This window comes from Macaca mulatta, chromosome 1 (assembly GCF_049350105.2).
Source record: "Macaca mulatta isolate MMU2019108-1 chromosome 1, T2T-MMU8v2.0, whole genome shotgun sequence".
Classification (NCBI taxonomy): Eukaryota; Metazoa; Chordata; class Mammalia; order Primates; family Cercopithecidae; genus Macaca; species Macaca mulatta.
Genome location: NC_133406.1, coordinates 129,857,258 through 130,109,760, shown reverse-complemented (window position 1 = coordinate 130,109,760; position 252,503 = coordinate 129,857,258). Strand labels below are relative to the sequence as shown.

At 48.9% G+C, this 252,503-nt stretch overlaps 3 protein-coding genes, 2 long non-coding RNA genes and 1 pseudogene across 14 annotated transcripts; 5 read left to right on the top strand and 1 right to left on the bottom strand.

Annotated features, from left to right (window-relative positions):
- The first annotated feature begins 23,448 nt into the window (after window positions 1–23,448).
- Window positions 23,449–24,950, top strand: UBL4B (ubiquitin like 4B). The gene has a single exon (XM_015147919.3). It carries the CDS (start codon window positions 23,543–23,545, stop codon window positions 24,065–24,067), a length of 525 nt encoding a protein of 174 aa, XP_015003405.1. The 5' UTR covers window positions 23,449–23,542; the 3' UTR covers window positions 24,068–24,950.
- A 38,699-nt stretch (window positions 24,951–63,649) lies between these two features.
- SLC6A17 (solute carrier family 6 member 17) lies at window positions 63,650–115,109 on the top strand. Its single transcript, XM_001099500.5, has 12 exons — window positions 63,650–64,017; window positions 79,869–80,241; window positions 85,395–85,552; window positions 87,295–87,421; window positions 88,101–88,282; window positions 89,980–90,090; window positions 104,929–105,170; window positions 105,455–105,647; window positions 107,543–107,735; window positions 108,542–108,701; window positions 110,387–110,549; window positions 111,036–115,109. Exons 2-12 carry the CDS (start codon window positions 79,956–79,958, stop codon window positions 111,402–111,404), a joined length of 2,184 nt encoding a protein of 727 aa, XP_001099500.2. The 5' UTR covers window positions 63,650–64,017; window positions 79,869–79,955; the 3' UTR covers window positions 111,405–115,109.
- Window positions 112,827–113,509, top strand: LOC144337499 (uncharacterized; annotated as a pseudogene).
- Window positions 115,110–116,683: 1,574 nt separating the features above from the next.
- LOC144332184 (uncharacterized) lies at window positions 116,684–126,713 on the bottom strand. Of its 3 annotated transcripts, XR_013399999.1 has the most exons (4): window positions 126,585–126,713; window positions 123,300–123,360; window positions 122,874–122,992; window positions 117,732–117,797 (listed from the first exon to the last, which is right to left on the bottom strand). It is a non-coding gene; the product is annotated as an uncharacterized LOC144332184 (long non-coding RNA). The 3 variants fall into 3 exon arrangements; XR_013400000.1 differs by lacking the exon at window positions 122,874–122,992 and having other exon boundaries at window positions 116,684–117,797; window positions 126,464–126,591; XR_013399994.1 differs by lacking the exon at window positions 126,585–126,713 and having other exon boundaries at window positions 123,300–123,431.
- On the top strand, window positions 124,318–193,887 carry KCNC4 (potassium voltage-gated channel subfamily C member 4). 8 transcript variants are annotated; one of them, XM_077951821.1, is made up of 5 exons: window positions 124,318–126,363; window positions 133,199–133,388; window positions 137,139–138,075; window positions 140,143–140,346; window positions 146,980–148,115. In XM_077951821.1, the coding sequence occupies exons 1-5, from the start codon at window positions 126,224–126,226 to the stop codon at window positions 147,039–147,041; spliced, it is 1,533 nt and encodes a 510-aa protein (XP_077807947.1). In that variant the 5' UTR covers window positions 124,318–126,223; the 3' UTR covers window positions 147,042–148,115. The 8 variants fall into 8 exon arrangements, with proteins under 8 accessions (XP_077807947.1, XP_077807954.1, XP_077807939.1 ...); XM_077951828.1 differs by having other exon boundaries at window positions 146,918–148,115; XM_077951813.1 differs by having other exon boundaries at window positions 146,290–148,115.
- Window positions 193,888–196,957: 3,070 nt separating this feature from the next.
- Window positions 196,958–211,686, top strand: LOC114671277 (uncharacterized). The gene is made up of 2 exons (XR_003721168.2): window positions 196,958–197,094; window positions 211,258–211,686. It is a non-coding gene; the product is annotated as an uncharacterized LOC114671277 (long non-coding RNA).
- Window positions 211,687–252,503: the final 40,817 nt, after the last annotated feature.

Here is a 252,503-nt window from a genome sequence, read left to right as displayed (position 1 = left end):
GTAAACAAGTGGCTACAGCGTTCAAGGGCAATGAGATGAGTCTGGCTGGAGACATCTGAGAAAGCTGTGTAGAGGAAGTAGTGTTTGCTCTGGGTCCTGAAGGACATGCAGGGTTAGGCTGCATGGTGATGGGGAATGTTAGACACTGCAGTAGGCTGATGGGGAGGATATCCTGAGGCAGAGACACTTTTTAGTGCCCCTCCCCAAATCTGACCTGAGTGGTGTTTGGAACAAGTTCATCTCATTCAGTACATTTCACCCAGCATTTGTTGAAATGAGGAACCAAACTGGGCATGTGTTGGTCACTGGGGCATAGGAATGGAGGAAATAGTTTCCTGCCCTCCTGGCCCCTGATGGTGTCAGTCATATTCCACAGATCTGCCAGGGGCTAGTCAGGGCTGCTGGGGCAGTGGACTAGGAGGCCAGGTAGGCGGCGGGCAGGCCCCACCTCCACTTCAGCCAGACCAGTTTCACTTTTTCATTTTTCATGTACTGGGTTTCCATGAGGAGCTTCCTTTGGAAGAAAAGCATGGTTTTGTGGCAGAGAGAGCAAAAGAAGGAAAAGCCCTGGTCCACGGGCACCTGTGCATTATGAAAACTAAGTGAATAATCCCTGGTTCACGGGCACCTGTGCACTATGAAAACTACCTAAGTGAATAATTAGCTAAACGAAAGCACAAGAGCCTGTCAGTAACCAAAGACTATGACTAGGCCACAATCCAGTTCTGGACACAAGTTTCCATTTAACCCCCATCCCCACCCCACATTCCCCCTACCCTGTCCCAGGGTGTGTTCTGTGCCTTCCCTGTGTGTCTGTGGCCTGTGGATAGAGAGTGTACCAGATCGCATGCTGCCCTTTTCTCTGGCATGGTCTTCCTGAGTCCTGCTCTTTTCTCCCATGCCCCAGCTGGTTCGGAGTGGCTGGGTTCCAGCTATTCCCAGAACACTCAGGAGTCCCATCCTAATGATATCTCAAAACCAGACTCCAAAGACGGTCAGACGTCCACTGGGCTGAGCTCACACTCCCTCTTCTGTAATATCCCATGAGTTGCAATATGATAAAATGCCACCAGGGTGCAGGACAGAAGCATGGGGCTCCGCTGTCTGAGGGCCAGGCTTGTTTTCCACATAAAGTGTGGAGAGCTTACTATAAGCACTGCCCTGTGGCCCCCACCTGCAAAAAGCTGATGGTCCCTCAGTGGCTTCAATGATACAATCCCCTACTCCTTAACTGGGGAGAGGAGTCTTGGAGTTGTAGCTGGAACCCCCAGTCTCTTCCAGCACTGCTCCACTTCCTTGCCCCCACAGCAAGTCTCTGTGTGTTTCACCTACTTAGCATCTACCCAGGGTCCCCACTGGCTTCTCCACTGGCAAGGACAGAAGCCAAAGGAGCCTGGGCTTGGCTCTGCCTCCGCAAGGAGCCCCCAGGCACACATGGGGCACATTGACTCTTGTGGCTTCTCTTCATGTGCGACCTCTGAGGGAACAGGATGCTGGAGCCCAAGGCCAAGGCCTCTCAGCTCAGGGAAGACAAGCCAGCTCCTGTCTCACTCCTCCATCCTAGAGACCCCCACCTCCACGCTAGACTTGGGTCTGCCCACGGGCCTGTCTACTTTCCCCAGCTGAGGAGAGGACAGGTCAGCCCCACCGTGCTGGGGCAGGGAGAATGCTGCTTGACAATGAGGCGTGCCCTGTGCATATGTGTGGGTGCTGGCAGTGGTGGTGGGGGGCTGCGAGCATTGACAGGTGACCGAGGGACCCCCATCTCCAGCTTGCCCTCAACACCTTAGCTCTTAAACCAAAAGACATGTATTAAGGACCTCCCTGCACAGGGCCCTATGCGAGGCACCATGGCAGGCGGGACAGTGATTTAGATACCGTCCCCACATGTGTCTGTGGACCCCACACGGGTGCTCCCATCTGACTCTGGCAGACAGTTGTGTGTGTGAACCACCTAAGACTGTTGAGGGAGGGCTCCCTAGAAACACGCCCCGGAGGATGGGCTGGCGAGGCAGGCAGCAGGGGAGTAAGGGTCCCATGTGGCTTTGAAGGATGGATAATCTCCAAGCTGTGGATCACAGAGGGCATGCCTGTCCTTTCACTGCTGAATTCCCAGAGGCTGGCAGCAGGCCGGACACACAGTAGGCATTTTGTTAATGTTTGTGGAATGAATAACCAAGGGGGAGAAGGAGGCATTGAGACAAGGTGGTGGGTGAGCCTGGGACTCTGGAGGGGGTGCAGGTGGCTGGGTTCTGACAGTCCCCGAGCCAGGGCTGCTCCCTGGGTGACCAACCATCCCAGTGTTTAATGGGAAGTTCCAAGTCCTGGGAAGCCCCTCAGTCTGGGGCAAGCCTGGGTGGCTGGTCACCCTGCTGCTCCTCCCCTTGGGAATGAGCATACAGGTAGTGCTCCCAGCCCTTTCCCTCCCTGGCCCTTCCTCCACACCCCTTTCTCTCTCTTCCCTGCCCAGCGGGTCTCATCTCAGGAGACCTAGCCTAGCCTTGCCCCAGCCACAACCTCCCCGGCCTGACCTCCGGGGCTGCCACTTCCCTTTCACTCGGCTACTCCTGATAAGGAGACTGGAAACAGGTTTGCCCTTTCACCTCTGCATATCTCTCCTCCAGCCTGCGGGTCCTCACATCCTGGGTCATATCCTGCGGGGGCCTGTGCACCACTGCATCAACCCCTGCTCACTTGCAGGCCACCAGCCCGAGGCTTTAGGTGGCAGAGGAGTGTGGCATGAGGGGCAGCAAGGCCATAGCCCTTGAGAGATGGGCCTCTCCTGTCCTGGCTGAGGACGGTCCAAGGGCCTGCTCCCAGGGCACAAGAACTGGCTGGATAGGAGGGCTGAACTGACTGATCCCTCCCTGGGATTTTGACTGACATTCTTGATGGAATTGGCCGGATGTTTCTCCTTCACAAGAGACACAGCCTCAGGCAGGACAGCTGTGCCTTCCTCGGCCCAGCTGCAGCTGGAGGTGCTGAGAACCCAGAACCCACACTTCCTACTTTTGGGATAACATTGCTGGGCCAAAAGGTCTCCTGAGAAGGGCTGTGGGGGCTTCTACAGGGTCCTGGAGAGGCCGCAGGAGTCACATCTGATTATCTCCTGACCTCATTCCTCCGGAGCTTTGGTCTCTGCTTGTGTCTGTGGACCCCACACGGGTGCACTCATCTGACTCTGGCAGGCAGTTCTGTGTGTGTGGACCACCTAAGACTCAGAGACCCCTCAGGGTCGGCCCTAGGCCAGGCACTGAAACGTGCCAAAACCCGCTCATTTTTGCAGAATGCACCATCTGGGAACGCTGCTGTCCAGAACTTCTGCTCCCATCAGAAGTGCGATTAGTTGCAGTTATTCTTTAAAAGAATAATCAGTAATCTTTGCTGATTCAGAAGTCATTTCATGCATTTGCAGCATTTAGGGGGATACCATTGGTAACAACATCAATTTTGTGGCCTTGAGATGGTAAGAACTGTTTATCAGAGAACTTCTCCCTTTGGTAAAATCCCTGCACAGCAAATCCCAAAGCGGCCTGGAAGAGGGGAAGTTATCCACCTGTGGCCTGCAGGGGGCCGTGAAGGGAAGGGGGATGTTCCCATCCTTGGTCTTAGGGTGGCTTGGGTGATTATGAGATTTGTATATGAATATGAGGCTCAGAGCATATATATGTGTGTGTGTGTGTGTGTGTGTGTGTGTATACAATGAGTTAAAGAAAAATGTTAATGATACAAGTGGCACTCAGATGTGGCAAAAATCGTGAAGGTTCTACTCAAGTCACTAAAGTCTGAAAAACATAGCTCTAAAAGATGCTAAAACAAAAATATGAGCTCTGTCTGTAATCCCAGCACTGGGAGGCCAACACAGGCAGACAGCTTGAGCCCAGGAGTTCGAGACCAGCCTGGGAAACAAAGTGAGACCCCCGTCTCTACAAAAAATACAAAACCATAGCCAGGCATGGTGGTGTGTTCCTGTAGTCCCAGCCACTCAGGAGGCTGAGGTGGGAGGATTGTTTGAGCCTCCTCCCTACCCATGTGCCGTATTTTTGGTGACCAGATGTAGCTATCATTTAAAGGGCGCATTATAATCAGACAGGAAAGAGGACGGGAGAAGAATGACTTTCTCACTCTGTGTTGAGGGTGCCAGCTAAGATTATCTCAAGTTCTGCCCAGGGTTACTGAAGGGTTCCATGGGCCTCTCCAGGAGGAATATTTCCCTGGCCACTGACCTAAAGCGTCCCTCTCAGCTCGTTCCTGACTGTCCTTTCCCCAGAGCACCCTGCCATCAGACATCTGCTCCACTGCAGCCACATTTGCCAGCCCACAGGGGGAAAACGAATGGAGTTGCTGGAGATGGGGGGTACTGATATTGCTCAGAATATTCCATATTTAATGAGGCAACCCCAGAAGGATTGTTTCCACATTCCTCAGTGGAGCTACAGAGAACTTCCCAAATGACTGTGCGACAATCCCAAGCATGAGAACATGCAGAGAATTCAAGCAACGCTTCCTCTGTGGACAGTTGTTAAATGATTTTCTTAGTTCCACATACTCCCCTGCCTTCTAGACTTGAGTGTCCCGCTGTCCATTGGTCCTCCCCATTGGCAGGCCTAGTGGGCATCTCAAACTTAACCTGTTCAAACAAAGCAGCAACTTTGATTTTTGCTCCCTCAGGTCCCTTCTCAGTTAAAGGCACTGCCAGTTTCCAGATGCTCAGGCCCAAAAGGCTTACATGTCCTTTTATTTTGTCCCCACACTCCAGATCTAATTCAATCATCTGTCCTGTTGGCTCCACCTTCCCAGAATATCCAGAATCCAGAGACCTCTGCTGCCCTCCTGATCCAGTCCGTGCCCCCACCATCTCTTGCCTGGACTACCCCAAATTCCTCCCAGCTGGTTTCCCTGCTCCTCCCCATTTGCCACACACCAAAGCCAGAGTGATCTTTTGAAGACTTAAATGTGATTCTATCACCACTTGGCTCAAAATCCTCCAGTGGCTTCTTGTGACACTCGAGCAAAATCCAGTCTCCTTCCATGCTTTGACTCTTGCCTGCCTTTCCTTCCTGACCTCACAACCTCTGTCCTGGCTCAGCACATGCCAGTCAGGATGAGCCAGCCAGGCTGGCTTCCTTCTGCAGCTCTGACACTCCATCCCACCTCAGGGACTTTGCCCTGCTGTTCTCTCTGCCTGGACCACTCTCCCCTGATCCTCACATGGTTCCTGCCCATCAGCTACACTTGGTTGGAATATGAATAATAATGGTGAACCATTTACTGAGTAACTACTTCATGCCAAATGTTATTTGATGGTTTTCACATGTGTTAACTCATTTACTCCTCACAAGAGCTCTTTGAAGTAAGTATGATTATTATCCTCATTTTGGAGATGAAACTGAGGCATAGAGAGGTTAAGTAACTTATTCAAAGTTGCACAGATACTAAGAGGTAGAGCTAGAATTTGCATCCATGACATATGGCTCCCGAGTCCGTGAGCTTAATGTCTGACTTCTGCTTCTGTTTACTTTTTCATTGAGATGCATCTTATGCAAGCAAGGTGCAGTGATCCCAGATGCGCAGTTCAGCAAATATCTGCGTGTGTTACATCTGTGTATCTGCCTCCCAGACCTGGAGCCAGAACTTGGCCAGTGTGCCCCAGGCCGCCTGCTATCGCTTCAGTCAGTTGCCTTGAGAGTAACTCCTAGTCTAACCCCTGTCACTGTTGATTGATATTGGGAAAGACTGTCTTTTATCTAATCCTGTTTGTTTTCTTAAAAAGTGCTGAAATACTTTGCTTTTGTTTGTTCTTTAATGCTCTTGCTTGATTCAATGAAAAGAAAATTAAAGTATTTCATGGACTGGACTGGGCGCAGTGGCTCATGCCTGTAATCCCAGCACTTTGTGAGGCTGAGGCAGGCAGGTCACTTGAGCTTAGGAGTTCAAACCCAGCCTGGTCAACATAGTATTGCAACTGTCTCAACAATTTCTTTTTTTTTTTTTTTTTTTTGAGACGGAGTCTCGCTTTATCGCCCAGGCTGGAGTGCAGTGGCACGATCTCAGCTCACTGCAAGCTCTGCCTCCCGGGTTCATGCCATTCTCCTGCCTCAGCCTCCGAGTAGCTGGGACTAAAGGTGCCCGCCACCTCGCCCAGCTAATCTTTTGTATTTTTAGTAGAGACGGGGTTTCACCGTGTTAGTCAGGACGGTCTCGATCTCCTGACCTCGTGATCTGCCCGCCTCGGCCTCCCAAACTGCTGGGATTACAGGCTTGAGCCACCGCGCCCGGCTTTTTTTTTTTTTTTTTAATGAGTGTAGTGACACCTGCCTATAGTCCCAGCTACTTAGGAGGCTGAGATGGAAAGATTGCTTGAGCCCAGAAGTTTAAGGCTGCAGTGAGCTCTGATCACCACTGCACTCTAGCCTGGGTGACAGAATGAAATCCTGTCTCAACAACAACAACAAAAATCTGTTAATACCAAATTTGGGAAGCAGCAGTTTAGAGCCCTCACCCCCACCCTGCCTACCTCAGCAGCACCGTCCTTAGTCTCCTAGATTGAGGGAGAGGTGGGCTGTTTGGGGACAATCCTGCATGTTTGTCACAGCGCTGGGCCCCTGGCAGGTGTTTAGAACACCCGCTGATGGGTTGACCACCTGTGGTAGATGGTGCATCGCTGCCCTTGGAGTTCCTGGAGATTGAGCTTTTTTTGTCTAAGGAGGAGGCACCAAATTGCGGGATGGTGAGGTTAGATGCTCCAGCCTGCCAGCCTTGTACCAGGAACTGTCCTTTCTTTCTGGGGGTCCCTGGGTGGACTCCCACTGTCACCAGCCCATTCTCACTCAGATGCGCATCACTCTTCCTCACTCCATCTCCATCCGGTGGCCCCTCCCCACATTCCACTAGACCTACCTCTACCTCTGACCTTGTCTTCCTGCTTGGGACAGTCCAGATTCAAAGCTATGGGGATGTCACAGCCTAGGAATGAGGGCTTTCAACTGGGGGGATGGGTGTAGTTCAGAAGGAAGAGAAATCCACAGATGTTTCTTTGCAAGCGGGTTGGGCTCAGCCACTTACAAGTATTGTACTTGAAAGCCCCAGAGTGCTCTGTGTCCCCGGTCATTCTGTCCATGTGTGTGCACACACGCACACACTAGCATGCATACACACATATGCATGCACGTGCACGCGCGTGTGCGCACACACACACTTCCTAGTGTAGAACAGGGAGCGGGTGGTAACAGTTGGGTGACCTGAATTCCCAGTCTGAGGATCCCTCCCCACCATCTGCCATTTACCCCCAGCCCCCTCTATAGTTTCTTTCCAAATCTTTGAAATGCTCAGAGGTGCCTGGGAGCCAAGGCATGTTTTTATTGTGACAAATACAGCACAGAAGAGAGACAAGCGGGGAAGTGAGAGAGAAAAGGCTGGAGTACAGACCCAGGCTGAGGACATGGAGCAGGCTGCCAGGACATAGAGACAGGCCAGGGAAAGACACCATCCTCCGTAGGTTAAAGCTGCTGGGGGACCTTTGAGTGTGCACATGGCCCAGCAAGTGTGGGGCAGCCCTGGCTTTGCCCTAAAGGAGGCTGAGAAGCAAGTTTGTACAACTTTGGGGTTGGGGATGTGGAGGAGTCCTGGGTCCTCAGATGATGCTACCCCTTCCCCTCCATGCCCATCTCACCCCACGTGGCCAAGCTGGTCACAAGCTCCAAGGTTCCCCAGCCTCCTGGGGCGATCCCAGGAGGGACAGGACAAGGATGGAGAGACTCAGGGACCCAGCCTGCATGGTGAGAATCCCTCTCAGACCTATAGCTATCTCCCCTGCTCCAGCCCAACCTAGCACTTGCTTAGAACTTCACAGGCTCAGACTTCCCAATCCCTGGCCTCCCTACTCCTGGGGCCTTTCCCCAGGTGTCAGCAACAATTTCCTGCCAGGCCTGGTGACAGGAGCCTGAGCCAGCCCAGGGGAAACCCAATGCCATGGTGTCAGCAGCGAGCGTCCTTCAGTGTCTGGGGAATGGGGCTGAGAATGTGCAGATCTGAGCAGCTCGAGGGGGCAGGGAGGACGGCCACCGCCCCCACCCCATGAACCCCTGCCCCTTCCACACTTAGTGGAGAGCACTGTGCCCACTCCTCTTGCACCCAAGGACCCTGGCAGAGACACCTCTTTCCTGCCTCATAACGACCATGGCTGGAAAGAATCACCCACACCTGGGAGACAGTGCCTGGGTGGGCAGTGTCCTGCTCTGGGCAAGCTCATCCTTCCCTTTCCATAGTGATATAAGGATGCTGCTTTGGGGTGGAGTCAGAAGGGCCTTACCCCATCCCCTCCCCTCCCCATTCTAATCTAGCATCAGCATCTGAGGGAAATGTCATCATCTCAGACTCCTTTGATGACCCGCAGTTCACATCTTCTGCCTTTGGTTTTGCCTAGTTGCTAGATGTGTGCAGGGCACCCACCTTCTCCTGGGGGAGGCCTGGGTCTCCTCTCTCCTCTCCATCCCCCTTAAGGTCAGCAGGGCTACTTTCTAAGAACTGGTCCTCAAGCATAGAAGCTGATCACACTCATGTGTGATCTGTACCCTGCTTCCTTTCCCTTTGCATCTGTGTGCTCTCTGTACCTGGAGCTGTGCTAAATACGGACAGAATCTCTGTTCTTGGAGGACCCATAATGTAGTGGGGGAATCAGACTGGAAAACTTATATAATAGAGTGAGAGAAAGGCTGTAATGAAGAAAATGCTGGCTTTAGGGCCAAACATTCACCCTGTAATAATGTGAGCTTGGGAGATTTGTCAATGGTACACATAACAGCATAACCCAAATGAGATATTTTATTTAGTCTAATTGCCTCTTAACAGGTTTGGATGCAATAGATACATTGAATACATAGATTCAAAATGTACATTTTGTATCCCTAATATATTCAGTCTTTTCCTAGATATTGAATGTGTCCCCCACCCTTCGCACAGAGTAGGGGCTAAGTCAAGGTTTGCTGCATTGGATTGGATTGACTTACCTACAGTGGAAGCAGAAAGGGGAGATGACTCATGATTGTAGGAGACACTCTGAGAAATGAGACTGGTCTCGGCCAGGAGGGGCTGGGAGATGCATCCGGAGGCTTGGGACAGTGGGCAGGGGGTCTGGTCCCAAGTCCTGGCTGATGTCAGATTAGCTCTTTTCTCTTGGTTGGCAGGCCTTTTGTTGTTGTTACTATTAGAACTTCTCTTGCATAGGCTGCCTGAGTGAGTGTATCCCCTGCCTCCCTTCATCAGAAGCCTTCTGCCTGGGGCACAGCTCTGTGCTCAGTGCATGAGACTGGTCCGGTACCTGTTTTCCATGAGCTCAGCTGTGGAATGCTGCTGCTGGGATTCATCTCAGAGGTTACCTTATAGTCCTGTCTCCTCCTTTTGCAGAAGAGGAAACTGAGGCTAAACATAAAGTAATTTGCTCAGGCCTGCCCACTTGAGGTTCCAGATTCTAGAGCTCCCAATCCAAGGCCTTGCTGACCCCAGGTATGATGTTGCCCGAGAAAGTCATTCTTCTCCCAGCCTCTTGCCCCGCCAGGCCTTTATTCCATCAGCCTGGTCCTGACATTTATTAAGTACTTATATCACGCAGCACTCTGGACTGTGCCTCATGCTAGGTGAGAATGTCTTCAAATAAAACAATGTAGTTGTGGAAGAATCACCTGGGCCCAGACAGTCAAGGCTGCAGTGAGCTGTGATTGTGCCACTACACTCCAGTTTAGGCGATGGGATCCTGTCTTGAGGCCACCCTGGCCAACACAGTGAAACCCCCTTCTCTACTAAACATACAAAAATTAGCTGGTTGTGGTGGCAGGCACCTGTAATCCCAGCAACTCGGGAGGCTGAGGCAGGAGAATCACTTGAACCCGGGAGGCAGAGGTTGCAGTGAGCTGAGATCGCACCACTGCACTCCAGCCTGGACGACAGAGCGAGACTCCATCTCAGAAAAACAAAAAACCAAAAACAACAACAACCAAAAAGAGAAGGAATGATATCATTTCAAAATTTTAAACTAAAACATATAAAATGTAGCTGTACAGAGGATTCACTACTTATTTTTCTGCTTCACCTCAGACTGGTACAAGCATTATCATGGGCCAAAACACTTCTGTGGGCCTGAATTAGACCCAGATCTGTCCCAAGGAGCCCATGCTCTGGTCTAAGGTGGGTCCCCCAGCCATCGCCACACAGTTCCCTCTGGGAAAGGGCTTCGCAGAGCATAAGAGTCAGGTTGGGGCATGGGTAGAGCCAATACAGGCCCTCCTCCTCCTATCTGGTAAGGGAATGGAGGGCTCCGGGAAGGGCCTCTAGGAGCTCTGCCCTCAATTGTATGACATCATTGTTTCTATCCAGATCCTTTGACCTGCACACTAACCCAAGGCCGTTCCACCCTGGGGTTGGGGCACTGGCTGGATATGGGCATTTGTACCAGCTGCTTTTCACACCGGCTGTGTGACCTTGGACCAGTCCCTGAACCTCTCTGGGTCCCTTTCCTTGCCTCACTGAGCTAATGTTAGGTTAACCACGAATGTAGCAAATGTACAGTTGTATGGCCATGGGGACTTTTTAAGAAGTGACTAAATGTCCCAGTATCCCACAGCACTTAGCTTGCACCCCACTGCTCTGTCTTACGGGTAAAGAGACCAAGGCCTAGAGGGGAACAGTGACAGAGACCCGCTGCTAGAGGCAGATACAGAGTTGATGCTGGGGCCCAGGTTCTTGGCTCCCACTTCAGAGCCCTTCTCCACACCCCACAGCCTCCAGGTCTTCATCCAGCTTGAGATCTGCCCAGGAATGTAGTTTTTCTGCAAGCCTCTTGCCCTACCAGGCCTTTGTTCCCTCATCCTGGCCTTGACACCTTCCGCTTTCCACTGGATTCTGCATGTTCAGCTTACTCAGCTGTGTCCTCTCGGTGCCAGAACATCTAGGCACAGAGCTTGAGTCCAGATGCCATTGCTCGGCTGCCACTGGGTGGTGGAGACCATTGTTGACCCCCTCCTCACCTCCTTCCCATCATCCCTTATTCCAAAGGCCAGGAGGTAGCTCCTCCTCTGGAAAATTACTCTCCATTGGCTCCTCTAGGTCCCTGGGGTATCCCATGGCTTTCCATTGTCACCTCCCCTCCTGCCTCACTCCAGGACAGGGATTGTGGGCAGCCCTGGTCCCTCTGACTCTCAGGAAAACCCGTGTCTTCCCTCCCTCCTCCCCATTCTTTTTATCCTCCCTCTGCCCTTGGCCCCAGGTCCTCTCCCCCAGCCTTATCTGCCCAGGATTTGACCTGCAGATGCACTTACTGCTCTGCGTGCTCCTGACCCCAGGATGGCATCACCGCCCAGCCTGCCTGCCCTGGGGCCAGCTCCGGCCTGTTCTCCTTTCCTCTAAAAGCCCCCATGTCTTGAAGCTGATTAAAACAAACACAGCTCGTATTTTTGTTCTTAATCCAATTCTGTGCTGGGCTAGGGTCGGAGAGGGAGGATAGGATGACAGAAGCACATTCCTCACTATGCCAGAGGGGAGAGGCAGGGCCAGGTATCTGCCAGGAAGTACGCAGTGCTGGGGAGACCATGGTCCAAGTGGGGTGCTGGTGGGCAGAGGTAGATGGGCCCTTCCCTGGGCGGGACTCAGCTGCTGCTCCCCGGTGAGGGGAGCAGAAGGGTCAGAAGTTCTCCAGGGCTTTCCCAGCGGCGGGGGCAACAGGCCTTTCCAGGAACAGCCAGCAGGGGTAGGGGCTCCCAATAGAGGCCTTTATTCTCTCTTGTCTGGGAAAAAGACAGGATCCTCTTGTCTCAGCCGACCCCTTCCCATGACATCCCTCCTCAACACTTTGCCTTAGGGTTCCTCAGGACACACAGACCTGGATATGTGCCATGGACACCTTCATATCCTGTAGGCAGGGCTCACAGGCCTCTGAGTTGGAGGAGAGGGTATGCGATGGTGCATACAGGCTGGAGGCTCAGCATGTGACTGGGTTTGAATCTTGTTCTAAGACACTAGCTGTGTGACTGTGGGCAAATTCTTTAATCTCTTTGCACCTCAGTTTCACCATCTGTAAAATGGATGTGGTATTAGTACCTACCTCATAGGATCATTGTGGAGAAGTATGGACCTACAGCATGGACACTAAGAATAGTGTCTGGCATCGTACTGCAGACTATACTAAAAGTGCCCTCTGAAAATATAATAACAAACATGAGAGTGCCTGACACTGTGCATGGCACGTGTTGATTGGATCTTAAAGTTGTGTGATTACATTGCTAACTGGAACCTTAAGAGACATTTTTGTCCAAGAGAGAAGGGAAGAGATAGTTAACGCAGGTAAAAGGGAAAAGGAGAAAAGGAAAAATTTAAAGAAGTAGAGTGATTTGGAGGATAAGAGGAATGAGACTACAGAATATGAAAAGGGAAGAGTGAGGAGGGACAGGAAAAACTGCCAGGAAGGGAGGGAGGGAGGGGCCAGCAAGGAGGGAGGGAAGGAGAAGAAAGCAAACTAGATACGAGGATAAAGAGGGGAGGGGGTAGTGGGAGAAAGATGGGAAGGGGCCCAAAGAGAGGAGACTGCTGGTAAGGGGCCTCAGTGACTGCCTTGGGAATGTGCAGGGCTGGGATTTCTTCCCGTCCACCAGAACATAAGATTTCTTCTTCCCCATCCCCTGGAACAGCCTCATGCCCACCTCCAATCCTCCACCTCCACCCCTGCCTTGCACTTCGAGCCAGGATCCCTGCAAGAGGTTTCTGGACTAGCTAGAATCAGAGGACCAGCTGGGGAAAATCTCTCTTGGGCAGTAGGTTTATAGTAGGTTCATAGAACTGTAAATTCATAATCTTTCAGGGCTAAAAAAAAAATGCTGGCATTGATAGCTCACCTGCCTGGCCTCCTCCAGAATGGCCTGTATACCTCTCAGGACAGGGCCCTCACCACCCATTCGGAGGTGTTTCCTGGGCCCCTTCCAAGGCTGAGCTACAGCTGCTGTGGCTGCAAATCAGTCCAACGATAAAAGTTTGTGAGTACTTATTTTTTGCCCCACGAGAAGGACAGAGGGCAAATCAGAGGGACCCTAGCATATGCTGGGCCCACAGAGGGGGGCTGCATCGTCAGCCTAACTGGTCATCCTTGCCTCCCAAGTTCCAGGGGTCTTTCATCTTCCTTCCACACCCCATGGCTACTTGGCTTGGGCTGTGACAGTTCCCCACACCACAGCTGGAAACCAAGATGTGTCAGCAGGTCAGAGGAAGGGGGACTAGAGATGGCCCATAAAAATCTTGGGCTCCCTGTAAACAGAGAGAGTCTTTGAAAGCCCAAAGCACTTTTATGTGCTAGTTAAAGGGCCTTCCTGTTGTGTCGCCAGGATTTATAGGGACGTGGGTTGGGGAATGGGGGAAGGTGAGGCCACGTGCAGCCTCTACCTACTGATACACCTCACTCCCTGGGCTTTTTGGAGCTGCTACTCTCTGGGTTCCAGGGGAGAAGGGAGGAAGGGGATATCTTAGTAACTTCTTGGTTATCACACCCCACTTACCAAGCAGGGACTGTGAGGCTCCTCCTTGACGCTTTAAGATCCTGAACCAGCCCCCTGAGGCCACATTGATGACCAAGGCAGCAAGCACATATTCCAGGCCAGCAGTGTCTACAGCTAGGGGGAAGGAGGTGCCAAGACAGAGCCAGAGCTCTCGAGGCGGAGGCCAGGCTACCGTATGCATTGTAAGGGTGCAGGACTAGGAGAATCCAACTGTTTCATGGCAACTCTTTCCCATGCCCTGTGCCTGGTGCTAGCACCAAGGGATCACAGGGAGTGACCAAGTGTCAGTCCCATCTTGATTCTGTCAGTTAGGGACACCCATCCATCGACCTGCCTCCTCGTGACACTTCGTAGGAATGTGATATCCATGAATTTAAACTTAAAAAGACTGGGCACAGTAGCTCACACTTGTAATCCCAGCACTTTAGGAGGCTGAGGCTGGTGGATCCCTTGAGCCCAGGAATTGGAGATAAGCTTGGACAACATAGTAAGACCCTGTCTCTGTTACAAAAAAAAAAGAGGAAAAAGCTCCACACAATCAATGTGTTATTCCAGCCCACTCTCCCTCTTGGAGTTATGAGCAGCATATTTACTTTCTTTCTGGGAGAGGAGGACCCTCCCTGTCCAGTGTCACGGGAGGAAGCTGCCCCTCCCTGCTGTTCCACAGCAGCCTGCGCTTATACCCTACTGGGCCTGTCACAGTGTCACTTACAGACCATGGGTTCTCCTAGACTGAGCTCAGTGCCAGTGTTCACTGCTGTCCCCAGAGCCAGGCGTGATGCTGGGGGATTTCTGCACACGGCCCCCTTTCACCCTCCCTCTGCCCTGCCGGGGAGATGCTAGTATCCTCCCCATTTTAGAGTTCAGGATGGGGAGAGCTGGCACCTGCCAACCTCTTCTCCTTTATCAGCCCTCTTCAAGAAGCAGCACATGCATTCTCTCCTTTAATCCTCTTGGCCTTCCCGCTGGGTCATATCCACCCCAATTTGTACATGAGGAAACTGAGGCTCAAGGAAGTTAGGTAACTGGGGAAAGTTCCAGCCAGGTGCGGTCCAGCCCAGAGCTGTTTCCCTGTCCTTTTATTTCATCTGAGCTGTAGGTTTCCTGATCTCCTCCTCCCAGGATGCCGGAACATGGAGAAAATCCCTGCTCCCGGCTGATATCAGAGGCGCCCCCGTGTTTGCCGCTCAGGCCTGCGTGTGTCTGTCTGTCCTGCAGCCCATGCCCTTGGTGGCCCACTCTGGCTGCTCTTCCTGACTTTCTTCGTCCTCATGGGGATCTCCCCTCCCTCCTGGGGAGCAGCAAGCAGAGCCACACTTGGCCTCCTAAGTCTGGGGCCCCGGGCTCTGTACCCAGGCTGGAGGACTTCTGTGCTGGCCTCACCGTGACCTCCGTCTCCAGCCTGCCAGCCAGGGGTGCCCATCGTGTCCTCAGGCCTCTGGCATTCTTCCTTGATGCTGCAGTTCCCCTCTGCTCCTCTGTGACCCTATTGAGTTTCCCCAGGTCCGGCCAACCAAACACTGCCATATGGGGGAGAGTTACATTTCCTGTATATGTGTCAAAATATCTGAGCGGATGTGAAATAGATCAGACATGTATAAAAATAAACTTTTACAGGGTGACTGACTACTCCCCTCCAGGGAGAACCAGCGATTCGCTCTTCATCTGGGGCCCAGAAACTTGGCTGGGGCCTTGGGGACCACTCCCCATGCCTGGTTCCCCACGGCCATCCTGCTTTACTTCCTTGGGCTGGGGGCCAGCTCCTCTCCTGGAAAGCATTCTCCCCAGTGCTCTGCTGGCATGGAAACCCCTCCCCAGCAGGCATGGAGTTAGCAAGTCACCTCTCTGGGCCCCAGTTTCTTGATGGGGGTGGTAGGGGTTGCTTTTTCAGCTCGCCGTTGTCTCTGACAATCCACGACTCTACAACCTGTGAATCCCCAGTCTAGGCTATGGCAGGACCATCCAGTCACCTATTCTGGTTTGCAGGAAGCAACATCCCCAGCCTTATATCAGAAATTTCTCCCTAAATGTAATTCTCGATCATTCCGGACTCAGATGCCACCCCTTGTAGAGAAGTAGGGGAGCGGTCGGTTGTAAGTGGGAGCTTGAGGGGGTACACTGTGGTTTTGGATAGCTCCGGAGATTCCTGCCTTGACCTCTCTGAGACCCTGAAGCAGCTTGGACAGAAGACCCTATCTGTTAACCTGTGTGATTCCTACCAAATCCCATTCTAGGGCTGTTTCTTCCTGTCTGGTAAAGAATCCAGTCTGGCCGTGACATCTGCCTTTGCCCAGCCAAGGGGCTGGAGGGTCCCAGTGCTGAGGACCCAATGCCTGGCACATAAACTTAGTCAGGACCCAGAGGCTGGGTGCTCATTTCTGTTTTCCTGCAACCCCATCCTGGTTGGAGGTCTCTTCTTCCTTCCCAACTGGGCTACCAGGAGGCAGGGAGGGAGGCCAGGGCTACCCCCATGACTCTTCTACCCTGCTTCCTGGCCTCTGGGACATCACTGCAGGTGTACCACTCCCAACAGAGACTGGCATTGATGGGCACCTGCCAGGAACGTGGTGCCCCCAGAGCTTGGGCTGTAGGACTGGCCCTCAGCCTCACTTCAGCCAGGCCTTCCCATCATCTGACCCCTGTCCACTGCCTCTCAGGCCTCCTTTGAGTACCTAGTGTCCAGGCCAATTGCAAATGCCAGAGATAACTTCAGGCCAGCAGTTACTGATTCTGGGGTCCAGGCTTCTGCTGGGTGGGAGACAAAGGGAGGCAGTATTTTGGAGAGGCCAAAGGAGAGGCAGGGCTGATAGCTGGCTCTCTTCTCTCTCTGTAGTTCTCTGCAGGGCAAAGACCCTGTGTAACATTCTTGCCAGCCCCTGCCACCTCCAATTCTGGTGCCAGATGCTCTATACACCCCACCTTACCGTGAGTCCTGTCCCTTCCAAGACACTTACCTCTAAATCAGGTCCCTGTTAATGAAAGTAATGGGGTGACTTGTCTGTGGGTCCTAGGAGCATTTATTAGGTAATATACTTAATGTACAAAAGGTAGTGCATTGTGATATTCTTGCAGTGAAGGAGGCACTTCAGGGCAGAAGCTTATATTGGTGACCCCTGGGATGGCCATCAGCTAGGATTTGAGGCTGCTGGTCCAACAGGTAGTCACTTGGGTTTTGATACCAGGAATGACTCCACTGAAGTAGTTCTGATGGCCTACTATGGAGCTTGAGGCAGCCCCTGATCAGGCCAGTTTTTCCATACAGTCCATGCACAGCAGGGATGCAGAAGTCTCGGCTCCAGGAAAGACTTTTGTGAAGGTGACGGCCCTGCCTGTTTCCTGGCTGCCTCGCCTCTCGCTCCTTTGCTGCACTCCCGCTCACCGAGTCCCACACTTCCACATGGACTTGCGTGTGCTGGGTCCTCAGTCAGGGCATCCTTCTTCATCAGGGCAACTCCTGTTCCCCCTTCACACCCACCCAAGCTCCCTCCCAGGTGAAGCCTGTGATCAGGCCCCACCTCCTGCTAGAGTTAGAACTTCTTTGCCTCCATAGTAAAGTTTATGCATGGTGCTAAAATGACAAGTTTATGTGTCCTCCTACAGGGACGTGTCTTACTATCCTGTTCCTGCCTCAGTGCTAGGCGATGTCTGTGCTCAGACCATGGCCCCTAAAAGGAGGGCAGGTGGATGGCTGGTGATCTGCAGGAGGAGGGGGCTGGTCCCCACGTGAGACCTTGTGCCCAGGCCCCAGGCTCCCTTGGTTGGTGTCAGCCGCTGAAACTGGCTGGTGAAGTCACCAGTGACATCTAGTGGTCACAGCAGGCTACAGCCCGGCGAGGTTTTCCAGCAGTTGTGAATTCCATGTGGGCTCTGGAGCCAGGTTTCTGAGCTGCTCCCAGCCAGTGTCTGACTTCTCCAGGGCTCCAGGACACCAGCAGAGGGCAGGACTTAGGTTGTCTGGTGTGAGGACCGAGGACTTTCAGATGTTGGACTGCCCACTGTCAGCCAGCGAGGGCTAGGACTGTAAGTGATGTCCCCTGGGCTTCTGTGGTCCCATGGAGATCTGCTGCCTTCCTCCTGCTCCAGCTCCTTGGCCTTGCAGGCCCCAGGCTCAGGTTCACCTGGCCCTTGGCTCCCTGAGACCCGGGGAGGGAGGAGGCTTTAGGGCCCTCATGGGAGAAGCCAGAGACCCATTTTGGTGCAACTGCTGAGACAGCCAGTGCCAGTCAGTGGATGAGGGGCAGAGAGTGGGCCACACCTACTGAGCACCTACTGTGTGCCAGGCACTGTGGAGGGCAGCCTGGGTCAGGGGCCACCTAAAGAGCTCCCAGTCCTGTCCTGTGCTAGGCCTGACAGGGCACAAAGCAGCCCTTTTCCTCATCAGCAGCCCTGATGACAGCGACAGGAGGTGGCACAGGCTGAGTGGGGTCTCCAGCAGCAGAGTGGTGGGCCTGGGGCAGCCCTTGCCACAGGGCTGTGTCTGGGGACCTGCCAGTCTTCACCTCACCATTGCAGGTGCAGGCACATCATAGGCGTTCAGGACACACTGTTGAGTGATGTGGGTACATGGGCTGGAGGCAGCAGGCTGTGCTGGGGACCACAGCTTTGTGCTCTCAGCTTCCCAGATTCCACTTTCTCTGCTCAAGTTTCCCCATGAACCATTTGCAGACTGTAAGGAGAGCGGGGAGAAGGACCGTGTTCTTAGAAGGGAGGCCTGCAGCGCTACTGACTGCACTTGGTTTGCATGAACTGTCCCTTCCTGCTCCTGCTTCTCCCGCTCCCCCAACCCCAGTTCTTTCCTTTTCTACCTTCTTCCCTGGTGCTGCTCCCCTGCCTGAACTTTTTTATTTCATCCGCTTTTCCTCGTGTCCCTTCTGCTGTTCTCTCCTTTCCAAGCACTTCCTGTACTCAGCTTTCTTATTTTCCATTCCCTCTCTGTTTCTCTGTCTTGCTTTTGCCCTCCCCTGTCTCCCCAGGTTCTGCTCCATCCCAGGCACCTTCCTTGGAAGGCCAGCCTGACATCATAAAGTACAATAACTTGATCATTTGCCAGGGAGTGAGGTGGGCAGAGGCCATAGTTTATCTTCTATATGAGCCTTTCCTGTGGCCCCTGGGAATGGTGGTAAACTTCCCACCTCCTGGAGCCCCCTTAGCAGTCAGCAAAGGCCTCTCTCCCTGCCAACCTGTGCAAGCAGTGGGGCCACCCCGGCCTGTGGGGATTCACACTTTGGGCACAGTTCCAGGCACAGTGGAATCTTCCTTCACTATTGAGGGGTGACAGTAAGAGCTGCCATTTACATTTATAAATTAAATCTATACGCCTGGATGTCTTCATGGGTCAGATGCTATGTTAGGTTCTGGGGGCATGCCCTGCCTATTTTGACCCTCACAGCAACCCTGCAAGGGAGGCTGGGCAGTGACCACACTCCCGTTAGACAGAGGAGGAAAATGGGGCTCGAGGAACAGGATTGCTCAAGGCAGGCCCCAGGCCGGCAGCTGGACACTTGGCTTTTATCCTGAGGAGTTCATACCCTCAGCATTCAATGTCCAGTTTGTCTGCTCAGGAGATTGCAAAGGGCTTCTGAGGAACCCAGATGTTCACAGACCTATTCCAAAGCACCCTCCGACGCCCATCCATTTCCCTGCCAGACACTGTGCTTGTTTCCCAGTGACACAAATTGCATTTGCAGTTGTTTTCAAGAGGGGTCCAAGCCTAATACTATCCAGCACTGTCTGCACACATTGATTCCTTTCCCCAAGTCACCAGACCCACTCATTCCCAATAATCTTCCCCCACTAATTATGGCAATCATTGTCTGATTGCATGTTCCGATTACACAATTACATTTTCTAATGCTAATTGCATAATTATCACAAGCAATTACATGGGAAAACATAAAATTTCCAGGCTCCAAATGTGATTTGAGGGTCCAGCAAGGTGCCTCCACTGTCACCCTAGGAAAGGCAGTGGGGTCTCCTGGGCATAGACACAGGGGCTGGGTAGTGACCATCTCTCTTAGCTTCTCTAGGCACAACTAATTCTGAAGCTTCTGTCTTCATGGCCCAACTAGGACTCTCTAGAACAGGTAGCCTGGTTTAGAAAGTGTGACCCAGCAGATATAATTCTCTAAGCCCCGGTCACAAGGGCATCTGCCTGCACACAGCCGCTGGTCTTGGAGAAACAAAGCCTGAGCTGTGCTGCTCATGTGCTTCTAGAAGCCCAGGCCCAGTGTGTCTTCTGCAGCGGCTTCCAGTGTCCTAGGCAACATCTGGCTGGGTGGATGGGTCAGAGGAGGGGATGCTGGAGGCAGGCAGTTGATTTTCATCTTTCTGCTCTGCTCAGGGCATCACCCATGGTGTCACCCCAATCCTGTCCATCTGATGGTTTGTCCACCACAAAGTCCTCCCCTCTCGAGGCTGGGAGTGCCCACATGCCAAGGAGAAACCTCATCCATCCCCTTGCTCCCTCTGCAGGGAGGCCCTGCAATCAGAGAGTCCACAGGTCTCCCCCACACTGTATGTACAGGTACATTTACAAATTCTATCTTATTTCAAATGCACCAGAGGAGCTGGCTATTTAAAGAAATGCTATACAAGATCCTTTGGTAAAGACTGGCCTCACTTTCTGATTGATTTTTTATGTAATTTTGTATTTTCATCTCTCTAGGGCAGGAGGTGGGGGTGAGAGAGAGGCTGCAGGTGGGTTTATATCTTTCCACAGCCTGCTGCACTGGACCTGCCCTGCATGCCCCTGGATGGCTCAGCATGTCTCAATTTTATCTTCTTCATTTGACAAGCAGGTATTCAAGGCATTCTGTGTACCAGGCTCATGGTGGAAATGTGGGATCCAAAGGCAGAGAAGACCTAGTCCCAGTCTCTGAGAGCTAATGAGCGAGACACAGATGTGTGCTAGGTGCATTCACATAAGTATGTTCAAGGGGAGCAATGGTTGCATGCAGGGAGGTGGGATTATCTCTTCCCAGGGCTGGGGAAAGCAGCGAAGCCTTCATGGAGGAGGTGATTTTAAACCTGAAGTTTCTTTTTTCTTTTTTTTGTCCTTTTTTTTTTTTTTTTTAAAGAGGCAAGATCTTCTTATGTTGTCTAGGCTGGCCTTGGACTCCTGAGCTCAAGCCATCTTTCTTTCTGCCTTGGTTTCCCAAGTAGCTGGGACTATAGGCGTGCATTAACCTGAGTTTTGAAGGATGAGTTGGAAGAGTTCAAATGGGACAAGCAAGTAGAGGAAATGCAGATTGGTGTGGCTACAGTGGAGGATGCTAAGTGAGGAGACATGAGGCTGGGTGACAAGCAGGGCTCAGCCAAGGAGGTTGGTTTTGATCCCAAAAGCAGAGGAAACTAAACTGGATGGTGTTACTCAGAGGAGTACACAACCTTGCTTTTATTTTGGGAAGATCCCCTTGGCTGTGGTATGAATGAACCCAAGGTGGTAGGACTGGTGGAGGAGATGAACTATGTGCTGGAGGGAGTTGACAGCCTGAACCGGTGGGTGGTGGGGATGCAGAGGAGGAGGAGTGGATTTTGGAGGCATTTTCAGGGAAGAAGGGAAATAACAAGGGGGCTCATTTAGTAGGGGAAAGGAGAGGAGGAAGGAAGTGACGAAGGGACAGAAGGTCAGGGAATTCCTGACTTGTGAGCTCTAGTTTCCCTATGGACTAGAATATAAGTCACCCGGCAAGAGTGAACATGGGGCTGGGGTGAGGGGTGAGGGCCAGCTGAGTTTGTGGCATCCATGGATATTTTCTCTTTTTCTTTTTTTTTTTTTTTTTTGAGACGGAGTATCTTTCTGTCGCCCAGGCTGGAGTGCAGTGGCGTGATCTTGGTTCATTGCAACCTCTGCCTTCCAGTTTCAAGCCATTCTCCTATCTCAGCCTCCTGAGTAGCTGGGATTACAGGTACATGCCACCACGCCCAGCTAATTTTTGTATTTTTAGTAGAGACGGGGTTTCACCAGGTTGGTCAGGCTGGTCTCGAACTCCTGACCTCGCTATCTGGCTGCCTCAGCCTCCCAAAGTGCTGAGATTACAGGCATGAGTCACGGCGCCCGGCCCCATGGCTATTTTTACCAGCTACCCTTGGCTGCTAGGTTCAGAAGACAGGGACAGAGCTTGCAGCCACCTTTGGGCAGAGGTCAGGGCTGGGTACTGCGGAAGGGCAGTTCAGGAAAGTCCAAGGATGTTGACAACAGCATCATGCCACTGTAGCTTCCAGGCAGGTGGAAAAGGAAAGGAGGTTAGATGGGAGGGAGGGAGAGGGTGAGTGAGAAGAAGGGCACAGTCAAGCACAGAGCTGGTAAGAGTTGAGGGGATCCCTGACAAAATCAGCCCACTGGCTGTGAGATGTTATTCAGGTCTTCTCCAAGGTTGCTCAATTCTAAAATGAGACAATACTTTCCTCCCAGGCTTAAACGTGACAACATATGTAAAGGGCTTGACCCAGAAGGCCTTCAGCAATGCGTTGCACTGAAAACTGCCAAATGCAACAGAAGTTGCAGACACAGAGGAGGCCCAATCAGTATCCTCTTTCATATTCACCTTTGAGCTGAGGGTGCCTGCTCAGGGCCTGGGCCACAAAAGGCACTGAGCAGAGATTTGTTTAGGAGGCAACATGAGGCACCAGTGAAGACATGAGCAATGCTGCCTGCTTGCTATAGGATCAGCCAAGCCTCCACTTTCTCCTCTGGCAGATGGAGATCATGGCAGTGCCTGCCTCGTAGGTTGAGGGGATTCAATTAGGCAGGCCTGTGATGCAGATGCTGTTGGTGGTCCTGCCTCATCACCTCAGCACTCACGTTCCTGAAGGCCCAATGGCTTCCTACTTTTCTCTGATCACAGGAGCATGCTGCTCACACCTATGGACCAGAAGTGCCAAGGAGGTAGCACTGCCATTGGCCAAAGACAGGAGTCAGGGCATAAAGACACAGCTTCAGCCAGGTGCGATGGCTCACACCTGCAACCTCAGCACTTTGGGAGGCCAAAGCAGGCAGATTGCTTGAGTCCAGGAGTTCGAGATCAGCCTGGGCAGCATGGAGAAACCCGTCCCTACTAAAAATACAAAAATTAGCCAGGCATAGTGGCGTGCAGCTGTAGCCCCAGCTACTTGGGAGGCTGACACAGGAGAATTACTTGAACCCAGGAAACGGAGGTTGCAGTGAGCCAAGATTAAGCCACTGCATTCCAGCCTGGGCAACAGAGTGAGACCCTGTCTCAAAAAACAAAAAACAAAAAAACACAAAAATCCACACCTGGTGCAACTCAGGTGTGTTCCATGCAACTTCCCAGAGCTCCCCAGCAGGATAACATACTAGTTGCCCACAATGGCAGCCTGCTCATGAATGCACGTTCTGATTTCCCTCCTTTCCTCATCTCACTTCCTCACTCCCCTCCTGGTGCCTCCAGGGATCACCTCCTAATTGAGTATTTGTGCCCAAATCCCTGTCTCAGGGTCTGCTGCCGGGAAGCCCAATCCAAGAGAGCTTGTAAAGTGCTTGACAGAAAGAGGACACTTGATAAATGTTAGCCGGCTCACTAGTGTGAAAGTGAAGGCAGAAGGCATCCATTTGAATATGACTGTCTCCCCAGGTCCAGGTGCTGGCACAGAGATGGCACCTAATACACATGTGTTGAAGAAATCGATAGACATGCTCCTCCCGCCACCCTTCCCTTTCCCGCCCTCCCTTTTCCTAGTCTCACTCTCCTTTCTCTCAGTCCCACATTTTCTCTCCTGGTGCTCTTTGTCTCCTCTCATGGAGGAAGGATGGTCTGGGCCCAAAACCCCTCTGCTGTCCCTAAAGTTCCACTCCGGAAATGAGCCCTCCTGCAGCATTGTGACATCACTGTGCACTAGCCAATGGCTGCCTGCCTAAGCTGGGTTCCTGGTCTCCTGGGACCACTAGCCCTCTGTTGATAGGGAGAAGCCAACATCTCCTGCAGGACCCCCTAATCTTCAGGGCAGCTCCCAGAGCATGGGTCCCTCCTGATTCCACTGTTAGCCTGATGTTCCTCACAGTCAAGCTGCTCCTGGGCCAGAGATGCAATCTGAAGGTGTCAGGGCAAGAGAGTGTATCCACGCTGAAGAAACTGGTGTCCAAGCGGCTGAAGGTGCCTGAGGAGCAGCAGCACCTGCTTTTCCGCGGCCAGCTCCTGGAGGATGACAAGCGCCTCTCCGACTACTGCATTGGGCCCAATGCTTCCATCAATGTCATCATGCGGCCCTTGGAGAAGACGGCGCTAAAAGAGGCCCACCAGCCCAAGACCCAGCCCCTGTGGCACCGGCTGGGACCTGTCCTAGCTAAACACTTTGAACCACAGGATGCCAAGGCTGTGCTGCAGCTGCTAAGGCAGGAGCACGAGGAGCGCCTGCAGAAGATAAGCCTGGAGGACCTGGAGCAGCTGGCCCAGTACCTCCTGGCAGAGGAGCAGCATGTGGAGCCAGCTGGAGAGAGGGAGCTCAAGGCGAAGGCACAGCCTCAGAGCTCCTGCGACATGGAGGAGAAGGAGGAGGCAGCAGCTGATCAGTAAACGGGCCATCCTACCCATTTGCACTCTAGAATTCTCCCGGCCTCATCCTTATGTGTTCCCTGGTGACTTTTCCTACTACTTCCTGCTGGTGTGGATGCGTCCACACCCCTTTTTGAACCTTCCAAGCAGCTGGAGGGTTTTTGGATCCCTGTCCCCTCTTGGGCCTGAGGTCCTTCCTCTGAAATCCAGAGTGACCCGACCCTCATCACCATCCTTCCCCCAGAAGGGTTCTGATCACCGGAGGGCAGCCCCAAAGGCCACAGTCCCCTCCTGTGCCGGCAGCTTTGCCCACACACACCCAGCAGCTCCCCAGGCTGAAAGCAGCCCTGGCCCAGGGTCTCCATGGTTCTAGGCAGACCCTCTTTCTCCTTTGCAACAGAAAGACAATGTGAGTTCGTTTTCCTCCATCCTCAGACCATGACGTGTCCCCTAGGCTCCCCAGCAGCCAAGAGGAGAGGAATGTCAGGTAGCTGCCCCTTGCCTTCTGGGTGAGGCTGTCCCTGATGTTCTCCTGCTTGTGCTTCCAGCTTAAGGGACAGGCACAGCAGAGGTGGGATTGGGAGGAGGGCATCTACCGGGTGCCAGTCCTGGAGCCCTCAGGGAGACAGGCACAGACCAAGAATAGCAGGAAACTGAGCCTTGGGCAGAAAAAGAGTTCAGCAAAGTCACACACTCCCTGTGGCCAGCGTGAACAGAGCCATGCCCCACCCTCCCAGACTGATCAGTCAGTAGGTATCACAGCTCACAATACCTGCCAGCGCTGCCAAAGGCTCCCTGGAAGGAAAAATGGTATCGTCAGTGAGGATCCTTGCCCTCACAGAGCACGCAGCCTAGATGCAGAGAACTGGTATACACAAGAAAAAAGTGGTGACATGAAACTAGAGTCTAGCCTCTGTGACTGAATGCCCGGCGCCTCACAGGGCCCTGGGTTCAGCATAGAGTGGCCAGTCCCCTGCAGACTACAAGGAAAGCCAGGCCCTTTACTCTGTTCTTGGAGTGAGAGAGTGGCCCTTGCAGAGGCTGAGGAGTCCCACACTCTGTGTGTGGGTGGGAGGAAGCGGGGAGCTGTGGTCCCCTGTTCACTGCTGAAGCCCCTGAAATGCTGTTATTGCAAAAGTTTCAGCCCTGAGTGATGGGGATGGAGGGGAGGGGTGGAGGAAAATGTCTTGAACAAGCAGGGCCCCCTTCCCTAGAAAGCATTCTGTCCTTGGCCCGCAGGCCCCTCGTCCTCTCTTCCAGTCCTAGTCCAGCTGTGTGGCCATGGGTAACCTGCTTTTCCTGTCTGATGCTCAGGTTTCCCACCTGTTACATGGGCATCCTTATAATAGCATCTACTTACCCCATGAGGGTTTGTGAGGGGGGCAAAGACTGTCCAACTGGGAGGGACGTCTTCTAGCAGTGAGCTTAGCGGCAGTGACAAGGATGGATGCGGAAAGCATTCTGTTTGTGGGAGCCTGCTTAGCAGCCAGCATTGCCTCACTTCCCAGAATAAGACAACCTCGTTCAGCTTATGGCCCAGCTCCTTTCCCGGTGTCCCACCCTCTGTCCCAGCCAAGAGAGGAAACCAGGGGCACTGAGGAGACTAATGACCTCTCCCTGGGGCACCAAGGACCCAGCACGCACTGGCTGCAACCAGCACTCCCAGGCTGGGGTTTAGGGAGCCCCAGCCTGCTCCTTGGTTCCTGTCCTGGTCCTGCTCCTGCGCCCTGCGTCCTCAGCAGGGGAGCCCTCTTGACAGTTCTGTGAGTGTTTTTATGCTGGGTCTGTGCCATTTGCCAAGGGAGATGAGCCTGTTATCTTTACATTAGGGGAACTAATAGCCCATTTCCCAGGAAATCCGTGAGCGATAAAAATAAGTGGGCCGTTTTATTCCTTTTGCTGAGAAGCTGGCATGAAGGACAGGGGAAGCCTTTGTTTTCTCTCTAGTTAGTGGGAGTGTCAGGGCTGGCTGAGAGCAGGCCAGGAGAGGCAGTCACCTCCACTGTCTGTCCCCAGCACTGCAGGGGAGGATGTCTCCAGTCCCAAACGGGGAAGAAGGAAAGTTGGTCTGCTCTTCCATGCACCTCCCACTACTGACTTCCCCCTTCCCAAGGGCCCTGCTGCCTCTGTTCCTCCCTTCAAAAGCAGGAGACGATGCACTGTCACTTGGAACTTAGCAGGAACTTGCATCTGTGTGTCACTGCTCCTAGGAATAGTCTTACTCAGTGCTGTGTTTCTCAATGAGAGGTGACAGGTGTTGTCCCTTAAAGGATGTTGTTATAGTCATCAGAGAACAGAAGTTAGGGGTGTATTGAGGGGCTAGGGGCAGGATCAACCCCTAATACTCCAGCGATGGGTTTGGATCCCATCTGTGTTGAGAACCCTAGCTCTTGGGCTGCCTGCCATGGGACCCCTCACCGTGCCTAGTTTTGCCCTATTTCAAACTGAAGCCTGTACTAGTGCATGCGTTGAAGGCTCCCTATTTCCTTTCTGCTTCACTAGGGGGAAGGCACTTTTTCTAAACTTCAGCCTTGGGCAGAAACTCTTCCCCCTAACTCCCCACAGCACTTCTCCCCTACCTACCCTACAGATAACAATTTTGCTCATATTGGGGGCATTTCAGGACACCCACCACATCCAGTAGCCAGCTTTGTGTTTCTATCCACAAATCTAGCTTCTCATCCAAGCTCCTTCCTGGGTCACCTGCAGGCCAACACCCCTCAGTCCACTGGTCCATGGCAAAATAGTCTTTCTGATGGAAATAGGCAGAGCATCCTGGCCCATGTGCTATTTAGTCAGTCCTTTGCTTTTCGATCAATAAACGTATATGGGCCTCTGTCTCAGTCTGTTTGCGCTACTGTAATAAAATACCTTAGACTGGGTAATTTACAAACAACAGAAATTTGTCGTTCACAGTTCTGAAGGCTGGGGTTCCTGAGAGGAGGGTGCCAGCAGATGTGGTGTCTGGAGAGGACCTGTTCCTCAGTGACAACGCCTGCTGTGTTTCCTCACATTGCAGAAGGACAAACATACTCCTTCCAGTCTTTTTTTTTTATGATAGGGTCTCCCTCTCTCACCCAGGCTGGGGTGCAGAGGCGTGATCTCAGCTCACTGCAGCCTTGACTTCCCAGGCTCAGGTGATCCCTCCACCTCAGCCTCCCAAGTAGCTGGGACTACAGGTGCACACCACCACACTCAGCTAATTTTTGTATTTTTTGTAGAGACAGGGTTTCATCACATTGCCCAGGCTGGTCTCAAACTGCTGGGCTCAAGTGATCTGCCCATCTTGGCCTCCTGAAGTGCTGGGATTACAGGTACTAATCCCATTCATGAGGATGAGCCGTTGTGATTAATCACTTCCCCAAAGTCCCTACCTCTTAATACTACCACACTGGGGATTACGTTTCAACATGTGAATTTTGGGGGACACCAACATTCAGACCACAGCATCCTACCATGTGATAGGTTTTGTGCTGAGATTTAGGCTGGTAGACAAGAGTCCTGTCTCCTGGACAGACAGTAGTGCACCCCCTGCTGTCCCTTGCAGCATGGTGCAGCAGAGGGGCTTCGGAAACCCCTGACCTCCAGTCCTGGCCTCTAAATAGGATACGGTGATGTGTTCGTAGGTAGCTGTGTTGCTTTTACCACTAGTCCTGAAAGATGGGGCAGGCAGTGGTGTGTCAGGATGAAGTCTTGCAGATACGGAAGAAGCTTTCAATGTTCCAGGGCTCCAGAAACCCCGGATGCCTGATTTTAGAAGCAAATCCAGTCCTCTCCTCTCTTTCCACTCTGACTTGCTCCCCTCCATCAGTCTTTGTTCAGCGTGAAATGAGATTTTAGTTATCATATAAAGCTTCCAGCCATTTTAAACTGGGGAAGAGAGGCCTGGGTAGAAGGAAGTGGAGGGCAGGGCTGCACCTCCTCAGAAAAACAGCAGACTCCGGTTGAGGTGTCTGAGGGAAGACATGGTGACATTGTATTGAGATGTACACAGACAGGATGGGTGGGCCCTGGGCATCTTCCTTCTGTGCTGGATGGGCAGGCTCTGGGCATCTTCCTTCTGTGCTGGGAGAGGTGCTGTTATAATGGGCAAGGACTAGGGTAGAATGTTAGTGGTTTGTTGTTGTTGTTGTTGTTTTTGAGACAGTGTCTTGATCTGTTGCCCAGGCTGGAGAACAGTGGTGTAATCATGGCTCACTGCAGGAGCCTTGAACTCCCAGGCTCAAGCAGTCCTCCCACCTCAGCTTCCTGAGTAGCTGGGACTACAGGTGTGCACTACATGCCCAGATAATTTTTTAAAATTTTTCTTTCATAGAGATGGTCTTGCTCTGTTGACCAGGCCAGTTTCAAATCCCTGGCCTCAAGCAATCCTCCTGTCTAGACCTTCCAAAGTGCAAGATTACAGCTGTGAGCCACTGCACCCAGTTCAGTTTCTATTTCTCTATCTGGGACTTAGCTTGAACACAACTTTGCTTTTGCTAAATGAAAAATATTGACGCCATAATAAATGCAGTAAGCTCTCTTGGACGCAGTTCTAAAACTGTTGAATTCTTCATACTGTGGGGTGGCCCCATTAATAAGAGAATCACTGCAAATGGAAGTCCAGAAGTACTGAGTCTAGGTCTTCACATCGGGACTAGTTTGACAAAAGCACTGGCTGTGAAATGGAATGATCAGGCCGTCCCCTGAGTAGGTGCACTCTGACAGCCAGAGATCCCAGTGTGGGAAGCCCTGCACTGGACATGGACCTGGGACCCAGTCTTGGCTCTACCATTTGCCTTGAGCCTCGGACAAGTCACTTCATATCTCTGGACCAGTGACTCCCTCATTTGCAAAATAGAAGAACGGATTGGACTTGACCCCTAAAGTACCTTCTGACACTAAGGTTCTGTGATGGTGTGAAGTCATGAACAGGAGCTGCCGATGCCCCAGGCTGGGGCAAAGAAACAGGAGCTGGCCCTCACGGGGGCACTGTGAGGCCTTGAACACACATCAGGGATGGCCGTTTATTATGAGGATAGACAATGGCGGGATGGTCAGGATGACTTGCTACCAAATAGCATGGACAATATAAATGCATTTTTGTAATGAAATATGAAGCTCAAAATCATACAAAACAACATTATAGATATTATTTAGGGACATATGCCTAAGAAAACTTAATAAATGTTTGGTAGGAAGGGAAATGCAACTAAGGAAACTTTCACGAGGGCTTCAGTTATAAAGTTTATTGTGTCAAGTGGTGGGTACATGGGTGTTAGTTTTCTATTACTGTACAACGAACTATAGTCATCCCTTAGTATACACAGGGGATTGGTTCCAGAACCACATCCCCTCCCCGCTTTATACCCAAATCCACACATACTTAAGTGGGCCCCGAGGAACTCGAGTGTACAAAAAATCAGCCCTCTATATACACGGGTTTTGCATTTTGTGAATATTGTATTTTAAATTTGCAGTTGGTTGGAAAAAATTCATGTATAAGCAGATCTACTCAGTTCAAACCCATGTTGTTCAAGGGTCAACTGTACTGCAAATTTAGCAGTTTAAAACAACACGCGTTATCTCACAGTTCAGTGCCTTGTCTTACCTGGGTCCTCTGCTTAGGGTCTTAGGCTGCTGCTGTGAAGATATTGACTGGGCTGTGTTCTCCTCTGCAGGCCTGGCAGGGGAGGAATTGGCGTCCAAATTCCTGTGGTTGGCAGAATTGATTTTCTTGCAGTTGTGGGACTGAGGGTCTGGGCTTCTTGCTGGATGTTGGTGGGAGGTCACCCACAGTTCCTAGAGGCTGCCTGCAGTTCCTTGCCACGTGAGCTTTTCTAGCATGGCTGCTTGCTTTAGCAAGGAGAATTTCTAGAGTTAGCTGGCAAGGCCAAGTCTTCCACAACATAATGTAATCATGGGAGTGACGCCCCACCACGTTTGCCAGTTCTATTAGTTAGAAGCGAGTCATAGGCCCTGCCCACATTCAGAGGGAAGGGATTATACAAAGACTTGGATACCAGGAGGTGGAGATCACGGGGGCCCTCCTTATATTCTTTCCAGTGCCGTAGGTGTTGATTATGTCATTACATAATTTTGTATGTACAGAACCATGATTCATAAACCAATTAAAGTGGTCTGCGGCCCGGGAGCTGTGGGAACATAGCGTAGATGAGGAGGGACTGCTCTCAGATGTGGTCAGGCAGACTTCAAGGTAGCATCTGAGCTGGTGACTACCAAGTGACTTTTCCTGACACCCAGGGGCCCACATTTACACCTGGAGAATTGTTACTTGGCTCAACATGCCCAGCATATGACCTTGCTGGATGCCTCATGACACCCAGAGACATATGGACACACCCGAGGCACATATCCACAAACACACAGACAACCCCTCCCAACACCTCAAACCCGAAGCATGGGGGTCTACAGTGGCAGAGCCGGGTTTGCCGTAGTGAACTTTAGGTTCAGCGGCACTTATGGTGTCAGTGGTCCAGACCTTGCCTTTTGGATTTTAGGCTGTTAGAGCCCCACTGACTCAGCCCAGCCCAGGCAGTCCAGCCAGAAGATCTCACAGAGCAAATTCAAGGACAGAAGAGGAAGACTTTACGGATTCAAGTTCAGGAACTGCTAGGGCTGCAGGAAGAAGTCACTTGGACCACCTTTGCTATCTTTAAGTGATGCATCATGTAGTCAGGACAGGAGTGTTCATAAGAGTTTGCAGAGAGGTCTCCAAGCATATGGAGATGGATCCATGTGTGCACACATTCACGCATTGGTTTCTAGTAGACTTTCAAGGGTATCTGCACATGCACATCAGTCCATGTATGTCTGAGGGCAGAGACCGCCTTCTCTGTGTGAACTCTCCAAGGTGGCATGTTTGCTTTCCTGATTCCTGCTGCAGTCTGGCTCACTCTCCCTGTGCTCTGGGCTGGACTTGGGTGCTGCTAGCCTGTGGCAGAGGAGTGGCCAGAGGGCAGGCTGCCCTGGCTCCTGCTGCCGAGTCAGCTATAACTCATGGAGGCAGCTGAGGCATGAACAGCTGCAAAGCCCACTTCCTGGTGCCTCTGGAGCAGATGGTGCTCCCTACTGGCTGCTTCGCTCTACTTCTCTCTTAGGTCACCTTTCTCCTTTCTCTGTATTTTTTGCTTTTCTTCTTGTACCTCTTCACTACCATTTCTCTCCTGTCCTCTCTAGTCACATTTGGGGCTACTTTGGCTGCATTGTATGGCTATCTGGGTGCTTCCTTTCAGTTCTTTCTCTTTCTGTTCCTTATATCACTTTCTATCCACGCCCTGCCCACCTTTCTTTCTCCCATTTCTTTCAGCCATCAGTAGCTGCCCTTCTGTTAAACAGCATCATCACCACCATCACCATCACCATCACCACCATCACCACCACAACTATCATGATCATCACCATCACTACCACCATCACCATCACCACCATCATCACCACCACCACCACCACCACCACCACCATCACTACCATCACCACCATCGACACCACCACCACAATCTCCACCACCACCACCATTACCACATCACCACCACCATCACCACCACCACCATCACTACCATCGACACCACTATCGACACCACCATCACCACCACCACCATCATAACCACCACTATCACCACTACCACCATCTCCACCACCACCATCACCACTACCACCACCACAATCACTACCACCATCACCACCATCACCACCACCACCACCATCACCATCACCACCATCACCATCACCATCACCACCCACTACCACCACCACCACCATCACCACCACCACCATCATGATCACCACCACCACCATCACCACCATCACCATCACCACCCACTACCACCAACACCACCACCATCATCACTACCATCACCACCACCACCACCATCACCACCACCACCATCACCACCACTATCACCATCACCACCACCACTACCACCATCACCATCACCACCATCAACACCACCACCACCACCACCACAATCATCACCACCATCACCACCACCACCATCATCACCACCACCATCACATCACCACCCACTACCACCACCACCACCACCACCATCACTACCATCACGACGACCACCACCACCATCACCACCATCACCATCACCACCACCACCACCATGATCACCACCACCATCACCACCATCACCACCACCACCCACTACCACCAACACCACCACCATCACTACCATCACCACCACCACCACCACCACCATCACCATCACCACCCACTACCACCAACACCACCACCACCATCACTACCATCACGACCACCACCACCATCACCATCACCACCCACTACCACCACCACCACCATCACTACCATCACCACCACCACCACCATCACCATCACCACCATCACCACCAGCACCACCACCATCACCACCACTGCCACTGCCACCACCATCACCATCACCATCACTACCACCACCCACTACCACCAAAACCACCCCCACCATCACTACCATCACCACCATCACCCCCACCACCACCACCACCGTCACCACCACCATCACTGCCACCACCATCGCCACCACCGCCACCACCACCACCATCACCACCACCACTATCACCACCACCACCACTACCACATCACCATCACCACCACCACCATCACCATCAGCACCACCACCATTACCACCACCACCACCACCACCAGCACCACCGCCACCACCAGCACCACTACCATTGCCACCACCATCATCACCATCACTACCACCATCGCCACCACCATTGCCACCACCAACACCACAATCACCACCACCACCACCACACCGCCGCCATCACCACCACCGCCACTACCACTGCCACCAACACCACCATCGTCACCACCACCGCCACCACCACATCACCGCCATCACCATCACCACCACCACCATCACCACCGCCACCGCCACCACCATCACCACTACCACCATCACCATCACCACCATCACCATCGCCACCACCATCATCACCACCACCATCACCAGCACCACCATCACCACCACCACCGCCACCACCACCACCATCACCACCATCACTGCCACTACCATCACCATCACCACCACTACCATCACCACATCACCACCACCACCACCGCCACCACCACCATCACCGCCACCACCAGCGCCACCACCACCATTGCCACCACCACTGCCGCCGCCACCATCACTGCCGCCACCAGCGCCACCACCACCACCATTGCCACCATCACCACCACCACCACCGCCGCCGCCGCCACCACCATCACCACCACCACCACCGCCGCCACCACCATCACCACCACCACCATCGCCACCACCGCCACCATCACCACCGCCACCATCACCACCGCCACCATCACCGCCACCACCACCATCACCACCACCACCGCCACCACCACCATCACCACCACCATCACCACCGCCACCATCACCACCAGCACTACCAACACTACCATCACCATCACCACCAACACCATCACCACCACCACCACCATCACCGCTACCACCAACACCATCACCATCACCACCACTACCATTACCAGCAGCAGCAGCAGCAGCAGCAGCAGTAGCAGCAGCAGCAGCTCTTCTCGTTGTCCTCTTGTGTGTCCTCTTTGTTTTATTTTCCCAGACTCACAGTGAGCAGGCATGTGCAGGGATTCAGAACCCACTAGCTTTGAGTATGTGCCTGACCCCTCAATCCCCACTCACTTACAGTACTTGTTCGTAAGTACCCATAGCCAGCCCAGTGCTCCAGTACAATAAAAAATGGTCTTATTGTATGCATGCACCTATTTGCTGATGTATACCCCTGAACAGACGTGACACATACCCAGAGAAGGGGCACAGACACCTGCACATTCTGGGCCACACATACACTGGGGGCATCTGACCAGGCAATCTCCCACAGCGACAGCAGACAGCAGGGTGGGTGCTGGGTTCCTGCGCTTCCTCCCATGGCTCTGCCCCTGCCAGCCCAGCCCTCGTTCTCCTGCAGTTCCTCCTGGTTCTTCCCCAGGGATGCTGTATGGCCCTGCTGGGTTCCAGGGCTGTAAATCCCCTCTGGAAGGGACTGTAACCTGAGGAGCCAGCAGGAAGCCTGAGCCCCCCGGATGGCTCCTACCTAACCCTCTGCTCCCTCCGACAGCATTTCCCATCACTGTGATTTAAGGGCTCCCTGGCAGCCTTTAGCAGTTCCCAGTGCCCTTGTAGAAGGGTGATAAATCTGAGGTAACTACTGTCGGTGGCTGGTCATAAACCCGTCACGGCCTGCTGCAGTGGGGCCAGGCCTGCCTGCTACAGCCCGGTGGAGTCTGTCTTGTCAGCCAGTCGCCCTTGGATGAGTCCCAGGGCACCCGTGCCTGGGACATTATTTATGAGCCTCAGACCCCAGGATCAAAGTTGCTGTCCATCAGAGAGGGTAGGGCGGCCCTGCTGGTCCCTCCTCTCACCCAGACAACCTCAGGCTGCTGCTGCTACTTAACCTTGAACGGTAACACGTTAGACAAAGCCTCAGTACTCCTGGCTTCCCCTGAACCCGCTTCCCCACCATCTCCAAGTGCACCCCACCTTCTGCACCCATCAGGACAAGGAGTCTGGGGGAACTTTGGTGACAGAGTTGGGGCCAGGGCTTCAGCTGGAGAGGGGCCTTTCCTGACCCACTGCTGCCTCTCCCTGCAGCCCAGCCTGGCTAGAATTAGGGAAGCATCGGGCCCCCAAGGCCCAGGATTTTGTCTAAGCAGCCCTAAACTTCCCTCACTGGGCAGGCAAGTTTGAGGAGGAGGCACTCATCCTAAACAAAGAGAGGGGTGTGTCTCCAGACTCTAACTCTCTGGGCTGCCTGATTTCCTGAGGCCGATTTAGCTCCAGACCCTCCCTCATTTATGCTCGGAAGATGGCAGTCCACAAGGAGAAGGGGGCACAAGGCGGTGACAGAGAACAGCGTTAGACCTGGAATCTGAAGACTTGGGAGTCAGTCTTTAGATACTTCCTAACTGTGCAAATTTGGGTGGGTCACTTGGTCTCTGTAACCCTCAGGGGCCTCATCTGTACAGTGGGGATAAGAGGGCCCTCCTTGTGGAGTAGTTAAGAGCACCCAGTGATGAGGTATGGGAAAGTGTTTTGTAAATCCTACAGAGCTATGCAGAATTTAGCCTTATTTGTATCCTCCTCTTTCTCTACAGAAATCTCTACTGCAATCAACAGAATGCACTTAGGCCCGTTTATACATAGAATAATTTATTGCAGAGGTGGGTGGTTTATTGGGAGGGCCAAAGAACCAGACTTGGACACTTAGCCAGAGCACTGCAACCAAGAGGAGTGCCTGACACACCATGACCACCTCGCCTGCTGCTCGGCCCTGCGGTTCCAGGGGTGAGAGCCCAAAGCCCCCAGCACAGGTTCTTAGTGGACCCCAGTGGCCCAAGCAGCACCCGGAAGAGCCGTCTCTCACCTGACTTTCTTCCACCCAGAGGTCACATACAGCAGCGTCTGACTGGGAGCAGCCAGATTGCAATGAACCCTAGCTAAAAGGGAGTCCTGGAAATGTAACTTCTTTTTTTTTTTTTTTTTTTTTTTTTTTTTTTTGAGACGGAGTCTGGCTCTGTCGCCCAGGCTGGAGTGCAGTGGCCGGATCTCAGCTCACTGCAAGCTCCGCCTCCCGGGTTTACGCCATTCTCCTGCCTCAGCCTCCCGAGTAGCTGGGACTACAGGTGCCCGCCACGTCGCCCGGCTACTTTTTTTGTATTTTTTTTAGTAGAGATGGGGTTTCACTGTTAGCCAAGATGGTCTCCATCTCCTGACCTCGTGATCCGCCCATCTCGGCCTCCCAAAGTGCTGGGATTACAGGCTTGAGCCACCGCGCCCGGCCTGGAAATGTAACTTCTAACTTTCCAACAAACTGGAAAGGGCGTTGGGCTGTGGGAAAGCCTGTGCAACAAATGACCCAGTTTCTTCGTCAAATCAACTGCTATAGGAAGAAAGAGAGAGAGAGAGAGAAATCTGTAGATTAAAAGTAATTGAACAGACATAACAAATAATTGCAATGTGTGGAGTTATCTTCATTCTGATTTGAACGAACTGTTCCAGAAAAAAAAGCAAGACAATCAGGGAAATCTGAACATCGATTCACTATTTGATGCTAGTAAATATTAGTATGCATTTTTAAAATGTGTGATGATAGTATTATAGTGATGATTTTAAAAAATCATCTTTTAGAAATGCACAGTGAAATATTTTTGGATGAAATGATACATAAGATTTGCTTCAGAATAATCTGGTGAAGTGGGACAGAGGCAGTTTCTGGAGCCATGGAGTGTCAGTGTGATCACCTTAGAAGCTGGGTACAAGGTGCATAGGGTTGTTCATACTACTTTATTTTTGTGTTTGTTTGAAATGTTTGATAATACAAGATTTTGACAAGCTTTACCTCAGTGCTGCTCAGTCGCTGAAATCTTGCCTCTGACAGGTGCCATGCTACACAGCCTCAGTCCCGTCAGTAATGGTTTCATTACAGTGAGCCACCCACCACCAGCAGCCTGTCCTCTGACGCTGACCAGCTCTCTGTTGCCTCCAAATGCAACGTGTTCAGAAAACCAGTCCTAGATTCTCACTTCCTTGAGAGTTTCTTGCTTAGAATCTCTTCTGGTATGAGTTACTGTTCTAAACTGGGGACAACAGATTTCACTCTGGCTGATTTAAGCAGAAAGGAATTTATTAGAGGATATTACATAGAATCTTGGAGAGGGCCAAGACACTGCTACATGGCCCGGAAGAGCACAGTCAGGAGAAATACCCGAGCGTCTCACAGGACAGATCTGGTGGAAATACCGCTCTGCTGCCCACTCCTCAGGGGAGACATGCTAGAAACCCCCACAGCTGGCCTGGGGGACTTAATCCCCTTGACCTACCACTGCTTTCCTTTTTTTTTTTTTTAAACTCTATAGTTCCTCTCTTCATCCCCTCCCCAGGTTCACATGGGAATTCTCTTGGTGGAACTTGGTCTCACATGAACCCTACCTGCAAAGGAGTCTGGCAAATGTGGTTACACTCTTTCCAGTCTCTTTGGTGCAGGAAAACAAACTCTGCCTTTGGCTCTAAGACAGCTTTTTCCTTGGTCCTCCAGCTCCCAGCAGAGGGACCTGCCCTCGCCACTGGGTGTTCTTTTGTTGTTGCCTGCCAAAGAGGGGGTTATTAAACCCAGGCATTGTCGGGGCAGATGTTCTGCTCAATGTCCTTAACATGTAACATCTTCACAGTTGTAGAGCGTATGAAGAGCTCTCATATACTTTTTCTCTGTTAGTCCTCTCAGTAAGCTTGAAAAGTTGTCATTATCATCCCCATTTTATATTTGAGGAGATTGAAACTCAGGTTAAGTGAGTTCCCAAGATCATAGAGCTGGTACATAGCAGATCCAGTATCCAAATTCTTTACTTCCATTCCCTACTCCCCACTCACATAGGCGGAACAATTTATTGCAGCTTTAGTTTGTGGCTTGATCTCACTTTTATAACTAATCATCCTTCCCCACCTCAGGGCTGCAGCCAGTCCTTTGTGCAGCCTTGCCTTATACCAGATTTTGGTGAGAGATGGCACAGAGTAGCAGTTAGGGCATAGGTCCTTGAGTTAGAATGCTGGGAGCTGCTTGTGAGCTGGCTGACCTTGGGCATGTTACCTTAACCAAAGTGACTAATAATAGTGGTGTTATGGTCTGAATATTTGGCCCCAACAAACCTCACATTGAAATTTGATCCCCAGTGTTGGAGGTGGGGCCTAATGGGAGGTGTTTGGGTCATTGGGATGGATCCCTCATGAATGGCTTGATGCTATCCTCATGGTAATGAGTGAGTTCTCGCTCTGTTAGTTCCATGAAAGCTGGTTGTTAAAAAGAGCCTTCCTCATTTCTTTTGTGATTTTGCTCTCTTGCTGTGTGATCCCTGCATGCACCAGGCAGGGATCCCACCATGAGTGGAAATAGCGTGAAGCCCACACCAGATGTAAATACCAGCACCATGCTTCTTGTACAGCCTGCAGAACCATGAGCCAAATAAACCCTATTTTCTTTATAAATTACCCAGTCTCAGGCATTCTTTCTATAGCAACACAGACTGAGAAAACTCATGATACCCTATCTTGTTATCATCCAGACTGAGACAAGTAGCATCTATTACCTTAGTGACTTATAGATAGGATTAAATGAATGATCACAAATGAAGAGCTTAGAACATAGTAAAAGTACAGTAAATTTTACTATTGCTACTGTTTGGGGTGGTAGAGCCAAAAGCAGCAATTGTTAATCGCTCAGAAGACTATTCTCACACATTCCTGGCTTTTGTTTTGCCAAATTCTAGGTTCATTGATGAGATTGTGCTGGATTATCTTGGAGAAGGGGGCAGTGGGAGGAAAGTTTGAAGGAAAGCAGACTAAAGGGACATGTTGGAGGGGGGTCCACGGTAGCTGGGACTGGAGCCATCCTTCCTTATGGGACCCCAGGGAGGTGACAGGGCCTTAGGGCAATGGCTGCAGGGTATCCCAAGAAGATTGACACTCAGCAGAGACCCTTCCCCAAATTGGCCCCGAAACAGGGACCCATCACCCTTCATGAATCATGAGAATTGGTCAATGAGCATACCTGTGTAGACAGAATGTGCAGAGACCAGCAGACTCTCCTCTAAATGTTCTGCAATGTGGGTGACCCCAGAGTCTTTGCTTGCCTCTGATGGTGCATGGACAAGGAAGCTTTAATATGGCAAATTGAATTTCCCTCTGGACTGGCAGGATGGAGGCTTGGAGCGGATTACATTTAATCTGGAGAAAGAAACGAGACCTTTTAAACATCATATGTTGGAGAGCAAAATCTCTTACTCATGATACCCTATCTGGTTATCATCCAGCATGAAGTCCCAGCAAAACCAAAATTTAGGCAAAGATTGCCTTGGAAACCTAGGTCTCTATTCCTCTGGCCTTTTCTGGGGTACAGCCAGAAACCAAAGCTCTTTTCTCTTCCCTCTCATTATCAGACTCGCACCCCAGTGAGGACCTGAATGAGTCAGGTAAACACAGATTCAGATCCCAGCTCTGCCACTTAGCAGCTGTGTGTGAGGTTAAGTCACCAGTAAAATGAAATAATTAAATTCCCTTCAAAGATCTGTCATGAGGATGGTGCAAGATGACGGAACTCAAATGCTGTTTGTAAGCTATGCCTGTAGGTCGATGTGCAGTGTGGCTACTGTGCTCTTGTGCAGATTTAAGCCAATGAGGTATGTGAGGGCTTTGCAGTGTGTTAGCTTGGCCGGGCAAAATTACATTATCCAGAATTCATTCTCCAGTGTGCTTCTGGATAGGGTGGGCCACAAGTGATAGTCTCTCATGGAAGTTGGGGGACAGAAGGAGGCAGGGCCATTTTGTTACATATACTCCCCTTCTTTCTCTTATTCAGTCAAACACTAATCTAGGTGCTGCTGTAAAGGGATTTTGCACATGTAATTATAGTCCCTAATCAGTTGACTTTAAATTAGGGAGATTATCCTGGGTGGGACTGACTCAATCAGTTTGAAGCCCTTTAAAAGAAGGCTTAGCCCTTCCCTGAGAGAGACTCATGCCTGTGGGATTAAGCCTGCCATGACTTTCCCTTCCTGACCACCAACTCCTCACTTGCATAAGCCAATTTCCTGCAACAAATCCATACACATGTCCTACTGGCTCTGCTTCTCTGTGGGTCTCTGACAGGTACAGGGTGCCTCTCCTGGGACACAGAGTTGTAGGAGGCATTGGGGAACAAGGAATCAGGTGTGCCTGGTGGAGGAACCCCTGTGGAAGCCCCTGCAGTGGTACCAGAGGGATGCATAGGCTGTGGTAGGGCAAGCCCTGCCTCTGCCCACATGTCTATAGCATTTGTGGCACCCTTGCTGTCCATCTGCTGGCCTGGCACAAACACAGGGCCACATTATGGCATTTAAACACTGAGTGAGACAGGCATCATTATCTCTGCTTTTCAGATAAAGAATCAGACTCAGAACTGAGTGACTGGCCTGAAATCACTTGGCTAATAGGTGGTGGAAGTGAGTCCTGGCTTACCCGAGGGGCCCTCACAGCCACCCAGCAGCACTGCTTGTCTTCTTAGCTGCTTTATAACTGCTCTGCCCCCGAGTGTCAAGTGTCTCTCATCCATGGGCCAGGCCGGAGCTGGGGACGGAGACTTAATAATGTCGGCCAGACCCTTTCCCTGCCCTCCTGGGGCATCTAGTCCAGGGATGCCTCTCTGGGGAAAGTGTGGCTGCATCAGAGCTAACACTGGACCTGCAGGAAGCTGCAGAGCTGGCTGTCCTAGCTGGTCCTGGTTGCCCTGAGCAATACTCAGGCTTACTGCCTTCAGGTGAAGCCTCTGAGGAGGTAGATACTCTGGGCCTGCAGGAAGAATGGAGCCTCCTGGCACCAGCAGGAAGTGGGTGGCAGTCTCCCAGGGTCCCCTGGGCCTTGTTAGAAGCACTGATAATGACTCTGGAAAGTGCCCTCGCGAGGGAGGCCTTGAGGAAGAGGAGTGCAGGATGCAAGGGATTACCTTCCACCTTTCCCTGCACGCTGCCTCCAGGTAAGCCCTCCTGCCCATCCAGCCCTGAGGGGGCCCTTCACAGATGTGGGGAAACTGAGGCAGGTAGATCTTCAGCATCGGTCAGAGTGATGTGTCTCAACACACATCACAGCAAAACTGACAAGAGAGTATTTCCTGATCCGGGTGGTAAATTGCTTAGTTTTAAAACATTAAAAGTTTATCTGTTCTGGCTATCTGTATAAATAAAAGACTAGCCCCTGGCTTCTCCTACTTAGTATGATATGTGTAGACCAGCTTCTTCCTCACTGACTCAGTAAATATTGTTTGAGGGTCCATCATGTGCATGCAGCCCCACCCAGGCAAGGCCCCACAACCGGCTGAGGTGCTTGCTGAGGGCAAAGGAAGCATGGACTGGCCAGTGGAAGCAGTGGTCATAAGCGCCTGCTAGGGCCACATGGCCAGTTGTAGAAACAAGGACTGTATTTCCTTATGAGTATGTTTTTACATGTGTTTCCAGTAAGCACTTTTGTTTTCTTTCCCTCCCTCATTTCCTATCATTTAACATAAGATGCCTTGATAGTAGTTAAGTTTTTATCTGAGAACTTAAGTTACAGGATATTAAAGGGGGGGAGTGTGAATCAATCAGGAGAAGAATGAGTGTCAAACAGTTAAAAGTTCCTACTCTGATTCAGCTTACATTCTAGTCAGGAAGAGAAATAAAGAAACAAATACATAAAATATATAGGTATCAGTTAGTGATAAATAATACAAATTAAAGCAGGGAAGAGGGACAAGGAGCATGCGTGTGCACATGTGCATGCATGTGTGTGTGTGTGCAAGTGCAGGTGTGTGCATGTACGTGTCTGTGTGTGTGTAATTTCAAACAGGGTGGGTGGGGAGAGAAGACCTTTCTAGAGGTGACATTTGAGCAATGGGAGAGAGCAGGTGCCAAGGTCCTGGGGGAGTGGTGTTAGAGGAGGCCTGCTGTGGCTAGAACAGGAAGAAGGAGGCAGAGCACAGCCTGGCAACAGCTGAGGGGTCATGGGGGCTGGATCACACAGGGCTCATGCTGAGGACTTTGGTTTTTTTACCCCAGGTGAGACGAGGAGCAGGACAAAACTTTGAGCTGAGGAGTGACATGCTCTGACTGACTTAGGTTTTCATTCTAATGTCGTAGCTGCCCTGAAGCCTGACCCTGCACATGGCCATCTAGATAAGGAGGACTGTCCCCCTGGACAGTCACATGGTACTAGCTGCCTCCTGCTTCCCACCCAGACCTATTGCAAGTGTGTCAGAGGCCTGAGGTCCATGGCTTTGTGGACAGGTGGCTAGAGAAGGGGAGTGTGGTAGTGCCTCTGCCTCCTAGCCCAGGGCTCCAGCCCTTTGTTGGCTTTGTAAGGTTTTTGAAAGGCTGATGTGCAAATGAACCTTGTTTGATTCCATTCCATGAACATGAGCCAGGGCCTTCTTCTGGGCAGGGCTGAGCTGAACACTGAGGTTGCAGAGATGCCCAAGGTGCCTCTCTACAAATCGGAGCCTTGTAGAAGGAGACAGACCTGTCTGTGATACACTCACATGCAGTGTGGCGGGGCTCTTCACATCAGAGGAGGGAGCAGCCATGGTGCTGGGGGTGGGGAGTGAGTGGGGGATTTAGAGAGTGGATCACGCTGGAGCGGGAGTGTTACAGGCTGACCAGGAGGGAACACCGTGAACAAGACCCAGACATGAACATGTGTAGAAGAGTCTCAACCTCAAAATAGATGGGAAGTCAATCAAAGTTCTTTATTTTCTAAAACAGCTTAAATTCTTTCTATCTCTCCCTCTTTTTCTCTCTCTCTCTCTTTCTCTCTCTCTCTTTCTCTTTTTTTAAGACAGAGTCTCACTCTGTCACCCAGGCTGGAGTGCAGTGGTGCAAACTCAGTTCACCACAACCTCCACCTCCCGGGTTCAAGCAATTCTCTTCCCTCAGCCTCCGGAGTAGCTGAGATTACAGACACGTGCCACCACGCCCGACTAATTTTTGTATTTTAGTAGAGATGGGGTTTCCATGTTGGCCAGGCTGGTCTGTAGCTCCTGGCCTCAAGTGATCCTCCCACTTCAGCCTCCCAAAGTGCTGGGATTACAGGTGTGAGCCACCACGCCCAGCCTAAATTCTCTTTTGACTTTGTTGGTTCAGGGGAGTGAAAACTTAACCTTGGTAATTTTGGGTGGGGACATTTGCCTTTGCCATCATCTGGTCCTGAAGGCCTGATCTGGTTGCCTTGTAAAGCCCTAATCCCTGACTAGCCCTTGCAGCCTGTGGCTCCTCTGCTCCTTTGACCCCAGTCCGAGGGGGATGCTGGGGTCTCTGAGAGCAAGAGGGAGGGAAGTCTGGTCTCTGAGAACCACATGCTGCAGAGGATTCAGGGTCCCTCCCTGACATCCACCACTCGTGACTCTTTGGGCCTTCGGGGTATGGTTTGGGAAATCCTGTCCCCAGCACACTGTGTCCTAGCCAGATGCCCTGGGCAGGGGTGGGGGTGGGGAAGGGAGCACTAGACCAGCTCTGAGAAATTCCCTCAGGTCCCCTCTTGGTGCCCCTTCCTTCTCTGGGCACTGGCCGCTCTCAGGAGTGTGTGTATGGTGGGAGCATATGGGGAAGGTGGTGGGGGGAGCGTTTGCAGATGTTCTGGCCAAGGGAGCCTCTGAATGGGGCATTGGGGACCCCGAGACCTCTCAGCAGGCATTCTAGAGGCTTGTCGGCTGCCCCTGCTGTTTGGAGACTCTAAAGAGCCGGGATTTATGTCCCTTCCCCGCTCCCACGCCTCTGGCTGGGGAGGGTGGCTCATTTTTCACGAGTGCCGCGTGACTTTCCAGACTGTATTTTCAGCCTCGGTTTGACGTCAGGCTCTCACGGTCCCAAAGGATGGGCTTTGTACATTTCCAGGCCGCAGGCCGGAGCCTCCCATCCCTTTGGGCCTCTTGGGCGGTCCCTACGGCCACCTCCCGCAGCTCCCTGGGGGCGGGAGGACGCTGGATGAGGGAGGAGGGGAGGTAATGCCGGGAAGGGGCGGTTGGTGGGAAGGAAGTCCAGGTGAGCCAGGCCCAAGTTGGGAGGAGCGTGCGCGGTGTGTCGGCCGGCAGGTGGGGGTGGTCCGGGCGCAGGAGGCAGGCGGAAAGCAGGAGCAGCAGGGGGAGCCAGGCTGGCCGAGCTGGGAGGTGGGCACGTTTGTCTCAGGCAGCTCATTGCCTGACACCCCCGGGAACGGGCTCTGCCCCGAGGCCTAAAATGAGGGGAGGGAAGATGAGGAAATGGGGGTGGGGACGATGGAGAGGATGGAAGGGGCGGGGGCTGCGGTGGTCTGCTCGGTGCAGCTGCGTCCCTGTGGGTTCCCCTCATTTAGTCCTCAAAACAACCTTGCCGCGGGTTGTGGTTGTCTGTTTTTCACAGACGGATAAAAATTGTTGCGGGGAGACTGCTCTTGGCCTCACCCCAGCTTTTGTTCAGCATTGAAGGGGCAACATGTGCTCTCTAGTTGGGCACCCAGGTGTGCCTGAATTTCATCACAGCGGCCCCAAAGTGCTGGCCATGCTGTATCTGGGTGTCTCCATCCTCATCCGTCTGTGAACTAGGGCTCCATCTGTGCCAGGTACCCCAAATACTGTCAGGAGACGTCAGTTCCAGTTTTTGCCCTAACACTTTCTGTGGGACTCCAGGATAGGCATTTACCTGTCTGGGCCTCGACCGCCCCATTGCTTTGTGCCTGATTAGGTGAGCATGTCCTGGGCTGAGGAAATTTTCTCTGCAGCCTAGGCCCCATGCTGCTCCTCATCCCACACCTGCTCTCTGGTTAATGTCATCCTTGGCCCTTGGCAGTCCCCAAGCAGGACCTGGAGTGGTCCTTCAGCCCTCCCCTGCCTTACCCAATCCAGGCAACTGCCAGGTGCTGCTGAGTGTGCCCCTTAAATACCCTGCATTCAGGGTCCTGAATGCTGCCCTCAGCCCGGGCACTCACGGCAGCCATCTGACTGGCCTCTCGCTTCACAGTCGCGACCCTCTCCAACCACCACCCGCAGCTCATCCTCTGGCTTAAAAAAAATCTCCTGTTCACCTATGGAGTAAATTCATTACCTACCTCAGCAGGCAGTGGAGGGGATTAGGTGGGATGATGGACAGAAAGTACTGCACACCAGGCCCGGTGTTTGGTAGATGCCTTTCTTCAAGGCTAGTTTTTGTTTTTCTTACCAGTCCCTCTTTCTGCTATGAAAAGTATCAAGTGATCTGAAAATGTGAGTGTCAGCCAGGCGCGGTGGCTCCATGCCTTTAATCCCAGCACTTTGGGAGGCCAAGGCAGGTGGATCACCTTAGGTCAGGAGTTTGAGACCAGCCTGACCAATACGGTGAAATCCCGTCTCTACTAAAAATTTTAAAAAAATTAGCCAGGCATAGTGGTGTGCACCTGTAATCCCAGCTACTTGGGAGTCTGAGACAGGAGAATCACTTGAATCAGGGAGGCAGAGGTTGCAGTGAGCAGAGATGGCGCCACCATATTCCAGCCTGGGCGACAGAGTGAGACTGTCTTAAAAATAAATAAATAAATAAATAGGTAAATAAATAAATAAATAAATAAAAGAAAATGTGAGTGTCACTGTGACACAGCCGGATTCCTGAGCCTCCCTTCTCACCTCTCTACCTGTCATGGTACCCCAATCCCCACCCCAGCAGCTGAGGCTTTAAAACAGTCTGTCACCCAGTTCCCATCACATGGCCTGGGGCCAGGCTCTAGTGGCCCCCTGGGTGGTAGTACGCCAAAGTGGTTAAGCACAGAGGCTTTGGACTCCAACCCCAGTTCTGCCACTAACTAACTGTGTGATCTGGGCCAAGTTGCTTAATCTCTGTGTGCTTCAGCCTCTTTACCTGTAAAATGGGAGTGATACTAGATACTATACTTCATAGGCTTGTTACACGAATTACATTAATTTATATATGTAAAGTAGTTAGAACAGTGCCTGCCCCCCCCCAAAAAAAAGCAACCCACAAAAAAGCATTCAACAAATATTAGCTTTTGTAATTATTGCCTAGAGTACAATAATAACCTCCCAAATGGTGTCTTCCTGCTTCCAGTTTTGTCCCCCCCAATACATTCTCCACTCAGTGCCCAGAGAACTTTCTCTGTTGGTCCCATGCAGGACTGCCAGATAAAACACAGGATGGTCAGTTCACATTCAAATTTAACTGGATGTCTGGTATTCTTATTTGCTAATTTTGGTAATTCTACACCCATGCTTAAAATTTTCCCCTGGTTCTCCATTAGCTTTAAAATAAATCTAAGATTTGTAGCATAAAATTCAAGCTCTCCATGCTTCAAGCCCCTGCCTTCACCATTTAATCTCGTCTCTTTATTTCTTATCACCCACAGCCCCCTCATCTTCTGCTCCAGCCACTTCCAGCTGCCTTCCTGGAGTCCCAGAGAATGAATCAGAGCATTTTGGAGCTAGGCAGACCACTCACCACATTTTCAGCTGAGGCAGTTGGGGTCCAGAGAGGTGAAGGGCCTGCCTAGTGCCACACAGCCAGTGGGTAAGGTCTATAGTGCTCTTACCAGGACCTCAAACCTTCATTCTGAAACACCAAAAGCCACTGTCAGGCCAGAGACGGACCCTCTTGAAACAAACATATTAGCTTTGAAATCCCTGGCCTCAGGAGGACCAGCCATGTGCTTCTCATCTGGGGAGTAGAGGGGAGGCTGGATCTGCTGGCCTGGAGCAGTTCCTAGGGACTGGCCTGGCAGGCTGGAATGCCCAAGAGGTTTTGAGGGGGCAGGAGAGATGACCTGGAAGTATTTGGGACTCAGGTAAGGACACACCTAGGGTATAGGAGAGTGCTTCCGGGACTTGAGGCTGGAAAAGCAAGGCCCTATTTGCAGACCTGTACTTGGGGGTTCAGCCTTAAATGGAAACTTATTTCCTTGACTCCAGGCAGCTGAGAGTGAGGACACGTTAGGCTGGGGATTCTGAAATGGGCAGAATAATCCTCAAGGGCAAACACTGAGTGGAAGTCATCCTGATGGGACTGGACGCCTTTCCCACTGGGCACCTGGGCAGGTCTCACCATTCTGCAGTCACCCCCAGCATAAAATATGAAGTGGAGCAGCTTCCCTGCCAGATCCCTGGGAGGCTCTGGCTCCGTTACAGCGACTCGATGAAAATATCTCTGCTCAGTGCTGAGAACTTGGTCTTAGTAATTGACTTGTATAATGTCCAAAGACTGTGCATATAACTGGCCCAAAGTGATGCATCATCTTTCGCAAAAAGATTTATCATGGAATCTGCAGCAGCCTCCCGTTTGTCTGGAGCAGAAATAGGAACAACTCCCCTTGCCAGGAGTCATCCTTTGTCTTCAAAGCAAATTCTTCCATGGTTGGAAGCTTCCTGGGCCCAGGCTGAGGCCTATGGCCAACTTCCTGGCCAAGGTCCCAGAGTCCCAGCATCTCTATCTAAGGAACCTCAGCCACAGGCAGCAGCTCCACAGAAAATGGAGCACTGGGTTTAGGAGTCCTGAGTTCTAGGACTGACTCTGCCATCAACTGGCTTGTGACCTTGGACAAGTCACTGAATACCCCCCGGGCTTTTCCTTCTCCATCCATAAGATGGAATTTGTGATTTCTGCTTGAACTATCTCACAGGAGAAATGGATGAGGAATTACCCACCACCCAGTGTGTAGAGGGCCCTCATAGAATCATGGTTTAGAGCATGGGCTTTGGGATCCGAAGGATCTAGGGTCAAATCCTAACTCTGTTGTTTGGTTATGTCACATTGGACAAGTTTCTTAACCTGTTGAGAAAGTGGGAACACTGACACTATCTACTTTGTAGCGTTGTAAGGAATAAAATGAACAGATGCACAAGGAGCTCTTAGATTATGCTGCTATGCACTCAGGTATTAGCTGGAGCTTTCATTGTGTACCCAGCTGCCTGGGAGCAAACAGGAAGCGTGAGTGCAAATGTTTGTTGTTATAAGACAGCTCCATCACTACATGTCATATCATTTAAACAAACCCTTCAGTAACTCTAGATGAGGAAACTGTGATTTGGAGAAGGTAACGACTCACACAAGGTCACCCACCCAGTCAGTGGCAAAGGCAAGCTTTCAATCCATTCTGAACTGACTCCAGGGACTGTGTTTTTCCTGACACACACTGGCTTATAATGTAGCTGGAGAGAGTCAAGGTGTTCAAGTGAGCAACAGTAAGGATGTGGAGCAGTGATGTGCAGCGTGTGTAAGCATGGGACTATGGGGGCTTGGGCTTATTTTCCACTTTTGCCACCTTTTAGCTGTGTGATCATGGACAAGTCACTTACCCTCTCCAAGTCTCATATATGTCAGGTTCTTGGCACAGTAAATGGTGTTCCATGCGATACTTCTTACTGTTGCTGTTAAAGGCAGGGTGTGCTATGTGCTGAAGGATGGTGCTGCGGCCACTCATAAGTGCTGGCAGAGTTGGCCTGTGGAACATCACTCTGGTTTGGAGGTGATCAAGCCAGACAGGTAGGAGTGACATTTAAATGGGACTTTGAAGGACAGAGAAGCTTTGGATGAGTGGAGCCAAGTGGAAGGACCTTCTGGGCAGAAGGGATGATGCACAGAAAGGTGCTAGGTATGAAGTCTCAGCAGAATTCGAGGTGAGGTGGAAGCTGGAAACCCACAAGGAAATGCTGCCATTCATCTGCCTACTGTAATAGAAGCAACTGCCTTCAAAATCACTTTCTACGTGCCACTTTGTAATCATCACGTCTACTGTTCACAGCCATTCATCAGGGAGGTGACATTATCCCCTTTTGCAAGATAAGCAGTTGAGGCTCAGATAGACTGAAGAAGGTCCCCAAGGCCATGAAAGTAAGTGACAGCCAGGACTGAGATTCAGGTCTGTCTCCAAGGTGTGCCCTGTCTGCACTGGCATGCTAAATACCAACCCCTCCCAGGCCCACCCAGATGACTTTGTACTTCCATTCAGTGCCCCCTGTTACAAGCCAGAGGAGGGGTTTATAGAATTAGGTTGGGCATTGTCTCAGGACTCCAGCAGCTTGCAGTTCTGGTAAACACACACAGTGTGGGTGCTCAACTGGTTGAGAAGCACAGAGGAAGTGTGGCATTCACACGGGCTGGCACAGCCTCCCTTATCAGACTACATGCTCTCACCCTTCCATGTGGGAGGAGGCTGTGATGGTCAGTCTGCTGGCAAACAGATGGTGGGGTGGGGGCAGGTGAGGTGCTCTGCCCTCTGCTTCACCCCTGTCTTCTGACCTTACCCCTAAGATCCACCAGGACGATCTAAGTGAAGAAGGAGGGAGGCAGAACCTCAGGCTGGGACACTCTGGCTGCTACCAGGCTCCAGCATGGGGAATTTTAACCTCTGTGAAGCCTGCTGGACTGCTGTCTCAAGACCAGGTGGTGACAGAGCTCACAACTGCTGCTGACGGTCTTCCGGCTTAGTGATGATGTCTGCTTTGTTCTTGGTCTCTTTCAGGAATATTTCAAAGCAAGTGTTTTTTTTGTCTTCTGTGAATCCATCTCCTCCTGGACCCTCACTGCCAGCTGCTTGCGCCCACGTGATTGAACCATATGAATCAGCTATGCGGTTGGCAGCCGACCTATCTGAAGGCTTGGTCACCTCATTCAAATATACTCTCCCCTACTCCGCCCACTCAATTCCTGCCCCACTATCTGGTACCCCTGAGAATGCTCCTTCTCATCCACCTGCCGGGCTACCTCCTTCTCCTCACCTCCTCCTGGAAGCCTTCCCCAACTCCGGTGGCCTGTCCTATTTCTAGACCTGAGAACTGCCTGGAGCATAGCTTGTTGGGTAACAACATTCTCTTCTACTTACTTATCCATATGTACATAAGCATGGGAGGTCTGTGAAGGCAGGAAGTGTTCTTTTCTTGCCTCTTCATCTTATCCCCAACACCCATCAAGGAAGGGTACAGGACTTGGTGATGTTTGAGGGATTCAGCAGTGGAGGCAGATCTGAGACATTCTGATCAAAAAGATTTCCATGGATTACCAAGGATGACAGCTAGCTTTGCTCAATAATGCAAGACCTCTCATGATGTGTTAGCCACCGTCTCCCACATTTATTAGCCAAGGGGCCAGGACTGAGCCTTGGCACAGATGAAATGATCTGTTTTCACCTTCTTTGGAGAACCTATGACTCCAACTGTGTTGAACCACCTGGTGATTCAAAGTCCCACTCATCAGAGTCACATTTAAATCTGTGGCCCACCACAGACCCCAGCCAGAGGCCCCAGTTAGATGGAGAGGAATCTGACAATGACACATAGCCTGGTTCTTGCCCCAGTTTTGCAACTGACTTGCTGTGTGACCTTAGAAGAGTTAGTCTACCTTTCTGGGTCTTCTTGTTTTCATCTGTATAAACAAGGGTAGTGGCCTAGAGGATTGTTACGGTGCTTTCCAGCTCTAAACCTTTGATTCCCTGACTCAAAGGCAAGGCTTCTTGAAGAAATATATTCCTCTCCTGCCAGCCAGCCTGGGGAAATCGATAATTCTGTCAGAGCATCCTTGCAGTAAACCTAGAGCTCTGCAGTCTCCCCCAAGACTGGAAACTTTATGTTTATTCATTGTTCATCCTCGTTCTCCCCCTCCTTGGCCCTCCCTCCAGCCCTGCTTCACTACCCCACCCCCAATCCAGGACACTGCAACCTGCCATGAATGAAGAGTGGCTGGTCACATGGCCCGGTCACCATGGTGACGGATCCCCGCAGACGAGGTAGGCATCAAAGTCACATGAGAACCCCGGAAAACTGGCTGAGGTATTTATAGAAGCAGCGGCTGGTGCCTTTATGGAAATGGGTCTATATTTGACTCTGATACTGAAACCTCCATGCTGTCCCTGGGACAAGGCAGGTTTTGCATCTGATTCTCTCTCCTCGTGCCTGGTGGGGCAAACATTCCCCTCCCCTTCCTGTTGTCTCCTGGCACAACCCCCCACCCCCACTCCCAGCTGATACCGGTCCTGCCAGAGCTGACTCCCCTAGTCTGTTTACATTGAATGATGCTTCCTTCCAGGCTGGAGTTTGGGGCCCCAGGATGCTGGGTGTGTTGGGAATTTGGGACACCCTTTTCCTCATGTACAAACTGGAGGAATGTCCTTGCTGCTCTCTAAATATTAGAGGGATACTGTTTTCCTCAAAGCCTTTGCCACTTGTTTCTTCCTTAAGAGTTTGGAGGTTGCTGGTAAAGGGAGGGAGGATATTTCCAAGTCCAAGCCACAGAAAGGTTCAGCCACCTCTGCCCTTCATGGGTATGACAGTCGTGTTCCAGAAAAGCGAGCCAGCAGGAACTGTTGTTTTTGAGCACTCACTTTATAAGTTATCTCATGTAATTCTTACCACACCCTATAACAGACTGCTTTTATCCCCATTTTACAGATGAGGACAAGGACACTCAGAGTCAGTGTGAGAACCTGGATCATCCAATTCTAAAGTCTATGCTCTTCCCACGGTCCCCTGCCGTGGAGTGTGGCAGATAGTGTGCCCAAAAGGAGCAGGCAGGAGGGAAGGCTGGCGCTGAGGACAGAGTCACAGAAAGGGCAGTCTAGAGGAGCAGGGAGAAATGCATTTTGTTATTTTAATGAACAGGTAACACATGCACATAATCAAGAAAAAGAAATCGAACAAAATTAAAATAAATCCAATACTAAGTTTCCCTTCTCATGGTCCTCTAGTGTCCGGTCCCCCTCTGCAGAGGAAGTCACTGTGGCTGGTTTCAGATATTCTCCTAGAGATCTCATGTGCATATAGGAGCAGATATGGATGGACTGAATATATATGGTAAAGACATGTGGCATGAAATTCAAAAGGTGGATGATGAAAAGTAAATCTTTCTCCCATGCCTGCCCCCACTCATGCAGTTCTTCACCCTAGAGGCAAGCACTATTATGTTTCTTATGTCCCATTCCAGAAGTATTCAATGCCTCTGTAAGTATATGTATCATATACAAATGGCCATACCCTCTCTGCACTATTCTGCTTTTTTTTTCACTTAACAATACGTCTTGGAGATGTTTCCAGATCAGAACCTATAGGGCAGACCTGTTCACTTTAATGGCTGCAAAGAATTTCATTCCTGGAGGTACCATAAGTTGTTTAAATGGTTTCTCGTTGATAGACATCGAATTGTTTCCTTTTTTTTATTATTACCAACACTGCTGAAGGGGTATCTTTAAATGAACATCTTTAAACAAACACATGTGCAAAATGAGCATTGACTTCATAATTTTGATAGATATGGCCAAATGATCAATGGATATGTGCCTGTATAATTCTAATAAATATGGCCTAATTATCTTCCACAGAGATTGTATAATTTAACTCTTCTCTCATTAGAAACATGTGTGTTATTAACTTTTTGTCATTTGTTTTAATTATTTGCCAACATAATAGGTAAAATGGAATCTCATTATTTTTCAATTTGCATTTCTCTGATTATGAATGAAATTGAACATCTTTTTACATGTGTAAGGGCCTTTATATTTCATTTTCTATGAGATTTCTATTCATATCCTTTTCTATCTCTTTCTTACTTGATTTTCAGGAGCTTTTTGCTCATTAAAGAAATCTGTCCCCCTTCTTTAACAATCACTCAGTGAATATTTCTGAACACCTACTATGTGTCAGAACTGTTTTAGGCGCTGGTGATACGGCTTTCATCTAGTTTGCTTTCATCTTCAAACAAATGAACAGGAAAGTGAGTGGAATGCCAGATGGTAATATGTGATTTCAAGAGCAATAAAGCAGGATAAGGCAAAGGGGAAACCAGTGATGATGTCATATTTAGAGAGATCTCACCACCCATTTCACCCAACATGATAACAATTTTTTGTTTTTTTCTTTTTCCGTAGTATTTTTATGATTTTTTTAAAGAAATTGGACTTTGCAAAAAACAAACTTTTTTGACACAATTGTACATATTTATGAGGTACATGGTGATGTTGTAATGCGTATAATGTATAGTGATCAGATCAGAGTAATTAGCATATCCATGATCTCAAACACTTATTTCTTTGTGTTGGGAACATTCAATATCTTTCTTCTAGCTATTTGAAATCATATAATATATTATTGTTAACTGTAGCTATAGTTAACTATAATGCTATAGACACTAGAGCTTATTTCTCCTATCTAGCTCTTGTTCCTCCCTTCCTCTACCCTTCCCAGCCTCTGGTATCCCCTTTTGCAAAGAACAAACTTCTGACTTCGGTAATCCTTTCTATTGTATGTTTGCTTTCCTATTTGATTAATTTCTACATTCCCTCCTTCTATTTCCTTTGGGTCTATTTTGTAGTTCTTTCCCTGCATTTTTGAGATGGTTGCTTGGTTCATTGATTTCAACCTTTCTTCTTTTCTATTTAAAGCTATAAATATCCCTCTACGTACCGCTTTTGATGCATTCCTGTGGCTTAATTTTTTCATTTATCAATATTGATATATCTACAATTTATTTTGGTGTGAAGAGTAAGGTAAGGAGTCAAACTTATTTTCAAATGACCACATCAATATCATTGATTAAAAATCCATCTTTTCTCTGCTCGTTTAAAATATAACCTTTATCATGTTCTAAATGACTATATCTGAGTTTATTTCTGGACTGTGTGTTCTGCTTCTTGTATTTCTCATAACTAAGTCCATACTAATTTATTTATTTGTTTATTTTTGAGACGGGGTCTCACTCTGTCAGCCAGGTTGGAGTGCAGTGGTGCCATCTCTGAGTCCACACTAATTTAAACTTGTAGCTTTGTAATGTGCCTCACCCTCTGGTAGGCTAATTCCTCACTTGACACCCACTAATTCTCCCTTTCCTAATCCCCCTGCTTTTTCTTTGTTTCTTTTTCTATATGAGTGTTAGTTTAACTAGCTTGTTTAGTTAAAAAGAAGAAAAGCTTTTGTTATTTTCACTGGGGTCATTTTAGAATTATGGATTAATTCTGAGAGAATTAACATGTTTCTTCTGTTTTGTCTCCCACTCTGAGGACATATAATTTCTTTTCCTATGTTCACACCTTCTTCTGGATCTCTGAGTAGCATTTGGAAGCTTTCTTCACATAGATTTTCTACAAATCTTTTAAAGTTTATTCCTAAGTATTTTTCTTTTTTGTTGTTCTTGCTATTGTAACTGAAGCATTTTTTATATCTTCTCACTGGCTGTTGTGTATCTGAAGGTGTAGATATTTAATAAGTTAATTTTGTATCCAACCATGTTACTGAATTATCTTGTATAAGTTTTTTTGTTGTAAATTATTTTTTATTTTTATTTTTATTTTTTGAGACGGCGTCTTACTCTGTAGCCCGGGCTGGAGTACAGTGGCGCGATCTTGGCTCACTGCAGCTCCACCTCTCAGGTTCAAGCGATTCTCATGCCTCAGCCTCCCAAGTAGCTGGGATTACAGGCCGCACCACCACACCTGGCTAATTTTTGTATTTTTAGTAGAAACAGGGTTTCACCATGTTGGCCAGATTGATCTTGAACTCCTGACCTCAGGTGATCCACCCGCCTCGCCTCAGCCTCCCAAAGTGCTGGGATTATAGGCATTAGCCATTGAGCCCAGCCAGTTGTAAATTATTTTTTAAATGAAGCTTTCAGCCTTTAAGGGAACAATGCACATTATATTTAAAATCCCCAGGGTAAGTGGCTATTTAAGAATTCAATGAGCTGATGAATGTAAGTTGCTTAGAGTAGGGCCTGGCACATCTTATGAGCTATCGCTAATAGCAACAGTGATAATACTGCCTTGAGTTTACAGAGTTTCATCTCATTTAATCTTTACAATGACCCCCATGAGGTTAGAGGACAGATTTTACTTCCATTTTCCAAATAAAGATTCTGAAGTTCACACATAGTGATATGTCAAAAGTCACCTGTTAGGCCAGACATGGTGTGGCTTATGCCTGTAATCCCAGCACTTTAGGAGGCCGAGGTGGGCGGATTGCTTGAGTCTAAGTGTTTGAGACCAGCCTGGGCAACCTAGCAAAACCCCATCTCTACAAAAAATAAAAAAAATCAGCTGCGTGTGGTGGTGTGCACCCGTGGTTCCAGCTCCTTGGGAGGCTGAGGTGGAAGGATTGTTTGAATGTGGGAAGTGGAGGTTGCAGTGAGCCGAGATTGTGCCCCTGCACTCCAGCCTGGACACAGAGTGAGACTCTGTCTCAAAAAAAAAAAAAAAAAAAAAAGGGTCATCTGTCAAGGTAGTGCTTGGGTGAGAACCTAAGTTTTTCTGACTATATACATCACATTGTCTTGAGGAAAAGCAAGAAAGGGGTGAATCTTTTTGTAAAGTCGAGGGTCCCTTAGAATCACTTGTTCCAAAGGTCTGCTTTGATTTTCACTCCGGATGTTCACACGTAGGTATGTTTAGCTGGGGGCATGCCTGCTCTGCTCGATAAGGAGTCTGCGGAGTCAGATTCTCCAGGGGCAATGTGCTGTGCCTCTGAGCTCCAGCAAGCCAAAGAGGCACGGCTGCCTTGGGAGTTTGGGCAAGGGGGCCTGATCTTTATATGCGTGTGCCTCTTGCTCCTGTGAAGAGTTGTCATCTCCTTCACCATTGGGCATGGTGGTTCAGAGGCTCCTCTGAGTCACGCCGGAGGAAGGTGAGGTGGCGGGCACGGGAAAGGATTTGGAGGCACTTCCTCTTGTCCTCCAGGGCCTCTGACCCCTCTCTGCCCCTCTCTCTCCTCACATTCCACCCCATTTCTCCTCCACCTCCCCCAACCCTGCTCGCCACTGGGGTTTATTAGGGTCAGGAATCCTCCTCGGGCCCTGCAGGGAGGCTTCCATTTTGCAGTCTGAATGAAGAACTTTCTAGAAGTTGCTGTGAGGTGGAACCTGGGAGTAGAAATTGATGTCTCCTCTGAAGGAGCAGGGATGCTTCTGAAGGGTTCTGAAGTTTCCACCTCCCATTTAAGCCTAGATAGAAAGTCGTCCCCACAATGTCACTATCATGATCTAAAACTTTCAATGGCTCCCTATTATCCTCTGACATAAGTAGAGGCTTTCCATGTCAGGCTTTCCATGTCAGGCCTCCACATTAGAGAATCAAGATCACCTTCCAGCTTTAGTTTCCACTAGTTCCCTAAGCCCACAGCTTCTCAATGGCTCACCTGGATCCAGACCCAGTTCTGTGAGATCGGGGACATGCTGATCTTCCTGAGCTAATCCCTGCTTGTTCTCTGTTTCTTTGCAGTGGTTTCCTAGCTCCAGATAGGAAGCTAGATGTACTTGTTTAATCCTTTTTTTGTCTGAAAAAATGTAATTCTATTAATGCATCTCAAATTTAAGTTTGCTGTTTCAGTGGCTGTTTCACATTGTTGCCTCACTTTTCTTTAGCTTGAAATAAACTAAAACTCTAGGTAGTTTTCATATAAACTCTGATGGAATTGAGAGATGTATATGGAGAGAGAGAAAGAGAGAATATCAATTTTATATCCTTCTTCAAAGCAACATAATAAAGTCCCCTTGTCACTGCTTTAGGAAACATCAGGAAACATCTCGTATATCTGAATGAAGTTTATCACTGTCTCCATTCCTCTAGGGCTGCTTTGGGGCTCTTACTAGGCCCTGGTCCCTACAGAGGCAAGTTGTTTAGCTCCTTGACATCTTCCAAGTTGTCCTTGGATGACTATATAAACCTTTCCTCTGGATTCTGCCAGGGGCTGGCTGAACTTGGCACAGTACATGACGGACAGTAGATTTCCCCCAAATATGACTTGCTGGACTTGAAACCCAGACCACTGCCTGCAGACAGGAGCAGGTGGGCACGGACCTGTGGGAAGGGCTGCCACACCCAAGCTTGGCACCAGGTGGGCCAGGGGAGGAGGGGCAGCTGCCCACTCTCTCCTGACTCTGCCCAAGGAAGTCCCTGTCCCTTTTCAGATTTTCACTGCTCCCTGCTCAACACACGGCTCATGTTGGGACAGATGACCTTCTGGATGGCCTGGCTTGCAAGGCAGAGCTCCCTCTGTGAGATCAAAGTTCTGTTCCATCCACACAGGATCCCGGGATGAAGAGCTCTGACCTGAAGCACCCCTCCCCACCAACCCCCCGCCTTCTAAGCTCCTGATCCTGCCCCTCACAATGTTGTCATCTTCATCTTCATCATCATCATCATAGCAGCAGCAGCAGTTTACATATATTGCATCCTCGTGGTGTGCCAGGCTGCTGTTATAAATGTGTTGCTTGGAAAAATCTCATTTATTAACAGCCGGTGAGGGAGGGAACTGTTATTATCTCCATTCCACAGGTGAGGATATGCAGGCCCTGCGACGTCCCAAGCTGCTAATAATAGGGTGAGACGATGAACCCTGGTGCCTCCACTCCTGGGTCGAGTTTTTAACCACACCCTCAGTGTGCTCTCACACTATGCTGCCCCCTCGTTCCTGCCTCTGAGAGTTGAAGCTTCATGTCTCCTCATTTTCCAACCCAGGATGGCAAACGTGCTTCATGTCTTCTGCTGACTCCAACTGATTGGTGACATAATGAGGCCAAGTAGGGTCTCAATGGGAAATCAAACCAAAATGTATTAGGGATGATGGCCATGGGCAAGGAAAGGGAATGAAGGAAACAGAAGTGTCATGGATGTGGGTTAGCCCTGCAGAAGCATGGAGCTCATGTTCCAGGTTCCAGTTTCTACTTCCCCCAGGCAATGACACTGGCATTTGCATCTTCCTTCAGGTAGAATGCCACCTACCCACACAGATCAGCTTTTTCGTCGGAGGCCACAACAGGATAACCATATCTCAAGGCACCACATAGCCTAGCATTCATTCTACAGATACATTTATACAGTAACGATGGTGGCTGGGGACTTTCTTATCAGCTGTGTTTGAGATTTCGAATGCTAATTTGGTGAGGTTTACTCATCCTCTTTGCTGATCTAACACAATCTAGGAGGATGGGGTTCCTATGATGGCTATGGGAAGAGGCCCCACTTACTGCTTCTAAGCCAGGGGTGAGGGAAATCTCAAAGGTGTGGAGGAGCGGGTGGATAAGTGGTCCCTGATGATCTTGCTACTTCCACACTTATTCAATGATTACATGGCTGTTCTGGTTAGTTACTGCTGCCTAACAAATCCTCGTACAGTGTAGTGGCTTAAAACAACAGTCATTTTTTCTCCCTCATAGTTTCTATGGGTCAGGTGTTTGGGAAGGACTGAAGGGCAGTGGTTTCTGCTTCATGCAGTGTCAGCTGTGAGGCTTGGCTGGAGGCTGGAGGAGCTGCTTCCAAGATAACTCACTCACATGGCTGGCAGATTGGGGATGGCTGGAGGTCAGGAGCTCATCCAGGGCTGTGGGCTGAGGGCTCAGTTTCTCTCCCATGGGCCTCTCCATAGGCTGCTTGGGCTTCCTCACAGAATGGTGGGTAGATTCCAAGAGCAAGCATACCAAGACAGGGATAATGGAAGCTACTGTGTTCTTATGATCTGTGTCCAGAAATAAACATGATATTAATTATCTTGTTTACATGGTCTCAGAGGGTAGATTCAAAGGGAGGGAATATAGACTTCACTTCTTGAAGACGGCATTGTCAAAGAATTTTGAGGCCATGTTTTAAAACATACACAGTGAGGAAACTCTAATAACGGTGCCACCAAAAACAAAGGAGAGGGCGTATCTTAGCATCTGTATGTTTAAGACACTCAGAAACACAAACACGACTTAGGTGAATTGCAACTTGGGTTGATTCCATGTCCTGGGAAAAGGCCAATATGTCCTCCTACATCTTCCTACTTAACATGTTTGGGAATAGTATCTTTGAGGCTTATGTAGAAGGAGAGAAACATTAGGAACATCACTTCAATGTCTTTCTTTTCAGGAAAGCAAGCTTGAGTGTATGGGGGATAGCTGGGAAGGAAAGGTTAGCCATACACGTGTCTCCTCTTTCAAGGAGGACCAGTGCTGGGATGAATGGATTAGGTCATCGTGTTGGACCCACCGTGTTTGACAGGGCTGCCCAGCGTGTAAGCTTTGAGTACCTACTGTATGTAAGTCACTGTGCTGGGGCTGTATGGCATGGAGCTATGAAAAAGAAAAGGTCCCTCCCCTGTAAGGAATCACACTCTGATTTGAGAGGAAGCCATAGACACATGAAAGCAGACCTATGTTATAAGGCCCTGAAGGCCAGGATTGAGAACAAGGGCTTTAGACCCAGGATACATCTCACTGTATGACTTGGACAGATTATTTAACCACACTAAGCCTTGATTTCCCCTTTAGTGAAATGGGAATTTGAGTAATATTGACCTTATAATATTACACTGTATAAGTTTATGTATTTCCATATGCCATAGAAAAGGAAGAATTTGTATTCTAGATGCTCAGAGGAGAGCTGGCCACCGAGAGCTGGAGTGTTCAGGAAGATTTCATAGTGGAGGCCTTACTTCCCGTTTCCATCTCAGCCCCTTCCTGTGGCTTCAGGCTCACCTCCCCATGAGTGCTGTCACCGAGGACACCTCTCAGGCTTCATCTTTTTAACTTTGCTGCAGATTTCAACACTGTGAACTACCTTTCCTTCTTACAATTCTCTTTCTTCTGTGATACATGTCATCTTCTCAGCTCTTGACTCTTCTTCTCTGTCTTCTTTCCTGCCCCTTCCTGCCCCTCCTCCCCCTCAGAAATAAGCACTTCCTGCCAAGCCTCTATCCTCATGACTGTCTTCTGCGTACTTCCTCCAGAGGGTCTCACCTTCCCCCAACCCCTTTATGGTGATGACTTTCAAGTGTGTGTCTCCTGCCCTCTTTCCTGGACTTTCCACCCATATTTCTAACACACCTTATGTATTCTTTCATCAACTATTTATGGACAGTCCACTGTGTGTTAAAGTTGGGCATGGCCTCTGCCCTGTGAAGCTTCCACATCAACCAAGGAGACTGTCCCTAAGCAACCAGTCATGCCATCAATACTTAATTACAATTGTGGCAAGGACTAAAAAGGAGGAGAAAAGTCCAACTGGGAGGTTGACCCAGTTCTTCTGCATGGTCAGAAGAGGATCCAGTTCAAGGTGAACTCTGTTGGATGAGTGGGCAGGCAGTGAGGGAAGAGGACAAGGGGGACTGAGCAGATCCCTGTCAGAGAGGGCTTATGGGCTAAAGTCTGAGTCAGGAAGGAGTGGGAGGGTGGGAAAAGCTGAGAGAAGGGCGGTGTATTAGGGGGCTACAGGAAGGCCATGGGGGGAAGGGTGCGAGATGAGGCTGGAGACAGGGAAGGTCCCTGAAGGACATGCTAAAGATGTGGGTGCAACTTCTGCAAGCTTGAAAAGGGTGCGATTATATTTGTACTTCTAAAAGATCACTCTTGCTGCTATGTGGAGAGAAGGGAGTAAGACTGGAGTTAGTGTCAAGAAGGGACTGTGAGAGTTCAGGTGAGTGATTATTATGGTTTGGAATAGGCGGTTGGGGGCAGGAGCTGGTGGCAGCAGTATTAAAGAGAAACGACCAGATCCCAGAGGTATGTAGCGAGTAAGATCTCCAGGATTTACTGATAGATTTTATGAAGTGGGGAGTCTCAAGGGTGATTATTGGGTTTTGTCTGGCTCAACTATTCACAGAACCATGGAGCACAGGAGGAGGAGTAAGAAGCCAAATGCTGACTGTTCTGCAGGGTAGATCTTTGAATGGTGAGTTCATTTCTTGAACATGTGTAGCTCTGTGGAGCAACTGGAAAGGTGGAGTTGGAGGGTGAGTATGTGGAGCTCAGAAGACTGTCTGGAATGGAGGCAGACATGCAGAAGTCATCAGTGTAGGAGATGGTCTAGGAAGGGTACAGAGTGAGAAGAGGGTTGGGCTGGGAGATATACAATACTTAAAGATCAGCAACGGAGACTGAGGGGTGAGCAGAAGGCTAGGAGGAAAACCTGGGAGTGCAGAGTTCCAGAAAGGGAAGGAAGAGAGTGTCAGAAGGAAGGAGCGGGCATCCATGATAAGCATTACAGAGAGGCCACTAAGATGAGGACTGGAAGATGTCCTGTGGATTTAGTGACACTGGTGACCTTAGTGAGACACTTCTTGGCAGCATGATGGGGCAGAAGTGTGTTAAGGAGTGTGTTGGGGTGAGGAAATGGAGGCAGAGAATGTGGAAGAAATGAGGGATGAGAGCCTAGTGACTTTTTTTTTTTTTGAGACGGACTCGAGTGACATTTTAAAGGAAGACATTTGCATATGCTCATGAGCTGCTAAAAAGGATCCAGGAGAAAGGGAAAGTTGATGAGACAGACAGGAGACACTGGATTAACTAATGGGTGGCTGAGGTTCTCAAGAAGGTGTGGGGCCATAGGACCCAGGGGACAGCTGGGGGCTGGTCTAGAGAGGAGAGACTCTCCCTACTGTATCTGGGGAAGAGGGAGAAGAGGGTATGTGCAGATGGAAACGGTTTAATTCTCATTGGAAAACCGAGGGGTTTCCAAATGAAGTAAGGCAGTTCCTGAGACAGCAGGGAAGTATGCGGCATCGGCCAGGGGGCGGCGGGGGGGAAGTAGGATGAGTATTTGGGGAGAGTTCTGGTTGGAGCGGTCTTGATCAGAGTGGGGAAGTAAGTTGACCAGAGAATCATAGGGAAGTCCTTAGGAAGCATGAGGAGCCCACTTGAAGTTGGTGGCCATGAAGGCAGACGGAGACTGGGCTGTGGTGTGTTTCTGTCTAGAGAACTTGGCACATAGAAACCAGGTATTAAGTTCATTCAAGGTTGGGGTTTCACTGGGTGGATGTGATAAAAGGCAGTGAGACAAGGCATCTTCTGGTTGTCACCTTGATATCCCAAGGACATGCCATTTTCAGTATGTCCCAAATCCGTTATCTCTTTACCTTATTCTCCAAATCTGCTCCTCTTTCTAAATTCCCCATCTTGGTTAATAACAATACAATCATCTAGTAATACCCCTAATAACAGTTATGTATTAAGAACATGGTATCAGATATGATAACAGATATTTTACTATTTTTTTTTTTTTAGAGATGAGCACTTGCTATGTTGCCCACGCTGGTCTCGAATTCCTGGGCTTAAGCAATCCTCCCAACTTGGCCTCCTAAAGTTCTGGGATTGCAGGTGCAAGCCACCATACCTGGCCAATACCAGATATTTTAGAACAATCATCTCATGATCATCATAACAACCTTATGGGGTATGTATCATTCATTTTACAGACACGGAAACAGAAGTTCAGAGAAGTTATGTCACTAACTCAAGGTCTCTAGTAAGTGGCAGTCAGGATGAAAACTCAGATCTATGAGCCTCCAAAGTCTTTCCCCTTTCCCATGGCCACACCACCTGTAAGTTCTCTTGACTTAACACTGCCTGTCTCTGATAGGTTCCTTCCTCCCACCTCCCACACCATGTCAGTTGTCACATTCTATTTGTTCATCTCTGTCCTGTCTCTTGCTACCTCCTGCTATGCCATTCCACCCCATCTGCTTCCCTGGTTGGTTCCACCAGAATATAAACCCTATAAGGGCAGAGATTATTATCTGTCTCATATTTTGCTATCTCCTCAGGGCCCGGAACAGTGTAAAGTAACCATTAGGCTCACTAAATAGTTGTTGAAATAATCTTTCTATCGGGAGATAATTCTCTATGGGTGTCTTGTGTTCCCACAAGTTTTGTGGGCAGGCGCACTGATGGCTTTTTGTTCCCATTATCTTTTGGAGGATGTTTGCATAGCAAACAGCCTCCAACGAGAGCATCTCCCTCTAGCGGAGGGCAGTTCTGTTTGCTGTCTAGTATAATAAAGATATGTCTAGGGCAAATGTCGGCCAAGTTTGCTTGTAGCACATTATAAAAGATTGGGGTTTCCTAAACTTGGAGTTCCTCAGTGTGTGTGGTCCAGTCTCATGTCCCTCCCATGGGACTTCAGAGTTAAGGGAAGGTGATCTGAATGTGAAGTTCTTGCAGCCTGCTGTGCCATGAGTAATTAAAGTCCTTTGTGTCTGGCCCAGAGTTTCCTGTCTTCTGCTGGCATCCATGAAACTGGCAGGCTAACTTAGATTGTAAGTGTAAAATCCCAGACCATTCAGAGTTCTTGACAATGGCCCTTACCACCTTTCACTAAGACAGCTGAGACAACCTCCATCTCCCATTCCTCCCAAACACCTGCCTTGGATGCCAAAGGTCCCCTTAGTGTTCCCTAGAGGAGAGAGAATTCATCCAGACTTCCATAACAGCCACCCAAGGCCCTGGCAGGATGGCTCCTGTTTCCCTCTCTAACCTCACCTCTCATCATCCCCACCCCTGCTCCAGTTTAGGCAACCACTACCCCACCCCACGCATATGTTTCTACTCTCTTGCATCTATGCCCTTGTCATACTGTCCACTCCACAGGGGTCATCCTTCTCCCCTTCTGACTGTCCATCCGTTAGGCCAGGATCTTCCAAGAGGCCTACTCAGAAACCAGTCAGAATTTCCCTGTCACTGTCTCCCCACTTTACTCATCTTGTACGATTCTCCAATCCTTTTGCTTTGTATTGTGAAGACCTGGGTCAACCCACACTGCCTCTCTAGGAGGTTCTATTCCCTCACCTCTGTGATCCTTTCAGCCTCTGCAGCCCCTGGCACACAGTAGGTGCTCAACAGATGAGTGATGTCCTGAAGAGTTGACCTGCACAGGGAACAGCCTTTCGGAATGGTAGGATGGATGGACAGAGGAGTGGAAGGACATCTCAAGGAAAGGGAACAGAAGCAGGGAGGTGGAAATGTCCAGGGCAGGGGAAATGACCACATGAATTGAGATTGAGTTCATGAAGGAAGGCCGAAAGAGGTGAGTCTGAAAAGAACAAAGTGAGGCCCAGGGTCCAGGAGGGCTTTAACCATTGGGACCCCATTCCCATCCCAGGGCAGAAGCCCTGGCGAGGGCTCCAGGGTCTGCATCTCCTGATGAGTGGCCTCAAGAAGCTAAGCCCCCTGGCAACTCCCTCTCCCGCCCCCCGCCCACCCTCTCCGCCTACGTCGGCCATCAGAGCCTCGGTAGCTGCCCGAGAGCCTCGCATTGACGCGGGCCCGCGCGTGAGTCAAGCCTGCGTCACGGCGCCCCGCCGCCAGGGTGGCCTTTCGGAAAGCGAGGGAACAGTGCGCGCAGCGCTCCGCCCAGCTCCGTTCCGCTCCGCAGAGCCGGCGCGGGCAGGGCGCAGAGAGGGCGGCACTCGGCCCCAGTTTTCGCAGCCCCGCGTGCTCTCTGCCGTGGGACCTGGGTCCCCGCGCCGCTCCCCTGAGCCCTGAGCGCGCGGCAGGCGGGTGCCGGGTTGGGACTGGCGGTGAGGCAGGGAGTGAGGAGCGAGCGGAGTCGCGTGCGCCGCCGCGCAGCTCCGTGTCGCCCCAGCCCCAGCCGGGGGCCTGTGGCCCGCGGGAGGAGCTGTGCGTCCGCGACCTGTCGGGGACCGCAGCTGCTCTGTCGGAGTGCACGGGCCGAGTCTGCGCGACTACCCACGCGTGACAGGTGAGTCGCTGGCCGCGCCCCGCCTGGCTTTACCGGGCCGGCCACTGCAACTTTCCCTGTTCTGGCCCCGCCCCAGTCAGGGAGGGCTGAGAACCAAGGTGCGAGGCGGCGCTGCCCGGGTATCCGCCCGACCCTGCGCTGGTCCCGGGCTCCTCTCGCCGCTCCAGCCGCGGTTGCCTGGCGACGGAGCCCCGGGGCCCGCTCTCCTTCGCGCATCGGGGTGCCCGGCGGCGCACGCAGGGGTTGGACACCAGGCTTCAGCTTCTGGTGCTCAGAAGGGCCCAAGAACTCTGGAGGAAATTGGGCTGACCTGCGGAGGCAACCGCCCGCGGAGAACCGGGAGGGGGCCTGCCCAGCCCATCCACGGCTTGAAACTGCGCGCCCTGGGCGCAATTCCATTGGGAGCCTCCTTCGCAGCTGGAGACCATCAGCCCCAGTCGCTCGGCCTCAGGCCTGTGACCTTGACAGTAACATTGGCAAGCGAAGCAGAACTCTCACGTCCGAGACGAATATTTAATTCTCAGTCCTGGGGCTGGTCCTCGCTGGATTCGGAGCTAGCAGAGAGCCCTTCCTCCCTCGTGGGAAGCGCATCTGGGGAACAGAATGGCTGAGACAGGGGACGTGCGTGGGGTGCCCATCTGGAGGGGGCGCCGTCCTGGCCGGGCGAGAGGCCTCTGCTGCATTTGTGCCTGTGTGTGCCGTGTTCTGAAGCGATGCTGAATGCTCGCAGTACTACAGGGAGGGCCGCTCCCCCAGGGGCGCGGCCGCCTTGGAAAGAAGCGTAATGTTTCCTTTTAAAGCCCAGACAGCCCTGTCAGAAATCAAGTTCAGAAATCCCAAGGCCATTCACCTTACAGGACCTAGGCCCTGTCAAGTTGGCTTTAGAAAATATTTTTTGATCCCATTCCTCTCTCCTTTTTTTTTTTTTTTCTTTTCAGAAATACTTTAACAGGCGTTTTGGATTAGGAGATTTCTAACCAGAGCTACCTTTGGGGCAATTCAGCTGTAAACTTGAGGCAGGTGGGGGTGGGTTGGGGAGACAGGGAAGTGGTAATGAGAAAGAAGATTCTTTTCCGGGCATTGTCCTTGTTAGCAGGAACTTCAGGAACAAAGACAATCCTGTAATGGCTCCAAAAAAATTCAACCAAAAGTTTAGTTAGCGCCTGTTAAGGCCTTGCTGGACACGCTCACTTATGTCTGGAGAACAAGGTCAGAGTGTGTTGAGGTTTACAGTGGGGAGTTCTTGTGTCTCGTTCTCTGCTTACGTTATCCCATGGCTCTGTGAGGCAGACCCATCACCTGGGCAGGAAGAGCTTTGAGGTCACACCTGATTGTCCTTAGCCATGGCCCATCCACGGGGACCATCAGAGGCTTTAGCTCCACTGCCGGATTTTTCTCTAATGGAACATCTGTGGCTAAGTAGGTGGTTGAGTTTCAGCGAATCCCTGCAGCTCAGCCTGGAGGGTGACTCAGTGCAGGAGGCAAATCATGCCCACCAGCTCTGATTGGAGTGAGTTTGTTTGGCCTGAGTCACACACAGAGTCGTGTGTCAGCTGTTTGTTAGTTGAATGGAGTTCTTTAGCAGGACTCGTGAGCAGGAATGACCTGAGCCCAAGTGTTTTGGGCAGAGGTGGGCAAGTCCTCTGAGAGAGCTAAGCACAGCTCTGGCTGCTGAGCAAGGGTCCTGGAGCTCTGACTCCATGGGAAGGTGAGCAGGGCCAGGCTGGTCTGGGCAGGGAGATGGCGAGAGGTGAAGGGAAAGGTGAGGAAAGGCTCTGTGATTGTGGTCAAAACTGGGCCCAGTGTTCTGCCATGTGCCAGTGGGGTGACCTTGGGCAAGTCACTTCACCTCGGGAGTCTCAGTTTCCTCAGTTGTAAAACAGGGATGCCTGTGATATTATTTCTGCCGGCTTATTTTGAGCCAGGTGCTAGACACAGCAGGTGCTCATTAGATGTTACTTCCCCATCCCTTCCCTTACGGGCGTTAACCAGAGGCAGTTCTTTCTCTCATTGCCCCTGCTCCATCATGAAAGGGGATGTGGGGAGACATGAAGGTTCCGTGCTTCCCATGTGATTAAGAAGGACCCATAACTCAGCTTCACATAGACCTGTTTCCAACCCTCAAGTCTCCCCATGAGACCCTAAATTGGGAAGCCTGATTAAGAGCAGGATTAGTGTTGGGGTAGGGGTGGGGTTCAGCTGTGCTGGGTCTGCTGGCTGCTCTTGGCCACCTGCAACAGCTCTCGGGTGACTCCAGCACAGACCTTGACTCCTTGGGGTTGTTTCTGACTGTGGCCTGGTCCCAAGCTGCTGCACCTGCTGGGTGGACTTCAGGGGTCATTTCTCTTTGTTCAGGTCTTGCCATCCTCCTCCCCACCCATTATATCCATAAAGAATTGAAAGTTACAAGAGAACTGTTCAGGAGAACTGAGGCTGGCCTCTCCTGGAGAGGAAAGTGAGGTATGTGACTCCTGTTTTCCTGAAGGACCCTGAGTCCCTAGTTTTCTCTGTCTGTAAAATGTCCAGATTTGGTGCTGAGCTAAGATGTGTGTGCCTTAAGAGTGAAGGAAAAAAGGGGATCCCCACTGCAGCAAGAAAGAAGCCATGCTGGGTCAGGGGACTCCAATCTGCTACTGGCAGTGTGTGTGTGTGTGCGCGCGCGTGTGCACGCGCGCACTCGCGTGCACGTGCATTGCATTCACCATTCATTCTGGAGCCAATGCCCTCCCCATTGGATCCAGGAGCAAATTCCAAGGATGACGGAAACAGAGATGAGAAGATTCCAGAGAAGCAGGTTCCTTCTGCCTGTATACCCTCCCTTCCTTTATACTCCTTTTCTGTCCAGGTTTGCTGCAGCAGGACAATTCATCATTAATCCCTTTAAAGCTGCTAAGATAAGCAGCAGAATAGTTTGAAGGGAAGATGGATTTAAGCTTTTTTGCTAGAACTAGCTCTGAGTTATCACTCGCTCCCAGGCTGAGCTACAAGAAGTCCTCACAGCCAAACATCTGGAGCACCAGGATGGGGGAAAAAACCTGTCACCTCAGCCCCCGTGTTTCCCTTCCCTGGCTGATGTTGCTGGCTGCCAGAGGTCAGAAGCACAGTGCCATAGGTAGAACTGATTGCTAGAGCACTATCCCAAACTCAAGTGGGGCAGTGATCTGTGAGGAAATGCCTACTTTGCATGCTTTTAGGAGGGGCGAGTGCAATTCTGGATTCCAGTAGCTCACACTGTGCTTGGCACAAATTGATAATATCCAGTTGCTTATTGAGGCTTCTGTGCTGCGCTAAGTACTTTATTCCCAGACCATCTCATTTAATCTTCACTACAATCCCAGGAGACAGATATTGCTATCTCCAGTAAAATTTAAATTTAAGATTGTAAAATTTAAGGTTCAGAGAGGTTAAATGATTTGTTCAAGGTCACACAGGTAATGAGTGGCGACCAGAGAATTGGAACTCTATCAGTCCAAACTTCATGTTCCTAATCTCTATGTGATACTTTTCCACAATACATTCTTAATAAACGCTGACAACCTAGGCATTTACCCAAACAAGATTGTCTAGAGCTGTGGGTCCAGTTTTTTTTTTAAGTTAATGCCCCGGGAAAAGGGGAAATGGGCCTGTACTAATTGGAAATTGGTGGAAAACTAACATAACCAAATGTCCAAGGTTTGGGGAATATGGTACTTGGCTCCAGGTGGGTTGAAATCCAGAAAAAGATCCCAGGCTCCATCTTGGTGCTTTCTTGTCCTTTCCCTGTCCTTCTCTTCCTGACCTCTGCTGCCCTTGACTTCATTCCCTTAACATTTGTCCAAGCTAGGGGTTCGTGTGTAGACCAGTGAGAGGAGTCAGAGCCGCGTGGATGTTGCCCTGAGAATTTCTGCATATGCAGAATCAAGGACGGCCACTTGCTGATGGGAGCTTGGCGGGTCAGGTGTCTGCTGGAGAGTATGTGCCAGGGATTTGTAGCCGTTTCTGGTGAGGCCCCAGACCCCAGAGAAAAACTGCGAACACTTCAAGGTTATTTACAGCAGCTGCTGGCAGGGCTGCTTGGGGAGATGCCACTTGCTTCTTCCTGGTCTTGTCCCATGGAGAGCCCACTTTCTCCTCACTCCAAAACTCTGCCACGCGTGTCCGTGGCCGTTCTGGGAAACATGGCACCTGATTCCTCCAGCTTCTCTGTCTCTTCTCTTTCTCTTAAAAATCGCCATCCCCAGAACAGGTCCATGCTGTCCTAGCCTGCCCATCATCTCCAAACCACCTGAGATCTCAGTGGGGAAGTTCCTGAAGGTGGATAACTGAATGTAAGTATTAATGTTCCTCACTGGCAGTGGACGAAGAGGACTTCCCAGAAACCCTTGCTTCATAGGCAGCCATTTTGTGGAGATAAGTCCGTTGATAATTCTCATTCTCTTCCTCCTCCTCCCATGAGTGATTCTTAAAACATTGCTCATTTATGGGCAAATCCAGTTTTTTTTTTTTAATATGTAGTTAAACATTCAATATGTACAGAAAATTAACATGTGAGAACATAAGTTCAGATGCAATATGAATTACTGTATGCACTTAGTCTCATGTTCAGAACCAGGTGTGTTTTGTTAGAGAATAATTCTGGGTCAGGTGAGTCCTAGGCTTCCTGAGTCCCCAACTAGGGAGTTGAGGCACAAAGCCCTGTCCATTCTGTGTCCTCTTGTGGAGTGGGAGTGAGGCACATATAGAGTCAGGGGAGTGAGTACACCAGCTCACAGCTCATTAGCTGCAGTTGTCCCACTGAGCTGCCACTCTGCCTTCCCGAGCCTACCTAGCAGTTTATTTGAAGATAACAAGTTGCTTGTCACTGTATGCCATTGTTTCTAATTACTGGTTTAATTAGAATTTCTGCTGAATTCTGTGTACCACTAATTTACCACCTTCTATTTTGCTTACAAATGGAATTCACTGGTCCACACCCCAAAATTCTGCCAGTTACATTTTTCTTTAATTACAAGATTCCTGGGTTCCTGAGGCTTTGAATCCCACACCAGCTCTAAATGGGGCAGAAGCAATGTTTGCTAAAACTACCTTGCAAGAGGAATGAATAGTCACTCCATAGGGTGGTTAAAGAATGTACTGCCAAGTGAGTATTCATTGAGGACATGGGTCTCCCTTACTTTGCCCAGATCTAAAGGAAGAAGAGCAGATGTTCTGTACTGCGTGTGCAACCTGGGGCTGGCGCTCAGAATGACCGGGTGGGCGCTGTCCATGGTCCTGCCACACTACGGGGGCCATCTGCCTGCTAGTAATTTGGGACTCCAAAGAACAGCTGGAAGGAATCTCCTTGACCAGTTCCCCAAATTGCTTTATATTGTGAGTTTTGGAAGAGAACTCAGTCAAGTGAGGAAGATCCTGATCTCTAGGAGAAATGGTAGTAGATGGGTTCAGTCCACGGTTGACTTCCTGAACGTATCATTTTGCAAGGCTGCGTGGAGCACTGCAGAACTTCCCAACCAGTGCTACAGATGGGTAACATGTGGCTCAGAAATAATGATGCCCTCATTCCTTGGAGTAGCCTGGGATGGCTTACCATGGTGGCGTCCCCTCTATGTACCCCAGTGTGCCATGCTAATGTTATTTTCTGTGTCATGACATGCAAAAGATCGGAACGTACCAGTATGTCAGAAAGAAAATAGCTACAGTTTGGTAGATGACGGTCTGAATCCCTGCTCTTCCATTGTATGGCTGGGTAATCTTGTACATGATAGAGGCTTCTTTGTCTTGAAGATAAGAATTGTATTTTATCTCAAGTTGTTGTGAGGATAAATAACATATGTAAGCACAGTGGGTCACCTGTGGCTTGTCCCAGTAGGATGCTTTTCTGCCCAACACTCTACAGAGCTTCACTGAAGGCTGGTGAGGAAAGAGACATAAACCCTTCTCATTTTCAGGAAAGAGATATCATGTTGGGACTGTAATTAAGGGTTTCTGATCACTATTCCTTCAAGAGCTCTTCAGCAGTCCGTTTGGTAACTCAGGTAATTGGACACCCTTGGTTCACTCTGTCTCTTTTTGAGACAACAGAAAATAGTGGTTTTAAGACAATCCAGGTCAGATGATTTTTGGCAGATGCCGTGAGGAGTCATCTGTCCCCATGGTGGTCCCCCCATGAATGAGGAAAGAAGGGAATGAGGCTTTCATTAGTTGTTCCTGGACTTTTATATGCATATCTGGTCTTTAAAATTTTTCTTTTTCCAAACTGGTATACTCTCATGGGTCCTTTATCTGTCTGAGACCTGGTGTGCCCCTCAGCACCTCAGGTCCTCAGTTTCCCTTTCTCTTCAAAACTCAAGTCTCATCTACAGCCTGATCCACATCACCAATATTGCTTACCTACCCTCCCTGTTTCTTCACTTGTCCTACCAGCAGCCATTGATCCCTATAAAAATAGTCAGGTCAGGCGAGGCGTGTTGGTTCATACCTGTAATCACAGCACTTTGGGAGGCTGAGGCGGGTAAATCATGAGGTCAGGAGATCCAGACCATCATTGCCAACATGATGAAACCCCATCTCTATTAAAAATACAAAAATTAGCCAGGTGTGGTGGCCTGCGTCTGTAATCCCAGCTATTCAGGAGGCTGAGGCAGGAGAATTGCTTGAACCTGGGAGGCGGAGGTTGCAGTGAGCCGAGATTGTGCCACTGCACTTTAGCCTGGGCAACAGAGCAAGGCTCCATCTCAAAAAAAATAAATAAATAAAAATAAAAATAGTCAAGTCACGTTACTCCCCTGCTTGAAAACCTCCAATAGCTTCCTATTAACCTTGAAAGAAAACCCTAACTCCTTTCCATGCTCCATGAGTCCTGCCTGCTCTGAACACTCACTGTCTTCCTAGCCCAGCACCTCCCACTCTTCTGTTTTTCAGGGTACTCTAGGCACATGGCCGTCTGTCTGTTCCTTGTACTCACCAGGCATTCAGGTCCTGCCTCAGGGCATTTGCACTTTCTGTTCCCTCTGCTCTGAATGCTTTCCCAGGACATCCACATGGCCCACTCTCTCACTCTGTTCAAGTCTTTATGTCACCTTATCGGAGCATGCTTCCTTCACCCCATCTCTGTTGCAGCATCCCTGCTGTGCTCCACCCCCTCATACTCTATACTGTATATGCTTATTTGATATACTTATATATACTATCAGATATAGTGTATGTTTGTATGTATAAATTATATATTTGTCTGATTTCTATTTGTCCTTCTGCACTAGAATATAAATCCCATGGGGCAGGGACATTATTTGCTCTGTTCTCTGTTGCACTAGAACAGGGCCTAGCACGTAATGTTCAGCAAATATTTGTTGAAAGAAGTAAAGGAAAAGAAGGAAGGAAAGAGATTTAAAAAACAGCAAGAAGAATATTTTAAAATCTCATATTTTAGCAGTACCTCTAGTTTATAGGAGTCGCTGGGCTCTATTCTCCTTCCAGGCCAAAAGGGGAGTAGAAGTCAGAGAACTGAGCCTCAGCATCCCCTGTCAGCCCACTGTGTCCTTGGGCTCACACGTGCATGTCCCACCCAGCTCCAGGGCATTGTGGAATGTGGGTGAGTATGCCTTGATTCCTGGCTAAGCCCATTTCCCACATGTTCTCACATGAAGGTGGTAGTTGGCACTGGTTGATGGCATGCCCAGAGGGCCTGGCCTGAGTTGAGCACAACTCTTGTGTTACCTCATTTTATACTCATGACAAGCCCACAAGGTGTAGCATCCTTCATTCCTATCTCTTCGGGTCCAGAAGGTAAAGCCAAGAGGGGTTATGTGTTTTCCCAAAGACTAACATCTCATAAATGGCAGAGCAGGACTTTAGGTTTTCCTGGCTCTGAAACCCATGATAGCATTGAGGTTGAGAGTCAGGCTCCAGGGTCAGTCTGTCAGTGCAGATCCAGGGGCTTTGGATGACTTGCCTTATTTCATCAATTCCAAAATGTGTATTTTTGCACATTACCACATCTTAAAATCAGGACATGACATGCAATCAATAGCTGTTTCAACATGGCTGTGGGTCTATGACAGCTCACCCTAGTTGGGTAGAAACCTTCGATGGATCCTTTCTGGTAAGTTCAAGAAAGTGCTAGCATCACAGGATCCTAGATTCAATGAAATATAGGTAATTATCCCTCTGAGCTTCCATGTCTTCATTCGTAAAATGGGAATAACAGTGGTATCTACCTGTTATAATTACTGGCAGGATTAAAGGAGCTAATATCTGTTTGGTGCTCAGCATGGTGGTTGCCACAGAGATGGGACTCAAGAATTATGGCCTATGTGCTGTGTTATCATTGTTATCCCACGCTGCCTTCAGAAGTTCCCCCAGTGGATCCCTCAGCACCTGAATTCCAGTAAAGAGAGAATGCATGGATTGCCGGGGGGTGGGTCCTGGGGCTGCCCTTGTTTACATGCACACAGAGCATGCGTTCTCCCACGTGAGATGGTAAAATGGAACCACAAGATCTGTTTGCACTGGCCACACCCACATTTTTCAGTGCCAGTTCCTCCCCCTCTGGACCATCTGCCCCCTTTCCTGCTTCCCTTCCTTCTTGACTAAGAAAACAAGATATCGACTGAAGAGAACAGACTCGGCAAATGCAACAGGAAGGTAAGAAAGGGCTGCATAAGGTGCCACTGGCTCCTTGGCTAGATTTCTTGTTTGGAATGGTACCACAAGTCCCAAGCCATGCTGTGCCCACCCAAAGATGATTTCCCTGAGGTGAGGATGGATTCTGTCTACAAAGTAGGGAAGGTACAGCACAAATACTGGCTCTTTTGAAAGTGGCAAAAAGTCACAAAGGGATGGCCAGGTTTCTTAGTGTATCCTGGCTTTCAAACTGTCACTTGGGGCATCCTTGGGGCATGATATGGTCTTGGCATCAGAATATCGCATCAGGAAATGGAAAAAACTGGGAGCTGGAAAAACACGTCAGACTCCAGAAACTTTGGGGAGTTCAAAAATGGATCAATTCATTTATGCACTCATTCAATTCAATAATGTCATATTTATCATGCTCATATTATAATAAGATACCAGAATTTGGCCTTGCAGAAGCAAAGATGGTGTCAATTGAGGTATGAGATGGAAAACACAAACCCAACAAATCTGTGAAATGGAGTAAAAAAAATCACCACTCTGTTCATTTGACTATTCAATGAGCTTTTGTTTCTCTTTCTCCTTCCATCCATGTGGTAACCAGATGCAGCTGGTAGGTAAGCAGGCAAGCACAGCTCCTTATTTTACAGATGGCTTCCAAGTCTTGGGGCTCTCCCCATGTGTGCTACAGGGATGCACTGGATTAGAGTCCCCCTGACTGGGACATGCAGACTTCCGGTAGGTTCAAATGTCTCTCTAGTCACTGCTGTTAGTGTTTTACCCTACCTCTTTGTTTCAAAGGTGAGGCAGTAGTAAGATTTCTACATGAGAAGCAGGTTGTTCTCAGAGGATTGGAAGGCAGGGACGCTGGAACACCTGTAAATACCATGTTGTGCCCACAGATAATCTGTGTGTGTGAGGCACTGGGTGGGTAGGAGCAGTGAAGGGTGGGCACCAAGCTGAATGCACCTTCGATTCTGCCTCGAGGAGCTTGCTGTTTAGAAAAGGGATCAGGCATAACGACAACTGGTTGTACCAGACAGCCAAATAGTAAAATAGTGTAAAAGAGTGTTACGAGGAGTGTGCTGAGAAGGGCAGAGCGTTAATGCTCACTCACAGACTCGCAGGAGCTGTCATAGAGGCGAGGGGACCTAGAAGGCTTCAGCTGTCAGGGGATGGGAAGTGGTTAGTCTAGAGTGAGTGGTGAGTGGGCTGGGAGGAAGTGGAAGCTGAGGCCCAGGAGATAGAGCGGGCCCAAATGCCTTGGAAAGGGCCTTGGGCTCCCTTCAGTAGGCAGTGGGAGTGGGGCAGCGTGGCATTTCCAGAAGATGCCACCAAAGGCAATGTGTAGGATGCTGGTGGGGAAAGTGAGCTGGGAGCCTGCTGCAGGCATCTAGCCAGGGAGCAGGCTTGAACTAGAGCAGGGGGTGGGAAGAGGACAGAGCTGAGCACACTGACAGGACTTGTGACCTGGGTGGGGGTGGAGGAAAGAGAAGTCAAGAAGGGTGTGGGGTCCCTGCCTGTGTCCTGGGCCAGAACATCCAGGGGCAGAAGCCTCCAAGTCAAGGCCAGGCTCTGTCAGGAGCAGTTTGCCCCAGGTGACTGTCAGAAGTTTTAATAAAACAATTAAAAATAATTTGTGTCTCTGATAACAGTCCAGCCTGTTTTGGGCTCAGTAAAAGCTCAGAGGCTCTGAGGTAATTAGGAGAACAGTTTGGGCCACAACTGCCTGTCATGAAGAAACCAGGAAGCTGCCAAGCATTCTCTGACATGGCTCCTACTCACTGCCGATTCTACCTGAGTTAGATGTTGGCTTTGAGGTCCTGAGCAGGGACCACTTCCACTGCTCTCCTCTTCTTGGGGGCTCTTCAGGGTGCCTGTTGGATCACCCTGAAGAGGTGCTTTTTAAGGATGTGCTTGGCCACAGCCACTCTTTCCAGAGCCACAAGACCCAAGGGTAGCAAGGTCAGGAGCATGGGCAGGGGCTGGGCAGGGTGGGCCTGTGGTGTCTGTGGTCGTTGTAGTTAGGTGACTGCCTGCTTCCCCAAAATGGTGGCTCCCCCACTCACCTCCCCTGGGGTGTCTAACTCAGAAAGTAAATGATTCTCTTTGTCCTTTGAGTTACCTGAACCTCCCTAGCAAGAAACACCCCAGGCCCAGGAGGCGGGTGCTCAGGGAGCTGCCTCCATCATTACAGAAGGGCCCCGCTTCCCTTCTCCTCCGTGGCTGCTGTCGGCTCCAGGCTTTGTCCTGGTGCCAGCGTGAGAGCAGCCATCCCCCACCACCTTGAGCTAATTGCCGGATGCTGTGCTTGAAAAATTTTCATGGAGACCTCACCCCTCTGGCAGGAGATATTTTTACCTGTCTGCCTCCCAGTCACACTATTTTTTCTCCTTTCAAGAAGATTCGCAGTTCACTTGCTCCGACCTGTTTCTCTCGCAGGAGCTATTCTGAGCTGCAAGCCACCTCTGTTGCTAAGTGACAAGCTGGCACCGAGGGCTTGCTCGGCACTCGCGCCCCTCTGCGCTGTGCTTTCAGGGATGGAGGCACTCCTTTCAGAGAGTACCTTGCAGCTTCATCATCCAACGTGTTGCTCATGAAAGTCACTTCACAACCCACCCCAGCTACTACGGGGGGATAATTAGAATACAGCTGGGCTGTCTGTCACCACATCTCTACCGTGCTCCAGTGGGCTCTCAGCTGATGGAGGGCGGCAGGGCAGATAGAACTTACCTTTCGCATCCACTGTTACAGGTGCCTGGGGCAGGTGGCTCCTTGCTCACACCCACAAGCAGGAGGGACTCTCAGTGGATATATGCTAGAGCTGAAAGGGGTCTTGGAGGCCATCCGTGCCAACCCATTTTACACACAGGAAAACTGAGGTCTGGGGAAGTTAGGGCAATGGTAACAGTTTGCACAGTAGGTTGGTCAAGCCCAGTACCTAGCTGGCCTGCTGATGTCTGGATCGTGGCTGGTTCCATGAGATGCATGGATATGGAAAGAGAGGAATCACCCCTCTCAGGGTCCTTCTCTGATCCTGATGCTCCTCACAGACAAGGCTTTGGGGTCATTGGCTGGGTACACTTAGGATTTCCAGGCCCTGCCTGCTGTAAAAGCTGACCTTTCACCGGCACATGGCTTCAGGGAACTGGGGGTGGGGCAGGGAGGGTTGTTCTAAGTCACAGCCTCCACTGGGGTATGAATTGAATGAGAGCTGAAGAAACGGTACCATTTGTGAGCGCCTCTTGGGTGCTGCAGGGTTCTAAGACCAGTACAACGTATCCTCCTCACAGTACGGTGAGGTAGGCACCACTGGCACCCTCCCTTGACATGAGGAAACTGCAGCTCAGGGAGGCTAGAAAAGTTGCCCAGGCCAGGTGGCTGGCACGCAGTGAGCCAGGGTTGGAACCCAGGTCATCTTACTCCCGAGCAGGATCACCAACCCAGGTTGTAAAAAATAAAAAATGGTTTTAAGTGGTCTCAAGCTATTCCAAACATGAGGTACATTTTAATAACAATAATGCTTAACTTTTATTACAGGCCTTGTTTTTATTAATAATAATATTGCTGGTCTTTCGGATCCAAGCTGGGAGCCGTGGGACCTTTGTCTGGCTTTCTTTGACACTGGGGTATGGTGTGTGGTAGGACTTTCTAGGGGCTGCCCTAGGTGGACACCAGTTCTGGAGAAGAAAGTGGGCATCACTGAGGTGGTGCAGGATGCTTCTCTCCACCCGCCTCCGCCCCCACGGTCAGCTCTCTTTGGCCTTTCTTGAGAAGAAATGGGATTGACGGGATCAAATATCAATATGGGGACTTACATATTTTTTAAATTTATAAAGGTAAACAATGCAAGACTTCCAGGCAGTGGCTGCTACCATTTGGGTCCTTTCTGTGTGCCAAGCTCTGTGCCAGGCACTCTGTGTGTGGCCGCTCCTTGGACCCTCACAGCAGCCCTCCCTGGGAGATGAGAGGCGTCATTAAATGCAACCTTTTCACCCATGAGGAGACGGATGCTCACATAATTAAAGTGCCGTGTCCAAGAGCACACAGCTAGTGTGTGGCCAAGGCCTCAGGGCTGCCCACCTCCTTCAGAGAGCCAGCCCTAGTCCTCACACACAGCACGGCCATGCTCCTCCCTCCCCAGCGCATTTCTCCCCGTCTCTGCCTCTCATTCTGCCCCGCGGCTCTGGCCACCTTGCTGTTCCTGGAATTCCCAGGCCTGCTTCCTTTTTGGGAGCTTTGTGTCTGCTGTTCGCTCTGCCAATGCTCTTTCCTGTTATTCATGCCTCTGCTCAAATGTCACCTCCTCGGAGATGCCCTTCCTGACTGCCCCCCCAATCCCCGCATGCAGCATAAAAGAGCTGCCTGCCAGCTTGCTGCACCCCTCCGGTGTGATTTTCTTTACAGCGTATATCACCCCTGGCCATTATGTTACACATCGATTTCTTTAATATTTGGCCCTTCCACATGAAATGCAAACTCCACAAGAGGAGACACTTTGCCTGTTTTGTTTGCTGCTGTATCCCTCACCTAGAACAGAGGCTGGCATATAGGAGGCACTCAGGAAATGTATGTCAGGTGAGTGAGTGAGTGAATGAACTCTCAACTCCAGGCCTGTCCGGCTTCACAGCCCATGCCTCACACTCCCACACCCAGTGGTCTTCTTCCTGTGTCCCCCACCCCTACTGAGTCTGACTGTGTCCCAGACAAGGCTCTGATCAGGGTGTTAGGAGAACCTGAGTAGCTTCGGGCAATTCAGTTCCTCTCTCTGGGCCTCAGTTTCCTCAGAGATAAAATGGGAACATTGAGCTGGACAATTGCTAGGTCCCTTAAGCTTTAATTTCTGAGTCTGACCCTGCTGTCACCTGGGCATATTCACTGGACACAGAGGGTTCCAGTCATGACTGCAGCCCAGCCCAGTGCCTCAGCCTGGAGGTTTGTACAAGCCCTTTGCATCCTGCAGACCTAATGGCACAGGAGTCCTTGGGCCCCCATCCCTCAGTGTGGGATGCGCATGGCATCAGTGACATCTTGGGAAAAAGGAGGAAGTGCTCTGTGGTTGCCGGATGCTGCTGTAGGTATCCTTCTCTGGTTTACCAGAATGTCCTTGAGTCCTCCTTGTTTAAAATGATGCTTTTTTTTCCTCCCAGCCCTTTCTCATCTTGGTGACCGAAGCTGCCATTCACTAGGCTATTTATGGAGAAACATGTGCTCCGATTGGTCAGCAGCAAGATAAATTCTGCAGACTTGCAGGAAACCCCCTTGGTTTTCTCTAGTTGTGGCTTGATGATCAGTAAATCATACCTAATGCACTGCAGATTGCTCTGCTCAAACTCTGCTGCAGGCAGAGCGGCCGAAGACAGGCTCTGAGCCAAGGAACCCTAGTGATTTGTAGGCTCCAGAGGGACCCCCACCCTCTTCCCAGATGTCATCTTTAGTAACAGCTCTGGATGTAAGCTGTAGGGGAGGGGGGGAGATGCCTTGACAAGCAGCCATTTCTCTGTACGCCCTGCAGACGGGGGACCTGCTGAGTGAGGAGAGGAGCCCATGCTGGCAGCCCAGGCAAGGACACAGGCCTCTCCATTGCGTAACTCCTAGGGCCGCACTTCACTTGTGTAGCACAAGCAACACGGCAGCCCTGGGGGGCGGGGCTGAGGGCTGAAAGTTCTACAGATGCACAAGTGCCACCCATGGGGCACCCTTCAGGACACAATGGAGTGTTCAACTTACCCGCTGTGAAGTGAGTCCCAGAAGAGAGCTTCTTATAGGGAATTCTGTGGTCCTCTAACCAGGCTGGCCCTGTCATCGATACTCCAAAGCCGAACCCTGTCTATTCTTGAGGTGTGAGGGGGCAGTCACTAAAGACTCACTGTCCCCTTGGAAGAGGAGGGTAGCAGGTGTCACCTGCTAATGTGGTCCAAGACCTGGCCGAGGGAGGGCTAGCCAACCCCATAAACCTCCCAGCTTCATTACATGTGTAACAGGGCCTGGCTGGCAGGTCTCCTTGACAGTCAGGCCTTGGCTGTGGTCAGCCAGGAGGTCTGGGTTGAGGCTGGCAGGAAGGACAGGCCTGGCCCTTGTACTGCACAGCAACCTTGCCTGTGCCATTCAGGTGGCACGCACCTACGAGGAGAACAAACAGGGAGCCCAGCTTCCAGAGACAGCTCTTTCCCTTAATAAAGTAATTACAGAGCTGGGTAAGTTACATCCCTAGAAAGATGCAGGGCAACCGCAGGCTGGGGTGTGTATGTTTAATTTTAAATCCTCCAACCTTCCCTTAATGAGGGGGTGCTTTGAAATGTAACAGAATGGTGGAATTCTTCAAAGGCTTCATTTTCGTGGTGCTTTATTTCTTTAAGGGAAAGCATGAAAGACAAATGAGGACTGGCAGGAGCAGGGGAGGGTTTTGCCTCCCCCGCCCGTGTTGTGCAGACATTATCTGCTGTAAAACTGTCGCCGAAGGATGGAGAACCAGCTCTTGGCTGCAGAAGTCCTCAGATAATGTCAGTGCTGAGCAATGACCCAAGATGCGTTGGCACTGAGCAAACAGCTTTTGGCTTCTGGTGCCAGAATCTTTAGCTGAGCCTGGTCAGCCACTCCGGCCAGGGGAATGGAGATGCCATAGGCACTGGTGTCCAGGGACCCCACGGTGATGGCTCAAGAGCCCTTTTTTTTTTTCAAATGTTAATATCCCTTTTAATCACCTGGGGATCCTGTGAAAAGGCAGAGATTGATTCAGGAGGTCTGGTGCAAGCCTGAGATGCCGCATTTCTAACCAGTTCCTGATATAATCCCTGCATTTTGAATGAAAAGGCCCTAAGGAAGGCAGGCACTGGCTTCCATGGCTCCCACCAGGTGGTTTTGGCTGAGCAGAACACCTGGAAAGGGAAGCTGTATGGGCCTCCAGAGGGGCTTGAGCACTCTAAGCTCTGCAGTATGGAAGAGAGAAATGTCTTCAAGAAACGATCTACTTGGGTTTGGCGTATGGCTTTGCCTCTTTTGCCCCTTTAGGTTTACTTTTCAAATAATGCTCGGGTAAAGCCTGTGGAGAAACTGAGTCTGTAGGCCTTGAGCTCCTCACCGGGCAGCCCCTGATAGGGAGGGAGGGCAAGCTCAGTATTTGAGGCCCTTGACCTGCCTCAGAGTGTGATGGGGAGTTGATTTGGGTTGTGTCCACGTCGGGCTCCTGAGCTTCCTAGTGTGGTCAGGGATAATCCTCTCCTGCTCTCCTGGTTTCCTAGGTCCCTGGATGAGAAGGAGCTGACAGCAGCTGTATTGCATCTTCTCTGTGTGCTGGGGAGCAGGGCTACACGCCCCAGGTGGCATCAATGCCGAAGAACAGCAAAGTGACCCAGCGTGAGCACAGCAGTGAGCATGTCACTGAGTCGGTGGCTGACCTGCTGGCCCTCGAGGAGCCTGTGGACTATAAGCAGAGTGTACTGAATGTGGCTGGCGAGGCAGGTGGCAAGCAGAAGGCAGTGGAGGAGGAGCTGGACGCAGAGGACCGGCCGGCCTGGAACAGTAAGCTGCAGTACATCCTGGCCCAGATTGGCTTCTCTGTGGGCCTTGGCAACATCTGGAGGTTCCCCTACCTGTGCCAGAAAAATGGAGGAGGTAAGAGACAGCTCTGCCTGCATCAGGGGTCCCCTGCAAATAGGCCGGGCTGAGGGTGAAAAAGAACACCCCTTTGCTGAGGCAGAACTGGAGCCCTTGTAGGTTGGAGCTCAGGATTCCAGAGTAAGATGCCCCAGGAATGGCTATAATGATGGTTAGTAGCTACCGAGAGACTACAGGACATGATAAGAAAGTGGGCTCTGGCTCCAGACTGCCTGGGTTCAGATTCCAGCCCTGCCAATCAAATTTTGGACCTCCTACAAATTGCTTAACCTCTCTGTGCCTCATCTGCAAAATGAGAATAATAGCAGTTCCTGCCTCACAGGATAGTTGGGAGGATTAAATGAGCTTTACGTGCAGAATGGGCAACACACGACCGGACACGGTAAGGGGCACCTGTTGGCCATTATTACTAAATGCTTACAAGGTGCTAGGCACTGTTCTAAGGGCTTAATAGATATTAGGGCTAAGTGCCTGAAGCTGCTGATATTTAAGCATCTTAGAACAACCAAAGCACCAATTTTATGTGATTCAACCATCGAATCTTCCCAACAGCCTTATATGAAGGAGTTGTTAGCATCTTTGTTTTAGAGACTACAATACTGAGGCACAAATTGGTTAGATAACTTGTTCAAGGTTGTGTGTGACCAAGGTTACAGCTAGTGATAAAGTCAGGATTCAAACCTGGACAGGCTTGCCCAGAGCCTGGGCGCTTAGCCTCCACACCTACTGCCTCTGGGTAAGAGGGGCCTTCACACTGTCCCCTAGGCTTGAATCCCTCTTGAGGGTGTTGCCCCTGGTATCAAACCACTACCACCACTTCCAGCCCCCAGGAATTGTCCAAAGGCAGCTTTTCCTGAAACCAGGGATCAACTAACTAAAAATAAAGAAAACCCAATAGGCTGGAAACAAAGAGATTTGCAAGCCCAGACCTCTGGTCCTGAGGAAGTCAACTAGCGAGAGCTCTTGTGTTCCTGAGTCCCTGTGCCTGGCGTGGCATGCTCCAGCCTGTTTGGTGGCCCCAGCTTGGCAGGCATTTTACTCCAGCTCCTTCCTTCCTTCCTTGGTTGTGGAACTCTTGCCATGTAGCCTCTTCCAAAGACGCAGTCCCCTCCTCTCCAGGATGCGCCTTTCCCTAGTTCAGAAGGCCACGTTTGACTGGGAGGCTTCTCCTCCTTTCCAGTTTCTTTTGAAGGGCAGGGAGTGAGAATGCCCACCTGAACTCTTGTGATTGAATTAGGCCAAAGGCTTCCATCTTTCCCCCATAGCAAGCTATATTAGCTGCATAGTCTCCTTGCTTGAAAGATCTTTTTTACTTTTTAATAAGTAGCTGTCGATCAGAGCTTGTGGCCTGTGTGGCATGATAACTGAGTTGACTAGCCCAAAGCAAAGATATAAAAGTGTATGGTTTCCTTATGCACTGTGAGATGTCGAGAAGAGCTCCAAGGCGCCTAAAATGACTTCAAAGGACATGTGGCATTGGAGGACTTAGCTGGGAATCTCTAACCTTGTTCTTTCTAGCTTAGATGATCAGTTCTGCCTGGGCACTTGGTGATGAATTAGAGTCCCTTTCTATGCCACACACAAGCACTCACACCCAGGGCGGTGTTCTTGCCACAGTCTGACTGTTCACAATGACACCAGTCACCATGGCACCAGACATAAAGAACTACCCTAGAGGAAAAGCATTGTCAGTTCTCAGAATTCTGAGCTTTCCATTCCACATTCCTGCCTTCCTTTTTCTATCTTCTCTGATTCCTGCAATCCCTTTTTATCTCTACCTTTAACTGTCCCATATTTTTACAGGTTTTTTTTTTTTTTTTTTTTTTTGAGACAGAGTCTTGCACTTTCCGCCCAGGCTGGAGTGCAGTGGCCGGATCTCAGCTCACTGCAAGCTCCGCCTCCTGGGTTTACGCCATTCTCCTGCCTCAGCCTCCTGAGTAGCTGGGACTACAGGTGCCCGCCACCTTGCCTGGCTAGTTTTTTGTATTTTTTAGTAGAGACAGGGTTTCACCGTGTTCACCAGGGTGGTCTCGATCTCCTGACCTCATGATCCGCCCGTCTCGGCCTCCCAAAGTGCTGGGATTACAGGCGTGAGCTACCGCGCCCGGCCTTTTTTTTTTTTTTTTTTTTTTTTTTTTTTTTGAGGCAGAGTCTCGCTCTGTCGCCCAGTCTGGAGTGCAGTGGCGGGATCTCAGCTCACTGCAAGCTCTGCCTCCCGGGTTTACGCCATTCTCCTGCCTCAGCCTCTCGAGTAGCTGGGACTACAGGCACCCACTACCTCGCCCGGCTAGTTTTTTGTATTTTTTAGTAGAGTCGGGGTTTCACCGGGTTAGCCAGGATGGTCTCGATCTCCTGACCTCGTGATTCGCCCGTCTCGGCCTCCCAAAGTGCTGGGATTACAGGCTTGAGCCACCGCTCCCGGCCCTTTTACAGGTTTTTGTTTGTTTGTTTGTTTGTTGAGACGGAGTCTATAGCAAGTCGTCTTAAATATTTTTTAGGAGGAGGCAAATTATCACAGGAAGAAGACAGCTGTTTGGTCTGAGAGTTGAGTCTGTGCTTTTGAGCCATAGTCGATCTAATCAAACTTTGCATAGTTCTGGACAGAAACTCTGGAACACTCTCCTTAGCTCCACGAAATGTTGACATCTCCCTAGTTTGCTTTTCCTTCTGTTTATTTTTATGAGAAAAAGGCAAGTGTTCAACCATTGCTTACTATGGGTAAGCCACTCATTCAATCTTTGCAACAGCCTTGTGTGATAGGTGTTGGGTCAAAGCTTATGAAGTGGCCATTTTTGTAAGTTAAAAATGGTCAAATATCAGCAATTTTATACGTAACATTTTCATCCTCTTCAACCAGATGAGAAAACAGCAGCACAGAGAGATCAAATATTTTCCCAAAGTTGCACAGCTAGTAAGTCATTAAAACCAGGAGGTCTGACTTCAGGACCTGGCTCTTACCACCAAGATGGTCTTTTAAACCCCAGGAATAACCTCAGGGTTTGCCAGAAGTGAGGCTTAGAATACTGACCGAGGCATAGATGATAAGAGATCCAGAAGGCCTCAGAGATCCTGGATCCTGGCCCTGTCCTGATAAATCTCCTAACATCCTGAACAGTGCTCCCTGCTATTTGGATGAACAACTTGAGGCTCCCAAAAGCTGTTGAAACATAAAAGGAAATCCAGTTGTGTCCCCAGGTTGTATTTTCTAAGGCAGAAGAGGGTGCTGTTGCATTTTCTAGTGATTGCAACAAAGGTTGATATGAAAAAGTACCTCTGATTAACCACAGATTCTGCCTATCTTGACCGTGGGCCCCTGAGCGCTCTGGTTAGTTTAGGCTTTGGAGTGGTAGAGAGACCTGTAGTCAACTCAGGGCTGGCAGCCTGCCTGAGGTGGACAGAGCCTGGATGGTGAGGGGCCAGTACCTTGTCTTTGCACTCCCACCCCTGTCACTCTTTGGCAGCAGTTACCTGGAGGCTTGCCCTGATTCTTTGGGGAGAAAAAAGAGGCATCCATAGTAGGTGCCAACCCACTTTGCAGACACCCTGAAACTCACCTCCCTGCACATCTTGCCCCACCCAGAACACTGGGGCGAAATACAAAACCAGTGCGGCTGTCTCCCTTTGCCCTCCTGCAGCAGATCACTTAGCTCCTCTTCCATTTCCCCACACCCAAGACCAAGAGACTGAGTTAAAGACAGACCCAGGGGTCTAAGCATGTGGCCCTTTGGGCCCTCTCTCCTTTGAGCACCATGATGGGACTGCTTGTTAGTGACGAGTTGAATGTATGTGTGCATGTGTGCATCTAGTGAGTGAGATGCTGTCCTATAAAGCTCGGTGGGTTGCCTCCCCAGAAGGTTTTCCTGATTAGCTCCATGGGACCCTGGCCCTTTCCTCAGCATGTATGTGCTTGGTTGGCCTGTGTGACTAGTCTTTGGGGGGTGTGTGTGTGTGTATACACATGCGTGCTCATATTACTCATGTGACTCTGCCTGCCTCCCCGGCAGATCGTGAACCGTTCTAGGATGGTGTCTGTGCCTTCTGTTACTCCACTGTCCCCTGCTGCATGTGCATGGCACAGAGTGGACCTGCAGTAAATAGTTAATTGTTGCCAAGTGGCAGAATTTGTGCCTAGGAGATGCCCGATTGCCAGTGTTCATTGGCAGATTGGGCACATGTTGGTGAATATGTGGGATGTTATGTTATGGGGTCAGAGCAGTGTATCTGGGGGCTTCTGGAGGCTCTCTACTGGCAAGGCTTAGTCAGAGAGTGCTGGGTGACCATCAGGGCCCTGGTGACTGGGGCTGGCCTGACAGTGTTTGACAGATAGGCAGGGCCTTGCTAACAGGACTAGGTTGTTGGCACAGCTCTCAGCGGGGTGCACTCATCTGTGTCCAGACATGGTTTTAATTCTCCTGCTAAATGCCCTGTCACTTGGAATTGAGATTGTTTCTGCAGTGAGGCCCAGGACAGGACAGCAAGATTAATTTATCATCTGGAATCTTTAGCGAGACCCATTCTATCCTTTATGATCCTCCTGGCCACGCTTTTCTGAACTGCTAATTTCTCTCCCGTTCCTCTCAATTAGCTGGAGATTAATGGCAAAACTGGTCAGGCCCCCCTCTCCCTGGAGAGCTTCCAAGCTCTGCTTCCCTGGAGCTGCCCAGTCTGCTGCATCAGTGTCTGGTTCAGACTCTGGGAAGGCTGCACCCAGTGTCTGTGCGTCTGGGGGCGAGTAAGCCCCCATGCCATCTGCGGCTGCTTCTCTGTGGGCAGCAGGGGGTGTGAACAGGTGTCCACGGAGCACCTCATGAGGTGAGTGTGTCTGCCGCTTGTGACTTGACATGTGGATTCTGGAGAAGCAGTGCAATGTCTGTCTGTTTCTGAACCTAGCCTTGTGAGTTGACATACATACACTTCCTGCCTTAGTGTTTCAGGTCAGGGGAGCCAAGGGGGAGAAGGTGGGTCCTGGTGGGCTGCTGTGTGGTAGGCCACGCTTAGGGCCAGATCATTCACGGAGGAGCACCGGGACTGGTGACAACTTGCGGATGACCAGAGATGTGGCTGAGACTGGAGGACATGGCTGCAGCGCCTTCCCTCACTCTGCTGCTGTGCTCCAAAGCCCCTCTGCCATCCCTCTGCTCTCCCTGCAGGTGCTTACCTGGTGCCCTACCTGGTGCTGCTGATCATCATCGGCATCCCCCTCTTCTTCCTAGAGCTGGCCGTGGGCCAGAGGATCCGCCGCGGCAGCATTGGTGTGTGGCACTATGTGTGTCCCCGCCTGGGGGGCATCGGCTTCTCCAGCTGCATAGTGAGTCAAGGGCTGGGGCAGGCACTGAGCGGGAGGCAGGGGGCTGCTCCTGGGCATTGGAGAGGAGGTCACCGAGTTTCCAGGCCAGAGTCCTACATCAGGACAAGGGCAGGGAGGGGGATCCTCAACATGGGAATTACAGCTGGGGTTCCAAGACCCCAGTCACCATGTTTCCTAAACTGAAAGTCGACCACATTGCCTGAAACAGTGTGGAAGATTTGCCACTGGTGCTAAGGAGGAAAAGCTGGGACATATTCACGTAGGGCCGCCTGGGACAGCTCAGCCAGAGTTCTCTGGGGACATATGGACTAGCCCAGATGCCCTTCTCTGCTTACCAGTCCCTCAGCTCCCCATGAGGGAGGTCCCTCCTCTTTCCTTGGTCAAAGAGTATTTTAATCAGGCAAGTAGGGAGCTCAGGAAAAGGCAGACCTGGGGCTCTGGGTCTCCTTGCCATTTTGCTGTGCCAGAGAGCAGAGTTGGAGAACTCACACAGGAAACTTAAGGTCAACCCAAGGCGGATGACGCTTTGGAAAGTGAGAGACAGGGAGACTCCCGTGGCCCTGGATGGAGAACTTTGTGAGGTCTCCAGGCTCGTCCACAAGGCTGCAGACGAGACCCTGCTCAGAGCTCTAGGTGAGGAAACAGCATCCCTTAAGGACAAAGCCTATAGGGGCCCATGCTTACTGCTCACACCTGGGATAAAGACTGGAATGAACTTCTGGAAGGGACTAAGGATTCTGCCAGGCCTGGCAGTAGGGCCAGCCCAAACTTGCCTCAGGCAGAGACTGGGAGAAGGCCTATTGCAGCCCTCTGCTCTCATGTCAGCCATCAGCTTTGCACTGGCCAATGCCATGTACTCTGCTGGGGCTGGCTGTGTGCTGATACATAGGAGTGTGTGTATGGTCTCCCACTTGTACTGAAATCACACAAGTAAAGGAAGTGGGCGTCTCACTCTGTCTATGCTCCCAGAAAGTTCTGCTGTATGAGCAGCTGCTCCTGCACACACATGCTCAGGTGAGACTGATGAAGCAAGTGGCCCTCAGCTCTCACACTGACGCCCGTCTCACTGCCGCAGGAGACAGTCATGGCTCTGGAAGGGACCACTCCGTGTCCAGAGTGGATGCAGCAAATCCCTGCCCATAGAAACATTGCTTTCAGAGAAGCCCCTTGGACCCTCAGGCAGAGTCCATGCACTCCTATTTTAAATAAAATTCGACTAACGTTAGTTATTGTGTTTCCAAGAAATGACAAGAGCCATCTTTCTAGAGGCGGGCTGCTAACACGCCCAAGAGAGAGTAGAATCCACAAGAAACACCCAGAGAGTCTCTAAAAGCACAGCAATCTGGATCTGTTTACCGTAGAGGTCAAAGCTGTGCGTGCCTTCACAATCCTGGAGGGCATCTCTGCCATTACCATCCCGAGTCATCAGGAAATGAGGAGGAGAAAGGACTTCAAGTATCTTAGAAGAATTTCAAACTGGAAAGGATTAACATTTTAAGAGTTTGTTGCTTAAAAGAGAGAACTTTAACATCTGAAAAATTCCTTTGTGGATTCCCTGAATACCAGATCAATGGAGCACGAGGGGAGCTCCTCCACGGCCCACACCCCATCCCTCCTTGCCTCCCTTGAGGTTGTGCTGCTGTGTTCTGTGTTGCTGCCCATGCGCTGGGCCTCGGGTTGGGCGCGGGGGCAGGGTGGAGTTGCCTGCAGCCTCAGTGACCCCGCAGCGGGCTTGTCCCCAGGTCTGTCTCTTTGTGGGGCTGTATTATAACGTGATCATCGGGTGGAGCATCTTCTATTTCTTCAAGTCCTTCCAGTACCCGCTGCCCTGGAGTGAATGTCCTGTCGTCAGGAATGGGAGTGTGGCAGGCAAGTATGGGGCCCAGCTGGGGATGCCAGCCAGCCCTGTCCCAGGAAGGGGTCTCACAGGCTTAGCGCACACATTTGGAATTTCAGACTTGTTGTGTCACCTTGGATAAGTCACTTAACATCTCTGATCCTCATTTCCCCTTCCCCAGTGGGAATGGTCTCTTTTCCAGCCTATTTCTGACAGGATTGAATACAATAATGAGTGTAGGTGAAACTCTGGAAAGTGTGACTTCAATTGTTATTACTCACCCTGTTATTCCACTGCACAGATGAGGAAACCGAGGCCCAGAAGCGACTTTCCCATGTTCACACCACTCATCTAACCAATGATCTGGGATGAGAATCCAGGTCTCTAGCTCCCAGCTCAGGACCTTCCCCAAGGAACTTTAGGCCAATTCAGCCTCACGTTTCCTCCCTTCCATGGAGAAACGTGGGCAGCGGGAGGCATGGGTGGGAATCAGCCAGGCCGGTGTGTCCTGAAGCCTCCCAGACCCCACTGGGAGCCTAGGATTCCTCAGGGTCTGCCAGATCCTGGCTAACCCAGAATGAGCACAGCCCCTCCCAGCTGCGCACCCTCAGCTGCTCCCTCACCCACTACTGCCCTGAGTGGGGGTCCAGCAGAGGAAGTGACCCCATAGTCCCCGCCACTGAGGCCCTGTGACCTTTGCTGCTATTTCAGTGGTGGAAGCAGAGTGTGAAAAGAGCTCAGCCACTACCTACTTCTGGTACCGAGAGGCCTTGGACATCTCTGACTCCATCTCGGAGAGTGGGGGCCTCAACTGGAAGATGACCCTGTGCCTTCTTGTGGCCTGGAGCATCGTGGGGATGGCTGTTGTTAAGGGCATCCAGTCCTCGGGGAAGGTGAGTGCTGGGGGGCACCCAGGACCCAAATGGGGAACAGCAGAAAGGCACAGAGGGCACAGGGCAAAGAATTCCAGGCTGCCCCTTACAGGGTCTTCCAGGGGGGTTTGGGCCGTGGATGGCTCTGGATGATGATGCGGGCCCCCAGAGGAGGGCGTGGAAGTATCATTTCTATAGTATTGCTCACCATGGACAGCCCACCCGGAATGGAATAGCTAGAAAGTCATTGCCCTGGACCCCAGCCGCTTCCATGCTCAGATAACTCAGGCCTGCTCTAATGCAAACATTAGAGAAGAGGAAAACTAGAAGTATTGACCCAGGGACATCTGTCTAGATTCTAGACCCTCAGGTTCCCAAGAGCAAAAGCCCTGGAAGAACCAGCTTTGAGCAGTTTTTGGTGAAAACCAGCAGCTTGCCATGACTACAGCTAAAGGGCCCTTTGAGCAGGTAGATGCTATAAGTGAAAGGGGCCTTGGAGGTCTCAGGGGGCAGCTCCATAGCAGTCTCTGAGGGGTAGACCAGCCAAGCCCCACACCTCTTCCCAGCATTTCAGATCCCCTTTAAATAAGGGCCCTTTCTTACTTGTCATCTATCAGTATTCATGTGCTGCCAGGGATGGAAAGGACTGGATTAGAGGTCCTGTATCCCAGGCTACTCATTTTACAGATGAGGAAAGTGAGGCCCAGAGAGGGGAAAGCACCTCAGCTAACATCACGCAGCCAGTCAGTCTCAGAGCTGCAGCTAGAACCCTGGCTGTTTGAGGCTTCAGGTTCTTTACTGGATTTGATGAGCAAGGAAGCTAAGCTCTTGAAAGGTAGAGTGACCCCAGCCACTGACCTCTTCTCTTTCCAGAGGCTGAGATAGTAGCTGATGCTTCATGGCACTTCTCAGGTGCTGCCACCCATGAACGCATTTGGTCCACAGCAACGTTATGAGTTAGGGATGATTCCACCTATTTTAGAGATGAGGAGATGGAGGCTCACGGAGGTTAAATGAAATGCCTGAGGTCACATGTTGGTAAATGGTAGAGCCAGGGTTACAAGTCAGGCAGCCTAACACCAGACATGCATTCTCTTAGCCTTTACACCACCCTGCCCAAACAGCCCTCTTCCTTTGTTTCAGTGCAGCAGGCATTTTGTGAGCATCTGTTTTGTGTGAGGCTGTGTACCACGCACACAGGGATATAGACATGTGCGAGAAATGCGGTGCTAGAGAAGAGCACACGATTCATCCTCACAAGGGGCTAGGGACTTCTTCAGATGTCTTCTGCTTGGGAGCCGTGTCTATAACCTCCTGCAGGTCTTCCGTGAAAGGAGCTCTAAGGACAGGGGAGATCCTTAGGAGGCCCACTGCGGGAGTGAGACATGGGAGAATCAGGAGGGGACAGCAAAAGACTCCCTCACCCTCTTGGCAGCCCTCTGGGGTGAGGAGGCTGTTAGCTCAGCCCTGCCAGCTCTGGAAAGGAGAAAAGCAACCCCAGGCACAGCAGCCATGTAGACTCCAGCTTGTCCTGTTCCTGCTTCTGCCTTGGCTCCCTGCCAGATGTGTGGCAGGCTTGGCCCTATGCCCAGGGGTTCCAGGGCTCTGCTTTCTGCTGCCATCAGGGGCAGCTCATGTGCCCCAGATGTGAGCAGGGATGGGGGGTGCCAGCTGCAGGAAGGGCTTTGCCTGATGGGGGGTGCCTGTCCTCTCTGCAGGTGATGTATTTCAGCTCCCTCTTCCCCTACGTGGTGCTGGCCTGCTTCCTGGTCCGGGGGTTGTTGCTGCGAGGGGCAGTTGATGGCATCCTACACATGTTCACTCCCAAGGTAAGGGTTTGGGGCTCCCATATGCTAGGGAACAGCAACAGGTCTGCTGGGCCTGGTCAGCTTCATGCAATTTCATGGAATTTAATGCACTCCAAATACCTGCTATATGTTGGGTATTGTGCCAGGCCCTGGAGAGATGCACAGGGAAGGGGGCATGGGCCCTGCCCTCAAGGTTCCAAAGAGAGGCATGTCTTCGATTTGGGTGAAATTAGAAAAGCTTCAGAAAGGTGGTAACAACTGAAAGAGCCTTAGGGAACAGGTAGGATTGCAGTGAACTGCCAAAGGACATTATAATCAAAGGGAACTGCATGAGCAGGGGTGTGGAAAAACACTGGACATGCTTGAGGCAACAGTGGGAAGTCAGGTTTGGCTAGGGCATGAGAGTAGGGAGCTTCATTCATTCATTCATTCATTCATTCATTCATTCATGGGGGCTTTCATTGTGTGGCAGCAGGAACCAAGAAGATGCCTAAGAGAAGAAAGCTCCTGGGAATCTCCCCTTGTATCCAAATCAAAGGAAAGAAGTTGCTATTTTATTAAAGATAATAGACTATATGAGTGGTGATTTTAACCTTAGCAAAGCCGTTCACACTTCCTCTTAATTCTCTCAATAGCCCAGGGAGCAAGATGAGCAGGATTACTGTTCACATTTCATGAAGGGTGCAGCAGAGGCACGGGCATCCTGAAGATGTATATGCAGGTTCCCTAAAGATGGTCTGTCTCCACCCATGGCCTTGCCTGTCTATGACCCTTCAGACCACTGGGCACAACTGGCATGCCTCAGTCCATGGACGAATAAAAGATTTTCAAATGCAGATTGGCATTCCCTTCAAGTTGCCCCAAGCCATGTACACTGGCAACCCCAGCTGGTCAGGCTGAGAGTCCATCTCTAAATGCCAGCTGATCAGTAGCAACCAGCAGGGACCTGGTGAGATTATAGCCCATGGGCACAGGGTCAGAGCTCAGCCAGGCCAGCTTGAATTCTTCAGTGTTCATTGGTGCCACCTTGCACATGTGTGTACACACACACACCCCTTTACACAAACAGTTTGTGCAGGATGACACGGGAAGAAGAACCCAGATCTGATAGGGTTGAAAATCCCCATAGGCTCCTGATGTTTCAGGTGTAGCACTGGTTAGGGCACATGCCACTCCATAGTCACCAGACAGTGCCTAAATGGTCCCTCAGCGTTCTTGGATATATTATCTGAGGTTTACACATGACCAACTTCAAAGATCCACTTTATGAAGCACTTAATGAATCTCCTGAGGCATGAATGTGAATCCTGAGCCATGTGGCTGGCCGTAGGGTTGTTGTAAACACATGATATCTGACAAAGAAAAAAAAAATAACCTGGTTTCTTTGGGAGAAAATAGCCATGAAAAGAAAGCCAACTGTTTGTAACAAATTACAACTGTATCTCTAGAACCATGATCAGTCTAAAATGTTCACTTCAGTTTTCCAGTTCTACTTTACTAAACTTTAGGAGGAAATTATATGCTCTGGTGTTGTTCCTAAGTGTGGAACATCACAAAGGTCTCCAGATGGGCTCCTCAATGGTGTTAAGAGCCACCTGTATGTAACTCTAGGAGCAAGAGGAACAGAGTCATAGGAGCAGCTGCTGATCTCAACACACACAATACTGCTCCCCACTGGATTCAGACACACTTTAAATTATCTCTTTAATTATGAAATATCTCAGGCGTATAAACACATATCTAATAATATAATAAAAATTCTTAGGAAATAAAATATTACAGATGCCATTAAATTGCCAGTGTAGCTCTCCCTGATCCCATTCCCTTCCCTGCCCAAAGATAGCAACTGTCTTATTCCATTCCTGCTGCTACAACAAAAATTCTTTAGACTGGATAATTTATAAACAATTGAAATTTATTGCTCACAGTCCTGGAGGTTGGGAAGTCCAAGATCAAGGCACCTAGCTTCAGTATCTAGTGAGGACTCTGCTTCAAAGATGGCACTTTCTCACTGCATCCTCACATGGCAGAGGTTCAGGGGAACTCACTTGAGCCTCTTTTTATAGGGGCACTAATCCTGTCAGGGCTCCACTGTCATGACCTAATCACCTCCCAAAGACCCCCACCTCTTACTTAATACTATCACACTGAGTATTAGGTTCTGTCATGGGAATTTTGAAGGGATACTAACATTCAGATTATAGCAGCCACTATCCTAAATTTGGGATTTGTCTTGATCATACATTCTTTGAAATTTGTCATACATATATGTGTATCCATAAACAATGTTTAGCATTTCTGCATACTTTTAACCTTTACATGAATGGCATCATATTATATGTATTCTGCAACTTGCTTTTATTTTTGCTTCACATGAGTTTTTAAGATTTACCAATTTTGGTGTATAGCTCTAGTGCATCAGTTTTCATGGATGCATAGTATTTTGCTGTAGGACTAAACTGAAATTTGTTTATTCATTCTCTAGTTAATGATCATTTAAATTGTTTCCAGTTTTCACCATTGCTAATAATGTTACAATAAACACTACGCAGGTCTTCATGCGTACATGTTTCTCTACGGTATCTATGTTTAGGAGTGGAATTGCTGTCTCAAAGGGTATGCACATCTTCAGTCTTATTCGATGTTGACTAAATTGCACTCCCAAATGGTTGTATCTGCTATCACTCCCACAAGTTGTACATGAAAATCCCAGTTGTTCCACATTTGTCAGTCTTCAATTTTTGCCAATTAGATGGGTGCAAAATGGTTTATGTACACTTTCCCTTCCCTCTCCTCTCCTCTCCTCTCCTCTCCTCTCCTCTCCTCTCCTCTCCTCTCCTCTCCTCTCCTCTCCTCTCTTTCCTCCCTTCCCCTCCCCTCCCCTCCTCTTCCACTTCCTTTCCTTTCTTTTTTGAGGTGGAGTTTTGGTCTTGTAGCCTAGTCTCGAGTGCAATGGCGCGATCTTGGCTCGCCGCAACGTCCGCCTCCCGGGTTCAAGCTATTCTCCTGCCTCAGCCTCCCGAGTAACTGGGATTACAGTCATGTGCCACCACATCTGAGTAATTTTGTATTTTTAGTAGAGACAGGGTTTCTCCATGTTGGTCAGGCTGGTCTTGAACTCCTGACGTCAGGTGATCTGCCCGCCTTGGCCTCCCTAAGTGCTGGGATTACAGGCGTGAGCCACTGCGCCTGACCTTGGGGTGCATCTTTCTAAAACGGTTTCCAGGATGTTCAGGAAACCATGTGAATCCACTTTGGCATTTGCAGAGGCCAGGGTCTTCATGAGACTTTAAAAAATCAAATCCAGGAGCCAGGCGCAGTGGTGTGTGCCTGTAATTTCAGCTACTTGGGAGGCTGAGGTGGAAGGATCCCTTGAATCTAAGAGTTAGATACCAGCCTGAGTAACAGTAGTGAAACTGCATCTCCAAAAAGTAATTAATCCATTAAAAATCAACATAAAAATAAAGTGACTCTCCTGAAGCTACACAGCTGGCAAGAAGCAGGGGAAAACCTGAACTCATGTCCACAGACTCCACATCCCATGCTCTCCAGCTGATAAACTGGCTTCATGAAAATTGGTGGCTGAGAGCCAGGTGGCAAGAGTGGAGGGTTAAATAAAAATGTCCCCTACCTTACAATTTCATCTAAAACCGATCCTTCTTCTATTCCTGGGAATGGCTAAAAACAAACCCACATTTTGGGAGATGGGCAGGAGAGGTTTTGCAGGAACAAAAACCCCAGCACACTGCTGCTAATCTGCCTTTCCCCATCTCATACCCCATGATTGAGCTGAGCTGGCTGAGAAGGAAGCTCTGGGGGGCTCCATCCAAGCCCCCTCAGGGAGTCAAGCAAGTGAGGCCAATGGTGATGGCTGGGGTGAGGTTCCTATTTACAAATCCCTCCAAGTCATCTGCAGAAGGATGGGCCAACTCTCAGAAACAAATGCCTGACAGTCTATATGTGGCAAACTACTGTTGCAGAGCTGTGACTGTTTCAGCACAGAACTGGGGAGATATGAAGGGTCTTAGGAGCCATTTCGAGTTCTTGCCCTAGAATGGTGCTATAAAGTACCAGGTCAATGCCCTAGCTGCCCATGCTGTGCACTGCTCCATTCATATAGACTATAATGTAAATGACATCCCCAAGGGTCATGCTGTCTGGTACCTCTGGCAGAGTCCAAGAGTTTTTGGCCAGGGCATCTCAGAATCCCTGTGGGAGAAGCATTGGCTCTCCATAGATTATGCTCAATGACCTGGAAGGTCTTCCCTTCCATAGAGCCTTCCAACATCGGAAATTATTCAGGCTATCAGATTTGGACTTTGCAGTCCATGTCTTCAAGCAGTTACTGGGTATGATGAATCCAATGTGGCCAGGCTGCCATGATGACCCACTAGACTCGTGGTGACGGCTAATGAACTTCTTGAATTCCTTGGGCAGCTTTTCTCCTGATTACTTTCTTTCCGTGTAGGTAAAAACCCAGGTCAGCATGGGGTACCATGCAATTAAATTAATCATGTGATTTGTTCAATATAAAGTGGTAGACTATGGTAGGATTTTTAACCACAAAATGTTCAGAGAATGTTTATCAAAATTACAACTGTTCGTGTCTTTCAGCCCAATTTAACTTCTACATATTTGTCCTACAGATGTACTTATACATAAGCAAAATGATTAGTGTACAATGTAATGTAATGACCAACATTGCTCATTACAGCATTTGTTTTAGTGGAAAAATATTGAAAACAACCCAAATAACCACCATTCACCTACTCATTCAACAAAGGTTTATTGAATGCCTGTAACATGCACTGTTCCGAGTCCTAGGATCCAGCAGTGAACAAAGCAGACAGACTTCCTGGTCCTCATGGAGCTTACGTTCCAGTGGAGGGAGACAGATGTTGTCAGATAATATAAGATAAAGAATTGTCATTAACTGTTGATGCCAAGGGGAAAAATAAAGCAGAGAAAGAAGATTTAGGGCATTCGGGGAGAAGAGTTGCACTTATGGACAGTACGGTCAAGGAACGCCTCACTGAGCAGTGACGTGTGAATGAAGACCTGAAGGAGGTCAGGGAGCAGGCTATGTGGATATTTGGAAGTAATGCATTCCATCCCGAACAGAGAGAACAATGAGTGAAAAGGGCTTGAGACTGGCTGTGGCTGGCATATTCAAGGAGGCCAGTGTGGCTTGAACAGGAGGGGAAAGAGGTAGGACATATGGTCAGTGGTAATGTACAGCCAGATCATGAGGGTGCTGTGGTTAAGGTAAGAAGTTTGACATTTACTCTGGTGAAAAGGGAGCCATTGAGAGTTCTGAGCAGAGGAGCAGCATGATCTGGCTTCTGTCTTAGGATGATCATTCTAAGCCTCTTAAATGGCTTCTATAGAAAATCTGAGGGAATAAGGACAGGACAGGGAGACCTGCTAGGAGGTCCTCCGGGTGAGAGATGACTGGGGTGTGAGCCCAGGTGATGGCAATGGGAGTGATGAGAGTTAGTTTAATGGAAGATACGTTTCAGAAGCAGAGTCAACAGGATTTGCTGTTGGATTGGTTGTGAGGTGTAAGAGGAAGAGAGGAGTCAAGGATGACTGTGGCCCTTTATGTGAGCAGTTGGAAGGATGGAATTGACATTTATGGAGATAGGGAAGACAGTGGAGGGAATGGATTCAGTGGGGAACATCAAGAGTACTCTTTCGGACAGGGCAGGCTTAAAATATCTAACAGATCTCCACATGGAGATGCTGAGGAGGCAGTTGGATGTATGGATCTAGAGGTCAGGTGTGAAGGTCTACATTTGGGAGTCTGGGATAACAGAGAGAATTTAAAGCCATAGATTGGTTTCCAAACACCTAGAGAATGAACAAAGACAGAGAAGAGAGCTGAGCACTGGGGCCCTGGTGTTTAGAGGTTGAGGGAGGGATAGCTCTGGGGGGGTTGGTGGGGGGGTCGAAAAATAGGAGCAGAGAGAGAGATAGGCAGGCTGACAGACAAACATTCTAGACGCAGAGTGAAGAAAATGTTTTAAGAAAGAGGGAACCATCAGCCGTGTCCAAAGCTGCTGAGAGGTCAGGCGATGAGGTCTGAGAATTGACCAAGGCACTTGGCAACAGAGGGGTCACTGGTGACCTCAACAAGAGCTACTTTGGTGGAGTGCTGAAGACAAATCTAATAACAATGGGTTGAAGGGAAAATGGGAGGTGGGGAATTGAAGGGAAAATGGGAGGTGGGGAATTGGAGACAAGTAATAGATACCAGTTATTCTCAGGAGTTTTGCTTTAGAGGAGCAGAGAAATGAGAAATGGGATGGTAACTGGAGAGGGCCATGGGGTCAAGGGTGTTATTTCACAATTTATATGATAAAAATAATCCGTCATACACCACTGGTGGGAATGTGAAATGGTATAATGGCTTTGGAAAACAAAGCCTAGCAGTTCTTCAAAAGGTTAAACAGGGTTAGCATATGACCCAGCAATTCCACTCCTAGGCACGTATCCAAGGGAACTGAAAGCATGTTCACACAAAAACTTGTACACAAATGTTCATAGCAGCATTGTGCATTATAGCCAAAACGTAGAAACAACCCAATGTCCGTCAACTGATGAATAAATTTTTAAAATGTGGTATATGCATACAATGGGATATTATCCAGCCATAAAAAGGAGTGAGGCAGTGATACACATTGCAACATGCAACTCCTGAAAACTTTAAGCTAAATGAAAGAAGCCAAACACAAAAGACCACACACAGGATGATTCCAATGATATGAAATGTCCAGAATAGGTGAATCCATAGAGAAAGAAGGTGGATTAGTGGTTAGTATTGGGCTTGTGGGGGGGTTGGGGGAGACATGCGGAATGATTCTACGTGTTTAAGTTTTCTTTTGGGGGTGATGAGGAGGTTTTAGAAATTGGGTGTGGTAAAAGTTACACAACAGTGTGATTATGCTAAAAACGATTCAATTGTGCACTTAAAATATTCAAAAAAGAGGAGGAAGTTTATGTTATAGGAGAGGAGAAATAAGCAGGAGGGAGAGACTGCAGTGCTCAGCTGGAGGAGTTGGTCTCAACTAGGACCACACATAGTCCCCATAGTAGCAGGAAGGAAAGGCCAGGCTGTGGCACATGGACGCTGGCAGGTAAGATGGTGTGGGGAGGAACTTTCTGCCAATTGTGTCATCTTTTCGCTGTGAAGTAGGAGACAAGGTGATCATTTGAGAGCAGGAAGGGAGGAGGAGGACTTGGAGGGCTAAGGAGGAGTGAGTGTGAAGTAACTGTGTAAGAGATGGGGGAAATGTGTGGGCAGCGGCAGCATGAAGGGCCCCCTGGAGGCTAGGGGTCAGGAGTGTGCAGTGGACTCTCCAGCATGGAGATCGCCAACACTTCTGCAACTCCAAGATGGACGGTTTTTCACATTTGAACATCTCTGAAAGCACGCTGTTTCCAACCATCAGTGAGGTAATTATACAAGCCTGTTTTTTTGTTGCTGTTTTTGTTTTTAGGTGGAGTCTTGCTCTGTTCCCCAGGCTGGAGTGTGCAGTGGCGCGATCTAGGCTCACTGCAACCTCTGCCTCCCGGGTTCAAATGATTCTCCTGCCTCAGCCTCCCGAGTAGCTGGGACTATAGGCGCGTGCCACAATGCCTGGCTAATTTTTTGTATTTTTAATAGGGGTTTCACTGTGTTAGCCAGGATGGTTCAATCTCCTGACCTTGTGATCCGCCCGCCTCGGCCTCCCAAAGTGCTGGGATTACAGGTGTGAGCCACCGCACGCGGCCCACAAGCCTGTGTTTTACAATGGATGGTGCTTACTCTGTGCCAGGCACTTCTGTGTGCACTTTGCACATATTAACCCATTTAAACCTCCTAACAACCCTGGAGAGGTCGGTGATCTCATCACCACTTTGCAGATGGGAAAACTGAAGCACAGAAAGGGTGGATAACTGTAGGGAGGAGGCTGTGAGTGGACAAGAGCAGAAGGGGCAGTGTGCCAGGAGCTCTGGGACTCTGTGGGTTCCCAACGTAGCATGTTGAGGAAGTGCCGAGGCTGGGAGCAAGGACAGTGGCCCCGGGAGCGTGGAGAGCTCCATGACAACCCTGGTGTGGACGGCAGGGAAAAAAAGGAACACACCCACACATATTCATGTGTGTGTATGTATATGTGCATGTAATGTATGTGTGAGTGTATACTGCTGGTATATGCATAAAATATCACGGGGGGTACACAGGAAACTGACATCATGTGTACATCTGGAGGAGAAGAACCAGGTGTTACAGGATACAGGGATAAGGAAAAGGAGACCAAGGGATCTGGGGTGTGCATCAACTCCTAGAGAAGAGAAGTGGGATCTCTGCAAGTTCTAAAGGCCCAGGGGTGGAGGTTAGGGGTGGAGCTTCTTGACTCTCACAGTTAGAGAAAGGGCTTCTCAGCAGGATGATGAAGGAGGCCCAGCCTCATGACCAGAGCATGGGCTCTGGAGCCAGACAATCTGGTTCAGACTCTAGCTCATCACTCAGCAGTTGTTGGGCAAGTTCCTTTGCCCTCAGGGCATCAGTTTCCGCAATGGCAAGATGGGGTGGACAGTGGCACCTCCCCAACAGGGTTGTTGGGAAAGTGCTTAGGACTGCTCCTGGCAAGTGGAGAGCATGTGGTAAATGTTAGCTATTATTATCCTCGTCCCTTATGAAGGTGACACTGTTCTTGGGCAGCAGGAGTCTGGTGCTCCAGTGCCATCTGGTGCCTCGTGGCCCTGGCTGGCTCCACACCAGCAGGTGCACAGCAGTGCTGAGAAGCAAGGGCGTGTGCTCCTGTCACACATGCGCTCAGGCTAGGGCTCAGCAGCTGCTTGTGGATTCAAAAGCATCATCATGCCCGTGAGTCAAACCCCTTGATACACTTTGTTTCCCTGCGTGAGGAAGTAGTTCAGCCATCGTGCTGAAGAAATGGCAGGAAGCTTTTCCTGTTTTAGAGCAGACACCCCGAGGAGGGGGTGAGCCCTCTTTTCTGAGGGAAAAGCCCATTGCCCATCCTCCTCTTGCAGTCACATCCTGATGCCTGGAAGGGGGCGGGGTTTTCTGAGTCTGGCCAAGGGTTCATCCTCTGTTGTTGCTTGTTAGAGATCATGCACCATCACCCCAGGAATCCTGGAAAGAGCCCCTTAAATTCATTATGTACTGAAGGTGCCAGGCTCAATTTATCCCCAGATTAGCGCTGGGCATCTGCGGTCATCTCCATCAGCAAGGGTACCCCTCCAAGCTGCAGGCTGGAAGGGAGGACCACCTGCACCAGGCACTTTTCTCCTCAAAGGTCAAGTTCACCCTCAGATGCTTTCCTGGGCCCTATCAATGTCAGATTTGGTTCCATCAGTTTGCTGGGTGATGTGTATGTGGGTGATGGGTATTCATTATACTATCTTCTCTACTTTTGTACATTTTATAATAAATATTCCGTAATTTTTTAGTGGAAAAAGAGCAGTCTTAACAAACAAACAAATTTTTGTTCTATCCAAAGTTGTTGAATATTCCATCCTCCAAGAATTCTCCAAGCTATATAGGGCCGGCTCTGATCTGCAGTTTGGCACTGTGGTATCCTCCCAGGAGTGGCTGCCTCCATTTATGAAATTTGGCCCTGAACTGTGACTAGGCTGAGGAATTGATTCACATCTTCATTTATCCTAAACCTTATAGGTTTAGGGAGTGATGGAAATCCTAATGATGGTATGAATTTGAGTTTCACAGGTAGTCTGGACCTTTTTGTAAAAATGATTGACGTAGATGAAAAAGGAAATAATTACCAAAAAAAAAAAAAAAAAAAAAAAACCAACCAGAAAAAAGAAAGAAAGAGAAGAGGAAAGGATAACAAAATGAAGCCAGTGTTAAAATAGCCATGTTTTAGAAAGTAGAAGTTTGAAGTCCTAAGATCATCCTCTTGTTCTAGAAAACAGCGTCTTAGCCCAAAAGGCTGGTACGACTTTGCAGCCCCTTGTCTGGTCCCTCCCGCTCAGCTCACAACTCATAGAAAAAGGTCAGCTTTTGTCCAGTCTCTCTCTCTTGTGCTCCTGACTCTTTCCTTCTCTGCCACGTGCCAGGCACTATTCATACAAACAGGAGAGGAGATGGGCACCACCCCTAAGCACAAAGTGGTGAAAGGAAGACTAGACACATAAAACTATGATGCGGGTATTGACAAGAGCTGTGAGCTCAAGGACCAGAGGCAATCAGGAAAAGCTTTAAAGAAGAGATGATATTCATGCTGGGTTTTGAGAAATATGTAGGAATTTACCAGAAACTGAGTAGGAGGAAAGGAATTTCAGGAAACAATTACAGCCTAGGCAAAGGCCAGAGGTGTGAAAGACTACGGTGCTTTTGAAGAGGAGTAAGTCACCTGCATTTAGAATGTTCAGAATATAAAGGAATGGAAAAAGATTTTCTAGAAGACAGTGGGGAACCATCAAAGATTTTTCAGCATGCAAGCGACATGACCAGAGCTGTGTTCATCTTGTTAAAACACACACACACACACACACACACACACACACACACACACACACTTCAGCTGGATTAAATTTAAAAGTTTAATTGAACAATGAACGATTCGTGAATCGGGCAGCCTTCTGAGCCAGAGTAGGCTCAGAAACTCCAGTGCAGTCATGTGATGGAAGAAGACTTAAGGACAGAAAAAGGAAAGTGACTTATGGAAAACGGAAGTGAGGTACAGAAACAGCTGGATTGATCACAGCTCGGCGTTTGCCTTATTTGAAGTCGGTTCGGCACAAGAGTAGGCTACAGTCTGTTTACACCTCCACTTGTTATAGTTTATGATATACAGAGAAACCTTTAGGCCAAACTTAAAATATGTAAGGAGGCAGCTTTCGGCTAAACTTGATTTAATCATCTCAACATACCTTCTCTTAGAAAATTTCATAATTCTTCCTAGTTAGAACTCACCAAACTGCTCAGAGCCACGAGGTCCTGGTTTCTAGCCTAGGAGAAGCCCAGGCTCCAGCAGATTGCAATAGGGCTGCTGTGATTGACATTTGTGAATACCAGAGACGGCCAGCCAGCATGCCTTCCAGGCATAAGTCACCCTTATGCCCATTTCTGGAGTATGCTTGAAAAATTATTTTTCAAAAACTCACCCAAGCGATGGGAATTAACACAAGTCCTTTCCCAGTGGAACTATGGTTATTTTCTTCTCCTTTTCTATTCTCCAAATTTCTACTAGGCACAGTGCAGGCCCCCATTTCCTTATCCACAATACCAAAATCCAAAGAGCCCTGAAAAACAAAAGTTGGTTTGGTTTGGTTTTGATCCTCCAGAACTCACTTGGAAGCAAAGTGACCTGCACAGATGTGAGGCTATTTATAGTCTTTATGGATTCACTTGGTGTGAATATTCATATTTTGCTGCAGAAATACTAATGTGTTTGATGACAGGGTGCTGCCCCAGACCCCGCTGGGGGTGTTATGTAATTACGTAGCATATGCATCACATTACCTCTCTAAAATTAAATTAGAAACAAAAGCTTGCATTCCAAAACCAGTCAGCCCCCAGGGCTTTTAGATAAGGAACCGTGGGCCTGTATTACTTTTGTAAAGAAGGTAACATTTCATCTTACTTTAAAAACCAGACATCCGCCTATGCAAGGGGGTGCGCCCCCAGCAGTACAGGACAGCCCTGCCCTGTTTCTCTGGTCACCTGCTCTCGCATGGCTCTCGCATGCTCTGCTGTGGCTATTCTAAACCCTTCCAATCCTCCACACCCTCTGACCTTCCTTCCGGCATACTCATCCCTAGCAGATGATTTTGCCTCCTGCTTTACAGGGAAAACAGAAGCTGCCAAGAAACTCCCTCAGACGACAGAGACAGAAACCGACCATAAAACCTGCCTGCAGCTGCCCCATCCTGTCCTCCCTCCCTCCTCTCTCAAATGAGTAGCCCAAGGGTGGTCCTATAGAGGACAGCTTCCCCCAACCCCGCCCCACCCAGCATCCCTACCCTCCAGCTTTTCAAGACACTCCATTGAAAGCAAAAACAAAAACGAAATCAAAACATACGAAAACACAACCCTTCGTGGATTTCGTAGCCGCCTTCTGATACTGTTCTTCTGCTCCTGATCCAAGGCTTGCTTCTCCGAGGACCTGCTTATCCACATTGCCTCCATTTCCTCCCCTCTACCTCTCTCCTTTCTTCACTTCCCCTGGCTTCTCACCAGGGAGCAACTCCGAGGAAGCCCCTGCAGCCTCCTGTGCCGACTCCCTCAGGGTCTGTCACTGGCAGCGCTGACCCTTCCTCCTCCGTGCTCTGGGTTTTCTTCTTGCCTCTGCTACTTCTTCTCTGACTCCCTTTCAGGAGACTCTCCCTCTTCCCTGCATTCAGTGTTGGAGATAGGAGCAGGCTCTCGCTTCTTATCCCTCTGTAACTATATAGCCACAGCCTCAGCTCCTGCCGGCACACCTGCTACTCAGAAAGTCTATCTCCAGCTTGCCTCTCTCTGACTCCAGGTTCATCTGTCCAGCAGACCACTTAGCATTTCGTTTTAGATGTCTTAAAGACACATTCAGCTCAACCTTTCTACAACTAATGTCTTGATCCTCCCTGCCCAACACCATCAACCTGTTCCTCTCCCACTGTCCCCATCTCCACCTGCTCAAGTATGCAGGCCGGAGACATGGCCCTCATCTCAGCCTCTCCCTCTCCAGCATCTCCCATCTCTAGTCCATCCCGAAGGTCTCCTTGGTTTGTCCTGCGAAGATCTCTCCATTGGCACCACCCGGCCCCTTAGCAAAGCCACTGTCCCCTCCAGCCTGGACCCCAGAAGCTGCTTCCTTGAAGGTCTGCTGCATCCACTTACTTCTTTTGGAAATGCACATGATTGTGTCGCCACTTCTTTAAATCCCTTGGTGGCTTCTCGGGTTACATGCTTTCTTAGGGTAAAGACAAGATCTGTACAGGCCTTTGATCTAACTTCTCTCCTCTCCCAGCCCCACCTGTGCCGCCCCCACCTCGCCCTCACTGCTTCAGCCACCCTGGCACCTTCCATTCTCTTTTACACACCATCCTCTGTCCCATCTCAGGACCTCTGTCTACGCTTCTTCCCGGATGCTCTACCCTCCCCTCATGGCCTCGCTTTCATCAGCTTTCAAATGTCAGCTTGAGGACCTCTTCCTCTGGGAAGCCTTGCCTGGCCTCCCAACTTGTCCAAATCCCCTTCTTATGGGCTCTCGGAGCACTGGGTGCCCAGCCTTCACAGCCCTTGTCACATTTGCAATTTAGCATTTGTTCGTGGGATCATTTGACCAATGTGTCTCTCTCCAACTAGAGTGTAAACTCGGAGAGCCTGCTTGCCTCTGTTCCCCATGGTCTCTGCATTGCCTGGCACCAGGCCTGGCCCACAGCAGGTGCTCAGAGATGGCGGCAGGTGGGCCCTGTGTCCTGGATGTTATTTAGGGCTGTGATATTAAAGACGGTAAAGTCCAGATGGACCCTAAAGTCCAACACCTCACTGTTCAGATGTGGACTTACCCACAGGTACTCAGAAGGGGGGTGCCAGGACCCACACAGGGCTTGTCACCACAGGGAAGTGAACTCTCTAATTGGCTCCTTACCTCCTTAGTCTGTCTGGAGTGAGGTCACTTAGGTTCACCTCAGCAGCACAGGTTGCAGGGGAAAATGCTTTAAAGAGTATAAGTGATAGGCAAACTGAGTCAGGAGTTGGTGCTGGGGTCGGGGGTGGGGGCCTGGCCCAGAATATCTATAGTTTAGTAACCACTCTGCCCTGACTAACCAGCTCCATTACCTTGAGCAAGCAATTTCATCTTTGGGGTCTCAGTTTACCCTTTAAAAATGTGAATAGTAATCCTTGCTTCCTGCACCCCCGCAAAACACAAAACACCCTGTCCTGACTAGGCCAGCATTATTCTGTTAGGATTGAGTGCCACTATGTACAGGCATTACTTGTTGCTATACATTTGATCCTCACATTCACTCAGAGCCTCTATTACTATTCCCTTTTTTCAGATGAGTAAACTGAGGCTCATAACACAGTCACTGCCACTTACTGAAGGCTTCATAGCCATTTAAACATGGGAGTCAGGATTTGGATCTGGATCTGTCTGAGACTCTAAAGCTCCATGCTGGGTCCAAGGCTTGGTCCCTGCCCCAAGGAACAAACAGTAAAAGGAAAATGGGTTGGAAATTGCTCCATGCCATCCAAATGCTGTTGCAGTTCAGGCTCCCGTCAGGTGTGAGGGCAGATGGAGGCTTAGGCGGGGGCCCTTTCTCCAGGAATTGTCTAGGCTCTGTGCTTCCGCTTGGGTGGTGGTGGGGAGAAGCAGGTGGTTTGTTTTTTTCTTCCATGAGGTAGAGGAGTTTGAGGTGGAGAAGGCATCATGGACATTCTGGTATCCTCAGTTTCCTTGTGCTGCTGTGCAAGCTATTCACTGCAGGACTCTAGGAGGCATCGGTCACAGCGTAGTCTAAGTGAATGGCACTCTCTAGAGCTGTGCACTACATGACCGTATGTGATGGCCTTGATGATGTTCCTTAGTATGATGGCTGCATGGTAAGCCATGGTAGCAGTTAAATTACTGTGGAAGCACTCGGCATGTATGTTGTCTTACCAGGGCTTCACAATCATCCTCTGAAGTTGATACTCTTGTGATCTGTATATTGGGGAAACTGAGGCTCAGAGGAGTTAGGGAAATTGCCCAAGTTCACACAGCTTCTTACCACTATGGGCTGCTGCCTCTGAACCCTGTTGAGGCTGAGAAAGGGGGTGTGCATGTGAGAAAGGGGGTATGCACATGAATAAAACCATCTTCTCTGTGTCTCTTTTCTTCCTCCTGCCTTGGTCCTCTGCCACAGCTGGACAAGATGCTGGACCCCCAGGTGTGGCGGGAGGCAGCCACCCAGGTCTTCTTTGCCTTGGGCCTGGGCTTTGGTGGTGTAATTGCCTTCTCCAGCTACAACAAGCAGGACAACAACTGCCACTTCGATGCCGCCCTCGTGTCCTTCATCAACTTCTTCACATCAGTGTTGGCCACCCTCGTGGTGTTTGCTGTGCTGGGCTTCAAGGCCAACATCATGAATGAGAAGTGTGTGGTCGAGTAGGTGGCATCTCTCCTCCTGTCCCTCCTCCTCCCTGTCTACCTTACTTGGGAGTAGGGGGCGGGTGTGTGCATGGGGAGAGAGGTCCCCTCCACTCAGGCTGAGGAATGGAGCTCAGAGGAGCATTCTGTCCCCACCAGCTCTGGGCCACAAGGACAAGCTCAGAAATGCCTCTGTCAGTGGCCCATGAGGGTCCCACCTGGGTGCCTGGGAGGAGCCTCCAGGATCTCACCCATTGCCCATCCCTTCCTTCTTACCTGGCTCCCTCGGTTTTGTACTGCAGGAATGCTGAGAAAATCCTAGGGTACCTCAACTCCAATGTCCTGAGCCGGGACCTCATCCCACCCCACGTCAACTTCTCCCACCTGACCACAAAGGACTACATGGAGATGTACAATGTCATCATGACCGTGAAGGAAGACCAGTTCTCAGCCCTGGGCCTTGACCCCTGCCTTCTGGAGGACGAGCTAGACAAGGTGCGGGGATAGGCTGCCCTTCCCAGGACAGGCAGGAACCCAGAGAGCAGCTGTCGCTGGCTGGAGCTTGGGCTCAGGCCTCAGGATGCTGACAGGTAGTCATTAGTTTACTTAGTAAGCAAGGATCTGCTATGTGTCCGGAGAGAGTGAAAGGGAAGAAAGGTATTGGCCAAAGTCCCTGCCCAGAGGTAGGCTTGAGCCTAGACAAAGAGTAGGGCAGACACACACCTCTCAGAAGTCACAGTAAGTGTATGGGATGATGTTTCCATTTACTGAGTGGGCTTCTCGTGCACCATCACTGCCATAGGTAATGCACTCAGAACAGTGCCTTGACTTGGTATGCATCAAAGAAGTGTTGAAGTTAGTGTTTGTCCGTTGCTATCTATCTCCTTTGATGCTCAAGGCAGTTCTATGAATTGAGTATTCATAGTGTTCCCTACCTTACAGATGAGTAGCCTATGAGGTGGGGGCTTGATCAAGGTCTCACAACTAGTAAGTGAGCGAGGCAGGGTTCAAATCCAGTTAGTTGGGTCCAGAGCCCATGCTCAGAACCACTCCTTCATGCTTCTAGCCCTCACCCCACTGTCCCCATTCCAATCTCACTGCCACGATGATACTTAGACTTTAGGGTGGTGCTGGGGGTGCTGACTCCTCCTTAATGCTCAGGCCCAAGTTAGGACACCTTGCTTCTATTTATACTTACATAGCTGGACACTTTCAAAATGACTGTTCTCTTAGAAGGGGTAACAGGAAAGGGACATACCCACAGCGTCTTTGGAACCAGGCTGGAGCCAAGGCTCACATGGGGCAGAGCCAGCTCCTATCAGCCTGGGTCAACCCTGTCCTTCATGGGACCAGGGAAGAGGGTGCTTTCCCTGGGCTCCATGTTAAAAGTCAGCTCCATTGGACTGGCACCGTCCTAATGCTATGGGAGCTGCATCCTGCACCCTGACCCCTTCCTCGGGGATCAAGAGCAAGAGAGCCCAATCTCGGGTCCCCTGCCCTGGTTTCTTCCCCAGGTGACTGGCAGCATAAAGGACCTCCCCTTTTCACGTTCTCTAAAACCCTGCCCAGTTCTCATGGGCATGGCCTGGTTCTCTGAATAAAACTAAATTTATAGCAGTGTTTTCATAAAATACAACTCCGATAGCATTCAAATGACAAGAATTATACACTCACTTAGTGGGGAAGAAATGTTCCCTTATAATCACTGACTATTACAGGGCAATGTATAAGTGACAGGGGGCAGTGTGTGTCACCTGAGCCACAAGCATGGCCCAGTCATTAAAGCGGTGATTCTCTACCTTGGCTACCCATTAGAGTTCCTGGGTTTTATTTGTTTTTGCTTTTTTAAAAAAAACAAAAAAAACAAAAAAACAAGTCCGACACGCAGCTTCACCCCAGACCAGTCTAGTCATTGTCCCTGGGGTGAAACCCAGGTGTCGGTGTTTTTAAAGGCTCCAGCGTGCCTCCATTGAGAGGCGAGGCTGAGACCACTGCATGAAGATCTGCAGTTCCGAAGTTCTGAGCTGGGAGCGGCCACAGTGTGGCTGGAGCAATCAGGAAAGACATCTTAGAGGAGGAGGGTCCTGAGCTGATGTATTTCTAAACATGAGCATCTTCATCTGAATCACCTAAGCTTCTGGTACAACCTGTAGATTCTAGGCCCCATAGGTGAACTCTCAAGTTGGTGTTTTTGAGCTACCTCTAGGGGATTCCAATGCCTGCTAAAGTTCGAGACCCACTGGCCAAAATCAACAGGATTTAGGTGGAGGTGGGAACCCCTGTGAAAGAGGGAATAGTTATTCCAAAAGTTCGAAGGGCAGAGGAAAGGCAGCAGCGGTCTGCCCGGGGAGGGGTGACCTCACAGGTCCTGCTTTCCACCCCGCCTTCAGTCCGTGCAGGGCACAGGCCTGGCCTTCATCGCCTTCACTGAGGCCATGACGCACTTCCCCGCCTCCCCATTCTGGTCCGTCATGTTCTTCCTGATGCTCATCAACCTGGGCCTCGGCAGCATGATCGGGACCATGGCGGGCATCACCACGCCCATCATCGACACCTTCAAGGTGCCCAAGGAGATGTTCACAGGTAACTCCTCCCTGCCCCCACGCCCGGGCTCTGCAGGCTGCCCTTGTGGACAGCAATCCCGTTCTGGCTTCTGACTGGGTCCTTCATGACCCCACACCCAGAAGGCTCCACCCCGCACTGGGACACAGCTGGAGCCTGGCTGTGCCGCTCAGTGACGAGCACTCAAGCCAGGAAGAGAAAGCTACTTGGAAATGTGGAGCAAACATGAGCTGGGAGGCCTGCACCTAGGCCCCTTTGTTGGTTCACTTACCCCTCTCCCCAAGGGTCTGCTGAGTCATCTCAGGCAGGGGTGCTGAGTCGTCTTGGGCAGGGGCGCTCACTGGCCTTGCGCCCTATTCCATCTTTGTCACTCTGGTCCCGGGTTGTGTCCACAGTTCCCTTCGGGGTCTGCTGAGTTGATCTAGGGCCCATACAGGGATACCTCTCACCTGCATCCCTAGAGCGGGTATCTTTCTGTTCTCAAATGGGGAAACCGAGGTGGAGAAAAAAGACTGGGAACAATCAGATGAATCATTTAAGTTAAATGCAGCAATTAAGTAGAGCACCTGCTGCCAGGCACTGTGCTGGGGCAGAGGCATGGGATGAAAGTTAGACACAACGTCTTCCTCAGTTGCTCCCCGACTAGTAGAGCGGGGCTCAGAACCTGAGCATCTGGATCCCTTGTGCAGGACTGGGCCTGCTGGCAGGAGGGCTGCAGGCATGTGTGGGGGAGGGATGTGATGGGAGGGGCCTGGGTGCCCCAAGACCCCCAGGGCCCCACCCACCCTGCACCTTTGCCCCCACACCGGCCTCCCGGCTCTCTGTAGTGGGCTGCTGTGTCTTTGCATTCTTCGTGGGGCTGTTGTTCGTCCAGCGCTCCGGAAACTACTTTGTCACCATGTTCGATGACTACTCGGCCACCCTGCCACTCACTCTCATCGTCATCCTTGAGAACATCGCTGTGGCCTGGATTTATGGAACCAAGAAGTAAGGGGGACATGGGGGAAATGTGGGACGGGAGGAGGGGTCTGTCCTGTCATGACTCCCTGGAGAGGCAGATTATAGAGTCACAATGGCAGAGCTGAAAGTGCCCTTACAAGTCATTTAGGGAAATCGAGGCATAGTGCAAGGACGTGGCTGCCTAAGGCCACTTGTCCAGGGAGAAAGAGCCAGTCTGAGGACTGGGTGTCCTGGGTGCAGGTCCTGGCATCATCCTTAAATTACCATAGCACCTTTCCTGGGTACCAACTCTTCAGAATTCTGTTAAGTTTTTATGAAGGGCTTAGTGGGTCTACAATAGGCCCTTGCCCTTGGAGAACGTGTAGACTTCAGCAGCCTGTTCACAGTTGTAAGGGCCTAGATAGGGGTATGAGATGAGGTGTGGTTTTGGCCCCAAGTCTGGGGTCGTGCAGAGTAAGAGGATTCAGCCCTAAGAAAGGATTGGGTCTCACAGCCTAAGCCTAGGGCAGTCGTACGCTTACTGTAAGCTCTTGGCCTCATCCCTCATGTTAGGGTAAATACGTGTTCCCAGGAGTTCTAGAACTACGTCTCTCTGACTCACTTAGCATCGACCGTGACCACATTGTCCTTGTCCTTGGCAAGACCCACCTCCACTAACCCTCTCGGTCTGACCCTCCCTGATGCCTGGACCCGGTTTGGCAGTGGGGCTCTTTCACAGGGGCCATCTGCTTCCTGGGAGAGCACAGGAGGGGACAGGGAGTGGGGGAAAGGACACTCCTCTGCTTCCACCTGCTGTGGGCCAGGGCTGTAAGACACTGCCACAAGGGACTCTGGCTGATTTTTGTGTCCCGGACTCCTTCGGCAGTCTGGTGATGTCCCTGTACTCCTTCTGTTATTTTAAATGCATAAGATAAAATGTGTAGGATTATATAAGAAACTAATAATATTGAAAAATAGCGAAATATTGTTTAAAATCTGTGATATAGTAATTATGAGCACTTTATTTTTAATGCATTGTTACAAGATCTAGCTATAGATCTAATAACAATAGTAACTTTGAAGTAGTGACGAAAATCAACAATGACGCTATCTTCAATAGCTGGGATGTAATATGAAAATATCTGTAATCTATTGGCGACAGTCACGGGTATTGTTAATACTACTGTGGTTGCTTGCATTCATAATATAATAGAAAGTAATGCAATATTTCAGTTAGGGGTTACTGAGGTAAAGATGATTCTTTTGTATGCCATTCAAGCCTGCTGGCCGTCGGAATTCTGCTCACCCCTTGGTGAGAAACCTTTGAAAGTCAGGGCAGCTCTCTACCTTTGGACTCTAGAGAAGTGCACTTCTACGCTTTTCCAGCAGGGGGAGCCTTCAGCCAGGCCAGTGTGAAAGGGCTAGGCACTCCCTGAACACACAAGCTGTCTATACATAAAACAGACGTGCACCTGCCCAGGGTGTGTCTGCTGGGCCCTATCATATCTCTGGATGGGGTGTGATGTGACGGAATCAGAGGAGGTTAGAGGAGGACAGTAGAGCCTTCCCAGGGGCCAGGCAGACCACACACAATGAGCACTGAATGTGAAGAATAGAAGAGCCCAGGAGGGAGGGACTGGGAAACGAGGACTTTCTGGAGGAGATGGTGAAGGGGGAAGAGGGAGGTGTGACTGAGGGATGCCAACTGCTGGACCCTCTGCTATGCCTGGCAGGTTCATGCAGGAGCTGACGGAGATGCTGGGCTTCCGCCCCTACCGCTTCTATTTCTACATGTGGAAGTTCGTGTCTCCACTATGCATGGCTATACTCACCACAGCCAGTGTCATCCAGCTGGGGGTCACGCCCCCGGGCTACAGCGCCTGGATCAAGGAGGAGGTAAGGGTTGGGGCCCCAAACCCCAGGGACATTTGCATCTTCTCAGGCCTTTAATGCAACCACAGATAGGGATACACCTTTCTAGGGCAGGTGCTATGTGCCAGGCCCTGCCAGGTGCCTCACACCTAAACCACAATCCTACAACAGCCCAAAGACAGAGGTGGCATCATCCCTGTAGCACAAATGGGGACACTGAGGCTTAGAAAGATTAATGCACTTATCCAGTCTTTCTAACCCATATTCTCTCTCCATGCCTGTGGAGTGGAATTAGTTCATTTTATAATAGTAGAAATCACCCTAGACCCTTTCACCAAGGTGACCAGGTAAACCCCTGTCAACCCCCATCCTTGGCTGTGCCTGGCCAGGATGGTGGGAGGGGAGAGGAGTGGAAGGCCATGGGTGAGGGCAGGAGAGCAGTCTTGGAGGGTTTGGGAGGGGAGGGCTGTCACAGTGCCGGCAGCAGCCCTTAAGGCAGCCCACCCGCAGGCGGCCGAGCGCTACCTGTATTTCCCCAACTGGGCCATGGCGCTCCTGATCACCCTCATCGTCGTGGCGACGCTGCCCATCCCTGTGGTGTTCGTCCTGCGGCACTTCCACCTGCTCTCTGACGGCTCCAACACCCTCTCCGTGTCCTACAAGAAGGGCCGCATGATGAAGGACATCTCCAACCTGGAGGAGAACGATGAGACCCGCTTCATCCTCAGCAAGGTGCCCAGTGAGGCACCTTCCCCCATGCCCACTCACCGTTCCTATCTGGGGCCTGGCAGCACATCGCCCCTGGAAACCGGTGGTAACCCCAATGGACGCTATGGGAGCGGCTACCTCCTGGCCAGCACCCCTGAGTCGGAGCTGTGACCACTGCCCCAGCCCTGCCCGCCTCTCCCCCCACACTCAACCTGCCCACTCGTCCAGGCCTGGCCTCTTCCTCGAGGTGGCCACCAGGCCCAGGCCAGGCCCTTTGCCCAAGAAGAGAGGGTCTGCCCTGCCTCACTCCCCTCTTCAGTCCCAGAAGACTCTGCTCCCTAGCCCTGAGCAGGAGGCTGGGAGCAGCTCTGTTTCCCAATTCAGGACCCCACTCATCTAGCCCTCCAAGAGCCTCCACCAGATTGCAGCCATGTAAGTGGAACAACCCATCACTCCGGCTTCCCAGTCCCTGGGAGATTCCAAGTGGCCACTGCAGGAGTCACTCACCTCCCTCTCTTCCTGTAACTTGCCACCTGCAGTTCTTAGGGCTCTGGGGTGCCCTGAGCCACCAGATGGTGGTGGTGAGAGGCCTTGGGGCCGGGGAAGGAGAGTGGACTTTAGCTCACTCTGCCATGAGAGCAGGACACCATCCTGCCCAGCCCAGACGGAGTTGCTCCTAGTCTAAGAGGCTACCTGCTTGAAGGCAGAAGGGCTCAGGGCTCAGAACTGGGAGGGCATAGGCAGAAGCCCCAAGTTCTGTTGTCAGAGGTGGGTGCTGCCCTCGGCTTGAGCATGAGCCTTGGTAGCAGAAGGTGAGGAACATCCTCTGCCCTGGTCCCTGGGTGGAATCTTCCCATGTCCTTGGCCCTGGCTGGGGTGGGTGGTGTGTGCTCCTGCATCTTGTCTGGGAGTGCAGTGACTGGGACCAGAACCTCCCCCACCTCAATTAGGGCCTAGCCATCTCCCTGTCCCCAGCACCCCTCCCCAGCCCACAGTGGTGGCCTCTGCCTCTCTCCTGGAGACAGAAGGAAACGGTGCAAGGAGAGGTTTCCAGAGCACACATTGTTGGTTCCCAGCACAAATTAGATGGTTTGGAGCACAATTGTGAAGCACACTTCCTGCCCTCCTCACCTGGGGTCCAATGTTCTGTCTAGTGGCAGCTTTTCCCCTGGAACAGGGGTCCCCGGAGTTCAGGGGCTTATCACTCCTGGGGAAAGACAGATAATTTCACTGCCCCTTTGAGCCGCCACTCACTCTCCTTATTACACAAGCACAGCCACCCAGTGTGCACATCATGTACAGACACCTTGGAAACCTTTCCCAAGCCTTCCTGGCCCATAGTGGCCAGTACCACAGGCAGTGCTGTGGACAGTAGAGGCTGCCAAAGACAAGGGCTGGTCTTCAGAATGGAGGCCAGCCTGTGCAGAAGGCTGCAGCTGACAACAGCGACCCCACCCTCCATTACCTTCAGGGCCTCCTCTGGAAGAGAACCCATTCTCAGAGTGCAGCCAGGGAGGAACCTGACCCAAGAGTTAATGTCTGCAGAGGGATGGATGGATGGATGGATGGATGGATGGATGGATGGACGGACGGATGGATTGGGGGGTGGGGTTGGATGGATGGGTGGATGGATGGATGGATGGATGGATGGATGGATGGATGGATGGGGTAGGGGAAGGAAGGAAAGGAGGGATAAAGGAGGGAATACTGGCTCCATCTTTCGGAGAGCTCTGGTGGGCAGGGCAGAAACAGGCCACAGTGCTCAACCCAGACACCCTCACAAAGGGTCACAAGTCACTCTTGTAGCTCAGATTGCTCTTAGGACCTGGAGGGACAGACCAGAATCAGGGTGCCCTCCTTCACCCCCGAGTTCCTTACTGTCCCCCCAAGCCTGGGAGTGGTCTGTCCCCCAGCCCTGCCATCTCCCTTACACATCCCTCTTCCACACCTTCCCCTTTCTAGCCCCCTCTGCCCTACCTGTCTTTCCTGAGTGTTTGAGGGGAGAGAGAGACCCACCTCTCAAAGAGATGAGCTTTTGGGGCACAACATCCCACCATAGGCCCCCTCACCTGACCACACCTCCTACCTGGCCCCTTGCCAAATCCCAAGCAGAATTAGCAACAGGAAAAGCAAAGCCCCAGGAGAGACACTCTACTATATATACTCTTCTATATATTCTGTTTCTATTGTATATTCACTCTGTACATGTGGGTGTAAATGCTGTTAAATGACAAACCCAATATTATACTGTGGCTGGTGGACTATTTTCATCCTCAGTGCTGTACAGATCTATTTTCATTGTATATTTGATATATTTTTAATTTTGTAGCGTGTGGCTGGGCCAGGCCCCAGCGGGAGGGGCTGAGCTGGGGCTGTATGCTTGCTAGGTGTGGGCGCGCTAGTGCTCCCTGTAGCTTTTGCTGTGTCTTCGCTGTGTGTTAGACGTAGGGCCCAGAGCTCAGGGTGTGTGTGTGCGTGCGTGTGTGTGTGGTGTGCACATACGTGAGTGTGGGTGTGTGTAGCGTGCTGATCTGTGACTCCCAGTGTTCACCACCTTCCTGAAGACCATGCTCCCTCCCCCTGCCTCCTCCTCCTCTATCTATCGGGAGCCTCAGGGCCGGCAGGGTGCCTCGGGAGCCCCCTGCTATGGGGAAAGGCATGTGTTTCTTGCTGGTGACTCATTGCCTTCACACCACTGGGTTTGCCAGAAACAGGGAAGGAGGGCGTTAGGGGAAAAAAAAAAAATCCTCAAATGTATTTACCAGTCAGCTTCTTGCTGTTCCCAGTAGAATCGCTAGCTCTTCTCCAGAGGAAAAGTACTAGGATTCTTAAGATGGCGAGACCCCAAGAGGGATCTCACAGCACTGCTGCATTTGCCCTTGATGCAGTCCTGACAGTGTTTGGAAAGGGCCGCCTGCCCCCTCCCCACTGTACTTCTGACGCCTTTGGAGTCAAAGGCAGGTGGGGTCACCTGATGAGCTAAGATCCAGCCCCAGAATCCTGGAGGAGCAGGAGAGGACCAGGTCCCCAAGTCCTTTCACAGGGTCCCCACCCCCACTGGCTTTGGTGCTGTCCAAACAGTGCCCACCAGAAGACAGAGGGAACTCCAGGGCAGGGATGTGCCTGAAAGAGTCAACAGTCTCCTGATCCCTTACCTGTGCCTGCCCTCCAGCCCCATCACCAGCTTCTTGCTCAGGGAGCCTTCTGCCCTCCTCACTGAGGCAGCATGAAGCCCGAGGCCCAGATGGGGGCTGAACAGGTAGGGCACATCGGTGAATGCCAGTGAGGTCGGCTTCTGCCCTCCAGCAATACATGTGCAGGGGCTGCTGCTTTCCCAGTGCCAGGAGAACCCCCGCTCTGAGTCAGCCTGTGTGGGTCATGGGACTGGGATGCAGGAGCCATGGTCCCAGGCACTGCACAGGTCTACGGTATTACCAGGCGGAAGGGCTGCTTTCCTGCCCTTCCTCACCCCAACTTCCCCATCCCACTCCCCCAGAGTACTCCCCACTGTGAAAAGAGCTGGAAACTGAACCAGTTAGAATGAACCTGGCTCCCTGAGCACCCCTGTATCCTTCAAATAGGCCCTGAGATGTGAGGTCTGCTGCTTCACTGGGGCCTGATGACTTCGGCTGGGGGAGGGGGCCTAGGGCCCCTTCTCATTGAAAGCTCTGCTTTGTACAGACCCAAGCACAGACACCAGGCTGTCACTTTGGGTTCTGGCATAAGTTCAGAACAATTCAAGTCCCTGTGTCCCATGGCTGGTCAGAGCCCTGGGTCAAAACCACTCAGCCCAGGGGAGGGGATGAGGCATTGTCACCCTAGACCCCTCTTCCTCTCTCCCCCACCATGGTGTGCAATAAAGTGTCTGTTCTTACCAAACCCTTCTTGCCTTTCTCACCTGCTCTTGCAATGAGGGAGAGGGATGGGTGGCCAAGGATCCTGTGGGAAGCTTTGGGGGGAAAAGCTTGGACTGGGATGGGTGGACAGGACTGCTGAGGGGGTTGTGGGTGCTGGCTGGCTGAGGAGCAGCACGGGAAGTGTGGGCAGGTTCACCTCTGTATTTTCCTAGGAACTGTCATAGGTATTAATAATGCATACACTTCATCCTGGCTAACACGGTGAAACCCCGTCTCTACTAAAAAACACAAAAAAGTAGCCGGGCGAGGTGGCGGGCGCCTGTAGTCCCAGCTACTTGGGAGGCTGAGGCGGGAGAATGGCGTCAACCCGGGAGGCGGAGCCTGCAGTGAGCTGAGATCCGGCCACTGCACTCCAGCCTGGCAGAGCGAGACTCTGTCTCAAAAAAAAAAAAATAATAATAATAATAATAATAATGCATACACTTGCAGAGGGCCCTACTGGGGTCCAGCGATTCCACGTATCTAATTTCCTGTCATCTTTGCAACCATTTCCTGAGGGAGATCCTTTGCTGTCTAGATTTTTCCAGGTGAAACTGCATCTGAAATGAGGATGGTATTCGGTGGTCTTTTTTTAAGGACCTTTTTTTTTTTTTTTTTTTTGAGACGGAGTCTCGCTCTGTCGCCCAGGCTGGAGTGCAGTGGCCGGATCTCAGCTCACTGCAAGCTCCGCCTCCCGGGTTTACGCCCTTCTCCTGCCTCAGCCTCCTGAGTAGCTGGGACTACAGGCGCCCACCGCCTCGCTCGGCTAGTTTTTTGTATTTTTTTTAGTAGAGACAGGGTTTCACCATGTTAGCCAGGATGGTCTCGATCTCCTGACCTCGTGATCCGCCCGTCTCAGCCTCCCAAAGTGCTGGGATTACAGGCTTGAGCCACCGCGCCCGGCCTTTTAAGGACCTTTAACCACCTTAAGGTAGTTAAAGTTTTCTCTGTAGGGAAAACTCCTGTCCCGCCTGACTGCCAGGAAAAGCCATACTTGTCAGCCTGGCAAGGGCAGGGTGTGTGGAGGCCCACCCCAGGGAAGGACAAGGGTGGGAAGGTGCCAGTGTTCAGAGGTCTGAAAGCGAGGACTAGGAGGCAGGGGACTCCTGGGTGCTGCGGGGTGGACTCCCCTGGAACAGGCATAAAGTTCTGCCCCTCTCTTCGATAGCTATCCCTTTTGCAAACTTCAGTAGAAGGTAAAGATGAACTAGGGGATCTGACATCACCCCGTTCTAACATTCCAGCCCCAAGTATTCACTTATTAAACACCCACTGAATACTCAGCACTGTGAAGAACGGAATGTGCTGGGGCCTGGGGAAGCTCTTCTTCCTGCCTCACCCTCTAGGAGCACCGACGTTGAAAGAGGCAAGAAGTCAGACTCCTGGAGGAGGCCTCACCCCCACCCCACCCAGCTCCAGGCTGGAATGATGCTGCTTGCACTCACACACACACATACACACACACAGCCAAGGACCCTGACGAAACCTGTCATTTTCTTCTCTTGCCATAGAAAGTGTTCTTCCAGGAATAGCCACCAGATGGCAGGAAAAACGTTTCTTTCTTTCTTTTTTTAAAAAAATTATTATTATTATACTTTAAGTTCTAGGGTACATGTGCATAATGTGCAGGTTTGTTACATATGTATACTTGTGCCATGTTGCTGTGCTGCACCCATCAACTCGTCAGCACCCATCAACTCGTCATTTACATCAGGTATAACTCCCAATGCCATCCCTCCCCCCTCCCTGCTCCCCATGATAGGCCCCGGTGTGTAATGTCCCCCTTCCCGAGTCCAAGTGATCTCATTGTTCAGTTCCCACCTATGAGTGAGAACATGTGGTGTTTGGTTTTCTGTTCTTGCAATAGTTTGCTGAGAATGATGGTTTCCAGCTGCATCCACATCCCTACAAAGGACACAAACTCATCCTTTTTTATGGCTGCATAGTATTCCATGGTGTATATGTGCCACATTTTTTTTAATCCAGTCTGTCACTGATGGACATTTGGGTTGATTCCAAGTCTTTGCTATTGTGAATAGTGCCGCAATAAACATACGTGTGCATGTGTCTTTATAGCAGCATGATTTATAATCCTTTGGGTATATACCCAGTAATGGGATGGCTGGGTCATATGGTACTTCTAGTTCTAGATCCTTGAGGAATCGCCATACTGTTAGGAAAACCTTTCTCGCCAGATCGTAGCCTGCTTGCCTTCCTTTCCTCTCCATCATTTATTCCTTTGTGGGTCAGTTTATTTGTTGAACAAACATTTATTACGTACTCACCCTGGACAGGCTCCATGCCAGCTATAGATGAATAAAGATAAAATCAGCCCCTGCTGTCCTGAGTTTGGCAGAGGGAGGGGCCCTGCCCTATGACTCCACATCTCCCCATGTATCTTTCAAACCGGGAAATGGCCTGGTGCTAGAAAAGTCATTTCTTGTAAAGTATCAGTCTTTTGGTTGAAGATAATGTTTTTGGTTGAGATGTGAGCCCTTCTGCCAGGAGGGGCACACAGACCCGCCAAGATGCAGCATAACAAGGGATTTGGTTCGAAGGAGCTCTAGAGTCATACTTCTCAAGTTCAAGTTCAAATGCCACCCAGCTTCCTGCTTCCTGGGAGGCCTTGAGCAAGTCACGTAATCCCTCTGAGCTTAAATGTCCTAGTCTGTAAAACAGAGATAATAGATTCAGTGAGATAACACATGTTGGTCCAGTTATCTATTGCTGTATTCCAAGTTACCCCAAATCTGAGTGGCTTAAAACAACCATTCTATCACGCAGTTTTGTGAGTAAGGAATTCAGGCAGGACTTGTCTGAGCAACTCTTTTGGTGGCAACCGAGGTCACTCAGTGATATTCAACTAGCAGCGAAGTAGTCTGGAGGGTCCAAGGCAGCTGCCTTCACATTCACTCAAATGCCTGGCACTCCAGTGAATGGCTGGAAGACTGGGTTCAGCTGGGCCTGCCGGCCGGAGTGAACAGCTACCACTGCCTCTCCAGCATGGCTACTCGGCCAGACTTCTGACTGAGGGGCTCAGGGTGCCCAGAGAGACCATCTCAAGAGACAGGACGTGGAAGCTGCCAGGTTTTTAAGGCCTGGGCCTGGAAAATGGCGCAGTACCTCCACCATCTTCTGTGGGTCACAATATCTGCCCAAATAAAGGGGAGGGCACACAGAAGCCCCCACTTGTTGATGGGGGAGTGGGGAAAATCTGGCTGCCTATGTTATGGGCCGATTCTAGAGTGTTAGGGATCTTTGTCATCAGTCACCAGCACCTGGGCGGAACTTCCTCCTGAGGGGCTATCAGCTTAGAGACACAGAACTGGACACACAACAGGTCATTTCTGGTGGGGAGGTGAGTGGCTAAGTTTGGGCCCTGGGTGGAGGGAGCAGTCAGGGAGGAGGATGAGAAGGGCATGCGGGAGGACACGTGAGGCCCCCGCTTCTGCCTCAGGTTTGCCCCAGGGCAGGTGGCATGAGTGGTTTGAATCATGGGTCTGTCACCAACCATACCACCTTGGGGAAGCCACTTAAACCCTGGAACCTCCATTTTCTGATCTGTAAAAGGAGGACGACAATAAAATATCTTCCTTAGAGATGGTATGAGGGAAAAATGAACTTCATCAGTAACATCTACTGGAATACAGTATCGACTTCTTTCTATATGGGGATACAATAGGTGCTCATTAAATATTTCCTCCTTCTTGCCATCCTGGGCAAGGCCATGGGGCCTGCTTCATTCTGGGGCCCCATCACCCATGCAATGAGCCATCTCCTAAAGCTATTCACAAAGGACAGTTTCAGCCTAAAATCCAGAGAAGCCAAGGAAGGAGGGGAGGAAAGGAACTCTCTCCAGGAAAGGGAGTATCAGAGTGTGGGGGTCTCACTGATCCTGTACATTATCGTGTTCACCCCAGCAGTCACCACCAGACAGCTCCAGTCATAGGGACTTGGGCCAAGGCTAAAGTATTCCACAGACCACAAGGCTATGGTGGGGTTTTGTTTTTGTTTTCTTTGTTGTTGTTGTTTTAACAAAGAAAAGGCCCCAAATTCTTTTTAATACTTCTCCCATCAAAAGTGGAGTCTATCCTCCTCCTCTTGAATCTGGGTGAGCAAATGCCTCCTCTGACCAACATGGTATAGCAGAAATGATGCTATATGACTTCCAAGGCTAGATTCGGAAAGGCCGTTCCACTTCCAGCTGGTGTTCTAGGGATACTGGTTCTAGAGGCAGCCAGCTGCCATGTAAGACGGCCAACCGCCCTGAGACTGCCATGGTAGGGAAGCGATATGTTTGCAGATGCTTAAGTTGACAGCTTCAGCTGAGCTTCGAGCCAACAGCCAGTGTCAACTGCCAGCCACATGAACACATCATACTGAACGTTTAGCCCAGCTGAGCTTCAGATGTTTGCAGCCCGCTGTCATCTGATTGTAGCTGCACGAGACCCTAATCAAGAACTGTTCAATTGAGCCCTTCCTAATTTCCTGACCCATAAAATAATGAGCAAAATAAAATGACTGTTGGGTTTATACCACTACATACTGGGGGTAATTTGTTTCATAACAATAGTAACCAGAACATGAACCTTACGGATTATCTGGCCAAACCTCCTTGTATAACAATGGGGAAAACTGAGGCCCAAAGAGGAAAAGACCAGATTTCCCACAACCAAGCAAGGGGAAGACTGGGGGCCAATGCCTGGGTTTCTTGACTCCCAATCTAGTGCATTCTCTGCCACACAGCAAGGAACCGACAGGGAGGACTCCTCCCCCGCCACCCCCCGCCTCATTAATTCCATGCATCAAGCAAGCATGAATCAGGTATTCTGAGTGCCTGGGATTGTGCTGAGCACTGGGAATATACAAAGGACTAGGCAAGAGTCTCTGGCTCGCAGAGGCAGTCACAACCTGACTTGGGTGTCTCCCCTCCTGGCACACTCACTGGTGCCAGGCACGCTGCTGCATTCTTTACTTACATCATCTTAGGTAGGAAGAAACCTGTGAGATTGGGAGACTATGCCTGTCGTTCAACCACAAACCCTTACAAAGATGGATCCACGCCAGGCACAGTGCTGGCTGCGGAGCATAAAGACTCAGTGGGGATCTGCTCTCTGTCCCTGGGTCTGAGCTGCCTGGGTTCTGGGTCCCTCCATTCTGCCCAGGGCTGACCCAAGCAGGGAAGAATCCCTGGACTTCAGGGGCACCCAAAAGGAACCTGAGTTTGGCCTGCCTCGCCAGACAGCTGCTTCCCCTTTCCCCAGGACATTGCTGGAGGGAACCGGCCCATCAGGACTAATTAACTACTCTAATGGAATGAACCAGTTTTTCCTGGAACTTAGCCCAGGTGGGAGGAATCTGTACTTTTATAGATGGAGAAATGCTAAGTGTCAAGGGGTCTTGCCTGCCGGACCCTGGGCTAGCGTGTGTGTGGTGGGCGGCCGGCGGGGACAGGGGGGTACTCTCTGGATGCAGGCTGAGTTCCCAGCCTAGGAGCCTTAAACAAGGAGGCCTCTAGGGTCCACTCAGCTGGTGGCCCCCACGTCGTTCTCTGTCCTTGGCCCAACCCCAGCCCTAGCTCAGTCTCTCAGAGTTCGCTGCTGCTGCTTAGGCCTGACATCCCTAAGTGGGGGGAATGTGTCCATGAGCTAACACTCAGGTCCCCTCCAACCCTATGACTCCATGTCCATAGTGTATGAGGCCCCGAGCCCTGCCCAGGCCTGAGCTTCTGGTCTCTTCGCTTTAAGAGCAGGGCCCTCAAAGGTTGCCTTTGAGCCCCAGATACAACTTCACTGGGATTATATTATCCCAGCAACCCAACCCTGCTTTCAGTCCTGAGGCAGAGCCCTTCTACTGATCTTCACAAGACCTGAATCACTGGGGCTAGATTCTTCCCAGAGCCTCCTCCGACCTACAACCCCTCCCCCCGCCGGAAGGCTCTCACTTTTGATTTGGAGCCTGCAAGTCTCTGCAGACTGCTTGGGGTGGGGGGAGGCAGGATGACATGAGCTGAGACGCAGACAGGAGGCTGCCAGCCTGCTCTTGCCTTCCCTTCTCTTGTTCCCCCCTGAACGGTGAGGCCCTATCACCCTCCAATGACTCTGATAAAGCAATTCAATTTTCCAGGCTGGGAGAGAGCAAGGCGTGCTGGGAAAGGATGCTGGCTCCTTGGCCTGGACCTGAAGGAGGAGGGTCAGTCCCTGGCAGGAGCTAGAATACCAAAAAGGGAAAGTGTGAGCACCACTGGATAGGACCTTGCCTTGGCCTACAGACCCTCACCACAAATGGGTTTCAAAGAAGGAAGATGGAGAGGAGATTGGATGGCTCCAGTAATTCTAAAGAGGCTGAGCCCATACAAAGCTCCCAGTGTGGAAAGGGGAAGGGTAAATGGCTTTGATTTCAGGCTCTCAGCTTCCTATGGACAGGGTCAGCCTCAGCATTCAGAGGGTGAGGACCTTATTATGGTGGGGGGGGGGGGTGGGCCTGGAAAGGGTGCAGGTGTTTGACAGCCTCCATCGGTGCCCCTTTAGAATCTCCCATGGCCCTCTCTTCCTATTCTTTCGCCACACCCTCACCCCTGATGAGGGAAATCCGCTGTGGCTGACACTGTCTGTGAACTGGCTCTCAGACAGGTGCTCTTCCCTGACAGCCTGAAGAAACCAGGACACTCAGGAGAGGACAGAAGAGAAAAGGTGAAACTGAGGGAAAGAAGCTTGGGGAACTAGGAATTTCCAATAGTGGTTGCTTTGTGGTCTTGCTTAAGCCTGTCAGGCATCAAGGTTCTTGGAGGAATGAAGAAGGGAGGGGGTAGGCAGAGTCCCAATGGCAAAGTTAGGCTAGAAGAGGTACCTGAGGTCCTGGAATCAACAGGAAGCCCAGAATCAGCTGCCACCCCATCTGCCCACATCACAGCCCCCAGAGATCAGGGCAAGGTCTGGAGCCAGGACATCCTAGCACCACCAGGGGGCAGCACCCTCACATCCATAGGTTGTATCACAGTAGCCTGGGCAGGGGGCTCTCCTATGCTTCTCCAGCTGGGCTCTGCGTTTTGAGGGAACACGAAGACCTCACACAAAGAACCGATGGGAACAAGTCCCATAGTGCTAACTGCAGCATAGCGACTCGCAAAGAGAGGCACAGGTAACAGGTGAGCCCAGAGCTCTAGAATGAATCTCCAGTAAGGGTGAGGCATTCTCTAGAGGCCTTGGGACTGAGCCTGAGCTCCCCTCTCCGGAGCTGGTCAGTGCACAGAGCCAGGAGACCTGGTCCCACGCACCTTTACCCAGCTGCCTCTCTCAGGCTGGGCCCTCTGTTTTTGTCAGCTCTTCCTAGGTTCCCATGCCCATGTCCCAGCTTTCTGATCTCCCTCCCTCCCCTCCTGGCCTCCTTTTTCCCTGGAAACTTTCTCCCTCTACCCATCTCCCCAGGTGCTCATCACCATCCACGAGCACTGCAGAGTGGAAGCACCAGTTGGGCAGATTTACTAGGGCGAGTGGCTGTTTTATTCACTGATGTATTTCCAGTGCCCGGAACTGCTTCTGGCATATCGTAGGTATTCTATAAGTATTCACTGAGTGAATAAGTCAATCGGGGTGGGATACTATGGATTTTTTCCCCTTACCCACTACACTCCCTTTCTTCCAATGACGGAGCTCAGTCATCCTGATTGACAGAAAGCAGGGGAGAGACCCCAAGGGACTTTGCCAGGACACAGACCAGATAGGACTTGAAAGGTATTCATTACATTAATATTCTGTGGTTCTTTCTTCCTCACTCCAGCTTCTGGCGTGTCCCGGGTCTTCTCTTCCCAGTTACTCTTGGGATATTTCTTTTCACTGCAGCAAATTCAAAGCCAGCTAAACTCTGAAATACAAACATCAGTTTCGAGGAGCAGGGACTGGGCACAAAGGGGGTGCCAGAAAATGTGTGTTTCTGATTAACACACCACCCCTGTGTATCAGTACAGATCATCAAAGATCATTGCCATTTTGGTTTTCTGGCCTCATTAATAACGAGACTTGCTTGTAAAACTCCCTTGCATTGGCACTGGGCTTTTAACCTTTCCTGAGACACACACAGGCCCTTGTCTTGTTATTCCCAGTTGAGCTAGGTACTGCCTGATCTGGAAATGGGAAGGTGCACAGCTGTCCAGGGTAGGTGTGTCATTTACCTTTCATTTCTGCCTCAAGATCTCCTTACATCATCCAGACAGGCATGGAAGCTGCCTGAAGCTGTAAAAAAATAAAAAAATAAAAAAACCATTGGGGATTAATATGAAGATGTAAAATAGGTTCTGGTAATTTTACAAATGTAAAATTCATTTGTTTAACAAAAACAAATGAATCTGGAAATTGCTCTTGGGATAGGGCCAGTAAAGTCCTGTTGGTGCCTATGTTTTGGGTATGGCAGCTTCTCAATCACTTAGCAAACAGGTTCTCAGAGGCAGGAACTGTGGGAGCTATCAAGATGGAAAAAGCACAATGCCGCCTGCAGGAGCTCAGGGTTAGGGAGGGGAGAGGAGGCATATACACAGGCAAAGTCAAATTTTAATGGGTGGAATAAGAGTAGAAGCAGGAGGGGGTCATGAGGCAGGACACAGGCACTTCCTATGTGGACCCCAGAGCAATGACGAGCAAAGGCTTTAACTAATGACTTTTCAGGGCTACCCACCCACCCACCCCACATCCATAACACGTTTCGCGATGAACAGAGCCAGAGCTACGGTTTCCTTCCAACTGGCACAAGAGGCGTTTCTCTGCCCAAGGCCACCCGTCCCCCATTCCATCGCGGGGGCTTTGGTGGCTGGGACAGAGGCGAAGAGCATCAAGACCATGGGCGTCTTGGGCTCCGCTGGGCCTCCGAGGCGCAGGATGCGGGGCGGGGTGCTCAGAAGGCCCCAACACGGTGCCTGGGAAAGGAGAGGACAGCCTGATCCTCGCGACAGAGTCTCTACCCTCTTTCTTCCTTGGCCTTCCATCAGCCGCAGTGAAACGGCAACAGTTCGACCAGCTTGGCGGGGAGGGGGCGACGGAGCCGGGCGGAGGTTAGAGGTCAGGGGTCGAGAGCGCTTCGGTGTCTGCGGGCTGCAGTGGGAGGAGCTGCGGGCCCGGGGGAGGCGGGGAGCAAGGCCGAGGGGGGCGGGAGGGGCTGCCGGCGGAGGCGCGCAGGGGCGGCGCGCTGGGCTGGGCACTGGCGGCGAGGAGGTGACGCGTTTGGTTTGGGCTCGGCTCCGGGGAGGAAGACTGCGCTCGGTCGCCGGGGCCTGCAGGTAGCCGGATCGGCCCCGCGCCGCGCCCCGCCCCGCCCACCCCGCCCGCGAAGGGCGCGCCTGGGCGAGGCGGGGCCCCGGAGAAAAGGCGCCACTGGAGCGTGGCGGCCGCTGCCAGCGCCGGAGGGAGACCAAGAGCCCCTAGGGCCCCAGCCCACCAGCGCCGAGACGCCCCCTCCCCTATGCCACCTCGCGCCCGCCCCCTGCCGCGCGCGAGCCAAGGCCGGCGCCCCGCCCGGAGATGGGCAGACGCGTAGATGGCGTGGCTCCCAGCGCCGCCAGATCGCAGGAACCCGGCGCCGGGGCGTTGCGCTGAGGCTCCCTCTCCGCGCGGCGCGGGAAGCCTGCAGGTGTCCTTGGCAGCTCGGCCGCCGCCCCGGGTACTCCTTCGTCAGTGCCCAGAGCCCCGCTCCCCAGAGCGGCCCCGCCCCCCAGGCGCCGCGCAGCGCAGGACGCCCCGTCTGAGGCCCCCCCGCCCCAGCTCGGCCCCCGCAGCGCTGCGCCGGGTCCGGCTCAGCTCCCAGCCGCGGACGCAGGACCCGAGGCTCGCTCCTGCGGGCGCGCTTGTTTTCCAGCTGCCGCCTCGCCCTGCGCAGCCCCTGCGCAGCCCCCGCCCGCCTGGCCGCCGCGCTCTGCTCTGCCCCGCCTGCCTTCCTCGCCCGGCGCTGGATTTATGAATGGGGGGAAGAGGCTACATGCCGCCGCCGCCGCCTCGTGTTGACCGCAAGCAGCCCGGGCCCACGGAGCTCCGGCTGCCGTGAGAGTGTCAGCACGGCCCCGGCAGCCACTCGGAGGACTTGTTGCTGCTGCGCTGCCGCCGCTGCGGGGAAGCCGGCTGCTCCGGGGCTTGGTGCGGTCTGGGAGCCGGAGGGTGGCCCGTGTGAGTGTGAGCGCAAGCGCCCCGGACCTTCGCGGTGCGCCTGAACTGTGCGCTTCCTTGTCTTTGGTCGGGGTGACGGCGGGGGCGTGTCCCCGGCCCAGAGCGTCTGTCTGTCCCGTCCTAGCGGGGGACCGCGTGTGTGCTTGCTTCTACTTCCCCGCGTCCTCCCTCTCTCCGCCTCCCTCTCTCCGGAGCTTCCTGCCCTAACCCCAACCACCTGTGCACCAGAGAAATCCAACTCCTCCCGCTCCGCGTCCTAGGGGGGATAGGCAGGGGCAGGGCCACGCCGCAGAGGGGGCCGCCGCCGTCTCCTGCCTCTTCTTCGTCTCCTCCCCCTCCCCCGTCTGACGCTGCCTCCTCGGGAAGGGTGTTTGGAGGGCAGCGGCCGCCCCAAGCCGGAGCCCCGCAGCGCTTCTTATGATCAGCTCGGTGTGTGTCTCCTCCTACCGCGGGCGCAAGTCGGGGAACAAGCCTCCGTCCAAAACATGTCTGAAGGAGGAGATGGCCAAGGGCGAGGCGTCGGAGAAGATCATCATCAACGTGGGCGGCACGCGACATGAGACCTACCGCAGCACCCTGCGCACCCTACCGGGAACCCGCCTCGCCTGGCTGGCCGACCCCGACGGCGGGGGCCGGCCCGAGACCGATGGCGGCGGTGCGGGCGGCAGCGGCGGCGGGGGCTGCGAGTTCTTCTTCGACAGGCACCCGGGCGTCTTCGCCTACGTGCTCAACTACTACCGCACCGGCAAGCTGCACTGCCCCGCCGACGTGTGCGGGCCGCTCTTCGAAGAGGAGCTCACCTTCTGGGGCATCGACGAGACCGACGTGGAACCCTGCTGCTGGATGACCTACCGGCAGCACCGCGACGCCGAGGAGGCGCTCGACATCTTCGAGAGTCCGGACGGAGGCGGCAGCGGCGCGGGGCCCAGCGACGAGGCCGGCGACGATGAACGGGAGCTGGCCCTGCAGCGATTGGGCCCCCACGAGGGAGGCGCGGGCCACGGCGCCGGGTCTGGGGGCTGCCGCGGCTGGCAGCCCCGCATGTGGGCGCTCTTCGAGGATCCCTACTCCTCCCGGGCGGCTAGGGTGAGTGGCAGGAGCCCATGTCTCCCCATCTTGGGTCTGCAAGGGGCCGTGGTGGGTGGCGTGTAGGGGCTGGGAGGAGCAGGGACCGAGCCTGACTTACCTTACCACCGCAGATTGTTCCCGCCTTCCTCTCAACCCCCCTCCGAGGCCTGCAGGGGAATTACACACTCCCACCCTCTCCCCTGCACGCTCCATCAGGAGATTGCACACACTTGACTTACTACTTGGACCCAGTCCCAGCTGCCTGCTTTGCCGCATCCCCTCCAGTGAGTGGGGTGCCCAGCTCAGCTCCTCCACCACCTTCTTTGGTCTGCACAGGCCGCCTTATCTTCAGCTGCCCTCCACTCCGCACAGGACTACGGTCCTGGAGAGCTGAAATTTGGCCTTTTGCTGGGGGCAGGCAAGGTTGAGAGGAAGGAAACTAGGGTGGGTTTTGTTAGATGCTTCCATGCGATGCCACCTCATTTACATCCTCCCAGCAGCTCAGTGTGCCCACAACTATGCACTTGGAGAGAGGAGGATATAGGCTTCAGCATCTTCAGCTCAGAAGAGGCAAAGCTGAGACCACAATCCAGCCTCCTTTCCAGGTTTAGGAGAGGCCTTCTTTCTCCCAGGGAGAATGCCGTGCCCCCCAGACTTCCTGCACACCTGGGATGTCCTGGCCTCAGCTGGGGTGAGAAGAAAATTAAACAGAAAGGGCCTAATGTTCTAGGCCCTGGAGGCTCCCACGGCCAGTGGCCAGCCACAGGCTTGCTGGTGATTATACCAGATTTTTGTTGCCGCTTTTCTTTCTGCTGCAGCACAAACTCTTTCCAGAAAGCCCTGGTTCAGATTACTGCTTGAAATGGGTGTATGAAGGAAGGGGGAAGCACAGGTTGATTTAGGCAAGACCTACCACCTCCTCCCCAAGTAAATCCAGTTTCCCTAACCCCTTTAGGTGGAAGGGGAAAATGGGGGAGATGCTTGCCCCATTATGCTTGGACAGCTAAAAAAAAAAAAAAAAAAAAAAATTCCCTGAAGGATGGCTTTAGATTCTTTAAAGAAAGAAAACTCTGGGGGCTGGTGTTGGATCTCATGATCAGCAGCCTAAAGCCTGGTTGGGGGTCTGTCTGGGAGACAGGAAAGAGCAATGTAACTTGTTGGGTCTGGGGACTGCTGCTTGCTGAGGAACCTGGTTGGTTCTTCTGGCATCCCAAATTGTCATGTTAATGAGTCTCAGAGCGCCCTCCCTTTCCCAGCACTCCTGTGCTGGACTCCGTCCTAGACATAGAAGAAGGCAGGGTAGAGAATTGGGGAACAGGCCTGCAGGGAAAAGCCAGGCTGGCATAAATGCCAGGCCAGGGCAGATACATCTTCTGCCTGGAGGAGAACGGAGGAGCAGAGGTCTCAGGGGCCGTGGCATACTGGGCTGGGGCTGCAGGCAGCCATGAGAAGGCAGGGATCTTTCGCAGGACTGAGAACAAAGCTAGAGGCAACTGCCTGGGGTTCTTTCCTTGTAGCCCTGAGACCGGCTCAGAAGGTGAGGGCACAGTGATGTCCCTGGTCTGGGTCTGCTGTGAGTTCTGCGGGCTTCTTATGTAGATCACTAACCTTGCTAGTGTTAGCACTTGGCTGTCTGCATTAGGGGAGAGAGACAGGCACACATCATTCAGACTCTTTCAAAGTTGGGGGTGGGGGAGGAGAGAGAGAGATAGAGATGGGGAAAGGGGACAAACCAGGGAAGCAGGCCTGGGATGAGGTGGTTAGGGGAGCTAGGCCCTATTTCTGAGCATTCTGGGATTTCTGGGGGCTTTTCACCTACTCTTGTTCCTCTCTGGAATTCTAAGTGGCACCCCACATATCACTGAGTTTATTTTCTTCCTAACACTGCTGAATGGCCAAGCCGGGGGGCCTCTTTGAGTAAGCTCAGAGCCTGGCCTGCCCCTTGAAGTCTTCCAGGAACCCAAGGTGTGCTTCACCCCTTTGACATGGAATCACATCAGCCCAGGCATTCCAGTTGCGGTCTTGAAGTTTATGATGGGGTAAGGTTAATTCTTTCATTTAAACATTGAGAAAACCAGGATTCAGAGACAAGTTTCTTGCCAAAGACATTTAACTAATAGCAGAGCCAGGAAACCACCCCTAGTTTCCAGCCTTCTGGTTGTTCATCCTGATGTGAATATCTGGATGGAGTTCTGGCCAGCGCATGTGCCAAAAGAGGACTTGCCTCCTGCTGAGGAGCCCAGGCACAGGCAGCCCTCACCTGCTCCCGGGACACACAAGTGAGAATACATAATTTTTAAAAATTAATGAATAACTGCTCATTATTGAGCACCCCAGACAGATACATTGCTGTGTATACTTTACATTAATCTCTAATCCTCCCAATAAACTTAAAACCCAGTGATTATCCCTGTTTAATGGATTGAGGCTGTGAGAAGGTAAACAGTTGCCTGAGATCACATAGCCAGATAGTGGCCAGGCTTTGAATCAAAGCCAGAGTCCCTGACTCCCAAGCCCTTGCTCTTGTGATTACAACACCTTCTTTCCACTGAACTAGGCTGTTTTTGAGGCAGAGAGCTTGTTTCTTACTCTGGCCTGAGAAGTGTCCTTTTGAGGTTCTGTAACTCCTGTGGATGGTATCAGAAAACCCAGGGGCAGATGGAGACGTCAGAAGGAAGACTTACTGTATTACCCCTCCAGGCCTGAGGGTACTGTGCCATGCGGGGAGTTCTGGGGCTGCACTTTCCCCCCTCCATTTGCCCCTGGCTAGTCACGCTGTCCGTTTCTTCCCACCCCTGTTCCCCTGGGTATGTGTGCTTCCTTCCCTCGCTCACAGCTACCTCCTTCCTAGAAGGGCCCACAGCACTGTGGGGTGGTGGGCGAAGAGGGGCAGAGGAGCAGTGCTCTGCCCTGAGGCATCCTTTCGCACACATCAACCTGGTCATTCGAGTAGTGCATTGTGACAGGAGCAAAATGATACAAATGGAAAGTGAACTGAGCTGATTATGAGAGCTTGTTGCCTAGCTACAGACCTGGCCCAAGGAGCTGTTCCGCTCAGGCAGGCTCCTGGGCTGGGATGCTCAACCCTGCTCTACTGTGCTGGGCCCATGGGCGGCTGCTGCTGTGGTTCTGTTTCTGTGGCCTGAGCTGGGAACAGGCACGAGGGGCAGACTGGTCCTGTCCCCACCTGCCTACTGCCCAGGGCAGAGTGAAGGCTCACCATGGAGACTTCACAGCCTCAGGGGGCCCAGTGGAGGTTTGGCAGCGTCCAGAGCTTTAGAAACCTGCACCTTCTTTTCTGAGAGCGGACAAGAGGCCTGAAGAACGGGGCCAGGACGCTCTTCCCCTACGCAAGTCTCCAAGGTCTCCGGGGCAGGGCTGGCTTTAGCTCAGCTATCAGCCTTATTAAGGATTACAGTTCCTCTCCTTTGGCTAAATCAGCGCATTTTTCCTGTGCTGTTTCCCTTTTGAGTAGAGGAGGGGACCCACAGGAACTCCCTGCTCCATGAAGGCAGCTCCAGCAGGGTCCTCCCCTTTGTTAAGTGTCAGTTACTATGTGGGAGGCTTGGCCTGTGCTTTCTGCTACTACTCATCTGGCCTAGGTGAGGAAGGTATTGTTAACATCTGTATATCAGTATACAGATGAGGAAACAGGCCTGGCGAGGCTTTCTCAAGGTCGCACCGCTTGTGGTAGAAGTAGGATCCAAACCCAGGTCTCATGAATCTAAGTCCGTGCTCCTCCTGTGGCCTCTGGCTCCTGCCCAGAGAGGATCTCTGGCTTCCAGAGGGTGGCTCCTCACTGGAGAGCTTCTTCCTCCACTCTGTTCTTATCTCTTCCTTTACTTCTCACTCCCTAGAATTGCTCAAGTCTAACCTCTCTTCTTACTGTGGTATTTCTATAGGAAAAATGAAGGGAGGCATGGTTAGGAGAAAAGACTGAGGGAAGCTCCCTTGCCCAGGCAGAGCATGAAACCAAGGCCGCCTAGGAAAGGAGCGGAGCTGCATTCCTGCCTGCCGCTTCTGAAGCTCCCTGGCTTCTCTGGTCTGGGCATTGCCTGGGGGACAGGTCAGTGGTCACAACAGGCTTTAGAGTGAGGGCTAGTACTCACTGATGCTGTGCCCTCTGAGCTGGGGTGAGCCAGGAACGTGAGCGCAGGAGGGCAGTACCCTGGCTTTCTGAGCTCCCCAGGAGGGCAGTGCCAGCCTGCCCTGGGCAGCCTCTCCACCTCCTTCCTGAGGAGCAGGCAGGGGCCAGGCTGAAGGCTGCAGGACTCCCTGCACACCCTGCCCTCAGGGCAACCTCCCGGTTTCCTCTTGGGTTTGTTTTCTTCTCTTGTTCTGAACAAACCAACATTTGTCTCTGAACATCTTTACTCTGAATGCTGAGGTGTTTCTGGTTGTCACATTTGGGGTGGGGTGTGGAGTAGGGGAAGGGGAGAAAATAGACCAGCTATTTTAGAGACTTGGGGGAAGAGCAGGCAGGCAGGAACAGAGCCAGGCAGCTTGGCCTTGAGGGTAGGAGACTCTGAGCCCTTCACCCCCACCCATGGGCAGTGTCAGCCTGGGATGCTGGGCACCAGAGCTCTGTGCCACCCTTATTCCCAAGCGTAACTGACTTGCCATGACCTCTGGCCCTGCTCCCTTCTGGAATTTTCTTCTGGCTAAGGGGTGGTCACCTGGTCTCTAGCAAGGGTCCTTATCAGGAAGTGGACCTGGCTCACCCTGGAGGACAGCAAAGGTCCTAGGGCCCCAGTCCCTAGAGGTATTACTGGGCGTATACCCTTGTCACTTCGTCCCAGTCAGTGGGTCTGACGACCTCTTCTTCTGACAGGCTCACCAGGACCAGGAGAGAGAGCAGGGGGTCGGCTTGGCCCCAGTCATTCAGAAAACACTTACTGCACACTTACCATACATATGCCATACACACGTGGGGTTCTAGAAATCCAAAGATGAGTCAGAGGAGGTCCCCTGCTCCTGACGAAAGCCAAGTCGGGTGGAGTAAGTGGCGGTCAAGGGAAATTAGGTGACAAGAAATGGCAACAGTAATACAAGATGGATCAGGAGAGGTGCCACAGGAGTCATAAAAAAGTAAAGTTCAATAGGAAGTGAGAGGAGGAATCAATAAATCCCACCTCTATGTGGGATGAGATGTAGGAGGTGTTCAGAGAGGCTTCCACAAGGAAATAGAAGTTGAGTTGGGTGGGCCTTGTAGGATACTGAATTAGCACCTTAAATAATTTTTTAAAAGAGGTACATTATAAATAAATACATAAATAAATAAAAGTTCAGTGTGGGTAGTGCTAAACCACGCAGTATTAGGGAGAGGGGGAATTTTCTGGTCAGGCGACCAGCCCAAGCAGAGCTAGGACATTTTGGGGCCCAGATGGGCAATACCCAGGAATTTTGTTAGACTGAATAGTGGCTTCTTAGTTAGTGATTCGGGCTAACCTGAATTCCTTCTGGGGTAGGGACTCATCTGTTCTGGGCAACCCAGAGGCCCTGAGAGGCCCCAAGTGTGGGCTCATCGGAGCATGAGCATAGGTAGAGGTGGGTTCTGGACACTGGGACCAGAAGGTCCTGGCTCAGCATGGGGTGGGGGCAGGGCCAGGTCCTGTTCCAGGGCCACGTCCTGTTCCTAGCGGGGAGGAGGGGATGTTTCTCTACTGGGACCTGGGCCTTAGTGCGGGCCCTCAGCTAGGAACTAGGGATAGCTCAGAGATGCTTTGTTTGGCAGACCCTCTCATTTCCTGCCTCTTACCCCCAGGACTGCCCCACTGTCTTCCAGGGCATGAGGATCTTGCTTCCCCGGAAGGCTCAGTCCCTCAGTCCCTCACCCCATCCCCACAGATCTTACTCTGCTAGTGTCTTTGGTTGTGTTCTCAATTTTCCTTTCTCCTACACTTCATCCTTAATATAGGTTTTTGGGCCCGAGTCTCCTTATGTTTATCTGTCCATCTGTCTCCCTGGCCCTTCTTCCCTGGGCTCTCCTCCCCTGCCCCCGCTGATTGTATTCAGTTCCCAATGATTGGTGTCTATCACCTCTCCCCTCGACCCAGCCTGTGCCAGATTCCTGGAACGCTGTAGGCTTTGTGCTGAGTTTTACAAGTATCATTCCTTTGCATCCTCAAAACAACTGTACAAAGTAAATACTACCCTCGTCCCCTCAAACATAGCAAGCAGATTGTAGCCTCAGGACCCTTGCAGTACTCATCCCTTCTGCCTCAAACTTTCTGGGTCTTCGTATGACTCATTTCCTCACTGTTCAGGGCTGTTCAGGTGTCACCTTGTTGTTAAGGCCTTACCTGATCTCTCTATTGGAAACAACTCCCCTATCCTCACACCCCTTATCTCCTTTTTCTCTTTATTTTTTTCATAACACTTAGACCACCTGACATACTGTGTATTTTGCTTGTTTATTTGTTAACAGTCTGCCTCCACTAGAATGTAAGGTCCCAGGGGCAAGGGTGGTTGTCTGGTACTTTCCCAAACACAATGTCTGGTACTTGGTAGGCACTCCTTTTTCCGTTTTATAAATGAAGACCTTAAGGCTTGGAGAGGTTAAGGAACTCATGGAGGTCTCATATGCAGTCAGTAGCAGAGCCCAGCTTGAACCGAGAAGTGTGTGACTTTACATTTCTAGGGACAGTCCAACGATGGGGTTGGTGGAGGAGGCTGGTAATAGTGCTGAACACCTGTGCCTTTGGAGATGGATGGGTTTTCAGCAGGACACAGCCAGGCAGTGTGTCTGAGGAGCCCAGGGGGCACAGGATGTTGGGAGGAGAGACACTCTCCTGCTTGGGTGATGGGAGCCTGCTGTCCAGGGTGCTGAGACCCCCCTGCATCCTCCCAGCAGGAGAGGAGCTGCCCCCAGTGGAGCCAGTTCACCGGCAGTTTTCTACTTGGGAAGTTTTGACTTCCAGCAGAATCCATGCCCTTTGTGGTGGAAAGAACTAGCAGCTTCAGCCGTGAAAATCAGGACAAGCCACTCCTCCCTGGGCCTCAGTTTCTTCATCTGTAAAACAGCAGAAATGGAGTTGAACTGGGTAACTTCCTCAGTCTTTTTCACTTCTAAAAAGCGAAGATTCTGTGATATTTTGGCTCCAGATTCAGCTTCACCTCCAAAAGCTGCACGCAGAGGACCCTACCCCTCCTCAACTCTTATTTCCATTTTATGGAGCACTTATTGGGTGCCAGGCATTTACCATGCAGAAGCTCATTTAATCCTACCGTAACACTGTGAAGGGAGTACTAGTACTGTCCCCATTTTATATAGAGGAAACAGGTACAGAGGTTACCATTCATTTACCTGATTGAGTGGCAGGGCCAGGATGAGAAATCCTGGAAGTCTAAACCGGGGCCCAAGGCTTCTAGTATAGGGTTCCTTAGCTGTTCTCTGCCCTTAGTCTTTCAGCACAGGAGCCCATGGGAGGGAGACTCAGATCTCCACTGCCAGCTCTGTAGGATGGCAGGATGGTCCAGTGGGGAATGAATAGAAGACTCGAGGCTGAGGCTTTGGCCTCTAAGCAGGGTGGTGTTGCTGCAACCACCTCTTCTTCCCTTGGCCCTGTTTTGTGCTAGGAAGCCCTAGTCAAGGGAGCTGTGTATCCCTGCCTCCAGAGGGGAAGGCCTAGGGAAAAGCACCATTTGCAAGCAGGGTCAACCACTTATGAAATGATTCAGTTTGGGGAGCAACTTAGGTCAGAAAGGAATAATTTGGGCCCTGAAGGGGAACCTGTAACCTCAGGGCCCACCTGGAGCAATGTGCCACAGTTCAGGCTGCATCTCTGTCTCCTTGGGGAGGGAGGGCTTCTTGGGGCCTGCTGAGTGCCTGCTGCCCCAGCCCTGGAGAGGCCACAGTGGAGACTGAGGCCCCACTAAGGTTTCAACAAAGGAGGAGGGGATTATACCCACCTGCTTGGTCAGAGGCGCCAATTGGAAAGAGCTTTGAGCTGAGAGTCAGGAGACTTGGCCTCAGTGTGATCCTGAGCAAATCATCTGCCTTTTCTTGTGCCTCTATTTCACTTAAAAAATGGGCACACATGACCACGCTTTAGCTCCCCTCCTCTTCTCAGGGTGGAAGTGAGGGGTAGCAGTTAATAGTAGATGGAACAGTTCTGTATTTTGAAAAAAAGTAAAGGTGAGCGGGTAGACAGGAATCCAGAGGGTAGTTCCCTAATCCAGGATGTGGCTGGTACCCACGGGGCCTGAAGGACTCTCTTGCCTGCTGCAGAATGAGCCCGTGGTGGTGGCAGGTGGTGGTGGCTGCTATGAGAGGATGGCCAGGGCCACGCCGTCCTCCCTCCCTCCCTCTGCTCACCCTCTTGGCAGCTCTTCCTGAACTTGTTTTTCCAAGTCACTAATTAACTTTACGCTCAGTCTCCCAGGTGGGCCTACTCTCCTGGCTAACTTTTCCTCAGAGAGCCAGCTTCTGCTTCCCATGGTTCCTGGCAGAATTGGGATATGCTGTCCCTGCCCCTTACCTCAACCACTCTGTTTTTCAGGGGAGAGGGTGGTGCCGGGTCTGGATTCCCGGCATGACCAAGGCCATGGACAGGCACTTTTGCCAGCCCACCTATGGATGGCCATGGAGAGCCCACAGGCTGGAGCCATTTACTTAATGCCCACATCAGCCTGTATTGACTTGGCAGCCCCTTTCTCAGAGGAGGAAGAATAAAGCCAGAAAAGGAACTTAAACTTACCTTCACTGGGGAGAAGCAAGCAGGAAAAACTCCAGTAATGTTGTAAAATAGGGAAAGTGGGTCTGTGTAATTGTTATTACACACGCATTTCATCTCCATTCATCCCCTTGGGCCCAGCCTTCTCCTTCCATGCTGTTTCTGATCAACCCATCCAAGTTAAAGTGTAAATGAGGTACATTGAGGTGTGTGATGGGGGATCTGTCCTAAGCCCGAGACACACATTCCCACGGGTGAAATAGCAGTCGTCAGGGAACTAACTGGGAACAGGATCAGTGATTCAGAGACGGCTTTCCCAGGCCTGTGAATTGACCCTGCCTGGGAGGTGGTGAAAACATTGTGGTATGAAGAAAAGGTACAGCCTTTGAAGTTAAACAGTTCTGAGTTCAAATCTGGTTTTTACCCCTTCCGGACTGCGTGACCTTAAGCACGTATGTAACGTCTCTGATGATCAGTTCATCCTGCATAAAATGGGATGATGAGGCGTGCGTTACAGGGTCGTAGGGAGGACTGAAGGCCATTGAAGCATATACAGAGTGCTTAACAGTACCAGGCACGGAAGAGACAGCTGAGGACTGTTCATTCCCAGATCTCCCCCCTCAAACTTTCTCCTGCTCCAGAAGCCCTGGCGGTGCTGCTGCTTGCTTCATTTTCCCAGGTCCCCTTGTATTCTTCACTGGTGTTTTGCAGTACTAAGAACAAGGTATGCCTTCCCCATCCCAGTGCAGACTCCCAGGGCGGAAAACCTCTCTGAGTCCTCACTGGATAGGGGATGGGCACATGCCAGTGCCTGCCCACGCAGCCAGGTGGAAATCAGGGTGGGTCAGACAGACTTGGGGATTACCAAATGGTACCATGAGCCCACAGACCTCCCTTACCCACCTATTTAGGCACAGCCATATCTGGTCAAGGAGGAAGCCCAGTCCAGCCATCACGCAGGATAGGCGGCAGCAGAAGGCATGAGACTGGACGTCATCAGTGGGCCTCCTGACAGTGGTGGATGGCACGGCATGAATAACACATGAAGGCTTCATAATTGGTGTTATTACACATGCATTTCATCTCCATTCATAATGATTGGACACTTAAACCCAGCCGCCGTTCCTCTGCCGAGTGCTGCTGTCATCCTTCTAGCTGAGATCCCAGCAGCTGTCGGGATTAGCCCCTGCCACTCTGATGCTGATGGGTGTGATTCCTTTTTCTTTGGAGCTCAGAGTTCCAGGAAATGTCAGTTTGTAGGAAGGAGTGAGACTAGTTCTTGCGACTAGACCACCCTCTCCACTGCCATGGTGCGCATGTTGTCTGCCTTCGGGGACTTCCTCACCATCTCGGCAGTCAGAGGGGACATCCTAAGGTGAGAGGCAGAAGAAGAGACTATGGCTAATAGGCTCAGCCAGCAGAAAGTGGTCCAGGGTCATTCCTTGCAGCATCCTGCCTCTGAGCATCCCTTCATACAGTGGACCTCAAACTAGTGTGCATTAGGATTACTTAGAAGGTTTGTTAAAACATTGCTGGATGCTACCCCTCGGCATTTCTCACTCAGTAGCTTTAGGTAAAGTTTGAAACTTGCGTTTCTAACCAAAGGACCAGAGACCTAATGCTTCTGGTCCAGGACCATACTTTGAGGACCATTGCCTTAAAGCCCAGTCACTGCAACTGTGGTGCATGGACAAAGAGCCTCACCTGGGTGCTTGTTACAAATGCAAAATCACAGGACCTGCCCCAAGCCTCTGGATCAGGAGTGCATTGTAACAAGATTCCTGTTGCAGCTTGACAAGCCTTAAAATGCATATGGGTCAGAGGTGGGCAAAGCTATCGAAGGCAGGTCTGGCAGCTGTAGATCCCTGACCAGTTGCTTCTGGCCAAGAGCAGCTTCGGTCTTCTGTAACAAAGATTGGGAATCATTGCCTGAGAGCCCCCAAGCATATGGATAAAGACCCTCTGAGGAGGGACTTCCGGCCCTGTCTCCACATGTTAATCCCACCTCTCACCCTGGAATGCCCTTTCTGGTAACCTTCATGCAGAAGTCCATGTCCCCAGCTGGGCCCATCCATCCCTATCTGACAGCTGCCCCCTGCTCTCCTCCCCTGCCCATAGGTAGTGGCCTTTGCCTCTCTCTTCTTCATCCTGGTCTCCATCACCACTTTCTGCCTGGAGACACATGAGGCCTTTAATATCGACCGCAATGTGACAGAGATCCTCCGCGTGGGGAACATCACCAGCGTGCACTTCCGGCGGGAGGTAGAGACAGAGCCCATCCTGACCTACATCGAGGGTGTATGCGTGCTGTGGTTCACGTTGGAGTTCCTGGTGCGCATCGTGTGCTGCCCCGACACGCTGGACTTCGTCAAGAATCTGCTCAACATCATCGACTTTGTGGCCATCCTGCCCTTCTACCTGGAGGTAGGGCTGAGCGGCCTGTCGTCCAAGGCAGCCCGAGACGTGCTGGGCTTCCTGCGCGTGGTGCGCTTCGTGCGCATCCTGCGTATCTTCAAGCTCACACGCCACTTCGTGGGGCTGCGCGTGCTGGGCCACACGCTGAGGGCCAGCACCAATGAGTTCCTGCTGCTTATCATCTTCCTGGCCCTGGGCGTGCTCATCTTTGCCACCATGATCTACTATGCTGAGCGCATCGGGGCCAGGCCCTCCGACCCTCGGGGTAATGACCACACCGACTTCAAGAACATCCCCATTGGCTTCTGGTGGGCTGTGGTCACCATGACGACACTGGGCTATGGAGACATGTACCCCAAGACGTGGTCAGGCATGCTGGTAGGGGCACTGTGTGCGCTGGCTGGCGTGCTTACCATCGCCATGCCGGTGCCTGTCATCGTCAACAACTTTGGCATGTACTACTCCCTGGCCATGGCCAAGCAGAAGCTGCCCAAGAAGCGGAAGAAGCACGTGCCACGGCCGGCCCAGCTGGAGTCACCCATGTACTGCAAGTCTGAGGAGACCTCCCCCCGGGACAGCACCTACAGTGATACCAGCCCCCCTGCCCGGGAAGAGGGTATGATCGAGAGGAAACGGGCAGGTGAGATTAGGGGTTGGGAAGGAAAATCCCTTTTCCCCCAGTGGCCTAGGGAGTTTCCAAATGAACCTCGGCCCTTGGGATTTGGGCATGTGTTTTGTGTGGGGCTTCCGTAAGCATAAGAGGTGCCTTTATGAGGGCAGGGTGTTGAGGCCGAATTTCTCTATCCTCTGGCTGGGTCTCTAATAGCTTCCCAAACATCGGATCTTTGGACTGAGTATTCCACCCAGGGTAGGGTGTGATGAGCAGTACATGGGGCTGTATGTTAGACGCCCTGGTTTTAAATCCAGTCTTGGCCACTGTGCTGTGTGCCCTGAGGCCGGTCACCCCCCATCTCTAGGCACCTGTAAAATGGGAATAATATCATACCCTACCCTCAAGATTTTGAGAGACCCGAATGAATGACAGATATGAAAGTACTTTGAGAAGTTAAAACCACTTTACAAATGTCAGGCACTGTCAATATTAGCCAATGAGCAGGGCAGCTGTTCTTCCAAGGTACGTCAACACATGAATCACTTCTTTGCAAACGTTCGAGTCTGGTATCTCGGCCTAATAAATGTGATAACGTAATAGCAGTGGGAGGCTGCCTTCTGTTCAGCACAAGCTAGATTGAGTCCTGGGCTCAGGGTTTGACATGGGGTGGAAAGGAACTGAGGAAGGAGTGGCCCAGACAGTGTTGGGAAGGGGAAGAACATGGAATAAACTAATATCTGTGCCCTGGAAGGGGAGAGCCTGGGCATCTGAATCCTGTCCCTCAAGGATGGGAAAGGCCATCCCAAGAAAGCTCATCTCCATCCCTGAATCAGGAGTTGGGGAATGGAAAACAGCTTAATCCCCAACAACATGGATTTAGGTTGGAGAGAGGGAAAAGCATCCTGACTGTTATGTGTAGGCTGGGCTCCTGGGAAAGGTATGGAATTCCTGGTATGGGGAGCTGGACTGGAGCCAGGAGACTATGGGTAAGCTCTGGGGCAAAGTGGGACTGACCCTGCAGGAGAGGCGCGTAGCTTGGGACACTCACCTGTGGCCTTTGGCATGTGCCTATCATACATGCCCGGGTCCACTTATTCCCTGGGGTCATGTCAGGGGCCTGGGTCTTCCAAAGGCCTTGATAGAATAGCACCCATCAGGCTTCCCATTTCTCCCCCACCAAAGTGGCACTGCTTCCTAATTTGTGAATATTAATCTCCCGGGGAATTTCAGCTGCACTCTGAGGCCCATTCAGCGCATAAAGAGAATCCCAGTATTAAAATGTAGAAGTCCTTAAGTCAGCTCCTCAAGGTACACTTAACTGTGGCCCTATCAGCCTTGCACTTAGCCTAACCCTGACAGCAGCCACAGTAAGGGCATGCCTGGCCAATGGCAGGGCCACTGTCTTCAGATAGAGTAGCACCCCCTTCTCCAGATCCAAGGGCCCAGCTTCACCTGTGCTACTGCCTGACAGAGGCAAGGGGTGGGGACTAAGCCCACAGCACTTGGGAGCTGCGTCGGAGCTTTTCCCATGGTATCCTCCTCAAAGGTCAGCCCTAGTTGCAGAGGGCTCTAGGCCTTTTGGGCACAGGACTCTGGCCTAGATGCCCAGTGAACAAGAATGACTGTCATCCAGGGAGAAAGCATGGATACTACTTTATAGGTTTAACCCTTGCCATGCCACCCCTCACCCCTAACAAGCCAGGTATTCTCCAAGGGAATGCAGACTCATCCAAGAGTCAGCCTGAGCCAGACCCAAGGAGGAAGTAGAGTCTGCGGCCTGCTTTGGGCTGATCTCCTGGGGCAGCCGTCAGCAGGCAGATTTGAGGAGTCGCTGCTGTAGGGCCTCTGCGCTGTGGCTTCATCCCCGAGGAGAGACCCTAGGCTGAGGCTGGGAGGGAAGTCATTTTACACCAAGTGCAGCATCCTGCCTTTTGCCTTCTGCTCCTTGGCTCTGACAACATTGCCTCCCAGGTAGATGCTACGCCCCTCCTGAGGTTGAGGAAGTAACACTCTGGGTCTGGGAGACCCCAGATGACTCACGAGCAAGGCCCGGGTGGCCCCTCACGCAGCCTCCTTTCTGTGTGCCCCCTTCAGACTCTAAGCAGAATGGCGATGCCAATGCAGTGCTGTCCGATGAGGAGGGAGCTGGCCTCACCCAACCCCTGGCCTCCTCCCCCACCCCTGAGGAGCGCCGGGCCCTGCGACGCTCCACCACTCGAGACAGAAACAAGAAGGCAGCTGCCTGCTTCCTGCTCAGCGCTGGGGACTATGCCTGCGCCGATGGTAGTGTCCGGAAAGGTATGGTTTCCCAAGCTGCACAGGGGGGGAGCCCCCACAGAGCTGAGTCTCCCGAGTCCCCCCCCCAAGAGCTTGAGGTCCCCGCCTCCCCTGAGACCATGGCCGCCATCTCCTCTGCCTTGGACGAACTCTCGCTTTTAGAATGGGTACCCGATCTCCCAGTCCCTGGATTAGAAAGGCCTCCTTCATCTCAAAGGGCACACGGCTCCCGTCCAGCTGCCCATGGGAAAGAGCAGCGCTAGAGGGTTGAGAGCACGCAAGGCCAGGGTCCCCGCCCGATGCTTCCATTGCATCTCTTTCTACCTCTCGTTCCCACTGCTGCCTTCAGGCCCCATTTCACAGGGTCACTGCCAGCCTCTCCCTAGGCCTCCCTTAAACACAGCTAAGCCTTCCCAAGTAGGTCACCCCTTGAGGTACCAGCAATGTTCAGGAGTCAGGGAGCCCCACACATCCTCCCATCCTGTGCCAGGGGTCCTGGAGCACAGGATGGGCAGACTTCCATCTGCAAGCACCTAGGGGGTGACTGTCCTCTTGAGGCAGTGCCAGAGATGACCAGGGGGTGGGGTAGGTGGGCAGGAAGAGTGGGTCCCATCTGAGGAATGTTCTCAGTATTTGGAGAGGTAGAAGGAGCAGTCCATCCTCTGCTTGTCAGAAAAGGCTGAAATTCCATCCCCAGGCCCTAAGCCTGCAGCAAGGCAAGGGCAGAGGTTAGGCTGTGGAGCTAGGAATGACCAAAGATTGTGGAGGGCCCGTGGTGGCTGAGAACCAGGGGTCTTAGGACCGGGCCCTCCTACCCAGTTTTCGATCACTTATTCGTCTCCCTTGCCCTGTCCCTGTTACCTAACCTCCCTCAACGTTCTGCCTATTGCTAGAGTAAACCCTGACTCCCTCCAAAACAGAGCTCTTCCCCAGGTTCTCCGCCACTTCTTAACCAGCTGGATTTCCCATCCCCCACTTCCCTCTGTCCCCAAACTCCAGACCCAAACTAGGTTGAGTGAGGAAAGGGCAGTGGCAGCTACAGGAATAGCCTGTGATGCCTCTATCCCTCTGAAGATGTCCCGTGGCCTGCCAGCCCACGCAGGCTCTGTGGGCACCTTCTAGTTTCTTTCTCAGCCCTTTCAGTACCACTGTTCCCATGGAAGCCCCAGGCCACCCTGAGTCTAACCAGCCCCTGAAAGGTGTGTGTCCAGCTGTGCTGGGCATGTATTCTGTGGACTGGCAGAAACAGGAATCGCGATCTGGTGCCTAGAAGGAGGTGGTCCAGCAACCCCAACAAAAGGCTGCAGATGGAGGGTGCTCAGACCTCTACCCTCGCCTGTGTTCCTTTGTTCACCGCTGTGTCCTATCCTTGGGCCCTGGATTTGGCCTTCTCTCTTGCCTACCATCCCAAACAGGCAGTGGGTTCCACTGTGTCCTGTTCAGGCCCAAAGCCTTGCTCTGGCTGGACTATGCTGAGCGGACAATCTGGAAGGAGCGGTCACTGTGTAGGACTTGAACACACAGAGCTGAGTGCCACACACACCTGCTTTCCTCCCTGGGCTGTGAGGGGCTCAGTGGAAATAGGTGTGGAAGAGGCCATGAGGGTACCAGTCAGGAGGGACCACGAGGTGCTGGGAGTGGACTGCACCTGGGGAAGGAGTTTCATGTGCACGTGCATGGGGCAGGGGAGCCAGCATCCCACTATCCAATATCCCTGGGGTTCCTGTGGGGCCTGGCTGCTCTGTTTTCAGGATGCCTCCACACTGCTTCTTGGCAACAAGTATGTAGCTCAGCCAATTAGAGTGACCTTCGAGAGGAACAGGTGGGTTGCTGGGAAACAGGCCCTGCTAAGCAAGCGTGGCAGTTAACATCGCCAAACTCCCAATGTGCACTCGGCAACTTTCCCCACACTGTACTGTGCCGCACTTCTCCACACTCAGTTTACGCTTAAGACCAGGAGTGAGTGGGCCTGGGCCTCCTCCACGCAGGCCCGTGTGTCAGAGTGTCACCTCCCTGGGAGGATGGTGGTAGGTGCTAATTATAATTAGGGCTTCTTAGAGTCAAGAAGGCTGATGCTGGAGCCTGTGGGGTCTTTGTCTAGCTGGACTATCAAGGAGCTAGTGGGGAGCTTAACTGGGGGCAGGACAGGACAAAAGTCAGCTGGGTGTGGGCCTCTGGAGTCTGTCCTCAGGAGTCCAGGAGACCTAGAGACCAGGGAGAGTCAAGGAGGGCCAGGCCCCTCCACCCCAGCCCAGGGCCACTTGCCCTGCAGTGTCTCCTGGAGCATGGACCCTGAGGAGCTGCGCCCACTGACCCATGTGCCTTTTCTTCACCAAGGCTGTGGAAAGTCCCGGAGTCTAAACAACATAGCTGGAGCGGCTGGAACCAGCCTGGGGCTGTCTCCACTGGCATCACGATACAGCTCGCCCTACCCTCTGAGAAAGTTCCTGCTCACCCCCTTCCACCCCCTCACCCCCCCACCCCCTGGTCACTCTGCCCCTTAGCTGCACCTTCACCTCTGGGCACATGCACACAAACAGGTGCCCTTCCATGCCCTCAGCGCGGACTCCCCAGGGCCCACAGGGGCAGCAGGAGGGAGCAGTCAGGACAGAGGAGAACTTAGGCCCTGAGCCTCTCCTCCATAGCTTTCAGCTTCCCGAAAGGTTCAGCTCTGGAACCGGAGAGCAAAGGGGAGAGCGATCCCAGAGCTTCTCCCCATATTGGACTCTTCCTGGGCTGTAGGTGCACACCCCGGACCTGCCTCTCAGCCTTGCCTCCCTCTTGGGGTCCCACCAGGGCCAGTCTCAGCCACCAGGCGTGTATGTGTGCACAGTGGCCTGGGGCCAGTCGGCCTTGCTGAGCAGTCAGGCCTACGTTAATATTTTTAATCACTGTGAATGTATTTCCATTCCTCATAGCCTTTAACCAGTAGCCAAACAGCCTGTCTGTCCGTCTGTCTGTCCACCCCACACCCAGACCAGCAAGGAACAAGGCTGTCATGTGGGGCATCTCTGCCGGTGTAAAGGTGTTTGACTCCTTGGAAGGGCAGTGCCTATGAGCGGTGCTGCCCTGGGAGAAGAGGCCTGATGGTTTCTATCTCTGGCTTGGGGCGCAGGTGGCGGTCCCTAGCGTTGTAGCCTCAGGCTTGGTGGAGGCCGTGGGCGGGCTGCCTAGGCGAGGGAGGCCCTTCCCTCAGGAAGCCTCTGCCCAGATTCAGTGGTGACTCCCACTGGCAGCACCTGGTGTCCCTTCTGCACCCCGAGCTGCGGCATCGCTCTCCACGTTGCTTCCCCTGCTTCTGCGACAGTTTTTCTTCTCTCTCCCCCTCTCCCTCAAACTCCCAGCCCTGCCTCTGAGTCACCTGCCGTTCCCACCCAGCCTCTGCGCTCCGTATTCCTGCCAGAACCGGAGACTCATCTAATTTCTATAATTAAGTGTATTCATTTACCTAACGAGCCCAGGAGCACAACAGGTTTGTGAGTCACTGGGTGAGCAGGGGTACACCTTGCGCAGGGGCAGCTGAGGGGAAGTGTGGGGACAGAGGCCATCTTGCCCCCACCTGCTCCTGCCACTCCCAGCCTGAGGAAGAAGGTTGCCTCAGCCAAGACGTTTCCTGTTTCACCTGATGGGAATTAGACCTGACAGCAGAGCCGTGCGCCTGGCAATTTTTAGAGTCAGATTATGCAACTTTGCGGAGAGAATGACTAAGTAAGGTCCAGATCGGCTCCTTCCATGGTCGGCAAAGATAGGATGGCAGGGCAGCATCAGGGCTGGGCAGAGGCAGAGCAGATTATTGCATGGGGTTGGGGTGTTCGGTAAAGCCTGTGCCGGGAGTGTCCCCATCTCGGCACCTCCCTCAGTCTTGGGCAGACGCAGAAATGTCCTTCTGGAAACGTCTGTTCAGAGTGGGTGCTAGGATTACCCCTACCCTGCAGTGGTTTGTGGGGCCTGCCTCCCACTTGCTCTGAGAATGAAGTGACCTGACTCCTAAGAGTTGAGAAGAGGGGATGTGGGGGCCTCCATGCAACTGCCCTTCAGGAGGGAGCAGGCCCTTGAAGTGACAGGGATGGGGAAGCCTGTGGAACAGGATGGAGATGCGAGGGCCACTCCCCCAACAGTGACAGGGCTCTCTGGCACAGAGGGCCTGGACTCTGACAGGGACACCACAAGCCGGGTATGCAGGTTAGCAGGGATGCCACTGCTATTTTCTCCTCTGACTTGCCTTTCTGATTCAGGGAACCGAGGCCGCTATTTCTGTGGCAGCCCTCAAGTTGTCAGGAGCCCAAGTTTCCACGGCACCCACCGCCTCCTTCCCTCTCTTCCCTCCCACAGGGCTGGGCCTGTTCATGGCACCCCTATGGTGGGCACAGATGTCCCTGGGCGACAAGATGCAGCAGTGCCAGGCTGGAGCCCTAATGCCTCGGGGAGCTGGCTCCCACACATCCCTCCTGGCTCTCTGGCTTCATCTGGGAGAGATAGAACCCAGATAGCAGGCGGACTGAGTAGACTGTCTGCCCTTATTACCTCTTAGCACCTCTGGGCCTGCCCAGGGCCCTGGGAAAGGGCAGGGTGAGCCCAGGAATTTGCAGAACCCCTGCATACCAGGCACTGCCGCAGGAAGTGGCCGCCTGCACAGGCGTCAGGCTTACCCAGGCCTTGGGCCTCCCTCCCTGGGAGAAGGCTCTCTCCCACCCACCATCTGAGAGTAGAGTTTGTTTTCCTTGGACTAGACTTGGACCTGCACCCACTACTTTGCTGTCAGACGCTTTTCCCCTGCAGCTGGAGCTCAGCCCCTTCCCACAGAACTGGGAGGCAGTCTGGGTAGGAGTTCACAACCTCACCTTCCAGTCTGTAGCAGGGCTACTGGCAACCTAGAGGCCAATTTTCAGGGCTTCTGAGAGGTAGAACCAGAGGGAAGAGCACTGCAACCTAGTGGCTGGCTGACAGGAGCCAGAGGGGAGGCCATGGTCTGGCCGCAGGGCCTAGGCTGTCCTTTCGCAGAGCTTCCTGGGAGAGGAGAGGAGGGCCTGCTCTGCTCTGGCCAGTGCCACCCTCTGAAATCCCTGCCCCACCCCTGGTGGGTCAAATAGGTAAGAATCCAGGACGAGATTCCTAGGAAGACCCTTCCCCAACTCTCAGAGGTCCCTGAGGATGGAGAGTCCATGGAAGCCAGTGGAAAAGCAATCTAAGGCCTTTATCTCAGTATGGGCTGCTCTGCTCCCTGGCTTCTGGGACACTTGACAGCCTTGCTGTGACTCCTTCTGTCTCATACAGTGCCCATCCAAGTCCCCTCAGTAACCCAGGCATTCTCACCAGTGCATCTTAGGGCCTAATTGCCTGCAGGGAGCCCAGAGGCACTCCCCTGTCCCCTAGTGAGTGGGGATCAGTGGCAGGTGTTGCTTAAGTCATGCAGACGGGAGTCCAGGGCAAGACCACAGCTCTGTCTGCATGTCCTCAGAAGTGGGTCTCTGAAGAACCCTGAGCTCCTCTGATTTCAAGGATAGCACTCAGAGGCCCAGAACACTCGTAGCCAAAGGGGCAGTGTTTAAGGAGGTGGCTGGGGCATACAGTCTTAAGAAGATGGAAACAGCATCACCCCAAGATGAGGACACCACTTCCCTAGAAAGGTGATAGAGGCACCCCAAAGCCTAGGATGGAAACTGTGAGGTCTGGATGCCACATCTGCACTCTGCCTTAACAGGAGGCCTAGCCCTAGACCTCAGACCCAAGAGCTACAGGGGTTGTCCCAGCAGGTCTGGAACTCCCACCTCCACTGTTGACCCAGATCTGCAGCTGGGACAGCAGTACTCCTACCTGCCCTACCTGTGCTCCCACCGGTAAGGTAGGGGAAGGAAAGACCCAGGTCATAGACATCCCAGGCTGAGGATGGGATCCCAAAAGGGCTCTCTGAGGGGTCGGGTTTCTCAATAAGGTACTATTTCCTGACCTTCTCTCCTGAGACAGGCACATTCGTCCTCCGTGACCTTCCCCTTCAGCATTCACCTGAGGCTGCATGCCCTCCAACTGCTGGGACTCTGTTCCTGCCACATTGAGGAAGGGGGCTGGGCACGACATGGCATCATACTCAGGAGCCTTCTTCACCAGCTCCTTGGGACAATGGAATATCCCAGGGTGGTGACAGCAGATGGAGCTACTTGGGGGAGAGCTCGAGTTGGTCAGGCAGCAGCTGGGGTGATGGCCTGTGAGCCACAGGCCACATCAGGAACTTTCCTCACTGCCTCCATGCAAGGCTGCAGAGCTATGGTCCCTTTCTCCACTGCACTGGAGCTTTGAAGACCTAAGAGGCTAGTGGTTCCTGGAGCTAGTGGTTACCTGAACAGATATGGCGATGAGCTGCAACATCACCTGAGTCACCAGAGTTGGGTTGGCAGAGGGGTGAAGGGCTCACCCCATTCCCTGACCCATCCATGCTCTTCCTGGCCTTTTAGCCCTGGGTTCCTCATGCCTTCCAGCTCTGCTCCTGGCCTGCTCCTCAGCCCCACACCCTGTGGGTCAGCAGCTGACTTCCTTCTAACATCTCATTCTTTGTTTCTCCCTTACTTTTGCTGAACTCCCTGTCCCCCCAACCCAGAAGGCAATGTTGAGCCGAAAGCGTGCGTCCCAGTGTCTCACACCTGTGCTCTTTAAACACAGAGACCTGCCAAGACGCCCTCTCATCCAACTATGCCCAGGCTGAAGTCCTCACCCTCTCTTAAAGCGGCACCAACGTGAGAGAGACAGGCAGACAGACAGAAAGCCAGAGGCTTAGGGAAACTCTGGAACCCAGACAAGAATCTTTTCGCTGGGAAAGACTCAGATATCCTTGTTTGCACAGGACTGGTGGAAAACCTCCCATGCGACCCTCGGGGCCCAGAGCCATCTGGGTCTGATGTTCTGTTCTACTGTACATTGAAGAGATATATATGCACATATAGTATCTATACTCATACATACTATACTCTTGTGTGTAGTGCACGTGCTATTGGTGGTTTGTCTTCTTTGTTAGGCTTTGTCTCCCTAAGCCCTTGCCCCACCCAGAGTTTCCCATCCCCTTCACTGATTTCTGTTGTTTCTGCTGACTGTGTGGGTGGAAGGTCCCAAGAAAAGTGCATCTGGGAATTGCCAGTCCAGCTGGGTGGTCCCAGGCTCCTGTCTTAGGGGTGTTTCCCCTGTCAGCAAGTAACCTGGTGAAGTCTATTGAAGGACAGACTTCCCCCCATGGTCACTGCTTCACTAGCCCCACCCCACCCCAGATTGGGGTTCTACCTCCCACCCCACACCCTCGTTGTGGGGGGACTTCCAGGGGGCTCCTCTGCAGCCTCCTCCACTCCTTCCTCCACCCCATCTATGTCCTTGACTTAGGGGGGGCATTTTGTCTTTTTTATTTTTGATTTTGTTCTGTCTCTTTCGTCTGTTTGTTGTCAAAGATGCTGCTGGGCAGATGGGCAGGGAAGGGATCTGTCTGCCCATCTGTCCCAGGGGGTCTGAGAAGGGAAGCCTTGGGCGAGAGGAAACCAGTTGCAATACTGTACTTCCTGGCCAGTGGCCAGAGGATGCGTGCAATAGCAGAGGCCAGGTGACCCCTTCAGCCTTGGCCTCTGCCCCTCCCTGGGCCCTCCCTCCCTGCTCCTCCCTGGTGTTGGTCAGTCCTTTTCTAAAGCTGTCCTCTTGTGTGTGTCTGGGGCATGCTCAGGCTGGGCCCTGTGCCCTGTCTGCATGCCTCCAACTGTCATGCTGTGCTCGAGCCCCAATAAAGACATCTGGAGCATCCTGCTGCTCCTGCTGTGTGAGCACCTGCCTCTGCCTCTCCTTTCTGGCTCTGTGTCTATCGGGACCTCCTGGGGCTCTCACCCCTGACACCTGAGGAGTGCACACACTCGGCATAACCCCACTCCAGCAGGAATGGTCAGTGCAGCCTGACCCCTGCATTTTACAGGGAGAGACTAGTGCTCAGAGAGGACAAGTCATCAGCCCACAGCCACACAAAGAGGACTAACCCAGGACCCCGAGTCCCAGACAGTGTTCTAATCTCCACTGCTGTCCCTAAACCCCTGCCATAACATGGAAGAAAAGATTGTTTTTTGTTTAAGGAATTCCACTGTATTCTGTTTGTGCAGCGGGCCTCCCCTCCTCCCTGCAATTGTACCAGTTCTAAATGGGCCAAGGCTCTGGGGATGCCAAAGTTATTGACTGGATGGCTGATGAACTGAGGCCAACTAGAGGCTGGTGGCACAACTGGAGACCAGTTACAGATGGAGAGTGAACACATCCTGGGCCTAGATAGGACAGGGAGATGGCAAGTGATGGTCAGATGTGGCCCTTGGCTCTCACTGTTGTTATCCCTCTCACATTCACGTAGGGGCACGTGCAGGGCCAGCTTCATGGGTGTGCAACCTGTGCAGCCACTCAGAAGGGCCCCACGCTGGGTTTAATGCTTGGCTGTCACCATGATGAAGTTAATAATGGTTGAAGAGGGGCCCTGCATTTCCATCTTGCACTGGGCTCTGGCGGGTCTGGTTGCCTGCTCACCTCTCCTTATTCTTGTCTTACTCCTCACTCTTACTCTGGGCATCCACGTAGGGCCGTAGGGGCCTTAATTTGAAGTCTTGCTTTGCTGCTTGCTAGCTGGGTAACTTGGGGGTGACTCACCAAACCTGTTTCCCTGTTTGTTAGAGGATAATGATGGCCCCTGTTTCAGAGACAGAGTGAAGAGCCTGACCTGGTGTCATGTGTCTACCTGTGACATGACCTATAGTAGTGGTACAGTGTCAGCTCCCTCCCTGCCCTGTTCCCGTCACTCTCAGACTTTTCTCCACAGATTTCTGAGATCTCCGTGTCCAGCTGCACCACGAAAGGATACGAACACACCTGGGAGCTGTCTCGGGCAGTGTAGAACAGCAGGGTGAGGAGGGCATGGCCGAGGAGAGGGGAGCAGCCAGGGGAAGCCTGTTCCTGAAGTGTAAGGAAAGATCGGACTTGGAGCCTGGGCCAGCCGAGGCAAGGGGGTGGCAGACAGCCAGTGTCAATTAAAGATAAAATCTCTTCTCCGGTAGTGGAGGGCAAACAGCAGCTGTGGCCCCCCTAGACAGGAGAAAGCCATTTGCAGCCAGGCTGGCCTTGGAAAAGCTTGGCCAGGCGATAATGGGACGGGATGCGCTGCTGACTCCATAATGACATTATGCATCAGGGCCCACGGCCAAAGTGGCTGTTTTTTCTGTAGATCGATGTGGAACCATTTCATGGTCAGGGGCTGAGAACCCAGCCAACAGCAGGGGTACCAGATGCCAGAGTGGTCCTGAGGGAACTGAAGGGGTGGCAGCTGGGGTCCCTAGTGACCCTTTCAGGCTGACAGAAGAGGAGGGGGCAGTGTGCAGGAGGGTGGAGGGGTGGGCAAGAGAAGCAGCAGATCGCCCCTTCTCCCCACCTCACGGAAACAGCAGGCCGTGCTGTCAAGGAAGAAAGGGCTCTGGCTTCCTCCTGTCCCCCACAGCTGGAGTCGAGCCCAAGGTAGGGAGCTGGTTAAAAGAACAGGACATTGTTTAAAAGAACAAGACAGACTTTTGGAGTCAGGCAGACTTGGGTTTGAGTCCTGACTCCATCACTTCCTTGTTGTGTGACCCTAGGCAAGTTACTCAACCTGTTTGAACCTCTATTTCCTCATCTTTTAAATGTAGTTTCTGCCTGAGGTAGTATCTCCCTCATTGAGCCATGAGGAGAAATGAGCCGGGGCCTGCAAAGCCTTGAGCACAGCGCCTAGCACATAGCCATTGCTAGAGGGAGGGGGGAGTATTTTGGGGCAATTCACTCTAGTAACAGATGACCAGTTTGGTTTGATGTCCTCACTTTTCAATGAATCAGCCTCATTTCAGTGAAGTCCTTATCTCCTTGCGAAGGAGTAAGAGGGGATGATTATGCCTAACAGCGAACATTTATTGAGTGCTGGGCAGTACATTTCATGCTTATAAAGATGCATTCCAAGACTGATGTTGTCGTTTCCTTTGTTTTACGAGGAGAAAACCAACACAGCAGTGTCAGGTCATTTCTCCAAAGTCACACAGCCATTAACTAGCAAAGCTGGGATTCGAACTCAAAACAGTCAGGCTCTGTGGGTCCAATGCTTAGCCACTGTCTGAACTGAATGGGCTCGTGAGTCATAACCCCCAGTGTAGGAGTTTGTACTTTTTATGTTATTTCCTTAACTACAGATTCTCATAGCAAAGGTATTGTTTTCCCCCTTTACAGATAAGAAACCAAGGCTTGGAGAAGTGAGTCATTAAACTCACTCTCCCTTTTACGTGTATATACCACACCCCACACACACAGAAAGAGGAGGAATGACCTCTTGGGATCCATTCATTAATTAGCAGCAGGTAACACCTAGGTCAGTGACTGCTTGGTTCCTTCCCTCTGCGACCCCACTGGAGTTTTATTCTGTGACACACAGGAGTGGGTAAGAGGGGTAGGGCTGCTCTGGAACCCAAGTTACATGAGGAGTGGCTCAAGCTGGAGAAGTCTTGGAAACCTGATCCCAACTACCAGGTGTTTAAAGGGTACCTATGGGGAAGTGGGTTTAGATTATTCTCTGATTGCAGAGAGCAGATCTGGAAATAATAGGTGGAAATGTTAGGAGGGCAGATTGGGTTTAAATTTTAAAAAATCTTTTTTTAATGAAATTTTTGATTTGTAATTTTTGTGGGTACATAGTAGGTACATATAAGAACCTTATTTTCTGTTGTTTCCCTTGCTATGATAAATTTAATACTGCCAGGCATGGTGGCTCATGCCTGTAATCCTAACACTTTGGGAAGCTGAGGAGAGTGGATTGCTTGAGGCCAGAAGTTTTAGACCAGCCTGGATAACGTAGCGAGATCCCCATCTCTACAAAAAAAAAAAAAAAAAAAAAAAAAGAAAAAAAATTAGCCAGGTGTGATGGCATGTGCCTGTAGTCCCAGCTTCTCGGGAGGATCTCTTGAGCCCAGGAGGTTGAGGCTACAGTGAGCTATGATCGTACCACTGCACCCCAGCCTGGGTGACAAAATGAGACCCTGTCTCAAACATTTATTTAATACAAGGTATTGGAAACCATCCCCAAACCAAATCAACAGGGAATCCCCTGTCACCCTTCCACAGTCCCACTTTCTTCCCCAGAGGTGACACTGTTAACATCTGGTGTGGGTCCTCCCAGGCTTTTTGAAAAAGAAGCTTTCTAACAAAATTACCAAATCAAAATGGGCTTCCCTGCGGGGTAGTGAAGTTCCCTTCCCTGAAAATGTTTGGAGACACAGTGGATGATCATGTGCTGCACCAGGGTTTGTGGGAAGGATTTCTGCTTGGCGTGGGAGGTGGAATTAGAAGACTGTTTCCAATCCTAAGACTTTCTGACTCACGTGGCATGCACAGCTAGTTAGTGGTGGAGGCAGGTCCAGAACACAGGTATTCAGACGGGGTTCAGATGAACTCCTTTCCTAGCAAGATTTTCCTTAAATTCTTCTCTGCCTCTTCCCAGCCCATCAGGGGTATAGGGCAGGGCAGAGAAACATCTGTGTCTCCTCTAGTCTGGGGTGACAGGAGTGCCCTGGGCCTGGGTCGTGATGTCATCCAGTGCCTACCCTCGTGGGGCTCCTGTGGCATTATTGCAGTGAGCACTTTCCTTCCTTTCCTGGCTCCAAGCCCTGTGTGTGCATACACTGGTACCCACACAAGAGGTAGCACGTGAGCTGGCTCAGTCACTTGGGGCTATGGTAACCACATTCAAAATGCAGCATCACGCTAAAGGGCTGCCGGGGACTCTGGGGACAAGGCTGTCTCCTGGACAGCCTCAGTTGGGCCTGATCCAGCTTTAGGGGCTGAGGAGAGGGAGCCAAACGGCTATAGCTGCAAGTCAGAGGGGTCAGAGGCCTTCTGATGTTGGTGCTGGAAGCCTCTCCTTTCTTTCCCCACAGGGTTGTGGGGGCTCCTCCACTCCCTGCTCTTACCTGCCTGCTTCTCCAGGGATCCCTAGAAGAGCAGTGGTTAGCAAGCATATGCTATAGCCATTTAATACAAGTCTACCAGAAATGTAGGCTTCCACTTGGGGCTGAGTTAGGGTCTCTGCTTCTGAAATTAGCAGAGTTGCTAATTTCTGGTTGCTGGTAGGGGCTAGGGCTTGCTCCCTTTCTCTCTCCACATACTCTTTCCTGGGTGACCTCATCCCCTCCCATTGCCTTAAACATCTTCCAGGTGCTGATGTCATCCACAGGTATAGTTCCAGTCCAGAAATCCCCTATCAGCTCCATTCATTCATTTTTTCATTCATTCAGCAAACATATGTAGCATCTCTGTCCCAGGTACTGCTCTACATGCTGGGTGTACAACAGGGACCCAAACAGACACCCCTTTCCCCATGCTCTCCCTGCTCACAAACACGCCTGCGTGGCTGTGCCTGGGTGTCTTCACAGCTCCCTGATGCTGAGCTGTGATCCCACCCTTCTGCCTCCCCAGTCGCCCTCAGTGTGCTGCCACCATCCACCTTGAGGCTGAGACAGATGTTGTCAAAACTACCCTCTCATTCCTTAATTCACTCACTCATTTTTCATGCATTAAATCTTTATGAAACATCTGTACTCTGTCGTTAGGGAAACAATGGTGAACAAGACCAACAGGATCCCTGCCCTCATGGGACTTACATTCTAATCAGGGAGAGAGGCCAGAAGACCAATAGACAAAAAATGTCTCCCACCCATATTCCAACCCGTTACCAAGTTCTACATTTCTAGCTCTGAAATACATGTTAGGGATTTCGCATTTCCTGCTTTTCACCCCATTCCTGCAGCCGGACTCCTGCAGGAGCCTCCTCCCAGGTCTCCCTGGGTCCCATCTGCCCTTCTGCCACCAGTCGCCACCCAGCCACCAGAGAGAGAGTGTCTTCAAATGGAAACTGGATCAGATCATGTCACCCCTGCTTATAACCCTGTCAATGGCTGGGTTCCTACTTCGTGTACAATCTAGACTCCTTAGGAGGGCCTGTGAGGCCCTGCTGCTCCTCAGGCCCTTCCTGCCTCCGCAGACCTATTCGTGCCTCTGCTGTCAGCCCCTGAGACCAGCAGCTCACTTTGCTATCAGTTTCCCACACATCCCCAGCTCTCTCACCTTCAGTGGTTTTGCACTTGCTGTTCCCTCACAGGGACCACTTTACCCCTAGCCCAGCCTCACCCCACCTCCTTCTCTTGACCGAGAAGACCTGGCTGTAAATTTCACTTTCTTGGTGAGGCATTTTCCCCTCACACATCCACGCCCCTCTGCCTCTGTCAGTTTCCATCACTGCAGCCAGTGCATTTTCTTCATGGTACTTACAGTCCTTTGTAACTATAAATTGTGTATTGCCTGCTTCCCTGTAAGTTGCTAGGGCCTAGAGGGGCTCAGTAAATATTTTATGAACAAATGAATGAATGGGCTGGAGATAGGCCTGGCACAAGCAGCTGCTGAACTCCATCCTCTCTTATCCGTCACAAGCCCTGTCTCCAGCTGGCTTTTGCACCTCACTTCTAGGACATTCCTGGGAGTCCTTGGGGAATAACTTGAAAGCTTTTTTTACATTATGCATTTCCTGCCTGAGAAACTGTCAGAATAATGAGGAAGCCTTAGAGAGAGAGTTCCCATAGCCCTTCCTCTCTCTTCCTTTTAGAACCTACCATTTTTTCTACCTGGTACTTTTTGGTACTTGTCAAATTCCTCTTCCCACAGTGGCGAGTTGCTCAGAGGTGCTGGTTCATCCCAGCTCCCACTCGAGGGCCTAGCTTGGTGGTCCATAAAGAGTAGGTGCTCAGCAAAATGTTGAAGTGAATGAAGAAGATGGTGAGAAAGGAAGCAATGAATAAGAAGGAAGAGTGAGAAAGAAGGAAAGAGGAAGAGGAGGGAGGGGCAAAGGGGTTGATGAAAAGTGAAGAGAAGAAGGGAGGGCAGTGAAGTCAGGGAGTGGGAAAGAGGGAAAGAGAACCCTGGCCCGGTGTCCACCCCAAGCCAGAACCCTACCCCACGCCTTCTCAGAGCCTCCTGGGTCTGTCCCAGCCTTAGGTGGGACAGCAGGGCTCCTCCAGCCTGCCACTGACACCGAGGGCACCCTGAGCTCTCAGCTCACAGACCCCGGGCTGCCTGGGGCAGGAGAGACTGCTCCTGCAGAGACTTCTGGAGGGACCAGAGCCCAAGATTCCTTAACCTGAGGCCCAGTTCCATCTCTGAGATCCCTGGAGACTCCCCTCAGCTCCCTTCCCCTCAGCTCCTCATTTTGAGCCCCTGGTCTAAGGACGATTAACTCCAAACCTAGCATCAGTGATCAAATGTTCATAGCAAACGAAGGAAGACAAACACCGGTTTTCCTCCATGCCTCAGCCCTGGGGCCCCAGAGGCCCGGCTCAGAGACAGGTGCCTTGCCTCCTCCCCATGCCCGGCCCAGGCCTGCCAGCTGCCCTCGAGAAGACCAGGGGCCAGCCTCAGAGGCCCGGAGGATCTGTTCCCAGAGTAGCCGTTGCCACGGTGACCCTCCCTGGGGTGGCGGCTCCTAAGCTGCCATGGGAAGCAGAGTTGTGCCACTACCACGGCCACCACCACCACCACCAGGGCTGCCACCACGGCAAAGCTGCTCATGGGGCCTCCCTCCTAATTAGACTGCTGAGAGACCAGTCTGTGCTATCCTCTCACCGCACCAGGCAGCCACAGTACCAGGGAACAGGAGTCACAATCAGCCCCCTTCCAACACCCCGGCAGCATCCCGCTGTGTGCCCCAGGACGGGCTCCACCCCTGAGGGGACGACACTATTTGCCCTCCTAGAAAATCGATTAGGGACCTCATTTCAGCACCCCACTAGAGATGGCAACCAGCTCCCAGGGCGCCCGGGGGCGGGATGTTGAGGGCAGCAGTGATACCAGGTTCCCTTTGGGCCTCAGTGTTAGGTGGTGACAAGCTGGGTTTCCCTGGACAGGACTGGAGAGTTGCTCTCTAATACTATCCATCTTTCTCTTGCATTCTTTCCCATCCCTGCCAGAGGCTCTTGCTAACTACTGTCCCCTTACGTACTGGCCCCCAAACATACACACACATTGCCAGAGTCGTCCTGCTCTCTTCACTCTCTTCATTTTCTGATCTATGCACAAGCAAATATCTTGTGTCAGTCATCAGCACTCTAGTATGAATTTAGTATGCAAATATTTTATTTCCCAGGAGACAGGACTGTTGACCTTCTCTCAACTTGTGGAGTAAGAGCCTTGTTCTCTGTGATAGGAAGTCCTAGCACTAGAGGGCTCCAAGCAGGATAAGTAATTTTTTGATTAGGAGAGGAAGAAATCCAAAACTTCCTGTGTGGGTCAAATTAGAGGCCAGAGCTCTGCAAGGAATTCTGGCCTGACTCCAATGAACAAAGAAGGACGTGGCACACAAAAGAGAAATCCAAAGTGATATGCAATAGAAGCTGCCTCTGTCTGGAAGATCTTCCTGCTCCTTGTGCTCCCCTCTTACATTCCACTATTGTGTCCTCAGCCTGGCAAACTCTTACTCATCCCTCAAGACCCACTCAACTGTCACCTCTGAGAATCCTTCCTGGGCTCTCCCAGGGAGAATTCCTCTGTCTTTTATGCTCTCACAGACCCTTGTATATTCCTCCATTATAGCACCTACCGCCGTGATAACTTGTTGCTTGTTTACTCATTTATGGATGCCTTCCTTATTGATGATTTTACCTCCAACCCCTGCTCAGTGGTCAGGAGCTCAAAGGTGAACAAAGGAATGAGTGAGTGAATAAGGACTGAATGAATTAGCTGCGCTTTGCTGACTTCTGTCCTTCACCCCTATCATTCTAGTCCATGGTTGGATCATAAGATTTGTCCAGAATAATTATCTGGGATCCTGGGCCTCTCACTCTGCCACCCCACCACCATGTGCCAGCCAAGTTTCCTCTCACCCATGCCACCCTCACCATCAGTGCTCCCTTCCAAAGTTCCCCATTCCCCTCAACTCTCCAGGCTTCAGCCATCTGGGCCTTTCTTTCCTGATGTTAGTAGCTACAATTTATATCACAGTCAAGTTGGAACAGCGGCAGGGCTCATGTCCTGGGTACTTTCTGCCTCCATCTTCTTCCTTCTCAGTCTTCATTAGTGGTGTTCTGTGAGCCTCGCACCCACCCCAACTCTCTGAGTGCTAGTTAGGTGCTCAGGTTCGTGCTCTTGGACGAAACTCCGGCTACATAAGTGGACATAGAAAAAGAGCCTGGCAAGGGTTGTTTCCAGAGGGGTCGGAGCCAATCCTGTGCTATTGCTGGGCTTGAGGTTCCACATCTGTGAATGGGAATTAAGCTTCCCCTGCCTTCGTCCAAGGTGGGATGATAATTAAGTGAGAGTGGATGGATGGGTCCTTTGGAACTCCTGAAGCACCACTGGAGGCAAAAGGTTATCATTCTTCTGGCTTTCTCTCAAGGACTTGGGTGTTCCTCCAGAGTCAGAGGGCAGGTGCCTCTGGAAGTTATAATAGCTAACATGGATTGAGTGTTTACGACCAGCCCAAGCCCCCTACATGGCTTAATGGATCAGAGCAACGCCAGGAGGTAAGGGCTGTTTTTATCACTCACATTTTACAGGTGAGGAAACCAGAGAGTAACTTGACGGAGATCTCACAGATAGATTTCACAGGCAATTTTGACCATGCTCCTACGCTGGCTCTGTGGCCAGCCGCTTGGCACCAGCACCACCACTGCCATCGATTCCTGGTCCATGGCCAGATTGCTAATTCTGGCTCCACTGGCTTTGCCACTTGTGAGCTACGTGACCTTGGGCAAATGACTTAACCTTTCTAAGCATGGTCTGTGAAATGGAGATAATGATATATCTAGAGATTTTGCCCAGACGAGTAAATGGAGGTGGCATATGTGAAGTGGCTCTAGACCCAGGCAGTAAACAGTGCTCAGTGTGTGTCCTTCCCCATTGACACTGAGAGACCCTGCCTGGCAAGCCTGACTTGCACAACAGAAGCACTAGAAACCCTTTTCCAGAAATTCCTTGCTAGGGCCACTTACTGTTGACTGAGAGGATGGAGGCAGGTCCAGCTTAAGGCAGGGCCTTGGGACACCAGTGCTCAGGAGGCAACTCACTGTCATGGCCATTTCCCCCTTGGTGACCCAGAAGTGGTGACACCTGTGTGCTTCCCGAAGCAGTGAGAAGCCAGAGGGAGACCCACACAGCTACTGGCTCGAAAGGATGCTCCCTGTGCGCGGGCACCTTGGCCCCATCTTCCATTCCCCTCTCCCCCCACTTCCCGAGGACCAGGGGCCAGGAGCTGCCCCCAAGTCCTTTCTGCACATACTTGTGAGCTCCTGGGAATGGGATTCAAGGAGGCAGGTAGGTGAGAGGAAGCACAGGGGAAGACTGAAAGCAGATCTCAGAAGCTGAGAAGAGGAAGACGAAGAGCAGGAGGAGGGGGAAGGGAGAGTGGCAGAGAGAGGAGCAGGAGCCACGGAGCAGTGAGAGAAAAAGCAGGCAGGGAAGGGGGAGGGGCAGAGAAGGGGAAGGAGGAGGGACTGCACCCGGCTGTGGGCAGAGGCTGCGGGGCCTAAAATGAACTGAACAGGCTGGAAATAGAACAGCTGGGCAAACCCCAAACGCTTTGTTTGGGTGTCTGCTGAGCAAGCACGTGAATGAGCAGAACAGGGGCAACAATGCAAGGAAGAAGTGGCTCATTTCACTCTGGAGGTGGGTCAGAACAAGAGGCGTGTATTTGCATTTCTCTGATGGCCAGTGATGCTGAGCATTTTTTTCATGTGTCTGTTGGCTGTATGAATGTCTTCTTTTGAGAAATGTCTGTTCATATCCTTTGCCCACTTCCCAAATGTCCATCAGTGACAGATTGGATTAAGAAAATGTGGCACATATACACCATGGAATACTATGCAGCCATAAAAAAGGATGAGTTTGTGTCCTTTGTAGGGACATGGATGCAGCTGGAAACCATCATTCTTAGCAAACTATCACAAGAACAGAAAACCAAACACCGCATGTTCTCACTCATAGGTGGGAACTGAACAATGAGATCACTTGGACTCAGGAAGGGGAACATCACACACCGGGGCCTATCATGGGGAGGGGGGAGGGGGGAGGGATTGCACTGGGAGTTATACCTGATGTAAATGACGAGTTGATGGGTGCAGCACACCAACATGGCACAAGTATACATATGTAACAAACCTGCACGTTATGCACATGTACCCTACAACTTAAAGTATAATAATAATAAATAAATTAAAAAAAAAATAGAACCTGACAGGGCTGGAAGAAAAAAAAAAAAAAAAAAGAGGCGTGTATTCCAGTCCAGCACAGGTTAGTCGGGGTTCTTTTTCCGGGATGTTTTCTTTATGTAATCATTATTTTTAACAGGCTGGCTTGGTGGCGGGATTAGCCTGACGCCACCCCATCCTTGGCAGGTGGAAGGTTTGGGTTACTTTGAGACCAAGACCACTCTGGGTTCTTACTCTAACTGTGGATGCCACTGGCTTTGGGAGAAGAGATCTTAATCCACTTTCTAAATGGAGGTTTAGGAATCTAAGCTGTGTAATGGAATATCATTTTCCTTATTAGAACAAACCCTAACTCGGGTGCAGTGGTACACGTCTGTAGTCCCAGCTCCTCAGCAGGCCGAGATGGGAGGATGGCTTGAGCCCAGGAGTTTGAGGTTGCAGTGCACTATGATAGCACCTCTAAATTAGTCACGGCACCACAGCCTGGGCAACACAGCGAGACTCTGTCTAAAAATAATAAAAAATAAATAAAGAACAAAACCCAGTTTCAGGATGGGTTAGGACTAGCCTGAGGGGCTCTGCCTGTCTCAGCTCACAGAACTGCACCATGCCTCACACACACAAGCACACTTCACCCTGGGAGGTGCCCAGGCCACCTGAGGCTCTGCCGTGGGCTGGTTCCTTCCCTGATCACCAGCAGCACCACCTCTGTGTTTCTCCCCTCCTCTCCCCACAACCCCTGACACACAATATGAAGAACCTTCAGTCTAGAAATTAGACAAGGGACCAGCAGAGGCTATGAAGATAACTGGAGCCAAGTGGCCCCAAGAGCTGCCATTTAACCCAATCCAAGGTATCCGCACTGTGGGGCATTTGCTCCATCACTGATTTCTCTAGAATTCAGATCAGCTCTACTTGGGACTGAATGTGGACAGGAATTAGAGAGCCTGAACTCTAACCTCGCTTCCACCATGGGCTATGCGGTCTTTGGCAACTTGCTTAACGGCTGAGCTTCAGTTCCCCGTTTGTAAAATTGGGGATAATACTGCCCACCTCAGTGGGTTCTCATAAAGCTCCAATGAGATCCTGTGTCCCTCCTACTTAGCTCAATAACTTGACATTTTGTAAGGTTTAATTTCCTTCCTTCCTCTCTCCCTTCTTTTCTGGATAAGCTCTAAGAACCTTTCCCAATTCACTAGAGAACCTTTGAGGAAAGCTAAATTGAGGAGAAAAGGAACACAGCCCAGCCCACAGCCTCCCCACAAGGGGCTGGAGGGGTAGGTCTGGCGGAGGAGGGAAGAGGAGAGATGAGTGATCAGAAGGTCTCAACCTAAGTGCTGGCGGCTTCTGTGACAGAGAGGCAACTGAACCTGTGTATGGTATTTGGATCACAGCTGGAAATCAGACTGGATTTTGGCTTTAATAAAATACTTGACATTTTGTGGAGCTCAGTTTTAAACATGGGGCTGAGAGCTGGCAGACCTAGATCCATTCCTCAAGTTCTAACTCAGTTCCCCCTGCTGCTGTGGGCTTCAGGATTCTCTGCTCTCTCTGTCATCAGAAGGCATTCACATGAAGACCCAGCTGGTGATCGGTTCATGGCAACAAGTGTCAGAAGCAGGAAGACTTATCTCTGGTCAGTATTTTCGACTGGGTAGTTATCCTGCACTTGGTGATTGTACAACCCTAAATGGAAATAGGACCCTAAAGTCCACTCTTTTCCAAGACTAGCCACTTAGAAACACATCAGCAACCATAAGGAAGCTGATTTAAGACCCCTTGGCCCTGCTCCCATAACACACCCCCAACAGAGTTGGCTTGACTATGGAACCATACCAAAATCTCTCCTCCACACTGCCTCTTCTCTTCCTGTTAGGCAAGTGCTCTTGGCCTGAAGAAGCTTGCTTAGTGCACGTATCTTGTCTCCAGGTAGAACTAGAAGTTGAGCAAGTCAGTTTCCTCTTTCTGACATTGAGAGGGTGGGGATCAAGAAGGATGTTTCAGAGAACGAGGAGGTTCTTGGCTCTTTGTACTATCTGTGCCTGTTCCAGCTCTGGCTGCCCTTGTTTGACCTGCTTCTTGCAGGAGATAGTGACCAGCATCGTAAGGAATGCCCATGAAGTATTCTGGGCTTCTCAGATGTAAAGGGCAAGAAAAATCAAAGCCAGCTCTTATCTCCATCCAGATGATGGGGATAAAAACAGCCCAAGCCCATTTCTTGCCTCACTTGTTCAGTGGCTAAGCTAATGCCAAACTGGGATTTCTCTGACCTCATGTTAACCCGCCCTCAAGGCTGCCAGAGTATCAGCTACTAAATCACCAATCTATAAAAGTCATCTTGCAGCCTTTTCCAGATCCCAGAAGGAGATTTTACTCCATCCTGACCTCAGAAGCCACCTTGAACCCTCTGCCAATGCTTTCTTCTTCCTGTATTTAGGAATCACATCTATCATTTGGGGTCCAGAAAATATTTTTAGCTACCAACCATGACTCAGACTTCATCCCCATCTACAACCGTGTGACTAGAGGGTAGGGAGTTGGAGAAGATTCCTCCAGCCACAGGACTAACAGCTCCTTGAACAAGCTTGTTAAAAGACAAGTCTGGTCATGCCCTTCCTTTTCTGAAAAGTATTCTCTGACTCCCTGCTGAATAAAGGTTAGATGCCTCAGCATGGCTTCCCCAGAACCTTCACAGTCTGGTCAGCCTCCCTTTTGGGCCTCAGTCAGTCCCTGCCCTCCCTCCCACACACTCACACTCCAATTCCATGCACATAGAAGTGTTTGAATGAATGTACTTTCCTGCTTTGGGTCACATGCTTCCCTTAGCTTGGCGTGTCCCCTGGCTTTCTTCCACCTTGTGAATCTGCTCATCCTTTGTGAAGTCTTTTCTTTCTTTTTCTTTTTTTTTTTTGGTACACATTTATTGGGTACAAGTGCAATTTTATCACATGCATAGTTGCACAATAGTCACATCAGGGCTTTTAGGGTATCAGTCACTCAAATAACATACATTGTACCCATTAGGTAATTTCTCATTGTCCACCCCTCTCCCACCCTCTCTCCCTCTGAGTCTCCATTGTCTGTCATGCCACTCTCTACATCCATGTGTGCACATTTTTAAGCTCCCACTTACAAGTGAGAACATCAGATATTTGTCTTTGTGTCTAACTTATTTCACCTCTTGTTCCAGCTATGTTGGTATAAAAGACATAATTTCATTCTTTTTATGGCTGAATAGTATTCCATGTGCATGTGTATCATTTTCTTTATCTACTAATCATCTGTTGGTAGACAGGGCATTTAGGTTGATTCCATGTGTTTGCTATTGTGAATAGTACTGCAGTAAACATACGAGTGCAGGTATCTTTTTTTTTTTTTTTTTTTTCAGGCAAGGTCTAGCTCTGTCACCGAGACTGGAGTGCAATGATGCCATCACAGCTCACTGCAGCCTTGACCTCTCAGGCCCAAGTGATCCTCCTCTGAGTAGCTGGGACCACATGCCATCATGCCCGGCTAAGTTTTAATTTTTTGTAGAGATGGGGTCTTGCCGTGTTACCCAGGCTGGTCTAGAACTTCTGGGCTCGGGCAATCCTCCCGACTCAGCCTCCCAAAGTGTAGGGATTATAGGTGGGAACCACCAGGCCTGGCTTTCTTTTTGATCTATTGATTTCTTTTATGAAGTCTTCTTTTTTCTTCTTTTTCTTTTTCTTTTTTTTTTTTTTGAGACAGAGTCTTGCTCTGTCACCCAGACTGGAGTGCAGTGGCGCGATCTCAGCTCACTGCAACCTCTGCCTTCTGGGTTCAAGCAATTCTTCTGTTTCAGCCTCCCGAGTAGCTGGGACTACAGGTGTGTGCCACCACACCCGGCTAATTTTTGTATTTTTAGTAAAGACGGGGGTTTCACCATATTGGTCGAGTTGGTCTCGAACTCTGACCTTGTGATCCACCCACCTCAGCCTCCCAAAGTGCTGGGATTACAGGTGTGAGCCACCACGCCTGGCCTTGTTAAGTCTTTTCTAATCTACCCTGTCCCACCAGCAGAATGTTTTGCCCCTCAGCCAGTGATATGCCTTTACAAGAGCATTTGTTGCACTAGATGTTTACTCGGCTGCTTTCCACAGGCCCTTTCAAGGGCCATAGATTAGACCCACCTTTCCTGTAGCCCTGGCCAGTTAGATCACAGGGACCTGTGTAGATATGGTAGGAAAAATGATCCAAAATGTAGCTGTGACCTGGAGGATGCCTGCATGTTCCTTCAATATCATACTAAGGCTTTGTCTGTCATGAAGATTATTAATTCTCTAGAAGTTTGCTATCAACAGATGGCTGTTGGACACTTGAAATGTGGCTAGTGCCTCATGTCAAAATGACAATATTTTGAATGTGTTGAGTTAAATAAATTATTAAAATGAATTTCACCTGTTTGTTTTTACTTTTTCATGTGGCTACTAGAAAAATTTAAATTATATGCCTGGTTCACATTATATATCCACTGGAAAGTGCTGCAGTAGAAGACAATAATTGTTTGACTTTGTCATTTGCTATTATTAATGAAGGACTCAGAGTGTGAACTTACATATTAACTTATAGTTTTTTTGTTTTGTTTTCTTTTTTTGTTTTTTTTGCCTGATAGAGATTCAGATAATTTGTATCCAGTAGGAAAAATAACCCCAGTTTTATTTCCCTGTAGGACATTAACTAGATTTGTATTTTAAAAAAATTGTTTTGGTGTGCCTTTCTTTTAAATCCCAGTTCTTCAAATGCTCTTTGAATCAACTTTATTATCGTATTGTTTCCCTTGTCAGTTAATGAGTTCAATAAAATCTGTGATACATATTCATACTTTAACTGTATGAGACTTGTGTTTCTAACTTTTTAGAAATTATACTTTGACATATCTCTGTCTCCTGTTTGGCTAGAGGGCAGAGACTCAATTATTAACATACCTAGTATTAAGTAGGGACTCAGTAAACATTGAATGAATAAAAAGCACTTGCTTAGAATTGAGGCCGAAAGTTTAAACTGCCAGCCAAACTTTGTGGTGGGATCCCTATCAGCCACACATATGTGGAGAGTGGCAGATGTAGGAAAGATCTCTTTTCAGGATCCTGCACTATTTGGGTGATTCCCCAGTTTGGGGGCCCGTGATCCCAAGGGGATGCTGGCCAAAGCGAGTCCCTTCTATTAGCTCAAGGGTGAGGTCCTCTCAGGCTCCCCACCCCGTCCACCCACCCTGGGTGCTCCAGGAAGTATGGAGCCCAGATAGGACTCTTGTACCTTCCTGCCCCATGGCCAACTACATCACTATGAAGATTCTGTCAGACAACCCTAACTGCTTCTCACCATGTGGACACAGAGGCACTTTTGTTGTTAGAGGTCAGTAGCAGAGTAGGCCCCTTTATTCTGGGGGCTCTGGAAAAAGTTCTTTCGGTCCTGCATCCTGGCAGACAATTGCAAGTATATGTCTCTTCCCCTTTACCCTCCTGTCCATCTCCACGATAGGGGATGGCAGGCTGGTAACTGAGGCTGAAAGTTGCTTGCAAATTTCTTGAGGACAGAAGCTGTTGATTTGTATGCCTGGCACCTGGTTAGCACGTTGCCTGGCATACAGCAGACACTCAGTGAATGCTAATCTGCCTCCCCTCCCTCGGCCTGACTTCAGCACCCGAGCCAGCTTCCTTCCAATGAACCTGATATATAGATGCCTTGGCCTGGACAGAACACTGATTCATCAATCCCCTCTCTGGGAGTCTGAGCAGGATCAGCTGATAATTAGGCATCAAGCTCAGGGTTGGTGACCTTTTAGGAGTGTCACTGCTCTTGTCTGCTCCCTTAAAAGAAAAGAGAAATTGGTAGAGGCTTTGCTTCTGGAAAAGGAAGCAATGAAAAACATTGCTTTAAAAAAAAATTGTTGTCAAGTAAACATAACCCAAATGTGTTATTTTAACAATCTTTTTCAGTGACATTAAGCACATTCACATATTGTGCAACCAGTACAGTCATCCATCTCCAGAACTCTTTTTATCTTCCCAAACTGAGACTGTGCGCCCATTAAACAGTAACTCCTCATTCTCTTCTCCCCCAGTTCCTAGCAACCAGCATTCTACTGTCTTTGTAAATTTGACTATTACCTCATGTAAGTGGAATCATACGTTTTCAAGTCCCACCTTGAAGCTGTTATCAGTGAACACTTTCCTTAATTAACAATTAACACCTTAGCTAGAATTAGTTGCTGACAACAGGAATGGGTCATCACTCCTTTTCTCATGCCAAATGAAACACCGTCTTCCATATGGTTCCCAGACACAGCTCCTCTTTCCCGTGCTCCCCCACCTCCCTTCTCCCATATGACCAGGCCTTGCACACTCATCTGGCTAATGCCTACTCAGCTCAACCCTCATCTATGACCAGGCCTTGCACACTCATCTGGCTAATGCCTACTCAGCTCAACCCTCATCTCCAGCCAGAAGTCCAGATAGACCTCTGGGGGGGGGGGTCTCTCCTCCCTCCTCCATGTCCTCCAGGCTGCCGTCTGGTAGGCCACCCTGTATCTTGCCCTACTGCCTTCTACACTCACTCCCTTTGGCCACAAGCTCCCTAAGGGCACAGTTCCCATCAGTCTCTTTGTATGGCTTGCACCTACCAAACCTTTGAGTTGCTTAGAATAATTCATGTGTCACGTTTGGCACCACTGCACAAGCCTGGGCCACTTTGTGGTTGGAAACTCCCCGGAAAAGAGATGGAGTTGTCCTCTTGGAGAAATATGCCTGCATGGTTGGTGTAAGGAAGGGCCAGGGGCACTGTCAGTGTGGATAGAGATTCCCGTCCCGAGGAAAAGCAAATTGCCAAGGGGATGAATTAGTTTTGAGACCTTCAGCACAGTTATTCCTTCCTTTATTCACTCAGTCATCCTACAAACATGCAGTGGCACTTGCTCTGACTGAGGCACCTGGCAAGGCCCCCAAGGGAAAAGAGGAAAGGAAGAGAAGACTCCTTTGGAGGTACTGTGTGCTCATACACAGCCAGTCTTCTGGGAAAGGACCAGTCTCCTAGGAGAGGCCTTGGGCTTCTCTGGGAGGAGGAGAGGAGTGGCTGGGGTAGGGAAGGCTAGGCCAAGCCCATCAGGTGGGGAAGAAGGTGGCTGTTCCTAAGCCTCAAGCCCATGGACTGCCTTGAAGCCCTGGCCTCACCTCCTGGAGGCTTAGCTATACTCTAGCTTTTGGTCAGTTCTGGGGGACGGGACTAAGGCCATGTAGCAGGCAGAGAGGGGAGACAGGTCCTAGGCAAACAGGAACAGTCAGGTATCCCTTGTGGCAGCTGTTTCTACCCAGAGGGTAGCAGGGGAGTGCCTACAGGGTAGTGTGGTCTGCTGGCAGGAGTCCCTATATGACCCCCATGTGAGGGGCCCCAATGTCACTGCATGCTAGTCCAGTTTGGCTTAGAGAGTCCACTTAGAGGACTTCAAGCTCCACAGGCCCAGAACATTGTTGTGGTTTGGCTGTGTCCCCACTCAAATCTCATCTTGAATTGTAGCACCCATAATTCCAATGTGTTGGGGAGGGACCTGGTGGGAGATAATTGAATCATGGGGGCAGGTCTTTCCCATGCTGTTCTCATGATAGTGAATACGTCTCATGAGACCGATGGTTTTATAAAGGGGAGTTCCCCTGCACACTCTCTCTTGCCTGACGCCATGTAAGACGTGCCTTTGCTCCTCCTTCACCTTCTGCCATGATTGTGAGGTCTCCCCAGCCATGTGGAACTGTGAGTCCATTAAACCTCTTTCTTTTGTAAATTACTCAGTCTCAGGTATGTCTTCATTAGCAGCTTGGGAACAGACTAATACAAACATGAAGTCTATAGTAGAAAGTGACAGAATTTGAATCTGCTCAGAGGGCAAGCATTTGGGATTATTTACCCGAGAGAGAAGGAGGAACTTAAGTGACTTGGTTATCATGATTACTTTTAAGGTGTTAAGCTGACAACATTAACTCAAATGGTCCTCACAGTAACCCTATGAGAGGAGCAGGGCAGAAACAGCGATCCCATTATGCAGGCAAAGACAACAAGGCACAAAAGGTTAAGGCCCTTACTGACCACTCACTTCATCAGTAGAGGAGTTGGGGTTTGACCCCAGTGTTTCCATCTTTGGCCCAGGGTCCTAGCTTAACCAGCCTGCCTCTCCTTACTTCATGCGTCTAATGGGGGCCCCACATTAGGGGGACTTTGAGAACAAGCCCATGATGGTGAACGCTCCAGCTGCTCCAGGCAGCCCTTCTGATGAGGGGCCAAAGGAGGGAGCAAGGGGTGGGGCAGGCTCTGAGTCACTCCAGGCCTGCACAGCTCACCAACTTCTCACCCCCATTCCTAATCAAGGTGCCCAGAACCCAGTAAGCCTGGAGCTTGAGTTCATTTATCTTACCAGGCATTGGCAGGGGAAGCTTGGGGAGCTCAGAGGCCTCCTGGCTAGGGAAGGATGTCCAGGTTCTGTGACTCTCAGTGTGCCCATAAGAAAATAAATCCATTAAAATGATTTCTTTTTCCTTCCAACCAAGAAATGAGGTTCATAACCCATCCTTGGCTACCAGAGCACAGCTCTCTCCGAATTCCTTCCCTACCTTGGTTACAGCTGTTAAATTGGTCATTTGGGTTTCATAGGATGAAAGTCTGCCCTGCAAAACCTGTGGTTGGGCCTGGTTAACTCACTGGCTCAGGCCTGAGAGAAGGGTGGAGAGAGGCTTAGCTTCCCACTGGCTGGCTGTCTTGGGCACAGATGGAACTTGCCTGGATGGAGCACTTAGAAATGTTCTCCCTTGATCACCAGAGACAGGTTGGATGGCTCAGCTGAAACCCTGCCTTTCTGCTCAAGAAATTTCCCAATGCCCTGCCTCCCGAGAATGGCTCTGGTACAATACCACGTTCATTGAGCATCTACTCTGTGCCAAATATTTTACATATCTCATTCAATTCTAACACAATCCTTCAAAAAGCTATTATCTCCACTCTAAAAATGAGAAATGTGAGCATCGGGGAAGTTAACTTGTCTGGGTCAGGCAGCTAGTGAGTTGCAGAACCATGGCTTGGATCTATTGTAATCTCACCACAGTCCCTTCAGGTATGTGTTGTTATCAACTTTTCATAGGAGAAGAAATTGGGACTCAGATAGGCTAATTATAGGCCAATTATACTTGCCCAAGGTAAGCAACTGCCCAATGTATGTTTGTGATCTTATCTCCCTGCTCTCTTAGGCAGGCTGATTCCCTCACCCCATGTTTAGTGGGGCCTCCACGCCTTTGCTAGGTCTCCTCCACTCAACACTATTCCCCAGCCCCATCCTCTCAGCCGACTCTCTGAAGCCGGTATAACTTCCCAGTTCAATGCACAATGGCTCCTTCCACAAAGCCTTCCCTAGCACTTGGAGCCATGCTGACCCCATGCTGATCATCCCTTCCTCCCCTTTCCAATCTCCAAACACGTTTACTGACCATGAGGGCACTTCATTGTTGTCTGTTTATGCGTCGTCTTGTTTTGCACATGTATGCCTTGTTCCTGCCCACTCTGGTCCTTCCCTAGAGAATAACAACCAATCATGAGAGACATCTCATTGCTTACAGCCCAGAGATGTCAACTCTAGATTCTACAAGTGTCTTCGCAGTGGGGGCCACATGCATGCATCTGCCACAGCATCTAGCATAGTGTCAACCACAAACAGAGTGTTGAATAAATTCCACACATCTGTATGTTATTATTCAAAGCACTTGAATGTCCCTTATCTTGATGCATACTCCTGAGAACGGTGGGAGGTGGGGCCCAGGCTCTGAGGGGCTAGCACTGTAGGTACGGTCAGTGGGAGAGCAGGACCAGGACCCAGATTTTCTGATCCTGAGTCTAGGGCTCTTTCCTCTGCTCAGGCCACAGATAATCAACTGTTTCTTGGAACATGTCCTAATCAGCTTATTTTCTCCACTGTTCCTTCTTCCACAGAGCCATGAGAAGGGAGCCTTCCTTGTTGACAGTGTTATCAGACTGGCTCTGAGGGCAGCAGAAGTCAGAGAGCAGGGGTGGTGAAAGCATCTCAGGTGAAGCTCTGAATGACTCAGCCACCTGGCTAGGCTGAGGTCCTGGTCAAGAGAGGACCTTTCCAGTTCCCCTTAGGGCTTCTTGGGTCTATAGGGCCCCTGCCTTACTTCATGGCCATGCAGAGAGCCACCAATAGAGGCAGGTGATCAGTTGCAGACCAAGCTCCAGGTACCTTCAGGATCTTTCCTCTGGCAGGAAGGGGAAGGAAAACCCTCAGAGGCCTGTTACTGCCTCATAAGAAGGAAGAAATAGGCAGAAGTTGGGGGTGGGAGCAGTTGCTGTTGTTGTTTTGCCTGCAGGGTTCCAGGAGGGAGCCCCAAGCAGCTCCGCTGTGGATGTCCCCACCAGACATATCTGGAGATGCTTTGTCAGAAAGAAGGATTTGGTTGCATGGAACCCTTCCCATTCTCAGCTAGACAGCCTGCAGGATTTGGGTGCATCCAGGAGCCCAGCCCCTTCTCTCTGCTCTAAGCCAACCAGCCAGCCACAGGATCTGACCCCTGAGGCTCGGGAGTATGATCGGGGTCATTGTGGCATCTTCATGTGATCCAGTGCATCATTTTCACCTCATATTCCTTCATAGCACCCACTGCACATCCAAGAACATCCCCAGAGAGTCATGGTCATTTTCAATTTCTCCATCTTGTGGCTTATCTGCCATGTGGAGGAGGCCAGGTTGGAGCTAAAGACAGACTGAGTGTGTGACACCTGCTTTTTGAGAACAGCCCTGGCACAGGCTGCTTTCTCTAAACTCTGTACAGCTTCCTGCCCTGGGAAATGCAGAATTAATTGAATGACATGTGCAGTGATTACGGGAAGAAGGAGATGAGTTGGGGGGAGGACTGTCTGTAGATCCTGCCAAGGAGACTAGGAATAAATTCAAACCATCACCTTATACTGAGCTCCCTTAGCAGGTGTCAGTGTAGCAGTCACCTCGTCTATCCCAAATACAGCACCTTACAGCCTGGGCATGTACTTTGCAGAGCCAGCCAGAGCCTCTGGGAGGCCCACAAGAAGGCTGCAGCAGTGCTGTAGAACAGGCCACAGCAGTTGTAGCAATGTCATTCCAGTCCATCCCATTCCATTCAATTCTGTGTTAGCTCACCACCTACTACGTTCTGAAAAGGGTGCCAACATCATAAGTAAAATAATCTTCAAGTTAAAGAAGCTCCTGCATAGCAGAGGAGACATCCAAGTATATACAGATAGTATTTCTGAACTTGCAGAGATGATTCTGATTTAAGACATTTGGTAAACTCTGGTGAAAGCAGGGAACATACATTCTCTGTTATTCACCCCTGTAATCCCAGGGCCTGGCACAGAGCCTGGAGCAGAGTAGGTGCTTAATAGATGGTTGGCAAATGAGCAAATGCCTAGATCGTCTGAGTTGGACAAACAAGTTCCCTAGAGCTCTGCAGGGAGTTAAGCTCTGCAGACTTGCTCTCTGCTGGCTGTCCCCCTGGAACCCCCTGGTTTCCTCTCAGGAGGTCCTCCTCACTTCACCCTCTTCTCTCCAACACACACCCTCAGACTTGGGCTCTGCAGTTTTGCATTCAACACCCTACTCCATGTCCCCAAGCACAAGTTGCCAAAGATAACTAATATTAGCAGGTTAGAGTCAGCACAGATATACTTTAAGATGCTTAGTGGGGCTGGAGAGCCCTAGACAGAGCTGGGTGTATTTTTAGCTCTTTGGGTATCTGGAAAGATATTGAGATGCAGTCATTGTTACAGACACCCAGGCAAATCAGTATTCTGCTACTGGCCTCCCTACACCAGGCAGTTTCCATTCAGTGTCTCAAAAGCAAGGGTTGCCATGGAGATTGAGTGCCAGGACAACCGAACTTCCTCTCAGGAAACAACAGCACAGGTGGAGCTCTGGGCCAATGGGGATCAAGAAGCTCCTCAGATGGCCACAGCTTTCTCTCCTGAAGGCAAGTGATGGCAGAGGTCCCTGGCACCCTTGGAAGGGGTCAGCCAGAAGATGGAGGACACTGTCTCTGGAACTTCATTCAGGGAGGGGTTGATTCTATTTCTCACTCACACTTGCTGTGGATGGCTTTAGTTCTCTTCCTGGCCCTTCCTTCCACAAAGGGATCTGGCCACCCAAGAAGCAGTCTGGAAGCTGCTCAGGGAGGAAGGTGGCAGGGTCTTTTTGTAGTAGAGGCCAGTTCTGGCAGATACGTAGAACACAAGCTCTGCATGAGGCTGGGGGAGGCTAGGTCAGTCCTGCAGCCATCAGAATTACAGTAGCCCACTCTTCTGGGTGGCACTGTACAGGACCATCTTATCCTCTTCTTGCTATCATCTGGGGAAGCAGCCAAGACAGGTGGCATGATTCCCACTTTCCTCCTGCATTCAACAAACATTTCCTGTGTACCTGACATGTTAGACAACTGAGATGAAAACCCAAAGCTCCAAGAGGCTATGAAACCCTCCTACAGTTACAAAGCTATTAAGGGTGGAACCAGAAGAGCACCCAGATCTCTCCAGTCCATAGATTCAGAGGGATACGAGCCCAAAGAATCTTTTAGAGAATATTTAGTGTGACCCTCACACTTCAGAGAAAATAAACTGAGGCCCCGAAAGAGCACATAACTTGGTCACTCAGAACTTGTAGTGCAGCAAGGCCAAGATCCTTTTGCCCACTCTTCTCATCACCCCTAACTCTTTCCAGATGTTCCAGCTTTTACTGGACATCACCCTGTGTCAGGCAGTGGATCAGCTAAGAATTACATTTAGTTGTGATTAATGAAGACCTGACCACAGTGACTTAAACAGGGGCTTACGTCTCTCTCATAAAAGTCCAGCGGCGACGGGGGCCTCACTCGCTCCCGGCCTGGTCGCAGCGGTTGCAGTGGAAGAAAGTCGAGTCCGCAGTGGACGGGAAGCACCGTCATGCCCCAGTATTACAAGGACAAGCTGGAGGACCTGTGTGTGTGTCTGTTGCAGTCGAACTGTATGGTCCAGGAAGGAAAATCCACTCTGCGGTGTTTGAAGGAAGGATACTGCAAAGTTTTGAAATACTCATTTTTTGAGTATAAAAGATCAATGTTGGATACCAGGTCAAGAATCAGAGGAAGAAAGGGATATTGATACATTATGTTGAAGCCAAGATGAAAACAATAAAGGATTTTCTCTGGTCATTAACACAAAGAAGCCAAAACAGGAAACATACTTTTTACTACATCTGTTTGGTTGGAACAGTTTTCCCCTCCATGGAACACTGAAGAAAATGAGTGAGTTCTGTTTTTGAATATGTATAAAGTAAATGATTCTCTTGATCCAACTTATTTTTAGAAGAAAAACCTAATTAAACAGTTATGGGTTGGGAGCATAATAAATGTGTTTTGAGAATTGTTCTAAACCACAGAGAATGGAAAGATGGTTATTTGCAAACTTGACTCTTCAATCGAATTACACAATTTGTACAGGCCACTGATGTGAATGACACAGTTGATAACATGGAGCCTGTACAGAAGATGTCAATTGGGAAAGTTTAGGGTAAAACTTTTTCTTCAGTTCAATCTTTCCTATCTAGTTCTAAAATAAATTGTGTTCGATTCCACCCCCCCGGCCCAAAAAAAAAAAAAAATCCAGGGTCCGGGTGCGGTGGCTCAAGCCTGTAATCCCAGCACTTTGGGAGGCCAAGGTGGGCGGATCACGAGGTCAGGAGATCGAGACCATCCTGGCTAACATGGAGAAACCTCATCTCTATGAAAAATACAAAAAATTAGCCGGGCGTGGTGGCAGGCACCTGTAGTCCCAGCTACTTGGGAGGCTGAGGCAGGAGAATGGCGTGAACCCGGAAGGCGGAGCTTGCAGTGAGCCGAGATCATGCCACTGCACTCCAGCCTGGGCGACAGAGTGAGACTCCGCCTCAAAAAAAAAAAAAAAAACAAATAAAGTCCAGAGGCAGTGTTCCAGGGCTAGTATGGCAGCTTTAACCAAGTCATCAGGGATGCAGCTTTCTTCTAGCTTTTTGCATCACTGTCTTTTGCACACAGCTTTAATCCTAAAACATCCAAGACTATTGCTGGTGTTTTAGCCGTCACATCCACATTTCAGGCAGGAAAAGTGAGAACAGAAAGGAATAAAAGGACATGACGTGCATGCCTGACCTGTCTGCCCCGTTAGGAGTCTTTCTGCAATCCCATCCAAGTTCTACTTATAATCCTTTTGCACTTGCCAGTAAGGGAGGTTAAGACAAGTTGTCTTTTACCTGGGCACACTGCTATGCTAAACAGATTTGAGCTTGTGGTAGGAATGACGAATGATATTGGGAGCAAGCAGAAATTTCTGCCATAAACACTTTCCTAGGCACTGTATGGAGATATTATTCGTATATCTAGAATCTGTATTTCTCCTAAGATTTATGAAGGGTTTTTGTTTCCTGCTTTTTTTTTTTTTTTTTTTTTGAGATGGAGTCTCTCTCTGTTGCCAGGCAGGAGTGCAGTGGAGCGATCTCAGCCCACTGTAACCTCCACCTCCCGGGTTCAAGCGATTCTCCTGCGTCAGCCTCCTGAGTAGCTGGGACTACAGGCATGCGCCACCACTCCCAGCTAATTTTTGTACCTTTAGTAGAGACAAGGTTTCACCATGTTGGCCAGGATGATCTTGATCTCTTGACCTCATGATCCACCCGCCTCGGCCTCCCAAAGTGCTGGGATTACAGGGGTAAGCCACAGTGCCCGGCCATTTCCTGCTTCTTAAAATAGTTCCGTACTTTCTAAATTTTCTTCAGCACGTATATGTTGATTTGACAATGAGAGAAAAAAAACCCATCCATCCTCCTTCAAATCATTCACACAGATGACTATTAACCCTGCCCAGAGTCACCTAGGCTATGCTGCTTTTACAAGGATGGCACAAAAATTCTTAAAACAGGATTTGAGCAAAATATCAATTCTATTCAGCTTGAATGAAATCTACCATATCACCCTTGGAGGAGGCATGGAGCAGAAGTGGCAAATCCTCCAAGGCGCTGATGAGAATCACAGCTTCACGCACAGCCAGCTCCCCAGCCCTCAGCCTCCCCTCTTCCTGCTCCCATCTTCTCTTGTCTGGGAGCGCCTCCCACACAAGGTCTTCTCCACACTGAAATCCAATGCCCTCAGGGGCTGCTGGGCTGCACGCCCATCTGGACTCAGAGCTGAATAGCAGGGGTGGATGCTGTGGCTCAGCGGGTGAGGCTTAGCCTTTGCACAGCCTATCACAGATGACTCCATTTACTTGTAAATCGGAGGTATCCTCCTCAAGCACCCAGAAGGTAGGTCAAGGACCTGGAGGAGTCTCCTTTTCCTCATAGTAAACCAAAGGCTGGGCCCACGCATCCTGACCCCTCCTGTCCACAAGGAAATTGTTGAGGAATGAATCGTACGCCAGATCAGCAGGTGACTAGGGCACATGAGGAACCCACTCGAATACTTTCTCTCAGTGTGCCGCTTGTCTAAGGCATGATGAACAGGTGTTTGAGAGGGGATGGCGGACAAGCAAGGATCACTCTATTCCATATGGAATTGAAGCACGGGTGCTTAATTCATGAGATGAGCCCAGACATTCCTACTTATTCCAGAATCTTTCCTCCCCTTCATCTTTCTAAATGGATGTCAATTTTATTTGGGGCTGTACTGTGCTCAGTTGATACCTGATCTCTCAGGCTCTCTTACAGATGTTCACAGTGCTGGACCATGAAATGTAGGAACAGGACTCTGGGACGGGTATGTATGCCTGCAGAGAAAGGCCCAAGAGGAAAATAAGGCTGCATTTGACCTTACCCTTTCCCTTCTTGGAGGAGGAGATGCCTGGGAATGAAGCAGCTGTCTCACACTCCTAAAAAGGAAGGCCCCATGCTAGGATGGTGGGGCAGGAAGCTAGAAGGATCTGAGGTTCTTCTTGACTTTCTTGACAACATCTCTAGACTATCTACTTCCTGATTTCTTGTAATATGACACAAATAAAAGCCTCATTTGGGTAAGCCAGCATGGTTGGGTTTCTAGTACAGGGAGCCAAATACAATTTTAAGTGATGCCTCAAGATTGTCAAAGAGGGTGCCTTTTTGTGTGATTGCAGACTCGCCAACCAACGTGCATTTCCTGTCCAGGTTCTGTCCTCAGGCTCACTTCCTCCTAGGTTGGACCTGGCCAGGCTGCATTGTCCCAGCAGAACTCCCAGCAGGCCTGGGCATGCATCTCGGATGAGGCTGAGCTCTTTGACTGTTCATCTGTATTTATCACTCTGGGAGAAAGTGAAGAATAAAATACCATGGATTGTTTTTACTTCTCTCAAGAGAGAATGTGGCATACAAGAAAATGCATCTTGGCTGAGAAGTCCCTGAGAATTAAAAACTTGATCTTCCTGAACTAGGAACAGGGGGGCTTTTCCCTCTCTTTATCAAACCATTTAGGGCATAACGGTGCTTCCCACTGATAGCCCCATGGATTGTAGATCTTGAAAATCCTTTGGGATCTGTAAGATCTTAGGACTTTGTAAAGAGGAATTAATGATCTTAGACTAGATAGCATGCAAAAAAAGAAAAAAAGAGGAAATGATGAATATATCATCTATCAGGTTTCAGGCTTTTCTCAATCAATCAACATGTTTTCCAGTGCCTACCATGTGTCTATATAACCTTCACAAAATGAACAAATGTCTTTAAAAGATTCCTGCAAAGAAATCCGAGTTGGAGATAATATCAATAATAAAAGCATAAAAAACGAAAAGAATATTTCTAGGGTGACCCTTTTCCTTCTTTATAAGTTCTTTATTAGCCACTTCATAAGGCAAAAGCAATGAGAATCCAATCAGATCTGAAAAGAAGTTGACAAAAAAATGCAACATTTAAAAAACAATTATCTCTTTGGGAGGCTGAGGCAGGTAGATCACGAGGTCAGAAGATTGAGACCATCCTGACTAACACGGTGAAACCCCGTCTCTACTAAAAATACAAAAAATTAGCCAGGTGTGGTGGCGGGCGCTTGTAGTCCCAGCTACTCGGGAGGCTGAGGTAGAGAATGGCGCGAACCTGGGAGGCGGAGCTTGCAGTGAGCCGAGATTGCGCCACTGCACTCCAGCCTGGGCAACAGAGCGAGACTCCGTCTCAAAAAAAAAAAAAAAAAAAAAAAAAAGACAATCCTCTGAAACGTGGTTGCCATTTATTATTGTTAATGAAGGGTATTGTCCTAAGAGTTTTTGTCTTGAGATATTAGCTAATGATAGCAGAAAATTGCCCAATTAGTAAGATATTTAAAAATTAATCATCTAGACCATGAAGAAAAACTTTCTCAATTTTTTCATTGATGCTTAAAGTCATTACAATGCTTAATCCGGTATTTAACAACATTTCATTAAATCTAATGATAAACATATGCATGAATCCTTTGCAGTTCTTAGTAACTGCAAAACACAAAAAGCCATATGCCCTTAGGGAAACACTTGCTTTTTCTGCCATGAAAAATGGCTGAAATAAGACATGAAAAACAATATGGCAATAAAAATTGCAATCTTTTGTCAGCAGGCCTTATTGAAAGATGCACTAAAAACATTGCTGAAAAAATTTTAAATGAATATTAGAACAAAGTGTGCCTGATAGGAAATCTGCTATATATTTTGTTTAAAGTATGGAGATTTCTAACATCTCAGATAATGGAATTTGCTACATTTTGTTGAAATACTAGAATTATATGAGAAAGCACTATTTTTGAGCCACTAAAGGGAAGATGAGTGGGAAAAGAGTAAATGACTTCCTTAATAAAAATGCTTTATAGAAAAAGTATTGACTGGAATAAAAAGAGGGATCTGGTGTGGTTACAAAGATAGAACCACACTTAATATTCCTTTACTGGGCAGCAAAGAAGTTAAAGCCATAAGTGTGCAAAATGCTGTGTTGTCATTGATAATGTTAATTTCATAAAAAGAAGGTCTGTAAAATATAAAAGAATTCTTACAACACTTTGTAATGGGATATGGAGTGACCAGGAAGGTCTTTTGATTCCCATAAAGGTTTACCAATTTTCTCATGGCAAGTACTTAAGATTTATCAAAATTAAAAAGTGACTTGTTTTTCTTATACAAAACAACAAGCATTCCATTTTAAAGGTGATGCTTTATCATCTTTTAAAAATTGACGACATGCTAAGGAAAAAACATTTGAAAACAGATGTTTAGATGTTCCCATCATTACACAATTTTGCCCAAAGCACTGTTTTGTAATACCTTTAAATCTCTCATACCTGTGCACTTAGAAAAGAATTGGAAACAACATTTTCTACCTTATTTTAAAATCTTGTGAATGAGGCCATAGGTTTTGATTCCATTTTATTAAAACTATAAAGATATAATTATATAATAAATGCTTATAAAATATAAAGTTATAAAAATAGTTCTGTTTGCTTAAAAGAACAGACTCTGGGTGCTATAGCAATTATGTGATGCTTATTGTGTACTGTCTTAGACCTCTGGCTTCTTATCTCGAACGCCTGACCTCAAGCCATCCTTGAGTACTGGGATTGCAGGTGTGAGCCGCTGCACCCAGCCAACCTGGGGCTTCTTATCATAGAGCACTTTGTCTTTTGATGCAACTGGGAGCTCAGTGACTGCTTCTTCTTTCTGTGCCTTTCCTCTTCCCTAACTTCCCCAACCCTACCCTGCCCCAGCGCCTACCTCTTTGATCTGCAGCCGCTGCATTTGTGAAAGTGAATTTAAAGTTCAGGCCAATAGAGAGTTTCCAGTTCTTGTAGCATACATTTTAAGGCCCATTTACTTGTCCTACTCTGGCTCCCAGAAGCCCATAGGATAAGCTCTAATTTCTTAGCAATACAGCTCTGCTTCTGCCTCACTGTCTCTATCAACCTTGTCAAATCCATCTTTCCCCAATACTTCTCCAGAAGCCCTTCCTCTCCCCTACTAAGTGGAGGTCTAGATTTGTGACAAGGTACTTCTCAGGTCCCATTTCTTTGGCCCTGACCCCCTCCTTTTGGTCTTTTCCTCCTCTGAGGGCTTTCCAATAGTGCTTACCTGCACAGTCGGGCTTGATAATAAGCATTTGTCATGATGAGGATGTCCTGTCTTTCCTGCCTGTCAGGCCTTGAGCACCTGTGGTGAGATTCCGCGTAACCCCATCACCCAGGATAGCCTTGGGAACAACAGAGGATACTGTGCACAGGCCCTGTCAGGAAATGCTCATTGGTGACAGCATGACCTCTGGTGTCTGCTTCATGACCTGTTTGCATCTGTCACTTGCACATTTTTCTGTAGTGGAGGGAGCTGATGTGTGCTGTGGTTCTAGAATGGCTGCCTGCCTGGTGGCAAAGGGGACATGTGGGGTCAGCAGTGGTGGGGCTTTTCAACCTGTTTTGGGGACAGCCAGCTATCCTGAGCCCAGGAAACTGAGGGCTGGATGCTGGCTCATCCCTTGGGTAAGAGATACGGTAATAACAGCTGTTCTGGGCCAAAATACATTTAGTGACATCCTGGGAGATTTTGGTGCATGAGGCATGCTTTAAAAATACATGAGAACTTAAGGGTTTTTTTCCACACCTGCTGGGGAAACATGTCCACACATCTAGGCTAATATTAGGGCTGTTTATTTCCTAGGGTTGACATTTCCTTGGCTGTCTAAGATTGCTGCTGGAGATAGAATGACCGATATTCACTTTGGCATCCTTCAGCCAGAAAGGACGATCAAGGTTAAATAGGAGCACGTCTGGGCAACACAGACAGACACCCAGAAATATGTAGGCCACTCCAAACAGGGTCATCAAATGACCCACAGTGCTGCTCAAAGTGGCCCTTACATAAAGGACTCCAGTTTACAGTATACATTCATATGGGAGACTGATGGTAGGTTCAAAAATCCAGTTTTATACATAGAATAAGAAACAGCTCTTCCAGTGGGAAAGACTACTTTGGGGAACAAATTGAGGCCTGGAAGGCAACCAGCCTTCCTCTCTTAAAAAAAAAAAAACCAAGCTCTTGCAAGCTTTCAGTGAGGAGGGGAGCTGAATGGGGGTCTCCATTTGGGGAGAGTCCTTCTCAAGCATCTCTACCTCTGGTCTTTTTCTCTCCTCTGGGTACAAATCTCTCCCATTCTCGCTGGTCAAATGGATGGGGTGCAGGAGTCTCTTTCCAATGTTATTCTTGGAGCAACTGAGGAATTCCAAAAGGGACTTTGCATACAAAAAAAAGAAAGTTTTTCTTTTTTTTTTTTTTTTTTTAACTGAACAGGTGTCTTCTGACCCAGGGTAGCAAAGCCAAACACTGACACTGGGACTGCAGTGAGAGAAACCAAGACATTTATTGTAGGGCAGCAAGCAAAGAGAATTGGGCAGCTAATGCTTAAGCCCTGAAGTCTTCAGTGGCTTACAGGTAAGAGTTTTTAAAGGCAAGGAGGCAGAGGTTACAGGCAAAGTCATAAATCAACACATAGAGGTTGTACATTGGTTTGACCTAAAAAGGCAAGACATCTCAAAGTGGTGGAGAGAGGAACAGGTCATAGGTGGATTCAAAGATTTTTTTGATTTGTGATTGGTTAAGGAGTCTTTGTCTAAAAATTTGGGAGCAGCAGAAAAGAATATTAGTTCTGGCTCATGGGCATGATCTCCTCCAAGCCCTTCAGGAAGAAATTTAGAAGAAAGAACAGAGGTCGCAGTTCAGTCCTTAGTACCCCCTTATCTGAGGTTGACATGCCAGCGGATCCATTTGGTAGGGGTCCAGGTTTCTGAAAAAAACTCAGGGACATTTGTTGAGATGTTGTCTTTAGTTTCTACAGGGAACCAAACAGGACTTTAACTTCCTTGGCTATTGTTTTAAGCCGCTGTTACCATCCTGCTTACCAACTTGCTCATTTACTTCTCAAGGCTAGCCAGGAGCCTGCAATTTTCCTGGAAGGAACTCAAGATTTTTCTTTATTTAGGCCCCTAAGAGGGATCCCGGCTCGTCTCTGGAGAAGGAGGGGGAGAAAGAAGGGGGAGAACAGGCAGGGTCCGGCGGCTCATGCCTGTAATTTCAGCACTTTGGGACACCAAGGCAGGCAGATGGCTGAAGGTCGGGAGTTCGAGATCAACCTGGCCAACGTGGTGAAATCCCATCTCTACTAAAAATACAAAAATTATCCAGACATGGTGGCACGCACCTGTAATCCCAGTTACTCAGGAGGCTGAGGCAGGAGAATCACTTGAACCTGGGAGGCAGAGGTTACAGTGAGCCGAGATTGTGCCACTGCACTCCAGCCTGGGCAACAGAACAAGACTCCGTCTCAGAAAAAAAAAAAAAAAAGAAGGGGGAGAGTGAAAAAAAATAAAGTACAAAATCACTTGCAATCAAAATAGAATTTATTGATGCTATGCTAGTGACTTCTTTTACCTTGTCCATTCCCCGCACTCTTTGAGCATCTTCAGAGAAAGATCTCCTTTATGGTATTTAGGTTCTTCCTAGGCTAGAAGCCTTGGAAAATAAGTTTACAAGTGACTGATGAGTGAACAGTAGAACTCGCAGGCTCCCTGAGTTTCCAGCAGCAGAAATAAAACATAAAATAAATAAAATAAAATAAAATAAATTTCCCACCCAGAGGATGGCCCCTAGCAATCAGGTTTTAGGCTGCTAGGCTGCTAGAAGAGGGCTGTAGCCAGAGCCCAAAGGACTTTTAGAGAGGGCTGCCCAAGAAGTCATCCAGGCCTCTGTTCCCAGGCAACACTGAGGAACTCTGCACTCCTCTGGGCTGCTTGAGTTTCTTGCATTACATCAGTACTTATGTCAAATGTTAACCCTCTCTGGTTTGGAGAAAGCCCCAGTAGTCATCATCTTCCATTTTAGCACCAGGGAGCCTGTTCTGGGGCCCCTGAGGAACTCAGAGCCAGGGAAGAGGCCCTTGGAGGTGGGTAGGACAGGGTAGCTCCTGCTGAGCACTAGACCCTCTCCTTCTGAAAACACGGAGAAACTGGACCGCTGGTACTCTAGCCCCAGAAAGGCCCTTGGTTCCTTTGTTGACCTTCCCAAGTGACTTGTTGCACCTACCTTCCAAACTTGTTTGTCATTTGTTCACTCATTCATTCTTTCAGTATAGATAGACCCAGCCTACCATGTGATAACATTAAACCTCAGAGGACAGCAGGAATCCAAAATAAGTACATGTAGCCTTGTTCCCCTTTTACATGGAGAGCTAGGGACAGGGTGGGGACTGGCTCTTGAAGTTCTATGAAGGCAGAAGAGGCTCTGTGGAGCATTTAATAGATGCAGCCATTCTTCTGCTTAAGTACAATTCACCCAATTCCCCCGATAGCCCTGTGGAATAATGGGCAGGAAAGCAAGTTAAGTGGCTGATCAGGGACACAAGTACCAGCTTTGTGGCAACCAGATCCCAACACTGTTGCATGGGGAGAGAGTCTCAGCTGACTGAAAGGATCAGATATTGAAACATTCATAGCCACAACACTGAAACTGCACGCTGGAGGGCTGAGTGAGGAGGGGAGGGGCTGGAGTGCAGAACAAACCTGGTCCCACAAATAAATCCAGTCCCAGGACATCACTTTCCTAATGAGAAGCAGCAAGAATTTCTGCAAGGTTCTTGGAAGACCCTCTGGAAACAGTCATTCATTGTTGGTAACCCTCATTGAGTGCTTAGGAACAGCCAGGCTTGCTCTAAGCACTTTACATAGGACAACTCCCTTAGTCTCCCTAGCAACCCTAGGAAGTAGGTACTATTACTATCCCCATTTTGCTAATGAGGAAAGGTAAAACGACTTGCCCAAGGGCACAGAACCCATAAGTGGCAGGGCTGGGATTTGAACCCAGCCTAGCTCCAGTCTCTGCTCCTAGCTATAAGTCTGCCACAGCTGTTGTTACCATTCTTGACCCAGATTGACCCCCTTGCTCTTCGTATGGGCCCTATTTCTTCCCCTTAAGCCCTTGGCATTTGTACCCCAGGGGACCCGAATACCAGGAGAGACCTAAAGTCTGTGTTCCCCAGACCCGAGGACCCTGTGCCTTGATGTGCCATTGTTATGGGGATGTTTGCTCCTTCTGATGTCTCCTTCTTAGCTCCTGGTTAGTTCTCCTGAAGCATCCCACTTTCTCATTTTGGCTTGCTGGGCAGGCTGAGCAAGCACCATCTGCCAAGGGGCCTACAGCAAAACAAACTGCAGCAGCCCCAGAGGTCTTGTAGCTTCCACTTAGCAGGCAGCCCGCACGCCTCTGTGGGCAGAACCCTTGGGGAGAGGGCTGCTATTCATCACTTGTTTGGCTGTGGGAGGCTCAGGAGTCTGTGTAGGGTGGACTTTGCTGGAGAGAAAGGTGCTGGTTTTCTGGGAGCTAAGGAGGCCACTGGGAGGGGTTGGGGCCCAGGAGGGCTGCTGCTGGACTCCACGTTGCTCAGGACCAACGTCTTTTCTCCATTCTGATGCAGAAGAACATTGTGCTTGCTTGTTTGCTATTTATACTGCAGTTGCTGTCTAGGGGTTTTCTTTGAAGGGAACGAATAGACTCTGAGGCTCTAAGTACATTTCTGGCTCAGTGCTGTGCTGCACACACCCCAGTTTAGCTGATATGAGGCCCATCCTTATTCCCGCTGCCTCCATGTCCTTCTGGAATCCATACATTCCAGATAGCACCACTACCCCAACACCTCCACCACCCACATGAACACACTCCTGAGGACATTTAGAATCCGGCTCCTGCTTCCTTCCCTGGCCAGCAAAACTTCATTTCAGCCTCTCTTAGGATTAGGTTATACCCTTAGTCATCATCTTATTCTGTTGCTTTTAGCAAGATGCGACCCTCTACCTTGAGTCATTCTTAATCCTCCTTGCCCCACTTCCTATGTATCTCACCACCAGGAAGGGACTGAAATCGCCTTTGCAGAATTGTAAGTAATGAGAGAAATCTAACATGACAGACTGCATCTTGCTTCTAACCTCACAGGCTAAATTGGTTTTTTGCTTATTCTAGTCTGGAGGCCAATATAACTATGAGAGGAATATGGTTTACAGTTAAACTTTGAGGCCAGAAAAACTGCCCCTTCCTTGTTCGGAGATTGAAGTCGCATTCGTAATACGTGGTTAGAATCATGGTAAGGGCTCTAACTTTGCTGAAGAATAGGCATAGTTAAGCAATAACCTGCCATGGCTTAGCATGTTTTTCTTGAAGTGTTTTTACTACCCCAGAGTCATGTAAGCAGGGGTCGCAAGATTTATAACTTCCCCAGCTATGCCTATAGATGACATCACTATTGTGAATCCTAAAGAACTTCCCCATATGTATCTGGGGTATTTTTGAGATTTTTTTTCAGATTTGACATTTTGGCAGACCAAGAGATGCCACCTGGTCTTGAGACCCCCTCCCAGTACCTGCCTCAGCGGCACAAAGGCAGTTTTAGACACCCCTGTGATCTCATCCCCCGCCAATCAGTTGTTTCAGTTTCTCAGCCCCCTGGCTGTCAGAGTGCCCTTAAGAAACCCTAGCCTTGGAATTCTCGGGAAGACAGGCTTGAGAAGTTTCTCCCGTTATGCTCGTGTGGCTGGCTCTGAGATTTTTAAACTCTTTCTTTGCTGCAACAACCTGCTGTTCTCATTGTTTTCTTCAGGGCAATGGGCAAGAAGAACCCATCAGGCTGTGACAGGGCCATCTTTTCAGAAAGCAAATCTCCCCGGGCCTTCCTGTAGCCTTGTAACCTAAACTACGTGGTATTTTGTTTTGTTTTGTTTTGTTTTCATTCAGGCTTATTAAAGTGCAATTTACACCAAGTAAAATACAACTCAAGATTTTTGACAGACACATCAGTTGAGTAGCCACCACCACAATCAAGATACAGAACAATTCCATCACCTCAAAACATTCTCTCATATACCTGTAAAGCCAACAACTTCCCCCATCCCCAGCTTCTCACAACCACCAACCTAATCTGTGGTGGTTTTATTTTTCTCCCCTCTGGTTTCGCCTTTCCCAGAATGTTACATAAACGAATTCTGGAGTCTGGCTTCTTTCACTCAGAGAGATTCAGCCATGGTGCTGCAAGCAGCAGTAGTCCATTGCTAGGTAGTATTCTGAAGCATGGATGTACCACAGTTTATCAATTCACCAGTTGAAGGACATGAGAGTTGTTTCAAGTTTGGGGCAATTATGAATAAAGTTGCTATAAACATTCATGTAGAAATTTTATGTGAACATATGTTTTCATTTCTCCTGGTAAATACCTAGGAATGGGATTTCTGAGTTGTAAGGTAAGTATATATTTAACTTTTTTTTTTTTTTTTTGCCAGATCTCAGGCAAGAGGATATATTTAACTTTTAAGAAACTGCCAAACTGTTTTCCAAAGTGACTGTATTATTTTGCATTTCTCCAAGCAGTGTGTGACAGATCCAGTTATTCTGCATTTTTACAATGTCAGGTATTGCCAGTTTCCCCATTCCAACCTCCCTCCATTCTAAAGATGTGCTACATGACACTTTTGTGATCTATTTTTGTGCTTCTTTTTCTCAAGTGGCAGCCCTAGAAGGCAGGAAATGGGATTTGTTTATTTCTATATTGCCTACACAGAGTATATCAGGGTAGGAGCTCAATATATCTTTAACACATATATGAATGAACAAATGAAGCTTTCTAGGCTACTTGGCAGTTTCTAGAGGACAGACTACTGATGCTCCATCCTTCTCACCTGGAAAAACACTGACGTCTAACCGGCTTCCCTTGGTCATGAGCAGTTCCTGATCTACCTCTGTCCTCACCCCTTCTTGAAGTCATGCCGCCCTCAGACTCTCCTCTCTGGGTCCTTTCTGTTTGGATGTTGCCTGCTGCATTGGCCTCATTCCTCTAGAAATAAGCTGAGTGCAGAGAGGACCTTCCCCTCCAGTACCAGGTTATGATCAGCAGATCCCCCAGGGAACAAGCTACTGGAAAGATTTAAGGACTGTGTGATTAAGAGAGGGAACAGCCATGAAGAACAGTTGCATCTGCCTGGAGATCAAGCCAAAGCTAAGGAGTTGGATGAGGCTATACTAATAACATCAGGGTGGACTTAGAGGCAGCCTAATGACCCTGTCCACACAGGCACTGTGAGTCCTACAAGAGTCATGTAAGCAGTTGCCATATGTGGCTACTGAACTTCTTTAGGGAGATAAGCTGCTGACTGGTGGGTGTGAACCAGGAGGCTGAGCGAATGACCTTCAAGAAAGGAACAGGTGCGAGGGAGCTGGTTGTGAGGAAGATAAATAGAAGCAGTATGTGTGGGGAAAACAAGGCTACAAAGGTGGGAAGGGATTGCCTCCACAGTGCACCTGGCTCTTCTCACCCAACCACACCGCATCAGAAGTGAGCAACCTATCAGGTGTCTGAACACAGGATACCTGGCCTACCCTCTCAGTCACATTGCATTTTTCAGCCCCTGCAGACTGGCTGTGAGATGGCCTCAATTCAGAGGTACACATTCCAGGACATTGGAGGAGTCTGTTGATGTGGAAGTTCAGCTCTTCAGTAGATTTAGACCCTGGGGGGCTGAATGGAACCCTCTTGAAAGATCTTTTCAGGCAGGCTTGGAGGCAAATGGAAGGATCCTGAGGATGACAGTTCCGGAGAGGGTAGAAATAGAAAACAAACAGTGAATGACTCTCAGAGTCAAAGGCATATGCAGTTCTCCTTGTGTGAACTGGCAAGGGCCAGATGCCACTCAGACCCTGGAGAAATTGAGCACAGAGAAAAGAGAGGTTAAACCTTCAGAGGTGGGAAGGTTGTGAGAGTTCAGAGCACTGATGGTATGGTTGGGTAAAAGCTGGGTAACAGAAAGTCAAGAAGAAAAGAGCATTAAAGATCATCTACTCCAAATTCCCTCTTTATACAGGGGAGAGATCTGAAGCCTGGGATCTCTCCCAGGTAGGAAAGGGATAGCCCACAGTTACATTGCTAGTTAGTAGTAGAGCTAAAACTGGAACCCAATTCTCTGGACTCTTGAGAGTAGTTTTGAATCCTGGCAGCTCATTAGAAAAATCTAGTCTAGAAAATTTATCTTAAAGAGCAAAAAGCTAAGAATGGGAAGCAAGACTCATGTGAACCCAGATCTGTTTGGACTGGTTTATTCCTATCCCAAATACCTGCACTTGTGTAGCCTCTGATTATAGGGGCTTAAGCTTGTGAGTTCAGTGCCAGCAGACAACTTTCTCGTTCTTTAGAAGGCCATTCCAACAAAAAGTGGGCTAGCTGCCTCTGGAAACATTTAGGTCCAGTTTCGCTAGGAAGCAAACAATCATGTGGGGGCTGTTTCTAGTGCAGGGTAGGGAAGAAGAGGGTTGGGGTGTGGGGTTGGGGAGGAGACTGTTCCCATCGCATGCTTTGGGAATCTTCCCTCTTGCTGCCAACTGTACAGTGACTCTGAAAAGCGGCTGAAAGAGGAGGAGGAGGAGGAGGCTCTGTTCACACATGAAAGGCTAAGTCACTTAGGTTGTAACACACACTCACCCATAATTACCCCATATTCCTCTAAATTATCCACACCAGGATGGACAGATCCCTCCTTCCTGCCACAATTTTCCCTAAAGTTGTGGACCTCTGATGACATCGAAACTGATCTAACATAGTAATTTTGTTCTGGGGTAGCTGGCCCACTCTTGTCTCCTTCTGTGATCTGTAAGCCCTACTGAAGGGACCAACTTGACTGCCTTATGTGTTCTATGTGACCATCCAGCTACAGCTGGTTGAACCAGAATCAGATCCTGTCTCAATGTTGAACAATCTATTGGCTGGTCAGCAGCCAATCAGATTCACCCTCTTGAGAATTTCAAGTATGTGCTGCACAGCCAGAATGCAATCAGAGCTCAAAGGTTACTGAGAGTTAGGAACTTTACCTACAGTCAATGCTGTGAACAGGCTGAAGTTATTAAGAGGCAGAGATGCTTCTTGAACAAGCTGCAGAGAGAAAAATGGCCCAAATGTATAAATAGATGAGACCATAGAGACACCATAGAGGCCCCAGAGAAAGAGAATCAAAGGGAGGGACTATAAGTCATTTCAAAGAGGGCTTGAATGGCTATGAAAACAGAGCTCTTAAGGTTATAATAAGATTGAAATTTTCCGTAGGATGCTGTAGTCATGCAATAGTGCTGTTTTCTTGTGGAGATAGAAGACTTAGCCACTCATAATCATGACATTTCATTCATAATAATCCATGATTGGAGGTGTGGGAAAGTGAATAGGTATCTCACAGTTTAAAAAGGGAGAGAGAGGAAAAGAGAAAAAGAGGGGGTGGGGGGGGGGAGAGAGAGAGACAGAGAGAGAGAGAGAGAGAGAGAGAGAGAGAGAGAGAATACCTCGAGCCCTAACAGTTCAGATTTCCCAGATTCAATTTTCAAAAGGAGACTGGCTGCACTTTATTTCCACGAGCTGTCTTAGAACCTTACATTGACTACTTCGTTCATTTTGGTTTGCTTTTCTGTCCTTTGCATGCAGCAAATTCATCCTAAAATTCATTTATCTTTATGTAATCTGATTTCCTTGTATTATAAAAATGCTCACTCCCAAGTCTCCAAGGGATAGTCCTGGAGTTGGTTGTGGTGTCTATCTAAATCTCCACAGTTCCCCTGACAATTGGCCTTGGCAGAATGAAAGACCATTAAGAAGCTGAGCAAGGCGAGGAAGGAGGAAAGCTTCACCTCTGTAACTGCATGTAATGTTTCCTGGAGAAAATGAGCCCCGGAGCTGAAAGAGGGCATCTAGTTAGAGCTACACAGTGCCTTTCACTGACCTGGTGTGGTCCCCAGAGAGAAAGTGCTGTGTGTTTCCTAAACAGGTTCCTTTACTCATTCCATAAACATTTACTGTACATAGATATGGGCCTGACCCTGGGTTTGGCGCTAAGGAAGCAGATAAATACAACACTAAACCTTCACTAAATCATGAGTTTCTTCTCATGGTTTAGTGGAGACACTTTGGCATTCTGTTGGTACTGCAACAAAACGGTCTGCCTTCTATGAGAGTTATTTATCTCTGTGTCGGCCTCTTCTTTGAGACAAAGGGTCTGGAAAGAACAGAGACCCTGGGTTATCATCTCTCCTTCCCTCCGCTGAAACTAATGCTGAGCCTGGCACTCAAAAAGTGACTGGAGAATTGGCTACCAGGTTTGGGCTGTGGATTTGAACTGTGTTGTTCCTCCCTGCCCACTGATGGCCACCCTGGCCCTCTCCTCCCCGCCCACTGATGGCCACCCTGGCCCTCTCCTCCCCATCCACTGATGGCCACCCTGGCCCTCTCCTCCCCGCCCACTGATGGCCACCCTGGCCCTCTCCTCCCCACCCGCTGATGGCCACCCTGGCCCTCTCCTCCCCACCCGCTGATGGCCACCCTGGCCCTCTCCTCCCTGCCCGCTGATGGCCACCCTGGCCCTCTCCTCCCTGCCCACTGATGGCCACCCTAGCCCTCTCCAGCAAATCATGGAACTATGTGCTCCTGGTCACAGTGGGAGGCTAAGGAGCATTGAGGAATGTGGATAAACCACTCAAATTCATTTTGGGGGAAGAGCTCAAAGCACATGACCACTGGATATGGGTTAGTGGTGTCTGTAGGGAGGTGCCCTGGAACTTATAGATAAAGCCACTCAGCTAGAAGGAGAGCAGGTAACAAAACTAGTTGTCCCTAAGTTCTCTGGATGCCATGAGTTTTCTGAGGGAGTCATCCAAATTTCAGAGTCGGCACTGGTGGTAGAGAGGACTCTAAACACTCCCAGAACCAACCCAGGAACATAAGGAGCTTCCTTAGGACTAAAATGTTATTAAGAACTTAATGTGGAAGTCAGAGCCAGAGCAATCAGGCAACAGAAAGAAATAAAAGGCATCCAAATTGGAAAAGAGGAAGTCAAATTATTTCTGTTCACTGATGATATGATCTCATATCTAGAAAGCCCTAAGGACTCCTCCAAAAAAACTCTTTGATTTGATAAATAAATTCAGTAAAATTTCAGGATACAAAATCAACATACAAAAATCAGTAAGATTTCTATATGCCAGTAAAACTCAAGCTGAGAAGCAAATCCAGAACACAATCCCATTTACAATAGCCACCCCAAAAAATTACCTAGGAATATATTTAACCAAGGAGGTAGTACTATTCAGCCATAAAAAGAATGAAATCTCAATGAGGAAAACTACAAAACACTGATGAAAGAAACTGTAGATGATATAAACAAATAGAAAAATATCTCATGCTCATAGATTGAAAGAATTAATATTGTTAAAATGACCATGCTTCCCAAAGCAATCTATGGATTCAATGCAATCCTTATCAAAATGCCATTGTCATTTTTCACATAATTAGAAAAAACAAGCCTAAAATTCATATGAGACCTAAAAAGAGCCCGAATAGCCAAAGCAATCCTAAGCAAAAGTAGCAAAGCTGGAGCCATTACACTACCTGACCTCAAATTATACTACTGGGCTATAGCAACCAAAACAGCATAGCATGGGCATAGAAATAGACACATAGATCAATAGAACAGAATTTAAAAACCCAGAAATAAAGCCACATGTCTACAGCCAACTGATGTTTGAAAATGTCAACAAAAATATACACGAGGGAAAGAATACCCGGGGAAATTGGATTGCTATATGCAGAAGAATACAACTGGACCCCTGTCCCTCACCATATACAAAAATCAATTCAAGATGGATAAATACTTAAATATAAGGCTTGAAACTACAAAAATACTAGAAGAAAACCCAGGGAAAACTCTTCTGGACGTTGATCTAGGCGAAGAATTCATTACTAAGACCTCAAAAGCACATGCAATAAAAACAAAAATAGACAACTAGAACTTAACTAAAAAATTTCTGGACAGCAAAAGAAATAATCAACAGAGTGAACAGATGACATGCAGAATGGAAGAAAATATTTGCAAACTATGCATCTAATAGGAGACTGATGTCCAGAATTTACAAGGAACTCAAACAGCAACAAAAGCAAAAAACAAATAACCCCATTAAAAAGTGGGCAAAGGAAATGAATAGACATTTTCAAAAGAAGACATACAAATGGCCAAGAAGCATATGAAAAAAATGGTCACCATCACTAATCATCAGGTTTTAATGCAAATTAAAACCACAATGAAGTATCATCTTATGTTAATCAGAATAGTTATTATTAAAAAGTCAAAAAAATAGATGTTGGTGAGGATGCAGAGAACAAGGAATGCTTATACACTATTGGTGGGAATGCAAATTAGTACAACCTTTATGGAAAAGAGTATGGCTATTTCTCAAAGAACTAAAAACAGAACTACCATTTGATCCAGCACTTCTACTACTGGTTATCTACCCAAAGGAGAAGAAATCATTATATAAAAAAGATACTTGCACTTGTATGTTTATCACAATAGCAAAAATAGGGAATCAACCTGAGTGTCCATCAATGGAGGGCTGGATAAAGAAAATGTAATATGTATATACCATGGAATACTATTCAGCCACTTAAAAAAGAATGAAATTGGCTGCACACGCCTGTAATCCCAGCACTTTGGGAGGCCGAGGCGGTTGGATCATGAAGTCAGGAGATCAAGACCATCCTGGCTAACACAGTGAAACTCCGTCTCTACTAAAAATACAAAAAATTAGCCAGGCATGGTGGCACAGGCCTGTGGTCTCCACCCAGGAGGTGGAGGTTGCAGTGAGCTGAGATCACACCACTGCACTCCAGCCTCGGTGACAGAATGAGACTCTGTCTCAAAAAAAAAAAAAAAAAAAAAAAAAGAAAAGAAAAAAGAAATCATGTATTTTTCAACAAAATGGATGGTACTAGAGATCTTAAGTGAAGAAAACCCAGAAACAAATTCAAATACCACATGTTCTCTTATAAATGGGAGCTAAATAATGTTTACAGCTGGACACAGAGTGTGGAATGATAGACATTGAAGACACTGAAGGGTGGGAGTATGGGAGTGGAGTGAGGGATGAGAAACTGCTTAATGGGTACAATGTACATTATTCAGGTGAAGATTACACTAAAAGCTCAGACTTCACCACTACATAATATATCCATGTGAAAAAACTTATATCCTTTCAATTTATTCAAAAAAAAAAAAAAGATAAGGAAAAAAGGACCTTAGTGCTCTGTGACCTTTATACGTGAAGAATGGGTTAATAGAAATAGCTGGGTTTTCATGGTGTTCAGGCAAACAGGACTCCTCGACCAGAGAGAGGAAGAGAATTTCAGTGTCTCCAGCTTTTTCAGAAGGAGAGGGAGCCCTGACTAGCCCCCATGGGTACCTGGACTTCTTGAAAGGACTTTTTCTGGAGTGAAGACATAAGTACCTAGCTCCCATGGCATAATATATTGACCATCAAAAGCATAAACCAACCCCCGTGCCCCACATTCTGCCTCGGGACCACCCAGTTCAGCCTGTTTGAGCTCTATTTCTCATGATAATTCTGATTTACCATTAATCTCTTAGGAGGCTCATTGGCATGTGTCAGTCCTATAGTGCATCTAAATGCAAGAGCATCATCTTCAGGCAGAGAGAGCAGGACATTTTGCATTCAACACATCTTAGAACAGCCCTAAGAGCTTAGTATCTCACGCAGGAATAGTGCCTCATGTCACCAAGCCAAAAACAAATTAAAGACTGACAAACACGGGCCTTCAAGGGGAAGACTGCAAAAGTGAGTTGATAACAGACAGTTGCCACCAGAAGTTCTCAACAGTGCTGAGAGCTGGGTCATATGTATATACCAATACCACCCACACATTTTTAATTATTAGAGACTCAAATTTCACCAAATTGCAAAGGACATGTAAACTGTTTTCTTCTGAAGCCTCTGCTTTCAGCATTACCTTCTACCCCACATCCCGCTGAAATCTAAATTTAGCTATCTGTTTTCACCATTCCAATAATCACAGGGACTTAGGCTTACTTGATAGCGGTGATAACGTAAGTGAAGTCAAGAAAGAACACACATCATTAAAAATGTTCAGGGCCAGCCAAATGCCTTTGAAATCACTTGCTTTTTAGCTGGAAATGTGAAATAGCATAGTGGCAGCTTGATGTCCACAACATCAGGAGGATAATAGAAATGTAATGCTATTCCCTGTGTCACTTTTAATGCCACAGGCAACTCTGGGCTCTAACAAATTAACATTGGGAGGTTCTTTTCTTTAAGAAAGAAGAAAATAAGTTTTATTGGTGAAATGGACAGCCCACCACATTTCTTATTCCATCACCTTACCTGTCCCTGAGGTAGCCCATCTGCTACCCACCTTGGAGCGCTTCCTCTCCAAATGAAACTTACGGCCTTCATCTTCTTTCAATACCAAGATCTATAAAGTCTGACATTCAAGTCAGTGGCACTGCCATGGGAGCTGAGAGTGACAGTGCTCCTATCTCCAAAACCTGTTACACTTTGTTCTAAACCAGATTCCAGGAAGGTCGGAGTGAGAAGTAACATCATAAAAGGCCCCAGACCCAGCACCCCCAGGAAAGGGGACAGGAGCAGAGCCCTCTTAATTAAACGTAGGCTAACTCTAAAAGGTTTTATATGGCTCTGTGCTATAAGTTGTATGACCTCACTAGGTGCAGATTTATAAGATCCTTTCTTTTTGTGTGCAGTGTTATTAGAAGAATTCTTGGCCTGGGCATGGTGGCTCATGGGCCAGGCACACTGGCTCATGCCTGTAATCCCAGCACCTTGGGAGACTGAGGCAAAATTGCTTGAGCCCCAGAGTTTGAGAGCAGCCTGGGCAGCTGGTGAAACCCCATCTCTACAAAAATACAAAAAATAGCCGGGTGTAGTGGCTTATGCCTGTAGTCCCAGTTATTTGGCAAGCTGAGGCAGAAGGATCACCTGAACCCAGGAGGTCGAGGCTGCTGTGAGCCATGATCGCATCATTACCCTCCAGCCTGGATGACAGAATGAGATCCTGTTTCAAGAAAAAAGAAAAGAAAAGAAAAGAAAAGAAAAGAAAAGAAAAGAAGGAGGGAGGGAGAGAGGGAGGGAGGGAGGAAGGGAGGGGAAAAAAAAGAGAATTCTCCAACGAGAGTCACCAAAGAACATACTAAATGTCCCTTGGGCAGATCACCTTTCTGGACCTCAGTTTCTTTATCCATAGATTGAGATGATATGAGTCAGTGGTTTTGAACCAGGGTGACTTTGCTTCCTGGGGACATTTGGTATCATCTGGAGATGGAGGTTTTTGGGTTGTAACAATGAGAGGGAATATGCAGTGCCTCTATCATCCACGGACACTGCTGATCAGCCTACAATGCACAGGCTCTGTGTGCCCCAACAAGCAAGTATTTGGTTTAAAATATCAATTGTGCCAAGGTTGAGAAACCCTGGAGTGGATGATTTCAAAGTTCTCTCCCACCTATAAGATTATCTTCCCTTTGGTGTATTAAAAACCCATGTGAACATGTATAATTGGGATCCCCGGGTTTTAATGGCAAGGCCCAAAATGTATTCCAGGTGCCAGGAAGGCGCCCTGCTTCTGTGCCCATGCCCTGATCTCACCTTCCTAGCAAAGCAGACCCAGGGCCATCTGCTGCCATCGTATCTGTCACCCCAGGGTCAGCAGAATACCTATCATCATGGAAGGCATTCCCAGCTAGAGAAGCTTGATGGGAAGTGGGGACAGAGGTATCACTTGTCACCGGGCTTTTCTAGCTACCAGGTTCCTCTCATTATCTGGTGAACTCTGTTCCTGTCTGTCAACATGCCTGTCAGGGGCCGAACTGCAATCTACCTTCCGTCTCACGTCTATTTCTTTCCTCTTCTGGGACTTAGGTCTGCCAGCTCTGAAGACTCACCTTCCCCGGCGGGGGGACTCAAGCTCTTCATCACTCCACCCCTCAGGCTCGGCTTCATAGTCCTAAAGAGATTTGAGCTGTGGGCTTTTCTTCCAGGATACAAATGCAAGGAAAGGCTTGATGTGCATATCAGTGGAACATCTGTGCCACTTCTCTTTCCTGCACCTATGGCAGACATCACTAATCACCACAAAACTTTTCCCCATTGAGCTGGAGCATGGCTAAACATGGCTGTCTACAAAGCCACTTCCAGTTGATAGAGTCGACATTCTGATTTTAACCAAGTCGCCATCCTATTCTCTGAACCATCCAAGTGAAGATAATAGGGGTTGGGAGAGATAATGAATGAAATGAAATTCTCAACTAGATTGTAAGTTCCTTGCGGGCAAGGGCAAGTTCTATCTCATTCACTTGTCTATCCCCAGTATACACAGGAGAGGCCCAATAAACATTTGTTGAATGAATGAAGAGCCTCCCAGTTTGTGGTCTCCCTGAGATGCATGCTCCCCACCTGGATCCCTAAAATTGGAATGGACTCCAATTCATAGCTTGCCATCTGGACTAATGCTGGGTAGAGTTATCCTGGGAAAGGAGAGATTTGAAAAAGCAAAGACAATATAGTGAGCTCTGTTCTCAGGTGTAAACGGGGAATGTAGGACTGATGCTTTCCTTTATTTCTAAAAGAGCGATAATGGCTGTGCGAGAGAGCTTTGAAAGAGTCTGGAACCTGTGTCACTTCCCCATGTTAATTTTTTTTTTTTAATTATCCCTGTCTTGGTTCCCTGTGGTGATTTAAGGGCTTTAGGATTTTTTTTTTTTTTTTTTTGAGACAGAGTCTCATTCTGTCGCCCGGACTGAAGTGCAGTGGCACGATCTCAGCTCACTGCAACTTCCGTCTCCCGGGTTCAAGTGATTCTCCTGCCTCAGCCTCCCGAGTAGCTGGGATTACAGGTGCCCGCCACTATGCCCAGCTAGTTTTTTGTATTTTTAGTAGAGATGGAGTTTCACCATGTTGGCCAGGCTGGTCTCGATCTCTTGACCTTGTGATCCACCTGCCTTGGCCTCCCAAAGTGCTGGGATTACAGGCATGAACCACTGCACCCAGCCAGAATTTTTAAGCTATCATTTATTGAGTGCTGTGTCCCATCAGCTTTGTAAACATTGACCCACTAGATGATCGCAATAGGTTGGTTCTCTTTTTAACCATTTCTTAGAAATCGAGGCACAGAGGGGTTAATTACATACCCATGATGCCCAACTAGGGGGTGACTAAGTTCAGATTCATACCCAGGCCAGTGTGCCTCCAAAGCTGGTCTTCATAAAGCCCTTCAAACAGAGAGATTCTGCATGCTTGTGCTTGGTGGCCACAGGGTGGGAGGAGATTGTGCTCTGTCTCTCTGCCAAGTTTGAAGACAGAGAGACTCTGGGGGCGGGAGTGGCAATGGGAGAAGCTAAGGGAAGGTCTCTTCCCTGAGACCTTAGGCAAGGCAGAAACAAGTCCCATGAAATTGGCGTAGGTAGGAAACAGGTCCTGAGTATACAACTCTGCGAAACCCCTGAGGGGAGAAGCCCAGCTCAGAGGCCCGGGTGAGTCTAGCTCTGGTCCGCTGCCCACAATCCCCTAATCTCCTGCTGCACCATCTCCTGGTTGTCTCCCCCAACATTTGGGTGGCCAGATTTAGCAAATAAAAATACAGGATGGCCAGTTAACTTTGCAATTCAAATAACAACAACATTTTTTTTTTTAGTGTAAGTATGGCATATTTAGGACAAATACTAAAAAATTATTTGTTGTTTATCTGAAAGTCATATTTAATTAGCTATCTTGTATTTTATGCAGGAATTCTATCTACCATCCTTGGCCACCTCCCACACCATCCCCTGGTCTGCTGCCCTGCTATTCCCAGTGGAAATTCCTGGCCCCACATAGACCAAATTGCTGTGTCACATTCCCTGCCCAGAGCTGCACGGTGATCTTTACCTAGCTTAGTTTCTCCAGGAGCCCTCCTTGAAGCAAACAGTTACATCCCTGAGGACAGGACTGAGAGTATCCCACCCAGAGTCACTCAGATCCTCCTGGGGGTATTAGGTTCAGGCTCCCTGTGGTGGTGGTGGTGGTGGTGGTACGGGGGGTTCTGGATAGCAAAGTAAAGAAGCTAATGAGACAAGAAACCTTGCCTCATAGTTTGGAAAACTTCATCACTTCCCTGGGTCTGGGCCAAAGCAATCATTTTAAGGTGCTTGGAGCGGGAAAGGGGGACTGAGAGGAGGGTGGTTTGCTGCGGGTTTCTCCTCCCAGACTTGCCACCTGCAGACAGGATAGGTTAATGAGCTGTGGAAGCAGAATTCACCCAGGAAATGATGTGGGGCCACCCTACACCTGTTCCCAAAGGCTGTGGAGCTCCGGGCTTGGAATGAGTGAAATCTGAACACTCACTACCTATTTGGGGGCTCCCACTCCTCTCTTCAGACATAGAGAGATGGGAAAGGACTTGGCAGGAACCCATGGATTGAGGAGGATAGCAATGGGGGCGGAAAGAGGGAAGGAGAATTAGAGGAGCTGTGCTTTATCTGACTCCCCACATAGGTACACACACACACACACACACACACACACACTGCACTTACAGCTCAGGAGCTGGGGAGCTGAGTTCTCATGCCTATTCTGTGGCTCATGGTGAGCCAGTTGCTTCCCTTGTCTAGGCCTCAGTTTGCTCATGTATACATTTTAGGAGAAGGGCTAGAATCTCTCGGGCCCTGCCTGCAAAGGTCCAGGAATTTGCTATCCCCACCCAAGTATGAACTCTCTGAGAGCAGGGGCTTGGCTTCAATCTCGTGGATGACTGGTCACCCAGAACCCAGCCAGCCTCAGGGAGGGTCCAGCAATGCTGGCTTCTGCTGCTGCTGCTGCTGTCCCTAGAGCTGAAGACTGGCCACAAAACCAGAGGCATTTCCTAATGTGTGAGCCTCTGCACTGGCAGAGGCTGCAGGGGGACCAGAAGCCTAAATTCCCAAGCAGGCAAATTACCCAGTGAGCACCCTGCACCCTAGTGCCTCAGGATCGGTCCAGGAGATGGGGCAGAGGAGGACACATCTGCCAGGTGGCTCCCAGGGTCCCACCCCCGAGTCATTCTCATACCCAGCGCCACTGTGAATGTCTTCCGCTTTAGCTTAATTAAGCCATCTGCCCACATTAAATGGTAAATTATCTCAATCACTCCCTGGATCCCAGAGGGGAGAAAGAGATGAAAGGGAAATGCCATCCCTTGAGTGGAGCTGGAGGACTCTGCCCCGCCTGTGATGACTTCTCCCTCAGCGAGGACAGCCTCCAGTGTTTACAAATCCTTCCGTGTCCTTGAAACTCTAACTCCACCTGTCATCTCTCTGCTTCTTTCTTTTCCTATAGGGAGGAGCGAGGCTCTTGCATGTCTGACCATGGGTAGGAATAAAGATGAGAGCTTTTCTGTTTTTCCTCTACCTTAGGGGTGCTTGAGTGTCTGTAATGTTGCTCTCTTCCAATAAGCCTGTTATTTTTTGCACCCCTGTCAGCTCTCAGTTCTGCTGAGGAAGCCCTGTGCTCCCAGTGAAGTGACCTGTGAACACCACTCTGCTCTGCAGGCATGTGGCCAGAGGCTGAAGGATGGAGGGATCTCATTACAGGCATCTGTGGGGTAAGTGGGGAGGTGTCTCCTAGGGTAGAAGCACCTTCTTCGAAGGGTTGCTGTGGACCAGGGGATGGCCCTCGCTTGGCTTTGCAGTTCCAGACATTGGATATATAAGCATGCTCATAGTTGTTCAGGTTCAAGAATCATTGACTTACAGTCACTAAATCCCTAAGAGACTGATGAACCTGAGTCCAGTAAAAAAACTGGGGGACGTGACTTAAAAGAGATTGACTCACAATCACAAACTTCTAAGAGACTGAGTGTCTTAGTTCATTTTGTGTTGCTATAGCAGAATACCCAAGGCTAAGTAATTTATAAAGAAAAGAGGGTACATTTAGCTCATGGTTCTGCAGGCTGGGAGGTTCAAGAAGCATGGTGCTGGCATCTGCTTGGCTTCTGTGTGGGCTTTCCTACTGTGTTAAGACATGGTGGAAGATCAAAGGGGAAGTGGCCATGTGCAGAGAGGCAAATTTCAAGGAGTGTCCTTGTTCTATTAAAGCCCACTCTCAAGGGAGCATTCCTGTGAGAACTAGTTCAGTCTCACAGAGAGCAAGCACTGACTGCCACCAAACCATTTATAAGAGATCTGTCCCCACCTGTCACTGAGCCCCACTTCCCAAGACCACCACATTGGGGATCATTTTCAACATGCATTTTGGTGGGGTCAAACTCAAACCATAGCACTAAGGAGCCCAAGGTAAATGTAAAATGGTGACAATTCCTACCAAGTATTCCCTTTTTGGTATCAAGCTTACCCAGAAAACTAATAACCAGAAGATTGCTTACTGAGTTCAGAACAAAGAGACATTAGGTCAGGGGATAGGAAATTATGATTAGCTATGTCTGGTCCAGAGCCAGTTGTCTCTCTCAGTGGAACTGGAGACACACTAACTGGTCGTATTATTTGACTGCCCCTTTTCTGGACACCCAGCAGACCCAGATCTTCTAGTTGCCCTACACTTCCTTCAGTCAGACTGGGGACTACTGACTGGGCCCCAGCTCTCTTTAGCTACATTTAGTCCTGATGACTTTTTCTGGACTTAGATACTTCTCAGTCTCTTCATTATGCATTTATAAAGCATCATTTAGAGTGGGTCTTTTCTAGGTATGGCTAATGCTTAGCTGTTGTACTTTCTTGAAAATGACTGAAGTCCCAGGTTCTGTCAATCTCTTTCTGTAGCTCCCTAGCTACACAGTTATTTTAAAGAATCATGTCATGCCCCTGGATCTCAGACAGACTTCGTATGCTGTTTCAGGGCACATTGGGCTTCTGCTGAAGCATCACTCAATGGAGCCACTTGCTAACTGTGTTACTTTGGGAACAACACTAAGCCTCCATGAGCCTTGGTTCCCTTGGGATAAAATGGGGATATTAATGATGATCTCACAGGGATACAAAGATCAAGGGAAATGGTCAAGTGTTATATCTTGATCATGTATCAAAATGGGCTGTGATCTCCTTACAGTGACTGTCATCAGTCAGGAGCCTCAAGGGATGCTTTCCCAGACAGAAATGGTCTTGGGAATATGCTTAATTTGTTTATTCATGAAACATTTATCAAGCACCTACTGTGTGACAAGCATGGCACTTGCAGTGATAGAATAAATTTTCTTAAATGCTGAAATAATTACTTTACCATGAGAGGTGAGGATAGTACATTGACAACTAATATGGGGAACTTATTGTGTTCCAGACAGGGAACTAATTGCAGATATCATTTTATTGAATTCACACAATAGTCAAATGAGGTAGACACTTTTACTATGCCCACTTTGCAGATTAGCACACTGAGCTAATCAAATTCTTTAAGGTCAGACAGCTTGTATGTGGTATAATTAGAACCCTGATCTGAGTGGCTGCAAAGATCATGCTCTCAACTAAACTCCAGAGAGGGATAGATTACAAGTGCAAAATCGAGATTGGTACAGACTAGACCCTCTTGCACGGTGTGTGTGTGATTTTCTTGCATGGTTATTAAATGTAATGTGTTGTATTCAAACATGACTGTGAGTTTAAGGCTACAATGTTTGGGTGGGTAAAAGGAGGATCTGCTTCAATAGGGTGAATAGTGAAGAAAGAGCCCATAATGGAGACAAAGAGGATTATCAGACTAGAATTCAGGAGGCAGAGGGAATTCCCCATGTAGGTGTGGCCTCCTGGAACGTTAAGTGCAAAGGCAGCATCCACCACTTTGAGGTAAGCAGGAATCAGGAAGTGGGGAAGGGGTGGTAGGTCAGGGAGACCTGCCATCTCTCTTAATAAAATCCCAGACCTCCGAAACCAGCATATAAGGAGACCTGGGCCTCACTGCATCCAACCCAGGGATTCAGACTCCCCTCAGGGATGTTGACAATGCTGCCTCTCTCATGGGGCCTCACATCTAAAGGTCCAGCCCTTGTGTCTAAAGGACAAAAGATTGTCTTTAAAGCCTATTGCTGAGCGGGTAGGGTGTCTTGAAGTCATGTTCTATGGTCATATTCTATTGCCTGCATTTAGTTTTTCTCTGTTATTCCTAAGCCTTTAGTCAAGTCTCATGTAACTGGCCCAGCCTGATTTCACCAGACAAAAGGAAAGGTCTTGTGTTCAGGCTCTAATGGGAGCATTAAAGAGATTGCAGGCTCCCTTCAGCTTTGTGGAGAGAACGTATTCCAGGTTAGGGTGTCATCTGCATCCTCATCAGGAGATGTGCTGGAATGGCCTTGTCACCACAGGACTGCCATGAAGCCTGTGAAGTTCATGGAATCAGTCTAAGGCCCCAACCCACCCTCAGGCCCCGGCAGCGGATGCCCTGCTCTCAGATTCCCATAATGGTTCCAGGTGGTGACCATTACCCAGTACCACACTTTCCAGACTGTGCTCATCTCAGGGGCCAGCCTGACAAACTCATCCCTAGAGTTTGTCAAGAATGCAGAGCCTCAAGCCTACTCCAGACCTCCTGAATCAGAATCTGCATGTTAACAGAGCTCAAATGATTCAGAAGCACATGGAAGTTTGAGAAGCACAGATCCAGGGCAGGGGCTCTTAATCTGGGCCCATGAGCTCAATGGGGGAAAAAATAGTATTACATCTTTATTTTTTTATTTTTATTTTTATTTATTTATTCATTTATTTTGAGACAGAGTCTTGCTCTCTTGCCAGGCTGGAGTGCAGTGCCACTATCTCGGCTCACTGCAACATCTGCCTCCTGGGTTCAAGTGATTCTCCTATCTCAGCCTCCCAAGTAGCTGGGACTACAGACACGCACCACCACGCCCAGCCAATTTTTTTATTTTTAATAGAGATGGGGTTTCACCATGTTGGCCAGGATGATCTCGATCTCCTGACTTCATGATCCGCCTGCCTCGGCTTCCCAAAGTGCTGGGATTACAGGCGTGAGGCACTGCACCTGCCCACATCTTTATTTTTACCAATCACTAACCAAACATTAGGATTTCCTTCCATTTTGGATGTAGGTTGCAAATCACAGAAGTGTGTGCAATACTTGTGGCTTTGTCACCAATAGAAATCATGGATATTTTTGTAACACATTACAGTTGTTTTAGACATCTCAAAATAGCATATATGTTCACCACTACTTCAAAATAACAATAGCTATTAGATCTGAAGTTATATTACACAATATAATATAATAGTAACCAAACTTATGTTATTATATCACAAAACTTGAAAAATATTTTTGGTAAGGATTTCAAAGGACTTGACTTCCCTTATTATCCCATGTGTTTTATTTTCTGCATTAGAAACTTTATTCTGAGAAGGGCTCACCAAGTTGCTGAGGGATCCATTACACTAAAAAGGCAAAGAACCTGTGCTCTAAGAAGCACAGCAGGGCCAGAATAGTGTTTGGAGAATTTAAGACATGTGGGGCGAGCATAACTCAATCTGGAAAGCCCCAGAAGTCACACGCCCCCACAGACAGGCAGCCTTCAGAGCAGACCTGACTGGCAGCTAGTGGTCTGCTTTGATGGCTTCTTCATTCTCCCTTCATTAAAAAGTGGGTTTGATAAGGCCCGTGCTAAGGAATAAAACCAAGATTCCAGGTAGGGAATATTGCTCTTGTCAGCCTAGCAAGAAAATCAGGGACCCAACTGAAAGAGTATCAAAGATTGTTCCTTTTATCAGCCCCTCTCTATTTCCCTGCAGTGATCCACAGAAAAACACTTAAAAGGAAAATCACCTGTGTGCCTGTCTTTAGGGGCAGAAAGGAAGGAGCCAGTAGGGACACCAGCTCCCTTTGCAGCCAGAGGGGTGAGGAGAGTCCTGGGGAATGAGAGTGGGTGGTGGTAGCTTTAAAAAGAAGATCCTGGCCAGGAGCAGTGGCTCATGCCTGTAATCCCAGCACTCTGGGAGGCTGAGGCGGGTGGATCACCTCAGGTCAGGAGATTGAGACTAGCCTGGCCAACATGGTGAAACCCCATCTCTACTAAAAGTAAAAAAAAATTAGCTGAATGTGGTGGCGCACCTGTAATAATCCCAGCTACTGGGAGGCTGAGGCAGGAGAATCACTTGAACCTGGGAGGTGGAGGTTGCAGTGAGCTGAGATCGTGCCACTGCACTGCACTCCAGCTTGGGTGACAGAGCGAGACTCCATCTCAAAAAAAAAAAAAAAAAAAAGAAAGAAAGAAAAGAAAAGAAAACAAATCCCTTTACACAGTGTTAGGCATAAGTAAAACATAAATAAATAAAAATAAAAAGGAGATCCCATGGTGGGGGAGCAGCATCCCTAGGCCTGAGGGAATGGTGGGGGTGTCTGGGTGAGATGTGACCCTGAGGCCAACAGCAGGCCTGAGCTGGTTGGTCCCCAGAATTCTCTTGAGGAGGGGGAAGTGGCCACTCCTAAAAAAAGCTCCTCTGGCAAGAGTGTAATGGAAAGGATATTAAGATCAGGGGTCAGTGCTTCTCCCTGGGTCCTCAGCTGGAGGCAGGGCGGGCACAATGAACCATTCCAGGAGCTGGGATGGACCAACAGCCCTGTGCTCATTGAGGGCCTTGAAAACATGGTCCTATAGGGCTCCTGGCAAAGATGCTTTGGGCCAACAATGGGGCTCTCTATGGTAAGACTAACCTCATGCTGTCCTTTATGAATAATGATAATAACTTCACAAACTGTTTAATATTTTAGACTTTTCAAAGTTGCCTTAAGGCAACCTGATATGGGAATGGAAAAAGACCAAAACTGAAATCTACTTCTGCCCATGGAAAAAAAAAAAAAAAAAAAAGAACACCATAGCCAAATTTATTTGGCCGTCTTGAGCTTCAGTTCTTTCCATCTGACTGATGGGGATAATAATAGCTGAGGAACCTGCTCAGTGATTTGTGTGCAGATCAAATGGCGCATGGGCATGAAAGATGAGGGCTTTGCCATGGAAGTGGAAGGTCCTGTTTTATGTGAGCACTGTCACCTCCCGTATGAGTTTCCTAGTGCTGCTGTAATAAAGTGCCACAGTCGGTGACCTAAACCACAGGAATGTATTGGCTCGCTGTTCTGGAGGCTGCAAGTCCACGACCAAGGCATTAGCAGGGTTGGTTCCTTCTGAGGGCTGTGCCTCTTCCTTCGCTTCTAGTGGTGGGCTGGCAACTGTTGGAGTTTCTCAGCAAGTGGAGGCATCACCGTGACCTCTGCCTTCATCTTCACATAGTGTTCTTCTTGGTAGGGTGTCTGTGTCCAATTTCTCCTTTTTATAAGGACACCAGTCATACTGGAGTAGGGGCCTACCCAAATCTAATAAGACCTTATCTTAGCTAATTACATTGCAACAACCCCATTTCTAAACAAGGCGATAGAGTGAGGGAGGGGTGGGACTTCACAATTTGAGTTTGGGGCCAACACAATTCAGCCCATAACACTCCATTAGCCCACTGATGCTCCTTGGCCGTGGGTAGCCCAGAACACACAGGTCAGGTACAGAGGATGGAGCAGGGTGGAGAAGTTCCAACTCTTCTAGGCAGATTCTGCTCTCAGATGAATTGAAGTCTTCTACCATCTCTTTTATTAAACACTTAAACATTTATTAAACATCTACATTATGCCAGATATAGAGAATATAAAATGAATAAATTATTGTCCTTAACTTCAAGGGAAAAGAGAGATAGACATGTAAACAAATCATTGCAAGGCAGCATGATTCACACAATAAGAGATTTATGTGGCAAAAAAGACGGAGTCCAGGACAGGATGTCAAGGAGGGTTCCTAGGAGGTGGCAACATTGGAACTAAATCTTGAAGACAACTAGGGATTTTCCAGGCAGACAAAAGGCAGAGACATTTCAACTAAACTGAAAGCACCACAGCACAGAAGTGTAAGAGCCTGGCTTGGGTAATTGGTTGGGCTAGAGATGGGAGCAATGGGAGACAGAAGTCAGAGGTAGGTTAGGGCCAGGTTAAGGGGGTTGTCCACCAACCTAAAGAATGCAAACTTTAGAATGGAAATCCTATAGGATCCCCATTGAAAACTTATTATGCTGTTAAGTTCTGAAAAGGCAATCATTTCATTGGTTGTGGGAGATGAGGCCAGAGTGCTAACATAGCAGACACTCAATATATACGCAATAAACACATGAATGAATGAATGAATGAATGGTTTTAAGCAGCAGAGTGGTATGAGAGTCTTAAGAGTAGGGAGCACATGAAAGCAGATAAACACAGTCAGGATAATTCGCTGTATACCAGGCAAGTGCTGTGAGGACCTAAATAGCCTCCAAGAAGAGCAGAAACACGTGGCCTTCAATGGGGTAGGAAAAGGTGAAAAAGGTGAAAATAATGGTACATCTGTAGGGGTCTTAAGACTGATTTTTTTTTTTTTTTTGAGACAGGGTCTCACTCTGTTGCCCAGGCTCGGGTGCAGTGATACGATCTTGGCTCACTGCAACCTCTGCCTCCTGGGCTCAAACAATCCTCACACCTCGGCCTCCTGACTAGCTGGGACCACAGGTGCACCAAGAATACAAAAATTGGCCACCATGTCCAGCTAATTTTTGTATTCTTTGTAGAGGTGGGGTTTCACCATGTCACCCAGGCTGGTCTCAAACTTCTGGGCTCAGGGGATCCTCCTGCCTCAGCCTCCCAAAGTGCTGGGATTATAGGTGTGAGCCACTGCACCCAACCTTAAGGTTTGAATTTGGAGGACTTCCTGCCCCAGACCTCGGCCATCTCTGGGGAGATACTTCCTGAGGGAAAGGAAAGAAGAGGCTGTAGGAGGCGCTCTTGCTGAGGAGCACTGAGACCAGCAAAGAGCAGGAGGAGCTAAGAACAGAGCTCAGCTGCCCCAAGGCCAAAAGGGAGATAGATGCTCGACTGTGGGCCTGCACTCAGCTTGGGGAATTTGGAATGCAATAGAAGGAAAAAGGGGGCTATAGTGGGTTGAATAGTGTCTCCTCAAAATTCATGTCTACCCAGAACCTTGAAACGTGACCTCATTTGGAAACGGGGTCTTTGCAGATGTGAAATGAGATCATACTGAATTAGAATGGGCCCTAAATCCAATGATAGGTGTCATCATAAGAGACAGGAAAGGATGCAGACACACAGGGAGGAGGACCATGTGAAGAAGGAAGCAGAGACTGGAGCTGTGCTGCCACAAGCCAGGGAAGGCCAGGAGCCACCAGCAGCAGGAACAGGCAAGGAAGGGTTCTCCCGCAGTGCCGTCACAGAGAGCACAGCCCCACCAACACCTTCATTTTGGACTTCTGGCCTCTGGAACGATGAGAGAATACATTTCCCATTGTTTTAAGCCCTTGAACTTGTGGTACTTTGTTATGGCAGCCCCAGAAAACTCATACAGAGTCAGAATACAAGGGGCTGGTGAAGGTTAGGTCAAATGGTCAACCATGGAGTAGGGACCCAGGCAGGAAAAGAAGGGACATCAGGAGGGACTGGTAGACTCAGAGAGGTTTAGGGCTGAAGGTTTTGAGGAAGAATGACAGGTTTGGGGAAAAGCTGACTGAACAGATTTATATCCTGAGGGTGGTATATTTAAAATTAAGATTTTAGAGGTGTCTGTTAGACAAGAAGTTGTAAACAACAAAAACAAAGATTTCAGTAGTGTAAAAGTTCCAGGCGATTATAGGTGTAATCAGATTAATCTCTTTTTTAGTGGAGAAAAGCTACCTGACCAACAGATTTACCCAACCTGGCAAGACAATTTACCCTCTTTGGAATCTGCGTTTTAAATCCAAGGACTAAGAAGAGCCTACGTTCTTCTGAGAAATTACTATTAGCTCCCTTCATGTCGAGGCTTTCAGACACTGCCTGGGAGTTTTGTGTTTTAGGAAGGTCATGGGGTGGGGGACAAGGTCTCAAATTTCAGTCTGTGGGTGAGTCTTCCCAGGCCTGGCCCAGGCTTTCAGAGAAAGGCACCCCCGGAGGTTTTCAGAAAAGTGTGTTTGTCTGAAGACCCCTGGGACATTAGACGGCAGAGAAAATAAAACCCACCAAAATGGCAAGGCAAAGCTGGGCCATTTGAGGAAATTCAGAAGGAAAAACTCCCAACAGAATCTTAAGGTAATAAAGTGACACCTCTGGTGCAAGCCAGAGAAATTCTCAGAGTTGCCCTGGGGCCAGGAATTACTCAATTAAATAGCAAAAGCCCAAAGGGAAATGGAGAAACAGTACCTCTTCCTCCTTTACCTGAAGCTCTGCTCCCCCTATTCCCTTCACCCCATATGCCCTCTGCCAGCAGCTTCTCCCTGCAGGCCCTACCCTTAGACCAGTCTGCCATCACATCCCAGCTGTCAGTACATTCCTCCTTTCCGGCGAGGACACCAGCACTGATTGATCTTCTCTCCTCCTGCTCCTCTCTGGCCCTGGTCCAGGCTGTTTCCTATCACTTTCTCCTTGGAGCATTCTAGCTGATCTTTCCTATCACTTTCCCCCAGGGCGGGGAAGGGTCTCATTTCCACCTTCTTAAGATATTGTCTCCTATGATATATTTATTTTTTTCTTTTTTAGCTATCTCCTACCGAGAGGGTGGTCTCCTACTATTTAAACAGAAAAGAGTGTTTATTTTGAGGGAGAGTGGACAGGCAATAAGGAAGCTACATTTATTTCCTTACACAGTGCCTGAGCCAAGAGGACTCTGGCCCTAGTATCCACGTGACCAGAGCATCCTCAAGCCCACCCTTCAGCCCCTGCACTGTCCCCCACAGGCGTTTGCATTTGCCAGCCCAAGACTGTCAGGGGCATAACCCTCTGACTACATCCTCACACTCTACATTTAGCTCATTCTCCTCTCCCTGTGGCATCCTGGGCACCACTTCATCCTCTCCCTCTCTCCAGCCCTTTCTCCAAATCCCCCAAGTGGGAAGGATAGTTGGGAGCAGAAAGCAGTTTAGCTTTTACAAGCCCGGTGCAAGGATCTGCTAAGAGCTATTCCAAGGACCATGTTTGCCAGAACAGATTTTGTATTTAATCAATGAAGGTGTTTCTCTCCCAGCAGACAGCTAATCGCCAAGAGCCTCACATTCATCTTCTCTTGGTATTTACTCAGATGGGAAAAGTGGCTCCTCTTACCCTTACTGCCTGAAGATCATTCTTCCTTTCCCCAGCTTCTCCCCATTCACATCGGGGAATTGTACTATTCGACCAGCTCTCTCCTGTGGGAAGAGTCAGAGGCGGGTGAGAGGATGATGACCTGGGGAGGCAAAGTGACAGAATATGTCAAAGAGCAGTGACAGTCTCTAGGTTTTAAGCTGCCTGGGATGGCATGGGGGATGGTGATTATATTGAGTCACCACTGATGAAATATTTATTGAGCTGTGAAGGAAACACTCCAGGGTAAAGCAGAGAAGCAGTAACTGATTTAAGATGCAGAAGTTCAAGTACTCACACCATTGCCTCACTGTGCGGGAACAGCAAGTTCTTTACCTCCTCTGGGTGTCAGCTCATAGGCCTGGGCTATCAGGGCTGGAAGGGAGCAGAGAGAACCTTTATTGGAACCTCACCTATTAAAGATGGGGCATTGGTGCGTTGCTGATGACAGAACCTGAAAAAACCTACTCTTCTGCAGCAGGTTGAATTCATGACCTGAAGCTGAATGCTTCCAGCATGTTCGTTCAGGGTGTAGATGGGAATAAAGTATCTTTGCAGTGCTCTGTTCCCTCCGTCTCCCCAGACATCTGACACCCTAAAAGCCATCCACAGCTATGGAGCCTGAGCGACACCTTGATTTGTGTTGTCACCTGACCAAGCCTAAAGACCTCTAGCTCAGTCCCCTACCTTCATCCCACCCCCCGGATGATAAAATTCAGACCTCTCTCCTGAAAGGCAGAGGTTAAACATTCAGGACTGTTTCTGGCCGAGGACTTCTTCCAATTAAAATCCCCACCGTGGGCTGTCTCCCCTCATTTCACTTTTCTAAAGGGGCAGAGGCTCTAAATAATAACATGCAATGTGTATGATTTACTTTTCTGATCTCTTTGAGAAATATAAAAATGTGTTCTTAACTCCAGAACCACTCTTTTTGCATAAATACCTCATCGGGCAGCTTTCTAAGTGTGATTTTCCTGAGCCTCCCTTTGTTGGATCTGCCGGAAGATTTGTCGGGGAACCTTTAGTGAGGGTACTTCTTCCTATTTTTCTTCTGTTTTTGGAGGCATACACATTATGCATAACCGAAACAATGGCTCAGCTGTGTTTAACTTTGTATTTTGATTGTTGAGAATAAAAACAAAGAGTATCAATGTGTATGTGGCTGTTTGTAGTGAGTTCATTGCAGAATGAAGTTGTCTGTGTCCTTAACAAGCCAAGGGGCAGGAGGCACCCTCTCTTATCCCCTCCTCCAAGAGCAGTAGAGAATTTAAGCACAAGCCTATTTGTGAAATAATATTTTGCTTAAGTGTCATTCACTTTAGTCTTGGAATTCCTTCACAAACGTCAGGGGGTCTTTTAGCTTCCAAACTAGCATACGTATCCAGCACCTCTCCTGGAAGGGCTCTTGGAGAAGGAATTGTAGTTGCGTACAAGTGACCTAAAGGGGAAGCTTTTCTTTCTTTCTTTTTTTTTTTTTTTCAGACGGAGTCTCGCTCTGTCTCCCAGACTGGAGTGCAGTGGCGCTATCTCGGCTCACTGCAAGCTCTGCTTCCCGAGTTCATGCCATTCTCCTGCCTCAGCGTCCCGAGTAGCTGGGACTACAAGCGCCCGCCACCACACCTGGCTAATTTTTGTATTTTTAGTAGAAACAGGGTTTCACCGTGTTAGCCAGGATGGTCTCAATCTCCTGACCTCGTGATCCACCCACCTCGGCCTCCCAAAGTGCTGGGATTACAGGTGTGAGCCACTGCGCCTGGCCAATGTGAAGCTTTTCTAGTTGAGATTGGATTAAATTCCATGTGATTTCTCTTTACCTTTAGTTCAGGTTGGGACTCGTTTCTTTCTGGTGGATCACAGCTGCCCAGATGTTGCAATTGATTTTTATGTTTCTGTAGAGAAGTATTTTTCTTGCAGAAAAAAAATCCTTCAGGATTTTTTTGCCACCAAAGGAAAACATGGAACTCTGTGTTTCCTCTTGATCGTGATTTCCCAGTGTTGATAGCTAAGTCCTTAGTGTCATAGGTCCCAGCCCACCAATACTATATCAAACACTGTTATGCACATAATGCAGTACTGTGATCTAATGTAAATAATACTTTTTATTATTTATACTACTATATATAATATACATCAACACTTTTGCTATATAACCTAAGTGATAACCCTCTTTTAGTTACCTGCCAAACTCTGGACTTGGTTTATATTGCAGTTAACACAGTTACAAAGTTGTAATGGTGTCTCTTTTTCCTTTGTCATGGAATGTGTAAATCAAAGTATATACATTGTGTGGTGTTCCTGTTTCTGGAGTTTCATGAGGATTTACACATGGCATTCAGTGTTCTGCATAGGTCTGCCTACCTTTGTGAATTCATCTGTTAAACCCTCTTCCTTTGAGAGAGCGCCGGCGATGGTGGTTAACTCCTTGTATTTTCTCTCTCTCATACTGGTTATTCTTGAATTAAGCACAGACTTGTCAGTTCAGTTGCTTTATCACGAATAATGTGTGTGACCTTACAGTTCTGCCACAGTTCAACAAACAACTGCTAGCTTCACTGACCAAAAATTAAGGAAGGAAAACACAGTTTTTAAAATGATCCATCTTTTAACAGCCAAAACCGATGTGTCTATGGTACTGCATCTTGCTGTTGTACTTCTGAAATCAGACCTGTGTGAATGATCATTTCTGACTTAACCGTGAGATGCTCATGAGTACCTTTCCCGTTGTTTTGTTAGCGCTGAAATCAAGACGGTTTATTTGGAATATATACAACAGTGTTTTTCCACTGTATTTCATTTGCAAAAGCTGAGAACTGCTTTCTCTACCTTTTGCAAAATAATTGATATTCCATATTGGATTCTCAAAGATTTCAATATGGTGAACCTATTAAACCTAGAACTTGTATTCATCCTTTCATGACTGTGGCCTGAGTTCCCCAGCCCCTCTCCTCCTTTTTTCAGATGAGATTTAGCACACTCTCAGTTATTTAAACATGCAACATTTCTTGAGTATGTATGTTGAGGCCATCTGAGCTCATAGCTGATTCCATAACCAGTTTCATGCTGTGTCATCCACACTCACTACTTAATACTGCCATGGTGAAAATGTGGAGGAAAAATGTATCCATGTGTGTCTGGGAAGCCTATACACTCGTGCAGTTTTTAATACTCTGATTCTGTAACACTTCCGAGTTTTGTTTTGTTTTACAGACAAAATGAAGTGATAAAGTAATCAGAAGATCAAGAGGTTTACTATTGATGCTTAGGGTCATCTGACCTTGGCTAGCCAATAGATCTACACAGCCAATTTAATTTACGAGAGTAATAATTTTTCAAAAGTCAATTTTTTTCTGTATTTTCGGTATGAAACTGCCAATATCATGAATAGAAAGGGAGAACTATAAAGGAGAAAGAACATGATGTTCAGTTATGTTCGTGTGAACCTAAAGAAACAATGTGGAGGCAGGCACTATCAGCCGAACTCTAGGGACTAGATGGTGTTGCTTGGAAGGCATCCATACCTGCATTTTGGATTCTTCGTATGTAATCATATTGCCAAAGACAAACTATTTCATCATTTATTGTAAACAACACTCTTCCCCAGACCTACCACAAAGTTTCTGTGAGGTATTGTCTTCCAGGTGCAATAAAAATTACTGAGTTACATCAATTGGGAAAAAAAAAAAAAAAGATGATGGGGCATTGGACTTGGAGAGGCTGAGCTGCTCCAAACTGTAATTCCAGATGGATGGAGGCAGGGACAGCATCAAGAGCCAGCCTCCAGTTCCTGGCCACTGTCCTGTCTATCTGCTAATTAGTTTGGGAAAGACCTGAACCTGTTTGATCAGCAAAGAAGCCATTGGCCTTCCTTCCAAGTAGCTCCAAAAAGAGCAGCCTCAGATGAACATTAGGAGGCTTGGTCAGGTCCTGGCAGGAAATAGAAGGATTCTCAACTGGGATTATGAAGGTAATTGCATAAGGGAACCATTTGCAGAAGTACGGCAAGGTTAAGGGAATCAACAAGGAATACTGAGACAGGTAGGGACCAGCAACAACAGGAAGCTCTTCCTACTCTCAGCCTGAGGAGATGCATGGAAGAATGGAGTCCTCAGGACCCAGAAAGTGTGGGAGCTATGCAAGGGGGCTGCCCAGAAGGAGCTGTAGTTGAAGAATTAAAGCAAGGCAGGGGAGGAGGGAGCAGAAGAAACTCCCTGACCTGTCTCATGCCTTTGATCTCCTGCCAAAGCTTCCTGTTAATCTAACCCAAACTGGAAGACAGAAGACAGGAGAGCCCTGTGATACTATCCACAGAGATTTGTCTCCTGGAGCATGGAGCAGGCAGAAAATGGATCTTGGACTGGGTGCAAAGCAAAATTGCAAAACCAGCAGATGGGGTGTTGTAGATGGTGCACCACAGTAGAAATAACAAGTCCTTGGAAACCAGTAGTCAGTATGAATCCTGAGTTTCCCGCTTACTGACTGTGTGATCTTGAGCAAGTCACTTTACTCTCTGAGCCTGGGTTTTCCTCTTGGGGCTAATTATACCCTGTTGATGGAGTAGTTGTGAGGATTAAATGAGACACCTTATGGGAAAGCAATGACCATGTACAAGGTTCTTATAAATATTGTTTTTCCTTCCCTTCAGAGCCCCTCTTCCAAGCTCTGCTGGACTGGAGGCACTGGATTAGAGTGGAATGGAAAAAATACACAGACTTTGGATTCAGAACCTGGCTCCACAGCTACCAGCTGCATGACTTTCCGCAAGTCACTGAACTGCACAACCAGGGGCAGGTTATGTATCCTCTCCAACTTTGTTTTCTTAATGGTAAAAAGGGAATACTCGACTCATAACATTGTTGTGAGGATTAGAAATGATGTAAGGTACCTACTAAAGTACCTTGTAGTACTTTACAGTACATTTACCTACAGTACATTGTAGGTAAGCCCTGGAATTAGACTAATTTCAAATCCTGTTTCCCTCCTTATGAACCATGTAATCTTGCACAAGTTTTTGGATCTCTCTGAGCCTCAGTTTCTTCATCTATAAAATGGGGATAATAAAAGCACCTCTTTTTTAGGGTTGTTGATAATGAAGTGAAGTCATGGGCACACAACGAGCCAGGCATAGAGTTGGCCCTCAAAAGTTTGTTGTTATTGATCATTACTATTAGCAGTCTTACAATGTTTCTTGTGTATCTTTCCCCAATCAAGCATCCAACCCTTCTACTCAGACCCCCAGAGCCTTTGCTGGAGAAAAGCAAGTAGGGAATGGGACCAGGGGAGACAACTAATTCAGAAGGGATGGGTTCATGGCATAAGGATGGCTCAGCCTGCTTGGCAAATGCCTTTGCACACACATCCAGACATGAGGCACAGTTGAACACCCGGCCTGTAACTCTTTGGCCTTCCTCTATCAGGTCGCCCAAACAAGAGGATGGCCTATCCTCCAGCTTTCTCACCCTCACCCTGGGCTGCCTGATGTCATGTTGAGACTGACTGGCTTTCAGTTGGATGAAAACAGAGGGAAAGGGGGAGTGTACAGACCTGACACTGTATACCACAATCATAATTAGCCGAACCCTTACTATGTGCTAGGCATTGTGGAGACTTAACGTAATTAGCTCATATCAATTTCAACAATATTGTGAAATTAGTCAAATTGAAATAGTAACATTAGTAATATTGGAAGCTAAATCTCAGAGAGGTTAGGGAACTTGGCCAGCATCACACAGACAGTAACTGGCAGAGTCCACATTTGAAATCAGTTCTAATTGTTCCCAAAGCTCAAGCTTGGGCTGCTGTGCCAGGTGGCCTCCCGGAAGGATGGCTCATATGTTGAACATCAACATAAGGGTTTAGGGAGAGAATGGGAAGACAGGAGTGAGGAATGAGCCTGGAACAGATGTGAGAACAGCATTATCTGCCATTGCCGGTCACTTCCCTAGGAGGCCTGGAGACTGAGAATTGCTGAGGCTCCTTTCCCTCTGATACTCTGAGCCGGACCCTAACTGCCAGGGTCCTGGAGAAGAAAGACAAAAATCCAGCTTCCCAAGGCCCCAGAAGCTGGCCTCTTTCCCTCCTCCCCATTCTAGTTCCTTAGGGCTCAGATCACCTTTTCCTACCCTGAGCTGCAGAAAGCCTCTTAGCTAATGGTTTAGTGTGCCCCAGAGGGTGCCTAGAAAAAGATGGTGGACTTTCAGATGGGGGCCAGGGACGAGGGGGCTTTTCCTTACATCATAATGCCCAGGTGCTTTTGACCCCTTAATCTGCCAGCCTCTCAGGCGAAATCTGTGGTCATAAGTGTAAATGGACTGGCCAAAGGGTTGTGGGGAGCAGCAGCCAGACTGCTACAGCCTCTGTTGGCCTCTTCAGAGCATACATACTCTTCTTGGGACTTCTGCAGCCAGGAAATGTGGGGGCCCAGCACAGTGAAGGAGCTCAGCCATGAGGTGGGGGAACACACAGCCCTGGGTGCCCCTCAGAACTGGAGCCCCCAGGATGTTCATTGATTTCTTCACGGATTCCACAGTTTCTGAGAACTTACTTTAGGTGAGCCCTGTGTAGGCCAAATCACACAGAATCATGCCCTCGAGTTGCTTAGATCTCATGGGGGAGATAAAACGTGCAACACAAAAATACCAAAGCGCTGGGCATGGTGGCTCACGCCTGTGTACCCAGCACTTTGGGAGGTTGAGGCGGGTGGATCACCTGAGATCAGGAGTTCAAGACCAGCCTGACCAACATGGTGCAACCCCGTCTCTACTAAAAATACAAAATTAGCCAGGCATGGTGGTGCATGCTTGTAATCCCAGCTACTCAGGAGGCTGAGGCAGGAGAATCACTTGAATCCAGGAGGCAGAGGTTGCGTTGAGCTGAGATCGCGCCATTGCACTTCAGCCTGGGCAACAAGAGTGAAACTCCGTCTCAAAAAACAAAAAACAAAACAAACAACAACAACAACAAACAAACAAACAAAAAACCGAAAGCGTGGAATGTTATCCAAACCTCTTCTTGGCATTTATAAGTGTTTGAAGGGTTCAGAAAGACAGCAGGTAGGGGGAAGGGGATGCTTCCATAGCACTTACTATATACCAGTCACTGTTCTAAATGCTTTGCATACATCAACTCTCATAATCCTCACAACCACCCCATCATTCTACAGATGAAGGAACAGGCGTAGAGAGGTGAAGTGACTTTCCTCAGGGCCTGAAGCTGGTAAGTGGATTTCACCCAGGCTGTGTGGCTCAGAGTCTGTGCTCTTACCTAGGTTATTGTGCGGGGTTCCTGCCTTGCCCTCAGGTCTTATCACCTGATTGTTAAAACACAATGATAAAAAACAAGCAGTAATATTTTCACCTATGTTATGCTCAGTTGTTAAAAATCAGTATATCTGCAACATATTAATATGTGTCATTGTTAGATTATAAGCTACAAAGAATCTCATTCGGCTATACTCATTGAGTGTCTGCCAAGAGCCAGACACTGTTGTAGCTGCTTAGCATATTCTAGGTCAATTCACTTCTTGCAAAAGCCTTGGGAAATAGGTGGCAATTTCCCCCTGGGTTCCAAAGGAAGAAAATGAGAGACAGACCGCAAAGATATTTGCTACACCAGTAACTCCTGGAACTAAGCTTTGGACAGTTCTTTTAACACCAGTTTTAACTTTTACTGCTTTTAATTTTAAAGATGAATATTAATATGGTTAATCTTCAGTATATAGAACCACATACAGTGTAGCCTATACCTAGTATCTTTTTCATTTGTTTTTGCATGTGAAGTAAGCTTTATTTAATTTTTTTTTTTTTTAGCACTAGCATCTTAACTCCTCATATTAAAGAACATGGAATGTGGGCTTTGAGTTTGGCTCTGAGTTCAAGTTTTCTGGTTATCAGTATGAGGATGTAAACTTGGGCAAATCTCCTCAAATCTCAGTCTCTTCATCTATAAAATGGGGATTGTAATAACCAACTCCAAGAGATTATTGTGAGGATTACATTAAGTTTCATATAGAAAGAGCCCAGAATTGTGTATGATACCCTATAGACTCCCAGCAAACATAGCTATTCTTTATAGATAGCTACATAGCATGGGTCCAATAAATATGTCATGGAGTGATGGGTCTTACATAGTCCTCTAATACACATCTTCATTTCATCCCATCAGTATTGTTGGGAGAAAGATATTCTCATTTCAGAGATAGATATCCCACATCTAGTAGGATTTGAGATTCTGCGTATCTCCTCAATCTCAAATGCATATCTCATGACTCACCATTCCAGTGAGCTCGCTGCCTTCCCTCATCTGTTCAGTGGGGACAATGGCAATGCTAGTCTTACTGTCCATTGTGAGCCTGGGAGATTTGTGTGATGGGACAGTTGCCCAGAAGGATCACAAAACGTTAATGGTGACCATATAGTGCTTATGGTGCTGCCTCTCTGATGGTGAAGACAGATGAGGGACTCCAAGGCACATGTACCAAGGTACTATCCTAGAAATATCAATCCTATGAAGTGTTAAAAAAAAAAAAAAAAAAAAAAAAGGTTCTTAGCTAAATTTGTTGGCTATGGCCACTGGCTGTGGCCAGTCCTATCTCAGAAAGCCCCTATTTGGCAAATAAGTCCTGACTTAGAAAATTCCTAGGTCTGCAGCTTAGTTAGAAATTCAGTATCTGGAATCCGGCTGTTGCAGCCAGGTGTATGTGATTTGAGTGAAGGTTTTTTTGGTTAAGATATTGATGATGGCCCACTACCTCCCTGGGTTGAGAGGAGATAGGCACCTGAGAAAGGAGAGACTCCTGTTCCCCTCATCCTATCGGACCCCCATTTAGCATTAACTCTGTGATTCAGAGTGTATCTGTGTGAGGTTGGATTTACTTGTTGATCTTACCCGAGTCTTTGTCTAACCCGCTGCCTTCCATCCTACACTTGGTTTTAGCCATAAGGCCAAGAAGAAGTAATGCCTTCTAATCTTTATCTGAGATAAGTAGATGCTCTCCACCATCCTGAGCACTGTCAGGATTCTGTATCTGGTTGCCCTAAGCCATGTTGATCTTGACTTCCCACACCTTTCTTCTTGGAATATCACAGCGTTCACTAACATATTAGGGCTCTAAGAAATGTGCTTTAGTTAATCATGGGTCTCTTTATCCTACAACACCTGTTAATAGCCTACAGCCCATAGAACACACTTTGGGAAACCTTGTCCTAACGAAAGAGAACCGAGGTTCCATTGCCTAACAGAATGGAACCCAAATTTCACACACCCCTTAATGAGCCTCCACTTCTGAGTAATCAATAGAAGGCATTAAAGCTTACCATGTGCAGGGGTCTGTGGGAGAGCATGGAGAATGTGGGAGGCTACAAAGCTGTGCTGAGCCCCCAGGCCCGCTCTCGAGGAATCCACGGCATGATTGAGAGAGATAAAACGCCCACACATCAATGCTGAAGGAGGCCGAGTGTGGTTTAGTGCCAAGGATGGTGTAGGGAGGGCATCAACGTTGCTCTAGGAGAACTCACCCAGGGAGCAGGCCGGGGGAGAGAGAAGGAGTTGGAAGGTAAATTGATGATAGTCCTGGCACCATGGGTGTTCTTTCAAAGGAGAAGTTGGTCCCAACTTGAAACCAAAGAAAGCAATCTCAAGTGAGGCTGAGGACCTGGCCAGGTATGCCATCAGGTGGAGGCTTGGCAGGGCTCTGGCTGAGCAAGCAGCAGAGCGGTGGAGGAGCAGCTACCACCAAAGCCCTGCACAGCAGGAGCATCCATGAATACGATGTCTCGGCTGCTCCTGGGGATGGAGGAGGCTGTGGGAAGTGGGTCCCAAGACAGCAGTCCAGAGATGGGGGAGAACATGCTGGCCCCAGCTTTGGAGTCTGTGACTCTTAGGTTCATAAAGGGCAGAGTGGGTAGGGAGAAAGGGCATATACCAGTTGTCCATGAGACTTCTTTGCATGGTTCTGTAGACCAGAAAACAAAGAATAAAACAGTAAGGACGGCCGGGCGCGGTGGCTCAAGCCTGTAATCCCAGCACTTTGGGAGGCTGAGACGGGCGGATCACGAGGTCAGGAGATCGAGACCATCCTGGCTAACATGGGGAAACCCCGTCTCTACTAAAAAATACAAAAAACTAGCCGGGCGACGTGGCGGGCGCCTGTAGTCCCAGCTACTTGGGAGGCTGAGGCAGGAGAATGGCGTGAACCCGGGAGGCGGAGCTTGCAGTGAGCTGAGATCCGGCCACTGCACTCCAGCCTGGGTGGCAGAGGGAGACTCCGTCTCAAAAAAAAAAAAACAAAAAAAAAACAGTAAGGACAATGAAACTGAAGTCTGAGCTCAGCTTCATCCAATAACTATATACGGAGCACCTACTCTGTGAAAGAGACTGCACCAGCCCCACCTGGGTCTCTGCCCTTCTGAGAGTAGAGGGCTAGGGGTGGAGGCCACACATGGGAAACAACAGCTTTTAATACCAATTTGTAAAAAGTGCTTGGCAAACTCCACCAACTGTAGGTCCTGCATTCATTCTCTCATCTGGCTTTGGGCAAGAGAAAGCCTCCTGGGCTACTGACCAGGTGGACTTCATTCCATTTAGCCAAACTGATATGAATGAGCCCAACATGTGCTGGTTGCTAGGCGTGGGTTCAGGGACAGATAAGGAAATTAAAATTGTAAGACCTCACTTAGGTGCTGTGATAAAACCAAAAAGATCCTAGAAGTGTTTGATGGGCCCTTTTTGGTTCTGTCAAAGCACCTATGCCTGGCGTTAGGGAGACAAGGGCTATGCCACAGAGGTAGTATGCCCGAGCAGATCAGAAAGGCAATGTAGACTAAGGGCGCTGCCTGGGGAGAACAGAAATGGGCAGACTCAGAGGTAGCTCACAGGGAACTGTGAATAATCTTGGCCAAGTCCAGAGGACTAGGCCTTCCATAGGACCATCACAGCTCAGTGTGGAGTAGAGGGGAAAAGGTGAGTAACCCAGCCTGGTTAGAGTGTGGGCTGGAGAAGAGGAACAAGCATGACAGATCTTCCAAGGCATGCTAAGGAGTCTGGCCTCTACTGGGGAGCCACTGAACATCTATTGGTGGATGTTGCACGGGGCAGGATACCATTAGCTTTGCCCTTTAGAAAGAGCTTTCTGGGCTGGGTGCAGTTGCTTATGCTTGTAATTCCAGCACTTTGAAAGACTAAGGCAAGAGGAGTGCTTGAGCCCAGGAGTTCTAGACCAACCTGGGCAACATAGTGAGACCCCATCTCTATAAAAAATACAAAAATTTTCTGGGTGCAGTGGCACGCACCTGTAGTCCCATCTACTCAGTAGGCTGAGGCGGGAGGATCTCTTGAGCCTGAGTTTGAGGCTGCAGCAGTGAGCCGTGATTGTGCCTCTGCACTCCAGCCTGGATATGAGACTCTGTTTCAAAAAAAAAGAAAAAGAAAAGAAAGAAAGAAAAAGAAAAGCTCTTTCTGGTGACTCAGCTGGTGCGGCCAGAGGCAGAGGACTCCAGTGAAGCTTAAACTGGGACCTGAGGGTGGCTACAGTTCTGGTGTATGGAGAGAGTGGGTCAGCCTTCAAGGCTGGGAGAAAACCGTGGCCTTAAGGAAATGTTGACTCCAGGGATGGAAGTAAAAAGAAGGCTAGACCCCACTTGGCCCCTGGTCCATGGCCCCTGTGGCCACGCTGTGCTCCATCTCTTTCCTATCAACTCCCTTTCACCACTTTCAAATACTGTTTTGGGACCAGCCAACCTTGTACCCTGTAGAGAGGATAAAAACCAGCTGTCCCCCAAAGGGGAGGGAGGATAACAGAGGAGAGAAAGAACTATGAGTCAACAGAGGAGGGGAAGGATTCAGTGTAGGTTCTGCCCCTCTAGCTTGGTGCCTGGGCCAAGAGGTGGGCAGGGGGAAGTCTCAAGGGTAAAGCAAGCTCCAGGGACTCAGATATTGGCTTTGAAGCACTGGCAAGGCAGCTCTGGGCCTAAAGGTCTCTCAGGGACCAGAAATGGACAGTCATGTCTGTTGATAACGTTCTCCTTCAATATTTTGAAGTGACAAGAGGATGCAAGATGATGACAATAGGCTTCGAAGCAGAGCTGATTCAGCTGATGTGGGAACCACATGTTAACATATCAGAGATGACATGTTAGATTCAAAATGAAGCAGGGGTTCCAGGACACCAGAATTAAAGCATTTATAGTATAGGTAGTCTGGTTACGGAGCAAGTGAGTGGCATTAGACAGTCTAGGCATGTACTAGGTGAATGGCAGATGAAGTTGTATTTCCCATCCTTGTGCTATGACACTTTTCCCCGAGCATCTTGCAGAGTGCTACCACATCAGCCAGACCTCAGTGCCTCAGGTCCTCCTACTGATGGCGGGGCAGTGACCAAAGCCCTATGCCTGGAAACCAAGGGCAGAGAACACAAGGCCTAAGCCCCTTTTGGAGCTGCAGAACTAGGACCATGAAGATTCAGTGATGCTTCCTGGCTGCCTAGCACTCTGTCCAATCTCTCTTCCCTACATTGTGCTGCTCAGTCTCAGAGACCCACAGGGATAAATGAGAATCTCAGAGTCCAAAATCTGCCCAAGCCCAAGGGTAGAACTACATAGGCATCCACCAGGGTTCATCCACAGGGCAAAGCTGGGATGGAGCTGAGGGCCCAGGAGTGGTAACAGGTAGAGAATAAGGATGTTCGGCTGAAATGACTATCAACTACTCTACTTCTACTAGGCTGAAACTATGCCTCTGCTGTCTAGTACAGTAGCCACTAGCCACATGTGTCTGATTGGATTTAAACTGGTTAAAATTGAATGCAATTACAAATTCAGTTCCTAAGTCACACTAACCACACTTCAAGTGCTCAGTCGCCACATGTGGCTAGTGGTGACCTTATTGGATAGCACAGGTGGAGAACGTTACCTTACTGGATAGCATAGGTGGAGAACATTTCCATCACTGCAGAGGTTCTGTTGGATAGGTCTGTGGCACTCCAAAGTAACTTCCTCCTTTCTTTCTCTGGTCCCCTCCTCCTCAGATGCCTGGGGCTCCCTGCTCCATTATGGCCAGACCTTTGCAGGCAGTGATATTCCTTGCCTGTTGACCTCTCGGTTAGTTCCTCCTCCTAGACCTTGGCTTCCTGGCCCCCTTCCACAAAAGTGGAGCACAGGAGAATTGCACACGGGACACTGCAGTGTGGAGTGTATGTTCTGGGCTCCTGCCTTTTTTCCTCCCCTGGTGACTTGGACTGGACCTAAGGTTGCCTGAACCCACCTCATCTGAGCCCAGAGCTGGCCCTAGGTTACCAGGCCTCTCTTCAGAGGGTCCTCTAGACCTTGAGAGCGCCCTTCCCCTTGACCAAGAGCTTCTCAGTTCTTTGAGCCTCCAAGTCAAATACTCCTAGCACATCTTCCCTGCAGGACACCATGCTCCTAAGGTGACGAGATGGGTGCCTACTAATGCTACCCCATGGTAGCATTGGGATATTGTCCAAGCTCCTGTGTCTTTTCCATCTGTTCCATTCTCAGGTGCTTTTTCCCAATCCTCTATCACCAAATGTCCTCTGTGCTTTTAGGCATGTGACAGAGATTGCTGATTGATCACCAAATCCATCTCACCTTCTCTGGCATTTGGTTAGGCTTCATTTCCCAGGTTGCCTTGCAGCTTAGCTGTGTTCTTGGGAATGAGTTTTGGTCAGTGGAATGTGAGGTGATGTGTGCCACTTTCAGACCTGACGATAAAAACATCCCAGTGTGGTCTCAATGTTCTTTCTGCATCCGCTGGACACCAAATCCCAGGGCAGCCTTGGTTAGAGATGGCGAAACCATGGTCACCCAAGTCCCTGAATAACTGAGTAGAGCACAAGCCCCTGCTACCAACCCGGACCTGCCCTGGAGTGAAAGGGGCCAGGAGACATGGCGCATTCACACGTATACATGTATGTGCACAGGCTATCATCACATCTGGCTGGGGGTGCTCCTCTGGGCTCCTGGCCTGGTACCATTTCTAGTTAACAGGCAGGGCATGTCTGCCTCAAGGATCTGTGGATGAGGGGCCTTCTGCTTCCCCGGACACTTTCCTGTCCATGTCGCCTTTCAAGTTAGTCTGTAAATTGCTTTGGACAATCTTGCTCAGATCCTGAGGCCAGAAAGAACATTTCTTTTCCTGCAGGCTGATGACTTGGCTCTTGCCACTTGGCAAGCTTCTTCCTCTCACTGTGGAGAAAGGGGCCAAGTGATGGTCAGAGGAGGGACCAAGGACTCTACCTGAGACCAGATCTGATTCTAAGCAGTCAAAGGAGGCCCCTAACCTTGGCCTTCCCTGCCTACCTCTTGCAGATAGAGCCTCTGTGTCAGCAAATTTTGATTCAAGTTTCAGAGACTAGATTTGATGCACAGAAAGACCCTGCTTGCTTTACCAAAGAGGCACAGGACAGAAGGCCTCCCTCAGGCTGTCTCTGGCAACTTCCCGCTGTCCTGCCCTAGGGATGAGACTGTGTCCATGGGTCTGGGGGGCCTTCCCCTTCCCCTACTCTGTGATGCCTGCTGGGTGGGGTCGTCGGTGAGGCGCATGCTCCAGCTAGTCTAAACTGCGTTAGAAGTAGTTTCTTAAACTACTTCTTAGTCAAGTGCTCATCAAGCCACAAATGAACAGCTGCCTCCTGCCTTGAGCCTGATGCCTGGATTATTCATCCTTTTTGGCTTTCAGATCCTCTTTCTGGATGCAGACAGATACTGCTCCTTCCACAGCCACCTTAGTTTGTAATGTCATCCTCCCAGTCACCCCCTCCCCACTCCTGGCCCTTTTCTCTTTATGGTTTGGTGCATCTACCTCTTCTCCAGTCCCCTCCTTTCATCCTGGATAGAGTCTCTGGGGCATGGCTCCAGGCTTCTCTTGCTTCTAATCAATTCCTTTCCCCCTTATCCCAGCAGCCTCACATTCATTTTGTTGGCTCCTGTCCATTTTACTGAGCTTTCCTTAAAATATCTCCTTCCTTTTTATCTATCTCTGTTCCATCCCCTTGGAGGTGTGGTCTTTAGTAGTCCCTTGTTTCTCGTGTCTCCTGGGGCTCTTTCCTTCCTCATTACGACCATCTACCTTGTCCAGGTACCATCCTGCAGCTACTAGAATACATATCACTGATGGAGTGTGGAATATGTGCCAGGCACTATGTAAATGTTTTTTCATTTCATTTCCTCACAATAACCCCTTGGCAGCAAATACTATCATCCCCTTTTAGAGTGAGGAAACTGAGGGAGAACCACAGAGGTTGAGTAATTTGCCCAGAGCCAGACAGTCCTTGGGAGGAGGAATTCCAATCCAGCTCTCTCACGTCCCCTGCTCACCCTGCCTCACACACAGCTCAAGTCAGCAGATATTTATGAAAAGCCTACTGCATACAAAGCGTTGTGGGTAATAGTTATGTGGGGGGGAAACACAAAGAACACAAGATTCTGTCTATGCCCTCAAAGAGCATCGCCTAGTGTAGGAGACATGCATATGAATGTATAACACTACATGGAAAGCCTAAGGGTTAAACATAAGCACAGTTTCTGAGTGCTTAGGAGAGGGAATGGCCTAGCATGAGAGATGGGAATCTCCCTCAGGAGGCTCTTGCTTCCTTGAATCAAAAACCTAAACATGGAACGAGAGTGTATTTCAGGCAGGGATGCTCCAGTCACGACAGGAATGCAGGATTTGTTGCAGAGCATCTTAGATGTTCAGTACTTGAGCTCTGCATCAGATTCCTGATCACGTTGCCCTTGGACAGGGAATCTAACATCTTGAGGTATCAGTTTTTTAATCTGCAAATTGGAGGATGCATACTACCTGTGTCATAGGAGTGCTGGATTAATTGAGATAGCACATTTTGAGTAAAGAATTGAGCATCATAACTGGTATGTTTTAAGTGCTCAGTGATTATCATTCCCATAACCTTTCTTCTTGCCACAAAGTTTCCCACTCCTATGCAGTGAAAAAGGGCATTTATTGAATATCTTCTTAGAGTGAGGTGGCTTCACATGGGTTAATTCATTCAATTCTCAGAACAAAGCTGTAAGTTTTGTTTGGTGTAGCTGGTTGTCATCATTTTAACAAATGAGGGAACCCAGGCCCGGAGGGCTCAGCAATTTGCTCAAGGTCATCTGGTTAAGAGAGCCTTCATCAGGACTCCAGTGGCTCTGCCTGGCTCTGCAAGGCCATGTATTTTCCCTCTGCATGAGTCACCAAAAAGTCCTGGAGTGGAGTCACCAAGCGGAAGTGGAGGCATCAAGATCCAGGGGGACCTCAGAGTATATCAGGCCCCAAGATGTGGGTCTGTGGAAGGAGAGAGCCTAGTGGACTACTTTAAGGCAATGCTGGGCATTCTCCTGGTGACCCTGTGAATACTGAGCTATTTTCCTGCTCACAGTAGGGACAGGCAACCAGAGCATCTGGTTTTCCCTGAAAATGTCTACATTTCCACCATAATCTGCCCAGTCTGCATGTGGAAAAGGTAGCAGGACGTTGTCTATCCTTGCTACAAGGTAATAAGAGGACACTGGGAGTTGGCATCTTGCTGTAATAGACACAGGATTCGAAGATAAATAGACATGGATTCCAATCTCAGCCCCAAGCCTTGGAAGCCGGGTGACCCTGCATGAGGCACTTCTGACTGGCCCTTGCTTTTCTGTCTCTAAACACGGATGATTATAATCACACCAGTCTCCACTGACTCCAGACAGTGGTCAGTAGATCCAATGAGTCAACGCATGGGAGTACACTTTACAGAGTCAGTTATAACCGGGCATTAGTTGTCAAATGAATGAATCGGGTATTTGGGAGAGTTCACTGCTGAGGAAGGAAATCCAACCAATCCCCTGCCTGAGAGCCGAAAGCAGCCAGCTCCAAGATACCTCCTGGGGGGGCTTGCAGCCCTCTGGCACTGAGTTCTTTCTTCTCCAACTGCCTAGCCCCAACATGTTCATAGTCCACACCACATCCATTTCTCACGGTTCAGAAAGTCTTCCACGCCAGCCCATCTGAATCCTTTAATGACACCCCCACAGCTGTTACCCAGCACCACACACAGAGCAGACGCTGAATCACTGCTTACTGACTGAATCAGTAATGGGGTACCTGCTCCTGCCCTGCTTGCTTTCCTTTGCAGAGCCTCCTTGTATCAATACTTTTCCCCTCACATGGAATCCATCCTCACACAGGTCTTTCAGCAGGAAACTTCCCCTGGGCCCCGGCCAGTGTTTCTTTTCAGAGCTTCATCATTTCCCAGGTGGCTGAGGTTGTAGATTTCAAAGCAAGGCCACAGAACGTAAGCTCCAGGCTGGTTTTCACTGCTTCTGCCAGCCCTGCTGCTTACCCTCACACGTCCCTGAAAAGCTTTGGCTGGGACCAGATGCCAATAGGCTAAGGTCCCTGTTGCCTGGCCCTCCACAGCATCCAAACCAGCAAACCAGGGGCTTCCCTAGGGCTGAGTGACCTTCTCTGGGAAGTGGGCCAGAGCTCAGCAAAGTGCTGCCTCTTCAGCCACTGTGACTGTGTGAGGCCTGGGCTGAATCCCAAAGAACGAGGGCCCAGCTCTGCGGCCAAGAATCTCAGTAGGGGCAGGGCTACAGGACCTCCATGGTCAGCAAGCTCAACCTTGTCATTGTCCAGAGGAGGATCCTAAGGCCCAAAGAGGCTTGGCAATGTGGATGAGGTAGCAATCTGAGAGCAGAGATATGCTAGGCCATGTCTCCCAGTCCGGGGCTATTCGCACCACCCAACAGCTCCTAGTGCCTGGACTAGAAGATTCCAAAGCCCAGCTTCCAATTCTTTCCTTTTGAGTTGCTCTTTGGCTTTCCCAGGGAAGAAGATGGCTGCTTAATTTATTCATCCTTCCAATTTCAGACTAAGAGGGACTGGAAAGAACAGGGGCTATAAGGTAAATACTATTATTCTCCCTATTTTATAGATGGGGACACTGAGACTTGGAGATATCAAGTATCTTGCCTAAGGTCCCACAGGTAGTACATGGTGGTGCTGGAACTGCAATGGAGGTGACTGGCTGTATCGCATTATGCTGCCAACACTACACACCTGGCGAATTACCCCTCAACCTGAGAAGCACTTGCTGCTCCTTGGAGCCCTAAAGGTTAGGCTGGAGTGAGAAAAAGTCTGTCTCCCACCTAAGGTTGGGTAACACAAGCAGTGGCTAGAGTTTAGTAGAGAGGATGTAGGCAAAGAGAAATTCCCAAGGCAGAGAGACTCCAAGATTTGAGCAGCTCACCCACCATAGGGTTCCAGCCACTTTCTCCAGATGGTCACAGATGAGGATTCTAGCAGCAACTGCAAATGACAGGAACTTTCCTTCTCCTGGTTCCACTGTTCTCTGAGCCTCAGTTCTATTTATTTTTTAATCAGTAAAACTGGGAACTCAAATTACTTGTCCAAGATTCCTTCCTCATCAATAGCCAACAAGTATCGAGCAAGGTGCGGAGCCTTTACACAGCAGCATCAGTATCCCCCATCCCTCCTGGAGAGGAATGGGCAACAAAGTCCTCGCTCTAAGGTCTTAGATTAGTTGAGAAAACACATTTTGAAGAGTGCATAAACTGGCCCTTGATTGCAGGTTCAAGTTTCCTTTCTAACCGTCACAGTCCATAAGGGAAATGGGAGTTTGGGGAATGGCTCCTTCCCATTCCATCCTCCAGTTTCCTCCCATTCCAGGCCTGTTTCACCTCCTTGATTTCTTAACCCTCAAAGACTTCAAGAGGCCACGCGAGACTTCACACACTTCGCATCTTTCAGCAACAGGACTCTATGGGGTCCAGAGAAGCCTGGGGAGAGGTGGCCCACGTGCTTTACCTAGAACAGCATTCCTTCAGGTTGAGTTCACCCTGCCCAGACTGACAGCACAGTGGGCATCCGCTCCTCACTTCCATTCTCAAAAAAACATCTGCTTCAACTGTTATCCCAGGTACACAGTCCCCCGACCAGGATGGGAGAGAGCTGGGAAGGAGAAAGAATCGTAATCTGCATGCTTGCTTCATTCTTCCACTTAATACTCACAGTAGCGCCACCAGTTTAGAGAAAAGGAAATCAAGTCTGAAAATGACTTACCCAAGGTCCTATGACATATAGATGGAAAACCAGGACACAAAGGCAAATCTGACTCCAAACCTGCCTCCTAATCACTCAGATATCAGATTTGGCATTCACCCATTCATATCCAGCGTTTCATATCCAGCGAGTTAGCCTTTTACGCACCTCCAAATGGGGGTTTCAGCCCAGCCTAAGGAAAGCCTCAAACTCCTTAAGTGAAGTCCAGGAATTCTCTGAAGCAAACGGCCCCACCCGTCCACTGTGGTAGGCCCGGCCTCCCATGGCTCCTCTGTAACGCGTAGACTGGGCTGTCCCTGCTACATGAAACACTTTGCTGGGAAGAGATCCCTCCAGCCTTCTCCCTGAGCCATCGCGTATTATCAGCCTCAGCCTTCCTTCCTTCCCCATGCAGGAGGGAGCGAATTTGCCAGTCCAGAGGTCTGAGGTCTCAGCCTTGCCAGGTGACATCTGGGGCCTCATAGCCCTTGCTGGAGAGGCTGTTGCCGGAGAGGCCCAACACGCCCACACCCCTCGGAATGTTTGCAGCTTGGCAGGACTGAGTGACCCAGTTTCCCCGGCGGGGAAGCTCACTTGGCTAGTGGGCTCTGCAGGGTTTGGCATCTGCACGTCTCTCCTGCCCTCTGCTGGTCACCAGGCAGGAGGCTTGCCAGGGCAGGCAATCCCACGCTGCGTTCGCTGCTGGAATTGGCTCTCAAGCCTGTAAATATTTGCTGAATTAACTGAATGAATGAGTGTATTGTGTATAGTTCTAGGCTTTAGGGCCTAAAGTGGCTGAAGAGACAGGAGCTACTCTGGGAAAAGAGTGAATTCTGCTGAGCTGGGCCTGTGTTCCCAGCAGGCCTCCACCTATACTTTCCTCCTGCCTCCCTGTATAACCAGCCCTCCCCTCCCTCCCAGGCCCTCCCCTCCCTCCCAGGCCCTCCCCTCCCTCACAGCGTGCTGCCATCCTAGGATGAATGAGATCTTCCCAGGTCCAGGTCAACTAGTTTCATCACCACCTGACTCATTACATTTCCTCTACCACATTCCCATGGAGTGGTCTCAAATCTCTGTCTGAATGCCTCCAATGGCAGGCACTCACTATCAAGCAGCCCTTTCCACTTTCTGAGGGCTGTAAGCAAAAGAATGCTCTTCTTTCTTCAGACCAAATCAGCCCTGACACTTCCACTTAGAGACCCAGTTCTTACCTGTTGGTCACTCAGAAGTCTGACCAGGCCACCCTATGACAGCCTTTCAACTCCTCGAAGACAGCAGTCATATTCCTGAGACTTCTCTTCTCTCCCTGCAAACACGCTGGGCTCTCTGCTTCCTGCAATTTATCTTAGTAAGTCTGGAAGACTCGGACAATGACTCTCCAGTGGTGGAATTCTAAAAGATGAAGGGATTTTCAGTCTGAAGACCTTCTGCACTTGATCTTAGCCAAAAGGCTGAGAAGCGAGTCTGAAGACCTTCTGAAAGGCAACTTTCTGTCTACTCTAGGAGAAGTCCTAAATCGCAAAATGGGATAATTCTTTCGTCACAGCTTGCAAATTTACAAAGCTCTTTCATAGGCCACCATCTCAGTGAGGTAAAGTATTTTCATCCCAATTTTAGGGATGAAAACAGCAAGGCCTCACAGAGAAAAAATGCTTTACCGGTGATCATGCAGGAAACAAAAGCTAAATGGTACTCAGACTCAATCTTCTGATTCCAAGCCCACCATCCTTTCTACATATGCCTTGTTGCTTCTGCCTTTTGAGAACGTAAAAAGGAAAAAAAAAAAAAAAGGCAGATAACAAGTCTTGAGCACTTACTATATGCCAGACATTGTTCTAAGGGGCTTAATATCTATTAACTTCATGTTCAAAATACCTTGTAAGGTATATACACTTATTATCATTCTAGTTTTATTTTCCAGGGTTAGTGAATTCAAAATCCAGGACACTAACCAGTGCGATTCAGCTCCAGAACTGACACTTAGCCACGTCACCGTGGCTCTCCATGCTTGCCTAAGTTTATACGTACATCCATCTTTGTTTCTCTCCTTGCCTGTCATTTATCTGACCAATGATACTGTGGAGAAAGTTAAAGAAGAGTTCCCCAGCGGTGGGAGTGGGGAGACTTTCCTTCCTTCCAAGGCAGTGAACCAGAGGCAGTGAATCCTGGCTCTGCCACTGTTCAGCAAGTGACCTTGGGCCAAGTTATTCAACCTCCCTCCACTCCTCGGTTTCATCATCTGTAAAATGGAGGTGCCACCAGCACCAACTTCATTGGCTTTCTGTGAGTTATGAGTTAATGTTTTTGTAAAGTGGTTAGAGAAGTCTATTTCTATTACTAAATTTGGGCCTTTGGCTGTTTGAGGTGACTGGGGCAAAGTCTAGAGGGTGGGTGAAACCAGGCACCATCCTGGGGGAACACAGAAGGAAAGAGCCCTGGATGGGCTGGGGGAGGTTGGGTGGAGAGAGAAACTGATGGAGAATCAGGATGACTTTTGGTGGGATCTGACCCTTTCAAGGAGTCACAGTTTCTCTGAGTTAAAAGTATCTTTCTAGGGCATCTAATCCAGTCAAGCAGTGGAGCAGACACAAGTATCTAGTCTCAGCCAGAGGCCTTGGAAGATGAAGAATTCCATTTCCTAAGACTGGGGGCACACTGCATTAAAATAAATGATACTTGGCAGGCTGGAGTTGAGGGAGGTTCTCTCTGGCCTCTTGAAGAAACTAGACAGCAGGGATATAGGGTCCAGATGTCTTTACACCTGGCCTCAATTTGGTCTCATATTCTGTTCTCAGGAACAATACAAATTTGTAGCAGAACTGTATGAGTTGCAAGCTGATGGCACACTGATAATAATAGCTAACACTTATGAGGGATTGCCATGCACTAGATGCAATTCTGAATGCTCACTTGTGTTAACTCATTTACTTTTTACATCATTGCTTTAATGGTATTAGCCCCACTTTACCCAGGAGGAAATGGATGCACTCGGAAGTTCAAACACTTGATCATCCTCATGCAGCAAGTTATGAACCAAATCACAGGATGAGAACCAGACCCTCTGACTCCAGGAGCAGTATTCCTAACTGTTATAAAAAGTCAGCCATAGGTGGATCACTTGAGGTCAGGAGTTCAAGACCACCCTGGCCAACATGGTGAAACCCTGTCTCTACTAAAAATACAAAAATTAGCCAGGTGTGGTGGTGGGCGCCTATAATCCCAGCTACTCAAGAGGTTGAGGCACGAGAATTGCTTGAACCCAGGGGGCGGAGGTTGCAGTGAGCTGAGATCGCACCACTACACTCCAGCCTGGGTGACAGCGAGACTCAAAAAAAAAAAAAAAAAAAAAAAAAAGCCAGCCATTACCCTCATTTCAGAAATTATTGAAATTGTGTATTAAAGAATATTCATTTTGAAAATGTAACCAAATCTTTAAAGGCTTCAGAGAAGCAGATTTCTCTTGTAGCTTGTGGCAGCATTTTCTCAGAACTGGACAGGGCCACCAGTAGCATCCTTCATTCCTCCAGCACATATCTGGGTGCTTGTTCCATGCAGGCATGCTTTTAGGTTCTGGGGATGCTGCACACAGTGACACACACTCCGTCACTGCCCTGATGGGATTTTACCACCTGGTGAGGCAGAGAGATACTGGTCAAATAGTCACACCAACATATAATCCACAACTACAATAAATGCTATGAAGGAAAAGTCTAGAATGCTGTAAGAGTGCATTATGGGTAGCAAGAACTGCCCCAGACTGGGGTGCAGGGTTGGGGAGGGATGTGTCAGGAAAAACTTTGCCTCTAGGTTTTTATGTAAAAGAATGTCTTTGGGCTGGGTGCAGTGGCTCACGCCTATAATCCCAGTGCTTTGGGAGGCTGAGGTGGGAGGATTGCTTGAACCCAGGAGATTAAGACCAGCCTGGGCAACATAGTGAGACCCTGTCTCTTAAAAAAAAAAGAAAAGAAAATTAATTAGCCAGATGTGGTGGCACATGCCTATAGTCCCAGCTACTTGGGAGGCTGAGGTGGGAAGATCACTTGAACCCAGGAGGTTGAGGCTGCAATGAGCTAGGATCAGCCACTGCACTCCAGCCTAGGTGACAGAGTGAGACCCTATCCCTTTAAAAAATGTATTTTCTGGCGTAAACCCAGGAGGCGGAGCTTGCAGTGAGCTGAGATCTGGCCACTGCACTCCAGCCTGGGCGACAGAGCGAGACTCCGTCTCAAAAAAAAAAAAAAAATGTATTGTCTCCTAAGGTTATTTCTGAGTTACATGGACTCAAGTTTCACTTAGAGTTTCAATACTTAGACACAGGAAAGCTTCACCAAAAAACTTCTGAGACTGCATAGTCCTGGGGTAAAGAGGGTCAAAAATGCTTCTGGGGTGTCCATAGTGAGCTGGCATGAAGGAATCTTCATTGATCCCAGGAACTTACAGTGCTCTGGCTCTTCTTTCTAAAAACAACAATCCCTACAGATTCACAGCATGCCCCACCCAGCCTTTAGTAGCAAAGTGATGTTAGGAGCCATGGCTCTGGAGCCAGATGGACACATGTAGTAAATTCCTTAATTTCTAGAGTCTTCAGTTTCTACTCTGTAAAATGGGTTGATAATAATATCTACTTCCAGGGTTAATGTGAGATGTAAAGGAGATAAGACATAGGAAATACCTGAGGTTTATGTGGATCGCAGCAAGTGTTCAATCAATGTTAGCTAGTATAGCCTCCAACTCTAACTACAAACGGGCAGGACCGTGAGATGAACCTGTATTTATCTCAAGATATAACAAGGAATTTCATTTCTTTCTAAGCAAACCACTGCTTATTTCCACACAATTGTTTCCTTCTTTTCTTCCTTCCTTTCCTATTTACCTGCCAGTTTACGTTATCTAATTCTATAAACCTTCATGGGAAAAGATCACATGACAAAAAATTGCTTGGTATTTCCTATGTGAAAAGACAAAAGAGAATCAATATGGAAATTGAATTCTGTTCAGCATTCCCAATGGTTATTTATAAAATTTACCCAGAGGGAGAGAAAGAATTCTAAATATAAAAATCACATAGAAATTTCCATTTAGGGATCTCCAAAGTCCTTTTGATGTATTATTATGACTGCAGAGGCTATTGTTAAATTTCAGATGCTGTGGTAACGCTGTGGGGGTGGCAAGAAAACCTGCAGGTGGATTTCACCCACAACATCTCCGGGGTCCAGAGGAAGACAGGGTCTTCATGAGTGGCTTTCAGAGCGCAGCCACACTCTAAGAAACTACCTTGATGGTGGCTCCTGGCAGTGCACTTCAGAAATGCTTTTCTCTCTCCCCAATTTGGAAATGAATCTATAAAGAAAAATATGACCCCACGGGGGATTCCTGCCTAGGTGTGTCCTGTGTGTGGGTGAAAGCTGCATCCAGATTCCTGACCCTCTGAGGGCAGGAAAGCAGCTCCTGCTCCCCGAGTCTCTAAGAGAATACTCTATCACTTATCTCCCTCCCTCGACAATGGCTGGAATGCTGCCTCTCCAGGCAAAAGTAATTGCTAACCATAATTATACTCGACATTTAGACAACACTTTATAGCCGCTCATTAGTTAAATGCACACAGCACCCCGTGAGAACAAGAAGGATCCCAGCTCTACTTCCTGAAGGGAAAAGGCCGGGTGGGGAGTAGGACCTCAGGTGCAGCTCGAATCAGAGAGGCACTGTTTCCAGGCACTACTCCCACTCCCTGCCCAGCACAGCAAGCTCTGGGCAGCTATTAGTAACAAGGATGTTAGTTTTCTTCTCCCTCAGAAAGACAATGAGGTGAAGGTCCCCTAAAACATTTCTTCTGCTACAGTAATGGTAATACAAACATTACGGTCAGCAATCTCTGCATCAATCCAAAGCCCTGGTAAACTGATTACGAAGCACCTTTTGAGCTCTGACTATACATATATCTGTACTTCACCTGTGCTGAACATCGTGGGGAAAAGGCCGGCCTCCATTCCTTCCCTCGAGCTCATAACCTAGCTGCACTGGAGTGGGGCAAAATAGCGGCCATGAAATAATCAGAGGGTAAGTCAACATGGAGAGAATGATGTGGAACAAAGTTTGCTGAAGACTGAATGAAGGAAGGACTTGTTGCTCCAGCTCCTGGGAGTGCCATGAGTGGACAGCCAGCAGCTGTCAGCCACTTGGGGATTTCCTCAACTGCAGAGAGCTGCCTTGCCCAAGTTCATGCTCCTTTCCATGGTGGCCCATCCAATGACTGGACAATGCAGAAACATAAAGGCTCATCCGTCTTAGCCCATTGTGGGACAACTCTGAAGGAACATTGTAACTCCAGAGCTCCCCACTGAGTCAGCTGAGGCTGTGTTGGGCCAATATTGCAGCTCCACTTTTTCTCCTTCCCAATCCTAGTTCCTTCTCTTCCCTGTCACAGGTGTCCATCTCAAAATAACTCCTTAAGAAAAACCATGCATGCTAAGCTGTGCCTCAGAGTTCACTTCCTAGGGAACCCAATATTAGAAATTTAGGTAAATGGACTTCAGTTAGGGGCCTACTCCAGAATTAGGGAAGTGGGATGTGGAACCAACATAAAGGAAGAAGAAAAAATAGGACCTTGTAGCAGATTATTTTCAGAGAGAGAAAAGTCAAACATAAAAGGTTTTAGTCAGCCTACGCAACATGGAGAAACCCTGTCTCTACAAAATATACAAAAATTAGATGGGCATGGTGGCGTGCACCTGTGATCCCAGCTAGTTGGAGGGCTGAGGTGGGAGGATGGCTTGAGCCCAGGAGGCAGAGGTCACAGTGAGCCGAGATGGCACCATTGCACTCCAGCCTGGGTGACAGCAAGGTGCTGTTTCAAAGAAAAAAAAAAAAAGAGAAAGAAAAATGTTTTAGTCTATGTTTTTTAAAAAAGTTATCATATTACAATAATAATAATAATAATAATAATGGGATGGAGGTTTGTTGTGATAAATTCTCCTTTAGACTTGAGTTGACAACAAAACTTCCAAGTGGAGAGATCTTGGGGGCAATTGTGTATATAAAATAAGTCAATTTGGGAGCTATATCAGATTGTTTTTTCCAAAGATGGCCACAACACGTGTTCCCATCCCATGTGTTCTTCTATATTGTCAACTGGCCATTGCCCTCATCAAGAAGTGGAGTCTAATTCCTCCTACCCTCCTTGACTCTGGACCACTTGATACTGCTTTGACTAATTGAGTACAGTAGAGGAGATGTTGTGTGACTTCTGAAGCTAGATCAGAAAAGGCCATGCAACTTCTGCCTGGTTCTCTTGAAATGAAGCCATATGCCACGTAAGAAGCCTGACTACCCCCAGACTACCCTGCTGGAGAGGCTGTGTACAGCAGATGACAGCTGGCATCAACTGCCAACCATGCATCTTTATTTATCTTAGCACAGACAAGATAAATAAAGCCCCAACCAACATCTGACTACAACTAAGAGGGAGACCTCAAGTGTGAATCACCCAGCAGAGCCCTTCCCAGATTTCTGACCCACAATTGTTTTAAGCTACTAAGCACTGGAGTAATTTGTTATGTAGCAATAGTAAGGCGGAAAGGGTCATTAGCAGAGAAAAGAATAGAACCTCATCATTCTGTCCTGCACAATACCTTCCTGTCTTCCAGTCTTGCTCCACCCTACCCTGCCCTGATTCACCTATCCTACCCTATCACTATCTACCTTCCACATAGTCACCAGGGATCCTTCTTAAGTATGTCCCAGCTAATCTGATCAAATCACTTTTTTTGAAAACCTTCCATGTCCCTAATGGCCTATAAAAGTCCTCAGATTTCAGTGTGCATTCAAAACCATCTATATGATACACAGTATGTATCAGTAACCATCTGTGTGATGGCTAATTTTTGTGTCAACTTGACTGAGCCACAGGGTGTCCAGACATTTGGTCAAATATTATTCTGAGTATGTCTGTGAGGGTGTTTCTGGGTAAGACTAACATTTGGCTGGGCGCAGTGACTCACACTTGTAATCCCAGCACTTTGGGAGGCTGAGGCAGGCAGATCACTTGAGCCCAAGAGTTCAAAACCAGCCTGGCCAACATGGTGAAATCTCGTCTCTACAAAAAATACAAAAATTAACCGGGTGGGCATGGTGGCAGGCGCCTGTAATCCCAGTTACTCAAGAGGCTAAGGCACAAGAATTGCTTGGACCTGGGAGGTGGAGGTTGCAGTTAGCTGAGATCGTACCACTGAACTTCAGCCTGGGTGACAGAGTGAAGCTCTGTCTCAAAACAAACACACAAACACCTAACATTTGATCTAGTAGACTGAGTAAAGCAGACTGTCTTCCCTAATGTGGGTAAACCTCATCTAATCAATTGAAGACCCAAATAGAACAAAAGGGCTGAGTAAAAGGAAACTCCTTCTGCCTGACTACTTGAGCTGCACACGGGTCTTTTCCTGCCGTCAGATTCCCACTAAAAAATGGGTTGTTCTTGGGTCTCAAGCCTGCCAACTTTCAGAATGAAACTAACATCAAGGCCAGGCACAGTGGCTCACACCTGTAATCCCAGCACTTTGGGGCTGAGGCAGGCAGATCACCTGAGGTCGGGAGTTCGAGACCAGCCTGACCAATATGGAGAAACCCCGTCTCTACTAAAACTACAAAAAAATTAGCTGGGTGTGGTGGTGCATGCCTGTAATTCCAGCTACTTGGGATGCTGAGGTAGGAGAATCACTTGAACCCAGGAGGGGGAGGTTGCGGTGAGCTGAGATCTCCGCCGTTGCACTCCAGCCTGGGCAACAAGAGCAAAACTCCATCTCACAAAAAAATAAGAGAAACTAACATCATCAGCTCTCCTGAGTCTCAAGCTAGCTGACTGCAGATCTTGGGACCTCCGAGCCTCTATAATTGCATAAGCCAATTCCTTATAATAAATCATATACATATGTATACACACACACAGAGTCATGAGCCACATAATGACATTTTGGTCAATGATGAACACTGTCTTATAGGACAATGGTCCTATAAGATCATAATACTGTATTTTTGCTATACTTTTTCTAGGTTTAAATATGTTAGATACACAAATACTTCTGTGTTACAATTGCCTACAGTATTTAGTACGTTAACATTCTGTTCAGGTATGTAGCCTAGGAGCAATAGGCTATCCATATAGCCTAGGTTTGTAGTAGACTATGCCATCTGCGTTTGTTTAAATACACTCTATGATGTCTGCAGAACGATGAAATCACCTAATGATACTTTTCTCAGAATGTATCCCTATTATTAAGTAACCCATAGGATCCAGGAATTTGCTTTTTAAAACAAGATCCCCAAAACAAAAACAATAAATAAACAAAAATAAAATAAAATGAAGATAAACAAGATCCCCAGGTGATTTTGATTTTGATTCTGACGCCAGCTGACAAACCTTAACTTACAGAATACAGTCCTTCAAAACCCATTATTCCACACCCCCTTTTGTTAAACATAAAAATCTCACCGCCATTCTCAAGAGGACAATGGCTTTGCTGCAGAACCTCTGGAACTTCTATATTTACCTATGTTTATCCAGCTTTCCTAGTTCAAGCTTTAATTTCTGTAATTCATATTATGAAAATAATTTTATTCTCATTCTTGATATATAAATGCATAAAATTGAATCTATAAACATTTTGTGTAATGTGGTTTTAAATATGCATGTGTGTAAAATTTTTAAGTTAAATAGCAACAGTAGGATACATTTTTCATATGCAATCCCCCTTCAGATACACATTGTTCCCTTCACCATCCCTTCCTTGCCCCCAGAGAATGTAATACTCTGCCTCACTGTGTTGAAAACCACTACTTTAGCTAGTGAGGGTTCCTTGGAGATTCCTGTTTGTGTTATTCTCTCTGCCTGGAAGACTATTTGTCTCTTTGACAAATATTTGTTGAAAATTTAGCACACGCCAGGCATGGTGCTATGCAATGTACCCCCTCTCCCCATAGAGAAGTAATTGATTATTTCTCTGAGGGCCACAGGCGCTGAGTGTGCACTTCTATAACAGCCTCTCCACTCCATGATATAGTGAGCTGACTCCTTCACTACACTGTGCGGCCTCTAAGGTCAGGGACGACATCTTGTTCATCTTTGTATCCCATCACTGGAGCAGTGCCCAACACCCACTAGGAACTCAATTCATGTTGATGAATGAGTTAATAAACCAATGATGGTAGTCCAGTGTCTGGCACAGCGTAGATGATCAATAAATATTGGTTGAAATAAAACTGAATTGAAAGTGCAGGCCACAGAAACAAGGGCAGAAAGAATTGAAAGAAAGAGGAGTTGTGACACTGTTAAAAAGACACCAAAAGATCAAGGAGGGTAAGCACTGGGGCGAAAATGAAAAAGAAAACATTGGATTTGACAAAACTGAAGTTAATATTAAGTCCTAGCATTAGCAGCGATGGACAAAACATTTATCACAAAACCAACAAGATCAGTATTTAATTGTCTTCAGAGTGTTCATGGTACTTCTTTAAATCCAGTTACTAGGTATGTAAGTTCCTGTGAATGCTGCAGGTTTATTATGCCTCACTCTTCACTACATAGCCAGAAAAAAATGCTCACATATAAAGATTTCTACTCACACTTGAATTTTAGATTTAACAATATAATTATATTTTCTTTGAAAAGATGAGACCACCAGCTAAGATGTGATCACCCCAGATACTTTCTCTCTCCATTCATTCACCAAACAAATGTTTACTGTGCTACATACCATGCTGAGCAGAGTTCATTCTTCAGCTACTTGTGCAGGTTCTATTTGTAGAACTTGTTTGTGCTTGTGGCACCATTTAAAACATCTTAAATCCTAGACTTGCCTGGATTCCCAAGGCAGCTTGACTCTTGTGAAATTTCTCTCTCTCTCTCTCTTTTTTTTTTAAACAGACTCTCACTCTGTCACCCAGGCTGGAGTGCAGTGGTGCGATCTCAGCTCACTGCAACCTCCACCTCCTGAGTTCAAGCAATTCTCATGCCTCAGCCTTCCAAGTAGCTGGGACTACAGGTGTGCACCACCACACCTGGCTAATTTTTGTATTTTCAGTAAAGATGGGATTTCACAATGTTACCCAAGCTGGTCTCAAACTCCCGATCTCAAGTGATTCACCTGCCTTGGCCTCCGAAAGTGCTGGGATTACAGGCATGAGCCACCATGCCTGGCCAACTCTTGGGAAGTCTCTTTTACTACACATTTAGGATATTTCCTGCCGTTTGCTGCTTCCAGAAACAGCACTAGCATGGGTATCTAAGTTGTCTCTCTTGAGTAGAAGTGTTGCCCACAGTATGTCCTGGTTTATATCCTGTGGTCAAATAAGTTGAGGGCTTCTTTACTGCAGGATTTGCCAGTCTTTTATATGAAAATATGTGTGGGGGGTAGAGATGGAGGCTTAAATAATACTGCGTAAAGTGTTTTCTAAAGTCATTTAACTTTTCACTCAACTTCATTTTATAGGATATTTGAAAATACCATCATAGATTAGGTTCATTCATTCACTCAGCAACAATTTTTGTGTACCAGTTATGTGCCTGGCAGTGTGCTAAGACTGGATAAAATAGTGACTAACCAGTCATAGAGAGCTGACATTATGAAGACTTGGGGGGAGATACACATAAATCAAATGCACTAAACTGTAAATCAAATAATCACAAGAAACATAAAATTGCAATTTTGACAGGTGCAATAAAGAAGAGTCACATTCCATGGCCAAATGAGAGCCTGTACTAGGGAGCTTCAGTCTGGTCAGGGAAGGCTGCTCTGAGGAGGTGACCTGGGGCTGATATCTAAAGTATGAGCAGGAGTTCACATGGGGATGAGGGTGGAAAAAAGCATTTGTCCCAGGATGGGATAGAAAGAAAGCCAGTGAAAGAATGGAGAGCAAGATGAGGCTAGAATGATAGAAAAGGTCACACCATATAGGGCCCTATAGGCCATGTTGGGAATTTGTTTTTATCCAAGGAGCATGGAAGCCATTTAAATTGCTAAGTGGAGAACTCATCAGAGGTGAGCCAGAGTGAATCTAGGTGAGCCATTTAAAAAGCTATTGAAGTGGTTCAGGATGGTGGTAACTTGGCCTAAGATGATGGTGGTGGAAGAGATGCTGAAAAAAAAATCATCTCATGTGTCTAGACCAATCCCTCTTCTACAAAGCAGCTGAACCCACACAGAGCTGGCTTTGTAATAACTCATAGATACCCATTCACTTCTCCAGAAATCTCCCCTCTGTACCTAAAGGATTGGGAATGGGGAAAGAAGTGGTCTGCTCTCACCTCAATTCACTCAAGCAAAGCATTGTGTAGAAACATGTCTTAAAATTAGAGATGTTCTCTGGAACATCTATTATTAGGACCCAAAAAGAGCCACAGGACTCTCTTTCCAGCCTAACACCCACCTGTAACCATGCTCTTTGGGGCCTACCATTTACTCTTCATGACTGCAAGTTTGATTTATGTATCTGGGAATTTCAAAGCTAGGAGGGATCATCGAAGTCATCATCACTCTCAACCATATGCAAAAATTCCTTCTTTATTTCTGTAAAACATCTCAAATGAGAGTCAACTTATTCTATTCCCAATTATACTAATTATTAGAATCCCAATTACAAGTCTTTCATCCTGTCCCTAAACCTCTGGGGTCTTTAGAGTTTAAGCATCATCTCACAACTGCCCATAGCAATTCCTGACATTCTTACAGTTACCTACTCTCTTATTTACTCACAACAACTCTAGTTTACAGAGAGGTTAAGTGCCATGCCCAAGGTTACACACTAAGGACACTTAGAGTCAGCACCCCTCATAAAACATTGCTTGGAATGTAATCAGAATTCTTTTTTTTTTTTTTTTTTTGAGACGGAGTCTCGCTGTGTCGCCCAGGCTGGAGTGCAGTGGCCGGATCTCAGCTCACTGCAAGCTCTGCCTCCCGGGTTTTTACGCCATTCTCCTGCCTCAGCCTCCCGAGTAGCCGGGACTACAGGCGCCCGCCACCTCGCCCGGCTAGTTTTTTTTTGTATTTTTTAGTAGAGACGGGGTTTCACCGTGTTAGCCAGGATGGTCTCGAACTCCTGACCTCGTGATCCGCCCGTCTCGGCCTCCCAAAGTGCTGGGATTACAGGCTTGAGCCACCGCGCCCGGCCGTAATCAGAATTCTATACTGTGCATTCTGTACTCTATGGAATGTTACAGTGAACACATATAACTGGCCTGGTTTCCCCAGTCTGTGTTGATCTACTTTCACTAAATTTTTACACTTGACAACTTTTTTTTTGACAGATAAAATTTTATGTATTTATTGCATACAAGATGATATTTTGAAGGCTTAACTTTTAAATATTTATATTTTAATTATTCACTGACTAATTTTTAAGTGTACCTGGTTTTTGTCCCCCTATAAGCAAATTCTGGGTAGGAATCATATCATGATTTTCTCCCTGTATTTTAACTGTACTAGGCACATAAAACATGACTAATAATGATTAATTTGTTGATTTATTAAAGGAAATCACAATTTTTTTTTTTTTTTTTTGAGACAGAGTTTTGCTCTGTCACCCAGGCTTGAATGCAGTGACGTGATCTTGGCTCACTGCAACCTCTGCCTCCTGGGCTCAAGCGATTCTACTGCCTCAGCCTCCCAAGTAGCTGGGACTACAGGTGCCTGCCACTATGTGTGGCAAATTTTTGTGTTTTTTGTAGAGACGGGTTTTCGCTATATTGCCCAGGCTCGTCTCCAACTCTTGATCTCAAGCAATTCACCCACCTCAGCCTCCCAAAGTGGCTGGGATTTCAGGTGTCAGCCACCGTGCCCTGCCTGGAACTCACAATTTTAAGATTTCATGGTAATACTGCTTTTACTCATGCTACATATATACAAACATTTGCAGAAATCCACTTTTTTGCTTTTTTTTTGGAGACAGAGTCTCTATCTGTCGCCTAGGCTGGAGTGCAGTGGCTCGATCTCAGCTCACTGCAACCTCCACCTCCCGGGTTGAAGCAATTCTCCTGCCTCAGCCTGCTGAGTAGCTGGGATTACAGGCACATGCCAGCACACCTGTATAATTTTTGTATTTTTAGTAGAGACGGGTTTCCTTATGTTGGCCAGGGTGGTCTTGAACTCTTAACCTCAAGGAATCCGCCTGCCTTGGACTCCCAAAATGCTGGGATTATAGGCGTGAGCCACCGCGCCCAGCCAAAACTCCACTTTTTTTCTGTAAGAAGATTTACAGCTGTTTCAAGAGGCTGGATTTCTCTAAACTTGGTCTCGTCTTGCTAATAGTGGGCTCACAGAAATAGCTTGTGAGATCTCAGAAGTTGATTGCATTTGACAGACTTTATGTGCTAAAACACCCCAGAAAATAGCTGAATCTACCACTTTTTGTCCAACACAGTTGGCTGGGAGCAGTGGCTCATGCCTATAATCCCAGCACTTTGGGACACCAAGGTGGTCTTCTGTTTAATTAATTTTAAAACCATAAAAAAAAAGAGGAAAAAGAAAAAAGAAACACAGTTCATAACAGATGTACTCATATTCTAACAACTTTATTACCATACCAGTTTTTATAGGTGGGTGGAATTTGAGATGTGAGAGATAGGAAGACTGCATGGAATATACTCTCAAGAGCTCTTTAAATTGGAATCTCCACCAGACACTAGAATCAGCAAGAGAATTTTGCCTAATACCCAACAAACAGCTGCAAATCAAACTTTTACTGTCTCTGACTGTAGATGCTTTGCCCAATAACTGAGAGTCCCTGAATCTCCATCTCCTTTGCAAGACGCCTAATTTTTTTGTCTTTAAACTGTCCACAATCAAGTGAAATATTCTCTTGCGGTTGCTATAAACCACTGAGGTTAAAGTACCACTCTTGAAGCAGGCAATTAATAACATGGTTACTGTATATTTCTATAGAATTGTCTGTACCACTTGTTATCAAATTTCCCCTGTTAAAGTATTGCACTTATTCACAAAAAAGAACAGGAGAATGGATATTGGTTAGGCAACAAGCAGTGTCATCCACAATATGGAAGGATGACTTAAAATCAAATGCTTTGCACAGACTGTGGTGGCGGCCAGGGGACCAACCAGGGTACACCTATTATTCTTCTTAAATATTTGTAAAATATATTAGATCTCTAAGCCTCAGTTTCTTTTTCTGAAGAAAAAGGGATTATAAGCCTACCCGTCTCCTGGGGTTGTTGTGAGGGTAAGGTAAGCTAATGTGAGGAAAGTTTTAGTGGAGTGCCTGGCATGTAATATGTGCTCAATAAAGGCTGGATTTTATTTGTCAGTGAATGGATCATGTGATGATTTATTTGTTCAAATTTCTACTTGTGGGAAGGAGAGGCAGCTGCTCAAGACCCATGTCATTTCCAACAACCTGTTTCACATGGGATACAGTGGAAAGTGTCCAGTGGTGGTAGTCAGTGGATTTGACTTTTGTCCCTTGCAGACTTACGAGCCAAATTGGGAAAGTCACAAAACATAGAATTACAGGGCTTGATGGGGAGAGATTCTGTCGAGAGAATCTGAGGCTCCTGAATGGTACTACTGCTCCTTTCCCTTCAACTCTACTGTCTCCCTCTTTAAAAACAAAACAAGGCCAGGTGCAGTGGCTCACGCCTGTAATCTCAACACTTTGGTAGGCCAAGGTGGGTGGATCACCTGAGGTCAGGAGTTTGAGACCAGCCTGACCAAAATGCTGAAACCCCATCTCTACTAAAAATACAAAAAATTAGCCAAGCATGGTGGCAGGTGCCTGTAATCCCAGCTACTCAGGAGGCTGAGGCAGGAGAATCCCTTGAACCCAAGGGGCGGACGTTGCAGTGAGCAGAGGTCGCGCCATTGCACTCCAGCCTGGGCAACAAGAATGAAACTCCATCTCAAAAAACAAAACAAAACAACAACAACAACAACAACCAAATACCACCACCCGGCTGGGCATGGTGGCTCATGCCTGTAATCCCAGCACTTTGGGAGGCTGAGGCGGGCGGATCACGAGGTCAGGAGATCAAGACCATCCTGGCTAACATGGTGAAACCCCATCTCTACTAAAAATACAAAAAATTAGCTGGGCGTGGTGGTGGGCGCCTGTAGTCCCAGGTAGTCTCAGCTACTCGGGAGGCTGAGGCAGGAGAATGGCGTGAACCCGGGAGGCAGAGCTTGCAGTGAGCGGAGATCGTGCCACTGCACTCCTGCCTGGATGACAGAGAAAGACTCTGTCTCAAAAAAACAAAAACAAAAACAAAAAACAAATACCACCACCACCAACCATAATTACCTGAATTTTAGTTTTCTAATCTGCAATTAAGATATTCATATTTGTCTTTACTCATATCATTACTGTGAGAATAGAATTAGATAATGTAAATCAAATCATGAAATGACACGCTATAACTGAATCCTACTAAGTACCATGGACTTTACATGCATTGTGCCATGTAATTCACCCAGTGCAGAGTTGTGGAAAAAACTGCTGCTTGGCCCCAGTGTCTGCTCTTCTCCTTTTCCTTAGATATAAAACCTCTGTTTTTCAGCTGGGCTAAAATAAATTTACAAATACACTTTCCAGCCTCCCTTGCAGCTAAATGTAGCTGGATGTCTATGTTTTGGCTAATGAGATATAGGTGGAATTTTAGTGTGTCACTTCCAGGTAGTGTTGTAAAAGGAAGCCAGCATGCTGCTGTTCCTCCCCTCTTCCCTGTTGGCTGACTGGAATGCTTATTGTGGCTGGAACTTGAGAAGCCATATCAGATCATAATGCAGTAGAAGTGCAGAGCAAGAAAACAGAAGGAAATAATCTGTTCCTTGAAAGTTTTCTGAGTCATTTAGAGGAAGTTGGAGATATTCCTTTACCCTTTGTGAAACGGAAGTATCTGAGATAGGTCTCAGTCAATTAGAAAGTTTGTTTTGCCAAGGTTAAGGATGCATGCCCGTGACACAGCCTCAGGAGGTCCTAACAACATGTCCCCAAGGTGGTCAGGGCACAGCTTGGTTTTATACATTTTAGGGTGACATGAGACATCAATCAATACATGCAAGATGTACATTGGTTTGGTTGGGAAAAGTGAGACAGCTTAAAGTGGAGAGGCAGCTTCCAGGTCATAGGTAGATAAGAGACAGATGGTTGCATTCTTCTGAGTTTCTGATTAACCTTCCGAAAGAAAGCAATCAGATACGCATTTATCTTAGTGAGCAGAAGGATGACTTTGAGTTCTTTGTCCGCAAGGAATTTCCCTGTGGACAAATTGTGAGTGAGGCATGTAGCTTTTTTATCTTAGTAGCTACCTTTTTTTAGGACTAGAATGGGAGGCAGGTTTGCCCTAAGCAGTTCCAAGCTTGATTTTTCCCTTTGGCTTAGTGATTTGGGGATCCCATGATTTATTTTCCTTTCATACCTTAAGTATTTCAGCATGTATTTCTGACCTTAAAGGCATTATCTTAATAACCCCAGAACACTGATCAAAATCAGGAACTATAACATTGGTACCTTACTATTCACTAATTCATAATACATATTCAAATTGTATTAATTGTCCCAGTATGGGTTGAGCATCCTTAACATGAAATTTCAAATGCTCCCAAACCCAAAACTTTTTGAGTACCGACATGAAGCTGCAAGTGGAAATTTCCGCAAATAAACATTAACACAAACTTGGTTTCATGCACAAAATTACTATTATTTTATTATTTTTTTTTGAGATGAAGTCTTACTGTATTGCCCAGGCTGGAGTGCAGTGGCACCATCTTGGCTCACTGCAACCTCCACCTCCCAGGTTCAAGTGACTCCCTGTCTCAGCCCCCTAAGCAGCTGGGATTACAGGCACACACCACCATGCCTGGTTAATTTTTGTATTTTTAGTAGAGATGGGGTTTCACCATGTTGGCCAGGCTAGTCTTGAACTCCTGACCTCAGGTGATCTGCCCGCTTTGGCCTCCCAAAGTGCTGGGATTACAGGTGTGAGCCACCATGCCCAGACAAAAGTATTTAAAATACTGTATAAAATTATCTTCAAGCAATAAGGTATATATGAAACATAAATGAATTTCATGTTTAGACTTGGGTCCCATCCCCAAGATATCTCATTATGTATATGCAAATATTTCAAAATCCAGAAAAAAAAATCTGAAATACTTCTGGACCCAAGCATTTTGGATAAGAGATACTCCATCTGTTTTGTGCTTTATAGCATCTTTTCCCATCTAGGATATAAGGTAGCATTAGGCATTGATTTTATTGACATGTCTTTTACTCTGGAAGAAATTCAACTTCTATAATTAAAAACTTGATAGCTAACTGGAATAAAGTGAATTTTCTTAAGGTAAGGATAATAAGAAAACAAACAAAATGTGTAATGAACATCATCTTAAATGGAGAAACATTAGAAGTACTCCTTTTAAAATCAGGAATAATAGGCCGGGCGTAGTGGCTAACACCTGTAATCCCAGCACTTTGGGAGGCCGAGGCGGATGGATCACCTGAGTTCAGGAGTTTGAGACCAGCCTGACCAAAGTGGTGAAACCCCATCTCTACTAATGTAGCAGGACGAGCCGCAGACAAAACCCCTCAGACACTGGGTTAAAGAAGGAAGAGGCTTTATTCGGCTGGGAGCGTAGGTAGAATTGCGTCTCAAGAACCGAGCTCCCCGAAGAAAGATTTCCTGGCCATTTTAAGGGCTTACAACTCTAAGGGGTCCACGTGAAAAGGTCATGATAGATTGAGCAAGCATGGGGTATGTGACTATGTCCACATTACAGTAGCGGGGGGAGTAAGCAAGGCAAGTATTTCTCCATACCGTTGTCTGTGATCTATAGATAGCACAAGCGGTTAGGGTGGGGGGGTAATCTTTTTTTTTTTTTTTTTTTAAGATGGAGTGTCGCTGTGTCACCCAGGCTGGAGTGCAGTGGCGCAATCTTGGCTCACTGCAAGCTCTGCCTCCCGGGTTCATGCCATTCTCCTGCCTCAGCCTCCCGAGTAGCTGGGACTACAGGTGCCCGCCACCACACCCAGCTAATTTTTTTGTATTTTTAGTAGAGACAGGGTTTCACCATGTTAGCCAGGATGGTTTTAATCTCCTGACCTCTTGATCCGCCCACCTTGGCCTTCGAAAGTGCTGTGATTACAGGCATAAGCCACCATGCCCGGCCAGGGTGAGGGTTAATCTTTAACCTACAGGCCTGGCCAATGGCACTGCTCAGTCTGTTATTTTTCAATTTTTACTTCCTCCTTTTCTTTGGAGGCAGGGGACAGTAGGAGAAACGGCCTCCCTCCTCACTAAAAATACAAAAAATTAGCCAGGCGGGTGGTGCATGCCTATAATCCCAGTTACTCAGGAGGCTGAGGCAGGGGAATCATCAGAACCCAGGAGGCAGAGGTTGCAGTGAGCCAAGATCGTGCCATTGCACTCCAGCCTGGGCAACAAGAGTGAAACTCTGTCTCAAAAAATAAATAAATAAACAAAAAGTAAAAATAAAATAAGGAATAATAATGCTTACCATCATTCTTTCTATGTAACATTATATCAAAGATTCTATCAATCAAAGTCAGCACAGTAACACCAGAAAAGCAAAATCATAAGGATTAGAAAGGAAGAAATACTCTTACTATTTGTAGATGATATGACTGCCTACATAAAAAACTAAAAGAGGGTCAGGCACAATGGCTCATGCTTGTAATCCCAACACTTTGGGAAGCCAAGGTGGGGAGATCGCTTGAGCCCAGGAGTTCAAGATCAGCCTGGGCAATATGGTGAAACCTCATCTCTACTAAAAGTATAAAAACTGAGGTGAGAGGATCACCTGAGCCCAGGGAGGTCGAGGCTGCAGTCAGCTGGGATCACACCATTGCACTCCAGCCTGGGCAACAGAGTGAGACCCTGTCTCAAAAAAAAAAAAAAAAAAAAAAGGAAATTTAGCAAGGGGCTGTATTTCGAATCCTCACAACAGACAAATAAAAAGCATAATTTAATTTAAAAAGACACCATTACCAATAGTAACAAACCATACTAAAAGAGATGCAGGAGTACTCATCAAGTGTACAAATTTTGCTGAAGGAAATGAGATAAGACCTAATTAAATGAAAAAATATCCATATTCACTAAAATACTTTTTTAATAAGGAAAAATAATTTTTTTTTTTTGAGGCGGAGTCTGGCTCTCTTGCCCAGGCTGGAGTGCAGTGGCCGGATCTCAGCTCACTGCAAGCGCCGCCTCCTGGGTTCAGGCCATTCTCCTGCCTCAGCCTCCCGAGTAGCTGGGACTACAGGCGCCCGCCACCTTGCCCGGCTAGTCTTTTGTATTTTTTAGTAGAGACGGGGTTTCACTGTGTTAGCCAGGATGGTCTCGATCTCCTGACCTTGTGATCTGCCCGTCTCGGCCTCCCAAAGTGCTGGGATTACAGGCTTGAGCCACCGCGCCCGGCCAATAATTTTTTTATAGGGAGACTTTTTTTGCCTTTTTCTTTCCTTTTTGTGGAGAATGGGGTCTCGCTATGTTGCCCAGGCAGGTCTCAAACTCCTGGGCTCAAGCTATCCTCCCACCTCTGCCTCCGTAAGTGCTGGGATTACAGGTGTGAGCCACTCTGACTTATAATTTATAAGAAAGAACAAAAATTTCATATAGTCAAATACTGGCAGGGTTGGGGAAAGTGATGAGGATGTCTTAGACAAGATACAGAAAGTGCTAACTATAAAAGGTTGATAAATTCAATCTTATTTAAATTAAGAATTTGTTTCTTAAAAATCAGCTTAAATTGTGTGAAAAGATAAGCTACAACTAGAAAAAGATATTTGCCATACATACACTCTATGAAGGATTAGGATCAAGAACATGTGAAAAACTCATATACCTATAAGAAACATATAATTCAATAGAGGAGCAAAATACATGAATAGATATTTCATAGATGAAGAAATATATATGGCCAGTAAATTTATAAAGAGATATGCAACCTCACTAGTAACCAAGGAAATAAAATATCAAAACCACAGAGACATGCTATTTTATGTCCATTTGATTAAAAAAAGTTATAAAATGTTAGTGACAGGGATCAATAAGATCTCTTATACACTACTGATGAAATTGTAAATTGCTAACACCACTTTAGAAAACAATTTGACATTATCCTGTGAAACTGGACATTCAATATAACCCTTTTTTTTTTTTTCCTAAGAGACAAGGAGGGTTTCACTATATTACCCAGGCTGACCTCCTGGGCTCAAGTGATCTGTCCACCTTAGCCTTCTGAGTAGCTGGGATTACAGGCCAGCTTCAATATAACTTTTTAATCCAGTAATTCCACTCCTAGGTATCCTTCACCTCCCACCTCTCCATCCTATCCCAGGGGAATTCTTGCATGTGTGCCTCAGGACATATGAATAAGAATCTTCATCATAGCACTGTGTTAGGCCATTCTGCATTGCTATAAAGGAATACACAAGACTGGGGTAATTTATAAAGAAAAGAGGTTTTAACTGGCTCACAGTTCTGCAGGCTGTACAGGAAGCATGGTGCTGACATCTGCTCAGCTTCTGGTGAGGCCTTGGGCTGCTTACAATCATGGCAGAAGGCAAAGGGGGAGCCAGCATATCACATAGTGAGAGTGGGAGTGAGAGAGAGTGGAGTGGCATTTACTTTTAAACAACCAGAACTCTGGAGAACTTACTCACTATCACAAGGACAGCACCAAGCCATGAAGGATCCTCCCCCATGATCCAAATGCCTCTCGCCAGGCCCCACCACCGACACTGAAGATAACATTTCAACATGAGATTAGAGGGGACAACATTCAAACTATATCAAGCACTCTTCAAAATAGCACAAAAAGTAGAAAATATTCATAGCCCAAATCAAAAGAAGAATGGATATATACATAGTAGTATATTCAATATAATGGAATATTTTACAACAATGGAAATAACTATAGCTACTATGTATGATAACATGGAAGAATCATAGTAACACAAAAAATAAAAAATGGAAATCTCAGAAAATTATGTATAGTATGTTGTTCGAATACAAGTTTGTATAAAGTTCAAAAACAACCAAAATGAAAATAATATACTTTTAAAGTATGTGTGTGCACACATGTGCAAGCACACACACATATGAATTGTTTAAAATTCTTTTAAAAATTCTTTTACAAGGCAAGGATTGTTAAATGCTATATTCAGGATATCTATGAAGGTGGGCAGTAGACAGGATAGAGGAGCAGCATTTAGGTAGATGTAAATTACTAATTTTCTATTTATTTGAGTGCTGGATTGAGTGCTGGGTTCATAGATATTCATTATGTTATTAATAAATAATAATGTTGAAGGGCCCATATATGGACCATTGATGATTATATACCATGAATTAAGGATTACTATTAATCCAATTCTATGTACTCAAGTTCAAAAAGAAAATATATTAATAATAGCAATCAATTATATAGTGCTTACCATGTGCCAGGCACTGTTCTAAGTTTTTTATATGGTTTAACCCATTTAACCTCCCCAGTGAGGAGAAAACCAAGGCCCAGAGAGGTTACCAGTAACTCGTCTGAGGCCCATAGCAGAGCTGGGATTTAATCCAGGCTGGCAGGCTCCAGAGTCTGTACTCTTAATCATTACACCTATAAGGTGTCTAAATAAATGAGATAATTATATTAGGACTTAGTCATGAAGAAGTTATAGCAGAGTGCTTTCTATAAAAATATGAAGGGAGAAACCACATGGACGGCTCCGTAAGGATACTAAAACCCCCTGAATTGTATTACTTTGGATGGGTAAACTTTATGGTATATAAATTACATCTTAATAAAGCTGTTAAAAAAAAAACCTCACAGACCACAAATAGTGATTTTGTAACACAAACTGGTCCTGAATGACTGTTTGCTACTTTTGGGATTTAATATTTGCCTAAGGGTAAAAAGATACACTTTTTCTGCAGACCAAACAAAATAAACCTGACTGTCAAGACACTACTCACTTTATGGAGGAAGATGAAATAGAAAATTTTAATCTGCTATTATCGGTGGGAAAAATTTTTCAATTCCCAGCTTTAGCCTCTTTTTTGCATCTGCCAGGAAATTGGATGCCTCTCAACTCCGAAGATAGATTTCATATTGCAGTTGTAATTGTGTGTATATTGAGGATACACAAACAATAAAACCTAGGAAAGATGAGGGTGGAAAGAAGACATTTGACTGAAAACATACACATAAGTTTAAGATGCCAGTATGTTTTCAATCTTTATTAAGCTTAATTTATATACCATAAAGTTTATGCATTTAGAGTATACAATTCTAAAGTTAGCTGGGTGTGGTTGTGCATACCTGTATCCCAGCTACTTCAGAGGGTGAGGCAGGAGAATCCCCTCAACCCGGGAGATGGAGGCTTCAGTGAGCCAAGATTGCACCACTGCACTCCAGCCTAAGCAACTGAGCAACACTCCATCAAATAAATAAATAAATAAAATAAAGTATACAATTCAGTGGTTTTTTAGTATCCTTACAGAGCTGCTCTGATGCTCAGGGAATCTGCTGGTAACTTAACTCTGTTTTCTTTTTTTTTTTTTTTTGAGACGGAGTCTTGATCTGTCCTCCAGGCTGGAGTGCTATGGTGCCATTTCAGCTCACTGCAACCTCTGTTTCCTGGGTTCAAGCGATTTTCCTGCCTTAGCCTCCCCAGTAGCTGGGATCACAGGCATCTGCTACCACACCTGGCTAATTTTTGTATTTTTAGTAGAGACACAGGGTGGGGTTTCACCATATTGGCCATGTTGATCTCCAACTCCTGACCTCAAGTGATACACCTGTCTTGGTCTCCCAAAGTGCTGGGATTACAGGCGTAAGCCACTTTGTCCAGCCCTGTTTTCATGACCACTGAAGATCCTCCTCACCTAGGTCAGCTCTCCTCACAAATCTGGCCATTGATCACAAAGAGATCAAATGAAAGCTCGGGTTGCACCTTAACAATTCCATCATCAACAGCAAAAGAAGGGTTCAAAGTCCTGGCCAACTGAACCGTGGGTCACTTTTATCCACTTTTACACATGTGCCCTCTCTAAAGCACATATGTAAACCGAGGATAAAACCTAACTTGGTTGGGTACAGTGGCTCACATCTGTAATCCCAGTGCTTTGGGGAGGCTGAGATAGGAGGATCACTTGAGGCCAGGAGTTTGAAATAAGCCTGGGCAACACGGCTAGACCCCATTGCTACAAAAAATTTAAAAATTAGCTGAGTGTGGTGGTGTGTGCCTGTGGTCCTACCTACATGGGAGGCTGAACCGGGAAGATTGCTTGAGCCCAGGAATTTGAGGTTGCAGTGAGTTATGACTGCACCATTACACTCCAGCCTGGGTGACAGAGCAAGTCCCTGTCTCTAAAACTAAAACTAAAACAAAACAAAACAACAAAAAAGAAAAAAAAGAAAAGAAAAAACTCACTAAGCAGCTTTATGCTTTAAAGCAGGAGTTCCCAGCCCCCAGGCTGTGGACCAGTAATGGTCAGTTGCCTGTTAGGACATGGCTGCACAGCAGGTGAGGGGCAGGGGAGGGAGCATTACTGCCTGAGCTCCACCTCCTGACAGATCAGCAGAGGCACTAGATTCTCAGAGGAGGGCTAACCCTATTGTGAACGGAGTATGTGAGGGATGTCGGTTGTGTGTTCCTTATGAGAATCTAATGCCTGATGATCTGAGGTGGCACAGTTCCATGAAACTGGTCCCTGGTGCCAAAAAGATTGGGGACCACTGCTTTAAAGAACACAAAGGATTTTCAGGTAGTATCTGCTGGGAGCCAGGGAAGGGGGTAATTTTGGGGGCAAGAATACAAAGGAAATGAAAACAAATCATTTAACTACAGCATGGATCCAACTTATGTCATTATTCAGTTGTTGTGGAAACACACACACATGTACACACATACACATCACAGACAATATTTTGGCTGTTACTGTAATAGAATCTAGGCCTTTTCCATCTAAGCATAAAACTTACTAGTCCTCTTGGCTCCAGGCAGATTTTCAGTCCCCCTCGGCAAGCCTTTGTACTATAGCCAGCCGCGGGCAGTAGCTTCCATCAAGCTCTCCGGTATTTGAAGTGGCAAGCCACTAAGCTTGGCATGCCTCTGGTGCATGTTCACACAGACTGGGTGTCTGCTTGTCTCCCTGAATTATTTCTCTCAAATCTTGTGCTCCCTCAACCCCTATCATGAGGTCTGGAAAACTACTGATTTGGTCATTATCTTTTTCTTTGATCAGTGAGTCACCTTAGCAGGTCAATTTAGGTTAAAAAGTCACTCTAGTGCCTGGTTTATTATCTCAATTGACTGTTATATTGAGTAATTAGATAATGGCTTAACTTCAATTTCCATTTGTGGTCTATTAATATAACCCTGAAACATTTAAACCCAGGTAAAACTTTTTCTTTTATTTCATGCTTTTACAAATAATATGTTCATGTATTTTTTATCCTCCAGCATCCAGATTTTTATCTTTAAATACCATTTCCCACTAAAAGGAACCAGAGCTCTCTGGAGAAATGGCTGACTCCACAACTGGGGCAGGAAATGTATATCAGGTAAGTCTGCAGAAAACAATGGAGAAAGGAAGAGTGGGAAGAGTGATGCAGATGAAACAAGATTGACATGATTTGATAATTGTTGAAGTAGGGTGTTGGGTACACGTGGGAGTTCTTTATTCTTTTATGTATTTTAAACTTTTTCCATAAAAATAGTTTAAGGAAAGTTAAAAATGTTATTTTCTAAACTGAAGGAGTAATAGCGCGCCCTTTGTAGAAACAAAAGATTTCTACAAAGAAAAGTGAAGTCTCCCTCCGACTCCAGATCCTTACACCCCTCCTCAGGGCAATCCTAGGAACAATTTCCCACGTAGTTGTCAAGAAAGTTTCCACGAAAATATTTTTAAATGTACATACTCATAAAATACAAATATTTTTAAAACCACAAATGGTAGCGTATTATACACGTTATTTTATGCCTTCTGAAGTTTTATTTCCTATTTTAATACAATGAATATGTCTACACATTACAATATTGTGGATTTTTATGCTTTACAATTGAGCTTCTTCCTTCAAGTTTCTTTGATTTATTCAAGAGATAAAAGGCCTACAGCTTCATATTCCTCAGGATTATTTACAAAAAGAAGGATGGCTCAGCCAAGGCTAAATTTAGGTTACAGTTCCTAATATTAACAGTTTTCAAGTTTAGGTTTCAGCTTTTGGGACATTATTGTTATCCTGAAAAATGTCATGTTTAAAAACACCTCACACCTCTACTATAGATTGGATCTTGGGAAATAGGGTTGAGGACGGGATCAATATAACCTCCGCCCCGGCGCATACCCGGGAGAGCTGCAGACGGTCTAAAGGATGTGGTGACCTCAGCGCTGCGTCCCTGCAGCAACCGGCGAGTGCTGGGGCACAGGCCATATCCCCCTAAGCTCGGCATCGCCTGCACCTCTCACAGGTGCTCTGTCCGCCACAGTAACGCTCTATGGAAATTAAAGTTGTAAGGCGAACGACAGAAGGAGCCAAACGAAGTGGATCCGGAGCGGCCACAAGGTGCCTGTGCTGCTGGCTTTTAACACACAAAAAGAGGAGTGCCAAGGAATACAAGAAGCCACAGGGGGAATAAAAAGCGACATATCTGCATGGAGCCTAAATTTCGCTCGATGATTTTCAGGGAAGAAGCATTACATATTAAAAACAAACATTGCTATTTTACGGGAATACCGGATTTAAAAATCCACACAGATTCGCAACATAAAACAGGCAGCCCAAAGACACGTCCGCGGTGTCCTGACAGTTCCGGCTC

What these genes read in the sequence shown, in the direction of transcription:
- UBL4B (XM_015147919.3), top strand. Translation starts at nt 23,543, where the DNA reads ATGTTCCTCACAGTCAAGCTGCTCCTGGGCCAGAGATGCAATCTGAAG.
- SLC6A17 (XM_001099500.5), top strand. Translation starts at nt 79,956, where the DNA reads ATGCCGAAGAACAGCAAAGTGACCCAGCGTGAGCACAGCAGTGAGCAT. An exon ending in GTGCCAGAAAAATGGAGGAG is followed by an intron (nt 80,242 to 85,394) that starts GTAAGAGACAGC and finishes CTCTCCCTGCAG; the next exon opens with GTGCTTACCTGGTGCCCTAC. An exon ending in GCATCCAGTCCTCGGGGAAG is followed by an intron (nt 88,283 to 89,979) that starts GTGAGTGCTGGG and finishes TCCTCTCTGCAG; the next exon opens with GTGATGTATTTCAGCTCCCT.
- KCNC4 (XM_001099902.4), top strand. Translation starts at nt 125,695, where the DNA reads ATGATCAGCTCGGTGTGTGTCTCCTCCTACCGCGGGCGCAAGTCGGGG. An exon ending in ACTCCTCCCGGGCGGCTAGG is followed by an intron (nt 126,364 to 137,138) that starts GTGAGTGGCAGG and finishes CCCTGCCCATAG; the next exon opens with GTAGTGGCCTTTGCCTCTCT. An exon ending in CGATGGTAGTGTCCGGAAAG is followed by an intron (nt 140,347 to 146,289) that starts GTATGGTTTCCC and finishes CTCCTGAGACAG; the next exon opens with GCACATTCGTCCTCCGTGAC.